The sequence below is a fragment of the Lissotriton vulgaris genome, chromosome 5 (assembly GCF_964263255.1).
Source record: "Lissotriton vulgaris chromosome 5, aLisVul1.2, whole genome shotgun sequence".
NCBI lineage: Eukaryota > Metazoa > Chordata > Amphibia > Caudata > Salamandridae > Lissotriton > Lissotriton vulgaris.
The window spans coordinates 1,154,760,064-1,155,048,421 of record NC_141693.1 but is presented as its reverse complement, the minus strand read 5'-3'; the positions used below and the strand labels follow the sequence as shown (position 1 = coordinate 1,155,048,421).

The following is a 288,358-nucleotide window of genomic DNA, read 5'->3' as shown; positions in this document are numbered from 1 at the left end:
GTTTGTTGTTAAGTGTTAGTTATGTTATAATTTGGTGCTCACTTTGTAAACATGGAGGTTGTAATTCCGGAGAATGTTGCAGCCTTTCAGGGTGAAGCTTCAATTGTGGTGACTTTTTATGTAGCATTTAATTGCATGTATTTGTTTCCTTTTTAACCTATTTTTTAAATGGGAAAGTGCTGTTTTTTGTTAACTGTTTTTAATTTTAATTCCACTGGTTGTTGGTGTAGTAGTTTGAGGGATTTTTTGTTCCTTATATGGTAAACACTCATTTTGTTTTGTTGTTTTACTGCCATTCATGCATGCTTTAAGCTAATATCTATCTTTCCTAATGATGTTTAGCAGATTTTGGCTGATAATATTTTTGTTTTTTTGGTTATGGACATGTTTCTTATGTTTCATTGTCTTCCCCCTGCCCGATTACATTGCGACCGAACACTGTTCGGTCGGATTCCCATTTTTTCCTATGGGAGCTTGTATTCTGCCAGACAACCTGCCATAGCACAGGCTCATATGGGAAAATGGAGTGTGTGTGAGAAACCCTGCACCATGTCGCAGGCACACCACAGTGTCTACCACACAGTGCACAGTTTTACAAGGGGGTCTCTTAGGTACCCCCTCAGCCCCCAACCAGAGGCCGCAGGATGAAGGGGGCCCTACTCGGGCCCCCAAATTCACTTTCCGACAGCCTTTTTGTGTCTGACAGGGCGACGCAGAAAGGCTGTTCGAAATGGACAACATGGACAAAATAATCCAGAGATCGAAAACGCTGTCTTTAGGGGTGTAAGATGTGGTTCCGACCAACACATATACTCCAACAACCTGTTGGAACTGATTTGGAATGACTGCTTGATTTAACTTCTGTTAACATCGTAATCGGTTGGGTGGATTGTAAACTGACTGAGTCGGTTGGAAGGGCTCCCACACGGTCGAGGAGAATCTGACTGTCTGTAGGTGGCTTTCTTCCTGACATTGTAATATGCCCCTTAGAATTTCCAAATTTTTAACAGCAATGTTTTTGTAGTCGATATTTATGTTTTTTCATAGTATGGTGATATTTATGTACTCAATATTTTTTATAATATTTTTGTATGCCCATATTATTTATATCAATATTATTCCATAGAAGCAGATAAAAGTATAATGTACTTGTTGAGATTCAAACCTGTGACCAAGAGACCACACACTCATCCCCAGGCTGGGTACAGTAGACCAGTGAGCCACAAAACACAACAAGCTGAGGAGGGAGTTTTATCTGTAGGGTTAGGTACTGTCAATTCAGCAAGAAGAGGTGCAAAATAAGCCATGACTTCTGAAGCCAGATATATGAAGGTTGTGTGATTCGGTACTCACTAGTAAGCAAATGCAAAAATAGGCTTCTCATGTAGAAAAGGCAAATCTGCTGCTATTGCTGTAGCGTAATTATGCAAAATTACAGCAAAAGTCTGCATGGTTAGCCGAGGAGTGTAGCCCTGCATTTAGAAGATTTAGCAGAGAGGCTACTGAGTCTTGAAGTCTCTTCATTTTCACCACCTCCTAATTCTCCAGCAGCAGCTATTTATGTAGTTTCAATATTCTCTAAGGCACTGGTTACCTGCAGAAAGCAATGTACAACATCCCCACTTTACTTCCCCATCTGAGTGTACATGTTAACCGCGTTCCTTGATAAAGTGCCAGTTGCATCTGCAAGATGGTTAACTGACCTAATTAAGACATCATTCAGTGAGATATATTGGTGATGTTTCCTGTCGCAAAGCAGAACATAAGTTGGCTACTTCCTCTGTTAAGTGATTCAAGTGTTCACAAAATGTATATTGAGACTATTTAAACCCTCTTTGATGGAACTGATATTTTTGTCAATGCCCAACACATTTTATGATTTTATTTTGTAGGAGGCACATCACTAACATAGAGACCTGTAAATCACCAAACAAATCCGAGGATTCTCATTCAACTTTCGGTATTACACAAGCTGAAGGTCTTGGAGTTGAAAGCCTCCTGCGCATATATCGTTGCTCTAAAGCAGGTTGTGGTGCTTCCTTGGGTGCTCAAGTTTCTTCAGTGTCTGCTGCAAATTCTGGCACTGTTGAAACTGTTGGTCTGCGTATTGAAGACACAGGTGGTGACCTAGTGGGTGGAGGGTCATTGCCTTCCTTCATATCAGATTGAGTGCCTGGAAGTACCTTCGTTGTTGGCTTTCGTCCTCTATCTCATGGTAAATCTGTTTTATACATAAATGTATATTAATATTCTGATCTTTTAAAAAGTGTTTTTTTTATTTCAAAGGATATATTAAACCTCAAATGCCTAACCAACAGAACTAAAGTGTTTTTCACCTTTCTTTATGCATATAATAGCAGCCCGCCCCGGCGTTGCCCGGGGCAGAAAGGGGCTGGGGGCAGCATTTTGGGCTTTTGTGCAGCCCCGGCAGGGCCCCCGCCCACCCACTCGCCCCGACATTGCCTATACCGCCCCCCGCCCGCCTGCCTCCCGCCTCTGCTTTACCTCAGCCACGCTCCGGACTTCAGCACCACTCCTGGGCCCCCGCCCGCCTCGACATTGCCCGGACCGCCTCCCGCCTCGCCTTACCTGAGCTGCCGCGCCACTCCACGCCACTCGTCACCGCTCCTCCCTGCCTGTCGTCATCACGCAGGTGTAGGTCGCGGTCAGCGCTACGTCACGGCCGGCGCTAGTTTTAGGGGACTACTTTGTTTGTAAATTTAAATTTTTTAATTTACGATTTATTTTTATTTTAAGTTGCCTATGTCCATCTACACACCCTGAGGATTCCAACAATGTATTGGGTGTGTGGATTGGCGCTGTGGTTCCCGAGTTTACCTTGCCAAAAGGTTTCTGTTCTCTCTTTATACTAGTAGTATAGATTATTGTTTCAACAATCTGAATGTATGTGAATAGGTACACTTAAATGTATGCACTGCATCTCCCATAATGTAATGGAAGTACAAGTCAAAACAATAGTCTAGAGTGAAAGTTACATTATTTTAAATAAAATATTACAAATGGTTTCTAATAAGTAGTTTAAATGTAAAGATTAGTACTTTTACACTTACCTTTAGATGTATAAGGTGGTGGAGAGGTTTTAACATCTGTAATACCCACAATACTCTCAGGCTGTAGATAGGACTCTGTTGAGTCCTCAAGAGGTGTTGGTGGCGGCTGGGTTGATGGTCTTCCACTTGTCCTGCGTGCCTCCATAACACAAGCTGCAATTTGCTCTTTGGTTTGTGACCACAGATCGTGCCTTCTTTTCTGTATCTCTTTGATAGTACGCTCTTTAACTCCCACAGAGTAAATGTTTTTCTCTTATCCCTTTCCAGATTTATTTCCTCTGGGACTCTAGCACTTTTAAAGGAGCCCTTTCAAAAATGCTCATCAATATCTCTTTAGTGAATTCAGCCTCTAACTCCTCACTGAATTTAAGTTTTTTATTCCTTCCTTCCTCCAGCTTCCTCATCAGCCTCTTTTCTTGACATGTTGTCAATATGTGTGTACTGTATTATAAACACCCTTCTCTTTTTGCATAGTAAACACTGATTGCCTTCCTATCTGCTCCCCAGTCCCCCACAGAGCATGTGTTTAAGCTCTTCTTCAATGTGAGGTCATTAAAGAGTATCCAAATGCTGCTATCTCAATTTGCAAATGCATTTGCAATTTACTGATTCTGGCATGTGAAAATCTGTAAATTGCAAATACAAATCAAACCAAATTGCTAATTTAGCATATAGTGACTTGTAAACAGCTATTTTACAAATAGTGACTTGTAAAAGCAATGTACAAAAAGAAATGTGCATAATGAATATTTTACTGTGTATAGAGAAGGCTCGGATGGAAGAAATAAACTAACTGAAATGAGGCAGTAACCAAGTGCAAAACATAACAAGCATTTCCAATACAATAGGTCTCGCATTACTGAATGTTTAAGCTACTGGCGTTGCATTATTATTTGCAACGGCAACAGTTCAAACTTTCCATTAAGGTTCCTTGACAGGTATGAAGTGAAACTGAAGTGAGGACAGTGCCCCGGAAATGCAGTTCTCTTAGGAGGATATTCTCAAGAACGTGCGATAATCATCACCAAAATAGGTCAACACAATTTTTCATATCACCGTCTTTCGCGGGGAAATAACGCTGTGTTAACGTTGTATTCACAACACGGCGGTAACCTTCGATAGTTTCTCGATAACGCTTCAAATGTCTGCGATAAAATTACAGTGACAGAGAAAAAAATCTAAAGCCGAACGTGAAAAAAGTGGCGATGGTCCAACCGTGATAAAAAAAATTAGCGATAAGCTGCACCAGGGCTACAATTCACACACGTCAGGTGGGAAAAATCACTATAAAAGCAGAAAAAAAACACAAAAAAATCCAAAACAACTGCGAAGCACAATTGAGACTGCCGGAGCAAGTACCGAGGACATCCAGAACCCCACAAGCCCCGCGGAGGACCAGCTTGGGACCTCGGGGTCAGGGAAAGGCAAGGAGAAGAAGAAGAGGAAGAAGCGGTTCAGTCCGCAGGAAAACAGGATCCTGTTAACGGAGGTGATAGAACACCATCAACTACTGTTCATCACCTCCACTGCGTCATTGGCAACAAAAAATGGAATATGGCAGTCCATCGTGGACAAGGCGAATGCAGTCGGAGTCCTGAAGAGGACAATGGAAAAGGTCAAGAGGCGCTGGAATGCTGTAAGCGCAAAACCAAGCACAAACTCGGCAACAACCAGAAGGCGGCAATGCAGACTGGAGGTGGAATACCAGCATCACATGAGGAGCTGGATGAGATGGAGGAAATGGTGTCCACAGTCAACAGTGTGGAGACAGTGGCAGGAGTTGGGGGAATGGACACTGCTCAACATGACCTGACACAACAGCAACAGGGTGAGTAACGACCAGGGACTGGGGAGACGGGGGGAGATGGGCACAATGGCACACATGCACAAGTATAGGACAGTGCACACCCACAATGACTCTGGGTCATGTCCCTGATCCCCTTGGCACACTGCAGCACACCTAGAAAGAGCAAGTAGGCCCCTGTTGACTATGTGCCCAGAGGGGGCCTTCCCACACATCACCAATCTCTCAACCAACCCATGCACATGTGCCAAACCCAGCAAAGCGGCGTCTCTGTGAGCCACACTGACAATGCAAGTGACACTGGATGACGAATAGCATGGCTGCAGTTAATATATCATGAAATGTTGCACACCACGACACTGAGGTAGCTGAGTGTGCACCACATCCGTAAAGGAGCAGGTCAAACTCTGACACATCCACGTGCATAAACAACCCATGACATTAACAACACATCTGCAGACAAACCATGCCCCAGAGTCCCAACTCCCACCAAGAGCCCAATTTACCAAAGTATGCAACATTTCAGCACTGAATAAGCACACAAGTCAAAGGCACACCGCCTGAAAGGTATAAGGGTCAGCAAAATCAGTGCAGCAGGGGCGATTCTCCCAAAATGCAGCACACACATATAACATTCAGAGCACATCAACATTGACAACAATGTGGTACAAACTGCTACACGTTCACAACAGAACAGAGGACACAACTGGTGCCGCTTGAGTGTAGAAACTGGCCAATCACATTTGGCATAGCAGGGAAATGTGAGTTGATAATGTAGAAGTACAAACACACATCCGTGATGTTGTTGAAATTTCCACTGTCCCGCATTAAATAGGCAGCTCCTCCCAAACAGTCACAATGTGCATTGGTACGCAGTTTATATGTAAACCTGTACAATGCATCACCGTTCATGTGAGCACAATGTTAAACCTAATCTCCCCTTCAAATTGCAGAGAGAAAATCAGCACCTCCTGCAGAGCAGACCGAACATCTCTTCACTGATAACGAAAAGGACCTCCACACCATCGACCCCAACACCCTCCAACAGCTCATGGACACCTTCAGCACCCCACCTCCAGAAGGAGGGCAGCCCAGCTGCATCAAGGAGACCCCACCCCCTGCACAGACCACACAGCAGGAAGCACCCACCACCACAGCTGTCTCCCAGGACACCCCCGGACAACACATGGCCAACGCCGTGTGTTGAGGTGCCAGGAGAAGATAGCTGATCAGGTGCGGGTGGGGTTCCACCTCATGGCATCCAAACGAGATGCCATACGTGGGTGTCTTTTTCCCTTCAGGGACCACTCACAGTCCCTAACGGACACCCACAGTCCGCTTCATGCTCTTCAATGATCCATGGCTGACATCACTGGATCGCTGAAGTACTGACTCTGAGACAAGAATGACTATCTAGTCAGAGTGGCTCCAGCGATGTCAGCCGGGAGTTGGGACACATGCAGAGGATCATGGAGAACATGGAGCAGATGCAGGTGGAAAGATTGGCTGCCACGGCTTCACACCAGCGAGATGTAGCTGGGTTCTTCCATGCCCCCTGAAGTGTCAGTGACACACAGTGCTGCAGACAATCCACCTCCGGCCACTGATGTGTCACTGCCACACAGTGATGCAGACAAAACAACACCACCCACATGTGAGGCGCATGAAACATCAAAGGACGAAGATGTGGATGATTCTGCCTTAGTGTTAAGAAGGAAGCGGTAGCATTCATCTCCGCCATATGGCCTGCTTCTGCTTGGTTCTGCCCTCTGCATCATCACCTTCCACTGTGCCCGATACACTCTGCGACACTCACCTTGGACCTCAACATGGACTGCCATATTCTGTTTGGTTACAAAGGACACAGCAATCAGACTGCGTACTGAACTCTTCCTCTACAGGTGAACTTGTCAATCTCCAAAGGACTCTGGCTGGCCCTCCACGGGGCAACAATGTAAAGAGGGGTTTGCATGGCCCAGTACTGTTCCAGCTTCAACACTCCATTGAATGTGAATAAAACATTCTAATTCACACAGATGTGTCATGTCTATGATTAATCAAGTATGAAAGTATGGATGAATGTAGGGGCAGTAATCCCCCCTCACGTCCATGTTGCTAATGTTGTGGGACTTGAGCCACAGGGTGCATCTCTCTGCATCATGGTGGCACATATTTGAGCCCAAATGACGCCCTGCTGTCTTTTCTTGGTCACAAATGACAGCCTTTATGTCATGAATTTGGACACATGATACGCTGCTGAGTGGGATTACGTACTCTCTTTGACACCCTGAAATGGCATTTTGACTATGTGACACCCGAAACAGCCTCTCTGTACAGAGGTGACAAAACCACCATCTAATTGCCATTTGTGAGATTGTTCGCACTAAATGCTGCACTTATACATGTCAGAGTGATGTGCTTATGCAGAGGAGTGACATGCACACAGGGAATGTGTGTTAGAATTAATGTATTTGCACATGCTGTGCCTGTGGTAATTTTGTTCTGACCCATGATTGCTGAGGACAGTCACAATGTGACGTGCTCATGTGAAGAAATTGGTTATGATTGTGTTCCTCCTGGACTATTCCTGCTGCAACTGCCCTGGGGTGTGGTCCACCTGCCTCATCTTCATCATCATCGTCCGGTGCATCTGGTACTTGGATCCATGGGGCACTGCAGCGTACACATATGTTGTGCAAGACACAACTTGCAATGATCATCTAGCACACTATTTCCTGGCCGTACAGGAGTCTTCCACCTGTGATGTCCAGGCACCTGAAATGTGACATTAACACACCACATGAGTGCTCCACAATGCCCCTGGTGTATTTGTGGGCCACATTGTACTGCCTCTGGGCCTGGGTGTTCACGTCTCGGAGGGTTGTCATCATCCACGGGCAGAGTGCATATCCTTAATCACCTGTGACAGGGGAGAGAGTTATGTATCAATTGGTGGTTCTGCATTCTGTGTTGGCAGGCTTATTAGTTTAGTGGTGTGTGATGTGTGCTACTTTTGGAGTCATGTTTGACATGTATTGCTTGTGGCAAATGAGCGGCATCCATGTGCATTACGTTGCCTCACAGCTGCTCCTCACTCCCCCCAAGCCTATTTACTTGTGTGCGCTGCTCGGTTGCATCACTAGCACTCCTAAGACACACCATTGTCATGACTGTCTGCGCATGTCCACAAGCCTGACAACGACACTGTGATATTGGCCGTTGAAAGTGGTCGGACACGTGTGGGTAGTCCTATGGTCAGGATATGGTGGACATGCAGTATTTACTTTGTTGGCCATCCCGAAAGTGAACCACGACCATAGCCCAGGGCTATTTATTACCACTCCTACGCTGGACTGGCGTACGCCCGCACAGCCCACTCCTCCTATGCTTACAGGTGGGACGACATAGCTACGTGACCAAGGTCTTCCCCACTGCCTGAGGTGACATAGTTGCATCCACTGTCCACAACACTACAAACACCAGCAGTATATGTCCACATGGACATGTCTGTGCTCTGCATACTGAAATCTGTCCAGCACATCACCACCACACTTGGCATTGTGTACATTCTTATTCATGGGTCACTTGCCTCCTTCGCACAGACTTGGTTCCAACCTCTCCCCACATTCAGCAATTGTGTGGCAGAGGTGCCATGATGTGGATGGTTTGTATACATAGCTGGCCACGCTTACCACAGTTACTTGTGTTGTTGTGTCTGGTAGGCGGGCATGTTGCTTGGCATGTTTATGTGATTTGTAACGTGTGCATTCCCACAGTTGTGAGTTGCATGATTGTGGATGGAGTTGAGGTGTGTTCATTTTGGTACTTACCAATGAGCAGTGCATTTTCATAGGTGCCTTCCTGGAAGCGCTGGTTGATGATGGACTGTCGGAAGATGTACGAATTATACACACTGCCTGGGTAGTTGGCGGCGACGTTGGTAAAAAGTACCCGGTGGTCCACTATTGCTTGCACATTGATGGAATGCGTGTGCTTTCTGTTGCGGTAATTGTGTGCAGTGTTGGCAGGGGGCACAAGTAGGACATGTGTGCAGTCAATTGCCCCCAACACGTGCGGGATGCCAGCTATGGCGTAGAAGCCTTGCTTGGTCTACAGCTGTTCCTGTGCAGTAAGGGGGAAGTGAAGGTGCTAGGGTACCAAGCTGATGATGGCATCCAAGACAGGAGTGAGGAACTTTGATAGGGCTGGCTGTGAGACTCCTCTGACTCTGGCAGTTGTTGGTTGGAAGGTACCAGAAGCCAACAGGTGCAGCACAGCCAGCAGCTTTGTCTGCTGAGGGATGTTGGTTCTCTGCTGTGTTGGTACCGTCAGCCTGTGGGTAATGTGAGTCAGGATGCGGAGGATTGTTGTCCTTTTGAGCCTGTAGTGGGCAATGACATCCCCTGGTGTTAAGTCTGTGAGGCTGGTGCTTTTTTGGAAGGTCCGCTGTCTTGTTCTGCTCTGCCTCTGTGGTAGTCCTGGGGGTGGTGGCGGTGGGTGTTGTTGCCTTCTTGGGCTCTGGGCTGGGCTCCCTTTTATACTGCAGGTTGTCAACCTGCTTAACACCAGTAGAAGGCAGGTGTTAACCCCTTCCATGCTGATGACGGAATCGCTCCGTCATCAGCTACAGTTGAGCTGTGCTGATGACGGAGCGGTTCCGTCATGGCCCGGCCGCCGCGCCTGCGCGGCGCTGATTTCGCGCCTGCGCGGGCGTTCTAAAGAGCGGGGCGGGTCATGACGGAACCGCTCCGTCACCAGCACAGCTCAACTGTAGCTGGTGACGGAGCGGTTCTGTCACCAGCATGCGGCGGCCGCGCGGCCGCCCCGCCCCTTTAGCGCTGCGGCGGAATAGCCGCCGCAGCGAAGGGGTTAAATCCCTGCTGCTAAAGCGTCTTATCGCCTGTTTTTGAATCGCATCGCCGATCTGGCTGATCATTGAAAATATTGCGAAGTGGTGTTTTTGAGTGTTATTGCACGGAAACGCCTACTTTGCACATCATTAGCGTTAGATGTCGCTCTTGTCTGTTTTGTGACAGCTATCGCAGGAAAACTGGCAATATCTGCAGTTTGTACCAGCTTGGGAATTGGGCGATATATCTATCTCCACTTTTGCGGAGCTAATGTGACGATAAATCGTATTACGTATTAGGCGCTATATACATATAGTTATTAATATTAGCAGTAACAGTAATATGGTAAAACATTCATACAAACCCTGCATTACCCATTAGCATCAAAAAAAGATTACATACATTTCGAATGAAATCACAGAAAAATATGATAAATTATTTCATGGTTTACACTTATTTAACTAGTTTCATAAATGTTACAACTGCATAGCAAACTTCTATATTCCAATCTTACCTCCTACTATTTGTGGCCTCAGCCACTGCCCGAATTACATGAGAATTAAGCAAAGACTTTATACTTAAACATTTTGAGAAACGAAAAAGAGGTGCCTTTCTGTATCAGAAGCATTTGAACTAGGAGAAATGTTCTCGATTATCCGCTGTCCCCACTGGGAAGTGAATACTGTCAAAATATTTCCTACAGTTGGCGCAAGAATTAAAATATTTGGACGACAGTCGTGTTTAAAAATTTATTGAGGAAAGTAAGGATTTTGAAGTTGACATTTTAGACACTCTAATTTATCAATATTATTGAAAAACCAAGAAATTCATGGCACTTCATCCATTAAACTTTCCATGATTTAACTAAGTTTCACTCGCCATTTTAGTCACTACCACTAAGCACGGTTGTCACTTTTACTTAAGTGCTTTCATCACAGTGGATTTATTTGAAAATTTACAATTTCTCCCAGATGCCGACTACTAATGAGCAGGCAGATTGTAAGCAATGTCCAAGATTGCTTTCTTCCTGTAGCCCACCGGACATGTGGTTCAGGAGCTCATATGCAGCATTTTAATTACAGTTGTTGATGTAGTGTGAGTTTGTAGAGCCGCACACACCTCCATAGCGGTCAGTAGGCTACAAAGCAAGGGCGACAATCACCAGAGATTCATTGAAGAAGATATCATGCTGTAATAAACGTGAATGAAGCAGTTTGTCTCATGAACTTCTGATGTCTTCTAAGGTGCACAACTCCTTGTGTGAACAGCTCCATGTGTGAACAATTCCATGTGTGTAGAGCCAGTGACAAATCAGGTCAGGATACGCGGCTCTCTGTGGAGTTTGTCAGTCTCTCCCGGTGTTTTCCATATGGTGGCAGGCATTGCCTCTTCTTCTACTGCCACGGTCCTGAGGCGTAGAAGTGCTGAGACTGCTCCTATGTGAGTACCATGTTGTGCTGACATTGCACGTAAAAAATCACAATTTAGTAAATTTTAAAGGCGTATGTTATTTTAACCGCCCTGATCAATTGATGAAGAAAAATAGAGAATAGGCAACAGCAACAAACTCAAAATATATGAACAATACTTTTTAATCTATTGTCGGGATTTGAACCGGAAACACAATATACAATATTTCAATCTATTGTCAGGTTTTGGAAGCGAAATCAAGGTTCACAATATTATGTACTTTTTTTGTGCATTGTCCCGTATTTAGAACGTGCAGTAGAGTAAAAAAGGGGTGTCAAAAGAAGGTGAACGTGATAAAGTGAGCGGAAAGGAATCACACAGATTTAAGAAAATATATTTCAAGCAATTCAAAAGAAACACCAGCCAAATAAGGCCGGAACCATATATCCTGGCCACTTTAATTATTCAGCATAATTTCCCTAATTATTACTCGACAACTGATGTTAAGAAATGTCTGCACTATGTCAACGAGGGTGATACAGTTAGTGGTCCAGGTTAGTTATTGAAATGTCGACGTTTCGACTCGACTAGCGGCCATACGGTCGTTTTATTCCTGGGCCATGCGAGTCTTCTTCAGGACAGGTGGGACGGGACAATAGGGATCTCACTGGTGATCCCTTCTTGGAGAAAAGGTCGTTATTCCCACTTCACATAGACTCAGTCCTTACGCTTTCCAGAGGAGTTATCCAAGTAGTCTCTGCGCTCGGCGAGTATTCCCCCCGAGGTTCCTGACAGACGAGTGCCTTCTCTAATTGATTTCGGACCTACATTTCGAGGCCCGTTTTTTGCCTACATCGATCAAGCGACCTCCCCATTAAAGAAAACACAGGCTTTCAGGCTAATTGATTATTTCACAAGGAGGTGCCTGATTTTGAAACTACCCAATACCTACGATTGGGCTCGAAAATTAAGACATGTAGTGCCACATGATCACCTATCGGATAGGAAACCTAATATGAGCGCAGAGACTACTTGGATAACTCCTCTGGAAAGCGTAAGGACTGAGTCTATGTGAAGTGGGAATAACGACCTTTTCTCCAAGAAGGGATCACCAGTGAGATCCCTATTGTCCCGTCCCACCTGTCCTGAAGAAGACTCGCATGGCCCAGGAATAAAACGACCGTATGGCCGCTAGTCGAGTCGAAACGTCGACATTTCAATAACTAACCTGGACCACTAACTGTATCACCCTCGTTGATATAGTGCAGACATTTCTTAACATCAGTTGTCGAGTAATAATTAGGGAAATTATGCTGAATAATTAAAGTGGCCAGGATATATGGTTCCGGCCTTATTTGGCTGGTGTTTCTTTTGAATTGCTTGAAATATATTTTCTTAAATCTGTGTGATTCCTTTCCGCTCACTTTATCACGTTCACCTTCTTTTGACACCCCTTTTTTACTCTACTGCACGTTCTAAATACGGGACAATGCACAAAAAAAGTACATAATATTGTGAACCTTGATTTCGCTTCCAAAACCTGACAATAGATTGAAATATTGTATATTGTGTTTCCGGTTCAAATCCCGACAATAGATTAAAAAGTATTATTCATATATTTTGAGTTTGTTGCTGTTGCCTATTCTCTATTTTTCTTCATCAATTGATCAGGGCGGTTAAAATAACATACGCCTTTAAAATTTACTAAATTGTGATTTTTTACGTGTTTAAAATAATAGGTCTCGGACCACTGTTTGTTTATACCAATACGTTACCCAGGTCCAGTACCGTCTGGGTCACCCCATTTCCTTAATGGGTGCTGACATTGCAGGCATCTTCGTTCTTGGGCGGGTCACACAGGCCATGCGTGGCTATTTGGGCATGGAGACACTTGCAGTTGCGCGATAGGGCCGTGCCTGAGAGTTCCTTTTCTGTATGTGCAGGTTACCAGTCATAGGTAGAATTGCCGCTGTAGTGTAAGGACTGTGGAGGCACCTTGTATTCGCACTGCGGCGGTCTTGTGCAAGTGAAAACCTTGTCAGAGGAGCAATGGTGTAGCAGGAATGTGGACGCATGGGCCTTCGTGCGTGTGCTACTGGTGTCAGTCAGATGGGCCTTCCGGCGGCTTTTCCTCCGTTTCCGCCTGGTCTCTTAAGAGGCTGTGTGGCCCTGTGGCCGCTGGGTGGTGTTGTGGGGTGATATCCGAGAGGCCACAGCAGCCTACTTGACACCGAGGGCTTCTGGAGAAATGCTGGCTTCTGCAGTGTCCTTCCTACGTCTTTGGTGTTGCTGTAGCAGTAGGGGGCCATCAGGGGCTCAGGCTATTCTCGGCTACCATCCTGGTTCAGTAGTGACAGTCCCAGTACCAGGCGGGTCACTCTGCCATTTTCAGTGCTTGTTGCCTGGGAGGAGGTCGCTGATCCTGCAGGTACCTTGATTAATAGGGTGGTGGATGCACTTCCCTAGGCTCGTTTGGTGCAAACCAAGTGCTTATCTCCTGGGCCATGGCTGACATGCTGTGCAGTGAGCAGGTTCTATTTGGCAATGTGGGCCTTTATGGCTGCCTTTATGGCTGCCTCGGGCACTTTTGGTTAATGGGGCAGCGTGTCCTTTCCTGTTTGGATAGTTGCTGCTGGTTCCTCTTTTCAAGCCTGTACTGTGGTGCCGTACACCGATTTCTGGTGCGGAGGCGATGTGGCAGTACCGCCACTGGGTGGCGTTTCATTTGCTGCCGGCCATACTGTCTCAGGGCTATCAGGTAGGCAGGCGCCTGCGAACTTATCCACGGTGTGAGCAGCACTGGGAAAGGTAGGACAGTGCTATTTTCTCCCCTAGAATTGTGGGCTCTTGCGGGGGGAACATTGATTGGAGCAGCGCTGCCAATGCAGTAGGTCTCCGGGGCATGTGCCTGTGGGGGGGCTGACCCACTCGTTCCCGGTGCTCAATTGTCCTAAGGAGCAGATGCGCCGTCGCCCCTGAAGTCCAGGTCGCTTTGCCCGTACTTTGGCAGTTTCACAGAATTTGATGGGGCATGGCGTGGAGACAACGATCTCGCTCAGCCGGTGTGGCTGGGCACAGGCTCCTCTCTTCTTTGGGCTACAAAGCTGCAGGTGTCTGCTCAGGGGGGCGCACTCACTCCTCTGTGCAGTAACAGGGAGGTCGTGCATCGGCACGGTCTCAGCTCTCCAGACTGTGGCGCCCTGTCGTCTCTAACCAGCTGCTGTGGAGGGTGCAGAGGTGAGTGCCGGTTGGTGCGCTGTTGGTTGCGGTATCCCAGGTAGCTGGGATGCGGGGGTTGAGAGCTTCTCCAAGTCCTCTGATGGGTACCTCAAGGCATGGGGGGCTATGCCAAGGGTCAGGGCTTCGGGCGCTTCCCTCGCAGCGGCAGTGGCGGCAAGTCTCTGTCATGCCCATTGGGCCACTGACCTTCCGCTGTCGGGTTGGCATCACGGCTGCAGCGGTGGCCGTTTGTTGGCGCTGCCTGGACTTCTCCTGTGATCATGGGCGTCCGCAGAAATTTTTCCAGGGGGGGGCAACATTCTAACTTCGTCACTCGCCTTCCAGGGGGGGGCAAAATTATTACTTCATCACTCGCCTTCAAGGCAAGTTAAAGGCAGATGGCCCATTGTCATTCTTTATGTGGTGATCAGCAGCAGACAGAATGACAATGGGCCTGTCCAAAGTCTGCTCGAGGTCGGGGAGGGTTCAAAGAGAAGTGCAAGAGGCCCCAAGTGAGAAAACATTTAAACTCCTGGGGCTTCTCGCAGGGGAATAGCCTGCTGTAATCATGAACATTAAGGATAAAAGGAATGGGACCGGCGATCCAGGGGGGGCAAGCGCACCCCCTTGCCCTCCCCTGCGGACGCCCATGCCTGTGATGCCGGTGCAGGTGCTGGGTGGTCTTCTTCTCCTTCGGCACAGCCTCGATCTTCCTACTGGCACGTAGTATGAGCAAACCACTGTGCAGGCAACACTGATCCATCTTGGCCTAGGAGGTGGTGACCGGAAGGCATGAGGAGCTCAGTTTCCCCCGCGGTCAAGGGTGGCTGGAGACTGCTCGCCGGGGGTGCTACTTGCCGGGCTAATTTCCTCCCCCACGAGGAACAAGGAGGCAGAGCAGCAGGCATGCGGGGCTAGCTACTCGCCTTATTGCAAATGTAGTGTTGGGCCTCTGGCCCACATTACGTAAACGAATGACACAGACACCAGGGGTTTGTAGTGAAGTAATTGGCCGCGAGCACGTGCACACGGGCCCTTTTATTAGCGGGGTCCCGTCACTCGTGACACCCGTGATGGATGGGTGTGTGTGTGTAGTCTGTCCAGCCCTCAAGGGAGTGGCTGGAAGTCCAGATTCCTGTGGAACACTAGAACATGTCCCGCAGGACATTACAAGACCGATATCCTCACCACTGAACCAACATGCTATATTTACACTAACCAATGAATGATCGGAACACAGCGCAGATTAGTGACATTGGCATGTAGGAGACACATACAATTTTTTGCCCTTTTGCAGTGAGCCTATAAGATAATTTGTTGTGCTGAGTGCCTGCGCCTGTCACAAGCCCACAGAATTAAACAATGTTTACAGACTTAGAGACATACTGTCCCAATCATTTAAACCATTTTGGAAAGATGGTGCAATTACTTACAGAGTTTCACCGAAGCTTGATGTATGATTCTGAAGTAGAACCGGGGTTCTACTTGCCGGCAATGTGTTAGAAGGGGAAAACACAAGTCACCATTTTGAGCCGAATTGAAAAAACCCATGTGGGTGGAAAAATAAGATTGTATGACACAGTTATAGAATGCCTCAGCCCGGCAGCCATTTTAGTAGGAGTTTGAAGTGCCATGACACTGGTTAACAGTACAATTGTGCCTTTCTGAAAAAACTTATCATTAGCAAATACATAAAAAATCCAAATGTATTTAAAAATATATATTTTCAAAAATGTAGCTCTATTAATTGTGGAAAGCCTGCAGAGCGAGCTGCTGCTAATGCGAGCAGCCTGCAGAGCAAGGGGACGTGGCTCAGTAGCCAGAGCTGCAGGCGTCAAAACTGGGGATCCGTGCTTGAGCCTAGGAGTCGATTCTTCATCCTGTGAATGATTGCGGGCAAATCTTTACCCAAAAATTACAAAAATATAAAATAAAAAGAAACACTCGATATTGGAGGGATGGTGGGGGGCCACATGAGCACTATTGTGGGAGGGGTGGAGTAGAGAATACAGGAATATTTAAGTGGACAGGCAAATGAGAAGTGAGCAGAGTCAAGCAGGAAAAATAAAACCAATCCCACCTTAAAAACCAAACTATCCTACAGAAAAAAGACCAACTGACGGCAAATATCTAAAAATGCACAAAAACTAAATAAACCTAAATGAAATACAAGAAAAAGAGGATAGGGTATGCAGAGAAGGCAGCAGTAACCTAACTGCGGCATTAAGGGGATAGGAGTAACAATGCTAGATTTCAATGGAAGCAGGAAGGGAGCTGAAGTTAACGCAGAAAAACAGTAACAGAGCAGGAATCCAAGCAAAAAAGTAGCCCCCCAGAGAACAGATAAAGAAACAATGTGGAATGAGGCAGTCCTAAGTCCCTGCTCTGTGGGAGGAACAGAAGAGAGGAAGGTGGGACAAAGAGGCAGGACTGACCGCTAGCAAGCAGGGATTTTTCAAGGACACTGAAATAGACAAATAAGAAACAATGTCAAGAAAGGGGGTGGACTTGATGCCCACAGACTGATTACAAAAGGTCTTGAAGAGACAGCTGCGCTGTCTAGCTCAACCTAAAAAGGAACTGCCAAGATGCACCACTTGCCTTGACAATGTTTACCTTTTTTCCATGGTGCAATAGATGAGTACAGTGGAGGAGGAGGTTAAGAAGGGCGAGGACTTTTAATCAAATGTGAGCACTACTTGGCTAGAGTGAAGAGGAAGTGTATGGACGGTCCAGGCCAAGCGGGCAGGCCATCTAAGATCTTATAAACGACCTAAAGCTACTATTTGGCCAAAGCACACAGCACAGCCAGACACATGACCAGCTGTTGTGTGGGCTACAATCCATAGCATGAGGACGCTTGAAGGCAGCAGTAGCCCATGCTGGGTGCATAGCCTGGAGTAATTTATAGTAGGCATTTCATCTGTTATTGAATGCTATACAGCAGAGATGGCACAGGCAGGGGTGTAACACAACCCCCCCTCCCCCACCACCACCATCCCCCAGATTGTGATGAGAGACCCTGGGTCTTGCATATCTCACAGATAGGCATTAACCATTTGTTGAATAGTACCGACCTGAAGGGCAAGGGCAGTCCCAGAACAGTTGTTCCCCCCACACACAGAGTGTGCTGTAGTGACCAGCGTTGCACTACTGAACATATGCCACAAGCTTCCCTGAAGCATTTGCCGAGTTGCAGCATTTGAAGGAGCACTTCTCTGACATTTCGCCTTTTATGAATGCCTTTGGCTGCTTCAGTGGGGCAAATATGTTGATTTGTAACCCATCAGAAAATAAATACATTATACATATTTAGTAATAGGAAGGGTTGACTCTCTTTGCACTTCCACGTGGTCTGCAATGCTGACAACTTTTTTCCGTTTAATACTTTTTATTGCGTTTCAACTAAAATAACACATTACAGTATATAGCAGTAAATATTATGCAAAGTGATACATCTCCATAAACTTCTGTAAGGCATTGTACATCCGCTATACTGAAGATCAGCAGGATGAAAGATATTAGAAGGGTGGAAGGGAGAGGAAGACACACTACAGCAGGGAAGCAAGTTAGAAAGTGGGCAGGGGGGAAAGTTGGTGCGGCAGCAGAGTCGGCACAGCGGTACATCCAGGGTTAAGTGAAAGGGCACATACATGCCCCCCACCTGGAACCAGCGGTCCCTCTCACCCATCGATCACAGGAGCGGTCTTCGTCGCGACCTTTGCAGTCTCAGGAAATCTGACCACTTCCTGACCGGCCCGAGCGCACAGGTACACTTCTAATGGGGACCAAATGTCCTTGGCGAGGGCATGCACCATCATCAGGTCCCAGTAGTTGATAATTGCTCTTGACAAAACGCTGTGTCCTGAAATCAGTCTGTGGCTCGCGGTGCTCACACCTACCCCACTTCTATGCCACTCGTCCCTTAGCAAGTAAAAGAAGCATTGAAATCAGCCTGCGCCCCTCTCGCGGCCCTTCTTTCACATAACCCAGTAACACCACCTGTGGAGAGGTCACTTAAACATGTTTCAAGTAATATTCTCCAGCTTCTAACAGATTGTGTGCCAGAATTTATAACATTGGGGCAGTCCCACACAAGGTGCAGGAAATTAAAGCAGGGTGTAGCGCAGTGCACTCAAAATGCTGAAAACATGAAATGTAACAATAGATCTAACTGGTGGAGATGGCAGGCAAACAATGCATAGCTGGAGCCGTATACCACATTGGGGCATATGTACAAGCCCCTATCGCCACCACAATGTCACTTTTACAGACGTTGTGGTGGTGATAGGGGCTGCACTTTATGTACAAGACATCGTTAAGCCACTTAATGGGGCTTAATGCTGCCTTGTACATAAGGCACCCTTTCACGCTATGGCTAACGTGAAAGGAACATGCAGTGGGTGTTGTGGTGGCCATTCAACCACAACACTCATTGTATTTTACGCTGCCCCCTATGTACAAGGGTGGTGTACGTAGGAGGCAATGCCAAAATTAAGACTAGGAAAACCCTGGTCTTAAGGTGGCAAAACGAGGAGAATGCATTATTTCTCCTCGTTTTTGCTTGTCCATGTGTACTGCCCTGTGCAGCACACATAGAAAAAGCAAAATGCTATGGTTTGCTTCTGTACAGGAAGTTGTCCCTTCCTGTACATAAACAAACCTTTCCAAAAATGCCATTTTGTCACTTTCATCTGTGCTGCATGAAACAGCACGCATGAAAGTGACAGAATTGAATATTAGGATTGTTGATGTGCAGGAAGAGACATCTTCCTACACATAAACAATTCTACCCTGCACGCAGACACCCTTGAACTCTTGTGCGAGGGTGCCTACGTTGGCACTAAGTTGCTAAACTGAGCGCCATCGCAGGGGGAAACGCAAGGCTGCACCACATTCTTGTAAATATGGTGCAGCCTTGCGTTTCAGAAGCGGCGGAGTGTGTCATTAAGCCAAGGAGGCTAACGACACGCTCCACCACTTCCTTGTACATATCCCCCATAGTGCCCTGGCAATGCAACAGGCATGTGCACCCATTTTTTGTGCACACTGGGCACTATGGTATTACAGAAGGGGCCACAGATGCTTGTGCGGCCCCTTCTTTAAAACTGATAGCACTTGGACAGCTGTAGTTTGAAAGCTATGCTAAGAGGACTTTTCCTTATTCGCATGGGGGTGTGAGCCAATGTAAATCATTGTAATCACTTTGCCTCTGTGCTCTCTCTGTATTACTGATGCGAGCATAGAGGCAAACACACCCTTAGGAGGTGCACTGACGGTGTGCCATAAAAATGTGGTGCACTGTCAGTGCGCCTCCTGAGGTCAAACCTCCAGTGGCGAGAGGTGCTCCCATGGACCACCCAAATCATCCACATGCAGGCATGTGCAGTCACTCAGTGCACCCACCTGCAGGAATCTCTCTAACCCCTCTTTAATGTGCAAGTGGGTTGCCTTCTGCTCAGAAATATATAAAGTGGCTTTGAGGCAGCCACACTGTATTACAATGAATGTGCTGTCTCTGGAGCAGTGCACGTTTGCAGCTGCCCTAAGGGGAATGCATACATTGTAATAGGGCACATTGTCTCTAGTCATGCCTGGTGCATTACTTAAAGGTGCGCCATGGCGAAAAGAAGGACAGTGTGCCCTATATGTAATACAGGCCCTGATGTTTCTGCTGTGGCTCCTCATAGGCTGCCACTGATATGCATGCATAAGTTAATGCAACGGGTTGAAGAGGGTTTGTGATATTTTCCTGCACACATCCAGCCAGCCTCTCCGTTTCCCTTTGTGCACATATGATACCACCTCTTCCATTATGCTTACAAAGTATGTTTGGCATTCTCCATTGCACTGACAACTTTGTGTCTGCACTGACAGCTTTGTGTCATCTGCTATAGGTGGCCCTTCGTTGCTTCCAGCCTGTATACACACTGGAGCAGTTTGTCTCCTTCCATTACACAATCCCCTGCGAAGTTGTCAAGAACCACTTTGTCCCGGACTTTTTAGATAGTTTGCAATGCTGAAAGCATGACTAGGTGTGTGTGAGATGTGATCAGCACCTGGCAACGCAATAATTTGTGATATCCGACTTGCTGCAAGACTCAAATATTGTTTCCAAAAATGTGTGACTGCCACACCATCTGAAGCCTTTTTTGTGAGTCGCAAAATGTGATTTGCAAACATTTTCTATTTCAGGCAATCAGGTTTAGATTTTAGTGCTTGTGAATTCATATTATTAAGCAAAAGACTTAGGGGTATATTCACAAGAATGTGTGACAACTACCGCAAGAGTAGCGTAACGCAACTTTCAACATCGCAGCCTATCGCGCGAAAATAACCCTGTGTCAACGCGGAATTCACAACCCGCGGATAGCATGCAATAGACACCAGATAACGCGTCAAATGTCTGCGTGAAAATCAAAGCCACGCCGCAAAAATGAGATACAAGAACGCTAAAATACATGCGATGAGGCCAACGCCGGTTCAAAAAGAAGCGAAAACCAGCTACAGGCCTGCAAATCCCACGCGTCTGGGGGGACAATGCACCATAAAAACCACAGAAAAAACACACCAGAAACAAGCCAAAGCACGTAGCAACATGGATGCACCCTGACCAAGCGCAGAGGCCAATTCGAGCCCCACAACCCCCACAGACTACCAGCAAGGAACAACTGGGTCGGGGAAGGCCAAGGAGAGGAGGGAGAGGAAGACAGGGTGCAGACCGCAGGAAAACACCACCAGCATCACTACCAGCAACTGACCCACTAGCAGACCACCTGGAATGCAGTCAGAGTGCAGAGAAGGCCAATCGAGGAGGCCAATAGGCGCCGGCATAATGTGACAACCTAAACCAGGCACAAACCTGCTGCCAACAGGAAGGCAGCAACGGCGACAGGAGGTAGCAGTCCAGCGCCACAGGAGGAGCTGGGGAAACCCAAGCCACAGTCATCAGTGTGGAGGCGGTGCAAGGAGTAGGGAATACGGACACAGCTCGAGAGGACCTGACACAACAAGAACAGGGGGGACGGAGGAGAAGGGCACAATGGCATACATGCACAACGAAGTGTAGCACACTGTACACCCACAATTACCCAGGATCATGACCCAGATCCCCTTGACACACTGCAGCACACATAAATAGCAAGAACAGCACACCCACATTGATGACAACATAGTACAATGCGCATAGTGGACACTGCAGAACACAACTGGCTCCGCACATGCACAGAAACATACCTACTACATCTGACAGAGCCGGAAACTGTGAAATGGAAAGGTACGCATACAACCTCACATCCGTCATGTAGTCCAAATGTACACTGTCCCACAGAAGAATCCAGCACCCCCCAAACAGTCACAATGTATATTGACATACATACAGTCTGCATGCAAACCAGCACAATGTGCCAACATACATGTCAACACAATGTCAACATGCATCTCCCCTTCACATTGCAGAGGGGCACACAACACCTTCAGCAGGGCACAGAATACAACATATCCGTGATGTCTGAGAGGACCACCACACCGTCCACACCAGCATCCTACAACATCCCATGGATATCCCATGCAACCCCCCACCAGAACTCGGCCAGCCAAGCTACTCAGAGGAGAACACTGAGCCTGCAACAGACCACAAAGCAGTAAGCACCCGCAAGCACAGCTGGCTCACGACACTTCACCCACCCACACAAGGCACCCCAATGCTATGTGTCAGCACGCCAAAAGGAGGTGGCCCAACGGGTGTTGGTTGGGGTCGAAACCATGGAATGAGAACTAGGACACATACATAGGTGTCTATCACCCTTCAAGGCCCACCCACATCCCACTAAGGAGACCCACACTGCCATAGAGACACATGCAGATATACATTCACAGTACAGAACCACACCCAGGGGCGCTCAAATAGCAGTCACACACCCATGTTGGCTCTGCTTACGACAGCCCTGGCCACTCCCCTTAGGAATTGAGTGGGTGACGACAAAGCTACATGTCTAAGCTCCAACCCGCTGCCTGTGGTGACATGTCTGCGTCCGATGTACACAGTACAATGAAATGTCGTAGGGACCAAGGCCCTCATGCATACAACAAGACCACAGTGACACACACATATATCATGTTGAACTGGCGACGGGCACATGTGCCCAGCCCCTTTATTGGCAGGGCCACATGTACAGTGACGCCTGTGCTATTGTGTGTGGGGTGAGTGTAAGCCATTCCGCACTGAATGTCTGGTGCTGGCAACCACTTGAACATTGGACACCAGTGCAGCGGAAACAGAAAACACATGCATAACAGAGACAACTGCTGAGCAACATGGAGTTAGCCGGAGAAAGTCCAGAGGACAGCCAACATACAAACTGAAATGTCTGTGAGTTGCAGTGCACTGGGGTTGGGACACTAGAGATGAGCTGGCTCATGTGAAGAAAAAGTCTTGGGTTGTGTCCTTTCGATATATTCCTGATGCAGATGCAGTGGGGTGTGTTAGACCTGCATCATCTTCACCATCAACGTCTCAGGGCCCCAACACTGTTTGAGGTGACAAAACTGCGCAACCGCACCACAGCACAAAACACAATCAGCAACAGACAATGGCCTGCGGAGCACTGAGTCACTGGCACCTGTAGTGCTGAGCAGGGTATCAGACCGATGCTGGCATCAACTACAGGTTTGAGCAACTCCGTAAGTCTGTCAGGACCACCGTTTCGACTCTGGCAGATGGTGGTTGGAGGTGGTCGTTGCAGTGGTGGCGTGTGCTTCCTGCGGTGAAGCGGCGTCCGGGCCGGTCTGGACTTGCTTTGGTGTGTGAGCCCTAGCGGGACTCATTTGGGCTCGGAGGCTGCATACAGCACAAGGCCACAAAGAAATGGCCTTTGATGCCCCAAGGCCAACGCTTCAGGATCCATCCAATATCTCAGAAGAAGGGGTCCCGGCCCAGACCAGCACTAGGGGGCCGATTATGATTGCGGTTAATCCGCATCCTCCGGGCTGGCGGAAGCCACCGCCGGCCCGGAGGATGCGGATTAACCGCTGCGGACTGAAAAAAGCCCCCCCGCCAGATTAGGATGGCTGGGGGATCTTTTTTCCGTCTGCCGCTTTTCCGCCGCGGTCGCCTTCTGACCACAGCAGAAAAGCTCTAACATGGCTGGCGGTGTCTATCAGACACCGCCAGCCATATTAGGATGTCAGCGGTCCTATGCCTTTCCACGGTGGCATTTCCACCGTGGAAAGGCATACTGACTTTTCTTTGGGGGCCCGTTGCGGGCCCCCAGGGGTGAAGGGGGGTGGGGGGTGCACATGGTGGGTACCTATGGTACCCCCCTGCCTTTGCATGCACGAAGCGGCAGGCACCACGCGGTGCCTGCCACTTCTTGCATGCAAAGGAAATCATGCACTTTTAACCTTGCGGCGGGTGCTGCTTGAAGCAGCATCTGCCGCAATGTTAAAGGTAGGGGATGTAACCGCCAGGGTGGCGGTCACATCCTAATTGGGATGGAGGGAACGCCGCAGCCCCTGCGGACGGTCCCTCCACCTCGGGGTGGCGAACAGACGCAAGTCTGTCCGCCATCCTAATCGGCCCCAGAGTTAGTGGCCCAAGATTAGGCCTGGGCGCTAAGTTCCGTTCTGTTTACGGAATTTGCAGAATTTGGGTAATTTCCCGTTCCGCGGAGAACGCGAAATTGTCCAAAATGCTGCGTTCTGCGACTTCACAAAATGTTTGCTTGTTCGCGTTCTCAAACTGCGTGTTTGCAAGATATTTCTCCCCGAGCACGCAAACAGCGATTGCGAACAGTAAAAAAGCATCGCAAACAAGCAATTCCTCGTGTTTGCGGGTTTCTCCCTTTTCGCAGAGGTTTTTTACCGTTTTGCAGAGATTTACGTAACGCGATTACGCAAATTCTGCCCACCCCTACCCAAGATGCACTGCGGCCAGCACAGGCACCCAGCCACGGGACAGTGACTTGCGGTGCAGTCAGATTTGCCATGCGACCTGAGCGGGTCCTCATCAATGTCCGAGGTGTATGTTGCGGAGGGTTGCGGGGGACAGTGGAAGGTGTCCTCCAGGGCATGATGCAGAAGGTTTGTTTTTATCTGGAAGCAGGAAATTGTAGGGTGCAAAGCACAAGCCTTGTTTTCACCACCAATTCGGTATCAGCTACATGAGGATGAAAACTAGCCCCTAGTCCATAGACTCAGACGCCACCAATGTACGACCAGTGAGTGTCCATGAATGTCAGGGAACAGACTTAGTGGCACCGGGCGGAGATGGGATGATGCCGGTACACTGATATGAACTCCGCTATTGCTAAATGAAGACTCTGTGACCTAGTGGACCGCAATGTAGGCCGGAGGCAGTGGTCAGCAGTAGCCCACAGCCACATGTCGTTGGATCGCGATGCACATAGTTGGTGACACCAGGGCAGTTGTACAATCACCTCCGTAACGATGGTCCTTTTTTTTGCTAAGATGCAACGGGTAATTCTCTTATGCCTCTCCTTGCGTGCAAAGATATGTAATCTGCCTTTACATACTCGATGTTCAGTTCCAAATCTGAGACCTACTCAAGCGCAGCCTAGGCCGAGATCAGTGTAGGCGGGAGGCAGCGGTCAGCATGGGCCATTCACCGAGTGTTGCTGGCATAGGTTGGTGGCCCCACCGGCTTGCATAGTTCAGGTTCAGTGGCAACACGTGTTCGGTCACCTCCGTGACTGTGACCCGGCTTTCGTCCAGACTGAGCCACATCTTCCTCTTACTCCTCTCTGTGCGACCACTGGTGTGGACTCTGCCATTCGTGATTCGCGACTAGGTGCTGGATATGAGACCTACTGGTCTGCAGGGTAGTCCTGGTCCCTCATCCACATGTTGCCGGCTGGCGTTAAACAGGGTTTGTGACACCATGTGTCGCCGGCTGACTTTGAACAGGGCTTGAGGTACCACGTGTCGCCGGTTGGCATTGAACAGTGTTAGCGGCACCACATGTCGCAAGATGCCCATATGGAACTATGCCTCACTTATTCGGGGGGGGGGGTCTGATGCTGTGGCTGCTGGCCCAGGTTTGGGGTCACTGCCATTCAGGACCCAGGACACAGTTTCACATATGGTTTCTACTAGGCCGCAGAGGACGCCGGTGTAATATGTGAATGAGGAAGGAGTAATGTGGGCCAGCGTCGGGGGCCAGCGATGGTCTGAGAGGCTGGCAGGGTTGCAGGCCTTGGGCTTGGAGCTTACACAGGCATGTGGTGGGCCCTCCTTGACACACGCCGGTGTCTGCAGGTGATCAGTGTGGCCTGGCTGCACAGGGGCGGGCCTGACGTGTTCGTGGTCCAGCGGGCCGGAGTACGGCGGGCGCACAGGATCACAGGCAACTCCGCTCACAAGGATGCTGTGGGCTTTGTGGCGGGGTGGAAGCCGCTGCCCTGGCAGAGACGTTGGGCTTTCCAGGAGAGAACCACACCCAGGGCTACGTGCTTTTTATTCACACCCCTACGCTGGCCTGGCATACGCCGGGACATCCCACTCTGCTCACGCTTACTGGAGGGCGTAACAGGCAACATTTCTGCGAGGACCCCCACTGGCTGGGGTGACATGGTTTCTTCCACTGTCCACTACACTCCATACACCAGAGGTGTATGTCGCTGTGGATAAGGGTGTGTTCTGCATACTGCGGTCTGTCCAGCACATCACCGCCACTCTTGGCATTGTGTACTTTCCCAATCATGGTTCTACTGCATCTTTCACACATGCCTGGTCACCACCTCTTCCCACATTCAGCTATTGTGTGGCTGAGGTGCCATGCCGTTGATGGCTCATGTTCACGGCTTGCCCAGGTTACCATTGTAGGCTGTTCTGTCGTGTCTGGTGGGTGGACATGTTGTTGTGCATGTTAGTTGTGATTTTGTGACATGTGCATTGCCAGAGTTGTGGATTGCATGGTTGTGGAGTTGAGGTGAGTGGGGTGTTAATTTGGAACTTGCAAAGGGGCTGTGAGTTTCCCTTGGTGCCTTCCTTGGAACGCTGGTTGCTGATGGACTGTTGGAAGATGAAGGGATCATGTACACTGGCTGTGTATTTGGAGGCGACATTGGTGAAGGTCCCAAGGTGTTCTCATGTTGCCTGCACATTGATGTGTGACGTGTGCTTCCTGTTGCGGTGATTGTGTGCTGTGTCACCAAGGGGCACAGGTAGGACATGTGTGCTGTGGATTGCCCCTAAACCGTGTGTGCATCTGGCTATGGCGTATGGTCCTTGCTTGGTCTCCAGCGGATCCAGCGCATTGTGTTGGCCATATGGGGACTGGAGGTGCCAGGGTGATGGTGATGTCCAGGACAGGTGTGGGGGACTTCAATGTGGCTGGCTGTGAGACTCCTCCCACTCTGGCGGTTGTTGATTGGGGTGTTGGTGCAGCACAGCCAGTAGCTTGGGGTGAGGTGGGATTTTGGTTGTCTGCAGTGTTGGTGCCGTAGGCCTGTTAGGCGATGACGGTAAGGATGCGTAGGATGGTTGTCCCTTTCCACCTGCAGTGGACAGTGACATTGTCAGATGTTGGGTCTGTGAGGCAGGTGCGTTTCCTGGTGGGCCGCTGTCCTTGTCTGCACTGCCTCTGTGGTGGTCCTTGTTCCGGGTGGGGGTTGGGGTCCTGGGGTGGTGGCGTGGCTGTTGTGGCCCTCCTGGGTGTCCGGGTTGCATGATGAGTGGCTCCATGGCATCTGGTGCCCTTCCGATGATGCCCTGGGCTGGGCTCCCTTTTGTGGTGCAGGCTGCTGTCCGACTTTACACCAGGTCAGAGCAGGCGTTAATTTCCTGCTGCTAACGTCCCTTATCACGTGTTTTGCGTTCTTATCGCCGATCTGGCTGGTCGTTGAGAATGTTGAGGTGTGGTGTTTTTGCACGGGAACGCCTACTCTGCATCTCATTGGCGATAGTTGGGGAGGTCCTCTGTGGCAATGTTTTTTGCAGCTGCTTTCGCGGGTAAACTGGTGCTGTGGGCTGTTAACACCAGCTTGTGAATGGGGAGGTACATTTATAACGACTTTGGCTGTGATAAAGTGCCGTTAATTTGTTGATAGTTCCTTGTGAATATGCCCCTAAATGGGTACATTCAGAAACCAGCGTGATGAGATCTGCTTCTGAATCGCTATGCTTCTTACCTTTGCTGCCTACCCTAAGTTTGCTATTGTATACCAGGGTTTGAACTAATGTCCCAATGTAAAATTAATGAATAATAACAATAATGGGCGCCTTGTCTCGTTTCACTTCCTATACCTGGTTCTCTTGGGCCCTCTCCATTAAGCAGTGTAGGCACTTTAGAATGTTTATATGCCATAATGGGTCCAAAAAGCCTTTGTCTATTCCTTAGTTTGACAAGGTTCATCTGAGATGGCTCCAGCATACCATGATAAAGGCTTTTATGGCTTAGATCATAAAAATACCCATGCATTATTAGCGAATTGGCGATTGCAATGCACAAGTTGACGAGGATAAATAGCAGATGGTTTGCTATGATTGAAGTATTGTTTGTGCTTTTATTAAATAGTGGCATTGAACTTTAGGATATACACTTATGTTGTCTTTATCATGTTTTATGTAGCATAGAAAGGTATTCAGCTCTGAGCACTATGGGCTCAAAAACAAGTGCAGAAGTAAATGGTGATGACATTTTGCACAACTGTTAAAACAGACACACAAATTCAAGGGAAAATGGAGGACATGCAAACCTTTAAGGAACTCTCAAAGAATCCATGTGTAAATGCATGTTCTGCGAATAACAATAAGCCTATCCAGTATTTGTGGTATAAAAGTGGGGCGGCTTCACTTTAGAAGATTTTTCAGCCTTTATTTCTCTGTCCTTTATTTGGTTTCTTCCCCATCTTTCTCTGGCTCACAGATCCTCCTCTCCTGTTCACCTCTTTTCTTTTGACAATTTCACAGTTTTTAGGTCTCGGACTAGCGTCGTTTGGCTGGCTTCCTAAACGGAGGCCAGCCATTGGAGGAGAGGGGCATCACTCCATTCAAGCCCCATCTTTTCCAGATTCGGGGGCGTTTCTCTCTCGTCTTTTGTTTGTTTAAGCCCCGCCCCTTTTCTAGTGGTGAGCGTTACACCCTTCTGTACCTGTACCTGTACCTGTAATGTACCTTTTGCTACCTCTTGTATTTTGTTTGCTCACAATTGTCACTTTTGCCTCATGTAACTTAACGTCTGCTTTTGTAATTAGTTCACTCGTCATCTTCTCATGTATCATTACTGTTCCTATTGTGAAGCGCTCTGACGCACTGCCCGCACACACACCAAATGATTAAATAGCCGGTTTATTAGCAAGAAAGGAAACAGCGCCATAATCCAGTCTTTTTTCACCCGTAGCCCAACGCGTTTCGAGGCTCCAGCCTCTTAATCATGGGCAGCTTTGAAAGTGAATGTTCGACAGAGAGCTCTAATTAATTGGGTGCATGCAGTCCCCCCGTGGGTCATGTTCAGTGCATGATTTACCTTTCCTGCATGCTGGGACCTGTGGTCCATAGAGCCAAATCATACCCTCCAGTGGGTATGATTTGGCTCTATGAAGGAACACTCGGACAGCTGAGAAAGGTTTGACCCTTAACCTTTATTATTCTGTATGAACTGCACACGCACGTAGGCAGGATCAGCAGAAACTCTGCCTCGCCTGACGCTTTTCAAATTCATTCTTCCTCAGAGGCTTTTAACACCTTGGCTGCTAGGCGTTTTCCCCCTCCTGTGCTGAAAATTACCATTTTGCTGGTGTCATGACGAGCTCAGCTCGTCATCAGCACAGCTCAACTGTGCATCATGACGAGCTGAGCTCGTCATGAGCATCGAAAGGGTTAAACGAAGTTTGTGTTCAATACTCCCACATGCTACCTGAATGGGGCATGCCACGCCCGATACTTTCTCAGCTGTCCGAGTGCTCTTTAAATGTGTGGCAGACCCAGGAACAGGATGAAACGGCGGCAGCCTAGCCGCGAGGAGAGCACCACCCTGTTTAACACGGGGGCCACGAGATGGTATTTTACCTATCTCATTGTGAAACAGCTGAGTTGGATGAGAACTGCGGCGCGTGTGTGGGCTCATCCTGAGCTTGGGCTGACACAGAGTGGCAGTAAAGAAAGTGCGTCCAAAGAGGAATTTTAAGACTTCAACTCCCACAATGCTTGGGGCGTGGCATGGCCCATTCAGGTAGTATGTGGGAGTGTTGCACGCAAACTTCGTTTAAAAGCCTCTGAGGAAGAATGAATTTGACACTCGTCAGGCGAAACGGAGCTTCTGCTGATCCTGCCTACATGCGTGTGCAGTTCATACCGAATAATAAAGGTTAAGGGTCAAACCTTTCTCAGCTGTCCGAGTGCTCCTTCAATGTGTGGCAGACCCAGGACCAGGATGTAACGGCAGCAGCCTAGCAGCGAGGAGAGCACCACCCTGTTTAACAGGGGGCCACGAGATGGGATTTCACCTACCTCATTGTGGAACAGCTGAGATGGATGAGAACTGTGGCGTGTGTGGGGGCTCATCCTGAGCTTGGGCTCATACAGAGTGGCAGTAAAGACAGTGCGTTCATAGAGGAATTTTAAGACTTCAACTCCCACAATGCTTGGGGCGTGGCATGGCCCATTCAGGTCGCATGTGGGAGTGTTGCACGCAAACTTTGTTTAAAAGCCTCTGAGGAAGAATGAATTTGAAACCCCTCAGGTGAGACGGAGTTTCTGCTGTTCAGGGCCTGACTGCACTTAATTCTAAGAATGATAGTTTGTCTTGAAATGTGCCATGAAACTGTGAAATTCCCGTGGTGATTCATTGAGAGGCTACAATGAACATCACGATTTAAAGGCACTACTAACCTAGGCGCCATAAAAAGTAAAAATGCAGCATAAGGTGCAGTGAAAAGTGATAAATATAATTATCAGACATAATTATGTTGTGATACATACCAGAATTATTTTTTGATAAATATAAGGGCTTCTAATGCATTGCAAAAGATAAATTGTCATTAGCATATTAGTCGTTATAAGATGGCTGCCGTGAAAGTAATGATGGAATTACAATGTATGTGCCTTCTTTTATGTTTATGTTTATTCTGTTGGCAAAACGTGACATATGGTCACTATGGTTTCATTTAAATAATGATAGAAACAAACGTCAGTTTACACTGACGAAGGCGGCAACGCCGAAACGCGTTTGTAAACTGATTTTGCTGAAAGGTTCTGTGAATAAATACCTGGCGAACCTACGCTATATTGGCTTAGAGTGCTCTTATTTTGAATTAATCCCGAGGATTGGGGGATTTTTGCGTTGTTTAATATATATATATATATATATTACCTACTGGCTGTCGCCAGTAGGTATATATAGTTAGGATTTTTTCCCTATGGGATTTTTGAAAATTCTATGTCTAATAACTTTGGCGTTTGTGGACGGAATCGGCTGAAATTTTCAGGAAAATGGCACATTTTGTTTCTGAGCAGCCCTTGAAAATTTGGGGGGGTTTCGCCAAGGGGGGCCGAGAAAAAAGGGGGGTCCCAAAACGCGTTTTTCCCATGTTAATTTCCATAGGGCGGTTGGCCTCACTTTTAGCTCGAACGGCTGAATGGATTTGCACGAAACTTGGCAAAATTGTAGGGACTGTTAGCCCGATGTGCCTTTGCTAGGTCTCAATATATGTGCTTCAGTGGATTTTGAGAAATTAACGTTCAAAAAAAGATATATATCTGTAACAGCGCTCCGGGTTGCGCTCCGGTTCGCGTACTTTTCGCGAAACGGAACTTTGCGATGCGAAGCTGATTGGCTTTCCGGTGTCTGTCAACATTCTAAACAGTCCGGAGCGGCCGCCATCTTATCTCTCGGTATGATCGAGAGAGAAGAAGAGGTGAAAAACGAAGGGGGAATTTAATGAAAGGGGGCAAGGTAGACCCCTCTTGACCCCCTAGGAATGATGTTGGGGTTATTAAAGGGTCCCGTGGGGAAAATAAAAAAAAATTGATTTTTCACGGTAGAAGCGCTTCCCGGGCCGCGAACTGGGCCGCGAACTGGTAGCGAAACGGGAATTCGCCATTTTGTGTTTCGTTTTAATTAAATTACTAGGTATAAGGGGGTGCGGGAGACGTATCCTGATCCCTTATGTTTTCTGAGGGTGGCTGAGGAGGCTCATATATGTTGATACATTTCTTCCAGCGGCTGTGCGTGTGAGGAGGCTCATATATGTTGATACATGTCTTCCAGCGGCTGTGCGTGAGCGTTTTTTTTTTTTTTTGCTGCGTGACGTCTGTTAACGTTCGATTCGATGGAAATCAGGAAGTGTTGACCGCCAATTTGTCACTGCGATAAAATATTTTGTTATAAATGAGTCCTTATTGATAAACGTTGTCTGCGCCATCTTGCCTTTTTTCCAATGCCACAATTTTGTCGTGCACGGCAGCCATTTTAGATGCCTTGACCAGACCCACTCTCTGCACGCCGTCGATTCTCAGCACGGCTCCCCACCCTCGCAAGCATCTCCCCCACGCACTGGTCACCCCCGCTCTCTCTCTCATGCATGGGCCATAAACTTCCCCCCATCTGCGCTGCTCTTCCCTGAGAATCACACCCTGTGCCCGCCCGACACCTCCCTTTCACCCTATTCACTACCGCACCCTCTGACACTCCTCTTCCTCTGTGTCCGATTGTCCAGGCCGGTCCCAGGCTATCACCTAGCCCTGCGGATGTAGTTTATGGCCCCAGCTGTAGAGAATCCAGACATGCCAACCCTCCCGATTCAGGCGTGAGACTACCGATTTCAGTGCTAGTCTCCCGCCTCCCGATTCCTGCAAGCAAAAACCCGATTCCTCGGGGGTTTCAGCTGACAGGGCTTGGTATTGTGTTACGTGCTAATTCTTCCAGGAAACGTCAGAGGGCCGATGCAGGGGCTCTAGAAGGGGTGATAAACCATTTAAGCCTCATTAACAAGCGCATGGTCTTTTAAAGATCTGTGAAGTACTCGGGGCGGCGGTGTGTGTGTGCCCTCTTTCAGGAGCGGGCGGGGGGGGCACTGCCAGCAACTTGCCAGGCCAGGCAGTGTTCAACACTTGCATCACCCTTTCTCTGCCTGCTATTGCGCTCCATGCTTCGGAAAGGTAAGAAAAAGAACGTGCATTTGAGTTTGAAATGTCCGATCCTGTAGCAGCACACTTCCAAAGCCCACACATGACAATAACCCGATTCAAGGCCCCATTCACCCGATTTTTTAAAAATATATAGCACTCCAACAAAGTAGTAGGGTTATAAAACTTTATTAACTTATAAATATATAGAACGCAACAAAAACTGTAAATACATTTAAACATTTTTTGGAAAAAAGAAGCAACAATGGTCCGTAGCTGTCTTTTGTGCGAATAGTCCCAAGGCAGCACAACGTCCTGAGTTCTGGACGGCACCCAGGTGATGTTACCTGGGTGCTGCACTGGTTTTTGGTATCCTACAATGCAGCTCAGAAAAACAGCGTGGGGCGCCCCGGGGGTGCGCGGGGAGGCCTCGTCAGTAGCGGTCTGTTGTGCGAATAGTCCCAAGGCAGCAGAACGCGCTGAGATGTGGATGGCACCCAGGTGATGTCCAGTAAGTTGCCGCACTGGTTTTGGTATCTTACAATGCCGCTCCGAAAAACGGTGTGGGGCGCCCCGGGGGGGGCGTGGGGGAGGAGGCGTGAACGGGCCTCCCCAGGTGGAGTCTCGTCTGCTGTACTGAGGCGCCCCATTACCGTTTCAGTTGCCATTCCGCCCGCTTTTGCTACACTGTGCCTCATCCCCCATTCAGCTGTTTATCGCCCGCTCTTGCGGCTACAGCGTCTCGCTCACCATGTAGTTGAGTTGCGCCCACTCTTGCGGTGCAGCGATAGGCGGCTGCCATAGGACTCTTAAAATGGCGGACGGTTCTTCGGATTTGGGCCTGGTCCACTAAAATGGCCCTGGGACACCTTGGAACTCGGACGCTTGCCTGCTAGGGCTTGGGCTCCATTCTCGAAAGCGTCCCCTCAGCTGTGAAGATTCTACAAAAGTCTTGGGGGCCCTCGACTCCTGCAGGCTTCCGGTGGGGAGCGGCTGCCATGATTGCTCGTGGAATGACCACGACGGAGCCACGAGATGGTGGTGCTTTCATGCTGACGCCAGCTTCAGTCTGAAACATCCAGAAACAAGGTGGGGCTTTCATCGTTTGGGAAAAAAAAATGTTCTAAACCAATGAAAAGTGTTATTTTTAGGTCATATGACCAAGCCTTCCATCATTAGGAAACCAAAAGTAAAATGAACCAATGAAAAGTTTTATAAACAAGTCACATGACCTGTTATGCGGCATAGGGCTACAAAAAGCGTAGAAAATCCGTTGGCACGTGAGGCGGCGTCAGTAGCGGACCGATGTGCGAATAGGCCGAAGGCAGCACAACGCGCCGAGATCCGGATGGCACCGAGTTGGTGTCCAGCAAGTTGCTGCACTGGTGTGGCTATCCTACAATGCTGCGCCGAAAGTCGGCGTGGGGCGCCCCGTTGGCCTGTGAGGTCGCGTCAGTCAGTGGGGGCTGTGCGTCTCCCCCAAGATGGAGGCTCCTCGGCTGCAGTGGGGCGCCCCTTAGCGTTTCACTCGCCGTCCAACTGAGTTGCGTCCGCACTTGCGGCTACAGTAGGCCGAAGGCAGCACAGCGTGCCGAGATCTGGATGGCACCGAGGTGGTGTCCAGCAAGTTGCCGCACTGGTGTGGCCATCCTACAATGCTGCGCCGAAAGACGGCGTGTCCAGCTGAGTTCCGGTCACTCTTGCGGTACAGTGACTCGAACGCGCCGAGATCCGGATGGCACCGAGGTGGTGTCCAGCAAGTTGCCGCACTGGTGTGGCCATCCTACAATGCTGCGCCGAAAGTCGGCGTGGGGTGCCCCGTTGGCTTATGAGGTGATGTCAGTAGTGGACCGATGTGTGAATAGGTCGGAACCAGCACAAGGCGCCAAGATCCGGATGGCAAGTCCTGGATGTTGAGTGCCATAGTTGAGAGTTCTGAGCAGTGTTTGTAACACTGTCTGAAGCTTATTTGCACCTGCTGCAGCTTCACTATTGCCCTGGTGTGGCCAAAGATCGCCCATGACATAGGCGGCCGGCTCCCGAGGTCCGGCGGAACTTTTTTCCTTTTCCTTTCTGCATCTTGTCCCACAATCCGTTTGACCTGAAGACACAACCAGGTCCCTGAATGTGTGCAGGGGGACGTTATTGATTGAATCAAAATGGCGGCTTCACACAAAGCTGACTCAAGCGTTGCTGTTGATGCTATACAGACAAAAATTGGTTTTCAGTTTGTACATTCTTCAGGATTTTTTTTTCCATCCAAGGCTGATTGAGAGTTTGTAGAACAATGGCTTCAGATTTTCAACATACTACTCTTCAACATTCTTCCTAAATGTAACAATGTGAGACTCACTAGGAGAACGGCTGTTTATCTTTCCTTTCAAAATGCTGCCAACAATATTTTCTGAATGGAAGACACCATCTTGTAGCATAAAGGGCCGAAAGGGGTTCTGGTCTGGCCGATGGTTGGTGGAGACATTTTGACTATATCTTGGACCTGCCCGGCCTCGCCCAAAATGGCGCCGGTATAAATGGGACTCGTAACTCCTTGTTGTGTACTGGTTGAACAACCTTGATATCACGAGATATGAATGCAGTTTTGATGCTCATGGCGGGCGGGGACGAGAATTGATTGAATGTTTCGACATCCCTATTGATATTAAGTTCTGATGTGTTATTGATTACTGTACTATTTAAAGTTCGAATTAACGTCACCCATGGTACTTGCCCGCAAATGTATATCTAGATAATTTTTTTGTAAGTGGCCCTGTCGTATTTTAATTACAAAATGTACGTCCACCGATTCCGCAACTGTTAGACACCTTAGTTCTTGCAACCTAATGGCCCGCTCGTTACGTTCCTCTACAATGTAAATGTCTCCTCATCATATACGATTTCAGTTTGCTCCGTGGCCGGCCCACGTGGTTATAGGCCCGTATTTGTATACTGACATTTTCACAATAAAGGTTTTCAAAACAAAACATGGTAGTAGTATTTACATTGGTAAAGTTTTTACTTTTAGTCACTGTTTTCGAATCAGTAAAAGGCAAGTGAAATAAAGCAGTCCAATTACATGACGGATAAAAGGTATAATACGTAGGAACGCAGTAAAGATAAATGGTCAAGGGCAGTTGTGTTTTCCTCTCCTGCAACATAAAGTGATCGATATCTGATAATCAGGCGTATCGGCGACTAAGACAGCAGGCCGAGCCTCTTTTACTCAACGGCTCCGTCATGGGACGAAGAAACGCCCTTTTTCTCGAAAAAGGAATATATTTTACTTGCAGGACAGTTGTAAATTTTCCGGGAAAGTACATTAGCCTGGAACATTATAACATATATGTTTAAAAAAAAATAATGTTCGAAACCAATAAAAAGCGTAATTTTTAGGTCATATGACCAAGCTTTTCATCATTAAAATAACAAAAGTAAAATGAACCAATGAAAAGTTTTATTAACAAGTCACATGACCTGTTATGCTTACGTTACGCGCTGCGCCCCGGATCGCTTCCGGGAAGCTGCGCTTCGCGCACCGGAGCACTTCCGGGTGCGCTAACGCGGCGTGTCATCTAACGCATTACGCGACAACGTAGGTCAAGAATATAGTCAAAATGTCTCCACCAACCAGCGTTCGGAACACAACCCCTTTCAGCAGTCCAAAAAGTTCTGTTAAATGACAACAGAGGGGACAGGCAACAAGAACCATCAGTCAAAGAGGGGAGGGCAAGTTCTTCTCTACCGGGTCATGTTGGGGCGCTACCGGAACTGATCGAATTGGTAGTCTACAGTGTTTCTGGATGTTTCAGACTGAAGCTGGCGTCAGCATGAGAGCACCACCATCTCGTAGCTCCGTCGTGGCCATTCCACGAGCAATCATGGCAGCCGCTCCCCACCAGAAGCCTGCGGGAGTCGGGGGCCCCCAAGACTTTTGTAGAATCTTCACGGCTGAGGGGACGCTTTCGAGAATGGGACCCAAGCCCTATCAGGCAAGCGTCCGAGTTCCAAGGTGTCCCAGGGCCATTTTAGTGGACCACGCCCAAATCTGAAGAGCCGGCCGCCATTTTGAGAGTCCTGTGGCAGTCGCCTATCGTTGCATCGCAAGAGCGGGAGCAACTCAACTACATGGTGAGCGAGACGCTGTAGTCGCAAGAGCGGGCGGTAAACAGCTGAATGGCAGAAGAGGCACAGTGTAGCAAAAGCGGGCGGAATGGCAACTAAAACAGTAAAGGGGCGCCCCACTACAGCGTGTCTTCAGGTCAAACGGATTGTGGGACAAGGTCCAGAATAGAAGAGTCATCAAAAGGCAAAAAGTTCCGCCGGACCCCGAGAGCCAGCCGCCTATGTCGGGGGCGATCTCAGGCTACACCAGTGCTATAAGACTTGGGGAGGGGGTCGGAGCCAAGCGTCTTCTCCGAGTCCGTGCCATCACACCGCCCCTCGGGGGCCTCCGTCAAGCGGTTTAGGGAGGTACCATATCACATTGTTTTCAAATGCAGTCAGGTCCACAAACGGCCCTCACTTACTTTGAGAATAGTGAAGCTGCAGTAGGTGCAAATAAGCTTCAGACAGTGTTACAAGCGCTGCTCAGAACTCTGAACTATGGCACCCAACATCCAGAACTTATGCCATTTGAGAATGGCAGTGACATCGAAGCAACTCAGGGACCAAAACCATTAACGTACTTTCACATATGAAAATCTTACTTGGGGAGGGGGCAGGAGCCAAGTGCCCCCTCCCAGTCCGCGCCACCACACCGTATGTTGAAAATCTGAAGCCATCGTTCCACAAACTCAACCAACCTTTGATGGAAAAATCTAGAAGAATGTACAAACTGAAAACCAGTTTTGGTCTGCGTAGCATCAGCAGCAACTCTTGCTATCAGAGTGCATGAGTTTCATGCTCGATCGATTGAGCTAGCCGGATCGGGCAACAAAAAGTATAAAATAGTTATGTAAATAGTTATTTAATAAAATGTTTTACCCTGTTACTTTGCTGGTGTGTTGTATATATTTTTAATATTTGCATAGGGTTTGTCGTTATTTTGGGCGGGGTGGGTGACGGAGCCGAGCTGTCTTGCAGCCCTCATGGTGTGGAGCTCAGTTCATCTCACTATTTTCGTATTTCTCATGAAGGGTTGTTCCTAATGTTTCTATTTTAGCGAGGTCAAAAAGAGATCCAATTAGTGGCCTACTGATTTTGCTCGATTACTTTTATTTTTTTACACGATTTTTCACGATTTTTCACTATCTGCAAAGACTAAACAGAGTATTGCAACTTTGTGCTTGTTTGTAAATAGAGAATGAACCAAAGAGAATCAATTGTAAAACAGTAAATGCTTGGATAACAATCAATCAAATGGAGAGACAAGCAGGCACGACGGATTACAACGGGGGTAAAGGCCTGCGTTAACTACCCTTCACTATCTGCAAAGAGAGAGTACTACTAAGAGAAAAGAGGGGAGGGGGGGGCAGCGTTCAAAGCACATCAGCGTGCATAAACACGAAAAAGTTTTTTTACCTATCACGAACTTGACATTTGACAGCTTTTGATATTTGCTATTAAAAAACCATTGAAATTCACAGAAAAAACCATAGGTTTTAGGCCATATATAGTTAGGAATTTGCATTTACAAAACCTTGAAAATTCACTGAAAAAACCATTGGTTATAGACCATATATAGTTAGGGATTAGCCTTTTCAAAACCTTATTTTACTCACACAAAACCATTGAAATTTCATATATAGTTAGTTGCACTAACTATATATCGCGCACCCGCAATCCACTGCTGATGATGTCACATATTACATCATTCATGACATGGTTAGTGACATCACTGATGACATCACTGATGACATCTCAAATGACTTCACTGATGACATCTCAAATGACATCACTGATGACATCACTGATGACATCTCAAATGACATCACTGATAAAATCACTGATAACATCTCATTTGACATTACTGATCACATCACTGATGATATCATTCATGTGATAATACCATGAACCTCTTCAGACTCTAATATAACCTTAGATACAATCAGTGTAAACAGACAGTCACAGACTGTCACTCATCCATGGAGTTACTCACACACCTAGTCAGTTATGCAAAAAATCAATCACACCTCCATTTTCTCAACTATACAGTTATACACACCTTACTTATTCAAACATATACTAACACATATTTTCTCTCTTATACAATCCCTGATACATGTTCACAATGATCCATACAGCCACTCACACATTCACTGGCTCTTATGCACAGTTATTTATATATGTCAACTCTCACATGTACTGTGTTTTACATATGTACTTACTTTGACATGTAGCACTGAGATATCCATTCACTCACCAATACACTCATGCACAGTCAACCGCCCATACAGCTGTTTCCACATGCACTTTTGAACCCATACATATAGTGAATCAACTACTCACACATCTATGTACAGAGTCACACACCTCCCAGCCACCCATACACACACACTCAGTTTACCATACAAATACTTGGACAACCAATGAATAACCCATACAGTTACTCATATAGCTACTGATCAACACATGCAGCAGTTTGTAGAACAACAGATATAATGATGCACAAATTAAGACAGTTTAGTCACTAACCCATGCACTCAGTAAGACACATTTAATCATTCTCTCATACAGTCAGTCATGCACCTACTAAATCCTTCTTCCAGACACTTATACATCCACTCATTCTTCAATATGTAAGACATATTTTAACTTTACAGAAACATACAGTCACTGGATGTTGTCATCAGTGATGTCATCAGTGATGTCATTTGAGATGTCATCAGTGATGTCATCAGTGATGTCATTTGAGATGTCATCAGTGATGTCATTTGAGATGTCATCAGTGATGTCATCAGTGATGTCACTAACCATGTCATGAATGAGGTAATATGTGACATCATCAGCAGTGGATTGCGGGTGCGCGATATATAGTTAGTGCAACTGACTATATATGAAATTTCAATGGTTTTGTGTGAGTAAAATAAGGTTTTGAAAAGGCTAATCCCTAACTATATATGGTCTATAACCAATGGTTTTTTCAGTGAATTTTCAAGGTTTTGTAAATGCAAATTCCTAACTATATATGGCCTAAAACCTATGGTTTTTTCTGTGAATATATATATATATATATATATATATATATATATATATATATATATATATATATATATATATATATATATATATATATATAATGAAGCAGGTCGATTCCCAAGGGGGGTTGCGTGTTCTCATTGCGCCATCTATTGAAGAACCCAACCCCTGATGTTACAAGAATGGGCTACTAATAATCTTGTTGCCTCCATGAACATGGTTTGCATTTTGATCAAATATGCCGAGATTGATAAGATAGAAATTGTGAAACAGATTGACATAGTTAATCATGAATTGGATGCCTTAAAACAACAAGAGGCAGTAAAGAAGGGAAGGGAAGATATTAAATAAGCATTTGCAATGCAATAGGTCTCGTATTAGGAAAGTTTGAGCTATTGGTTTTGTAAATGACATTTTTTTTATTTATGTGTTGTTTTTGAAAATAGCTAAATTAATAGCTTTGTCATTTACAATGCCAATAGTTATAACTTTTGCAAATGTGACACCTATAGCATTTGTAATGCAACATGTTTTGTATTGACGTGACTTAGATGTATTGATATTACAAATAACAATGGCTTTTAATTTTTTTAAATAATTAATACTTAAATAAAAGTGATTGTAATTTATAATGGCAATAGCTTTAAACTTTTGTAAATAACTTTTGTGAAGACTATGTTCAGTGACGAAAATCCAAGAACAGAAGTGAAATATTAACATCTTTTTGTGACATTTGTAATAAAGCTCGAAACATTGAGAGAACATATTTGAACCAGTGATGCTGTGGTGGTCCTGAGTGATGCTGTGGTTGCGCTGAGTGATGCTGTGGTTGCGCTGAGTGATGCTGTAGTTGCACTGAGTGATGCTGTGGTTGAGCTGAGTGGTGCTGCGGTGGTGCTGAGTGGTGCTGTGGTGGTGCTGAGTGGTGCTGTGGTGGTGCTGAGTGGTGCCTTTTTCAATGATTGCACAGTGCCGACAAGCATCTGGCACTGTGCAATCATTGAAAACAGCACCTTGCACAGTTCTGCTCTGACAATACCAGTAACTATAGGTCCCGTAGTTCCTTTATATGGAGATAAGCAACCCAATTCTAAAACTCCCGTTCTGACTACACCTATAGTACAGCCTAGGAAAGAAATCCTAATAGTTGATGACCAAGCAAGTGAATGCGAGTAAGTAATTTCCTTAATGGGTTTACAGATACGAGAACCAGTGAGTGTCTCTATCAGGAAAATTACTTCCCGATGCTCAAAGGAAGTACAGATTGAGACATCTTCAGGAACAAGAAGTGCAACTGTAGTAAGCCCTGATGAATTAGAAAGATGGACTCAAGACATAGAAAAACCAAAAACACAGCCAAAGGTATGGGACATATTAAAATTAAAGGTAGAATTAGAAGAGATGGTAACTGGAAATGTAGGATTGGAAAGGTTAAATCCTTTTAATGAAGAAGAATTGTTGTTTATATGCAGAAGTATTACTCGAAATACTAAAATATACCATGAAAAATTGATGAATTTGGCTTCAGAAATGGGAATTGACATTGGCAAATCAAAGGTATTACAGAAACCATATAGAGCTGAATTTTCTGACACAGATTTGGAAAACCTAAATGTGCCAGGACAAAAACTGCAGATAAAAGAATTATTGTCGTTTTCGCAAAAATGGGGCGATCTAGACAAATGGAAAGTCAGTTGGACTAAGAAAAAGGAAGAAGCACAGGCCAATAAAAATGTAGCAGAGTATTTACTAAACGAAATAAAAAAGGCTGAAAGGTTGTGTCCATTGAGATGAGAGAAGTGCCAGAAGGAGGTTATGTACATGTCCCAAGGTCCAGACAGGATATTTTATCATTTACTAATCACTTCCCAAAGCTTAGAGAAAAACCTGTGGAATGGTATTGACAAGTTGAAAAGTTTGTGAAAGTTTTGAAGGTACTGTTAAAAGATTTAGATGGTTTATTTTACATAGTTGTTCCAGCTGACTTATGGACTGAGTGTAAAATTACAGTACATTGGCCAAATGATGAATACCCTAGAGATCCAAAGACAGGAGCCCCATCAGAATAAGTGATGAAAAAGTATAATCAAGTAATAACCTATTTAAAGGGAAAGATAACTCCAAAAGAAACAGATTGGACAAAAATAGACGGAACCATCCAAAATAAAGCTGAATCTATACCTGCATATTATGAATGCCTATTGCAGTTATTTAAACAGTACAGTGGTTTAGAAAACATCGATAATAAGGGCATGACACATTTTATATATCTGTTTGTGTCCGGACTAAAACCAGAAATTTCCCAAACGACTAAAGAACATAGACTATGCTGGCAAGCGAAGCCTGTCGACGAGATTCTCAAGTATGCAAAATACTGTGAGGATGAAATTGATAATAAGCTAAAGAGATTAGAAGGAAAAGTAAAGTGGGCTCAAGTAAAAATGGCAAAGCAGCAGGAACTTCAGTTAAGTCCACAAGCTAAATAATCAGAAGAAGGGAGAAGGCCAAGGTGAAAGTAGTGGGGGGCAAACCGAGAGGGAAAATGAGTAAAGAAGAGGCAAAGAAAAAGTTGCCCTGTCATGGGTGCGGTAAATTGGGGCATTGGAGAAACTAATGTAAATTAATACAGAATAATAATGTCCAGAATCAAAATTTAAATCCACATACACAGAATGAGGTTTCAATGAGACAGCCGCAAAAGATAATACAGAATCAGTTACCTCCTGCCCCTATGCCTGATTTTGTGAGCCAAGCCAAATACTGTGTGGGCACTGGATTTTGGGAGGGAAGTGGTAAGAAAAATACGGTAACACCACAGTTTCTTTTACAGGACACATACTTTGAAGACACTTACTGATGGTGCCTGAGGGGGGTAAGAGGAATGCGTACTTGGCGTATCCTTACCGGTAGATCAGTCAGGTCCTTACATTGAGGGAAAAGTGGAGGGAAATGATGTTACCTTTTTGTTGGACACTGGTGCTACCCGTTCTACTGTGAGAACAGCAGACATCCCAAACCTACCCCTCTGGGTAGAAGCGATACAAGTAGTGGGCGTTTCTAACAAATAAATGAGGACCCCTGTCACAGAACCAATGGAAGTGTGCATAGGTAATTTTAAAGAGATGCACAAATTCATCGTGTGCGACTCTAGCCCTGTAAACTTGCTAGGGAGGGATCTACTATGCAAGATGAATTGCACAATCTTTTTCACACCAAACGGTGTTGAAATTCAGACACCAGATGAAGACGGAGTGTACAAAATTATGTTAGCCAAACAAGAACCAGAAGTTAAAAAGATGTTCCTAGAAGATTTACCAAAAGAACTGCAAACCTTTGTAAATCCTGATCTGTGGGATTTTTCTGGAAAAGAAGTAGGTTTGATGGCAAATGTCGATCCCACAAAAGTGACAGTGAAAGAAGGTGCAGTTTATCCAAATATTCGACAGTACAAAATGAGTCCTGAAATAAAAGCAGGTGTCACAAAAGAAATAGAGAGTTTGGTTGAACAAGGCATTTTAGAAGAAATAATGAGCAGTCCTTGTAATTCACCTATACTTGGCATAAAAAAACCAAATGGAAAGTACAGGGTGGTCCAAGACCTTCGAAAGGTAAATAAAATTGTTGTCCCATGTTGCCCAGTAGTACCAAATCCAGCAGTGATTCTGTATCAAATACCATGGAGGGCAGGATAGTTCACTGTAATTGATTTATGCCATGCCTTCTTTTCCATTCCATTGCATCCAGACAGCAAGTTTTTTTTTTTCGTTCAAACTTGATGAGCATGTTTATGTCTGGAATCGTGTTCCACAAGGATACTTGGAAAGTCCATCCATCTTTAATCAGATTTTGAAAAAGTGTCTTGAATCACTAGTGCTGCCCGGACAATCTGTTCTGGTGCAGTATATCGATGATCTATTAATAGCATTGAGAACCAGAGATGACTGCATGATTGATTCCATTGCAATATTGAACCATTTAGCAAAAGGTGGACGTGAAGCGTCCCCTGAAAAATAGCAATACTGTACAACCTCAGTCAAACATCTGGGACTCCAGATAAAAGGAGGGGGTCAGAAGAGTGACATCCGAAAGAATCAAAATAATTGAAAACATGAAACTACCCCAAACTCAGAAAGAAATCTGAATGCTTCTCGGAGTTGTAGGTTACTGCAGGCAGTGGATTGTGGAATTTGCAGTGGCAGCTAAACCATTGATTCAGCTGACAAAGCAACAGGAAAAAGATCCAGTCGAATGGGATGATGAAAGCATGACTGCTTTTCTATAATTACGCAACTGGCTGTGTGAAGCACCAGCATTAGGAATGTATGATTAAATTTGATTTGATTTGTCGTTTTATAAAGCGCGGATTTGCCTGTGGGCGTCTTAGCGCTGAACGGAGACATGTGAGCAGTACCGAGGTTATAGCATGGTTATTGTAAATTAAAGGATTACTCAAAGGAGTTTGCACTATTTTGTGACACAAGAGACAATTGTGCTTTCTCAGTTCTAACCCAGACCAATGGATTAATGCGACTTCCTGTGGCATATTTTTCTGCCAAATTGGACCCAGTGTGATCAGCACTTCCAGCCTGCCTAAAATCTGTAGCTAAAACTTGCATGAGTCTTGAGTAAAGTGAATCCATTGTCATGGGAAACCAAGTAACAGTATATGTCCCACATGCAGTCGTGATTCTGTTAACTCGAACACAAACTCAGTACTTAACTCCTAGTTGGATGACTAAATATGAAGGAACTATTCTTGGTTCAGAGAACGTGACAATAGTCAGGTGTACTGTTCTAAATCCGGCAACCCTGTTATGAAACTCACACGTTTGAAGAAGTAAGGGAGGAAGTCGAACGTGATTGTATCGACCTAACTGAATTCAGTACTAAACCACGCCCAGCCATACAAGAAGAACCTTTAAAGGATCCTGAACATGAGCTATTTGTAGATGGCTCGTGTATGCGACATGAGGAAGGAGGATTAAGCGCTGCTTATGCTGTGTGCACATTATCTGGTATAGTCGAAGCATCCTATTTACCAGGAGTCAAGTCTGCACAAGTAGCCAAAGCCTGCAAAATTGGGGAAAATTGGGGAGTAACCATTTACACTGATAGCCAGTATGGTTACGGGGTTGTGCATGACTTTGGCCAGCTGTGGAGGCAAAGGGAGTTCATGACTTCTTCAGGAACCCCTATTAAAAATGGACAGTTTGTAAAAGAATTACTTGAAGCAATTCAATTGCCAAAAGAATTGGCCGTGGTCAAGTGTGCTGCTCACCCAATCTGGAAATGACAAAGTGACAGCTAGTAATCGTAATGCTGACAAAGTGGCCCAACATTGTGCCAGATACAGAATGGCAGTAAACAAGAAAATCGATGCATGTGGAATCAGCTGCCAACTTAGATAGATTTGCTAAATGAAGCAAAACCCAAAGAAAAGGAAGATCGGGAGAAAATAGGGTGTCAGATAAGACCTGAAGATGGTTTGATATTTTACCTAGATGGGAGACCAGTATTACCTGATTGTATGCTTGCACCAATGGTAAGGATGTACCATGGGGACACACACGTAGGCAGGGATGCAAAGATAGGGTTGTTCAGACAGGATTGGTTTAGTGCAAAGTTCAGGAACATAGCAGAGAGTCTTTGCCAGAGATGCTTGATTTGTCAATGTAGGAAGCCTGGTAGGAAAACTGTGGTTTGGCCTGGGAAAATTGAGAAGGCAGAAGGCCCATTTATCATATTACAACTTGATTTCATTCAGTTACCTGCTTGTCGAGGATTAAAATATGTTCTTGTCATCGTCTGTTTATTTTCCAAGTGGATAGAAGCATATCTACTCAGAAGGAATGACAGCTTACCTGTAGCCAAACTCTTTTTAAGAGAGCTCATTCCTCGGTTTGGTTTTCGAGTAATGATTGAATCAGACCTAGGGTCTAATTTCAATAATAAAATAATTTGACTCATTTGTGAAACATTCAAAATTGAACAAGAGCTGCACTGTGCATATCACCCAAAGGCTTCTGGAGTGGTAGAACAACTGATTGGCACAATCAAAGCAAGATTGGTACATATGTGTGCATCTACCCAATTGGAATTGTCTGATGCTTTACCTGTTGTCCTGATGGGACTCAGAAGCATTCCAAACAAGAAAACAGACTTGAGTCCCCATGAAATACTCATGGGAAGGGCAATGAGGCAAGCATATGTGCAAGGACAAAAGCTGTTAACTATATCTGATGATTTAGTATTGGAGTACTGCAAAGAGTTGGCTGACCAAGTTCATTCTATCTCTCACCAGGTTGGGGAAGGTGCTGTGGCCAGACAATCAACTCCAGCACATGACTTGAACCCTGGAGATTGAGTAGTAATAAAAGATCACACCCGGGAATCTTGCCTGGCACCAAGGTGGGGAGAGCCAAGCCAAGTGATACTGGTTACCACCATAGCTGTAAAGTGCAAGGGAATCCCAAACTGGATCCATGCCAGCCATACCAAAAGTGTAACAGAACTTGACGAAGTAGAGACAGAAGGTTATGCAGCTGAAGGGTCTCAAGAAGTTGATCCTGAAGTAGTTGATGAAGAACAACGGCGTATCAGTCCGGATGAATGGATTCCAGTAGTCAGCATACCTGAAATAAGAATAAGAACAAGAAGCCAAACGTATTTAGATAGTCAGAGTGATACTGAGGACAAGACAGGAATAGAAGAACACACTCAGAAATCTAAGCTAATGGTAATCTTGAGGACCAGATAAGGAGAGAGCAACATACTCAGACAGACGAAACACCCATCAGAACTCCTGTGTCTGTGGAGGGGCAGATAGGTATTAGAGAAAACGCACAGGCAGAAGACAATCAAGAAATATCAAGACCTGAGCAGGACCAAACAGGTATAGAAAAATGTGTTCAGGAAGAAGAGAAAAATTCAGGTCCAACAAAGCAGAATCCTGAACAAGGTCAGACTAGCATAGAAGAATCCATCCAGGCAGAAACGTCAACAGTAATAAGCCCTGAACAAGGTCAGATAGAGAGGATACCTGAAGACGACAAAAGTCAAATTGTGCCACAACTCAAGGAAAACAAAAGAACATCTAAAGAAATTAAAAGCACAGTGCCAGCTAAAAGACAGATACCTGGCCTGGTTTTGTTAAAAAACTGAAATATCGCCTAGTCACAATAAATGAAGAACCTGAATAAGTGCAGAAAGTAACAAGTCAAACTGAACAGTCGACAAGTAATCAAAGAAGAAGAAGTCCACGCTTGAAAAGACTGAACAATAAATTCAAGGGTACTGAATGGACTTATGTCATTCTCAAAGAATTTGAGAATCTGGAAATCAGTGATGAAAGTGATGAAGAATTGATTGCTGATCAGTCTATCGAAGAAGTGAGACCAACTTGAGATAAATTCACAGTTACATTCTGTGTAAGGTTTACAAAGAGGGGCTAAGTCTCCTTAGTCAAAATGGCTGATGCTAGAGTTACTGGAAACTCAAAAAGAAATTGAATAAAGACATGCTGTCAAATATGCATATGTAGTGTATTGATAGTGCTTATAGTATGGCTAGGATTGACAATAGCGATATCTTACTTGATGGCTGCTAAAAAGAATGACACTAGTATACATGGAAAGATAGCTCTCCGTAAACAAGACAGAGTAGACTTAGGAGCACCAGATGAGATAGAATTACATCATTTTAGAAATAGGAATAAAACAGATCTGAATGTATTTGCTAATCTATTAGTACATTATGTAGAGACAATGCAAGTTAGTGATTGCTATGTCTGTAGGAAATTACTGACATCAGTAGCTGAAGGGGTTACTTACCATCATTTACCACTGACATATGATATTTCATGTAGTATATTAACTAGTTTATTTTATTGAACTGGAAAGTTACAGTATTATTATTCTAATCTAGAAGTCATTTTTTCTGAAATTCCTATCCGCAGAAAAATTAATCCTGTTCTTAGCAGTAGAGACTCACAGTCCATGGGTGAATAGTTTCTAACAATAAAAATGCTAGATATAGCTGAAGCACACAAACAAAATTTAACTTGTAGATTACATGAAGAAGAGAAAATATTTTTTAATTTAGTAGAGAAAAGGAGACAGGATTTCCACAGAAAGGCCACTGAACCGAAACCCCAGATTCTCAAATGGGCTGAAAGGGAAGAATTACTGGCAACTGGCAAGACTCATGCTGCTATGTCTCTAGATTTTGAAAAGAAGGGGAAAATCTGTCTCCATAGATTGAAAACTGAGTATAACAATGTATTCGTTGGTTCCAGTGAATGTGAACACAATTTCCTGATAATTGGGGGTTGGGGACTGAAAGGGGGAACTGATCCAGTGTTTCCTGGAGTCTATTATATTTGTGGGAACAAAGCTTATTTTAAGCTGCCTGATCATTGGTATGGGAGTTGCTATTTCAGAATAGTATTCCCAAAGGTATACCAAGTAAAAAGAATCACTGGAAGCAATGAAAATTATTATGAACTAACACGATATAAAAGAGCTAATTTTTCAGGAATTGTAGGTGATATATTTAGTGCATTGATACCTTCAGTGGGAGTAATTCTGAACACTCAAAGAATTTGTAAATTGTCTACAGTGGTGGATCCTTTATCAACTGGCACTGCTGGAGGATTCTTATTGAGCAATTCTGAATTAGTTGAGATCAGATCAATGGTTTTACAAAATCGACTTGCTCTTGATATATTATTCGCAAAAGAGAGCGGAGTCTGTAGAATGTTGCAGGCGCAACATTGTTGCACTTATATACCTGATAAAAGTAATGAAATTGGAAGGTGTGTCAGAAAAATTACTCATTTGGAAGAAGAATTGAAACCACTGGAAGTTGATAGTGCATGGAAGAGACTAACTGAAGGTCTCTCCTCAGTAGGTAGTTGGCTTTCTAATGTAGGTAAAGGCATTGTAGGTAAAGTACTGATGTCAATAATGGGGACATCACTAGTAATTTTGGTGATAATGATTTGGTGCAAACGCTGCAGAAACAGAAAGTGGTATGCAGTAAATGAAAAAAGAAAGAAGCGCAAATTTGAGGAGATTCAAATGGAAGAGTTAAAGGGGGACATTTATAAGAGAATGAAAGGATTTCAAAAGAAACAGGATAAAGGAAATCTTAAAGAAATAGAACAAATAGAATTGTGAGAGTGCTAAAGTTGGCATCTGGTTACGTAATAAGTGATGGTATAAAATACCATCAAAGAGGGGATTGATGGAGCAAGGTTTCATATGTACAGAAACTTGCTTGGACTCAGTCCTCTCGAAATAACATGTAACTTATTAAACAACATATTTTGTTGACAAATATTTGCATTACACAACATTATTAGTAAGCTGGGGAAGCTTGCATATGTGCTTTTACTAACAGTAACCCAAATGTCCCAAAATGGCTGCCGAAGTCGTGGGAACAATTCTGCTCATGCGTCTGCCACATCTACACGGTGTGACGTATCCTTCGCTTTGATGGGAACTTCTTGTATCTGCGCAATAGTGCAAGAAATGGTCGCTTCAAACCTCACATGCTAATGTTTATACCATGCTTAAACTAAAACTTGTGTGTTCTGCTTAACTATTAATGCTATAGTTAAAATAAAGTAATGGGGTTAGAGTAGAGATATGTGGTATACAGTGCATTCATTTATTTTCGTAATCTAATGTGTCTCTCATTGACTTCTTTAATAGCTCGTATTTGGGCTTGAAGGGTGGCTTGAATCGCCATATTGAATTTACTCTGCGCATGTGCCGGTAGCACTGAAAGACCTCAAGCAAAGGCATTGAAACCTTGCTAAAGACTGTCTTACACTTGATGCGCCTGGGAACCTCACCCCATGACTTGGGATAAGGAAGACAACTTGCAACATTTTTAAACATTGTATACTAAATGAAATAATATTGCTGGGTGGAATAAAATTCATGGGAAAGTAAATTATGGACGGGAACTTGATCAATATAAGTCAATGAAAATTACCTCATCTTAGTATGGTGTGATGACCTCTCCTCGTCTTTCTGACCAATCAAATGAAGGGAATACACAAATGTGCAACATTTGGGGGTGGTACATTGCCCAGAAAATGGTATAACTAAGGTGTAGTTAGTTAATTTGTTCAACTTGTCACAGACCTCACTGACCCAACGTATGCTGAAGGAGATCGAGAGCAGAGGTGCTGGCGAATCACTCTGTCAGAAGAATCGGGGTTTTGCTGAGGGAGAAGTATCAATTACCCAATCGGGGTATCAGAATTTGCCGTAGAGAGGAGTGTGACGCTGTCGTTGCACTTAGCTGAGGTCAACTGTCCTGATCTGCACCTGTCCTGTCCCGCTGGCACCTGATTAGTCGGGAGTCCGTTCTTTGCCCCAGCCCGTGGCTAGGATTGGTTCTTACACCATTCTAGGTAAATATAATCTATGTGGTATGTCATTGTCTATTTCCCTTTCTCATCCTTCCCAGGTACCAATGTCTAAAGGTGTTACTGTGATTTCTTGCAAACGTTATGTCTTATTGATTATATTTTTACTTGTACAATTTCTGGTCACTGTATTGTGGCCGCTGACTCGCAATTTATTTTTGCATAGATAAAGAGTTTAAAACTTCTCCCGAGTCTTTGGTTATTATAGAAAAGGTAAATTAAAATTGATACCTATTATGCTAACTCCCTTTTCGATCCCTAAGACTTATAGCATAGGTGACAAAGGATTGGGAAATCATGGCGTACAGGTATAAATCCTAAGGAATTATAATCCTGATAGGCAGTAAGTAGAAGCAGGATTACCGGTTCAAGGTGTGAATGGTTTATGGGCACAGGTGAGTATGATTAACTGAGCAGGTAATCCCGCGCGCCATCAATGGTCAAGGAATGAGAATATGACAAATGTTTTTCAAGTACAATACAACAGTTTTCAGCCTTTTATTATGCAAAGTATAGGGGCCAGCTGGAGGGGTTGTATTCATGCTTCCACTGCAGCTCTCCAGTCCTGATCGGTTCTCCAATTCCAGCCAGTAAAAATCATCACTGTTCATTCGTAATAGCATGTAAAAGCAGGTAAGAAGGAATGTATAAATTTACAATTCATGTAATTATCACACAAGCCTTTTTCCACGCTGCCTACCCACACGGAGATGTATATACTTTCACTGAAAAAAAAACAAAGTTAAAGTGCCATTAGTTAGGTTAAAATGTCAGTTAAAACATACTGTTGACAGCTATAGTTATCTCAAGTAACTGTAACTCATACTCTAAAGTAACTATAACTCGCCTCCCCATCATGCACGGAGGTGTTATCAATGATGTCATTTCGGATGCTGCAGTGATGTTATCATTGATGTTACAGAACATATCATGAGTGATGTAAAATGTGCAGCAATTAGCAGTGGATGGTGGCATTTTTGCCCAACTTGAACGTCCTTCTAATCTTTGTATTTTTCAGTGCATTGCTAAGGATTTTTTTAAATAAAGTAGCATATTATTACAATTCCTAATTATAATGTCACTTTTAACTTTGTGTTTTTAGTGACTTTCTATGTTTTTAAAATGTAAAGTAAGATGTCAATAGCTGTGCAGGGTGTGGGCTGGGCGCAGGGCCTGGCCTGTAATTAGGCCCTGCACCCAACACCGCTGTGCACCTATCCCCCGCTGCGCACATCCTTTGGCCGCACCCGAGGTCGGGTTAGGTCCTGAGCCCAACCCCTTGCTTGCGTACAACCCTCCCACAGTGCACAGCCTTTAGGTGAGTGTGACCTGGGATTCGGTGCAGCGCTTGGCTGCAGGCAAGCCCTGCACCCAACCCCCGTGGTTGGCAAATCATCTGAGCACACAGCCTTTGCTTGTGAATGCCATCAAGTTGAGTGCAGGGTCTGGTCTGCAGCCAGGTCCTGCAGCCAACCCCTCACTGGCGCCCAACAAATCCTGCACACATGCTGAAACACTATGCCTTGAGTGAATTCCTTTGGATTGTGGATTCATTATGCTGGTTTGCTTCCCCAGTAACAATGCGACACCCTTGCCAGGCTACGGGAGCTTTGGAAGCTCCATGGCGATATATATTACCCAGTGGCTTTCATCACCGGGTATAGTTAGGAACAAGCTTCCAAAAGAAAGTAATTTTTGGGTTTGCTTATAACTTTAGCACTGCTTGACAAATCTTCACAAACGTTTCCAACATAAATCTCATCCACCTCAGATCCTAACAGGAAAGTTTTGAGATGATCTGCCAAGCGGGGCCCGAGAAAGGGGGGGTTCCAAAACACGTTCCCCAATCATTTTTTCATTGGAAAATTAGATACAACTACAACTAAAACTGCAAAACAGAATCACACCAAATTTGGGAGTAGGTAAGATCTTGGTCCAGAAAGTGTGCTTTTTGTGACTGAGTGTAAATCTGTTCCATGGTTTTGGAGAAATTAAGGAAAAAAAATTATAATTCACAGAGCAGACTATCCGCAGTGCCTGTGGATCTCAACGTGAGTTATGATTGCTTGCCACCACATCAAAAAAGATGAGGTGGCAAACCATTTTAAGACTCTGGTACTCAGTCCCCTGTCCTAGAATAAAGTAAACACCAAAAATATGGGATGCAGGGTAGAAATACCTTACCCCCCAAGGTGGTGGCGGGTCCCAGAGTGAAACCCTGGGCAAAAAATTGCAATTTTTTTATTGGTGCTGATCTGTGGCTCTGACGAAAAATGCCACTCTTCCGCCTTACATTACAAAAACCCTTCTGTGGTTGGCCAGGTCCCAAGGAGATAGCACATTTGTATTACTTTGGGGAGGTGTCTCATAGACCGCCTCCTCAAGCCTCAGAGAAGGCCCGGAGATCCCATCCCTCTGGCCACTTTTTAAGAGAGGGTGTGCGGCCCTCCTCCCCAAGCCCCAAAGAGGACCCGTGGACCCCATTCCCTTGGGCTTAATATTATAATAATGGGAGGGGTGCACAGCCCCCCTCCACATGCCTTAAACAGGTTCTAGGAATCAATCAATCAATCAGAACAATTTGTATAGCGCGCTAATCACCCGGAAGGGTCTCAAGGTGCTGGGGGGGAGGGGTCCGTTACTGCTCAAAAAGCCAGGTCTTGAGTTGCTTCCTGAAGGAGAGATGGTCCTGGGTCAGCCGCAGGTGGATGGGGAGGTAGTTCCATGCCTTGGCCGCCAGGTAGGAGAAGGATCTTCCTCCGGCGGTGGTTCTGCAGATGCATGGTACGGTGGCGAGGGCGAGGCTGGTCGATCGCAGCTGGCGGATGGGCTTGTAGAAAGTGAGGCGGTTGTTGAGGTACTTGAGGCCAAGGTCATGGAGAGCTTTGTGTGCGTGGGTGTGGAGTCTGAACGTGATCCTCTTGCTGACGGGGAGCCAGTGCAGGTCTCTCAGGTGGGCGGAGATGTGGTTGTGGCGGGGGATGTCCAGGACAAGTCGTGCGGAGGCGTTCTGTATGCGTTGAAGTCTTTTCTGTAGTTTGGCGGTGGTTCCCGCGTAGAGGGTGTTCCCGTAGTCCATTTGGCTGGTGACGAGTGCCTGGGTGACCGTCTTCCTGGTTTCGGTGGGGATCCAACGGAAGATCTTTCGAAGCATGCGCAGGGTATTGAAACAGGATGATGATACGGCGTTGACTTGTCTGGTCATTGAGAGGGCGGAGTCCAGGATGAAGCCCAGGTTTCTTGCGTGGTCAGTTGGCTTGGGGGTGGTACCCAGGGCGGGGGGCCACCAGGAGTCGTCCCAGGCGGAGGGGGATGATCCCAGGATGAGGACTTCCATCTTGTCTGAGTTCAGCTTTAGGCGGCTTTTCTTCATCCATTCGGCGACGTCCTTCATTTCCTCGTGTAGGCTGGCTCTGACATTGGCCGGGTCTTTGGTGAGAGAGAGGATCAGCTGGGTGTCGTCGGCGTATGAGATGATGTTAAGGTTGTGTTGGCATGCGATGGTTGTCACGGGGGCTCATGTAGACGTTGAAGAGGGTGGGGCTGAGCGATGATCCTTGGGGTACGCCGCAGATGACTTCGGTGGCCGCAGATCGGAACGGGGTGAGGTGGACTTTCTGGGTTCTTCCGGCGAGGAATGAGGTGATCCACTCCAGTGCGTTCCCTTGGATTCCGATGTTGCTGAGGCGCTGTATTAGAGTGCGGTGGCAGACTGTGTCCAATGCTGCAGAGAGGTCCAGGAGGATGAGGGCAGCTGTTTCCCCGTTGTCAAGCAAGGATCTGATGTTGTCGGTGGCTGCGATGAGGGCGGTCTCGGTGCTGTGGTTGGCTCGGAAACCGGACTGTGAGGGGTTGAGGGATCCGTTCGTCTTGAGGAAGGCGGTGAGCTGTATGTTGACGCTCTTCTCGATGACTTTGGCAGGAAAAGGGAGGAGCGAGATGGGGCGGAAGTTCTTGAGGTCGGTGGGGTCCGCTGTCGGTTTCTTCAGGAAGGCGCTGAGCTCGGCATGCTTCCAGCTCTCCGGGAAGGGTGCGGTGTTGAAGGAGATATTGATGATGTTCCGGAGTTGGGGTGCGATGATGGAGCCGGCCTTGTTGAAGACGTGGTGGGGGCAGGGGTCGGTAGGGGATCCGGAGTGGATGGTGTTCATCGTGCGGGTGGTGTCTTCGGTGCTGACCGGGGTCAAGTTGCAGAGGGTGGTGGTGGGGGGCATTGTTTCTGTGGTTGGGTGCGTGGTTGGTGCGTCAAAGCTGTTGTGTATGTCAGCAATCTTGTGGTGGAAGAAGGAGGCGAGTGAGTCGTAGAGGTCTTGCGAGGGTGTGATGTTGTTGTTTCCGGCGCTGGGGTTGGAGAGCTATTTGACGATGCTGAAGAGTTCCTTGCTGTTGTGGGTGTTGTTGTCCAGGCGTTCTTTGAATTATGTCCTTTTGGTGGGGCGGGTCAGCTGGTGGTGTGTGCGGGTGGCGTTCTTGAGGGCGGTCATGTTTTCTGTGGTCTGGTTGTGGCGCCAGGCTTTTTCGAGGGTGCGGCAGTTTTTCTTGGATGTTTTGAGTTCGTTGGTGAACCACGATGATTTTTTGCTGCCGTCTCTGCTGGGAGGGTTCTTCATTGGTGCGAGGTCATCGGCGCAGTTGATGAGCCACTGTGTGAAGATGCAGGCTGCTTCGTTGGGGTCCGTCGTGTTGGTGGGAGGGTTCTGGCTGAGGGAGGTGCTGAGCTGGTCGGTGGTGATCTTGCTCCAGCTCCTGCGGGGAACCTGTTGCGGGTGGTAGTGGGTTGTGGTTCTCTTGAAGCTGAAGTGGACGCAGCTGTGATCAGTCCAGTGAAGTCCGGGGGAGTGGCTGAAGGCGATGTGCTTGCTGGAGGAGAAGACGGGGTCAAGCGTGTGGCCGGCGTAGTGGGTCGGGTGTTCACCAGTTGCTTGAGTCCGAGGTTGGCGAGGTTGTCCAGCAGGGTAGTGGTATTGCTGTCGTTGTTGTTCTCCAGGTGGAAGTTGAGGTCCCCTAGGCGGATGTAGTCGGAGGAACACCAATCCCAGGGGCCAGTTTTTTTTTCTTCAGAAGGAAGGCATGCATAGGGCCCCTCCTTGAAGACCGGCCCTGGGAACCCCATTCCCTACAGCCCAATCCGCGTGTCCCGCGGACTGCATCCCCAGGACACTGTGGTATCCTGCCCGCACTCTTCCAAGCAGTGAGCTGCTCCATCCAGTCGCAAACAAAGGAATGATACCAGATCCCACCATCACCCAGTATGGTGATGGCCGGAGAGCTGGCTCAGGGGCCTTGGGGATTCCTTTGTTTGGGCGGCCCCCAATGTGGGAGGTTTTGTGGGTACCCCGGGTGGGCATTGTGGCACTCACAAACAAATTAAGTGGCCGACTCCCACCAGGGGAGCTGGCTGAGGCCGTAAGGGTCCTGGGGTTCCCCTGTAGCCCCCAGCCAAAATAGAACTGTACGTGCACAGAGTGGGCACCCATTTAATAAAAAACAATGCTGTCTACCACCAGCACCCATGATGGGTGCCAGCTGGAAAGCCGGCTGGTCTGTAGGTCCCTGCAGATCCAAAGTAAAATTTAAGATTTGGGTGTCATGAATGGGCACTGGGACACTGATAAACAAAATGCAGAAGAAACAAATAAATATTAAATGCGGGACAGGAGCCCCTCATTTAATATTCACTGCTCTGGCAAGGACCGTGCCATAATGCCCTGCAAGGGCTTTTAAAATATATTTTTGGAGCCTGGTCGTGTTCCTAGAAGGCGCAGTGGCACCACTGAGTCGTTAATGCTGGGAGGCTACAGGAAGAGCAGCAGCCTCCCAGAAACATAAAAAAGTAAGTCTCCTGGGTCTTTAAATCAATGATACCAGGACTGCTTACGATATGTTTTAAAGCACTAATAGCTGGAGCGCTATGCTCTTCAGCTGGAGCGCAGATCCCCTCTTGGTGGCTTCTACGGCTGTACTTTGTAGCTTGTTAATGTTAAAAAAGATGAAAAGATGTTGATTTTTTAAAATAAAATGTAATTACAATTTTTTATGACAAGCACTGTTTCTAGACATTACACTGTGTGAATTAATGAAATGTTCATTTGATTATAATTGTTGGTGACTTTTTGACAAAGATGACAGCTGTGCTTTGTATATGTGGTGTTGTGGCCTTCTAACAAAGTTGGTAGTTCTGCCTTACTTAACAAGATACCATTTATATTGGAACATCACCTAGTCAGCCATGCGCTCCCGAGGGGTTTGGCTGCCATGCCCGGCGCTCAACTCCCACCCTGTTCCCAAACCCTGATGCGCATGACTCATGCGCAGTGGACAGGGTTGCACACTAGCAAGGGGTTGGGCGCAGGGTCTGCGGCCAATCTCATGCTGCTATTGGCCAAAAGCAATGCAAAGCCTGGGGTTGGTGTTAAGTATGGTACTAAAATATTATTTTACGGTGAATAAAACGCAGATAATTACTGAAAAAAACAAAGGTTGAAGTGGCGTTATGGAAAGTTATGGTAATAATTTCTTTCTTTGCATTGAAAAAAGTGTTACTTACATCACTCATGACATGTTCTATGACATTATTAACAATATCACTGCTGCATCTGAAATGACATACAGTGTGCATGGTGGGGATACGAGTTATAGTTACTTAAGGTCACAAGTTATACTTACCTGAGATAACTATAACTGTTGTATTTTAGTGGTCTTCTCTACTAATTATTATATATATGTTTTCGTTTTGGGGGGAAAATTCCCAGTCCCCCATGTTTATAATTTACTCCTAACCACACTTCACCACTTCCCACACCTAAACCCTAAAATACAATTACATGATAAAGGCTGTGTGATAAATGCATTGAATGTAAAGACTGCATTGTATATGCTGTTTCCCATATCACAAAAACTTTTTTTTCAGTGGCGGCCTGTACTAATAGCAGGGAGGGGGGTTTGGGGGCACAAATACACACATAAACAATCACTCACACTCATGCCTTCACACATACATCCATTCACAACACCCACTCCCATACATTCATTCATGTATGCAAGCAGCAAAAATTTAAAACAAAACCATATTTGCCTTTGATGCTTTGCCTCTGACATCCCATGAGGGTTGGGACTGTTTATTTACCTAACTTGCCCACCTAAGGTCAGCCAATGAAGGAAGGCAGCAATCCTCAGAGGTTCCAGGCGGGTTGGAACTGCTGCCTTCTCTCATTGGCTGGGCTTAGATCAGCCAATGACAGAAGGAAGTAGTCCCTCACTCGTCACACCGTGGAATGAGGTCTGTAAAACTGCTTACCCCACCCCTCTCTGTGATGAGGTGTCTTTGATTGACACTCAGCCTTGGGAACTTCAGGGCTTAGAACTGAAGTGCCCAGGTCCGAGGTAATCAGTGACTATCCCATCATCACGAGGGGGAGGGCCTCGAGGTGCTTTGCCAGGTTAAATATGTCACACCTACCGGAGCTGTGACTTCTTCAGCCCGGCAAAGTTCAGCTTAGCCAGCCAGGAGCCTGCACATTTAGCAAATATCTAGCTCCTGGCTACCTGATCTGAAAATAAAGAGTATATGTCTGACAGCCATTCTTTATAGAGGCCAAAATGTGAGGGGGCGTGGCCCCTGAACCCATTAAGCCCGGCCGCGGCTGTCCCTTTTCTGACAGCTCATTGTCTCTATTGAAGCTTCACTCAAATATATACTCTACAGATTTCGTTCTAATTATCACCTAGCATCATTCACTTAACAGGGGCAATGGTCGACATATTCAAAATAAATGAAGTGAAGTAAGAAGGACGTGCAAACAAAATACCTTATTCTTATGTTGTCATTGTAAAACGGTTTATGAAGAGCAGTTCATTCGATGCAAGACTACGTTCCATTCATATTATAAAGTGCACGTGCAAAATGCAGTGACGTGTGCAAATACATCCTAATACCAGAGTCACTGAATAAACGAACCAACGAAAACATATAAATATTGCACGGGCAGATCCTGAAATGTCGTTTGGAAAAAACGGTGGTTTCTACACATTGTGAAGGTACTTATGTAGACTAGCATCAAGCAGGGCATACCAACACTCATCTTCTGAAGGCAAGTTCACGTTGCTATCAGAAAGGGAAATTCCTGACCACAGGGATTTGACTTGTCATGAAATCTTGGAAAACTAGAGTCAAATAAAGGTCAAATCCTGTGAATGACATGTGTTTTTGCTTGCAGCTGCTTTGAGCATTTAGAAACACTTCATTGATGTTGTTCCATATTTGTAAACTGGGTGTCAGTTGGCGTCACACTCTATAAAAGCATTTTCCAGAATACTTGTGAGCATTTCTGGGAATTATCCTTGCCATCTGTATCCATATCTTGAATTGTGTTCGACTAGGGATTCTGATCATCCTGACAGTTCTGTTTTCTTGATCACTGTTTTTATTTCCTTGGACAGTTATGAATGTTTTAAGCGTGTCTGCTTGATTGCACGTTGCCAATACCTGACATGGAGGAGAAGGTCGTTTTTGAGGTGCAAGCGTGTCCTCTGACTGCTTCAGTCATATTGCGAGTGTCACTGGAGTGGTTGAGAGAATGTTGATCTTCGGTCCACACTTACCATAACAGAACAAGAGAGATCATGAACATGTTTGGCCCATCTCCATTGGTCATTTCAAGCTTTGTATCTCATTTTTCATTTTGAGAAGGTATGAGATCTCTAAAAAAATGTTTATCAATCTTCTTCCGAATGAAAATGAGTTCCTGTTCCCAAGACCTTGATCATGAATTTGTAGCTAGTGCTATTCACAGAATTTTGTAGGAACTCATAGGGGATTTTTTTATAGCAATATATTTTCTGTTGCATGCTTCCATTGTTAAGGCAGCCCTTTTGACAGCTTCTAATAATAAAGGAGTAACAGTGGTTGAATAGTGATGTGAACGGAAGGCACAGTTGCGGTACTTTGCTAAGTATAGCTCCAACGGGTACACCCAAGGTGTCACAAGTCTTATATGTAATACCGTTCTCAGAGCCAAGATATTTAGCTTTGGATGGTGCATGAGTTTACACAAAGGATACAGGTACATCTATGTAGCCAAAATACACCATACCCTCCCACCCCCACCACCACCACCACCACCAAAACATGCTGTTTAAACCCCTTGCAGATTGAATGCCACACTTTGGGTTTTATGTGATATATAGTTAAGCCTCTTTCTTCACACAACTGGTCAAATGTATTAAGAACCTATTGCCATCCCAATTGTGTTGCTGTGTCATGCACAAATAACATCACTTGGACGCTCCAGGTAAGTCTCAGTCATCCCTGGATTAAAGCCTCTTAGTGAATGGATTGTGTAAAATAAAAATGCTCTAAACATTTGAGGCTCTCAAGTGTGCCGGAAGGCTGCACGGGAAAAAATAAAAACCTAAAATCTTTGTTTTTGTCATTTTCATGAAACAATCCAAGCACAAATATAACCAAAAATACGCTGATTATAAGATATGTTAAATTTTTGTCTTTTAGGACCTGCAAGAGGTACACAAACTGAGAGAATAAACGTCCAGACAGGTGATTTTTGTGCCATCACTTTCTACGGCTCTAAATCAAGGGTGTGCTATATAGCACATCTTTAATTTAGTGCAAATAAATAAAGTTAGTTTATTTATTTATATAGTTATGTGACATAAAGTCATCGAAACATGTATGTCCTATGGGCCAGATGTATGGCTTTACCGATTCTGTGTATATGGGAAAATGTGTATGTACATATAGCCCTATATGTTGATAGGGCCCTTCCTGCCGCTGTCCAACTTACTCTTTCAGATGCTACTTTGGTCTAAGGCTCAAGAACTGGTTAGCATATCCAATGGTTTCAGGCCTGCTAGGGAAATTCCAGACTCTTTAAGATTCAATGACAATTAAAACTTTAACCTAAACTGGAAACCGGGCCGAATGTAAGTGAACATCTAGACTTCAACCAGCTAATTCTGCTAGGTACCTACATTACACGCAGCTCAGTCCCCGTTCAATCTATTTGACAGACTGGCCTTTCAGTGACTGTATATCAACCACATCCCTGGAAATAGAAGAAAGACAACGGAGCATCACTGCACACCTACTAGCCATAAGACAATTTTACTCCTGTTTATCCGCTTCTTCATTTGGCAGTATTAGCACTAGAATGGAAGAGAAACTTCATGTGCTGTCTGAAAAAGAACTATTGTAATCAGAGGTCTTGGCAGTATCATTCCAAACCGTGTTGTTATGAACCCAAAACCAAAACACTTTCTACCAGAACATACAGTTTTGCCTGGCACACAATAGCTCAGTTGGCAGCCACTGTCACTGAGGTCTCAGAAGGCAAATGATGCGGATAGTTCATGCACCTGTAATGCAAGGCAGCCAATCTTATAGTGATGATGACTGGCCTCACAAGAAGGCCATGGAACATTCTTTGGGGAAGACGAGGACAGGGAGGATCAATTGCGAAGTGCCTACACTTTGCTGTACTTGCGTGCCTTCCCCCCACTGATGCATGAAATGCTCTGTTTGTAACAGCCTACTAACCTGTCTTGGCCCAGTTTGAAAGCCATAACCATAATGGCCATGCCAATGACAGTGTAAACCGACAGCCCCAGGAAGTAGTTAGGATGATTGGGAAAGATATCGCCAAAGCCAATGGTAGTCAGAGTGATGAAGCAGAAGTAAAAGGCATCCACATAGTTCCAGTCGTCCTCCCAGATGAGAAGGATGGAAGCACCGCACAAGGTGTATGCCACCACAATAAACGCAATCAGAAAAACGGGCACATTAAGCTTGTTAAGTTCCTTCCCAATCTTGTCAAAATCCTCCATTGCACTGTGGGCGAAGGGCATCTTGTCCAGCTCTGGGCAAGAGCGGCATCGACCTAATTTGAGGTTATTTACAGACAACAGTTTCAGGTTCCCTTTAGCGATGATCAGTTCAAATATTTCTGTGTTTCTGAGGAGGACAGATTTATTTTTCCCCAGCTGGTGCCTCTTTACCACATCAGCAATGCTTAAAGGTTCTTTGAAGACCACACGCTGGTTCAAAGGGAGCACGGGATCAGACTTGCATGCAGTGTCCTGCTTGGTTTTTCGTCGTGAAGAAAATCGGGTGGACAATAATGACGTTGACTTTCGAGATGCTCTTCTAGACCATGCCTTTTGAACAATACAGTAGGACTTAGAAAGTATTGCTGCCAAGAGGTCTCCTAAGTCAGCCAGAAGAAGGAGCATCAAAGGAATTCCCACGGAGGCATAGGCAATGCATGCAAACTTCCCACCGTCGGTGACTGGGGATAAATGGCCATACCCTAAAGAAATGAAAGAGACAATTTATTAGATTATGGATCCATTGAACGCATCCAGCATGAAACAGATTTTACCAACAGCCTTTGAGCCAAACCAGTAAAGTGAAAGTTTTCATATGGGATCAATGAGCATTTCAATGTAGAGTGGATACATAATAAACTAGCAGGGCGGTGGGTCCACACATTTGAGAAATTAGCAAAGAATGTCAGCTTTGGTTTTTTGCAAGCCTCCGGTTTGGGATATTTCTGTGAAATATATACTCAAGGATGATTTGTGATGGCATTCATGATTATTATTACATTTTTTTGTGTAAACTGAATTAATTAATTTACTGACGTTTAATGATTATGCTGTATCCAGGCCATACATTTGCTAATGTAGAGAGAAACTTTTGCCCAACAATGCTACCAAGACACGTGATTTTTTAAACCCAGCGGTGACCCATCAAAAATCCACCAGGGTAAAAGTAATCATGAGTAGGTAGGCATACCAATTTATCACAAGTTACTTCGCATTCAAAGAAAGTGCTGTGACATGGATGTTTTTGAGATCAAACATGGAGGGCATTTTCAGCGAAGAACTGTAGGAAGCAAAGTAACAAATTTGTATAGCATCCACTACAAATAAACATCAACTCAGCAAACTGGAAAATGGCACCTCATAGACTTCAAAAACAGCTGCACAAAACATACTCTTATCACAGGTAGTATGTATTGAATTTAAAACTGTATTGTACTGTAGATGATTTAGTTATCTCACGTCACTAATCGTGAATAGTATCTTAGTGTTTGAAAATAAAAACATGAAATCACAGCAATAGAGCACCACACCCTGTATGGCATCCAAAAAGGGCATGATAAACAAATATATTTTGTTAGTGGAAAATATCTGTTATTTTTCATGACTGTAATGAAAACTCATTCCATAGCTCTGAAGCAAGCATCATCTGTACAAGAGAATTTAGAATTGGCGACAGCCATGGCATATGCCATTAGACAAAGCCTACTGTGTTGGCTGGTAATGTGATATTTTAGCCACTAAGGAATATGGGGTCATGTAAGGTAAGCACCTGTCCTACACAAGATTTTAAAATAGATTCTCTGCTTTATAGAAAACCAAGAAAGTGAGAGAAGCCGTAGGGTCACCAATTAAGATTTTCTCTGGCCAACATTCAATTGCCCTGTCCTGTTCTGTGGATTCTGAAAACATTAAGGGCCTCATCACGATGTCGGATGGACGTCCGTTGCAGAGAAGTAACTTCCCGGCCTTAGATTGGCGGTTCTGACCACTCTATTAAGATGTGACCGCCCATAGGGCATTTACTAACTTACATTTCCTAATGGAAGTTTGTGCGATGGGCGGAAAGGGCCCGCAGCACAAGCTTCCATTGAGAAGTGGAGATTTAAAAACATCCCTGTGCCATGTGGCAGGCCCAAATGCAGGGGGCTGGGGAGAAGGGGGCCAAGCTAGATGCCCAAAGTCAGTTTCCGACAGCAAACCATGTCCGAAAGGCCAACATGGATTGGCTATCAGAAACCAACATTGTAATCCCAATCGAGCCTGGCTCCGTCATCATTTAAAGAATTACTATTCCACTCCTGTTCCGACTGGCTCACAGAGGCCGTCGGAAGAGTTGCATAATCTCCCCGTTGGTTTCCTTTCGACTGCTGTCATCAAAATAGAACGATCAGAGGGAAACCTCAGGATGTCGGGCAGAGAGCCTCTGACTGCCAGTCAGAGGCTCTCTGTCCGACATCCAAATCGGGCCCTTATTCTGGTAAATCAGAATTCATGCCATTAAGTGTAACCCTGGGCGTAGTGTGCGTAGCAGGGCTACACGGAGGTCTACGGAGTTGAAAGCAAACTCCATGGAGCTCCGCTCCGCTCCCATGCGCAGTTTTCTCAAGCATTACTGGTACAGATGAGGAAGAGGAGGATGGCAGCCCAGGGACACTGTGGTACACAGGTAAGTGGTTTTAAATTTCTTTTTAATTAGAGTTAATTTATTTCTTAATAGGGGGTGGGGGCAGGGGCTGGAAAACTCTGCTCCGCGCAGAGTGTGCGGAGATTTGCCTTCTCCGCGTTCTCCGTGGAAAGCGGAGAAGGCAAATCTCCGCACACTCCGCAGGCAGAGCGAAGGTATCCCCCCGGGGTTAAAAAGAGGCAAGATCATAAAACCCATATTCCTTAGGAATTAAAAAGAAACTCTAATTGATAGAAGAATGTTTTAACCAGTCTTCAAATCCAATCATCCAGCCAATGATCCGCATCCACGAGTGCTCCAAAATTCTGCTTTGCCAGCATCACTGCATCAAAAAAACGTCATTGAATGTTCTAAAAAGATACTATGGATGTATCTCCAAAAGCGAGGAGCAAATGTTTGCTCCCATTGTGCTTAAGATTGTGAACACCCAAACATATTTCCTGGGCAATCCCCGCCTCTGACAAAGTAGAAAACTGGTGATGCTGGCCAGGAACCTACATGTAAATTTAAATGTCATTAGCATTGTACTAAAATCACAAGCTGTGGTCACCCATCAGAATGCAGTCTATGTGTGTGGTGTCATACTGAGATTGAATATGAGAGACGTGAGCAGTGAGCCCTGGGGAATGCCTCATGCTACTGAAACACATGAAGAGAGCATACTTCCTAATTGCTGTTCTCTATGCGACAGAATTTAAATCATCTTCATAACGAATCCAGTACTGGGCAAGGTCATTTGCACCAATACAAAGAAAAACTACTTAAATACCATATTCAGCAATCTGTGACTTATGTTTCAAGTGAGTGCGATGATGGTTGATCACTGCTAATTGTACACATATTTTCTGATACTTACTATTTAAAGTCAAACACTTTATTCTGTGGAAAGCACCTTGGTACACAGCCCAGCTGCGTACATCAACTTGTTGGCAGGGCACAGCAACAGAGGTTCAACCCAGCGTCTGGGCCTACACCCCGGAGGGCAACACAGCGTTACGTCTCAAGCAAGAAGCAAGCCCGCCTGTGCCATGATCTCCACTTTTATGATAAAAAGAACACAAGAATGCAAGAGGAAGAGAAGGAAAAGAAACAAAAGAAAGCAAACCTCCCCAACCTTTCCCCCAGATCCTCCCACCCCCACCCCGATCCGCATCAGCTCCCTCCATCAGCCCTAACCAACCAAATGCCCCCAGGGTCAACAGGCAATCCTCAGTCCACTGTGGTGGCCCCCTTCGGCTCCAAAGGAATAAGTTGCAAGATCTGAAGATATTTCAGGCACGTCACCTCTCGGAGATCTTTAGCAAGGATCTTTAAGAACGGACCCCAAAGCTTCGCATATTCAGATCCTATCCCGTCCATGCCCAACGAGAGCCTTTCCATGGCTAAGATGTGCCAGAGCCTTTGGATCCAATCCCTGGTGTCAGGTAGAACTAGGGAGCCCCACTGCACTAAGAGGACCTGCCTCGCCGCCAACAAAGCCAAAGCAATCTGTCTGCACCTAAGCAAGCGCAAGGGAAAGGACTTTGAGTGTGGAAGCCCAAGCAGAACATGTTCAGGCGCCCTCGGAAGTGTAATCTGAAACGCAACATCAAGCTTATTCAATACCAATTTCCAATAGCGCTCCAACTTCAGACATCGCCACAGCAAGTGCACCAGGGTCCCAGAGGCCGCATCCTCTCCAACAAAGGCCGGACCTCGCCCTATCCCACTCCTTTATGCGCGCCGGGGCATAGTACCAGTAGTTATGTTATGTTATGTTATATTTACTTTTGTATAGCGCGCGGCTACTCAAAAAGAGTGTCCCGGCGCTTTGAGTAAGGAGGGCTACAGGACAATAACATAACACAGTTAAAAGAAGAAAAAGACCTCAAGCAGAGAGGACACACAACAGCAAGGCGGCCTACTGGGTAAACAACCAGGTTTTGAGACATTTTCTAAAAGCAAGTAGGCTGGTGGCTCCCCGGAGTGTGAGCGGCAGAGAGTTCCACAACTGTGGCGCCAGTAGTCCAAAGGAGCGACCTCCCAGGCGAGCTCTCTTCACTCGTGGGACAGCCGCCAAAAACAGGGATTCCGACCTCAGAGAACGAGCCGGATGGTAAAAGGCAAGTCTCTTTTGGAGGTACTTTGCTCCCACCGCATGGAGGGCCTTATAGGCCAGGGTCAAAGCCTTAAAGGCGATCCGTTTGCGGATTGGAAGCCAATGCAAAGTCTGCAGCAAGCCCGCTGCACTGGCACTTCTATTCAAGCCAAAAATAGCTCTCGCCGCAGCATTCTGCACAACTTGGAGCCGCTGTAGCAGATACTCTGGCAGGCCCAGGTACAGAACGTTCGAATAATCTAGCCTAGAGCCTATCAGGGCCTGCACAGTCAGCTTCCTGTGCTCCTCGGACAAAAGGGAAAGAAACCTCTGCAGCATCCTAAGGAGGCCGAAGCAGGTGCCCGACACCCCCAGGATCTGGGACTTCAACGTTAGCCCCTTGTCCATCTTGACCCCCAAGTTCTTAGCAATTTGGGATGAACAAGACGGAGGGAACATATTGATAGGCCACCAAGCCTGCCAGTCTGGCTCCGTGTCACACCCAAAGAAGAGTACCTCGGACTTATCGGAATTGCACTTGAGGCTATTCAGTTGGAACCATTGAAAAACAGCCCCAAGGCAATCCCGGATACTCTCCCCATCAAAGTCTCCTCCTCTCTTGCACGAGAAGAGGAGCTGGGTGTCGTCTGCGTAGGATACGATCTGGGCCCCAAACGACTCCGCCAACGCCGCCAAAGGGGTCATGAAGATGTTAAAAAGGGTCGGGCTCAAAATAGAGCCCTGTGGGACCCCGACTCCCAGAGGCGGCATCACGGCGGAATCTGGCGAGGCCCAGACCGTTTGCCGGCGGCCCGCTAGAAAGGAGGAAAACCAGCTGAGCACCGTCCCCCGTAGTCCTATCTCATAGAGTCTTGCGAGAAGGCCATCGTAGGGGACGGTGTCGAAAGCCGCCGACAAATCCAGCATCACCAGCATGGCTTTGCCCCCAGTGTCCAGAACCCCTTTAATGGTTTCTGAGACCTCGAGGAGCGCGGTCTCTGTGCTGAGATTTGGACGAAAGCCCGACTGGGTGGCGTGCAGAATCTCATTTGTCTCTAGAAAATTGGAGAGCACCGTCTGAACGTGCTTTTCCACAATTTTCGTGAGAGCCGGCAACAGAGAGATAGGCCTATAGTTGACTGGGGCCTTTGGGTCCAGACCAGGCTTTTTAAGCAGCGGAATAACCATTGCCTGCTTCCAAGCCTGCGGAACCACTCCCTGGCTCAGCGAGAGATTCAATAGCGGGTTCGCCAACGGATTAATCACCTCCGCAATTTTCGCCAGAAATTTAGCGGGGCACGGGTCCAGAGGCGAGCCCGATTTGAGGTTGCCCATGAGTGCTAAAGAGGCAGGGGCAGAGATAGGTGAAAACACGCCCAACGTCAAGCCTGGCGAGGCCGGAGGGGACAAGTTAGCCTCAGGGTTAATCAGCCCCGCAGGTACAGCCGATGGAAAAGAATCCTGTATAAGTTTGATCTTACTAGTGAAAAAATTAGCAAGGTCCGAAGCCCAGGAGTCAGAAGGCCTCTCATCAGAGGTATTGGACCGTGGAGATATAAATTCTCTCACTATGGAGAAAATCTCCTTACAGGAGTTGGAGGCAGCTTCTATCCTCCCTGCCAGGTAGGCTTTTTTTCCCAGGCGAATGTCCTGGTGATAGGCCTTGACCTCCGTCTTGTAGGTCAGCTTGGCCTCAGTGTCGTATTTTGCCCGCCAGGCTCTTTCGGCCACCTTACACTGCTGCCACATAGCCGACAGTGCTGCGGTGAACCAAGGAGCGGAGACCCGTTTCGGAGTCAGGCGGTGGGCCAATTCCAGGGCAAGATCGTTTAGCCTGTCTGAAAGCCATACTTGCAAGGACTCCAGATCCTTCTCCAGGTCGCCAGAGAGGGGGCAGGGGTGATCCAGGGCGGCCTGAGCCAGCATCGCAGGGGTCACTCGATGGTAAGCCCTATGGATTCGACCCTGCTGCTGTGGCATAGCAACAGCCGATTTAACTGTGCCTTTGATCGAAAATTTAGCAAGCAAATGGTCTGACCATAGTACCGGGATAATCTCTATCACCTCAATGGGGGATGACAAGAAAACCTGGTCAAGAGTGTGCCCCTTGTCATACGTAGGCCCCTGAAGATAAGGGATCAGTCCCAGCGGGGCCATAGCCTCTGAAAGTTTAATAGCGGCAGGGTCAGACGGATCATCCATCCGAAAGTTGAAATCCCCGGCCACAATGCAGTGTTCCGCTTTCAGGGCCAGTCCCAGCAAAACGGAGTCGAGATCAACTTTATACGCGGACTCAGTACCCGCCGTGTTAGATGCTGTGTGGTGTACGCGATAATAAATGTGCTCTCACTCCTTAATAGTCAGGGGATGCCCCAGCTCTGTTTCCCAGCGAACCTGCACTTTCGTACGTTGCTTCTTAGAGTGGCGCATGATCGCTGCGTTCAACTCTGAAACAAGCTTACGATCATCTTTCTTACAGACGAGCCATTTCTCGAATCTTGTCAAGGGCCGAGACATAGAGGACATGTTGCTTGGTTGGGTCACCCAGTGTGCCACCTGCGCATGATTAAAAGCATCCGATTCCAACAGCGGAAAGAACTCAGCACGCAAGCGGGCAAAGGGAACCAAACCATCCAGATCAAAAAGTGAACCTACTCTTTACAGCCCTCCTCCCGCCAGCGGTGAGAAACCAGGGACGCACAACCCAGCGGAAAGTCTGGATTGTCGACAATAGGAGTCATGGGGGAGGGAAATGTAGTGCACCCCCTGCGCAGCGCTAACTGATCCCAGGCCTTCAAGGTCGGGGAAGTCACCGGAGAAGAGTAGAGCCCCCAAGCCCTATGTTTGCGCGGCAGCCACAACTCACGCCAGATGTTGCACCATGCCACAGTCTGATCCATAAAGTTCCAATGCTTAATGGATAGGGGCCTATTCCATTCCGCAATATATCGGAGGCATGACGCCTGGTAGCAAGCAGTTAGAAGGGGAAAACCCAATCCACCTGCCACCTTGGGAGTAGTAACGAGGGACAACGCTAGCCGCGGGTGCCGCTTATCACATAAGAACCGATTGAGAAGCCCTTGCAGCTTCCGCAGGGTACCCGGCAGGGGGGTCATGGGTAGCAATTGAAAAAGACAAAGAAATCTAGGGAGAATTGTCATCTCTACTGCAGCCAGCCATCCGTACCAGGCCAGTTTAAGACGGGACCAATTGAGAGGGCCTTGGCTGTGTGCTCGACGAGCAGACCATAATTGACAGGCGTCGTTTTAGCGATAGAGGGGGCAAGTCGGACGCCTAGATAGGGAATGTCAGAATGCACCCACTGAAAGTTGAAGTCTTGCTGCAGGTCCTGCACCTCCGCACAGGGGACTGAGATATTCAGGATTTGTGATTTGGAGAAGTTAACTTTAAAGCCCACAGCCCTTTTCTGCCGAAAATCCCTGCAGGGAAGAATGAGGCTGGGTCAAGGAGAGAATAACATCATCCGCATATAAGCTAATTTTGTGGGTATCAGCGCCAATCTTGATTCCCACTATATCAACGTTAGATAGTATACGCTGGGCAAAGGGCTCCATATAGAGCGCAAAAAGCAGTGGGGATAGGGGGCATCCCTGCCTCGTTCCCCTTGTTATGGGGAAAATGACCGACCTGCATCTATTTACCCGCATCGCGGCCTTAGGAGCTGCAAACAGACATTGAACCCATCGCAGGAACCTGTCCCTCATCCCAAAGGCCTCCAGCACCGCAAACAAATAATCCCATTCTACACGGTCAAAGGCCTTCTCAGCGTCGATAGATAGGAAGAAGGCGAGCGGTGGACCAGATCCAAAAGGTGCAGCAGTCGCTTGGTGTTGTCCCCCCCTTGCCGCGTTGGGATAAATCCTGCCTGATCTGGCTCGATGATCCCATCCAACAAAGGGCTAAGCCTCGCCGCCAAAATGCCTACAAACAATTTGGCGTCAACATTGAGTAGCAAGATCGGTCTGTACGATCCGCAAGCTTTAGGGTCCTTCCCTGGTTTGAGAATAACCGTGATCGCCGACTCTTCCATGGATGGAGTCACTGCGCCCACGTCAAGGAAGGAGTTGAAAAGTCGGGTTAAAGGAGGAGCCAGCTCCACACAGTAAGTTTCATAGAATGAGGCCGAGAAGCCGTCAAGCCCCGGGGACTTGGCTACTTTCAGGCGCGCAATCGCAGATATGACCTCCGCAATGCGAATCTCGGCATCTAAAGCTTTCGCCGAGGCCGGAATTAGCGGCGTAACACCACACGACGCAAGATAACCTGCCACTTCCTCTCTGTCAGTGCCCTCCCCTTTGTATAGAGCTTGGTAAAACTGCTGAAAGGCATCCACTATAGCAGCGTCAGTCGTCTGCTCAACCGCCGCAGAGTCCCTAATAGATGAGATAGCTGACTGTTGGGCGCGCGCATGCAATCTATGTGCACGCATCTTCTCACCCTTGTCCCCACTGAGGTAGAACTTGTGGTGCAAGCGCAGCAAGGCTTGGGAGGCCCTATTGAGATCTAAATTCGTGAGAATGCATCGCTTCGTCTCCAGCTCCCTCCAAACCCTCGCTGCCCCAGTCCTTTTGTGAATCGCCTCCAAGCCACTGACCTCCTTTTCCAATTCGGCACGCTTCTCCTTCCGCAGTCGAGAATAGGTCGACGCAAGCGCTATGAACTCACCCCGAACCACTAATTTTAAAGCCTCTCATACTGATGCCAGGGGTGTCCCTTCTATATCGTTCTCTGCCAAATTATGAATAATAGTCTCCCACACCCTCTGGACTACCGCGTCCGAATGTAGCATAGAGTCTCGTAGACGCCAGCCAGCCGGCGGCGGCCTGTCACCACAAGATGTGAGCGTCACCGAGATGAGCGCATGATCTGACAGGGAGCGCGGAGTGATGTCGGCAGCCGACAAATGAGGCAACAGCGAAGATGTGGCCAGGAAATAATCTAGGCGGGCGTACGTTTTATGAGCCGCAGAATAGTAGGTGTAATCTCGCATCTGGGGGTGTTGCTCCCGCAACACATCATGCAAACCCCCATCAACCAGTCACTGCCTTCCTCCCTGCGACATTGCCCCGGCCTGGTAGGACCTCTGCTCGGTCCGATCCATTCCCAAGTCCATTACAATATTTAAATCTCTACCCACCAGGTTCAGGGCATCTGGTGACTCCAGCACCTGTGAGAGGGCCGCCTGCAAGAAGGGTTCCTGTCTCTCGTACAGGGCATAGATGGACCCTATTGTGAGCTGCATCTCCCCCCCAAAGGACGCGGACAGCCAGGAATCTACCTTTGATGTCTACCACCTGGGAGATAACTTTACAATGCGCCCTCGCAATAAAGAGAATGGCTACCCCATGCTTCTTGGCTGGCCCTGAAGACCACAATTGCAGGGGGAAGCGTCTGTCCGCCATGCGGCAGGTTGAATCCGCTGCTCAGGAAGCCCGGGGCAGATGTCAAAATTCTAAAGAATTTCAGGCCCATCTCCCAATTACCCTTCTTAGCAAAGGTTTTGGAACAGCATGTGCTGACATACCTCTCAAAGCATCTGGAGACCAATGATCTGTTAGAGCAGAATCAGGCTGAATTTCGGGTACAGAGCTGGTGATGGTGTCCATTTTGGACGAATTGAGGTGTAGAGCTGATAAAAAGATCCCAGGGGCCCTGGTGCTACTTGATCTCTCCGCGGCTTTTGACACGGTGTGTCATAGTCAATTGCTGTCGCGTGTGAGAGATCTGGGCATCGGGGGGACGGCACTAGGTTGGCTTACCTCTTTCTTGCAAGATAGATCGCAGAAAGTGCAGTTGTCCGACCTAGTATCAACATCAGCGGCCATCACCTGTGGAGTGCCGCAAGGCTCGGCTCTCTCACCGCTCCTATTTAACATTTACCTGCAGCCATTGATTTCAGCTCTTAATCAGATGGAATGTCAGATTTATAATTACGCTGACGACACGCAGATCGTCATCCAAATAGAGGATTCTCCAGGAGCACAAGCCAGGTTGCATAACATCTTGAGGTACACAGTAAATTGGATGTCCGCCAACTCCTTGAAGATTAACCCTGACAAAACCGAGGTGCTGCCTATAACCATCTCAGGCAGCCCTTGGAATGATGGGTTTTGGCCCAAGGAGTTGGGTAGGACGCTGGTACCAGCAACCGTGGTGAAAAGCTTGGGAATCCACATTGACAGCAATCTGTCTATGAAGAAGCAGGTGTCTGTAGTGGTAGGCACGTGTGTTGGCCTTCTGAGACAGCTTCGTAAGATCTCCCAATTGCTGTTGTTTTCCACCCTAAGAAGCGCTGTGTCAGCTATGATTCTGGGGCGATTGGATTACAGCAATGCGCAGTATATAGGGCTGCCCCAGCAACAACTCTCGAGGCCTCAGACAGTAATGAATGACGCAGCGAGATTGATCTTTAAGAAGCCCAGGAAGACGCATGCCTCACCTCTCCTGCGTCAGTTACGCTGGCTCCCTGTTAGACAGAGGGCATTGTTTAAAGGATTGTGTATCTCCCACAAGGCACTCTACGGTAACGCGCCCAGTTACATTAAAACTAGACTATCTGGCTATACCCCTGGTAGGGTGCTGTGGTATTCTGAAGTCACTCTCCTGGTCAATCCATGTTTCCGCTTGTCTACTTTGGGCAGGCGTGCTTTCTCCGCTTTGCTTCCTACAGCATGGAATAAACTACCACTTAATCTCCGCAAGGAGCCTAATCTTCTGCCATTCCGCCAAATGTTAAAAACCGTACTCTTCCGAGAAGCATAGGGAGTGTTGTAAGTTGGCTACCTGTTTTTGTAGAGTTGGTTTTTTCTCTTGTACAAGCGCTTAGAGACCCCGGGGTGATAATGCGCTATACAAATTGAAATAAATAAATAAATAAATAAATGTGCTTGATATCCTTGAAGAGGATATGTGTCTCCTGCAGCAGGCATACCCCACTATCTGCACTCTCTAACAGGGAGAGGATAGCTGCACGCTTAACTGGGCTATTCAGGTCCTGTACATTCAAGCTCACAACTTTCAAACTCCTACCAGGCATAGCCAGGGCAGATAAGAAGATTCAGAGCCACAGCAATCCCCAGACCCCCCAGGCACGCGCCCAAATCTGATGGAACCCCCGATCTCTCACCCACCCCCTCGAAAGCTGATGCGGAGCCCCCCATCTGTCGAATATTGGGTAGTCCTGCCACTGACTGTGAGAATGTCACGTTTACCATTAAATTCATCTCCGTCCTGACTTTTTCAGGCATGTTGATTTATAGACCCCCTGGGCCTTCGCTGAACTTTTGCAAAACCCTTCCTGAGGTTGTTACTAATTTAGCTAGTTCCTCCGGTAACTTCTCCAAACTGGGGGACTTCACCCTCCATTTCGACGACCCCCTACAGAACCTTGCAGCTGAACTTATTAAAGACCTAACGGTCTTTCAACTCACACAAAAAGTCAGTAAACCTACCCATACTAAATGCCACTTACTCAACGTGATTTTCTCTAACCTGGACACTATGGTCGTGGGAACTCCTATCCCAGTCCCTTGGTCAGACCATTTTCTGATACCATTTAAATGGTCGCCACCAGGTAAAATATTGTACTGAGCTTCCCTCCCCCTGAAATCCAGGCCTTGGTCCAAACTGCCATTGGAGCAATGGGCCAACATCCTAGAGAGCCACTAAACCAGCACCATCGGCTGATGTAGCCACAGCCAACAACAATTTTAATTGTTGGCTTAAATAATCCGTGGATATCCTCATTCCCGAAAAAGATATAAAAGTCAAGATCAAAAACCCTAAAAAACCATGGTACACAGCCGCCCTTCGTGAGCTGAAAAGGAATTGTAAAAAAATAGAGAGAGCCTGGAGGAAAAAATTCTCCCCGGATTTAACGGAACAATATAGAAAGAGTATTAACCTTTACAAAGCTGAAATCAGATCCGCACAGGCTATCTTCTACGAAGAAAAAATCTTAGCTGCATCCAATTTTCCGCGTGAGATCTTTAATGTTGTAAAAAATCCTTTCAAAACTTCCCCCCAACCCTATCCCCCTGGATACATCAGGAGATCAGTGCGATATTCTTGCTGAATTCTTTCTCTCCAAAATCGATACCATTTTCTCTTCCTTCCCCCCACAAACAAAGTTCTTACACTCTTTCCTCCTGATAGAACTCAGCCTTTTCTTGAGTCCATTCCACTCTTAGAACTGCCAGAATTAGACATTTTGTTTTCTAAAGTTAAAAGTGGTTCACCCAAAGACCCTGTTCCCCTACAAGTGCTTACTTAAATAGCAGAGATAGTCCTCCCTGTGATCTTAGATTTAGTCAACCTTTCACTTGCCTGTTGAAGAAACCTTCCCTGGACCCGTTAGTTTTAGGAAATTGCCGCCCAATCTCTCTCCTGCCCGGGATTAGTTAAATCACCGAAAAACATGTCAATACAATACTCTCCTCTTTCTTAGAGACCCACAACCTCCTCCACCAGACCCAGACGGGTTTTCACCCACTTCAGGGAACAGAAACAGCCCTGATCTCGGTAGGGGAGGAAGCCAAAAAGATAGTCGACTCGGGTGGTACAGCTGTAATTTTGCTGCTTGACCTTAGCGCGGCTTTCGATACCGTTAACCATCATATCCTAATTCAAAGGCTTCACAATCTAGGTATCTCCGGAACTGCGCTTGCGTGGCTCCAGTCGGTCCTCGAGGACAGGTCCTTTCAAGTGTTTCACAACGAGGCAACCTCCAAAAAACTCCCCTCTGCTGTGGAGTACCCCAGGGCTCCTCCCTGAGCCCTACCCTTTTTAACGTTTATACCTGTACCCTCGCAGAAGCAGTTCTTCCTTTTGGAGTACACATAATTACTTATGCGGACGACACACAACTTGTGATTGGACTCAACAAATCAGACAGTAACCCCCCTGATCTTTATAAGTGTCTCCAAGAGATAGCCTCTTGGATCAGGGACTCCTTCCTGAAACTAAAGGGGGACAAGAGCAAAATCATGGTCCTGGGAAATCGCTCCCCACGTAATATAAGAGAAATCTGGCCTATTGTCCTAGGTCCTGCCCCCACTGCCAAAACCCAGCTTAAAAGTCTGGGTGTCTGGTTGGACCGAGACTTGTCCTTCAAGTCACAAGCAAGGAAGACAGCCGCCACATCCGTCGGCATCCTCCAAATTGCACGTAAAATTCTTCCTATCTTACCGTTTGGGGCCAAAAAGATCATGGTACAGGCCCTTGTCCTGTCCAGGTTGGACTTTGCAAATGCGCTTTATTTGGGGACCCCATTGGCCACTATCTCCAGGCTACAAATCACCCAGAATCGGGCTGCCCGACTGTTGCTCAATATTCCCAAAATGCAATCAGCCACTCCAGCTCTGAAGGCTCTCCATTGGCTCCCTATCGAAGAAAGAATTAAGTTCAAGTCATTATGCATTGCCCACAAATCCTTTTACAACCTAGGCCCCCCCTATCCTCAATAACATCATCCAGCGGTATGAGCCCAACAGAACCCTCTGTTCCAAATCTCAAAATCTGGCATTCCTTCCAAAAATCAAAAAAGCCAGAAGTGGAGGCCGTCAATTCTCCCTAAACCCCGCCAAACTTTGGAATTCTCTTCCGCATCATCTTCGGGCCGAACCTAATGGCCCCTGAAATGTATGGGATTAAGGTCACGTGCCTTCCTGAGGATCCTTTCTTTGAGTTGAAAATCATGAACGCACACTAAAATGTCCAGGGGAGGGGCCTTAGCTCCACGCGGCAAGCCCACTCGATGCACCCGATCCATTTGAATGTCCAGGTCCCCCTCTTCCTCACCTAGGATCTAAAGGAAAAGGGCGCAGACATACCCCCGTAGATCATCTTCCTCTCATTTCCAAGGGACCGCCCGAATTCTGACATTGTTCCGTCGGGACCTATTCTCCAGGTCCTCAGCATGAGCTTGGAGGTCCAGATTAAGCATGGGCGGATTTCGCGGATCCACGATCCGAGAATTTGCGGATTTGCGGATCCGCGAAATCCGCGAATTTGCGGATTCATGGATTTTGCGGATTTTTTTAATGGGGGGGGGGTCTTCTGTGCGAGTTCAAGTGCCTCTTGTGTGTATAAATGGTCAGAGACCGATCAGAGCAGCAGATGAAGAGAAAGAAGCTCCTGGTCACAGGAACAGCACAAGGAATGAGCTCGTGAAAGTCAAGGATACAAAGGCCTCTATCCAGCATCACAGCTGATTTTCGACGGTAGATTTGGGAAGAAGGCACACCTGCCCAGCCTCGACGACGCTCACGATTGTTTTTGGGCTGATGAATGAGTCATTGAATTTGAGCTTCAACTAGTTCCAGCGACCATGTGTGTGTTACTATGAAATCGCCCCGAAGGGCGCAGGGGTCCCTTGAGTGAGCTGTCCATCATAGTGGGTAAATGGCAGGAAGACGGTGCACACCGCGAGTGTGTGAGCGGGGCAAAACGGGCGGGGCTTCCATGCGAGTTAACATCCATGCCTCTTGTGTGTATAAAAGGTCAGAGACCGATCAGAGCAGCAGATCAAGAGAAAGAAGCTCCTGGTCACAGGAACAGCACGAGGATTGCGCTCGTGAAAGTCAAGGATACAAAGGCCTCTATCCAGCATCACAGCTGATTTTCAACGGTAGATGGGAAGAAGGCACACCAGCCCAGCCTCGACGACGCTCATGATTGTTTTTGGGCTGATGAATGAGTCACTGAATTTGAGCTTCAACTAGTTCTAGCGGCCATGTGTGTGTTACTATGCACACCGATGTGCGAAGGGGTCCCTTGAGTGAGCTGTCCATCCATCATCCTGTAACTATTTTAGGATGGCGCCGGCAAGCTGCCAGCGCCATCCTAAAATAGTTACTAAATTAGCTTCATCAGGAAGCACTAATAGATAAAATAAAGCAGGTGCTCGAGCACCTGCTTTATTTTATCTATTAGTGCGATTACTGAAAATCCGCGAAATCCGCGAGCGGAACGGATTTTGCGCTCACGCTTAGTTCAGATTCTGCTCCGTTAGGTGGAGCACGTCTTACTGGAGGTGGTGGATATCCTCTGAGGTGTCTAGGTCATGCTCCTCTAAGGTCGCCACTCGCTCCCCAACTGCGTCGACATCCTGCCGCACCTCTCGGAAGTTCGAGGTAAGCTGCGAGCGAAGCTCCTGAAGGTCCTCCTTAATGGCGGAGAACAGGTCCAGCATGAAGGCTTTGGTCGCTGGTGCATCACCGTCCTCAGCTCCCTGGGGTTTATCCTTGCGGAAGCTCCTTGAGGGGTTTATCCTTGCGGTTCCTGGCGGCCGCCATGACAGCTTCCACAGCACCGCACCACACGGATGCAACAACTAGGCAGAACAGGCGCCAACACCTGGAGGGCAACGCTAGGGCCTGCAGTTAACCTCACCAGCACCTCCACTCCCGGGGTACCCAGCACCCAGGCACCAGGAGAACATCAGCGGACCAGAGTGGCACCCCCCGCAGGCCCCCAAAAGAACAACAAGCGGGCTCTGCAGACTCAGTCAGCCCTCCAGGGCCCGTGGGTCTCGGGGCAGCCCGGGCCAGCCAGCGCACCTCCCTCAGTGCCCCTCTCCAGGGCCTGCTGCGGTCACTGTCGCAGTCCCCACCGTGCAGAAGCAGTCAGCGTAAGGGCTCATCCAGTGCCCCCCACCTCCAAAGCGCCGGACGACGAGAGGCCCGCTAGCAGGGCAGCCGCACCTCCACAAGGCCTCTGTTTACATGGGCCACCCCCCCCCACCGAAACGCGGCGCCTACTGCGTACCCACTCTTCGGGCAGAGCAATGCCCAATGTCCCCAGCGGCAATGAGGGCGATGAGGCCACAACACCGGGCAGTGGCAGGCAATCCTGTAATCAATGGCCCATGCTACACAACAGTCAAGGGCCACAGCCATGGAGCCCAGATAGGGCAGCCGCGTCAAGCTCCCCCTCTCCTAGTACACACCAGCACCCTCCAGCAACTCCTCGAGGCACCTTCGCTGCGGGAGCACAACAGCAGCCACGGCCCAGATACCTGCCCAGCGCTTCTCAGTCCCAGGAGCCACACTGCTCAGCCATCCTCACTCATGCCGTCTGCCAATGCGCGGACCGATACACAGGTTTGCTGGCCGCCTCACCTGCCTCTGTTATGTATAGCACCCCCGCACCTCTGCTGAGCCGGAGTCTGAGCTCAGGCGCCTCCCTCCGCCGGCAGCACCGTCACCCGCTGGGAGCTCTCAGCCACGCATCACTCGTCCTCAGGCCCAGGCCGCTCGCTACACAAAAATGGCGGCCCAGGGACAACTCTGCTGTTGTCTCCGGTCGTCCCCCTTTGCCTGCCGTCACTGCGCTCGGGTCTCCGCCTCTCCAGGGTGGGTCGGGCCCCAGCTCAATCAACGCAGCCGCTCAGGTCTCGGTCCACTGAAGGCAGGCAGGGTCCCCCTCCGTCAGCGCCACACCACGCTCCCCGCCAGGCTGCAGCAAGGCCGGGGCCGGATGGGGCAAAGCAATGGCCGTCAGCATCGCACACCGCAAAAATAGGCTCCTCACCGGCGCCGGAGGTCTCCAGACAGCATCTACTTTCTCGTACCCTTGTGGATAGGCACCCAGAGGGGCTGATAATCAAGGCTCAAAAGTAACAGCGCCGGAGGGACAGGAGAATACGTCCTACTCCGCGGCCATCTTGGCCACGCCCCCGATACTTTCTATTTAATCTTTACCTACAGTCAGTAGGAGGCATAGAGCATGGGCTAAACATATCTGTTCCAGGGGTGGGCAGTAAACTCCACTCCGCCGGCTGAGTTTGGAAGGTTTTGCCATTCCGCACTGCGCTTGGAGCGTGGAGTTCGGCAAAAACTCTGCCAACCACTGCGTGGTAGAATTTACTGCCCACCCCTAATTATGATGGGACGGGAGCGTTTGTTTTTTCACTTCTCTATATTGGTCATTGATCAAGGCTTCTAGTTCTTCATGGATTGGCAGTCCGGGATAAAGATGTTCTTTTTCTGCTAGAAGCGTGACTATTCTGTATATGTTTTAGCTTGCATTTAACAGCTGTGTGACACACTTGTTTTCAAGGCATTTAATCGCTCAAACTGATACAAATATCATCCCTCACTCACCCGCACACCCCCCCCTCTCCTACCCACCCGTCGTTTATTTATGGTTTAAATATTGGATGGATGTTACAGAGAGTGCATCTGCGACACTGCTGAAGAGCCTCTACTGGGAAAAAGCCTACATAGTCTCTAGTTAGTACATGCCCATTGGGACTTGCCCGGTATGCATCGCCTTCACGAATGGGCATAAAACAGCGAAGAAAGACTGTCGGCTCAAGTTCCTCCTCTGAGCACTCCTAAGTGGTGGCCATCTTGTAGTGGTAATGGTGTTCAGGCTTTTAAGCATAATTTGTTAGGAGTTGTTTATTGACTATATATAGTATTAAGATGACGTCCTAATTTTGGGCACTGCCAATAAAAAAATGTCATGGAATAAAGGAGAGCCAAAGTTGAATACTATGCAAATGAGAACTTGTGCAATGTGCTCTTTTTGTTTCTGGTGCAAACTTGCACGTGTTTTTAGTGCAGTCCTTTAAAAATGCGGTGGGGAGTGGGGCTGTTTATATACAGAAACACAATATGGCTGTGGTCTGAATGCCAGAAGGATGAGTAGTTGGGCACTATATAACTGAATACCGAAATACATTGTGAGTGACATACATCTACATTTATATTGCCATGTCCCACGCAGCGAGGAAGCTTCTGTGTTAAATGGTTTTACCTGGGATGGCAAGTGACAGTAAAAGTGCCAGCAGTGCCATGGTGGGGCCTGTCCTCCTGATATCTCCAGCTCGTAGCGCCTTGTGTTCTGCCTCCGGGAGGAGCCGGACTGTCTCTGAGCTAGAATGGTCAGGCGCAGACCGGGCACAGGCTGGCTGCACCAGGGTGTAACTGTCCATTCAACAAGTTAATGCAGGGAGGGGAGCACAATGGGAGGCTCTGGTAACGCTCCTGGCTTTGGGGGTATAAGAGATCACCAGATGCTGCCAGTCCATTTGAGCACTGAGACCATCTGACCTCCCCTTGGGGTCGGAACTGCAACAATGTTCTCCGGTGACTTCTCACTAAAGGTCATCTTTTTTATAGCATGGCATCACAAACTGGCATGATTGTTGGCAGAAAAACTAAATCAACATGATCATTTGGGATGGGCAGAACTCTGCAGAACTTCAAAGAGATTTTATGTATCTCAGCGGGTTCCGCCCACCCCTAATCTGTACATCAACATACTTGGCTACATTGGGGCATTGCCCCAGCCAATCCCATTCATGGGGGTGGTGTTGGGTTGGCTCACCTTCGCAGAGCTGAATTTAATACTGAAAACAACTTGTGAATTTTACTCAGATCACAGATGAGATTCATCTAAGGACCTGGATATCTGAGTGAAAATCAAATAATTGATTCATACACAGTATGCAAGCAATTTATTATTGGCTACTACTGCAACAGGGAGCCACAGAATGCCCAGATGAGAGCAATTTGCAATATGTAGTCCAAATGGCTGTGCCAATCCTGAAAGAAAACGATGAATACATGAATGGAATCAGTCTCAGTGTATTTCGTGTTTGCAGTAGTAGCCAATAATTAATTGCCTGCACATCATGTATGAATTACGTTGACTTAGAATTTACTGAAATTCTCGTAACTGGGAATCCTTACAATTACTTCATGAGGGGCCGGCCACACAATCCCGCCTTGCCATTCTTCTCAGGCATCAATTGCTATGTCCTGATGATGATTTCAATAACTTGTTGAGGGATCAAAATGTCGCCATATTCAGCACCATGACACAAATCTATATTTTTGTTATTAATATGTGCTATGGTGCTACCATGTATGTTCTTTGGCCTAATCACTAAATTGTAACTCGGCCAAAATGCGCAAATGCCTGAGTTTGGTAACTTTACTTTTTTGTCATAAACTGTCCCACTTGTATGTCTTTGTTGTATTTTTCAAAATAAATTATAATATCTATTTGGATATATGAACATAGACATAATTGTATTTATGTGTAAATTACAGTCATAATTCTATGCTGTGAGGGACCACTTTTCCTTTGTAAATATGTTGTTCCGTCTAGGCCTTATTATTATTATTATGTTTGAGCTTGTAAAGCGCACTGTTACCCAGAGGTTTCCTGGCGCTGTGTAATGCTGGGGAACCCCTCCTGGCTTTCCCTGTGGGATGGTCCCTGCTGGGAGTCCCCAAAGTGGAGCCAAGCATCCCCGGCGTTGGAGGGGCCGTTGTGGAGATTAGGCAAGCTAATGCCCAGAGTTGCCGAGTGGGACCCCTGCTTAGAGTAGGCACCGAAGCGAGAATTATCAAGTCCGCTGACCAAAGTCTACGACCCTGCTGCGTCGGGAATTGAACCCTGGTCCCGGCCGACTTCTGCTAACGGGTCTGCCGCCTCTAGCCAGTGAGCCACACCACTCCACTTCAGATGACAAAGTATTTTTAGCGCATCATGCTTCAAATGGCAGCTTGGTCTACATCTGGTTGCCCTTACCCTTGTTGGATGTGCACTCGAACACAAGGCGCTGTTATCCCTGGTCGCTGGGAAGGTTGTTAGTAGAATGCAGTCTCCAGTGTACTTGGCCTGCTGTTTGCCTCAAGTGGTCACCCAGCAGGTATGGGTGGTGTAGTCCAGTCCCAACAAGACAGTATCAGTCTGCGATAGATGGAAGGCAGTCGACAAAGCTCCAGCATACAGTCAAATGAATAGCAACAGTATGGAGAGAAATCTTAGGCCCCTCCCGGCAAGAGACAAAAGAAGCCAGCACAATTCAACAGTTCTGGACAGGTGGTTCCATCAGGAAGGGTGTTTATGATGAGGGTGAGTGTGCTTAGCGTGTCCATGCAATATAATATGGAAAGTACCCTGCTGTGGTTTATTGGATGGTCAACCTTTGCTTTATGCTGAGTAAGCCTGCAGGACGCAGTGGCAGGTGGGTAGTTTACACAGGTGCTCTGGCAATCGTGCTCATCTGCACAACGTCCCGGTGAGTATCGATATGAGTGGGAAGCTGGTTAGCAGCACAAGTTCCCTCCAACAGTGCCCGTATGCCTTTAGGATAGAAGCTGGTGATTAGCCACTAGACCGGATCAAACCACCAGTGCTCTCCGCAGTTTCTCCAGGAGGCCGTTCTCCCGCCAAGCCCAGGCAAAGAGGTGCCATGGTTCAACAGCTCTTCACACACAACGCAATACCGCGGACAGGTGTCTAATTCTATGGTGCTACAATCTTGTTGCACTCGAGTCAGCGGGAGTTGCTATGATGATGCCTCATCAGGTCCGACTTCGATGTAAGCGGCTTACCGAGCTTTCACAGTTACGGTTTTGCCCATCAGCGATGGATCGCGCAAAAACCACACTCCACGCTGTTACTTGAAGCGTAAAAGGCCATTTTCTTAGGGCAAGTTTGCAATCCTTTAAACTTTATTACATAGTACACAAATGCAATAAATATACTTTCCCCATATCATTCCGACTCATTCTTCATTCCTCCTTCCCAAAAATCCATCTCACCTGTTTGATTCTTCCCCATTCAATCGGTGATCTCCTTCCTCTCCCCATTCTCACCTTCACTTGCCCTCCGAGAATCCTCTGTTGAATTCCTTCATTGCCTTCCGAGCCCCGCTATCGGTCACCCGTGTACCGTTCTCCCCTACCAGGGGTGGATCCATCCATGTGTGACTCACCACCCCTACAAAGTACTGCCAACCAGGGAACCCCTGTAGGGCGGTTCCCTGCCCCACCCCCCTTGTGCAGCGAATGCATCCGCCACCTTGTGGCATCTGGTGGCCGACCAGCCACCACCTTACCATGTGTCTCACGCAAACAAATAACATATCTGAGGCACTCCCTGTCCGGGAAAGATGCCCCCTTTGCAGTGAAAGACCAAGCCCACTTTTGCTTGCAACCTGTGTAATCAAAAGCTTTGTTGGGCCAAACCTTGTCAGTGACAGGAGCCCCCCTTTGTCGGTGAACAACCATCCACCACTTGCATCCATACCCAGATTTACAAATCACATTATGTCGGGCCAATCCGTGGCCGGGAAGGTGCCCCCTTTTCGAGGTAAACGACCATCCACCACCTGTTACTGCATCCTGCGTAAACAAAGCAGATATTGTGGGCCGTTCTTCGCCCGTGAAATGTGCCCCCCTCATGGTGAACGACCATCCACCACCTTTCCTGCATCCCGAGTAAATAGATAAGATTTTGTCCCAACATTGTTTGCGACAAATGCCCCCTTCGTGGTGAACGACCATCCATCCTTTCGCCCGTGAAAGGTGCCCCCCTCCTGGTGAACGACCATCCACCACCTTTCCTGCATCCCGAGTAAATAGATAAGATTTTGTTCCAACATTGTTTGCGACAAATGCCCCCTTCGTGGTGAACGACCATCCATCCTTTTGCTTGCAGCCAGTGTAACAGAGAAGATTTACGGGCCAAACTTTGCCTGCGACAAGAGCCCCCTCCTCGGTGAAGGAACATCCACCCTTTGCTTGCATCCAAATTTAGCCAGATAGGATTCTTGGGCCAAAACCTTGCTCGGACTAAGCGCCCCCTTCATGGTGAACGACCATCCACCCTTTTGCTTGTCTCCATTGTAAAAAGACAAGACTTGATGGGACTGAAAATGTGTGTGTTACAAGTGCACTCCTCGTGGTGAACGACCATTCACCCATTTGCTTGCACAGTGTAACAGAGAAGATTTTTTGGGCATAGCTTTGCTTGCGACAAGCGCCCCCTCCTCGGTGAACAACCATCCACCCCGTTGCACATCCAATGTAGACAGATAGGATCCTTGGGCCCAAACCTTGTTTGTGCAAGTGCTCCCTTCGTGGTGAACGACCATCCACCCTTTTGCATGCCTCAATTGTAAACCGGTAAGCTTTAATGGGACCAAAAAGTTGCTTGTGACAAGTGCCCCCCCTCGCGGTCGACGACCATCCACCCCTTTGCTTGCATCCAGTGTAACCCGCTAAGGTTATTTGGGCCAAACTCTGCTTGTGACAAGTGTCCCCCTCGCGGTCAACGACTATCCACCACCAGTACCCGCACCCAGAGGAACAAGTAACATTTTTGTGGACGGGCCGATCCTCAACCATGCAGGTGCCCCCTATCATGGTGCAATCCCCCTCTCCCCACTTGTACCTGCGTCCTGTGTGAACAAGTGTTCTGTGTGAATGAGATGAAACGCATATGAGGCAACACCACGGTGAGAAGTATCTTGGCAGACTAAAAAGCTAATAAGCTAGGTGAAGGCGAGAACTCACGTTAGGAGTACTCCAGCATCCCTTTCAAACCCTGGGCGTCCGGTATGAGCAACTAGGCTGACTCTGGTTAACACAGAACAAGTGTCCAAGAGTGGAGTGGCAGCATATAGTGCAGCCCTGATGAAACTGCCAAAATTAAGGTGGCAGTGAACCATGTCGGCATTTTAAATAGGTAATGGTATGCAGGAATAGCTACCAGCCTTTTTATATGTACAGCATACACTTCTTTCCCTATGAATAAAATTGGTTAAGGGATTTGGTTGCTGTGTTTTATGCACTGATTTATGTTGTGTGTTTGTCACTAGCAGATGCTCCTGCTTTCCACTGTTTGTTACACGTTTTTGGTTGTTTGTTTTGGACACTTTCCTTCTACTTTCTTTGAGAATCAAGTGAATACCGATGATGAGACAGGGGCTTGTCTGGAAATTACATACCAGTTACCCCGTTGGTGATGTTTCCGTGAGGTGTCACTTGGCTCTCACACATTTTTTCTAAGCAGATATTTGTCCAAAATTGTTGGTGTGGATATATGTTCCTGACCTTGAAGGGTCAGACAAGTTGCACTTGTTGTTCTGTGTATCTGTCAAGGAAGTTGGGCCCTTTTTAACATAAATTTGGGCGCAGTGCAGTGAATTATCCCCTCATAAATTGTAAGGGATTGGAGTAGATATCAGTACATATAGACTGTTCTATTTCTCAGTAACTGACATATGTGGACGTCCGTTCGACAGGGTCTTTTGTTATAGGTTTCTGTGTGAACAAGCGACATTTTGCAGGCCAAACTCTCTGTGAAAGGTGACCCCTCCATCCCAGTGGATGACCCTTCACCACCTAAATCTTGCATTTTGTGTCAATAAGTCATCAGTCAGGGCCAATCCCGGCCCATGACCACCCGCTCACCCCCATTGGGCCCTTGCACCGCAAGTCAGGTCAATAGCCCTCCCCTTTGACCCACTCTGCTGCAAGGCCCCAAGTCAAACCAGTGACCAAATCGCCCCCATTATCCACTACATTGCACCATGCCCCCTCCATGATTCATAGTGCAAAGCCATACCAGAGATATCCCCATCGTATGTCTGTCCCCCACCTGTATTCCCAGATCGGGGCAACCCCTTACGTCTTGCAACACAATGTCATACGCACTGGCCACAAACACCCCCATACGTCCCCCAGATTTGCTCATTATTTCACACTCCTCCTGTAACTGGCTAATTCGCCTCCTCCGCCGATCCATGCCCAGGAGAAGGGGCCATTCCCCCGCCAGGCGACCGCCTGGGGTCCTCCTCCACTCCCAACTCCTGTAGTAGATAAGAATAATTAGTCCTACATGAAATGCATCCCTCTTCCCCTAGCCCCTGTTCTGCAAGTGTCCAGTCACCACGTCGTACCCGAAACACATTGTCGAACCCCGTATCCCGAACCTGCAGCCGCCCCCCCCCAGGTCCTCCTTCTGCCACCGCTGCTACCGCCACCCTAACGTAAGAACTGTGCGTCACCGCAGGCAGCCCCACTCAAACAGCCTGGCCTCCATATGAAGCCCAGAACGACCAGCAGAACAGAGATCCCACCTTCCACCGTTGGAAAAGACAACACCCCCAGCCCTAGGCCTTCACTCTCAAGCCAATAATATCGGCGCCCTAGAAGACTGCCCCAAACCGCAACCACTAAAACCCACCCCAAATGCCAGGTACCCCGACATTCCATCCTCACAACGCGCCTCAAAACACCAATGTCTCCCTGCTCGAGAATCATGTACCCTGTTATGTGCCCCAAAACACGCCAGGCGCCGTCTTGCCGGTCATATAACACCGCCCATGCAACCGCTGCTCACCGTTGACCACAGCAACCCGCCTCCTCGGGGAAAGTAACAGAATCCCATGTCCCCTTTAACCCTTGAGAATAGCCTAGCGCTCAAGTCTTTCCGCCACTGCACCACACGCAGGCTTCCCACACCACACATACCAAAACCATCTGTACACATACCCTGCCGCGTACGCTCTTTCTGCTACACCATTCGGCCTCGCACTCTGCGCGCCCACGAAAGATCACCCGCTGGACACCCTGCCTAAAAACCCCCCTCCCATGTGTAGCATGTGCAGCACTCTCAGACCCCACATGCTGTAAACACGCCTGCACCCCAGGCCCCCAGAGCCCCAACACGCTTCACACCCCCAGCCATGCCTGTTCCCTACATCGGGTATGTAGAACACTCTGATACCTACGGGTCGAGCCACCGCTATATAAAACTGTAAGTAACTAACTAAATAAAAAAGGGGGGGGGGCAGCTTATCCGTCAAAAACCTGTCTCACACTTTAGGGCAAACCTCAACATACCACCCGTACCCAATCTTCAGCACATGCAGCATCCATCCATGTCCCCCCCCCCCAGGGTGGGTCTTCATCACAGGCGCTCAATCCGACTCCGGCGTCCTTGGGCCCGCGCAAACCCCCCCCCAGAGCTCCCCCACACCCCCATCAGAACAAAACCTGCATTTGTACCAGAGTCCCGGCTTTCCCCCGCACGACATCGAGCACCATGGACCCATGGCCTCCAAATAACCAAGAAGGACTTCCTAGTCCTATCGATCCCCTGCACAACGTCGTTGGGTATCCGAATCTGTACTTTGCAAGTCGACCCAGCCTAATGGCACCCAAATTGTCAGCATGCCCCAGCTGCGGGCAAGGCCCATACAGTGCATGTACACCCCCCCCCCCCTGTCGCTTATTCTACCCATAACCGCTTGCGTGGCAGCCGGCCCTTAGGGCCCCCAAAGCGCTCCGATAATGCCTAGACCATTGGCATAGAATTCCACAATGCTGAAGCGATAAAACACCCTTGCCTAACATTCCTTTCCAGCAAACGGTGTGCTCTTTCAGTCCCCTGCCCAGTCCCATGCCTACCCGACATTTGCCCCTTTTTTTTTTAAACAGTCCTCCAGCAGCCTGCATCCCCTTCATTTATCACAGCCCAATGCACCCCGGCCAACCAGCCGTAAACCCTCTGTCCGTGCAGCTCCCCTCCGGCCCCATCCATATACCCATACCTAAGTGCCCGTCCAGGACCTTCTCCTCCAGCGCTGGTGTTCCCCATCGCCGTCATCTCCTTCGCACTTGTCTGCATCCGTGAGTGGCTCCTATAGCAACAACAAAACAGGCCTGGAAACCCCCCCCCCCCCCCCCCCGCCCTCCTTGGTGACCCCACTCAACCGCCGCCCCATTTGCACTGAATCTTTCATTCCACAGACCCACTTGCTACTCCTACTGCATCCCACCACATCCATGTCAACAAAACCCCCTACTCATCCGCAGACTTCCATGCCACTGTCACACACTGGTCATAACTTCCATACACTGAAATGTTTGTGAAGCGCGATCCAGCGATGGAGCGATGGAGGGGCAGGCTGCCGCGGACCCCCTAAAGCTTCTGGCCAACGTCCCGAGGCCGTTGTGCGCCCCGCTGGCATCCCCTTTACCACAATACCGGTCCTGGTCCCCCCCACCAGGTCGCTCCAACTAGGTGAGCCACGAGCACCACGGACCTCGCGCCGTGCAGGCGGTCCCTCGCCCCTACTCTTGGTGCCCCTTAAAACGACACCCGCGTGCCCCGACTGCCTCCCCGGGCCCTCCCATGCAGCAACCCCCAAAGCAAGGCCCCTGTGATATATGGTATAATAGCACTCCCGTGGTATCATTCACTGTAACTGGTGCAAAAGGGGGTGGTGATGGACTGCTCCCATGAGGCACAGGGTCAGACTGATTTGCATATGGCCATGTCTGAACTGGGGTGGCAGAGTGGGCTAAAGAACGGTGATGGAATAAACCCAGATCTGTTGACTGCGTGTGAGTGTTTGATTGGTTCAGATGCTCCGTCCATCGCCACCCCCTTTTGTACCGATTCACTGTAACCAGCAGAAATCATCGAAATTACTTCCGGTTGTCTACCAATGGCATTACAGCATTCCGAAAAACATTCTCCATTACGGCCCCACTGGGACCTCCCCGTGTCGCCACCCTTCATGTGCCCCCCCCACCCCCCCGGGAAGCTTGTCCTCGGTAGTGCAGCCCCTGCATACCAAAGCCTGAACGAGTGCCCCCCCTCCAAGACCATGCCCACGTGAGATGCTGCTGGGCGCTGCTCTTCGGCCCCGCATCCCGCCTACCGCCCTCCGAGGCAGCCAGCTCGCTCCCAGTGCTGGGCGGAGCCGCTCCTGAGCCCGCTGCATATCGCCACCACCCCCCCCTCCCAGCCATGGTCAGCCCCGGCCAGACATGTCACCTCGCCTGCCACGGGGACACCTCCCGCTCAGCACCGGGTCGCACGTGCCCCATCTCCCCTGTCAAGGGCAAAGGCAGCGTGCATCGCGTGGACTAAAAAGTACAAGACCTGCCACCCGTACACACTGTCGGACGCCAAAAACTGGGTGCCCCTACCATACCTGCCACAAATGTAGGAGGTGCCGGACCACACGGCCCAACACCCCCGAGGCACTAATGGTGCCCCGCACATGCCCGCAGGCCTGCCCGTCACCCGCTCAATGAGCGCACCGGCCGCGGCCCCTCCCACCGGCCCGCACTGCAACACTGACCGCTGTCCCTAGCAGGGTGCCAGAGCCCCAGGAGACTTCCCCGCACACCACCATAACACAGCAGCTATGAAACAAAACCCCCGCCAATCGACCAATCGGCCCCTGCCCCAACCACCCACCTACCGACCACAAAGTTTTTCATGCCCCCCTCCCACCCCCGTGGTGATCAGAAGTTGAGAAGAGGCTGTTTTCTCCTCTTCCAACTCCTTATAACTTCTCCTAAATCCCACCTCTTCCACTTCGAATCCCACCCCCACCTTGTCCTTCCGGTCTTGCGCGAATTCCCCATGGGAAGAGTGGTCTGCGAACTTTACTTCCCCTGGGGGCCTCATTCGGAGCCTTGCGCCACCGAGATGCAGACCCAGAGCATCATGCTAGTGTGGCCATTATGGGGCCCAGCACTCAAGTGCCGCCTTCACTTTCCCTGTGATGCAATGCAGCAAAAAAGTGTGGTTACTGTGCTGCATTACAAGGCATTTCCCCCTAAATGTCCTCTAGCATCAGGGAGCTGCTATACGAATGGGCATTTTATGTAAACTGGCAGTACTGGAATATGAGTCAAGTTGGGTCCAGGCTTGGTGGCACTGATGTTTCTGAAGTCCGTAGTAAGTGATTATTATTACAATAATGTATGGGGTTTAGATTGTACAATAATTAACATATTTTTACACTTAAAAGAGCTACAAGTGGGGGCCCACAAGCTACTGCCCGACAGTGTGGCTTCTTCTCGAGGGCGGGGGAGCTTTTACCATCCGCTGCAAGCCATGCAGGAAATAATAAAATGCCATTGAAAAGATTGTATTACCATATTATTTTTACCGACGCAGTGAGCACTGCCGCAGCACCAGCCCCAATCCCAGAGACATGTTGGGCTTGTCCTCTGCTTCCACTGAAGCAGGGCTCGCTGGATGTTCCAAAGTGTGCATGTCACTTTGGCCTGCTGTTTTGCGCCTGCCAAAGTGACATGCGTACTTTAAAGCTCCCCACCCAGCTGTCTTAAGACAGCTAAGTGGAAACCAAGCACAGGCCCTGAAGGAGCGTCCAGACAGCCCACTTCATCCAATCCAGGTGATTCTCTCACGATATTTAACAGAATGAGAGCAGCATCTGGATTGGTTAGAGTAGCTCTTCATGCATCTGAGAAGGAGATGAACACCGAGGAGGACACGCAGCCCGTGGGTAAGTGCCGTTTTATCTCATTTTATTCGATATGTGCAATGCATGTAAGTGTAGTGGTTGTATGTTATTTTGTGGTTATTGTTATGTTTTTATTAGGGCTTTTGGAGGGAGGAAGTATTTTACTTTGGGCTTTTGGAAGGAGGGGTGGTTTACTTTGGGGTTTTGGAGGGAGGGGGTGTTTTATTTTGTTTTTTGGGGGGAAATGGTGGGCACTTCACTCGTCCCACCACTTTCAAAGGGTACCGACTGCCTTTGGGTAACCTATCTTTCTTCAAGGAGCAAGCTGATTTTACCGCACTGGTCTTTCTAATAAACTGTTTGTTCTACTAACCTTACAGTGTACCACTGGAAGTCCAGTAGTGAACACATACATTTTTATGTAGAGGGAATCTAAGCTGAGGTCTCAAAATAAACAGTGTTCACAAAAACATGGGAAAAGTGCAAAACAAATATACCTCAGAGAGTGAACCGGCTGCGATGATGTGATGTGTCCTTATCATGCTATTTGCCTCCCTGTCTCTTGCGGATAGCAGCAGCAGATATATATCCAAGCTAATGATTGGTTTCAGATCGAATGTCAAATGAAAGGAAAGATTTGAGGGGGAAGAAATCTTGCAGTGATCTCTGACACCTTTATTTGACATCTTTGAGCTACAGCACCTTACCCTGCCTGGCCCTGACACAATGCATATTATGTATTCTGGCTTCTTTCCTTGTTCATTTTGCCAGTGCTATTCTTTTTTACAACATCATCAGTGCATTTTATAATTATTTTGTTTTAGAGAGCCACGTGTGATTTACCACAAGGGACACTGGCAGCTTCATCTCATTATGTTTTAATGACGAATTGTTTGCCATCCAAGTGCTGATTAACAATTACAAACTGTGCCACTTTTTTTTTTTGTGCAAAAATCCATATAAATAATTTTCTTCTGATGCAGTAATGATCTAACAACGTTTTGAAATTAAGCTAACTTTATACTGTGGTTAATTTTTTAGGTCTCGCCTGTCGATGCGCATGCGCATCGAGCTTGCGAGACTATGGGGGCTTATCCGCTCTTGAACCAACTTGCAAGGAATCGTGGCGATTCCTTGCAGTGCCCGTGACTTTTAAGCTCAATGCGCATGCGCATTGAGCTTAAAAGCACATGCACATCAGTTCCCTCATCCGCACGTCGCATTTCTCCTCCCCCCTCGCCCCCTCCCCTGCCCGCCGTGTCGCATTTCTCCTCCCCCCTCCCCTTATCTGCCTTCCCTTCGTCTGTTCCCTCTCCCCGCTCCGCCCCCTCCCCTGCCCGCCGTGTCGCATTTCTCCTCCCCCCTCCCCTTATCTGCCTTCCCTCCGTCTGTTCCCTCTCCCCGCTCCGCCCCCTCCCCTGCCCGCCGTGTCGCATTTTTTTTTTAAATCCCCACTTCCCCCCTACCCCCCAGCAATGCCAACACTGACGCCGTGCTCGGTGTTTCTCTTGTTTTCTTTCAGAACACGCCTTTCTCTTGTTGTGCTTATTTTTTAAATTACATGCAGACCTCCGTAAAATCAGACTTTCAAATTAACACGCGCGCACGTCCATTTTTAAACTGCAATGAAAGCACATTCGAAGGGGGCTGCAGCGTGCGCCCGTATTGTTAATCTATAACAGCGACCATGTCGTCTTTCAGTAAACAAGTGCTGGAGTTTAGTCTTGCAGGGCATAAGAAGCAGTATGCTGAGAGAGACCATTGTGTAAGTACAACTTTTTTATTTATTTCGTAACAAGCGGTTCTCTTGTTATGTTAGCCTGCACTGTAGTGAGAAGCATTTGTGTTTTGTTTGCCCTGGTTCATTTTCTGTGTGCAGACTCTTTCATCACTGACGCCATGCTCGTTGTTTACTTTAGATGGCTATGTTAATTTATTTCACCGTTTCTTGTTTGATCTGTAAACGTAAACGTATTGAGCAAGGAACACTTACATGTGCAAAGGGAGGAGACTTTTCGTTTTTGGAGTAAACATACGCAGTTAAGGGGCTAATACAAAACGATAAATGAGTATGAGTGCAGCACTCTTTAGGCATTCAGTATGGAAGAAGTTACCCATGTTGGACTGCGGTATGGGTGGAAGCAACAAAATGTGCCGTAAATTACTGGTGACTTATTTATCTTGTGAAAACAGACCACACAGCTTCCTTTGTAACAGGAATGTCCATTTGTAAAGAGCATCTCCTTTGAATAGGGAGCTATGAAGGCCAGCGGCATATGGTATGTCACAGTGCACGCAGACCGTTCCTTAAGCATATTTATTCATGGTACCTACAAAAAATCGGCGTCGCTGTAGTTCATGCCAAAAAAGCACAACTCCCCTTTCATTAGGAAGAGCGAGATCATGCGCATTTCATTTGCTGTGTGTAAAACTATTGGCGTCGCCACTGAGGTTCTAGAGAGAGAACAGAGGTTGCCGTTCTACTACAGCGGTGTGCCAACCCCCCACCCCCCCTCCCCCCCAACCCACTCTACAAGCCTCAGTCTCTGCCTCAATCTGTTTTCCAGGGAGTCTTTCTTTCTTTGCCTGTTTGTTTCTTCTGCTGTCTGCCTCTATCTTTTCCACTGAGACTGCGTCTCTATCTGTTCCACAACTTGCCTCTGCCTCTCGCTGTACCCTAGTTTCTCTGACTTTTAAACTGTGCCTGTCTGTCTCTACTTGTGTGGTCTGTTTATTTTGGGATGGCATATGATGCACACGTCACTCGCGGTCACAAGGATGCCGCAGTCTTCGTTCTGAGCTTGACTTATCGTAAAAAGGGATATAAAGACTTTAATTGGGTGCATCTGTTTTACCATATTTAGTTTATTCTACTCATTTAATGCACTGCAGGGATGGGGGGCGTTGTGGTGGCTTCAGCAGTGTGTAGTCTATGTGCACCGGCCTTAGGGGGATATAGAACTATATAGATATACAACACACATTGGAAATATAGTTTAAGAGAAACATTTAAAATGCAGGAACATGAGTTACTGAGGTACGAAAAGTTGTGTTTCAGAACTTTGATTTACAGAAAGCTCAGTCTAGTTTTCAGATGATTCTCCCAGCTCATCTCTACCCTGATTTTAACATTTTACCATGGTCATTCGTCCTTAATAGTCACCCATCTGCAGGAGCCAAGTCCATAAACTTATTGGTGGGACCCGGTCACAAGATCAAGTGCTGAAACATTATTAAATGCTAAATATAAATTGGGAAAGTTGAAGATAGAACAAAAATGCAACAGGCGCATGTGTGTGAGACCTAAACATTTTTTTTTTTAAATCAATCGTAAGATTTAAATATATGGTTTATTTCGTTGCCAAAAGCCTTCTCTTTCAATGTCCTCTGTGCCAGATATTCTCATCAGTGGTAGCTGTCAGGATTCATCGAGTAGCCACTGTAGCTCCCTTAAGACTGTTGTTCAACTCCCTGTCATGGCCCCGTTCTGCACAATCTAATGTGTGGTTTCCTTGTTCCTCTGGCAGACTGAGATATTCCAAAGGTAATCCGAGTCATTGAACTAAAGAACTGTTGAGACTGTATATAGTTCCCCTCCCTAAGATGGCCGCTCAATGTTCCATTTAGAGTACTCGATAGATGCGCCCTCTAGTGGACTTCTGGAAGGCGCGCGCTCCTAACTGCGCACTTCAACGAAGATTCCGTTCGAGAAGCTTGTTCTTGTCGCTGCTCCGCGTCAACTATTCATGACGGGAGAATAACAGCAATTATCTAAGACATTCAGAGAGTCATAGTACTTGAGTTTACAGAGACGTTTATGAGAGAAATCCTAGTCGTGCGCTCTCACTGCTCAGAGAGGCACCTCCGTCCAGACGAAGCTCCCGGCCGCTGTCCCAGAGCGGTGACAGCTGTCATCCAGATATCCTAACTGCTCTTCAGGAGAAGGCGAGTGTCGAGGAAGACGTGACCAGACACGATGAAGTTGAGTTTTCATCTGAAGAGAATCCCGAACTCTACAAGTAAGGTGTTACATCTTCTCGTCAAGCCAGCAAGTACAAAAACTGTATTGTCAGCACTTGCATTTACCCCTGGACATTCCCCCTTGCGCTTTTCCTTGCTTTTCCTTCCCCCTTGTACCTTCCTATATCCTTTTTGCGTGCTACGGAGATTCTGTTGAACTCTTGCTCGCACTTCTGACCAGAAGATCAACTCTGCATAGACCCCCCAAGACCAAGTCTGACGAAGGGCTTCACAGGTACTAGTTCAGTCAGAGAGAGAGAGTGAGCGAGAGTGGAGAAGTATTCTGGGTGGAAATATTAATGTTCGTATATGTCTTCACTGCAGGAAGCTCAGTCAGATAACATTCCACAATATAGAAGAGAGGCAAATACCTGGGCAGAAACTGGTAGGACAAGTTTCGTTTACCATTTAAGAATAGTCTGCATCGTGAAGGAAGGTTTGTGGTATATTCTCTGTCTCTCTCCCTTCTGTGTATTAGGCACCTACAGAGTCGACGGCGAGACGAATAGCAGTCGCTAGAAGTAGGGTGCCAGTCGAAGTACAGGTATTCTCTTCTCTGTCTACTTCCCCTTTCCCTGCTGCTGGTGGTCTTGCTCTTGAAGCGAGGGTACCGGTGGAAGGGTGATCGGGACATTCGTCAGTACTGCCCCTGCGGAGCGTTGGAGCACCTGGACATCGTGATAGATTGAAGTGCCCACGTATTTTATCTTCGCCCGGGCAGTATGGCTGAGGGAATGGACTTGAAGGAATTAGGTGCAATCTTAGTGGGTATTCAGAGAGATTTGGGAGCAGTTCGGGACGAAAACCAAAGTTTAAAATTAGAGTTAGTGGCTTCCCGTCAAGAGGCACAATGAGAAGGAGAACAAGCAATGAACTATGCTAATAGTGCTCAGAGGATTATCATGAATGGCAGGGGCCACAAGGAGGCTGAAGGTGGGAACATAAAAGATGCATCAATTTCAGTTTTTGATTGGTAAGACAATCTGTCATATAAAATTTGTAAAAACAAGCTTCAACCTGAGCAGGTATAATCATCAACTGTTAGTTCTAACTTGTCTTCCCCTCCATCAGAGGAAGGGCATTAACGTCTAAATAAAGTAGACCTCTGTGGAATGTCCACAACCACCACTTTCACCACATCCACAACCACCACATCCACCACATCAACACCACATCGACCACCTCCACCACCACCACCACATCCACCTCCACCACCACCACCACCACATCCACCACCACCCCCACATCCACCACCACATCCACCCCCAAATCCACCACCATCACCACCACATCCACCACCACCACCACCACCACATCCAGCACCACATCCACCACCACATCCACCACCACCACCACATCCACCACCACATCCACCACCACCATATCCCCCAGATTCACCACATCTACATGTGTGTGGCTCTGTGTGTGTAGGTGCAAATGCAATGTTCTTGGATTGTCGTCACAATAAAATACACTGAACATAATCTTCACAAAAGTTATTTACAAACGTTTAAGCTATTGCCATTATAAATTACAATAGCTTTTATTTAAGTATTAATTATTTACAAAATTAAAAGCCATTGTTATTTGTAATATCAATACATCTAAGTCACGTAAATACAGCACACATTGCATTACAAATGCTATAGGTGTCACATTTGCAAAAGTTAAAACTATTGACATTGTAACTGACAAAGCTATTAATTTTGCTACTTTCAAAACCAACACATAAATAAAAAAAGTGTCATTTACAATACCAATAGCTCAAACTTTCCTAATGCGAGACCTATTGCATTTCCAATGCTTGTTTCACAAATACAGTAGATGCACCCTGGCACCAATGTAAAGTTTAGCTAGAGCACTCATTCTCACAGGCACATCAACTAATCTTGGCTTATCTGAATCCACGTGGGCAGAGGTATGAGAGGCTGCGTGGATCCAGAGCAGAGCTCTGCTCCTCTATGTGTAGACGTGTGGACTGCAACCTACAGGCTGAATGCAGGGTTGAGTCGGTGTCCATCATGCCGTTTCTGCCATTAGGCAAGACTAGTCCGCTGCCTAGGGTGGCAAAAGGAGGAGGGCGGCAACATGACTTTGGGAAATTCCCCTTGATTGGCTCGAAAGGCATTGGGTAGCGCCTTCATGTCACGTCACGTTCGGCGCCACGCGCACCATATGCGACTTCCGATCGGAGTCGGACCTCTGAGTGAGGTAAGAGTGCCTCCAACTTCCGCCGGGACTACTCTCCCCACCCCCCCAAACCTCTTCTAGTCAGAGAAGCTGCCAGTCCGGCTCCGGGGCGCAGCTCTCCGTGAAGGATGCAGGCCTGGAAGGATGACAAGGTTAATGAGGCGCCGCTGCAGTAGCTGAGCTCACAGGTACTTCTCGTCTTGGATGCCATCATTTTCCATCTCCTCCTGTTTAGTTTTGGGGTTCATGATGATCTAGAAACTGACTCTTTCGAAGACTAGAAGTAGATTACATAGAGTCTGTGTGAAATAATGCCTTAGCTCTCGTCAGGCACGAGCTGCCAGGATACAGGAATACATGTGTCCGGGCACGGGGAATGGTCTGAATACAGGCAGGTAGCCGAGCTCTTTCAGAAAGGTGGGAGAAACCTTTCCCTCCTTCAGCTCCACAACCAGTGACATGTCACTCGGTGCCAGAGGCATGGCCTGACTGGAATCGTTTAATTCTACAACATTTCCACATGGTCTCCATAGAAGGGTGGATTGGGGGGGGCAGCCGACCACAGGGAGGCCCCCCCCGGGCGGTTTGGGAGGGGCGGGTGGGGCTGACTAGCAGCCCTGCCGGCGGGTTTTTTGTCTATTTGGGCTCCTTTACTACTAAAGGGAGCCCAATATATAAATCAACGGGGCTTCTCCTCCCGGCCACCATTTTAGGCTTGGTGACCTGGTGGCCGGGAGTCTCTTGAGGAATTTTTTGACTTTAGTAGTTAATCGTAGTCATTGTAGTCATGTCAGGTGAGGACTATTGTGTGCTAGAAGCGATTAGGCTTCTTAGCGAAGCCGGCAGGCTGGATCTCGTGATTGGTGATGTCGCTGGGCTGTCTCGGCCGCAGCGTCAGGCCTCGGCCGGTGTGGCCGCAGTGGTGGCGGCCTGTTTGACCCCGAAGCGTTCCAGACTTGAAGGGGTAAGTGAGCGGGCCGTTCTCGGGTGAGGAAAACGGGCCCGGGTTTGAAGGTGCGGCGGTTAGAGGAGGGCGCCCCGGGTTATGACGCAGGTGTTGCGCTAGTCTCTGCCCGGCCCTCTAATACGTTACCAGCAGGTTACATTGAGCCGCAAGAGACTTGCCAGGTCTCGGCGGCCCATAAGAGGGCGGTGTCAGCCCCGGCCCAGCGTGGGAGGAAGGGAGCGAAGCGCGGGGCCAAGAGGCACTCGGCATCGGCCTGCGCTGTTCGCGAGATTCACATTCCAGCGGGAGGGGTGGAGGAGGCTTTGTACACCTGGCAGCTCCGGCGGGTGCTCGCTCTGTGTCAGTGATTTCCAAACCGAATGATCAGGATGAGTTCATTATTTCTCCGGCTGGGGATGGTTTAGTGAGGGGTTTGCCTTCTGGGGAAGGGGAGGGGGCGGGCTTCCTCCCGTTTATCTCCCGTGAGGCAGGGGTCGGCGCTTTTTGAGGAAGGTTTTCAGCACCAGGCAAGGATTTCTGATACACAATATGTGTTGGAGGCGCCTTATAGTCCCATATTGTTTTCCCCAGCAGCTTCTCATAGGGAGGAGGTGTTGTCTGTTCGTAGTGGCTCTGTTGGGGAGGGGGAGTGGGCACAGGATGGGGGGTGGGGAGTGATGTTTTGCAGACTCAAGGTCCAGATTTTTGAATTTTACGTTCCCCCCTCAGATTGTTTTATCTAGTAGGGCTGGGTCTCCGAATGTCACCAGGGTGGATGCTGGTTTTCCTTTTCAGTTGCAAGAGAAGACACACAGTGTGAGGAGTAGGTCTTGGGAGGGGCTTGATGTTTTTCCATCTTGGGCAGAAGGTGTTCGTGAAGGGGGCTGTGGTATGGGTAGCATGGGGCTAGATTCATAAGGAGGTTTTGGTGTCACTTTGATTTTCCAGGTTTGAAGGTAGGGAGTAGGGGGGAAAACAGGGAGGTCAAGAGGTGGCACGTCTGGAAAGAGGGGATGGAAGTGGTCAAGTTTTGGGTCCGTCGTCGGTTATGGTGCAGGAAATGTTGGATTGCAGTAGAGGTAACGAGGAGGTTGCACCTTCCCCTCCTCTTCGTGGTGTCTCATTTCAGGCAAAGGACCCAGTTTTTCAGCGTGGTGAGCAGGTGCAAGGGCAGCAGTCTAAGGGGTGTGTGGTAGTAGGGTCTGAAGAGTTTGGAGTTTTTGGTAGTAAGGGACCCGGCACATCAGTCCAGCCTTTTTCTTTACAGGGTAGGGAGCGTCATGGAGCAGTGGACTCGGTAGGGTGAAGTGCGACCCAAGTGCGCCGAGGAGAAGGGAGGGTGGAGCCTAGCGCGGCACATTCCGTACCATCGGGGGATCCCGGCGCAGTCAGCAGATGCAGGTCAGGCGCGACCTCGCTGGCCCCAACGTCTTTTCAGCATCAGCGGATGGATCTACCAGTGGATACTTTAATTAAGAGTGGTAGGCGTTTTGGGGAGTACCGGCGGGTACAGTCGGCTCCCCCGCTAAGGGTACAGGAAAGGGTTGGTAAGACCCATGCAGGTTTGCAGAGTTATGCGAAAGCGAGTAAGAATTTGTTGGTGTCAGGCCCTCCACAGATGGAGGAGTCTTTGGTATTGGACTATGATGATGATAGTCCTGAAGATGGTGAATTGCGTGATGATGTGACTGGGGGGGGGGGCAATTTCATGCTTCTCGTAGTCTTTTGCAGGCACCAGTGGTGGTGCGACCAAAGATGGCGATGTCTGGACCAGGTCGAGAGCGCAGCCCTTCAGTGAGGGTTCATATGGAATGTAGATCGGGTCCGGAACAAGCCCCGTTGTTACGCCCAGGTGAGCTTTCTGAACCACGGGCCAAACCAAAAATGGTGTCTGTGGGGACGGGGGGGGAGGTGGTGTCAGCGGGAAAAGTCAGCAAATTACAAAAAGGTTGTTATGTTAAGGATCAGGGTGTGGGTACGAGTGATGGGGAGGGTAGTCTGGGCACTAAGGTTGAGAGTAGCATGAATACGAAGGCTGTTGAGATAGTTAAGGACACTCTTCATAGCAAGGAGTTAAAGATAAAGAAGTTGCCTTATATGGGCGTTACCAAGCCTCTTGGTGCCCATTTAATGTTATCCACAAAAGAGAGGATTTGGGAAGGTGAGTATGTCGAAAAATTGAAAATACTGCATAGGGAAGTACGCTCTAAAGAAGGGTCAAAAGAGGAGGAGTATGAGTTGGCCAAGCGCCCAAAAGTTTCCTTGACAATTGAGAACTGGACGGCAGCGTTCTTGATATACACTAGTGTATATTGCGAAAAGTTTCCTGAGTGCTGCGTTGCAATTTTCAAGTATATGGATGTCATAAGAAAAGCACAGATAACAGGCAGTGGTTTTGCATGGGCACAATATGATGAGGAGTTTCGTGCAAGAATGGCATGGGATTCTGAGGCAAAGTGGGGTGAATTGGACACAGATCTATGGCAACATACGATGGGCGCCCCGGCCCGTGGTAAGACAATTTTTACTACTAGTGGCTGACCGTTAGTTTACCGGCCCTTTCAGGGAAAACCCACCCAGGGAGGGGTGGGTAGTGCAAACACACAGTCCGCCATGGGAGCATGTTGGGACTTCAACAAGGGTCTGTGTACCAGAGAATATTGTAGATTCCGGCATGAATGTTCTCAGTGTGGTAGAAGACACCCAATGGTTAAGTGCTGGGGGCCTCGGCCTTCGGGTGGACAGCAGTGGTCACAGCAAAATACTAGTGCAGCAGGTTCCTCACAGCAACCGCAGTCAAACAGGGTGGGAAAGAATAATGCAGGGGCTGGGCCCAAAGGCTCATACTCCGGTTAATGTAGATCAGCTTGCGGAAGGGCTGAAGGGGTATGGGGATTCTAGGACTCGTCAGTTGTTGCTAACAGGTTTTCAAGAAGGATTCCGTCTTGGAGTTCCGTTGGCACCTGAAAAGACAATGGGTCCTTGCACGACCATGTCTTTCTTGGGTATTGAAATAGATTCACGTGCAATGCAGGCGCGCTTACCAGTTGAGAAAAAAGACAAAATGCATGAGCTTTTGGAATCAAAGTTAAAGAAAACAAAGGGCACTGTGAAGGAGGTGCAAATTTTGTTGGGCCATCTCAATTTTGCATATAGAGTGGTCAGAGCTGGTAGAACTTTCTGCAGGCGCTTGGGTAGGGCTCTATCCAGGCATTACTTGCCTCATCATCATGTGCGATTATCAGCAGGGGTCAGAGAGGATCTGCGCATGTGGGTGGTTTTCCTGCACTCGTTCAATGGTGTTCCTTTGTACAGGGAGGAGGACTGGATGTGGGATGTGCAGATTTTCTCTGATGCAGCGGGCAGTGATGGTTTTGGTTTGTACTGGCAGGGCAGGTGGTTTGCAGAGCAGTGGCCAGTTGGATGGAGGAATGGGGGCAGGAGCATTGCCTTTTTAGAATTTTTACCAGTGGTGGTGGCTTTGACACTGTGGGGTCATGAGTTTGCTCACAAGAAAGTGCTGTTTTGCATTGACAATTTGGCTGTGGTAGAAATTATCAATAGGCAGTCAGCTAGGGACACCCAGATTTTGAAATTGTTGCGAGTCTTTGTGTTAGGTTGCCTTAGGCATGATATCAGCTTTAGGGCTCTACACATTCCTGGTGTGGACAATGACATTGCGGATGCTTTGTCTCGTTCGCAGTGGGAGAGATTCCATGGGCTAGCTTCGGAGGCAGACAGGACACCGACCCCCATGCCGGAGCACCTTTGGAATGTAGGCGACACAGGGTCTTACAGTTGGTGGTAGGTTCTCTGTCAGCTTCTACTAGGGCGGCATATGAATTGGCTTGGAAAGAATTTTTGTCGTCTGGGGCTTGGAAACGAGATCCTGGCTGGAGTTGGTCAGAAGATGTAATTCAGTTTATCCTTGTTTTAATGGATAGAGGCCTCTCCAGAGTCACCATAGCGGGAAAGTTAGCTGGCATTTCGTTCATGGGCAAGTTGTTTTGGGGTTATTCCCCTTCGGCTGGGGAGGTTGGGAGGAGGATGTTGGAAGGCTGGTCCCGGGAGCGGGGAAAGGCTCATTTAGTTAGGAACCCCTTGTCTTGGCAGAATTTGGACCGGGTTTTGGAGGTGTTGCCATTTATTTGTAAGAATGAGTTTGAAGCTTGCCTTTTTGCAACGCTCATGGTTTGGATGTTTTTTGGTGCTTTTAGAGTTTCAGAATTGTTAGGTTCAAAATTGCATGGGGGGGTGGTATGGGGGGATGTTCACTTGTCAGAAAGGGGTGTGCACTTATGGCTATCTCATTCAAAAACTGATCAAAAGAGGAAGGGAAATGGTATTTCGTTGGAGGCGTCTTCTCCTTCTGCGCATGTCCTTTGCAGTGGGTTCGGCGTTTGTGGGTTTTTTCGGGGGGGGGGGGTTAGAAGCTGGTGTGTTTCAGCATGATGATTGCTCCAGAGTTACAGACTATCAATTACGCATGGTGCTGCGGAAAGCGTTTTGCTATATGGGTCTTGATGATAAGAATTATAGTACTCATTCCTTTAGGATTGGAGCTGCAACAGAAGCCAATAATAGGGGATGGTCACGTCAAGACATTATGCGCTTAGGGTGGTGGTCATCAAATTGTTTCCAGCGATATGTACGAAATGAAGCTGGGGAAGTGCTTGCGTCCTCATCTGTGTCTTAAAATCTGATACTGCTTTTCTTTTTCAGGTTCTGTGGCTGCCCCCTGTTCAGCAGTTATGACCATATGGATTGTTGGGCATTCCTTCGTGAAACGTGCCCATGTTCAAGCATGTAATAGCTATTTTGGTCCTATGCTGGGTTCCAATGATCGATTGTTTAATGTTCTTTGGAAAGGCAAAGGGGGGCATGCGTTGGAAAGAGTTGATTCCTGCTTTAAACTTCTGGTTGGTTGGGGTTACCTGCCCTGATGTGTTGGTTATTCATCTTGGAGAGAATGATTTATGTGGGGTGAAAGGTGTTGTTCTCTTGAGGGCTATGAAGAAGGACCTTTCCCTTTTGAAACAACAGTGGTCAGGCTGTCATGTATTCTGGACTGAGTTGGTCCCGCGGAGGTCTTGGAGAGGTGCGATTAAACCCAGAGCGATTGATAAAGCACGTAAGAAGGTGAATCTTGAGGTTTCTAGGTTCTGCAGAGGTTTAGGTTTTGGTCGGGTGTCTCATAGGGATATTCGTTATGACACTTTGGAATTTTTTCGGGATGATGGTGTTTATCTTTCTAGGATTGTGTGGATTTGTATCTTTTGGAGCTGAGAGAAGTTTTGTCTCGTTTGCAAATTCAGAATTTTGCGGGTTAAGTTTTTGTTTTTGGTTTTCCTCATATGTTGTCTGTTTTGGGGGGCAGAAAGGGTGGTATGGTTTCCCCCCCCCCGCTTTCTGGGTGGCGGATATTGGTGGTTTTTGCCAGGATTGGCATGATTGTAGTTGGCATTGGTTGATTTGGGGCATTGTCAAGAGAATTTGGGCAGGATGATGTGTTGGGGTGGTTTCATAGTTTGGGGTACCACGAGTTGTTGGAGGGCGAACTGGGGAGTTTGTGTTATGGTTTTGGGGATTGGATAAGTTGAAATTAATATGCGGGGTTCTTGCACTGTTTGAATTGTAATAATGTTATGTACGGGCAAGAGCGGGTTTAATGACGTTTTAGGGGCGGGATTTGTGATTGGGGGTTAAGGTTATATTCTAAATTAGTGAGGTTTAGTTTTGTAAGGCGATTGGCCGAGATTTTATTGTGTAAATGTGCACCTGTTTCAATAAAGCGGCCTTTTTCACGCACAATTTTTGTCTGGTGGTCTGCTCACTCCCCCCACCCCTCTCTCCCAAAGGAGGAGGCACGTGCTTTCCACTCCTTCCTCCCTCTCCAAAAATGATTAATCTCCCTGGATTTCAGTGGTATCATCTGCCACTTTCCTGACTTTCTAGGACTGTCGCCTAACGCTATGTTGGTAGGACGCTAGTCCTGGGTGTTCTTTTATTATGTTATTTACAGGGTGTGGTAAATACCGGGCAACTCGTAATCATACACCAAGTAGACGTGTGTTCAAAATTCCAAGCATATTTCGCCAGTTATGAATGGTGCTATAACCCAAGGTACCTTCCCCTTAATATGGAAGAAGGCGATAGTGAAGCCCCTACTCAAGAAGCCCACGCTAGACCCGGAACAGTTGAAAAATGTCAGACCTATTTCACTGTTACCCGCTCCTGCTAAGATTCTTGAGACACACCTCAACGGCCATCTTACCGCCTTCCTGGACTCATCTGGGTATCTATACAGCTCCCAGCATGGGTTCCGAAAGGCGCATAGTACTGAGACAGCTCTGACTATGGTGGCAAATAACATCCGTAGGAAGGTGGACGCTGGCCAAACTACTGTGTTGGTGCTACTGGACCTCACAGCGGCGTTTGACACCCTGTCTCCCTCAACGCTTACATCTCGGTTGAGGGAGGCAGGGATCTCCGGCATGGCTCTGAACCTTCTGCACTCCTTTTTACAGCACAGGGAGCAAAGAGTCAAGCTTGGTGAGTTCCTTTCCCCTGCTATGTCCTTGCAGTGTGGGGTGCCACAAGGGTCTGCTCTCAGTCCGACCCTATTTAACATTTATGTCGCCCCCCTTGCAAGGCTAGTAAAATCTCAGGGGATGGAATTGGTGTCATACGCCGATGACACCCAGATTATGGTGTCACTGGCCCACTCAGTTTCATCATCTGCCAATAATTTCAGGATCTGTATGCAGACAGTCTCTGACTGGATGCTTCATAATTCCCTGAAGTTGAATGGCGACAAAACTGAGATCCTGGTCTTTGGCAAGGACGAGGATATTTGGTCGGATGAGTGGTGGCCGGCCTCATTGGGAACCTGTCCATCTCCCTCCCAGTCGGCAAGAAATCTTGGGGTAATCTTTGACACCTCCTTATCCATGACTCTGCAGGTCAACCGTACGGTGGCCACCTGCTGGGGAGTGTTAAAGATTCTCAGGAGGATTCTTCACTATCTCTCTCCCTCAGCACGTAAACAGGTGGCAGTGGCATTGATAGGTTCAAGGTTGGACTACTGTAATGCGCTTTATGTAGATTCCAACAAGGGGCTCATTCAGCGATTACAGGTCGTTCAAAACGCGGCTGCTCGTTTTGTCTTAGCACTTCCCAAAGCTTCATCTGCTACGATGGCCAGAAAGAGCCTTCATTGGCTGCCCATTCATCTCAGGATCTCGTTTAATATCCTCTGTCTTGTCTATCGAGCTTTGGCAGAGGGTTCTTCTGATCTCCTTGGTGCCCTGCTGACCCGTTACCAGCCTGGTAGATCTTTAAGATCTTCAGAGATGAATTTGTTGGCTGTCCCACGTGCCAAAAGGGTTCGCTGGGGAAACAGAGCTTTTTCCATTGCTGCCCCCAAACTATGGAACTTGTTACCTCTTGAGATTAAGATGCAACCTTCTCTGTCTTCCTTTAAAAAGGCGCTCAAGACCTGGTGTTTTGTCAGGGCATATCCGTAATAAGGATTATTCTCTGTTATCTGGTATTATTTGGTTAGGCGCCTTGACGCCCACCTGGGCTTAGTTGCGCGTTAAAAATCGTTTTTCATTTCATTTTCATTTCATTTCATTTCAGGTTGACTGAGAGTGGCACACAGGATCAGGGGCACTTACCAATCAGGCAGTGTTGCAAGTGCAGTTGGTTCGATGTAAAGATACAAGTACTCTATATCGAAGAATGTAATAATAAAAAGGTTGTCAAATGAAAGCTCAGGGTTGGAATGTGCTTGTCCTGCAGACATTAAGTGGGGATGTAATGATGTGTGTTATGTTTTTTTGCCTCAACCATTTTATTGTGTTACATCACATTGCGTAGCTTGTCGCTGTTTCCTCCGGGTAATGGAATGCCACTGAACTTGACAAACCATTGATTGAAACTGTATGTCTTTTGCTAGTGTTAAAGTAACATGAGTGCAGCCTTGGAAGTTCAGTGTGGTGTTTTTCTGTAAATGGGTGGGTGTGCTGAATGACTTCTCTGCAGTGGTCCAGGTGCATTAAAAAAGTATGAGAACTGTAATGCTGCGCAATGGAGGCAGGGGTAAGTTAGAGTAGTAAAAGGGAGGGGGAAGCATTTTTCAATTTTCGCCTAGGGTGGCAAAACACTTAGAAACGGCCCTCCATGCACGTTTTATGACAGTGAGGCCTTCGCATTCACTCATCCAATCACGTGCTGTGAGTGAACCTTGTACAGCACACCGTTGCCTTTTGGCTAGGTTTGCACTAAAGAAACACTGCATACATACATGCAGGCAGACAGTGCACCTTGAGAGACTTACAATGACAGATTCAGCTAATTTCTTTGTAAGGCACTAACCATATTCTCTCTGAATTAGTGTTGCCTTTATTTCCTCCTTCCACAAGCAGAGTAAATGGAACGGCTTGACTATATGTTCCTTTTATTGATACTTGATGAGCGTCACATAAGTAAATTCACGGAACTGTTCACACTTTAGATAAAACAAAAGACTAACACTGGTGTTAGGTTGGTAACTATGCTATTGGCACAGACCCTTAATTCTCTCGATGTTCTAGGGCCTTGGGTCCGTGCCGTGCTGTCTTAGGGGCAGTTGGAGATTGGAATAGACGGAGCTGGATGTTTACTGGTGGTGCTGCACTTGTATGAATAAACTACTGGTTTTCTACTCATTTGGACTACGAGTATTACGTAACAATTTTGGCGACGACCTGGGATTTTGCGGTACCACCCCATGGATCTACGTGTGCATCTTCTGCATTTTTTTTTTCATTTTCGTCTTCGATGCTGCTGGATATAAAGAGGATAAACAAGAGTAATTTTTCTCTTTCTGCTTGAAGATCCTGCTTGGAATTTACTACATCGCTTCCGTCTCCCTCCCTATTGGATATTTTACTGGATTTGCGGAGTTGAGTTTTTCAAATAAAAAGGTGGCCTTTTGGACTCACTGTTACTGCTTGGATTTCGTTTAAAGAAGATTCCTTTCTCCCACGAGATTCCTGATGATGGCATGTTTCCAGATAATCCTCTGTCTTCGAAGAGTTCTGAGCGACTACGTCCTCTGAACTCCTACGTCTGTATGGTTACGGGCACCCATGCCTTTACGTTCTTCTGGATTGCCACGACTCCATGGTTACAGGCATCTCCTCCCCTACGTTGCTTTGTGCTTGATGTAATTACGCACAATAGGTGCCGCCATTTTGAAGCTCATGTCATTGCTTAGCAACCACCGCAATTACCAGGCGGAGGTTTTTACCCTTCACGTTTCATTTTCCTCCATTATTTCCTTATTTTTTCTGCTTTATTGATTTAACTGAACATTCATCATTACATCCGGTGAGCCTTTCTTTGCAGCTTTTGATACTTTGTTTCTCTTTCTCCACTTGGAAGAATTCAAAGGGTGAAGTTTGGACGCTATTGGCTACTCTATTTAAATAGAAAATAATGCCCTTTTTTTTAATTGACTTTTGCATAATTCACTTTTTGAAATGTCAACACATAATTACAGTTTAGCCTTTCTCAAAGCCTGCTGCTGGCACTCCATGCAAGCAATGGCCAGAATGGAAGGCATATTTTCTTAACTATGTTGACACTTTGGATGTTAAGGGTAAAATGTCTGCTGCAGAAAAGAAAGGAATTTTCTTACATTCAGTTGGTCATGAAAGTCTCGAAGCTTACAATCAAATGACTAAAGTTGGTGGTGGTAGCGATCAAAATGTTTTTACTGCTGCGATTAATGATTTTGATTGTTATTTTTCTCTCAAGGTATGCATTGGTATTCTTACATACACGTTTTTTCAGAAAAAAACTGTGGATAGTTATGTCTCTGCCTTAAGGACACTTTCTCTTGATTGCCAATTTGGGGGTGTTACAAGAAGATTTCATTAGAGACCAAGTGGTCATGCACGTAAAAGACACTTCGATTCAAGATAAGTTGTGGGTCAATGACGAATCCAAACTTGAAGATATCTTAGCTATAGTAAGAAAAGCAGAAATGTCTTGTAGAAGTGCAAAAGAAGTTAAAGCAGATGATAACAGTAAAACTAGCAACGTTAAAGCCAATGTGGAAAGTAGAAGAACCAAAGTTAATTAAAAAAAACAATTACTTACTAAAGAATATAGTAATGTCTTTAAAATGAACTCAGGTGCTATAGGTGCGACAGTAGCTTACATTGAGCAAATAACAAAGGTTGTCCTGCCATTAAACAAAAATGTTCTGTTTGTGGTGTTATAGGACACTTGGCTAAAGTGAGCAATAAACGCAAAAATAAGAAAGTAAAATGTGGGGAAGAAGATGAGTTGGGTGAGAGTGATTCTGACACTAAAGACGGGGATTTTGAAAGGTCATACATGTTAAATATTAGACAGGACTCTTCTGTAATTTTGAACATTGATAATAATGCTGTTAAAAAGAAAACTATTTGCGACATGATGATTGGTGGGGTGGAGATACAAATCTATGCTGTTTCTGGGTCTCCCTATTCCATAAAAAATGAAAATGTATGGAAATCCAAATTCGTAGACAAACTTAGGTCCAAGTTAGATCCTTGTGACAGGATATTTAGGAGAGAGAATTGAGATTATTGGTATTCGATTGCATGTCTTTAAGTTTAAAGACCCTGAGTGCGTAGCCACATTGAACATATCCAAACATGGACCTTCTGTTCTGGGATGGTTTGAACAAGGTAAGCTTAACATCATCCTCAATCCCAACAGTCCTGACCCCATCATGGTTGTTGGAGAAACTAATGAATGTAGTACAATATGTTAAATACGTTTCCTGAAGTATTCAGGGATAGTATTGGAGAGTTAATACATTTTAAACACAAGATTGTTTTAAAGGAAAATGCTTGTCCTAAAATATACCAAGCTAGAAATATCCCCATTGTGGTAAGAAATGAGGTAGAAAAAGAGCTTAATAAACTTGTGGAGAGTAACATTATAGAGAAGATTGAATCCACTGAATGGGTTTCTCCCATTGTTGTGGCCAGACGAGTTAATGGTAATATCAGATTATGTATTGATCTGCGCCATCTTAACAATAACATTGTGGTCGATCAATTCTCTTTACCTCGCATTACTGAAATTTTGGCCTTGGTTGGTAAAGCTAAATTATTTTCTTGTATAGATTTACCAGCTGCATATGATCAGATCGTTTTACATGAAAGTTGTAAGAAATACACTGCATTTATCACACCAAATGGATGCTTTCAATTCAAGAGATTGCCTTTTGGCCTTGCGTCAGCAGCGGCTATTTTTCAGCGCATTATGCACAACATTTTTGGTGATTGTAAAAATGCAGTGTGTTTCCAGGATGATGTTTTTGTTTTTAACAACAACAAAACTATTCATGACCAGGCATTAGAAGTAGTTTTTAACAGACTGTCTGCTAATGGTTTAACGGTTAAGCATGCTAAATGTAAATTTGGTGTTAATTCTGTAACGTATCTTGGCCATGTGCTTTGTGAGGATTGGCATTTAAACCCAAACCTGACCTTGTAGAGGCAATTCGACTGCCATTGTCTCCAAATTCTAAAGATGATATAAGGTAATTTCTGGATTTAACAGAGTTTTACTCCAAATACATACACATTTTTCCTTGTGAAGTGTTTTACATCAGACACATTTTGAAAAACAAAAGTACATTTGTATGGGATGCTGAATGTGAAAAGGAATTCAAAGAAGTCAAGTCAGCTATTGGAAATGCTACTGCAAATAATAGTTTTGATCCACAGCTTTCTTGCATCATCATCACTACAGATGCCAGTTCGAAAGGATTGGGAGCTGTTCTAGCACAACGAATAGAAAATGGTGGTGAAGCCATAATTGTTTATGCCTCAAGGGCCTTATCTCCTTCTGAGGAGAACTTTTCCACAATTGAAAGGGAACCCTTAGCCTGCGTGTGGGCTCTAGAACATTTTAGAGTGTTTTTTTGGGGAAAGGAGTGTGAAATTTGAAGTGACCCTAAACCTTTGGTGCGTTTACTCACTACCAATGGAATGATTAAAGCTTCTGCTAGAATCACACGAATGTCCATGAGGTTGCAAGACTTCATTTATAGAATTGTTTTTGTCCCTGGAAAAGACAATGCAACCGCAGATTTCTTATCCAAACACCCTTAGCCCCTCAAAGAATGTGTTCAGAATTCATGGGATGCTTTTCAAATTGCTTTAGTACATGATGAAGGTGTTTTGCCCATTAAGAGTGAGAATTGGTTTGCTGAGTATTTGAAAGATGGGACTTTACAGGAAGTTCAAAAGTACATTATTATGGGTTGGCCTCCCAAGAAAAATCTTACTCCTGAAAGTAGGAATTTTTGGGAGGTGAGTAACACATTGTCTTTTACTGAGGGTACCGTTTGGAGAGGTGATAAAGCTGTACCTCCCACTGGCATGAGAAACACCATTGTTATACATGGCCACGAAGGCCGTACTGGTATTGTCAGAACTAAGCAATCAGTCAAAAAAATGTTTTGGTGGACAGGTTTAGATATTTTTGTTAAACGTATTGTTAGAGATTGTGTCAGTTGTGCTCACGAGGATAAGTCTTTGAAGACCTTGAAACCCAATATGGGGGAACATTGTGTTCCCAATGGTCCTTGGGAAACTATTGCCATGGATATCATGGGCCCCATTGGTCCTTTGAGCAAATATATTGTGGCAGTCATAGATGTATTTTCTAAGTGGCCTGTCATAAAAGTCGTCGATAGAGTAAATACTGATTCTGTATTGGTGCTTTTAGATTACGTTTTTACTGAGGAAGGTCTGCCCATACGAATCATTACAGATAACGGTGTACGATTCTTATCCAATAAGGCGAAGGAATATTTTAAAAAGACTGGTGTCATTCATTTTACTACATGTTACTACATCTCTATATAACCCTAGTGGGAATGGGAATATTGAGAGTTTCAACATAGTTCTCAAGGGCCATATACAAATGGTTGTTGTTGAAGATGACAAATGGGAGGTTCAGGTGATAAAAAACTGTGTGGAAGTACAGAACCACCCCCAATGATATGACTGATTTTGGTCCTTTTGAGATTATGGGAGGCAGATTACCCAGGGTGAAAATGAATCCACCTTGGTTAATATCTTCTACCAAATGTCACATTGATTTAGATAAGGTCAAGAAAAGGATTGAGAGAACACACATTTTCAACAAGCACAAGTTTGATTTGAGAAGAGGTTCGAAGAAAGATCCTATAATTCAAGTTGGTATACTTGTAAAAGTAAGGAAACCTTGGAAAGTATCCACAGGTGAATGCCAGTTTATGGGACCTTTTGTTATAAAGGAAGTTTTAAAAAATTCAGTCAGACTTTCTAATGGTAAAGTTTGGAATTTAACCCCTTCTCTGCGGGGGTTATTCCCCCGCTGTACTCGGGGGGAGGGGTTGCGCACAGCGCCCGCATGCTCATGACGAGCTCAGCTCGTCATGAGGCACAGCGCTCCTGTGCTCATGACGAGCTGAGCTCGTCACAGGTGCACCGGCTCCCGTGGAACGCTCAGCACAGCAGGGGAATTCCCCCCGCACCTGAGCGTTCCACGGGCCATAACGAGCTGAGCTTGTCATGAGCACCGGAGCGCCGTGGCTCATGACGAGCTCAGCTCGTCATGAGCATGGGAGGGGTTAAACTAAATTGCTGTGCTCAAAGGCAACAGAAAATTATACAAAGAAGTACACATTGCACCTAAGCATGATTTTGACATTGAGGACACTTCCAAGAAAAGTACCATTGAGGTCTGCAACAATGGAGTTTTACTGTAATCTGAGTACTAGTTTCTCTGATAATGTTGATGTTTCTGCTCCTATTGTTTCTAACAATTCTGATGTTTCTCATGAAAATGAAAGTATTTATGTTCATTACTTTTCTGAAGCTAAGCGCTTACTCAAAAAACCTGTATAGATTTTGTTACTCGTATTAGGAATAAGTTGTATTCATAATTTTTTCTTTCTTTTGGTTGTTTTTATTTTATTTTATTTTTGTGTGTTTTTTTGTCATTTCTTTTAAAGGGGGAAGATGTGTTATGTTGGTAACTATGCTATTGGCACGGACCCTAGATTCACTTGATGTTCTAGAGCCTTGGGTCCATACCGTGCTGTTTTCAGGGCACTTGGAGGTTGGAATAGACAGAGCTGGCTGTTTACTGGTGGTGCTGCACTTGTACGAATAAACTACTGGTTTTCTACTCATTTGGACTATGGGTATTACGTAACAACTGGCCTCTCTCTCAGGGATGCGGTTACTGGGTTGGACTCTTACACTTATTGGTGCTATGGCTCCCGCTGTCAGCAAGCCAGACATCTTCAGTATGGTCTCGCTTTTCAGTAGAGTACTTTGAATCAACATCTGCTTTTAGTATTATAAGCTCTTCCATAGAGTTAGACACACCATCACTCTTTATTCAATTATATGGAAGTAAAACAGTATCTGGTTGCGCAGGTAAATGGGAAGCAATTGCTTCACTATTTAGGGCCTGATTTAGATCTTGGCAGGATGTCCCCGGTCCCTCCATGCCACAAGTACTCCGTTGAGCTGGTGGAGTTCCGCTGCCATATTTAGATGTGTGCTTTCTTATCCACCGTCCGTCTTGACAGACCGTTGTGTAAGCTGCACCCCTCCTTATACATGGCTAACTCAATTGCTGGGTAACAGTACTCCATCTGAGTCAAGTCAGTGGGTTTGCGCCAAGTCGATTTAGATTTCCACTATCGTGCTGGCAGATTCCTGATGGAGGGAGTCCCTGTTCAATTGGAGACTAGTAAGTACCACTTTGATAATGTGTCACTACACATATAGGAAGTATGTGGTTAAAAAATATATATAGGTAATGTGTCATGCCCCTTTTTGTACATATAGCATAGCACACATACAACATACACAAACTGTTGAATGTACACCCAGATGCACACGAAATGCAACACCCACAAGCACCACAACAAAAACAAAATTCAGTTGCAATATATGTGTGTTCATTTTACATTGATTAGTTGTAAAATGAGCACCTATGCATTACAAATAAGAATAAACTGCATGTAAGGGCAATGAAAAAATAGACGAGGTTAATGGAAATGTTGCCACACGATTCATAGTAAGACGTGTACAAAACTTAAGGTAGACTAATCTCATGGTCAAGCTGTAACAGGAAACGACGAACCTGGGCAATGATTTCAAAACAGAAACAGTAATGGGAAACAGAAAAAAAGGTATGTTTGTACCTTATTTCCTTCTAATCCGCCATTTAGGTATCCCCCACATTTGTTCTGATGGAAAAGCACATTGTGATTAGGCCGGCAGCAATCCTGTCTGGACTCCTTCTGACAGCCTCTTTTGCCTAGGGCACCATCAAGATAGGACGGAAATCCTGGTAGAGTCTGCAGCCCTCGGACGGTCTTTTGTCCATGGATCTGCTAACATCTACATTGAGTGGGCTGACAGCCAAGTAGGTGGGCAGTGAAACTGTTAAAAAAGTGACAGCGGGACAAGATCCACCAAAGATCTTAATCGTACCCTTAATGTGATGAATATGCCACCCTGGTGATGGTAAAGCTTGTGAGTGACTGCTATGCTACTCTGTATAAGGTGCATCATTTATGCTATGTAAGTGTGTGCCTGTAAGGTGCACATTCACAGCATGTGTGTGCAGGCATCAGTGTTTTGGTTTTTCGTATATCTAACTCAAAGGTGTTGCAGACTTGGATACAAATGTTGTGTTAGTGACATTTAAACAGTAATACAGTAGCTAAGATATGACCTGCTGCATTTGGGGGAGGCCTTGAGTAGTAGTGCAGTGATGTCCTTAACATAAATAAATGTTATGCTTGCTGAAAATTGTACATGTTGAATAAATGAACATCAAACCACACATCCACCTATTACTTTTTTTTGCTTTGCTTCCTTAGAAGGTCTGGCCAGAAGTAAATTTGGCCCTACTTTACAAAATATAAGGCCGAAGATGATGAACCTGGCAAGCCTACTAGCAAATCAGAATGAACAGATTATTTTCCTTCAACAAATGAAGTCAGCTTTAGGGATAGTCAAGTAAAAGACAAAAACGCTATATGAGTGTGAGACTGCTGCCAGTAGCAGTGCCGTCATCCCTACAGAAGGGAAAACAGTTGAGTGCCTGCTCATGCATGAACAAGATCATACCACGGCTAATAGCAAGGTTGAGTCCCATTCAGTGGAGAGAAAAGTTGTGTATGCTCTTAGAAGAGCAGTAATGTGGTGTAAAGAGTAATACTGAGATGGAGGAAACACCAAGTACTAGCAAGTAGTCTGAAAAATTGCCACTTCAACAGCATGCAACTACAGCTTTTCAAATTGGTATACTAAAGGTTGGAAACATGACCAAATAATTATTTCCAACTCAAGCCTTGGTTAATTGTTAAAGGCCTTATTCTTGGCTTTACTGTTTGTCACAACTTCAGTTGCTTTGGCGCAGCAAAATTTCAAGAAATGAAATTGGCCAGAGAATGGGTAGAGTCAACTGTAAGGACACATGGTGTCAATAAAGGCAAACAACAGAAATATTTAAGGAAAATATAACCCACCATGCACAGAGCCAGGCATCTGTGACAGCATCCAGGAAATTTTTACAAACAAGCAAAAACTCTTTATTGTGGGTACATTCAAGAGCTGAATCACAACAGATATCATCAAAAGTCAGAATAGCGTAATGGGACAGAATCGTCCCTAGCATAGTGGTGGATGTGTATCCCTGCCCTGAGTGCCCAAGCTGAGGTGATATATGGATCCTTGGTAATGATGTTTGGTCTTGAGCAAAAAAAGATCATGCATGTGTGCTATGGTCTACGCCTGTCTTGGACTGCAATCGGCTTAGACTAGGAAGGGCGTCCAAAGCATTACGTTCAGGAGGTTTAAGACTATTGCCTTCACCTGGAGATAAGTAGCATGAGCATACTGTTGTTTTAAGTGATCAGAAGAACAAACAGGTCCGTTTTACCTGTGTCACAAGAGTGGTGCCTCCTGTCCCACTCCAGTAAAGCTCCATAGATTTTTAATTAACTCAACCCTTGGCCTGCGTGTAGTTCGAGGCAGTGTGTATGCCTGAGAGACTCCGTCTCATCACAATTAAAAAAACAGAAACCTCACACACCTTTGGAAAAACAACAAGTAACTCTTTCATTACATGCTAAAATGCATATAGTCATCTCACAAAGTGAAAATAAAAATATAGCAAGCGGTGAGAGAGGTGATGATTTTGGGGTCCTGCCTAACCTAGGGAAAGAACCAAGCAGATGCCTTTTGTTGGAAAACGAGGCAGTATCTGTGAGGCCTGCACAAATAACATGACTACATTTGTCCTTCACTGGGAACCAAACACCCAATTGTAGCACCTGACTCTCAGAGGGAAGTGTTGCAGAGCAGTCTGAGGCTTACTCAAGGTCGGTGGTGTGGGCTAGTAATCGCCAGTTGCAAGTGCGCAGAAATAACACTCAATAATTTATTGTTCAGTCTGTACTTTGCTTTATAAAAGTAAGAGTACATTTATTAAACACACACACTACTCAATACAATGCACAATTTACAAATATGCATAAGCTGTTGCAATTACTTTGTGACATTGCATAACATCTCCACCCCTCCCGCAGGAGGGGCGGGGTCTAATACCACCACTCCCATGTATGCACATCATCTTGACCCCAATGCAATTACAGGAACCTTACCTGGAGCGAGGGTCCTGCACACTGGCACCCTCCCAGTGGCGTCACCCCCCATTACCTCAACAAGCATTAAACAGGAGTTTGGGTTCTTCACCTATGCACAGCAGCAAGAATACATGTTTACTCACACTTGAGAATGACAGTACTCAGCACATTTGGGTATCATTAGAATGCTTTGCAAATACAGCCCCTAAAGGCATCACAGATGAAATCACCAGTTTAGGATTATGAATATACAGCAAGACACCCTAGCTGGAGTGTCTGACAACATAACCACTCTTTGCTTATGACATCACCTTTACCATGTACTTCACATTAAAAAGTTGAATGTGAAGGTGTCCTTCCTTTCCCTGTCTTAGAAGCAAGGGTCCCTATTTGGCCTAAGGTACCTACCTCAGCCAACTAGGGGCCCCCAGTTCTAACAGTGGTGTACTAGGGCCCTGTGTTCCCACACTAGAGGAGTTTGGGGACGGCAGGCTCGGCTACTGCATCACTCTACATGGGACTCCTGTGTAGGGAAGTGGGGGCCCGCGGAGCTCCACTGGAATTACAGATTTTGATGCTGGAGATGCTGTGCCCCAGGAGTGCCCTTGTCTGCCTGGAAACCTTGCCCCTTACTGCGGCAGACTGCAGGAGCCACCTGCTGGGCTTTGCCCAGCTCTGTGCATACACCTGTGGCAATGGGGTTGCACTAGAGCTCGACTTTCCTCTGTGAGACCTGCATTTTGGCATTTTCCGGCACTCACTCTTCTGTGCTGGTGGCCCTTATCCTACACACTGTTGCACCCTGAGACTGTTCATAGGCCTATTGCCTCGCGATGTGCAGGCACTAGATCAGGGGGGTTCTGACACCTGTGACCACGTGGGCACTTTGTGGACCCTTTCTTTCTGCTGGTGGTGCACCAAGACAGCACAAGGCCATGGAGAGGCCTATGGGAGGATGGAGGGGACTGAGGCGCATCACACAAGCCCTCGCCCGGAGACCCAGACGGGGGACAGGTCTACTCCACCCCAAGTGGCTCAGATACCTTCTTCCTGTGGGCATCTGAGCCAGTACCCCTGCCAGAGATGGATTCAGTGGTGTCGCCACTGACCCCTGACAAACTGGACACAATTCTGGCTTGAATCATTTACAAACAATCTGGCAGTCCTTCAGGAAAATCACCACAAGATGTCCGAAAAGGTAACCATGAATCTGCAGGTGCAGGGAGATCTGCAGTCGGATACCCAGGCTGTTATTGAGCAGACTTGGGACATTGCAGAGATACAGCGAATTGCTAAATGGAAGCTGGATGATGCAGAGGACTGCTTCTGCCTCTTTAACATCGATCTCAAAGGCCTATTGGAGTCTGTAGAGGCCACAGACCTGGTACAATTCATGGAACAATGGCTCAAGCATGAAGTAGCTTCCACCATGCTTTTGCCTTACTTGGTGATCGAATGAGCACACAGAGTGCTGGCCCGATGTCCCCCACCGGGGCACCCCCTTGACCCATGGACCGTGAGACTTTTGAACTACCAGGATGCTATGTAGACTGCGGCTCAAGAGAAAGGCACTGTCCGGTTAGAAAATGAGAATGTGATGTTTTTCATGGATTACACACTGGAAGCCCAATGCCAAAGGGCCTCCTTTTTGCAGGTTAAAAATCAGCATGCACAAGATGGGACTAAAGGTATGCTCTTCTTTTTCCTGCCAAATTGCCAATCTCTGATGGCCACATTACCCATTTCTTCTACTAACTGGAGGAGGCCTGAGTGGAATCTCACACAGGGCAAACTCGTAACCACTCGCCATCAGCTCCCACCAGAATGGCCAAGGATGATCCAAGTAAAGACGTTGTCCGACAACAGTGCCACTGGTGCTCAAAGGAGGGGATGCCTACTCTTGCACAGTGCCAAAAGAAACCACGCACAGCTGTTCTGGCTGCTGCCTCTTTCCAGGGGTTCTACTTGAAACCTTGCCTTCTGACATCTAATTTGGCTGCTTCTGGCAATAGCAATCCCTCTGAGAACTCCAGCTCTGACTGTACTACTCCTCCGGTTTTCACGACTCGATGTATAGGAGACTTTGCATTGTCTTATGCCCTGTGGCACTACGGCTGGGTCAGCACCGGTGTGGACTCCCCTTCTCTGTACTCACTGCAGTTGGTTCTTAAACCTTGAAATGAGAACTTAAGCTTGTTCTCCTCATAATCCTTTTGACCATGACTGGGATTCCCGGCCTGCTTATGACCACTGTCTACTTCTGCGGGCCTCCTCCGCCACCTCCCTACACTTATTCGAATAGTGGTTCCACTTGGGCGTTATGATGGCCATTGTGTCCCCCCCTTCATCCCCGCCCCCTGTTGGGCCCCTTTTGTTTTTCTCTTCCTGTTGGGGTTGTTTGTTGTTTTTGGACAGCTGCCAGGTTAACTGTCCTATGGATGCCAATCGCATCCATTTAGGGTTTCGACTGTGCCCTCCTGCTCATCCCCCTCCCTGCCCTTCCATTGATTCATCTCCTATGGAGTCTCCCACTTTGCCAGCAGTCCCTGTCGTTTGGGGGGGGTCCACCTTTACCTTTCTTTCACTTCACATGATGGTGATTAACACTTATAAATTCCTTACGTGGAATGTACAGGAAATGTGGCCCTCCTCCGGGAGACACATCTGCGGGACATGGATGTGGCTAAATTACAATCCAAATGGAGGGGTTGGATGCTTGGTAACGGCTATTTGGCCTTCTCCCGGGGGATGGTGGTCTGGATCAGGACCAGAGCTCCATTTAGGGTGGAGAGGACATTTGTGGCCTCAGACAGCCAGTTCCTATTGATCGAGGGGACTCTTAACAGGCGTTCTCCGAATCTTGGATTGGTATGTGTGCCACATTCGGACCATCTGTCCTTTTGGCCACTGATCTTCACCATGACGGACCTGACAGTGCCCCAAGGATCATTGGAGAGGATTTCAATATGACCCTTGATACCTCCTTAGATCGGACAATGCCTCTGCTGTCTCCATCCCCAGTGTTATTGAACGCTGTCCATCTTCGTAATTGGCTCACCCACTGGTCCTTGGATGACACTTGGCCCATAACATATCTGACAATCTGTCATAATTCCTTCTATTCTCCTGTTCATAAACGACACTCCCGTCTTGACCATTATGTTTGTTCATTGTTTGCGCATACAACCGTGCCCTCCATCATTTAGTATCCCCGGCTGCTCTCTGACCATAACTCATTGCTGATGGAAATAGCTTGGGGGGACAACCTCCCTCTCCAATATCCACATGATGGCTTTCACCACCGGTTTGTCTGGCAGACTCTTCTTGAGCACATTGATGCTCTCTACAGAGTTAAGATAGGGTCAGCTTCCTCACCGTTGTATGATTGGGACTACTTTAACGTTCTCTCCATAGTATTTGCATCAAAACTACCATTGGGGTACGTGGGGTTCTGACCGGTGAGCTCCGGGAAGAGCCCTTGAGGTGGCTGAGTGGTCTGTGGTGGCTGACACGGCAACATTGAATTCCCTGAAAGAGGCATGAGCTGCTTTCCTTGATAAATATGAAATGCTTTGCTCCCATGATCATGTCGCTTACGTAGCAAGAACTTATAATGAAGGGGACAAATCCAGTCAGCTACTGGCACAACTGGTCTCAACTCAGTATCTTTAAACCACCCCCTTATTTATTTGTCTTCAGTCTGGCGAAGCAGCTCACACTCAATGTTCCATAAGTGGCTCTTTTCTATGATTACTATCGGCCACTTTATGTGCCGGTGCCCACAGTTCCACCCGCCTCTCTCCAGACCTTCCTCACTGCAGTCCCTGTGGTGCAGATTTTCCAGCGAACCGAGAAGCCTTATATGCACCCATCTCTAACCAGGAGATTGACTCTTGTCTGAAGGAATTACCACAAAGCAAGATGCCAGGCCTAATTGCTTACATTTTTATGTTCACTTTGCATCAGCACTGGTGCCCCAGTTGCAAACTTGTTATATGCCTTTCACGAGACTGGTTCTCTCTCTTGTGTCTCAATGCCATGCTTGTCACCACCTTATTGAAAAGACGTAAAGACCTGATGGATCTTGGTTCCTATCGTCCACTTTCCATTCTCAGCACTGATTATAAGATCTTGGCCAAGATTCTGGCTACTCGATTGCTCCCACATTTGCCTGAACTCGTATAGGAGGACCAGGCATGCTTTGTCACTGGCCGAAACACTTCACATCATCTCTGTCGTTTATGACATATTAAAGAGGGGTCGTCCTCCTCCTTACATGCAGGAGTATGCATCGCTCTGGACCTGACAAAAGCTTTTGATTCCCTTCACTGTGACTATAGGCAGTGCATATTGCACCGCTGTGGTATGCGCCCTGTGGGAGCCAGTAAGATTTTAATCTTATATTCTGCATCGAACTCTTGGGTCAAAACGGGACAGTATATTTCTGCTGTGTGGCCTGTTTTCAGGGGTACCAAGCAGGGCTGCCTTTTATCCCCATTGCTCTTCACCCTCGTCATGGAACCGCTGGCAGCATCTATACCCCGGTGTGGGGCTGAGTGGGTTATCTCGATCCATGGCCAGACACATACGATTTTGTTGTATCCTGGCGATTTTGTGTCATACAGGATTTTTCTGCAGACCTCTCTGCTATCTTGTGGATTCTTACTGAGTTTGCAGAAGTTTCCTGCCTCCAGGTCAACTGGGCAAAATCCTGTAATTTCCCTCTCCAGGTGTTTTGTGTGTGCCCTGTGCTGCCCCTCCTTGATCTCTGCCTGTCACTTGAAGACACAACGTTACACTACCTTGGGATTCAGATTAATCACACTACGTTGGATTCGTTAGAGTGTAACCTCGAGATGTCTACCCAAGCTCTCCAGTCCCAGATAGCGTTCTGGAGATCTCTGGCTCTCTCGGTGATTGGGAGGGTGACCTTGGTGAAGATGGTGTTACTGCTGTGCCTCCTTTACTATTTTGTTAACGTTCCTCTTCCCATGCCTTGTTCCATCTTTGTATTTACTGGAGGGGTTTTGTCCTACAGGACCAGGCGGGACAAATTCATAATGATAAACCACAAATGCCTGGTCTCGGGTTCAATGCTGTTTTTAATTTTCAGCAAATGTGAGCTCTTTATTGAATTATGAGACTCAGTGTTACTTCACTTATTTTCAGTATTTTTCTTACTTTTGCAGTTCAGTAAGAGGTTGTAACACATCCTTAGATCAAATTATAACAGAAAAACTCAAATCATAAATCGTGAATCAATTACACATGAAACAATCATGACATGAATAATTACATAAACATTTACAAACATTAGCATAAACCAACTTAATGTAAAGGTACACCAGAGGCTGTTTGGAGTTCAGTCCTTTCCCATAATTCCTTTTGTAGTTTTAGGACTGTTACACACTATAGGCATCTTTTTATAAGAGTTCAAATGAGTCCTGCACTGCGGGACATCCTTTCTGTTTAGTGCCTTGTAGTGGGTTCGAGAGGTAGATCTCGTTGGAAATGCCGACGCGTTTCCAAACCCGGTGTGATTGGTCGGGTTTTTCCTCAGGGCAAACCTGGGTACCTGAATATTTCCAAGACGCGATGTCGTCTATGTATTCAATTTCCTGACCTTGAATTTCGTGGTGGGATGCACACGCACGAACCGTTGTCCTGAAATCAATTACACTTACTTCCATCTTTTAGCAACTTGACTCTTATATTGTGTCTGTGCTGTGGGTCAGGTTGCCGCAATGTCACTCTTGATATGCTGTGGCTGCCAGTGGAGGAGGTGGGCTTGCCCTCCCAGACTTTGAAAGTTATTACTTGGCGGATCAGGTGCTGTGGGTTGCCTGATGGCTGGCGGGCAGTTCCCTGCATTAGACCAGGCTTTCTCATAAGGACTTACAAAACGGCTTGTTGCATAATGCTCTTTGCCCACGGCTTGCAAAATGGTTCTGTTTATGGTCCCGTTTCGAGTGGCAATGGAGTGTTTTGCTAGAGTGCATAAACTAAAGGTGGAAAACACACCTTTCACTCTGGCTATCTCTTTGGTGGGTCTCCCGACCATCACAGGTCGGTTAAGGCTCGATCATCTTGTGACTTGGCAAGAAGCGGGCATCTCCACGGTGGGTGACCTGTTTCAGAACAGGGAGTTAATGACCTTTGCCACCTTAGCCTCTCGAAGCCACCTCCCGTCTGGGCAATTCATCACATATGAATGCATTAAGTGTTCTTTACTACAGCTGTTCCACATCCGGGTTGAGGCGCCACCCACACATGCAGTCTTCCAAGCACTCTGCATGGCGGACACATGGGGCAATCTCATACGATTGCTCTACAGAGCCTTCCTGCATCAGAGGGAACAGACATGTGTGGTGTTCTGGATGGCCTGGGAGGCAGACCTTACTTGTGCATTCCATGACACAGACTGGCATAAAATACTTGCTTACTCCCATAGGGTTTCCCGTTGGGCCAGATTCCAGTATATACAGTTTAACTTCCCCAACAGGGCCTATCTCACACCAGCCAGCTTTGCAGGATTTTCCCAAACTCACCCTCAACCTGTCAGTGCTATCTGCTGCCCGAGGTGGACCTTGTTCACATGCTCTGGGCTTGTCCTTCTCTGAGACAGCACTGGGTTCAGCTACTCAATGTTCTGACTGCCACGACTGACCTCACCATTCCAGACTCCCAGACGAGCCTGCTTTTTGGCCTTCTCCATCGCCAGCCTCTTGACCTAGTTCTCCTTCTAGCCGAGTGCTCAGTCACTGTGAAGCCCCAGGCGTTAACTCAGTGGGGTTCCACAGAGAGTGCTCTGTTGCACAAGGAGGAGCAGGAGGGTCTCCAGAAGTACAACATATCTTAGGTCTGGGATACACTATTGGAACAGTATAAATCTAACTTTTGTGATAGCACAAGCTCTGCATTAGGGCATTAAGGGGAATTCTTCACCAATAATTCACTCATTGGATCTTTGAGGGTTCGGTAGCATGGATGACGTCTGGGCTGGACCTCGGCATGTTAATGGTCTGTATGTTCCCGAGCCCTGTGGGGAATGTACTACGAACAGACCCTTTACTTTATTCTAATCAAGTACTAATTGCTATGTAAATTGTTTGGCTGGCACTGGGGGGTGGTAGGGCTTGGTTCAGATGGCTGAGGGAGGAGGGGTCTGCTTCTTGGGTTGTTTCATACAATATGTAAGTGCCTTCTTATTGCCCATGCCAGCCGAGATCCAATCGCCCCTCTGTTTTGCTCTATTCTCATGTTACATTGATCGTGGTTTATCAATATTATGTACACTGATTTAACCTATACACCAATAAAAAATTTTTTTTATCTATAGGAGGTGTTTCTGTTGTTGAAAACACGGCTGAGTATAAGAAACTCATTAGTGAAGTTAGAGATTTGCACAAACATTACTAGTTTGATGGGACCAACTCCTTATGGAGAAAGTGAGATTGGGTGTCTATGAAAAATGTTTGAAACTGGTAGTTGAGAGACCAGAAGAGCTTACAGAGAGTTTAAGGACTCTGGAAGGAAAGCAATTAAAAGCCTTTTTATCTTTTGATATCCTTAAACACTATTGCCATCTCCAATGCATAACATGAGCAAGGTGAACCTTGCATGCACTTTTACAAGGGCATCTTTGCGCAGTGACACAATGTCTTCTTTGACGTTTTTACAACATTTTTTACCCCACCACTAAACAGTTTCAACTCAATCTCCTATGGTCATTCATGGCTTATAAAAGGATGAAGAGCTGCTGGTGATGGTTGGAGTAAGGCAAGGAAAGAGGAGAACTTAGAAAGCATATTCAATATAAGAGCATGTGGGATTTAATGAACAGCTAAATGTCTTTCTAGTTTACACAACATGGGACTTTGCAGTATTTTGAATACGTTCAAAAACAGAAACATAAGCTTCTGAATATGTAAACTGTTTGGATGTATGTATTGTTCTTTTTATATAGTCTATTTATTTTCTATGTAAAATACTTTTTTGCAGTACCTTTTATATTTTATACTCTACATTTATGTTTTTTAGTATTTGCATTTTTCTGTATTTGATGATTTTAGTGATTTTATGTTTCATTTATTTATATTGGACTGTACCAGTTTGTTCTGACAAATATGACTTAAGATCAAGACAAAACTGTCCAGCCACTACCTAATTTTTGCCCTAAACTATGCAAAAGAAATATGGGTGAGGGCATTATTTTGTGCTTGAAAAAAATTAATAAACATTTCAATGAATTGTAATAGTTTTCACAATTGTCTGTTTTTAATTTCTGGGTTGCGCATCTCTGTACTAATTCCTTCAGAAATACATTTGGAAAAGGCACAATAAGTAGGAGCAAGGCCCACCTTTTTATGTACCAAAATGTATAATCATTTCCAAAACAATAAAAATACAGAAGCAGTAGAGAATAAAAGCAGTAGATACATCTTCACAGTCACATGTACGAAACTATGCCAACTTCTAAATGGGTCAGTGCTATACCATACTCAACATAAACGTACTACATAAGGTCAACATACAATCCCCCAATCACCCACCCATGTGTCCGGTCTGTAGGTAGAAATCACAGCATCTCGTGCATCCGGGGACTACCGTGTTTGTGGACACACTGCCCCCAAGACAGGATCAATGAGGGAGAGGAACAGGGAACCGAAGTGGCGGGACAGAATCTATCCTTTATCTTAGCCATTCGCATTGGAAGCGGTTTCTGACCCCTCCACATCCGTACCCAGCATCTCCACCAAAACATCCCAGGCCCTGGCACCGTCATGGTGCCCCGCTCCCTCCTGGCCTCTCTCCACAAGGAGCCCCTCATATGCAGCCCACTGACTGTCATGTCGCTATGCCTGACCTCTGTCCAGAGACAGAGCAGGTGAGTAGGAAGGGGAGGGACAGGAAACAGGAACCGGAACAAAGGGGTAGTCTGTAAGCCAGTTGAAGGCTGGCAGGCAATAAAGAAAGGTGCATGCACACTAGCTCCGACTCCCGTGTCTGATTGCTAAGGGCGGACGTGACAATGGCGACGAGGGTGGGATGGATACGCTCCCACAATTAAAGACACGAAGCCCAGCCGGTTACACCCGGTCCGACCAGCGAGTCTGCAGTCTATCCCACCGGCAGCGCAGGAAGAGCGCGAAACGAAGACCGGCGTCGGGAACTGCCAAGAGCAAGCACATCAGAGGATACAGCGCCGCTTGCCAAAGAACAGCGTCGCAGGCAAGAAGCTCGTGCTCTGCCGTGAAGACAATCACGAGGGAGCCCCAGACACCGAGCAGCGCCGCAGTGGATGTGAGAGACCCATCCACCCGCGAAGACGCGAAGGAGCCGATGAAAGCAGGGGTGAGTCCCGCTCCCATAACAGAGCGAGAGAGCGTGACTGTGGCAGCCGATCAGAGTGAAAGCAAGCAAGTGTTTAGAGAGCAGCCAAGGCCCGAAAATACAGCGTCCCACACGGCGGCCATCTTGAGGTCAGGCTCTGGCCATTGGATAACCCACGATCTGAATACGGCGGCCATCTTGAAGTCAGGCACCCTCTACCATAATTCACAAACTGTAACAGTGAAAAGAGCGGGAAAGCTCCTATTCAGCCAAATCAAGTTCCTGCAACAATAAAACGAGTGGGAAAGCTCCTATTCAGCCAAATCAAGCCACTGAGGCCCCCAAATGTCTGACACTGAACCCAACAGCACTTCTGGGGGAAACGTTACAGCAGGCCCAGCAACACAAGCTAACGCAGCCATGATGCCTCACACGCCCATGGGGGCACCCTTCTTGCGACAGCCAGAGCCGCTGGCGCTGACGCCTGGCAACAGTATGGGGCCTGCGTGGAAAAGCTGGAGCGAAGACTTTGAGGACTACATGGCTGGGTCCTTGGTACAAGACCCCAAACAGAAACTTGTAGCATTAAGAAACCTAATAGGCAAAGAAATAGCACAGATCATCAAAGAACTGCCAAATGCGGCGACTGCCACATATGAGGAGATAAAAGCTGCCCTCGACAGACGATTCCTTCACAAGCGCATTGTGGACTACGAACGGTACACGTTTAATTTGGTCACCCAAGAAAAGGAAGAGTGCATGAGTGATTTCATCATGCGTATCAAAAGGATGGCGCGTCACTGCGAATTTGACAATCTCAAGACAGAGGACGAGCTGCGACTCCGCATCATTGATGGATGCCAATCCGAATCCTTACGCCGGCGACTCCTGAAGAAACAATACACTCTGGAAGAAATCGAGGAACTAACAAGAATCAACGACCAGGCAGAGGAACATGCAAAACGGATGGAAACCCACAAGTCCGACCGGAAAGAACACGGTCTCCGGATGCAAGTACACAAAGTCACAAGACACGTGACAAACTCTGACAGATCGAGTAAGCCAACCCACACCTCTCGAAGAACACCATCCAGACGATAATCGCGACACAACAAGTCCGTCAAATCAGCACCCGCATGCTACAGGTGTGGACAGGATTACCCAATACTCAGGACAATGTCCAGCGATTGGTCAGCGATGTCACTGCTGTGGAAGGGACATTCACTTCAAGATAGCGTGTCAGGCCAAACAGTCAACGCGCAGGTCATCAATGTCTCGGCACGGCACACAACACCATGCACGTGCGCTAAAGGGGAGAGAAGGACACTCATCCAGCTCATCGAAATCCAGCAATCGATCAACAAGCCCATATCAATCACGAGGCCGATCCACGAGCACCCACCGCTCCCGACACCAAACAGTAGATTCTTATCGATCACGCAGACCCACGTCCAGCGAATCATCATCACACACGCCTGTGTCACAAGACAGTGACGAATACATCTGCATGATGTCGGACCCTGACCGTTTGAAATGATACCCTAAACTAGACATCATGATAGGAGATCACCCGGCAAAGTTTGTCCTGGACTCAGGAGCGTCACTGAGCTATATCTGCACACTTGAATACTACAACATGAAACAGCAACCCAAACTAGAGCCAGCAGCGGTTCGCATATTTACATGGATGTCACGAAAGCCTTTGCCGTGCCTGGGTTGTTTTCACACAACTCTTGCATTCAAAGACAGAAAAATCCCATCCATGTAGTAGAAGGACCAGATGTGGCTGATTGTCTGCTCAGCCTACCGACAGCAGAAAGACTAAAATTAGTGGAACTCCTTTACATGACCGAAGATGCTCCCGACATTGTGGCAAAATTCCCGAACCTCTTCAAGGGCCTGGGGAAACTGAATCACTTCAAGGTGAAACTGCACATTGACGAACGTGTGACACCCATCGTTCAACACCACAGGAAGGTGCCCTTCCACTTACAGCAAGCCGTCGACGATGAGCTCCAAGATATTTTACAAACGGATATCATTGAGCGCACGTCAGGACCCACACCATGGGTATCACCGGTCGTGGTAGTCCCAAAAAAGGGGCAAGACAACAAGGTCAGGCTGTGTGTGGACATGCGCGCACCCAACACCGCCATCGAGCGAGAGCGCCCCCCGGGCCCCCACATAAGTGATATGATCACGAGACTCAATGGCGCCACCGTGTTCTCCAAACTCGACCTTAATAAAGGTTACCACCAGCTGGAGCTTCATGACAAGTCGAGATATATCACGACATTCACCACGCACCAAGGCCTCTTCCGCTACAAGCGTTTGAACTTTGGCATTTCATCTGCTGCCGAAATTTTCCAGGAGGCCATCCGGCGAGTCATACAAGGAATTCCCAATGCATTCAATTATAGTGACGACTTGCTAGTCTACGCAAAAGACCAAACGGAACACGACACTGCTCTGGACAGAGTATGTCACGCTTTGCTGAACGCCAACCTGACACTTAATGCCAATAAATGTGAATTTCACAAAGACACCCTGAAATTCTATGGACACATTTTCTGCAGGGAGGAAATGAAGCCTGACCCGGAAAAGGTAGCCGCACTTGCCGACACCCCGACACCACAGGACGTGAGTGATCTCCGCTCGTTCCTTGGAATGGCGAGCTACTGCGCGCGCTACATCCGCGACTACGCGACAATCAGCTACCCGTTACGAGAACTCACACGTCAGGGCCAGCCCTTTGAATGGTCCAATGCATGCGAACAGGCATTCGCTGAAATCAAACAGGCTGTTGGCTCAGCCATCAATCTCGCCTATTTCGACATGAAAAAAAGAACAGAAATCACGGTTGACGCCAGCCCGGTGGGCTTGGGCGCTATCCTGGCTCAGTACCGCGAAGACTCTGACCAGCGTCACATCATCGCGTATGCGAGCCGCAGCCTCACAGACACTGAAAAAGCGTACTCCCAGCCGGAGAAGGAAAGCCTGGCTGTGATGTGGGCGTGCGAACATTTCCACTTGTTTGTGTATGGCAAGCATTTTCCAATCGTCACGGACCACCAGGCACTCATCACAATCTTCGGCAACCCCAACGCCAAGATGCCGCCGCGCATTGAACGATGGGGACTACGTCTCCAGGACTACATATACACCATAGTCCTCAAGCCAGGTAAAGCTGAAAATCCAGCTGACTATATGACTCGACATCCTCTGATCGACACAAAAGCTGCTCACTCCCTAGCCGATGACTACATCCACTTTGTCATCGATGCGGCTTGCCCTCCTACAGTCCCACTGGAAGCCATTCAAGAGGCATCGGCACATGACCCGCCCGTGCAAGCCGTCATGACCCGCATCCGCACAAACTCCTGGCGACACGTGAAAAACACGCCTCAGGACTCGGAACAACACCTCCGCAAACTCACAGCCTTCCAACACGTACAAGATGAACTCTCCATCAGTGACAATGGACTACGTCTGAGAGGGGGGAGGATTGTAATTCTGCACAAGCTACTCCAAGGGGTCATCAACCTGGCCCACGAAGGCCATAGAGGCGTAAACGCTACAAAGAAGACCTTAAGAGAACGCGTCTGGTTCCCCACGCTAGATCAGATGGTAGAGTCAACTTTAAAAGACTGCATGACATGTCAGCTAGTAAATCGAGAGGAACCACCCGCCCCGCTCCAAATGTCAGTACTGCCAGACGGGGTGTGGCAACAGGTCGCGGTCAACTTCTTTGGACCACTGAAATCGGGACAATATATCATAGTCGTCATGGACGAGTATTCACGGTTCCCATTTGCACACATGGTGCCATCTACCAGAGCCACGGCAGTCATTCCAATACTGGACGAGATCTTCGCAGCCTGGGGCATTCCCCTACGAGTCAGATCTGATAATGGACCCCCATTCAACGGCCGCAAATTCACAGACTTCGCGGAACACCTCAACTTTAAACACCAAAAAATCACACCACTATGGCCACAGGCCAACGGCATGGTGGAAGGCTTTATGGGGACACTTAAAAAGGCGATTCAGCAAGCTGAGATAACACAATGAGACATCCAGCAGACCCTGAATGAAGTACTGAGGGTGTACCGTACCACCCCGCACAACACCACAAATCAGTGCCCGGCCACTGTGATGCTAGGGAGGGCGCCCCGCACTCAACTACCCATGATGAGCAACACACCTCAACCACGGACCATCAACGTTGATCATAACACCCTAGTTGAGATTGATCACGAGAAGAAACTCAAAATGAAAACATATGCTGATCGGCCCAGGCGCGCCAAGGACGTCGATATTCAGGAAGGAGACTGGGTGATAGTCCGGAGCGACCAGCGAGCAAAGGCAGACAGCCGATATCTTGAGCATCCTCTCCAAGTTAGCAAACGAAAAGGAACCATGATCATGGCGAAGGCTGACCACAAGCAGATAACAAGAAATATATTGCACTTTAAGAAATGCAATCCCCGCAATCACCGTGAAGCCTCCTCAAGTCAAACTTCAAGTGACTCAGCAAGCCACAGCGAAAGTGGTGACCAAAATCATCGCAGCCCTCTGAGACTCACCAGTGACGCAAGCCATCACGTCCAAACACCAGAACAAGAGAGCCGTCCGAAGCGCCAGATAAGAAAACCCAGGCGACTCGTTGAGGAGATGTGAGAGACTTTTGTACAAAAGGGGGAGATGTCATGTCGCTATGCCTGACCTCTGTCCAGAGACAGAGCAGGCGAGTAGGAAGGGGAGGGACAGGAAACAGGAACCGGAACAAAGGGGTAGTCTGTAAGCCAGTTGAAGGCTGGCAGGCAATAAAGAAAGGTGCATGCACACTAGCTCCGACTCCCGTGTCTGATTGCCAAGGGTGGACGTGACACTGACGGAGCTCCCCGGCAAACTAGGAAGCAATGGCCTCGGTTTACTCTTTCAGTTGTTCGTATTCTAAAGTTTCGCCAGAATCAGCACCAGCTCAATATATCTTGAAGATCCTTTGTGATTGGCTGTACTTGGGAACGGTCCTGGAGACAGACCACAGGTTCCACCTGTAGCGTGCGCTCCGTAACTGTGTTGAACACAGCCACCACTTCCCTACACACGACCCCTCTTTAACAGTTTGCGGTCCTGTGTTTCGGCCTATAAGCCAGATGCTGTATACACGTCATCTGCGGGCCAGGCGTGACCCATGGGAAATAATAAAAGCGGAGAATTCACACATGGGTTATCTCCCGAAACTGTTACACTGTGTGTGTGTCTCTCATTATCATCTCCCCAATAGAGCCCCGCACTTGCCACCGTTGAGGCCTCACCTCGATACCCCGTTAGCTGGACGGCACACTGGTGACGAGGGGGGCAATGATCCTCGCTTCATTCCTCTGCCCCTGGTTTTTGATCCCTGTACAGCGTGCTCAACGACCACCGTACTGTTCGGCGGAGGCCCGCTGTGACTCCAGCAGCGGGTGAGAAGCGGTGTCCGGGACAGCCGTCACAGTTAAGTGCCTGCCCCAAAGGAGCGCCCCAGGCCCCCAGCTGCTGCGCGGAGACACCTGGCGACACTCTGTGCTCTTCCCCGTCACCGAGCACCCAGTCCTCCACGTGGGAGCTGCCACGCCACCCATTCGCCAGCTCCTGCCACCACGAGGGTGGATCAGCTCAGCGCAACGGCGGAGCCTGCCTAAAGGAAGAACGACACAAGCTCCAGCCCAGTGCATGCGCACAAAGAGGAAAAGTGCCACTGCGGTGCAAGCGCTATGCATGTGGGCCCCAGGGGGCGTGAGAGAATATCGATGGTGCCAATCCCTCAAGAGTGAGGGAATAAGAAAGAATGACGCTGCACAGCAAAGGAGGAAGAGAAGAAAACCTTTATGAAGCACACATTTAAAGGAGGATGAGTGTGCAGCAGACTTGGAAAAATAAAAGAGGAATGCATGACTTCAAAGGGAGGGGGGAAGAAGACACAGACAGAGAAACGGCACAGAAAGAATAAAGGACACCATCCACCAGAAGCATGGCTGATGACAACCAAGCACAAGCCATACAAAGAGCCCCAGTACAACACACACTTACGGGGGTGCTGCCACCCTTCAGTGAACTGGAAGACCCACCAATAGGAAGATTTGGATAGAAGGTCTGAATAACTATTTTGTAGCCACAAGGGAGACCGACGGGGTAGTGGAAAGGTCATTACTCCTCCACTATGCCAGAGATGAAATATTCAAGTTATTCAAACAGGTGCCAAACACTGGCATTGACACGGACTGCGAGGCTGCAGTTGCGGCATTTGATGCACATTTTGACCTCCAACTTGATCCTGATTTCAAACAACTCAAGTTGCGCCTGGTATGCCAACGGGAAGGGGAGTCGAGTGACGCATTCTACGCTCATCTGTGCAAACTGGCAAACACTTGCACGGAGGATGATCAGCCAAAGGAGATAGATCATCCAAGGGTGCCGAGACAAGATGCTAAGAGGCCTCATCTTGCGTCAACCAGAAATCGCCATGGAAGACATCCTCATATTAGCAAGGACCCACGATCTATCTGCTGCAAGAGCAAACAAAATGAACCAGGCCCTCACAAAGACGCAGGGAAGACCAGAGAACATCAAAACCGAATGAGCTGACGCTCTCCGAGCATGGACATGGAGTGATACACCCTAGAAGACAAAGCCTGAAATGTCTAAGACGCGGTGATGGTACTGTGGAGAAGTGTGGCTCAATGGTTAGAGCACGCAGATCTCGATGCAGAGCTCTGGTCAGGGACCAGGGTTCGATTCCTGCCCCGGCGGGTCTCGGGCTCATTAATGCCCCAGACCGCTCGCCTCAGTGCCTATTCTAATCATGGGTCCCACGCTGCAACTCTGGGCAATAGCTTGCTTAGTCTCCACAACAGCCCCCACAACGTGAGGGATGCTTGGTCTGCACCATGGGGGTGCCCAGGAGTGGACACTTCACAGGGACAGCCAGGAAGGGTTCCCTTGCGGTATTCGTACAAGCGCCGGGAAACCCACTGCGGGTAGCTGTGCGCTATACAAGTACAAAAACATTTACTTACATTTACATGAGCCACATGCAGCAAACTACTGTCTCGCGCAAGACAAAACCAGCGCGAATTGTGGGATTCCCAACGACTTTGCAGCAGTGTGCAGAAGACGAAATCGAGGCCAAGACACCCGAGGACAAAGGCCACCCTCACGAACAGTGCAACAGCTGTCCATAGCAGACTCCAAGCAGAAGGAGGAACCACAAAGAACCAGCCGAAGGTACAAAGGGCCAGAAGACTAGTTTACAGAGGAAGACGAAGTGGAAACATACCTAATCTCGTTCACACAAGAACTCAAGCACCGCAGAAGACTGCAACCCACATGTGAAGTCAGAATCACAGGATTGGAAGTGAGAGTGATCATTGATACAGGGGCATCCGTAAATGTGATGTCCCTCCAACAGTACCGGCGCCTCCAACCTCGACCGCCAATCACCCAATCCCAGACCAAGATATTTGCTTAAGGGAGCCAAGCCCCTCTGCCATTGAGAGGAAAGATATCCGTCCTGGTCAGGTAAGAAGACCAGGAAGTCATAACCATCATCCATGTCATAGACCGTGAAGCGTACACCCTAATCAGCTGTCACACTGCGGAAGACCTTGGTTTGGTATCATTTGCCCGAAGTGTCCAGGTGAATCAAGTCGATGAGATATTGGACCAGTTCTTAGAACTTTTCCAAGGACTTGAACACATCAAGTGTGACCCTACAAAACTACACATTGACAAGGCCATCAGCCCTGTGGCCCTACGACATCGGTGAGTCCCAGTTCACCTGAGGCCCCTGGTGGAAAAAGAACTTGAAAAGCTCTAGAAGCAAGGGGTGATCAAAATAGTCTCTGGACCAACGTCATGGGTGTCCCCGATGGTCATTGCGGAAAAGCCCAAGCAGCCGGGAGCCATACGTCTCTGCATCGATAGGAGGATACCCAACCGGGTAATCAAGAGGGAGCGCCACATAACGCCAACCATGGATGACATAATTGCGGACGTCAACGGATCCAGGTGGTTTTCAAAAAGAGACCTGAACGCTGGGTATCACCAACTGCCTTTGGCGGAAGAAAGCCGCTACATTACAACTTTCAGTACCCACATGGGGTTGCGTCATTACAAACGACTGAACTTTGTAATATCTTCAGCCGCAGAGGTGTTCCAGAACACTATCCGCAAGATGTTATCTGGTCTGCCCAGGTGATAAACGTCAGCGACGATATCCTGATCCACTCTGCCACTGCCGCTGACCATCACAGGCATCTGCGGAGCACCCTGCGTCACCTCAGTGAACATGGCATGACACTCCACTGAGAAAAGTGTCTGTTCTTTCAACCGTCTCTAGAATCCTTCAGATACATATTCAACCAGGAGGATAGCTAGGAATGGGGTTAGCATGACATTAATATTATAACCGTCATGGTGACTCAGTATTGTTTTATCAATTGGTAGTGGCACCTGCTGGGTGTCTTTAGAAAGCCCTCACCCACCAACCTAGTTGGTGGCATGCTTCATCATCGGGCCCACCCAGTGACACCTAGCGTGTCCCGGGTGTGCTACGAAGCCTGATTACAGCGGAGCAGGTATGTCACTGTGTGTGCGGTGAAGGGTGATAAGTTTGTGAGTTTAAAACGGCTTGGCGGAGGTCCCAGAGGGTGAGGACACTTTATTAAATGGGCCTCCGTCAGCGGTTAAAAATAAGGCTGTGGGACGTTAGAGGCGGGTTACGACCTCCTACGTCCTTGGAGTGACACAGTGACATACCTGCTCCGCTGTAATCAGGCGTCGTAGCACACCCGGGACACGCTAGGTGTCACTGGGTGGGCCCGATGATGAAGCATGCCACCAACTAGGTTGGTGGGTGAGGGCTTTCTAAAGACACCCAGCAGGTGCCACTACCAATTGATAAAACAATACTGAGTCACCATGACGGTTATAATATTAATGTCATGCTAACCCCATTCCTAGCTAGTCTCTTTTTGATTTATTGACATATAAACCGGGGATCTGGACTAGCTATCTGGTCCTCTCTCTCCCTCTTGATTCTCGCACTTATTGGCAGCGCGCAGCTGTGAGAGAATACACGACCATGGCCGAAAACCATGGATTGACCTTCTCTGAGAGTGACTTGGCAGATATACTATCTGACCCGTCATTCCAAACTGATTTTAATATCTCTAGCACTATCGCACAGACCACTGATTGGGAGACCTTAACAGAGAAAAAGCGCAACAGGATACGCACCATCCTCCATGGGACAATACTGGCCCAATACCTCAGAACTAACTCAGCTCCAAGGGGGCTACTAGTATCAAACGCACCCAGGATCTTCCTTGATGACCCCACGTTCAGGAAGGACTGGGCCCAGATCGCTTGGCACTGCACCAGGGACTGGATGATACTTATCCTAAAAACAGCCAAACGCCTGTCAGACACACTATCCATTGAAATTGAAGAAACAGAAAGACACTTCAAAGCCACTATTACATCATTCAAGAAAAAACTTGATGACCAGAACAGGGAGATAAATGAGTACAAGGACTACCTGACCCAGGCTAAATTCAAAAAATTTGAAAAAGACCTCAAAACGTTCTCCTATGCTAAAGTATACCCATACTCAGAGGAGAACTACACCCCGCCTGCCAAGGAGACCAACATACCCAACTCCTCGGGCGACGACAGTTCCGTCTCCAGTGACTCCAGCAGCGGATCACAAAAACGGGGAGGTAGAGGATGAAGAGGACAACGATGGCCCAACCATTGGCAAGGAGGACAACCAAACCAATTTTTTGGCTTCCCACCAAATTTAGGCCACATGCAGAACCCCTACTTTGGTTTCCCCAACATGTACCCCCAAGGACCTATGCCGTTCTTTGCAGGCAACCAGGGCACCAACTTTCCTTTTTTAGGACGGGGCCACAGGACACGGGGCCGCAGAAGATCAACCCAGCACAGCAACGCACAGGTACACTGGGCAGAAGACGAAAACCCGGTGAGCTCCAACACACGTCAGAAGACAAAAGATGCAACACCAGGAACGAGCAAGTAGCTAATCCTACCACCCAACCGTCACTGGTATTCAACCTATCCAGTACCCCATTATCCACAAAAGAACAGTCAGTCTTGGAGAGGGGTTTGTCATTTGTGCCAACTACCAGACTTGACAAATTTAAATTACATGCGGAATTAGCACAATTCTCCAGAAAACTGAAATTGAAGTCCTTCTTTGAAAAGTCAACCCACGACTCTACCCAAACTGACGAGAACCCCAACATCACAGGTCTCAGAGTCAAATCAACCTTCGTCCCCCCACCCTCGACCATCCCTGCAGAGATTACCACCTTTGAACAGGCAGTTTACCATGACATTAAGAACCTCAACCCAACCAACCACTACAACAACCTGTCATGGGAGGACAGACAAACCATACAACGCCTCCAAAACAACCCCACACTAGTAATCAAACCAGCAGACAAAGGGGGTGGCATCGTACTACTGGACAAAACGGACTACGATACAGAATGTCGGAGACTACTCAGCGACAACCGGAATTACCGCAGACTTGATCAGGACCCTACAGAACGGCTGCGCACCACTGTACATACCCTTGTCAAAAGGGCAGCAGAAGAGGAATACATCTCCAAGCAAGAGGCCGAATACCTTTGCCCCGAGCACACCAGAACGCCATACTTCTACACAGTACCCAAGGTACACAAAGGGGTGATCCCACCCCCGGGTAGACCGATTGTATCGGGCATCAACTCCGTATTAGAGCCACTCTCTAGATACTGTGACTTCTTTCTGAACCCTCTGGTACAAAAAACCCCCACCTACATCAGGGACACCAAACACCTGTTACAAGTAATCACCAACATCACCTTTGATCCCGATACCCAACTATTGGTAGGACTGGATGTGGAAAGCCTGTACACCAGTCTTCCACAAGATGCCACCCTACAGGTACTGCATGACATCTTGGAAGAATCCCCCTGGCCATACCACACACCGAGGAGCTTCGTTATGGCATGCGCAGCCCTCGCCCTCAAAGAAAATTATTTCGAGTACGAGGGCACCTTCTACCTGCAAACGAATGGAACTTCCATGGGCAGTGTTTTCGCGCCTAGTGAGGCTGGACTATATGTACACCACTTCGAAAGCACCAACATCGCTGTGGAAGCCAACCCGTTCAGACACCATATACTGAAATGGCATAGGTATATCGACGATATACTAGTCATTTGGGAAGGCTCACGGCTTGAACTGGATAACTTCCTAAACTGGCTTAACAGCAGAGACCCATATCTTAAGTTCACCTGCACAGCCAGCAACCACCAACTCCCTTTCCTAGACCTGGAAATAACAGCCAAAGGTGGAACCCTAGCAACCACCACTTATTACAAACCTACAGCGAGAAACTCATTGCTGCACTACACCAGCTTCCACCCCCGCCCTCTTAAAGAAAACTTACCCTTTGGCCAGTTCCTTCGTATCAGAAGAAACTGTTCGAACGTGAATGATTACAAATCACAATCAGCGGATCTAGCCACCAGACTAGAAAACCGCGGCTACCCAAAGGCCATCATCAAGAAAATTCAGAAGAGGGCCAGAAACCAAAATCGTGAAGCTCTACTTGAAGACATCACCGAAGAAAGTAGGCACAACCCACAACGTGTGTCACCACTTACAACACTGCCTCCAATGAGGTTGCAAAAATCATCAAAAAACACTGGAGAATCATTAATTCAGGACAAAGGAAATGGGAACCACCCAGGTTTGCTTACAAGAGGTGCCACAACCTGCGAGACCAACTTGTCAGCACCCGACCAAAACCACCACCAAAACCTGAGAACACCATACTCAACGCATGGGGAATGCCCAAAGTAACAGGACACTACCCCTGCAACGACTGCAGTGTTTGCCACCTTACATCCCACACTAAAGCTTTGAACCTGGAACCCAATAAAATCTGGTCACAAAGGAGCCATACCAATTGTAATTCACGGAATGTGATTTACTTACTGACATGCACATGTGGTCTCAGATATGTGGGCATGACCACACGCAAAGTCAGGACCAGGATAACGGAACATCGCAGTACGATGCGATGCAAGAAAAACATAAGCAAATTGACTAACCATTTTATCACCCACTGTCACACACCCAATGACTTTACCTGGACAGTCATTGAGCAAATCCCTGAAAGCCCCATCAATAATGACAAAAAATTGCTGAACAAGGAACAAAGATGGATATACCGTCTGTCCACAGCTACAGATGGTCTGAACGATGCCATCCCCTGGAACTCCTTGACCCACTTATGAACTTAAAGTTGCTTGGTCTTATGAGCACCATCCGAGTCTTATACCCCTAGAGACTCCATTGCAATTGAATAATGGGTAGATTGGCGCCCCCCTGTTTCACCACCCAGGACCATGGACTAGTGGCGATTTGTGTGCCCTTGCACCCCAAACCCCATCAGCCTTGATATGTTTTAACATTTGTAACACTAAAGACTCCTTTTCAACTCCATTGCAACTGAATAATGGGTAGATTGGCGCCCCCCTGTTTCACCACCCAAGATCATGGACTAGTGGTTATTTGTGTACCCCTGCACCCCAAACCCCATCAGCCTTGATATGTTTTAACATTTGTAACACTGCCCAGCATATAAGACTAATGCCAAAATACAGGCGCCACACAGCGGCACAAACACGCGTCAGGACGCATGTGCCAGCCTCTAGCGCTATGCGTTAGTACCATTGCACCCGCTAGACGCATGCGCGGCTACACTGATCGGCCGCGCATGCGCTTCACTCTCCCAACGCACCGCGCATGCGCTAAGAGTGCCCACTATATCGCGCACCAGCGCGAAACAACCGGCACACACCTGAGCGCGATAATGACTCGTGATTGCGAGTCTTTCCACCATTGCTTCTTTCTCCAGGTGCCCTTACTTATGCAATCAGCACCAGTATAAAAACCGGCAACATCAGTCATTCTCTACCGGTTCTGCGAAGGAGGCACAACAGGTCCCACGCCGGTGCTGGCCAGAAATCCTGTGAGTATGCTGATCTACCATCTCTACAATGGGTAAGCGCTACCTCTCCAGCTTTCTCCCACAGGTCTCCTAACCCCAGTGGTCCTACCTTTGTCTCCCACATAGGGCCAACCCCTTGCCACTTCAATAACCTTGAAGCTAAAGCAACCCAAAACTAGCGTAAGACATGGTCCTTGCGCCTCAAACTTTTCACTATTTTCACCATTGCTGTATATTATACCGCTTTTTTAACCACTTCACTCTCGAAGTTCTAGTGCGACCTTTCACCATAATGGTACCACCAGTACCATTACACTTGAGCCGCTTATAGCCTGCACCCCACCGCTATTTAGCCGGCTGTCATAACAAATGATAAATACCTCCTAGTGACTCTTTTTCTCCCATGTATGTTTTGTCTCTGTCAATTTATGTTATATGTACAGGTGATCTTGAGAAGGGAATCCCCCCTCTCACAGTTAGATACACTTTAGGGCGTGTAGACACATAGACTACACTACACAACCCCTAATTTTAACTACACAAACAATTTTTATTGTCCTGAAGAAAGCCAGATTATTGATAAGGCACTGGCTGAAACATGTTGACACTCCAAGGACGTAGGAGGTCGTAACCCGCCTCTAACGTCCCACAGCCTTATTTTTAACCGCTGACGGAGGCCCATTTAATAAAGTGTCCTCACCCTCTGGGACCTCCGCCAAGCCGTTTTAAGCTCACAAACTTATCACCCTTCACCGCACACACAGTGACATACCTGCTCCGCTGTAATCAGGCGTCGTAGCACACCCGGGACACGCTAGGTGTCACTGGGTGGGCCCGATGATGAAGCATGCCACCAACTAGGTTGGTGGGTGAGGGCTTTCTAAAGACACCCAGCAGGTGCCACTACCAATTGATAAAACAATACTGAGTCACCATGACGGTTATAATATTAATGTCATGCTAACCCCATTCCTAGCTAGTCTCTTTTTTATTTATTGACATATAAACCGGGGATCTGGACTAGCTATCTGGTCCTCTCTCTCCCTCTTGATTCTCGCACAACCAGGAGGATATTCATGTGGATCCGAAGAAGTTGCGAGCCTTCCGATGTGCCCCAGCTCCAACCACGCCCACCGGAGTTTTCTTGGCATGGCCAGCTATTGCGGGACATTTATCCCCGATCTCACAACCCGTGCCGAGCTGCTGACGGCTCTCACAAAAGTAGATGTCAAATGGAACTGGGGACCGTGGGAAGAGGAGGTATTCCACAGCATCAAGGATGCACTACTGGGAGAAGCCACCCTTGCCTATTTCGATCCGGCAAAGCGAACAGAACTACTAGTAGACACCATTCCAGTGGGGCTGGGAGCAGTACTCACCCAGGAACAGGAGCCAGGCCGGTGGGCGGCTTTGTCATTTGCCAGCAAGTTGCTGATCCCACTGAAGCAAGATAAGCTCAAATTGAGCGCAAGGGCTCCTGATAAAATGGGTCTGCAACCATTTCTCTCTGTACCTGACAGGCAAGCCATTGACAGTGGTAACAGACCACCAGCCTCTGGTCCCCCTTTTTAAAGGGTCAGCCCCACATTCACCTCCCAAAATTAACCAATGGCCATACAACTCCAGCCCTACCAGATGGAGGTAGTCTACCGACCTGGGGCGAAGAACCCCGCTGACTTCCTGTCTAAAACCCGCCCTCGAAGGAACAGATGGATGACCTTGAGGAGGCGGAACAGGACATAAAAATAATCTCTGTTGCAGCATGCCTCCAGGCAATGACGCTTGAAGACATCAAGAAAGCCACTGAGCAAGGCCCCATCAACACCCAGACTCTTCAAGTGGTTCAGGAAGGGTCATGGAAGACATACCTCCAGCAAACTAACACGTGGGCACCTGAGCACTGCGGAGAGCTGACGAAAATATGGAGGGTGAGGAGCAAACTGAGCTCCACGTCAGATAGAGTACTCCTGCGAGACCTGAGGCTGGTAATCCTGCAAGCTCTGAGGCAACGAGTAACTCAGCTGGCCCATGGGGGTCACCAAGGAGTGACAAAAATGAAGGCAAGAATCAGAAAAAAGGTCTGGTTTCCAGAACTCGAAACTATGGTTGAGGACCTAGTGCACCGCTGCCCATCCTGCCAGATGACAAACGCACTGGAGCGACCAATCCTGATAATCACAGAAGAGGCCTGCACCATCCCGTGGTCGAAAGTCAGCATAGACTTTGGAAGCTTCCCGGGAGGGAAACATACGCTTGTCCTCATAGATGCATACTCCAAATACCCCATATTGGAACCAGTCATGTCGAACGCCTTCGCCCATGTGGCACCCGTCCTGGATAAAGTGTTCGCCACATTTGAGTTCCCCACTGAGTTCCGAAGCGACAATGGCTCACCGTTCCAAGGGACTGGTTTTGCCACCTTCCTCAATCAGCGAGGGATCCATCACAGCTGTATCACGTCCCAATGACCCCAGCCAACGGAGACGTGGACGATTCATGAGGACAATAAACAATATGCTGCGCATTGCTAACGTGGAACAAGCGGACACTGAGGGGCGCCTCCAGGAGTTCCTCTGGGAATACAGAAGCACCCCAAACTGCACCATGCTGCAGAGCCCCTGGGCCCTCATGTTCAGAGGGCCGTGGAGAGACCTGATCTCCACGTGTCCAGGGTGGACACCCCAGCCCCATGACGTCCTGGAAACTCAAGAGAGGCAAGAACGGCAAAATCACCGGGCAAGCATCCGATGCCTCACCTTGCACCGTTCACTCCAGCCAGGTGCAACAGTTCTCCTCAAAGATCACCGGCCCGGAGGAAAGTTCTGGACGGCCCATGAACCAGGCACATGGACAGTCGTTACCAGCAATGGCACCATAGTGACAGCCCGAAAAGGGAGCGAGGAAATACCCCGAAACATCTCCTGGTTTAAGGAGGTCCCGTCAGTGTCCTTAGAGTCGGACCCTAGGAACTCACCGGACCTGGACAGAGATACCCTGTGCAGAGCGGAGGAAGAGATCAACATCCCAGACTCTGTTTCATCAGGGCCTCTGCCTCCCAATTCGCAGCAACACCTACTGTCACCATGTGGATCATCCACTGAAGTCAAAAACACCGCTACAGCCTTCGACCCAACCAGCATCTACTGAACTTTGCATGTTAAAACGTCAAAGACTGATGCCAGGGTGTTCTTAAATGTTTGCCGGTCTTCCGTGACATGTGTTTAAAGATCCAAGTTGGGAGGGATGTAATCGTTAGCGGTCCTGTGTTTCGGCCTATAAGCCGGCTGCTGTGTACACGTCATCCGTGGGCAAGGCGAGGCTTGCAGGAATAATAAAAAGGGAGGATCCGCACATGGGTTATCTCCTGAGACCGTTACACTGTGTGTGTCTCTCATTATCATCTCCGCAATATAGCCCCGCACTTGCCACCGTTGAGGCCTCTCCTTTATACCCCATTAGCAGGACGGCACACCCTCCACAGAAGGACAACTCCACACCATATGGTACATGTCAGCATCTGCAGGACTAAGAGCAAGGCCCACGTGGTAACAATCACAGGTCTCAATTATTGTTTCTTTAAAGTGAATAAATAGCTTGATGAGCTAAAACCAACATTGGCAAGTGAAGCCACCAAATGCATTATCTGTTTTTTCTCAATTTGAATTCTTCAACATGTTGATTTATTTTATCACAAAAGGTATGAAAGTTTTGATCTTTTTGTTGAACTACAAATGACTTAATATACACGGCACGTGCGAAGAGTTGGTGGGTGCTGTACTCAGGCAACGACTAACTACCCTAGAGTTATGGATGCCTCATTTATCACAGTGAACACTATACAGTTTGTCTGAATAAAAAGATCAGGAACTGGATTTGGCCTCATATTCTGGAATTTAATCTCATTGTTTTGACCAATTACGGACTTCGCAAAAATGTGGGTACATACCAATGACTACGACCGGGATTGATTTTATATTCTGGAATTTAACTTCATCAATTTGAGTTATCTTGGTCGTTGTAACAATCTTGGTATATTCCTGAATACCTTCCAGATTGCATTTCTTTTTGACTACTGCCCTGAGGAAGCCCTATTCAGGGCGAAATGCGTTGGCTGCATTTTCTCACCGCCTTACATCGTTTGTGGTGCAAGCATCCATTAAAGGATCAAATATAACATCACTGAAGAGTCCGGGTAGATTCTCTTGCTTTGCACTTGTGCTTTGTAATACTTGTGTTGCCTCTCTGTGCTTTATCCTTTTGTATCATAGAGTTGTGGTTCATTGGCATTGTACCAAGGAGGTGAGCAACAGTGACCCATGCATTTTTTAAAACAGTATATAGCTAGGTAGTGCAGCTTTAATCATTCCTTACTGCCATTTCTTCCTTTTTACAAAGCGAGGCATGCCTTAAGGCACAAACCCAGGATTCTCCCCATCCATTCCATGTGAACAGCTGGCCAGAGTGGTAATGAGTACACCAAAGGCTTTGGGCGGCATCCATGCGGGCAGTAAGCACTGGCAGCGAGCACTGGTATTGGGCAGCACAACTGGTGGCAGTGGGCCTCACCCATGCTGGAAGTGGGCAGTGGCCTCCATAGAATAATTTTGTGAAGCTACACTTCTCTCATTGTAACCTTAATAACAAAGTCTTGAATCCCTTTGTGCAAATCAATCTTTCATCCTTCTAGGGTTGATAAAATGAACAAGCATTTACAATGCAACGGTCTCGCCTTTGCATAAGTTAAAGCTATTGGCATTGTAAATGACAACATTTTTATTTATGTGTTGGTTTTGATCACAGATAAATAAATGGCATCGTCATTTACAATGCCAATAGCTTAATCTCTTGCAAATGCGAGACCTATTGCATTGTTTGAGTTTGAGCTCTTGACATTGCAAATAACAATGCGTTTTATTTATGTTTCCAAAAATAAAACATAATTAAAATGTATCTCACACTGCTGTCTCTCCCACACTGCTGTCTCTCTCACACAGTAGCAGAGAGTAGTAGTAGTGAGTGAGTAGTAAAGAGTTAGTAAAGTGTACTAGAGAGTAGTAGAGAGTGAGTAATCAAGAGTATTAGAGTGAGTAGTAATGAGTGAGTAGTAGAGAGTAGTATAGAGTGAGAAGTAAAGAATTGTAGTAGAGTTAGTAGTAGAGAGTGAGTAGTATAGTGATTTGAGAGTAGAGAGTAGTAGAGAGAGAGTAGTAGAGAGTGAGTAGTAGAGAATGAGTAGTAGAGTAGTAGAGAGTAGTAGTGAGTAGTATAGAGTTCGTAGAGTTGTAGAGAGTGAGTAGTAAATAGTAGAGAGTGATTAGTAGAGTGTGAGTGCACTCCCTCTGCAGGTGTCAGTGCACTTCTGTCCCACACAGGGAGTAAGAGGCAGAGTGCGTGTCCTCTGCAGGTGTCAGTGCACTTCTGCCGGTCAGAGGCTATTAGGGGCAGGTCAGGCTCCATCTGTAAGTGTCAGTGCACTTATGTCCCTCACAGGGAGTAAGAGGGAAGAGAGTGCGCGCTCTGAGTGAGTGTCAGTGCACTCTGTCACAGGAAGTCAGAGGGCAGAGACTGCGTGCCCTCGGTGGGTCTCAGTACACTCTGTCACAGGAAGTCAGAGGACAGAGAGTGCGCAACATCTGTCCATCACAGGAAGTAAGGTAGAGAGTGCTCTCCCTCTGTAGGGTCAGTGCATTTCTGCCCATCAGAGGCTATCAGGGATAAGCCAGGTTCCCTCTGTAGGTGCCAGTGCATTTTAGTCTGTCACAGGAAGTAAGAGGGTAGAGAGTGCGAGCTCACTGCAGGTGTCAGTGCACTTCAGTCTGTCACCGGAAGTAAGGGGGCGGAGAGTGCTCTCTCTGTAGGCGTCAGTGCATGTCTGTCAGGCACAGGTAGTCGGAGGACAACCGGTGAGCTCTCTCTAAAGATGTCAGTGCACATCTGCCCACCACAACCAGTCAGTCTCACTGCAGGTGCACGTCTGGCCGTCTCTCAGTCTGAGGGCCCAGGATGGTCTCGGTCTATAGGTGCCTGTACACGTCTGTCCATCCCAAGATTCCCGAGGGCCCTGGGTTAGCTCACTCTATAGACGCCCATATACGTCTCTGTAGCGCCACAATCATAGTGTACAGGGCTGGCTCCCTATAGGTGCCTGGGCACGCCTGTCCATCGCAGGCAGTAAGAGGACAGTAACAGGGCAGGGGGTTGCACGTCTGCCCATCGCGGACAGAGGCTTTGAGAGGGCAGGTGTGTGTGTGTGGGGGGGGGGGTCAGCTCTGTCTCTGTCTACAAGTCATGCCACTCCACTGCCGCGCTCGTTGGCAGACACCCACCCCTTCCTTCCCACAGTGAGACCTTGACCAGAGGTCCGCAGAGGTCGCGGCATCGGGGAGCAGCCGGACCCCCTCATGTCTTTCAGGACTGCACAATAAACCGGGCCTTATGGCAGATTACAGCCCGCCCGCTGAGCACAGGAAGCCCCCACGCCCAGCACCAGTCTCCCTCCCTCGTCCACACTGATATGCTTCGGTCTTTGCTATTCTAAAGAGTATATCTACATTAACGAAACACTGCCCCACAATGCACGCATAGAAGGGGTTGGGGAGTCTGAAGCTTTCTGGCAATGAATAATTATTACAAAAATATCTCTTTTCCAAAAAAGGGGTCGGTTAGAGCGCAATAATACATTTCTTTTTTTTTTCTATGAATGAACACTTCAAATGTGTGGTGCGCAGTCCCGGAGCGTGCAGCCTCTCTGGTGTGTTCATGAGGCCGGGATGGCTGGGGTGATGTCTAACAATGAGTCACGTGAGGTGTCCTGCTCTAAAGCAGCCATCTCGGGTGACAAACATACCAGCTGTCTCCGTGGGGGCACCGCTCCATTTGTGCCAGTGGGTTTTAGGTGGTGGCACCAGCCCTGGTTTTGGGGAACTGGACTTTTCTCCCCAGACCACAGAGTATGGGCAAGAAAGGCTGATCGGGTGAAAGAAGGAGGGTGAGAAAAATGGAAAACCAGTGACAAAGGGAGCAGGCGGGGATGAACAAGGAATGTCTGAGAGGGAAATAAAGAGACAGGAAGGGCACGAGGTGCAAGAGAGAGACATGGGTGGAATCAGAAACAGCAGCCTGGGGATTCACTAAACCCAGCGTTCGACCGCGCCGGCATCCGGTTATAAATCTAGAGCTCCATGGATCAAAATATCCTCTTTTTTTACACTTTAACCATTTTTCCATCAAGCAAAGGCCAGAGTTTTCATAGAAGACGCCTCTTGTGGACCCTGATCTTCGCTGGTTGTTGGCAAGGGATTCTTTGCATGCATGTTGCAGGACAGATGTGGGTGTTTGGGCTGGGAGACTGGGTGCCGTTTAAAAAAATTATTTGCACTATCCAGGGCATATCTGAGACAAGAAAATGAGGACGCAGTGTCTCCCCCTGTGCGGCTTCTTGTTAATTTGTTTCTGTTTAATCCCCACCTTTGCGCCACAAATACACACAGGTCACAGAGAAACACACCACACACATTCAACAGCCTCCTCACACACCACCCGGTAACAAAACAATACACAAACACATATACCACCCATGCACACACCATCCAACACCACAATGCACACAGACCTCACGATTCCAGACACCTCCACATTCCACCCAAACAACTATACCACCCCAACACAAACGAATACCACCTACCACCACAAAATAGCCATGCACACCCAACCCCCGCCGCTATTTTCTGAAAACCCACCCCCCCCCGTGCGCACAGGAAGAAGGTACCCGACACGCGCAGACTACTCATCCACACAACAGCCCTATACACGCTAAAAATCCACACACCACCCATTCACACGCGTACCCGCCGGCGCCGGATGCTCAGAGAATGCCCAGATGTCAACCTTTGCCCATGTGCACACACGGAACCACCACAACCACACCCCACCAACATGGGTACAGACACAGCCCTCTGGCTGCTCCAATGCACATTCGAAGGCATAAATCACAGTAACACGCTTTTCTGATAGGACACTCGCCGAGACACTATAAAATTGCATTTCATCAACCCCACAACAGCTCTGCGAAGGATCGCATCACAGCAGCAGCACCAGACACACGTCAGTATACACTGACCTGACAGACAGACAGATGCGAGGGACAGAGAAAAGCACGCACCTTCTGCTGCCTCGTCCTCAGAACTGGTGTGAGTCAATTTCCCGCTTTAAACCCTAGGCTTCACTAGCGCCTCTGTTCATGAGCTTCAACCTGCTGTTTACAGCATCTGCATCAATTTAAGCCCTTAAGTATGCTACTTATAAGAGACATCTATTCCAGCACGAAACAAATTATTTACGGCTAGGAATTTTTTCTAGCAGGACACTGCACTGCTTGGACTCGTCTTTTTTTTCTTCCCTCAATGTGGGGTGGGCACCGGTTTAAATACAAAGCCCCTAGCGGGGTGGGCACCCGCTAGGGGTATGAGAATAGCACAAAGTCCCTGGCGGGGTGGGTACTCTTTTAGCCCTGTCCTTTTCAGACGTGCTCGGCATGACTTACTGGTGGCATAAAATGTTCCTTATCTTCTTTATGGGGCGAAACAGATGACCCCATAAAGAAGATAAGAAACCTTTTATGCCACCAATAAGTCAAGGAACCCAATCTGAAAAGGACGGGGCTAAAAGAGAAAGGAGAACGTCACTAGGACCTCTTCTCCAATGGCTGACCACCGTTTATGAGGCCAGCCAATGGAGAAGAGGGCGGGGCTTCACTAACCTAGTGAAACTCTCCCTACATCATTAAATCTCGCCAGCTCGAATGCGCATGTGCGCAGTCTTTCGCAGGTTGAGACCTTAACCCCTTCGATGCTCATGACGGAACGGTTCCGTCATGAGGCACAGTGGAGCTGTGCTGATGACGGAACCGTTCCGTCATGAAACAATAATGATAATGATTTTTCAGCACAGGAGGGAAATATGTGTAGCAGCGATGAGGTTAAAAGGAAAAGCTGAAAACGAAAAACACCTATTACTTAAGTGTCAACTGACAATTCTGTTTGTGGTGTGCACTATATAAATGCAAAACGCTGGTTTTGGTTCCTTCAGATTGCCCATAAGGTCTACAAATGCATGCCTGAATAAATAATCCCACCTGCACCCACACATCCTAAAATGTCTTCGAATGGAGGAAGATATTTTGAAAATATATCACATGTCCACAATCTACATTGGTGCACGTCTGCCTCCCTGTGGACGTTGAGGAACGTTGCATTGTGTTGAAAGCATGTAAGTTCTAACATAGTTACATTGTTTATGAACCATGTATTTTTATCTTACTTAATAATGTTTTATATGTTTTTAAATTATAATTATTAGATCAAGAAATATATGCATTTACTTTTCACTGTATTATCATCCTGTTTTCTTTTTAATATTCTTGATCCCTAGGAAAATGCAAGTGATTTTCTAAATGTGATGCTTGTCTAGGAGCAGGAAAATGTAGAAAGATAATTCAACAAAGTTTTTCATAAAATCGCGTCAATTAAAAACAAACAAAACAAAAAGAAATCAAGTCCACTCTGAATGGTGCTTATTGAAATGATTTTGGCCCAGCGGTCATGTGAAATGGAGACCACGTCATAAATTTAAAGTGAGCTCACAGTGAAAAGTAAGAAGCTTGTCTTCCTACTCTATCATGCACCATAAATAGACCAATAATAGAGGTTACGAAATTTCCATTATTTGCTAACGTTTCATTGGTTGTAAACACTATTGTGACATCGTTCACTAGAGGGCTTCTTTTTAAAAGGCAGAAAGGTAAAATAGTGCCTCATAGGGCACACGTCTGTGGTTAAAAGTGAGCACTATCAGTTTATTTTAACTGAAACATGCAGCCACGATTGAGTTATTGAAGGGAACCATTGTTACATCCTTTTGGTAAACATTTGAAATTTCTATTGAGATGACTGATCTCAGCTTCACGACACTGGAATGGACCAAACAATGTAAAACAGGACAAGAGGGGTGTTATGCAGGCTCAGTGATACTTGAAACATTCTGCCTGGTGCTTTGAGTACATGTCTATGGGTTTACAGGGAAGTCATTAGTAAAGGTGTCCATTACGTATTCCACATTAGTTGTTCGCAATTAACACAAAGCCCTAGGGGCTGATACGTGCTAATGGGTGCCTCGTGCTTCCTTCCGTTAGTTAGCCTAGGAGCATTCCCCAGAGCTGACGGAAAAGGAGAGCTGGTGATGCAGAACTGTGGCTAAGAGTTGTCCAATCAGAAAACTCTAATAATGCAGCTAAACGCAGACTGTATGGACCCTTTTGGCAGCCGGCTCATAATGGCCAAGGGCTATCAGTCAAAATGTATTTACTCAGACCTAGGTCTTTAAGCAATTAATCCATATGAACAGTTCACTATAAATAGTCAAATATTAAACTAATAAAATATCACATAAAACAGTTCTAAACAGAGATCATGATAGAGTACAATAATTTACATGACGCCGGAACTAGCCCACTATGCATCGGCATTGTTAGATGTTGTCAAGTTTGATCAATTTCACTGTATTGTTTGGTTGAAAGATCTGAGGGGTCTACTGACAAAGTTAAAGCTGGACCATCTTTGGGGTAATATGGATGTGACAAAGTTTCCAACTAAAGCAAAACTGAAGGAAATATATTGGGAGATGGTGTATTCCTCAATCTATTGTGCTGGGTCAAGAGCTAATCTAACTGGCCGCTTTTTGGATATTAAAATGGTTCCATCCTGCGAAGCTTATTTGGACATAATTGAAAGGCCGCGTGATAGGAAGTTATACTTCCAATTCAGGGTTGGAACACTCCCAGCGAATGCTTTTAAAAAACATTGGTCTCCATCACGGGATGAGAACTGTTATTATTGCAAAGACCAAATAGAGCATATCTCCCACTTGTTGTTTTGCTGCCCACTATATGCTAGCCCAAGGCACAAATGGCTAAGGCCAGTTTGTTTAAATCTGGGCACTCGTAGCCAGGCGACTGCATTGAGAATATTAGAAACAGATTGTTCGCCGCTCTTTGCAATTGCCGTAGCTAAATTTCTTGGTTGGGCTTGGGTGATCCGCACTCGCACTTTATTAGATATTGTATCTGTTTAAAAATATGGTTCTTAGGATAAAACTCTTTTTATCAATTTATGAATCAAGTAAATGTTTTTAATTGTGCATTGTATTCGACTGTCAATTGTTTAATATGTATTTTATTGTGAGTATTTTTAGACATAGGGCCTCATTTATGAAAAGTGACGCATCGCTGCGTGAAAACAGCGATGCGTCACTTTTCACTGCGCACTCCTTGCGACACCAATGATGCGTCATATTTAATGTATGACGCATCATGTCGCAAGGACTTACAGATACGTCAGTATTTCTGACGCATCTGTAAGCGCAAAAGTGACGCATTGCTGGAGTGTGTCACAAAAGTGACGCATCTCCAGCAATGCGTCCTTTCACATGGGGAAAGCCCCATGTGAAATGGCTTGCGTCAGTCTTACGCCTGCTGTGAGGCAGGCGCAAGATTTTGACGCAACAGCATCCTAAAAGTGGCGCAGTGAAATCTCATAGATTTCACTGCGTCACTATTACGAGGCTTTTTGCGGGGGAACGCCCCCTCTGCATACATTATACCTGACGCAGGTATAATGTGGCGCAGGGGTTTAAAAAGTGACGCATCTACCTAGATGCGTCACTTTTTAAATATGGCGCAACAAGGCGCATGTTTTACGCCGCAGATGCGTCACAAAAAGTGACGCATCCGCAGCGCAAAACTGACGCAAGGCCTCATAAATGAGGCCCATAGTATTTATTTGTATAGTGTTAGGGAGGAATTGCTTTTATGACAAATGTCGAATAAAGCTTTGAAATTTGAACAAAAAAATTATTTACATGAATTAATACCTTGTTAACACTTTGTTTACAGATGCTATTTACTTTCCCAGTGCACTCGCCATATCTAAAAACCTCATGTCAGTCAGGAGGGTTAATGCTAGGCTCCTTTTCCTAACAGCATATTTCTTCAACTAGGTCTCAGCAACGACTTCCTCTGGAGCAAAAAACACAGGTAATCTAAAATAATGTGAGGCATTATCACACTTCATTTAGACCACATTTACATATGTTATTATCCTCTAAAACTACCTCTTAGCGGGTGAGGTTAAAACTGGATTCTCACCACATCTAAGTGTTAGCAACTCCAACCTTAGGTATTCGTATTTAAGTATAATAAATATGAAAATGTTGTTTCTTCCAACCAGGATCTTCTCATATGACATACAGATTTATTTTCTTCTAGGTATTTCAAATCATCTTAACTTGCCAAGCATGTTGTCAACCTTCTCAGCTACCCTTTACTAATTTCTTCAGTTAGTTGGAAATTATATTTTATTGCCAGTCTTTTAAAGATATATTCGAACCTATGTCTAACAATTATTGCCCATTTTAATTCACTCTTTTTAATCTCCTGTAGATATAACGTTGAGATTTACATAGATTCACCCTGATCGATTCTATTACAGAATCTAATCTAATCACACTCGTATAAACTAAGTAGTTCCAAATCGTTAGACCAGTATCCCTCCGGACAGCCTATATCATCGACGAAGGAGGCAAAGACAACATCTGTTTTTAAACACCCACCTTCCTTTAGAGCCCAGATGTTTTTTTTCCACTTAGACAAAGAACTTTGTCCCCATTTTGAAATGGGGATGGGTCATTGCTTCAGAAGCTGCTAATGCAGGTCTTAAAGAGGCCCCTCCATATGTTTTACCTAAATTCCTGAGGCCACTTAAGGTTGAAAGGGCTTCTGCTTGCAATACTTCGAGGTGGTCTTTCCATGTCAATTCATTAACAAACCACATTCTCAAATATTTGTATTCATAACAGTCTCTAGTTTTGTATCGTCGAGAAACCATTTGAAAATAACGTTCTTTTTTCCAAATGGGAGCACTTTGGTTTTGTTCAGATTTATTATTCGTTTTTTAGGTCGAGGTACTATCCGGTTCGTCAGAACCGGAAGTAGCGAGATCTTATGTTTCTTAGAGGGGCTCTTCATCCCGCCTCTAATTTTGGCTCTCTCCCATTGGCTGGCTTCATAAATGGAGGCCAGCCATTGGAGGAGAGAGCCATCACTCCAAATAGGCTCCGTCTTTTTCGGATTTGGGGGCGTCATTTTGGCTGTTCTTTAGCTCGTGACGTAGTCCATCACTCAGGACAGCAAAACCACGCCCCCAAATCCGAAAAATATCGGAAGCTTGAGTCGCCATTTTTCCCGCCGTCTAGCCTGCACCAACCCGTCCCCTGTGAGTCGCCTCTTCAGTCACCTTGTTTGCGTGTCCCTTGGGGGCTTAAAAAGGAGAACGTTTGATGTGAACCGCTGTTTAACAGCAAACAGGTATTCAGAGCAGTATACATCCTCGAGGCTCGTTCGCACATTGCCGTGTCTCTGTGCCGAAGTCTCCTCCTAATTCAATGTTTCGCTATGATTTGCTTATAGCCAGGCAGAACGGTAGCGCACTTTTATTCTTAATATCGTAAATACTGTTGTTACAGAGAGCGCCTTTATTTGTAGTATCTACCTCAGACTGGAAATGTCGGAATCTGCTTGTGATGCAGCAGGTGATTGTAGGCTGATACCAAAATGCATAACATCTTACTCGGTCTTTAATATCTCCCACGGCGGAAGTTGGAGTTTGCTCGTTGTACCGCAGTCCGGTCATTTACAGCCTGCTTTTGATTTATCGGGCAGAGAATGTTAGTTTGAATGCGTTCCCGCTCCTGCAAGGCAAGACGCTCTCTATTCTCAACCCCGGATTCCCCAGACAGCTCAGGTGCCCTCACAACCAGGACACTCCCCTTCCCAGGTGTCCCTAGACCAGGAGCTGCAGCTAACCCTGGCGCCCCTCCCCTCGCTCTGACAGGTGTTCATAGCTCGGCGAGGGCGGATCTAAAAAGCTTACACTATGTGCCTGGTGTGCGAGGAGCAGAGTGTGGCTCCGGCTGAAAACCGGGATTACTGAGGGCTCAGTCTGGCCAGGATCTCAAGCTGGGACGCCATAATCACAGGTATGTTTATGGCATTTCGTTCATGCCAACTCACCAGCATTTGGCGAATGCAATGATGTGACAAAATAATGGGGCTTCCTTTAGATTGTGAGACTGATTAGAGGTCCTTGAGCCTTCTATTTCTTACAGATTTTCATTGTTCTTGGTCTGCATAGGGGCCCTCTTAAGGTTGGGACCCCTGAAAGCTCCCCCTTCACCGCAGGGGTCTGTATTTTGTGTAATTTGAGGACGATGGATCGTCATACAACCCACTGTGGTACTATTGCTCAATAAAACACATTTATTACCCGGGTAATTGGTTAGGTGTGGCAGGGGTGTGTAACATAGCGCCTTACCCATCACGATGTGCAAAAACACTGTGTGTGGGTAGCATGCTACTATGTGGAATCCCAGTATAAGTGATTCAGACAAGCATAATGGTTACTGTTAAATTGTGAGGTTTCATTTAGTGTGACGGGACATGCAGTAATTCTGCCATTTATGCCAGTTCTATGTGTTGATGTTAATAACATATTTCATGGCATTTCGTAGTTACATAGACGTATTGGCTTACTTGACGGATATGAGAGCACTGAAAGTTCTCCCAAGAACCCAATCTATCATAGTCACATATTGTTTTCTCTTTACTCTTGAAGACAGATGCCCTTCTTTCCCATTTTCATGTGGACACAATGTTATTCGTTGCTTTGAAAATACCGGGCAGCTATCCACTAATTTGTATTGGAATACACTTTAGACTATACATTTTTTAAAATAAGTCACATTTTCAGTCCCTAATTGCTGTGCTACATTACATGCTTGCTCAGTTTAATCAATACATTATAGAGAAACAATGCTAGGAGCCCAGTTTGAAAGAACAAAACAATACCCAAAACAGTTATATCAACAAATACAATAATATTTTCAAATACCAAAAATCAATAAAGGCTCCTGAGAACACGCATAAACAATACACACAATTAAAAACCCTGCTACATGCAATTATATTGCAATAACTGTACACTTTGTTTTTATTATTAAAAACACCTGAAGTAAAAAACAGAAACAATTCAAATTTGCTTTTTTTTTTTTAAAGGCACACAAATGTTGTTCTTCCCTAAGTTTTTGAGAAGTTTGTTCAAAAACTTTACCCTTCGTATCTTTAGAGACATACTTCAGAATGTATCCTGGTGATACTTTGTGAGAGGCATTTTGCAGTGATGGTGTGCTCAAAGAAGGTTGATGCATTGATTGTAGGAAAAAAGACTAGAGTTGGCTTGTAGTCCATTCTTGTTCAAAGCCTTCCTGAAAAGGTATAAAGACCTATATGCATGATTTGCTGGTCTATTGTCATCCAATGTAGCTTGGCCCTTTTTGTCTATACGTGGTTATTTTTAAGTTGAGCCTGGGCAGTGCATCCCTGCTCTGTGAGCCATGCTGTATTGGAGAATGTACTTGAAGCCACGCCTACTCTCCACCCATATTTGTCATTAGCTTGTCTCATTGTCCTTCGTAAATGCTGGCTCCTGATTTGTTATTAGGCTTGTTAGTCCCTCCTTCGTACTGCCTTGTCTTCATTTGTAACCTCCCATGAGGGCTGGCCCTTTTACTTCGGTTGTTACACCATTGAAGTGAGAGCGCGGCATGGGGCACTTTTAAAAACAAGCATTGGCAGTGCAATAGGTCTTGCATTTGCGAGAGTTTAAGCTATTAGCATTGTAAATTACAGTGTCTTCTTTTTATGTTCTAAAAACCAAAACTTAAATTAAGGGCATTGTCCTTTACAATGCCCATAGCTCAAACTCACGTAAATGGGAGACCTATTGCATTGCAAATGCTTATTTAAAGGAGCTGTCTTTATTAAAAGCGGTGCTGTTTGTATTTGAAGCCTCTCTGTAGTATACAGCAGTGACATCTGTATTAGATGGGCCAATGCAATAGTAAATACTATTTCCAGCACTTATCAATGACAAAACTGCAGTATAAGTGCTATACAAAAATACAAGTTATTACGGTTTGCACGTTTCATAATTTTGCAGCCTCCAAAAATCACCAATTTTAAGATAGAACAGTTTTCTTTTGGCCACTAAACCTAAAACACATTAAAATGTAACTTCAATATTGGCGCTCTTTTAGTGTTTGGGGAAGCTCTTAAGGATACTGATGTCAAGGTGAGACATGCACAATTCGGATTTATATTTAGGCCACTCATTCTGTGAGAACTTTTTTCCATTCACATGAGCAATGAGGACGCAGCAATAGATTATGTCTAATTTAATTAGGCACATTTCCAGCTACAGTTTAGTGCAAATGTATTTCCCATTTCTAGCCGCATTGTGAGATCAATGATTTTTTATCCCAGAGGATCAATTTTCGCATAATGCTGAAGCTCATTTAATGCACCACCCGATTTGTGGTCGTCATTTTCATTGACAGTCACCGCTCTGATTGAGGTAACCTGCATGCAACTTAAGCTTGAGCATGCTTCTGGGTGACTTATGTTTCAGTCTCTTGATTAAATGCCAAGCCTTTGAGTTGTGTGGGGGTGTCTGTAGGGTATAATGGAGATTGGCTGCAAACATTTGTCCCAGGGGGTGGCAACCATAATCACTTACCCACGGTTGTGAAGACCGTACAGCAGAAGAAAAGAGACCCCAGGAAGCTCCACTGAATTTGCGGGGTTTTGTTCCATTCCATCTTAAAGTGCTTCATCAGGTTCACGGCCTGCACTGTAAAGTTCTGCTTTGGACTCAAGGATGAGTTTCCTGCCACAATAAAAGACCAGAATGTTGGGTGATTGTAAGTGACCTTTTGTAACAGTGTTCTATCAAGTTTTAATATTGTTCTGACAAACTATAGTAACAAAAAGATTGAATATCACAATACTGTGAAGGTAAATATAGTTTTACTATTCTTAACTCCACATCTACATACCTTGAAGATATATTTCTTCAATGTAAGTTGATGTGGAGCTAAGAAGAGTAAATCTACTCTTACTTACATTATTATATAGCAGTTTCTGTAAATTCTTCACATACGACTATGGTGTCATTTAAACTGAGGTGGAGTACTCTTCCCATCAAAGTGACGGTCTGCCCACTCTTTTTAAAGTTGAATAAACCATCGTGTTTCTGCCGACGATCCCCACGCTGAGTCTGCCAGCAGAATCTTTACATTGACGGCCCTACGCACGTGGTACTGTTGGAATAAATGCATGAAAAACATCTATGTATTTGGAGCGAACAGTCTGGTGCCCTTTTTTCCACAGCCGGATTGGGAACAGAAACCAGCCCTGGCACATCCTCTCGACCGGTCCCCAGAAACAAAACCAGCCCACATGGGTCAAAAATCAGCCCCCACCCTTCTGGCACACTGGGAAAATGCCTGGTGCCTACTACAGCCAGTCCGGCCCTGCTTTTTTCTGTTCAGGACAAACCAGAAAAGTGTGGCAGTCCCGAACAGAAAAAAAGAAAAATGAACACCACATCATTGAAGAAAAGTCTAATGGTGTTAGGGTTATTTTTTAATTGTCCCACTTTGGAAGTTTTGTTGTTAATAACAGAGAAGTTTGCTGAGCGACTGCTTGAAGTATGGCGGCCACTCAATAAACTGGCAATGCCTATAAAGGACCTGCAGAGAAATCTCCGCCAGGCAGAAATGTCTAAAAGTGGTGGGTGGTAATCCACTCTGGTTGGCAGAGACTATAACCCCGCCCCCTGTCAGGGAGCAGGCCAAATGCCACATCTCTAATTAATGTTTTTTTATAAACAAGGGAACCCCACAAAGTAGAACCTGGGGTAGAGCGATACTTTTTAAGGAACAATGGTTCAAGTTAGGCCTAATTAGGTCCTGGGAAAAAGGTAAAAGTAGCGAGTATTTAATAAACGCTGGGGAGCAAGAACTGTAGGTACAAGTAGGAACTTTTATTTTACTCTTTCTTTTTTATAGATATACATAAATATTTATACTGTATTTCAGGTGCTCAGGTGAATAGTACGGTGCAGGACGTGACATAAGTGATCAAAGTGAACGGACTGTCACACAACAACAACAAGGTTAAAAACACAACAATTATATACAATAGAATGAGTGGAAATCCTTGGGTAGGTCGACGGCGTTTCGATCTATATAGCTTTAGATCATCATCAGGACTGATGAGCTTCCTGAAACTGTAAGATTAGGGATTTTAGTTACACGTTGTTTTCCTACATGTATACTTGAACTTGCATTGGTTGTGTGCTCCCCGGGATTGGTGAATTATCATGCACATGTTTGTGTATTTTCACATGCGCATTTAATCGAATTTTAGAGATGTAAAGGAGGCGCATAATTTCTTCACCTTGGTGTGCAGCGTATATTTAGCCAAAAAGGGGTTAGGCCATACATAAAAACATGCACTTATTTAAAGCAGTTAAATGGCTGAATTTTTCACTTTACCTTGCCAATGCATTATCAGGCAAGGATGGTTTTTGACACTGCAACTGAATTGGAGGTCGCTTTCTGGAGAAAATCTGGTGGTAATATGAAATATTTTAAACACCACAGAAATTATGACTATACTCATTTGTTAAAAAATTATAGTTTAGGAAATTATTAAATTTAGACTCTAGCAACATCTAGGCAAATCTAGTGGCCTAAACTATAATTTTTTAACAAATGAGTATAGTCATAATTTCTGTGGTGTTTAAAATATTTCATATTACCACCAGATTTTCTCCAGAAAGCGACCTCCAATTCAGTTGCAGTGTCAAAAACCATCCTTGCCTGATAATGCATTGGCAAGGTAAAGTGAAAAATTCAGCCATTTAACTGCTTTAAATAAGTGCATGTTTTTATGTATGGCCTAACCCCTTTTTGGCTAAATATACGCTGCACACCAAGGTGAAGAAATTATGCGCCTCCTTTACATCTCTAAAATTCGATTAAATGCGCATGTGAAAATACACAAACATGTGCATGATAATTCACCAATCCCGGGGAGCACACAACCAATGCAAGTTCAAGTATACATGTAGGAAAACAACGTGTAACTAAAATCCCTAATCTTACAGTTTCAGGAGGCTCATCAGTCCTGATGATGATCTAAAGCTATATAGATCGAAACGCCGTCGACCTACCCAAGGATTTCCACTCATTCTATTGTATATAATTGTTGTGTTTTTAACCTTGTTGTTGTTGTGTGACAGTCCGTTCACTTTGATCACTTATGTCACGTCCTGCACCGTACTATTCACCTGAGCACCTGAAATACAGTATAAATATTTATGTATATCTATAAAAAAGAAAGAGTAAAATAAAAGTTCCTACTTGTACCTACAGTTCTTGCTCCCCAGCGTTTATTAAATACTCGCTACTTTGACCTTTTTCCCAGGACCTAATTAGGCCTAACTTGAACCATTGTTCCTTAAAAAGTGCATCTCTAATTAAGCCCCCATGTCTTTTGACTATCCAAAATTAAACAGAAGCACAATCCTGTCACTTTTTTTAATATCTTTTATTTTGCATTTAAAAAACAGAAAGGGCAGTGTTAAAAAAACACCTCATCAACAGCAGACAAAAGGTGCAATGCTAAGTTCGTGTATATAGCATAAAGTGCAAACGAGCCAAAAGCTGACATATTATGCAGCTGACCTTTCATAAAGCATATGGCATACAATACTCAGATGATGCAAATAGCAAAAAAGTGCGCGTGCTTAACCGATCCATAATGTATCAAGGTAGTGTATTAAAACAGACCAGGAGCAGAGATATTCCTCGACAAAAAGTTCACGGGACATATAGATTGCAGGTGCATGAGAAAAGTGTCAGTGAGTTACACGGCTTAGTAAACATAACATGCATATTCTGCAAAGAAAAAAAGACATGGTACATTCTTTTGCCATGTTGATATTATGTAAGAACAACCAAGTTCGATCTATAATACCCATCATCAAATACATGGGCTTCCAGATTCAGGAACAAAAACTGAAATGTAGTTAGAAGGAGTATATGCAGTTAGTAGCAGACGCAGAACATGTATCGGTCAGAGTGACCTGGTGCTTCCCTGGTTAAAGTGAAATCGAGTCTGCCCAGGACAGACCCCAGCTAACCGAGCCCATTGCCTGCGCAGATCTAGATCACTCCCTGCATCCACTTAGTAATGGTCAACCAGATCTCTCACCCCATCTCTGTGCCTTCTGCCCTTTGCACTCATGCAGATTAAATTCCATGTTATATGTTGCCAAAACCTGGACCTCCAGTCTGTAAATGTTGGGGTCTCTGAGTTAAGCCAGCCAGATGATACACATCCGAGCAACTGGCATAGTGATGAATACCATATGCAACGCTTTCTTTAAAGACCCAGTGCCAGCAGTGCCAAAGACAACCCCTGATCACATCATCAAAGGAGTAATTTGAATCTGTTCCCCGATGATCATCCTGATGAAGGTACCAACATCCCATAGAAAGGGCCTAGTACAGGACATGAAAAGAACATGTGCACAATTTCTGCCTGAACTGCCCCACACCGATGGCAACTACCATTGGATCTCCTATCCCTTCTATGTAACGTAGCCGGGGTACAGTAAAGATCAAATATGGTCTAAAATGTTGACTTTTCAACCCCGCTGTCAATAATACTCTGCTACCAGTATCCAGTGATTCCTGAAGTCGTAGTCCTTCTGCCCTGAGTCTGATTTCCCACTTCATGTTTTGGGTCTCCAAATCATCAGACAGCTCTTGTAATTATGTACTATAGATAGCACCAATCCTGCCTCCCTTATCAATGGTTTCTACTAGGGGGACAGGGCGGACCAAGAATTGGTTCTTGTTCAACTTACTTACCAGAATTTGAAGATATTTTTTTTAAATGGTCGTCCTTAACCCATACATTTCTTGAAGCTCACAAAAAGAGTACAGCTGCCCCGCCTCATAAAGATTCCCCAAAGCAGTAATACCATTCAGTACCCACATTTAGCCAACTATGTCATGAAATACAGAGGGTGTATAGCTTTTAAATCTGGTGATACCATCTCTCTTCTTGATTTGTCGCCATAGCCTATAGGCCCTTTGTAGAATCTTAAACTTAGTCTTTTTGTAATAGCTGGATTCTATGTTTTTCAAAATCACCCTTTGGCCTCAGTCCCCAGTATTATCTCATAAATTGATAGAGCTTCTGCTAATTTTAAACCATGATTCCTACCCATAATCAGAATGCCGACATGTTGTAGCATGCAGGACCAATAATAAAATGTATGGTGGGGAATGGCCATACCCCACAAACTTTGGGGAGTACCATATATTTAGAGGCCCATCTCACTCTGCTTTTATGGGGCAATATGGTGGTCGTGTGAGGATGGTCGAGTCAGCCCTTCTCCCATTCTGGCTCAATGCGGACTCTAGCCTACGTACCGCTTCTCCTCTTGGTGGGTGGTGCATGCTGGGTTTGCACATTCAACTTCTGACAGTTTTCTGTTCCCAGTGTGTTCTCCAATGCCTGGATCATAGCTGGTCTTTGCCAGATTGCAAGAATGTTGACTTGGTGGGTTCTATGCAGTAGGACCAGACAGAGGCGGCGCAGGCCCACAGGAGGGCTGCTGATCTGGGTGGCTCCAAAAACAACCTGATCCTCAAGGCACCACGCTACTGGTATTGCAGCAGGTGGCGTTAGAGAGGGCGAAGCTTGGTTTGCAATATGGTAATGCTACTTCCACCATGCACCCCGCTAGAAAAGATAGCCTGGCAGGTACAAGGCCCAGAGGTTCTAAAGGGTCAACAGCTTTTTTTAAGAATCCTGCTCAGGTTCGGGGGGCTGACAGAGCTGCAAAAGATGGAAGCTCGACCCTGATAAACCAGCCTGAGCCCCCTTCTGTAGCTACAATATAGACCCATGTATCTTAAGACGGTCGTACATTGGACAGGGTGGAGGCCACAACAACAGTGAGTACTTCGGGTATTGTGCAGCCAGGTCTGTTGTATATTAGAGAGAATCGGGATGTGGGACAACCGTCTGAACCAGTAGAAATCGAGGACACTGGCTACCTGAGGAAGCAGGAGTGGAGCAGTAAGGTTACATCAGCGCATAGTGGCGGAGGTGCACACAATTCAGGGGCACTTTTGACATCACTGGAAAGGTGGCAGAGCAGGTAGAAGCTGAACAGTTCTGTGAGGTGCCATCGGTGGAGGCTTTGATGATCTTGTGTTGAGCTTGATGGGTAAACCCGACAAGGGTATACTAAGTAGAATCATTGAACAACACAGAAAACTGTCAGGCCAACCCACTGATAGACTTCGATACAGTAAAGCACTTTTTTCTACTTTTTTGATCAATCCGACTGATCAGATGAGGATGTAGAATCCCAGGGAGATTGCCATAGAAAAAGGTCACAGGGCAGTGCATCAAGCGATATGGGCAGTCTTAATGGATCTGGTGAGAAGCCAGTATCTGAAATAGCTGGGAATGAGGCCTCCCTGATTGTCAAGAAAAGGAAACCTCAGCATGAGGCTAATAGTACAGCTAGCACAGGGGATGGATTAAAATGGGACTATTCAGCTATGCTCTGCCTTGAAGATAATATGGTGGGTGATAAGGGCCTGGTGGGTCAAATCACCCGGATGTGTCCATATCGGAAGTGATTTATCAAGGCATTATGGTTCATTGAGAGGAAACCTTGACAGACAGATGCAGGGCCAAAACTGCCAATAGGAAGTTACAGGGGGCAATTCGTAGAGTTGTCAAAACATGTGATTTCTCTCAAAGAATGGTAGAGGTGGAGAATAGAGTGTTCACCCTGGAGACCGAGGTGGCAATTCATAAGTAAAAGGCAGAGGTATTTGAATCACAAATGACTGCCACCAACTGGAACCTAGAAGAATTTGAGAAGAGGCTTAGGCGCAATAGCCTCAGGGTGCTGAGTGTCGCAGAAGGAGCTGAGAGACCTGACTCAGGAAAATATATAGTAGAGCTGTTTAATGGCGCCTTTGCAGAACTGTACAATTGGAACTGGGATTTGCAGATCCAAAGAGCCCATAGGTTTCTGTTTAAACAAGAGCCTCTGCATCTGCTGGATCGTGGCAAGCCTATGGCAAGTCTGGGGTTCTTTGGGAACTTTTTATTTAGGCAATCATTTTTAAACTTGCCCACCAAGACCAGAAACGCACTTATGATGGATGCTCATTTTTTCTCAGGGCTGACTTTTTCCATTCCACAGTGGAGAGGCAGTGGCGTTTACGGTAAATAATATAGCCCTTTCAGAATAAGGGGGCTCAAGTGATTCTGATGAATCCTGCCAATCTGAAGGTCAATAATCAGGACAGGGCTCACTTTGTCACTTCGGAAATTAACGCAAAAGAGTTCCTTGAAATTTATAAATCGGGATAACTGGTTTGAGAAGTTACAATTTACGATTTCTTTGATGATGGCTGATATCAGAGTATTGCTCATAAGTCTTGATAATTTTTAAGTGCTGAAAAAATAGTGCTGATTGATGTTTCCTCTTGGCTATGAATTTGTGAAATAAACAATATGAAGGGATAGGGCAAAAACAGCCTTTATGCGGGTGGCTTTTGTTTGGAAATCGTATAAGGAGTCAGACATAGGAAGGAGGGCACCCCACCATCTCCAGACCTGGATTGTCCACTTGCCCCTGTTGGTTGGTTGGGGGCTAAGGAGGGGGACAAGGAGCTGCGGTAGAGGGTTTGAAAGGGGGGTCAGGAAATGGGGAGGGGGCTGTGAGGTTTGGTGGAGGGACAGGGCAAGGGATTTTTATACAGCAGACAAAGGCAGTGTGTTAGACTCACAGTAAAAGGGTATTGAGGTTGATTCCTTTGCATATCTTATTTTTGGAACAGAGCAGTCTGGTCACTTTGGTGGCATGCTAACAGATAGATGCCTCACTATGTTTAGCTCAAAGGTTTTGCTCAAAGAAGGTTGGATTGGGTAATAGTAAATTACGCATTTGTACGATCAATGTGTGTGGCCTGAATGATAGGGCCAAGAGGTGTAGGGTTGCACTCAGCTTGAGTTTGATGAAGCCAGATATAGTATGTTCTCAGGAGACGCACATTCCTTGGGTTAAGAGAGGGCTCATGTCTGACCTCAGGTTCTCACTTCCGGGTTGTATACAACAGAGTTTAACATCTAGGAGGTAGCCATTCTTGCTAATAAGTCTAGTTGCTCGGTAGTTCCGAGCTCTACCGATAAGCTGGGTCTGTTTGGCATTCTATACGGGAGGAGGGTGGTTTATGTTATGTTCAGTTTACAGGTCAAATTTAGATGAAGATGATATTATTAACTATTTAAATATTGAACTGTCAACTGGGCCAGCCCCTCTTATTAATTGTGGGGAGTTTAACACAGCAAACACAAGGAGATGATAGACAGAGCGCTGAAACCTTTCAGACACTCAGCCCCAGTGACTATTAGATCTGGGTTGAATCTATCATCATTCTTTAGATCACTTCACCACCTCAGTTCAGGCCCAGCCATATGCAAAGAGTTTAACATGCACATGGAAGTTAAGAAGAATTAATCTGGCCCAAATTACATTCCAGTAGGAAACCGTCGGCATTGAGGGCAGTTAATAAGTGGTCAAAGATCATGGGCTTGTAAATGATGGGACAAACGAAAAGCTCCAGACCCCGGGAACACTTTTTTTTCCTATTGCACAATAAATTAGTGCACTTTGACTACTTTTTTGTTTCCACTGTACTCAGTGGATAGTTTGCAATTCAGAGACACCCCAGGGCCCTATTGGAACATAACCCACAGGTATTGGAAGTTCCGATTACTGGTTTCGTTAAGTCTCGCGCTACTTGGACCTTTGATTAAAAGCTTCTGTCTAATACATGCATCTAGATTATATTTGTAAATGGGTAACTGAATTTTTAGCGATCAATAGGGGTACTGCCACAGATACCATGGAGTGGGAAACTTTAAAGGCCAGATGCAGGGGGAAAACCTTAAGTTATGTCTTATATCAGCAAAAATACAGATGCATTGAGATTCAGGGTTTCTATTGAGAACCTTCCCTATTAGAGGGGCACTAGACTAAATTAGTGATAGCACTGAGGTTCAAAAAAAGATTGCAGTGCTAAAGGCTAGAATCACACAATATTTTAGCAGCTAGATCACTGCTTAATTTCACAATCACAAGTTGGAATTCTATGAATATGAGGAAAATGCTGGACCCTTACTCGCATTACATATTAGACAAAGGGATGTCGAAAGAGACATAGAAGCCATACAGGACACCCAAGGGTGTAACTTTAACTCCCCAGCAGATATAATTGGGGTTTTTAAATAATTTTACGCGAATTTGTAGACAGAAGATACAGCTCCTCCCCAAGGATGTTAAGTGTAATAGAGCTCTGCATAAGCCAGAAGATCAGGCCACTCTGGATTTACCAATATTTTCTGAGGAAGTAGTGGAAGCAATTAATGCACTAGTTTCCAGGAAAGCCACAGGGCCAGATAATCTATCTATTGAGCTTTATAAGTCCTTATATATTGAACTTCAGCAAGATATGCTTTCAGTTTTTCTGAAAGCTTAGGTTGGGAGATCTCCTCTTGTGGCAATCAACCAATATTAGCGTATTTAGAAATAAAGGCAAATCCCCTTTAAATCTAGGGTAATATAGACCAATCTTCTTGATATTGCTAAAGTAAGTAAGCCATAAATGAGTGTGGTAATATTAGAAGCCGATAAGGCATTTGAGCAGGAGGGGTACGGCCCCCGATTTATTAAGGCTTTAAAGGACTCTATGAAGCCCCCAATGCAAAATTACAAAGAATGGGGATGAAATCGGAAAGAATATTGATTACCAGAGGGACAAGAAAAGGGTGTCCGTGTCCACCATTATTAGTTCTCCTATATATTGACCCCTTTATTACACTTTTAGAGAAGAACCCACAATTCTGCTCTCTGGTGGCTAAACGGGTAGAATATAAGGTGATGGCTTCAGTGGACGACATAGTGGTGGTTACAATTCTACCAAAGTTGCTATATTTGTTTAGAGCCATCCCGTTGGAAATCAGCAACTTTTGGCTAACTAAATTTGAAAGTCTGTGTTTTAGTTTACTTTGAGAATCCTGTCACTATTGTCAGTATTTAGTTTGATTCCAAAGTCCTAATCACAGACAACAGGACAAGCTGAATAATTATTTAACATCAGCCTACACGTGTTTCAGGGAGAATGTTTCGTCAATGCTTAATACTCTTTCTTTTAGTACAAAACTTCATATCCCTAATGGTGTACCGATTATCACCATATGTCATCATAGATCCCTTTTCCATCGTCCTAATAATAGAAAGCATAGACTCGTTGAGATTTCTTTAAACTGTCATCTCAATATCTATATATTTTTGTGGTTGAATATACAGAGATCTGACCATGATCTGTGCTCCGTGAATTGAAAACAACTGTCAGCCTATAATCCAAGCCTCAGCTCCTACCTCACGCCCACATTCTCCTGTGTTTAGCTTTCATTACAGTTAATATCTAGTTCTGTTGTGCTTAGTCAGGTTTTATGTGAAAATGATAATGATCTGCCACCCCCACCAAACCTTTTCCTTACTGGAGTACACCCCTTTGGAATGTCTTCCTCCCTGGCAGGAGAGGTTTTGTATTTGTTTACCTTCTGTGTACAATTCATTTATTTTGTAATGTAAGTCCTTGAAGTAAAAATATAACACACCAAAAGAGCAGTTTTGTAAATTTCCTGGAAACTGCTAAGTAAACCACTTTCTTGATCTTTGAGCTTTGAGGACTGTGTTTCCCGCTTTCGAACACGTTCCCAAAGCAAACATTTAATGGCTGAGTGCATAAAAGCATTAGCTGATCATTGAATGTTGCAATACAGTGCACTGTTGCTATACTGCAGAGGTCTTTAACCCCTGGTGTTCCGTGGCTGCATTCTCAGGGAGCACAAACACCTCTTTCTAAGTACTTGTAAATGAAGATGGCCTGGGAGCCAACTTTGTCTCTTTGGTGCGTTTCCAAACAGCCTTCCTTTCCATGCAGGTTTGAAGTGCTTAAAAAAACAGAAGTGGGATCTGCAATCCCTTCGACTGTGATTGGGGTCAAAGACTTAACTAACAAGCATTGGCATAGCTAATGGGTCTCGCCTTTGGGACCATATAAGGGGTTAGCAATGCAGCACAGAAGCTGCGTGTTTACCAACATTAGAAAGAAGACAGAGCAACCAGTCACATTTCGTTTAATAGTGCTTGTTGCTCTGGATACATTTTTTAATATATGTGCTTGAGTTTTTGCGCTTATAAATTGATTTAAATTGTAATTATAACATATTCAGCTTTTTTTAAGGCAATTTATTTCCATGAGTACGTGGTAAATCTGGCTCCAAATTTGCAAACCAGGATGTGCAATTTGCACACCAATTAGTTCTGAATGGGTACGAAATTTGTGATGCCAACTATGTACTATAGATCACATCATAAATTGTCCATTCACAGGGAGTCACAAAACAACCTGCTTGATATTATGTATGTAGGTTGCATGGTGTGACCACCTGCAAATGGCTGCAAATGCTTGTTTCACTTTGGGATTATATCGGTGCAGCATGCAGTGGTCTTCTGAGGCTGTCCAACATGACTACCAAAGAGGACGCTTTCCCTACAGGAACCATCGATCAGTATCTGATCAATGGTTTGCAAGCGCAACAGTGGTTGCAATACATTCCATTGCAGCTCTCAAATGGGAGGGGGCACCCCTTACAAGTCCCTTACTGTGTTCAGCAGCACAATCTTTGTGCAGTAACTGGAAATCTCAGCAGAAATATGACTGCACATGCATTCCTGATGTCAAAATAGGGAACCCCACACTGCATGCTTAATGGCAGAGCAGAACTTAAGAACTTTGACTATACTAACATTAAAGATGAAAACGTGCAGCAATGCTATCCCTGCACAACGGGATAACGGGACTGCAGAGCTGGCCACAGTAAATGGCAGACCCAATGAACATGACTTAGCCTTATAATGCTCAATAAAACGGCTTAAAATCAGGAACTTGCAGTTAAACACAGATGTCAACCGCATGTGCTCAACCCACTGGGCTGCCGCCTCCCTCTTTGTGGAACTAAGGCTCAACAAGTACTCAAAACAACATAGCATATGCTGGTGAATTTATACATCCACCCACAGTGTAGCAAAGTTGTACCTGTGCCATTCTTTGGCAGAGCACACAGGGTAGTTTTCATTGTGCAATATAAGGCCTCCGCATCCCACCACATGGGATTAGATGTACAGTGTGTGCATGGGACACTGATAAAGCTGCTTCACATATAACTATACTCTGCATAACTATTACTGAATGCTGTTGTGTCTTGGGGGAGGGGGGAGACGAACGGGGGTACACGTGTGCTTTAAAGTTGCCTAGGTGCCTTTTCTGTATTGGGGGTCTGCGTGAAAGTTCCATCGTAGGGGAGTCTTTGGCCCCCATTAGGATGGCGGGCCGACTTTGCCCGCCCGCAATCCTCACGGTATAAGGGCAGGGGTCCCGTGCCTGAAATTAGGATGCACCCACCTCAGTGGCGGGTGCACCCAGCATTCCTGACATTGTGGCGGGCGGTTCACTAAGCAGGAAGGCATGCTGTGCACTTCCATGCACAACATGACAGGCACCGCGCGGTGTCTGCCATGTTGTACATGGAACTGCAAGCGAGTACCATAGGTACCCCCATGTGCACCCCCTTACCCCGCCAGAGTCCCAGGGGGCCCGCAACGGGCCCCCAAAGCAGACTCCGCATGCCTTTCCGTGGCGGCAATGCCGCCACGGAAAGGCATTGGTAAATGCCCATTCTAATATGGCTGGCGGTGTCTGATAGACACCGCCACCATATAGAACCCATTTCCGCCCGGTCGCCTTGCAGACGGTCTTTCCGTCTGCAGCGGATCACCCCAGCCATGATAATATGGCGGGGGGTCATTCCGGCACGGATGGCGGGCGGATCGCCCATACATAAACAATGATCCCCTACACGCAGACACCATAGCACTAAGGTTCAAGGGTTTCTGCGTTGGTGCTAAGCTGCTTAACTCAGTGCCAGTACTGAGGAAAGGGGTCCCAGCAATAACGTAGAAAAATTTTAAACAGTTAGATAATAATAAACAAAAAACTTAATGAGCCTGCATTGTTATTTATTCACAATGTAGGTGTAAACTAATTGTCATCAATTTCAATATAAAATCACACAGTAAATCATAGTGCCCCTGGTAGGGAGGGAAGTGATGTAGTGCAGGGTGGTGTGGGTAGGGGATAGTGACAATAAAAAACAGCCAAAAAGGGCCTCACTGTACTATGTATCTAAGTTCAAACATAGACAAAACAAAAGACCATTGGTTCAATACTCAGTGCCAGTGCAGGGGGAAACGCAAGGCTACACCTTATTCTTGTAAATATGGTGCAGTCCTGCGTTTCTGAAGTGGTGGAGTGAGGCATTAAGCCATGATGGCTAACGCCTCACTCCGCCATTTCTTTGTGCATATGGCCCATTGTTTCTTCACGTAACAGGGAGGAGTGTGAGAGGTGAAGAGGATCTAGGTGTGTGTGCAGCTTCACTCTTCTCCGACTCCCCCCCCCCCGCCCCCCCCACCCCTGTCAAGGGGGTGATGTAAACATAGTCCTTGTGGACATTAGTACCACATCACAGGCACCATTTGCTAAACTCTTTCATGTTGAGGTGGGGGACGGGGTGGCAACTGAAGCTTGTTTGAGGTGGGGCAAATGGAGCTTGATGGTGGTGGGGCAATTGGTGCTTGCTCAAGGTGGGGCAAATGGAGCTTGTGCAGGGTGGGGCAATTGGAGCTTGCTCGAGGTGGGCAAATGGAGCTTGAGCGGGGTGGGGCACTGGGAGCTTGCTCGAGGTTGCGCAAATGGAGCTTGAGCAGGGTGGGACAATTGGAGCTTTCTTCGGTAGGGCAGTTAAAGCTTGCTCTGGCTCTGTTGGGGTGAGAGGCTAGTCAGTGGGCCAGAGTACGTTGGATCGAAACAGTCTGTTCTAGAAGGAAGGGTTGTTGGCGTCAATTTTCAGAAATGCATGCAGTGTTTTGGGGGTTTGAGCTTGAAGAAGCATGGGAGGTCCCTGCATCTCTCTGGAGGCTGGGCCCTCTTTGGAACGCATGATTAGAAAATTCAACTGGAATTGGTGGCAATTCAGGAGGAGTGTGTTTCAGTTACATGCAGATTTATGTTATGACCTTGCTTACCGATCATGTTCAATCAGTGCTGTAGTTGCTTGTTGAGAAAGTCAGTGTTCAGTGCAGCTATTGATGGACATAAATGTGTGATGACAAAAGCCGGGCCGGTTTTGAACCAACAGTGACTAGCAGTCTGGGACATGTGCTTTTTAGTTTAGCATTGTAAGTATCAGGTTGAACAGTCCAGCATGAACATAATTTTGGCTACATAAGGCATGAGTTTCTCTTTTATTGGGCTGCAAGTGAACTGTATTGATGATCAGATTTTTTTTTTTCGGTTGGGGAGTCTTGATGTATTTTTACATGACATATTTACCACAATTTGTTAGATTTCTGTGATAGTCAGGTTATTTAGTTGATGGATTCACATGACTTCTTTCAATGGCTTGGTTAGTGATATGTCTTTTGGGGTAAGTATGGACCCATAGTTCGGGTCTAGCTCAGCCCGTACCATGAATTCTCTAAAGGGGTATAGCTTAGTCAGTGAGATTCAGAAGTTTTGAACCTCAAATTTCTCAACTAAAATACAGTGGGCCACAGGGTGAATGTGTGAGGTAACCAAGGTTTGGGATGGACTGTAACCATGAGGAGCAGGACCAGTACTGATTTGTACTAGCTGGGCATGCAGGGCTGATTTAAAGTTTAGCGGACAGATGCTCCATTGCAATGGCAACAGAGAAACATGTCCAGCATACTCAAGGGTCACCCGCCTGATTTTGAGTTGGGAGGACCACAAGTTTTACATCAACAGAGTAAAATTAAATCCTATGGTGTTTAAATTCCTCCTAACGCCCGGCAGAGGAGGTGCTGTTGAAAGTAAGCCACCCAACCGTTCACTTAATTCAGGTGACTTTTTATATCCGAGTGAAGAGGGAAAAAAGAAAATTCCCAGAATGACTTCCATAATGTAGGGGTCATTAGCTTATTTTTCAAAAACAAACTTCTGCATTGGGAATTTGTTTTTGAACAATAAAAAAAACTTTCACAAAGCTTGATAGCCACCCATCATGTTTGGCAGCGCTGTCCCTCAAGCTTTTCCGACACTGACAGGAACAGCCATGACAGCGGTTCCTGCCAATGTACAGAGATGGTGAACATCTCTAAATTTGATGGGTGGAGTAAAGGCACTAAGGTCCTCCTCCTATGTCTGCCTTTACTCCATCTGCTAAATCCTAAATCAGTCCCTCTGGGTAGAGTGGCACAGTGATGGAAAACGATGGCTTGGAATGCTACTTTTATAATCTTAATGTAATCTCAATGTAATGTCTCACCTGTCCCCCCCTCCCTTATTTATACTATGTGGTTTCTTCCTTGGAACCTTCAGGTAGAGCTGTGATAGTATGTTGGGTTTCTGTCAGGTGGTGAGGCACAGCTGACATGGCAAGACTGGAGATGTCTATTTCCTTAGTACTTAATGATGTATACTAAACATACGCTGCCTCAGTACATCTTTTCAGCTACCCCGTGGCATTGCCAGTAGTCACACTATTGGCAAGCATTCGTCCCATAATCTCTTGAGGGTTTGATTGCCAATTGTATGCCTTGAAACTTGAGACTGGCCTACCTTTCCAAGACTTCTACTACCACGTTTGGTGAATTAAAAAAGTAGTACTATGGCATATATTCTAGGAGTACTTGTATGGGGCAGATTTGCCACCTGTTTTATCAATGGGTTCTAAATATATCTAAGTTCCTGTCTCAAAAAATGAACAAGTTAAAAACTCTTAGTGAAATCAGGATGTGTAGGAAAAACCGACAAAGACATAGCACACCAGAATCAGGGTCCCCAAACCCAAATACCAAAGCAAGATTGTATTTATTTGCCGAGTATCAGACCCCAAACAACCCTTCCCGAAACTAAGCCCCTGATATTCCAGTTTGCCCAACTCTGCACAACAGCCATCACTCTCTGGAGACACCTGTATTCTTTGGAATTAACTAATCCCTGTGTGAGATCATAAAGTCCATTCGTGACAGTTTTCCTGTCACCCCCCCCGCCCCCAATCATTGTCCATCCTGCTCAGTATCTCAAAGGGCCCCCTAAATGCATAGAATTGTCCTCTCTGTCTGCACTTTGATTTCATAAAAGAGCCAATGTCAATATGTAATTGCCAAATTCATCAGCATTTCTGAGCAGACATAAACCTGAGCACATCATTTCCTAGATGCTATTAATGCTTTTAGAATCTTCGCCCAGTTCATGCTGAACTAAAAACCTGACTCTTTACTGCTCTTCTCAAGTTTGACTTGTCTTAGCGCCAAGAGACCAATAAATGGTCATAATGCATTTTGTAAAAATCAATACCATAACATGAAGTGATAAGGTATGCCATGATGACATAACTCCCCAGGAAGTGGAGGCAAAGATGGCTGGGCTGGGTTTGAAATGTGATTGGGAGTAAGGACTCTTAATGCAAGGGCCTCACTCTAACGTGCAGCTTTTAATGTCAGATACTGTGGACCTGATCCACAAAAAGGCCTCCTAAACCTAGACACACACTCCTACTCAGAGGTGTAGATTTACTAGTTCTGGGCATTCATACACATTCCCAGTAACACGCCAGGAAGGCTGGGCAGTTACAGCCCTCTGGATGCAAACTTGGAATGTCGTGGTGCATTTGCTATTTTACCACTGTAGAGTGTACGTGCGCCTGCAATGCGAGGCATATCATTTCCTTTTTTAGGTCTCGGCCTGGCGAAAGCAGCGAATGTGCTGTTCTGCCATGAGAGGCCTTTTGGAATCGATACGATTCCAGCGTGCATGCGGGGAGACAAACGAGATAGAAGATGTGCACGTGGCGGCGTGATACTCAGTGGACTTTTTTTTGCACCGCCAGTAAAGCCAGTCCCCGCGTGCACATCTTCTGTCCGCCATGTAAAGAGATGTTCACGGCATGTGCATGCAGGCGTGCTTTATGAAGAACTTCTTTCACTGGCCCTCTAAGTCAGGTCTAAGAATGTGTATAATTCCCCAGCACGTGATGCCGTGATGAGGTCATCATCCGCGGGAGCACGCAGGCTCTATAAACTTCATGCCTGCGCTGGTGTCTGCACCGGCTGAATGTGTCTCTCAGGGTCATTGCAGGATGTGAGAGATAGGAGTGCAGCCCCATCCTTAGCTGAGCTCCTCTAGTCTGGAGTGAGCCGTTGCAGGTAACCCCAACATGCAGGCGGGGGAACATGGACACGGGGGGAAGCTGGGCGAGACCCCAGCTTCCCCGTTAGAGACTCAGCCCCTGGTAGTGAGGACGCCCAATGTGATATTGCAAGGGTATAATGTCTCGCTGGGTTAATACATCCCATGCCCCCTCCCCGCACTCTATGGTGACAGGTTATAGCCCTGCCTTTTACTCCCCGAGGACTATAAAATGAGTACTGTTGCACTGTGTAGCATTAAACATCTGCTATAAAGTGCCGGGAGACCTACTGCTGTAAAGAAACGTTTCATAAATGCTCTTCATATCGTATGTTAACGAATACTACGTTCCATTACCACCCGATGCTAAGGATTCAAGGACACCACAGTGGGAAAGCTGTCACCAAGCTTTAACAGGCACCGAACTGCCCCATGAGGCTGTGTAACAGCAATAAGGAGTACCTTTCGCCGTGATTGTCGCCCCCCCTTCAGGGTGGCTTACAGTAGCATCTCACACAGGAGTAGCCTTAAAGAGCCGGTGACGCAATAACCCGGAAGTCGGCAATCACCAGCCAGGTATAAATAGCAGATGCCATAATGAAGCTTCTATATGTCCAAGAGCCATATTCAGTTCATTCATCCATGAGAAGTTACTCCCCACAGCAGTGGTTACTTTGTAAAAAAAAAAAAAGAAGTCCAGGCGCTCCTATCAGGGGGTAGCTTGCACCAGGCCACTTCTCCTGTTAGCGCCGCCTAAAACAGAAACAAGTACTAACCATGAAAGAGGGGAGAGGATGTGTTGTAATGAGTAGAGCTGCCGAGTTGCTACCTTTGGAACCAGGTTCAAGTCTCAGCGTTGGTTCAACATCCTGTGATTCTGGGCAAATTACTTAATCTTCCCCTCCGGCAATGGCACTGACGGGTCCACCCGCTGTCTCTTAAAGCTTTGGTTTCGCTCATGCTAAGTGGTCCCTTCGCAGACCTCACTCCGGGTCTGCCGGTTTCTCAGATATACCAGGGGCTTCTGTTGCCTCGTACTCACTTACTCCAATGGATTACTGGCCGGGTTATGCTCCGGTTGTGGCAGAGCTTAGTTTCAAACCTGCCTCATCCGGAGCTGTGCTTTAAGGGGAAGTAGCTTGGTTGCAACCACGGCTGATTAATCTTTATGTTAATATGGTATCAGAAGGGCATGGACACTTTGCAGTTATTTACCTGCAGAGCCTGTTCAGTGTAGGGGAGCACAACTGAGACCTGGTGAGGCCTACTGACCAAGAACCATAAAGGGTGAGTTTAATTTGGATGGGAGAATCCTATTAACTAGAGTCCTTGTTTGCTCGCCAACTCAGGAGGAATGTCACAAATGTGCATGTTTCTTCACACGTTCTTACAGGACCTTTCTTTTCCCTTTCCTCTTTCTTCCTCTATCTCTCCTTATTTTTCTCTGCCTCCTGCTCTCTCCCTCCCCCCACTCCTATCGCTGTCAGTGTCCTTCCTCCTGTGTATGCATGTGCTCAATGCCTAAACACTTAAAAGGTCCCAAGGGCGAGACCTATTGGCTATGCCAATGCTTGTTCTCCATGGGTAATGCATTTTCCCTTGAAGAGACCACTTCGCAAACATTCAAGAAGGTAGCGGAAGTTTTGTTCAGCTTCGCACCCAGACACACCAGCCCCTTGCTGGAGTAAATTTCTGACCATTTCCAGGGTTATACTTATAAAGAGTCAGATAGGAGTTTGTGAAGCCACAGAAACACAAAGTTGTGGGTATTCGCAGACTCCCAAGCCAAACCTATGTTCATCCACCAGTTCCTGGCTGCTCACGTAGGGCAGTGCGTAATTGTAGGAAGTGATGACGTACTGTTATGCTGTAGAAAAACCATTTAGGTCTGCCAGGTTTGTTTACCACTGTAAATTGGTTTGCAATTCTGGCTCTACTAGTTGCAAAATTCGATCGCGAAATTTGAGACTCAGATATCCAGTGAGAAGACAGCTGATGACGTCACAGGTGGGTTTATTTCTGTGCAACGCCCCACTCCCGTGACCTCTGGCCAGTTGCGTTTACAGACCCTCACCTCTGTTCAAAACTACCCACTTACCCATCAACACCACGTTCTGCTACCAGGATGCCACACGAGCAGTATGCAGCAGCACGAGAAACGATCAGTGTCCGCCGTTAAACAGCTAATGACGCGTATCGTACGAAAAATCACACCTTCGATTAAAAATGCCATTAGAAAACGCATAATTTCACTTAGAAGAAAAATAGTGAGTGTTTCACTTCAGAAGATGGTGGTTGGCAAAAAAAATGCAATTACTAAAATAGAACTGGAGCGGAGATTTCAATTTTTCCTCCATCCAGCCTCTGGCTGGAGACCAGTTTTAACTCTAATGTAATTATGAAATGGCTCTGCTGCAAACTGCAGCGTGAAATGAAATTTACTTCACCTTGTTTACGGGTGGACTGCCACTCCATATCCTCTCTAGAGCTGTGCAGGGCATATCTGGGACTAAATGGTTCACGGGAGACCGGAAATCCAACTCTGAAAATTCTTATGTAATCTCTGTCCATAATTCCTAAGAAACATTTTAAAAAAATATATAAAAATTATTCTGCGTAGGAAGTCGCAGGTAGGGAGATGTTTGAGGGAAAAAAAACTGGGGGAGTTGGGAGGTGTGAGAAGTAGTTCAAGAGGCAGATATAACAGCACAGCACACAGAATTTTGCAGTAAGACATCTCAGTGGGCTGGTGCGTCTAGTGAAGAGATATTTATGCAAAGGTGCTTATGCTCTCTACCAGTCAACGGTTTAAAGTCAGACCGGAATGCCAATGCCGTTCAACATTTGAGGTCTCGTTTGAGATAAATAAAATAAGCATAATTGAGTTGGGTAAAAATGTAACAAGGTTCATTATTATTCATCCATGACTTGAAATCTGGACGGACGTTGGGAAGAATCAGCCCCTCGTGAGACATACCTGATTGAGGATATTATTATGGATGTCGTGGTGGGGGATGCAATGGGGCATAACATTAGTTTTGGTGCCTTCCACACAAAAACCTGCATATCCCGGAATTATCTGTGCTTTTTCCCACAATAAATATTTGATATTTGGCATGCTAATATATGCCTATGTAAAATTGAAGGAGTTCAAGCTTTCTCATACCCGGTAATTAACTTGAGGGGGAGGGAGGGAGGGGATTGTGTTAAATTTTGAATTCCAACCCCTGTCAAACCATGGATTAGCACAGAGGTCAGAATTTTCATCCCAGTTGGAAACAGGGCCCTAACTATCAATCCCTCTGATTACCATAAACAGAGTACCAATCAGGTGGATATAATTATAAATGGAGACTCCATCACAATCAAGTGTCCCTAAAAAGCAGAAAGGGCTGGAGCAATCTCAGGAGCCTTTCACCCTACTGAGGTTGATAAACTGGCCCCAGATGTGCCACTAAGTCTACACGCCAATGAAGGCACAAGTCGGTCATGAAATCTTACAGGTTTCATGTTGTAAATTAAGTAAAATAGCTTATTGTGTTTATGCTCCTCCTGCAGAGACAGACGTGTGCGCGTCTGTGGAGAAGGATGCATGTGTAGCACACACTGTGGAAACCTGACTGCTCAACTTAGTAAAGTGAAGTCTCTCTGAGCCAGACACATTCCATCTGTGTGAGAAATAGTGCACTGTGGGGACTTACTCCGGAATTATGTGTAGGGATTTTACAACAAGTGTTTGCTAAAATGTATTAGGACAGAAATATTTACATTAGCCTCTGAAAACACCGTCCACTTTCCAAGTGGATATGGAGTTGGACCAATAAATACACCTTTAATTGAATATATTGGTCGACCTCGTAAAGATAGACTTGTAAAGTAAGTTTAAGTTTAAGTTTAAATCACTTCTAAAGCGCACGTACACCTGACGGTTTCATGGCGCAGAGGGTAACTCAGTAGCTCAGGAGCTCAGTGAGTTATATGTCTGCCGCATAGACGGGTGTTTCACCTGCACTTTGCTTCTTTCAATCCTGGTGAATAAAACATTAGTTAAGGGAAAACTTTAGGGATCTGTAGTGAAGGATACGTTTAAATCCCACTTAAATCGGTCTTTTGGTTGAGTTCTGGCTGCAACATAACTGAAGCGCCATGAGGTAATTCAGTTTGTGGTATCTGCTACAGAAAGGGTCAATATGCCGGATGAGCCGGTTTTTATCTTGCCTTTCTCATGTGTCCTTGTCACACCAGGTGAAAATGCACATCTTTTAGCCTCTGAGATTGATTTATTGTTCCTGGGAGTAGATCTAAGCAGGAACTTTGCACACTTTGGAGCTGCTGGTTGCCAACTGTCTCTATCATGCTTCAGCAGTCTTCCAAATGTGAAAATATATAGTAACTACTTTAAATCGCATTGAATATGTGCCTGAATAATCCCTGGAACTCATAGTGTAACTGTCAAGTTTTCGTAGCCATCATCACAGTAAGGTCCCTCCTGAATTCCTTTCTCTACTCGCCAACACCTCAGGATTTGTATGTGTGTGGTGGGCTGTTGAGGGTGGATACTGCCCAGCGGCAGCAGTGGTTGATGTGGCTGTCTGTAGTGCCTCCGACCTGTGAACCAAAGCGCAATGAGAGGTGATAAAGTGCAAACGGAGCGCAATGAAGCCCAACAGTACCTCCCAGTAGAAGGCAAGAGAATTATTAAATGTTTACAAATTTACACCTGTGCTCCTATAAATATGCACCATCACACCGATTAACAGTGTGCCATGGGTGAAAAAAGTAAAAACACAAAGTCAATAGTTGTGGAGAAGTGTGGCTCACTGGTTAGAGGCGGCAGACCCTGAAGCAGAGATCAGACCCGGGACCAGGGTTCAATTCCCGACGCGGCAGGGTCTTGAGCTCAAATGTCCATGGACTTGATAATTCTCGCTTCGGTGCCTGACCTAATCATGGGTTCACACTCTGCAACTCAGGGTCTTGAGCTCAAATGTCCATGGACTTGATAATTCTCGCTTCGGTGCCTGACCTAATCATGGGTTCACACTCTGCAACTCTGGGCATTAAGCTTGCTTAATCTCCACAACGGCCTCCCTGCAGTGGGATGCCTGGCTTTCACCTTGGGGATGCCCTGTAGGGGCTATCTCACAGGGAAAAGCCAGGACGGGTTCCCAAGTCAAGCGCTTAGAGACCCCTGGGTGATAAGTGCTATATAAATCCAATATACTATACAATACAATACAAATATGAAGCTTGTTTAATGGGTGCCTACTGCTGTTATAGGTGGTCAGGATTTGTCTGCTTTAATTAAAGAAGTATCATGATAAAAAGGCAAGTATGTGGTTTTTCAATGGTGCTTAAAAAATCTCTTAGGCCATTTTTAAGCACTCCTTCTTTTGTCAATAAGGTAACCGAGGCACAAAGATAAAACAATTTGCTCAAGATCACACAATTCGTTTAAGTGAAGGAAACTCGGTTAGGATTAAACTTTCCTGGTTCTAAAATTGGCAATTTAGCCTCTGGGCACCTCTTTGCACTCTGCATAACACTTTTAAGAAGAAGGGTGGTGAAGGATGATTCTAAATGAAGTTTTCATTTTATTTCTTTAGATAAACTGAGGCAAAAGTGACCCCTTTACAGAGGAACTGCCCCCATCTGGTGCATAAAACATGATGATGGAGATCGTAGAATGGTAAATTCTTGGGTGACGCAACAATCTAACATATGTCCCTGCGACCCCATTGTGCTCCATCTCCGTTCGACCACTTTCCTTCTGCCCACTGCAAACCACCTACCTACAGATGGTCCACATATCGCACAGTGAGTCTCCTATGCTCCTTCTAAAGTAAATATGCAGGTTTAACCCATACACGTTTGTGAGCAACGCCTCCAATGCAGGCTGCACTGTAAAATGTTTCATCAGGAGACCTGGGTTTTACCCAGGGCGTTCCCACCTGACCCAGTCACTTGATCCTGGGTAATCGCGTAACTCCTTGCTAAGATTTGGAGCAGCTGAAAGGCTGAGCCCCTGTATTGTGTACTTTATATAAATACATCATTATATTTAGCCACATTCTATGGCTAATACAACATTTTTATCTTACATGTATTGCCACAAAAACCTCTAGAAATAGCACTACACAGACATCACAAAGAGAGAGACGAAGACACTTAATGTAAAGTAGTAACTGTGATGGATCGGCTGTTTTCAGGATCTTGGGTAAGAATTGAAGGAGGCTTTCCGTTCTAGTGTCTGTATTGTCCGCTGGCTGCGGCACTGGAAGACCTCAATCTAATCCTGCGTTCTCACTTGTCCACATTAAGTGGCCATGGACTACTACTTTACCTACATGAGCAACATTATCATTTGCATAGCAAGGATGCGATGGGCTCAGCTGCCCGCAGCAGGGCCCCTCCCACTGCTGCTGTGCTAGTGAAGTTCAGAAACATGGAGGATTCGATGGGCCCCTCAGGCCTCTGCCACTGCACCTGCTGCACCAATTGTAGCAACGCCCCTGTACATTATATGCAAACCTTGTAAACTCTTAGAAACACTCCCAGACAGCCATAAGTGGGGTTTAATGGCTGTTGATACTGTTAGCAGCTATCAATGAACCAAAGCAGGGAAGTTAGCAGAAACATGCAATACACCCAAAGATGTAGTAGAACACGCCAACCAAACATTTAAATCTGGCTATCCTCTCCAAAGAGGGTGCTGTACACATGCACCCATCACTCATGCTAGACCGTCCTTGCTACTATCCATGCAGCACCTACCATCGGAGTCGCAGGTGCTCTGGGAGATGTTCCAGAGATGGCCTAGGAACTCGTCGTACTCCTCCGTGCGCGGCTCCACGCTGCCCTCGATCTGGCTGAACATGAGCGCCCCCAGGAGACTGTAGGCCACCACGGACAGGATCAAGCACAGGTGCGGGAAGGCAGCCCAGAAGACCCGGCGCCACAGCCTCTGCTTCGGGAGCCCCGCCCGACTCATGGCTGCAGGCAGGCCGGGCTGCGGGGCGCGCGCAGGGAGTAGAGTTGGCGGGAGAGTGGCGTGGTTCTTCTCCATTTCCACCGCGCAGCAAGATGCAAGAGTCACACAGTGGGGAGGGCTGTGGAAGAGCACCTACCCCATCCTGGGCTGTGGTGAACTGGTAGTGGAGCTGTGCGTGTGGCTCCAGGGCTGTCGACGCGGAACTCAACTCCCCCTCGAAGCTCCTCAGAAGGGCAGAGCTCTGACTGCAGCCTCATCCCAGCGGACGAAGAGCCAACTCTCAACTAACTAATCATCATTCAAATGCCCCTGTCAGATGGTAGCACGCTGCAGCCAGCCAGGAGAGCGCTCGCTATTGATCGCGCGCCATAATGTACGCAGATGAGCCACGCTGGGTCTGAGAGAACCCCCAGCTTTCATTGTGCTTTCCGCCCCGCGCTCCGCCGTGCTGCAGAAGCTCCTCATGCGGCAGAAACACTCGCTGGAAATGGACCTCAGAGCACAGTGATTGATGGAAGGGCGCGAGGTGTGTCCCACCTGCCCATTCTCTTCTCTATCACACGTCAGCTGACAGGAGTGTGTTAAATCGATGAACAAAATCACGGCAACTCCTTGGAGTAAAGTTGAACTCTTTTAATTAATAATGAAGGTATATTGACCCCATCCGCAGCCAAGAAGAGACGCAGCTCCAATGCAGTCTGCCTCCAACTGATCACAACATTGTACCATCCCTTACATTCAGGGATGACGCGCTGGTTACAGAACAGCGCATCATTACATAGTTACAGAGGTTCAAGTTCAAAGTAAGCTTTATTCAGTTCTTTGTATGGAAACCATAAAAGCAGAGAACAGCACCAATGACAGTGTGTTGTAGACACAACATAAATAATCGAAGCAATCCAAGAAGAATTGTACATTGAATATTCTAAGAAGATACAACACATCTTCCCCTTTTGCCGAAAACAAAACTACCCCGAAAAAATCCAAATCAATTCGAAAAATCCTGTAAATACATGGATTTCTTGGATACTCTGCCACTCCTAGTGGTAAACCCATCATTACAGAAAGTAACATCACCAGTACATGAATCCACCATGCGACTGGCCCACACAACCCCCATGTCTGCTTGAATGCAACAAGTATTGTTACACCATTCACCTGCTTGTGACTGGTCATCACCCGCAACACTAAGCTGTAACTGGTCATCATCAGCAACACAAGACTGTTTTTGGCCCCCACCAACAGTGGTTGCATTCAATGATGGAACAATTAGCTCACAAGGTTGCTGATGCTGTAATTTGACCCTTACAACGCTGCTTTGAAACTCATTTAGTAGCACAATATTCCTTCTTGCCCTCCAACTACCATCTTTTAGCTGGACAGAAGAACCTGCAACTCTAGCCACTATGAAAGGCCCCATAAAATTAAACTCCACTTTAGATTTTCTAGGTCTTATGTTACAGGGATTGCAAGATCGCAGAACTATGGGACCATAGAACCTTAGTTGACAGGGACTGAGTTATCCTACAATCACAGGGCCCGATTCACAAAAGTAATCTGAGACAAAAGCCTAACTTTACAACTTTCAGTATTCTCATTTCATTTCATCAACTTTTATTCGATTATAGACTTGTATAATCATAAAAAGTACATTTTAAAACAGAGAAATAAAACATAGTCAAAAAAAGAAAAAGTCAATATGCAATTGATCACAGAACTGGCATCGCTGTACCGAACAAAAGATGTCAAAGTGGGTTACTGTTATGGAAATGATACAAGTTTAGGAGTTGACTTTGCGACGAGTTGATATTACTATTTTAAGAAAGGTCGCTATCATTTTTGCTTCATGCGGGGATTTCGGGGATTGTAAGTAGGAAAGTGCTGAATATGATTGTCTGAGACCGCTTGAGCGGAGGAGGGGCAAAATCCATGTTTTCCTTGCTAGTCTGTAGTACTTGCAGAAAAGGACAACATGTATCGTCGATTGTTCAGAGACTCCGTCGCAAGGGCATCTCGTCAGATTTCTGGACCAGTTCTTCATTTCTGGGAATGAGACCAGACGGAAAAAAAGATTGAACCGGAGTCTTGTAATTAAAAACTTTTCATAATTTGAGAGGAAGTATGTCAGGTATGGCTGTATGAGTTTCCCTGTCTGCAGTATGCGAGAATTTTCATTTTGTTTCTTGGTAATCTCAGCTTGGTTGCGGAGTTCCCTTAAGTGGCCCATACATAGTTCCTTCAACTGTTTCTTCGAGATATCTTCTATTGAAGGGGGTTCAAGGAAGTAGTGCTCGCAGTCAAGATCTAGAAAGAATTTGTGAATATAATTGAGCCAAGGTATTTTCTTCCAGTACGCTAGACCGAGACATTCGGTGATGAGGGAGCGGGTGATGTGGCTTTCGGGGTTACACCATATACGCTGCCACAGTAGAATGGGCTGGCATCGTATGGTGTCGGTCATATATTCCATACCCAGCTCCCGATGTGAAGCTAGGATCGGGGAGCTTTGGGGGAGAGCTAAGACGTATTTGATAAAAGCGTTCTCAGTAACCTGGAGTTGGTCAATACATCCATGGCCCCAGATGCCTGCTCCGTACGTAGCCACACTGTGGCATTTTGCATAGTATATCGTTAATAGTTCCGCTGGAGCTGGTTTGCCTAGTTTCCTTGAGAAAGCACTTAATGCTGATACTGCGCGACGAAAATTAAGGTTTCTAGCTTCCACTGCCTTACTCCAGGTCATTGTGTCTTCCACTAAAATGCCCAAGTATGGGTACACCGATGTTTTTTCTAATCTGCTGTTGTTAATGAGTATGGGCTTGGAGACTCCTGGTCTTGGTCCGATGGTCATTGTGAAGGTTTTTTTGATATTAACTTTTAGTCCCAGGGAGTCCATAAAAGTCACATATTTGTTTAGCTGTCGCTGGAGTTGGTTAGAAGTCCGTGCCAGGATGACAGAGTCGTCGGCATATAGGAGGATGGGTATCGGGCGATGGTCTATCTGCGGGAGGTCCTGGCTCCCTTCCAGCATGGCCTGTTCAAGCCCGTTTGTGTATAGATTGAACAGGAAGGGAGCCAGCACGCACCCCTGCCTTACTCCTCTTGATATTTTAAAGGGACGTGATAGTTCACCGCCAATGCCGAAACGAACTCGACCTTCTGCGTTGGTGTATAGCTCTCTCAGAAAGGCTAGTATGGGAGGGTCCACTCCGAGGTTTTCCAGGATCTGCCATAGCTTTGCATGCTGTACGCAATCGAATGCCGCGCTTAGGTCTACATAGACCAGATAGATGTTGCCTTCTTTAGCGCGCGCGTACTTTCCAGCCAAAAGGACGAGGTTTAGGGCCTGTTCCACCGTTTCGAGCCCCTTCTGGAAACCGTATTGCAGGTCAGTAATGATGTTATTCTCCCGGGCCCATGATTGTAGTCGGTCCAGGAGTATTCGACCTGCAATCTTGCCCGTGGAGTCCAGAAGGGAGATCGGTCGGTAGCACGCAGGGTCGTTGCGGTCCCCTTTCTTGAAGATGGGCAATAATGTAGATGTTGACCATGATTGGAAGAGACCGGTTTCGGCGACTGCTGCCATTACCCGTGTGATTATTATTGACCAATAATCGACGTTATGTAGGAACAAGTCCATGGGGACCCCGTCTGGGCCGGGGGCCTTGTCAGGTTTTGAGGCCTTAATTGCCTTTCTGACCTCGTTGAGGGTAAAGCGTAGCCTAATTGGATAGATATTTCTCTTGGCTGGTTCAGAGTCTTGTGCTTGAATTATTTGAGCAGCACCCGTTGGTATTCCGAAGATTTTTGGAAAGTGGGAGACCCAGTCGTCCTCAGTTATTGCCACATCGAGGTGGTTTGGGTCGGTGATGTTAGCCAGAAAGGGTGATCTTATGGTCTGCCAGAAAGCAGTGCTATCTTTCCTTGATGCACTGTCGTGTAGTTGAAGCCATAGATCTTGCTTTATCTGCTTTTTGCGATTTTTCCGGGCGTTATTATAAATTTTTCTCCGTTGTGAGATTATTTGGGGATCTCTCGGTTTCTGTCTTAGGGCTTCTTTGAGAGATGTAAGGGCCTTTCGGCAGTCAGTGTCGAACCATCTCGTGGTAGGAAGTCTTGGCTTGTTTTTTGTGTTTATGAATAGCTCGTCCCTTATTGCTTCCTGGATGTTATAAAAAGAGGTGATAATTAATTCTGGGGGTGCCTCGGGGGACAGACAGTTCGTTAACCAGAGATGCGTTTTTTCAAGGACCCTTTGTGTTATCTCTTCCGGGTCGATCTTTGACCATCTAATTGCATAGCCATTCGTCTTCCTCATGGCCAGCGATTGTTGGTCAAGGGAGCTAGCTTTTGGATAGAGTGTTCCAGCTTTCTTCACGAGGATTTTCACACTAAGAGGATAATGGTCGCTAGTTGGATTAGACCCTGTTTTGTAGTTTTTTAGTTGCCCTTTATAGGAGTTTGAGGCTAAAATATAGTCGATGGTAGACAGACAGCCTCGCCCGTGAAAGGTGGGTAGAAAGTCCTGCACCGGATTGACTAGTTCATTGGCAAAGTCAAGGTCTAGGGTGAAGAGGATTTCATTTAGTTTATTACCACCCGACGTGTGCACAAAGTGGGGGATGGGATTTCCGAGTTCGTTCTGGAGCCCGCAGTTCCCATTTTTGTGGTTTGGGCACAATGTTAAGTTGAAGTCACCTCCCCAGATGTAGTTAAGTATGGAATTGGGATTTGTATTTTGAAGTAAGAATAAATATGCTGCTATTTCGTCTAGGTGTGAGCAGCATTCCAGAGTGCCGGTGTTATTATAGTAGTTTATGAATATGTGTAAGTTTTTCTTTGATACCGTTGGCTGTGTGACTTGAATGATTTGGAAGATGTATGTTTCCTTTAATAGTTTCACGGTGAGTGGAATGGTATTGGAAAAATAAATCATAAGTCCACCTTTTGGTCTTCCCATAGTACTAGGTACTGCTTTAGTGAAGAATGTTTTGTAGCCCACTAAATGAAGTGGAGTTGTGCGCCAGGTCTCTTGCAGGCACAGAATTTGTTGGCTCCTTGCTGTGTCGAGCCATGAAGGACAGGTTATTTTTGTAGTTAAGCCTGCAACGTTCCAGTAGGCAATGGCCAGGCTCAGGGTTGATGGTTCCTTCGCAGTTGCGGGTGTTGTCGGGTTGTTGATATTCGCTGCGGCTTGTTGGATGCATATTCCCAAGTTGGTATCAACTTCTGCTGGAGGGATGTTTGGTGGAAGCTTATTTGGGTGTAGAGATAGAGATAGTGCCTCAGACTCTGGAGATGTTGCATGCTGCTATTTGCGGAGTGATATCAGGTATTTGTTTGCTAGGTTTGTCCCGGGTTGGTCAGTCGACCATTTCGAGACAATCAAAACGGTTTTGGGTTGGAAAGCCCTGCCATCCTTCGTAGGTTTGATAGGGTCTGTCCTGCCAATATGGCCTCTGGCGTTCTCTGGGCCTTTCTCTCGGTCCGCCCCTAACTATATAGTCATAGGAGTGTTCCATCTGTTTCCATGGCGCTTGGTACCATGACTCCTGGCTCCACGGCTCTTTGGGGAGCTGGTGCCATGCCCAGGGTGGAGGATTACGCTGTTGTTTCGCTGGGGGATAGAAGAAGGAAAGATGTCGAGCATCGATCCCCCCTTTTTTGTCGAGCTGAGGCCAAGCACAAATGTAATCTACTGTTGAGGGATCTCTGCACGTTATAATGATGCAGTCTCCGCGTATTGATTTTGTCGTTTTGCCTATCCAGGCTACCCTACGGGCTGTGGTGATCCCTCCCGATAGGTGGGATTCGAGAGGTCTATTGATGCTTATCCACTGCATGGCTTTATTTTTAAGTGACCATGCAGTTTCTGGTGTATCGTCGGTTAGCTCTGGTACTCCTGTGAGGACTATTGTGTAGGGAGTAGCTTCCGGGGGCAAATGGGCAGGGCGTCTGGTTGATGGAGGTTTTTTGGGTGTGTTTTTAGGAGTCTTTTGGAGGGCAGTGGTTTCAGTGGAATAGTTTCGGGCCTTTTTTCTACGCAGGCTCTGCTGGTGTCTGTGTTTATCGTTGGGCCTGGAGTATCTATCTTGTCTGTATCTGTGCTTACTGTTTGCTGTACAGTTATAGCAGGAGGTTTCTCTTTCTGAGGTTGAGACGTTTTAGCTGCAGGTTTGGGAAGTGTGGTGTTTTGTTTGAGGTTTTTCTGTGCTAGGGACGTTGGGTTTGTGTGGTTGACTATTTTCTGCGTGGGTGCTTGATTCTGTTTTTTAGGTGGCTGCGAGGTGTTACGCTGCCCCTTTATTTCTATGCGGGTGTTTGAGTCTAGGAGGGTGGCCGAAATTATGGTTAATTGGGCTTCGAGATTTCTAATGCTAAGTTGAATGGGCTTTAAATACTGATATAACAGGTCTTTTGTTGTGGTAAGAACTTGCGAGGTGATTCTGCAAGTTTTACATTGGTTTTCAATATAGTCATTTGAGATTGCCTTGTGTGGGAGGATAGTTTCTGGGAGAAGTAGTGTGCTATGGGACGTTGTGGAGTTTAAATGAGTTGTTGTGTGTTCCGAGCACGGGACGCTAGGTAATTCTTCGTTGTTTACTGAGCGTGTTTTTGGGATTGCTCCTTCCCTATCACCTTTCTGGGGGGGGTTTTCGTTGGGTTGGGCGCCCCCCTGAGTTTGACAACCAGCTAGATCAGGGGTTGCTTCCAGGTCGTCGAATGTTATGGAGAGATCCGACTCAGAATGTGTAACTGACAGGTCTACTACCGACGGAACTGTGTTTAAATCTGGTACTGACAGTGTCACTGGAAGAGAACAGTTTTGTGTATTGAGATTGATGGGAGAGGTGGCGTTTGCTATAGCGCCTAATGAAGAACGCTTCGCGTTTGCACTCATGAGATCTAATGATACTCTCTTCTCCATCAGGGCTATCCTCTGGTTTATTGTCTCATGGACCCGCGAGATGAATAAGTCAATAGGGCCTGTTACTTGTGCTACCTCCTGCGCGTGTTTAGATTTTGACTTAGAGGTGCTCCTTGTTTTTGGTGGCATGTTTGTTTGTTGGGTCAGTGATGAAAGAGAGATGGCCCGGTCCGGTCTCTATCGGGCACTAACGGGCAACAACGGGCCCGCCCTTGGCCCGGGCTTCGCCCGGGCGTCGGCCCGCGCGCGTCCCGTGATGCGGGGTATGAGCCCTGTTTAAGTAAGTGTGTTATAGGGAAGGGGCGGGGCACTGGGAGGGGGCGCGGCTCACGCGGGAAGAGGGAACAGCTGGTGTTACTGACGCTGTCCCTCGCAGTCCCGGGCCGCGCCTCTCACCTCCTCTGCGGCCTCGCGTCTCCTCTCTCAAGGTCCCAGTCTGCTTTGACAAGTGAAGGCTGCTCCTGCAGCAATGGCAAGTAAGGCTTTTGGAACGCTGGAAACACAGTTGAAGCAGCAACCTCTATGGCGAGCGGCCCCCGCGAAGCGGGGGCCGCGAGAGGTTATGTACGCCTTGTAGGGGGCGGGGCACTGGGAGGGGGCGCGGCTCACGCGGGAAGAGGGAACAGCTGGTGTTACTGACGCTGTCCCTCGCAGTCCCGGGGCCGCGCCTCTCACCTCCTCTGCGGCCTCGCGTCTCCTCTCTCAAGGTCCCAGTCTGCTTTGACAAGTGAAGGCTGCTCCTGCAGCAATGGAAAGTAAGGCTTTTGGAACGCTGGAAACACAGTTGAAGCAGCAACCTCTATGGCGAGCAGTATTCACAAAATAAATTTAGGAGTACTAAAGTTAGGATGCCTAACTTTAGTACTCCTAAATACATTTTGTGAATACTGAGAGTCATAAAGTTAGGATTTTGTCTCAGTTTACTTTTGTGAATCGGACCCACAGTACCCATGAGCCTGTGACCGACTAGCTATAGTGTCTCATTTACCCTCCTACTCACTCACAGAGGAACAAGTGATTAGATACCCCAGAACGCAACACTCCCAACCCTCTCAGGAATCGTGGTATCATAACACACCCTTTCGCTCTCACACTCGTACTTGTCCACAATAAGATCTGACAGAGACACTAGAAAAGTGTAAACATTTTTTTTAACTTTCGTGCTCTTGTATGCAGTATACGTGCCACAATAAGTAAGAAGATGCCTAACACAAAGAAGGTCAGCATAGTAAGTAATCCATAAATCATAAAAGGAGCTGTCATTTTATAAAGCAGGGTAAACTAATCCCTGTTAGAAATGGTGGTCTCTAGTTGGCAAGGGCTTGCACCTTTGTCCAAATAGGGACCCTTCTTCCTATTCAGGATAAGGAAGTTACACTCCTAAAATAACCCCTGCTCTCCCCCTTGATAGCTTGACATGAGCAGTCAGGCTTATCTTAGATGCAGTGTGTAAAGTATTTGTACATAACCAATACAGTAAAACAGTGTAAGCAGTACAAATGGACACCCCATCAGTTTAGAAAAATATCCAATATTTATATACAAGACCAAAAACGATTAAAAGCCATAATGCATTACTTAACCCCTTCCATGCTGATGACGAGCTCAGCTCGTCATCAGCCAAGGGTGGCGTGTGCTGATGACGAGCTGAGCTCGTCATGTAACGCGGCTTTTTTAAAAAAGCCGCACAGCGCAAAAATCGCCGCAGCAGCGATGCGGTTAAAAATCTACAGTTATCAAAATATGCTTTAAAAACAGTTCCTTGAAGTCGAAAGCTCCGTCCGGGGCTATTGCGGCGTCCTGAGCAAACAAATCCAAACAGTTCTGGCTGACCGCGGTGTTGCGGGCCAGCTACGGTGTCGAGAAGACCCGCAAACAGTACCTTTTAGAAATGCAGGGCGCCGGCGACCTCTCATGGAGTTTCTGAAAACACAGCATCTGCAGGCGTCGGTTCCGGAGGTCAGTGTAGGAGTCGTCGGGGCCCTCGAAGTCACACCCGTTGCAGGTCAATCTCCTCTCTGTTGAAGTCAGGAGTGCTGGCGTCGGGTGCTGCGGTGCGAAGTGCAGCGGTGCGGCATGCGATGCCCTCAGGTCGCGGTGCGAGCAGCAGCTCTGTGGAGGCGTCAGATGGTGTCGTCTGTGAGACCAGGGTCGCGGTGCGAGATGAAGGCGGTGCTCGTCACGCTGCTGGCAGGTCACGGTGCAAGCAGTGGCGTCATTGTTGCTAAAGTGCTGTAGTCGGCTGACTAACTGGAGTAGATGGTGCCAGTGTTGATAGGCCAAGACTGCGGTGCGGGATGAGGGCGGTGCATCGTGTAACTTTATGAGCGGTGCCCTCAAACCATGGTGCAAGCAGCAGCGTCGATTTTGGCGTGGAGCAGCATCTTCGGGGAGGCCAAGGCATCGTCGTGAAGCAAGGTGGTGCGGAATGTGGTGCCCACAGGTCGCGGTGCGAGCAGCGGCTCGGTGGCGGCATCAGCAGGGGGCATCAGTGAGACTAGGTTCATGGTGTGGCTTTGCAGCAGTGCCCTCAGCGGTGCCAAGGCTTCATCAAGAAGTGAGGCGGTGTGGAATGCGGTGCCCACAGGTCACCTGCAAGCAGCATCTCGGTGGCGGCATCAGCAGGCGTCATCGGTGAGACCAAGGTTGCGGTGTGGCGGTGACCTCTGCAGTGCCGTCAGGACGCTGAGTCGGCAGCGGCATCATGGACATCGTCGAGTAGCTTTCCCTCTGTTGCAGCACAACACAATTAGTCCCCAGTGCTGCGGGTAGAAGAGCTTGCTTTTCCTGAGACTTCTTGAACAGGGGACAAGCTCTACCTCAAGCCCTTGGAGAAACTCGTAAAAGTAGAATGCAGAACGGTCAGTCCAGTCCTTTCACTGCCCAAGACAGAAGCAGCCAACACAGCAAAGCACACAGCAAAGTGGCAGTCCCTCCTCACAGCTTCTGCAGCTCTTCTTCTTGGCAGTCTTCTTGATCTAAAAGAGTTCTAAAGTTCAGGGGTCTAAGTCCCAATATTTATATCTCAAAATCCTTTGATCTCTTAGGCAGAGAGTGTCTGTGCCCAGCCAGAATCAGTTTTGCCTTCCCTGGTGTGATTTCCTGGCAGGAGGTGGAGACAGCATTGTCAGAGGCAGACCAGGCCCTTCGAGGTGCAAGGAAATCTCCTCCCCCTTCCCCCATTGCAGCCCAGGTCTATTCAGCCCTTTCCTTACCCTACTTAGACTGTCTGGGGCCCTCCTGCTCCCCAGCCTTCTGTCATCCAAAACCCAGACAGACAATCCACATTCCAGCAGGGGCACGTGGGATGACTGAGCAGGAAAATACCTATTTTTTAAGAATGGTATTTTCAAACACAGGATGTAAAAATCACCTTCACTAAAAGAAGCATCTTTAGATTCTGAGTTCAGGCATAGTAAACATGATTTTTTTCACCTAGTTCCCAGGCCAGTTATGTTTATAAGATGTTATAAACAAACTTCCTATTCTGTCCTATGGGGAACAGGTAGCCTTGTAACAGTGAAAAACGAAATAGGCTGTAATTCACTATCAGGGCATGCCACACACACCAGGGCATGTCATACCTTTGACATACACTGCACCCTGCCCACATTGGCACCTTGGGCCTACCTTAGGGGTAACTAACATGTAGAAAAGGGAAGGTATAGGGCCTGGCAAGTGGGTGCACTTGCCAAGTCGACATGGCAGTTGCAAACTGCGTGCAGACTCTGCAATGGCAGGTCTGAGTTACCTTTTTAAGGCTGCTTACGTTGGTGACACAAATAATGCTGCAGGCCCACTAGTAGCAGTTGATTTATAGGCCCTGGCACACTCAGTGCACTTTACTAGGGACTAACAAGTAAATAAAATACCCAATCATGGGCACACCAATCCATAACACAATTTACCACAGAAGTACTTGCACTTTGCCACTGATCAGCAGTGAGAAAAGTGTGCAGAAACCCTACGCCAGCAAAAACAGATTCAAAGCCAGGAGGGAAGAAAGCAAAAACTCACTGGAAACACCCCAGAAGATGCCAAGTCTAACAATACCCCTTCCCTTCTACTCAAGCAAAGTGATTACATATCAGAAGATCTCTGGGTCTTAGCAGCAGACCCTGTACCTTAGCATACACAGATGTAGGTTCTACATCTCAGTTGTAGTCGCAATCTCGTCTGTGTATTTGCTTGTTTGTGCATACCTACATGTCAAAGACTACATGTTCCCAAACATCAACTGCATGTGTGTGTTTTGCCTATGTGTTAGGGACTAACCAAAACAGAATAACAAAAGGCAGTGTTGTTTGACCTTGTCTCTGGTATACAGACTAAATCCCAGGAAAATACAGAACACAAAAATAACAGCAAGTTCTGTGTGAAAGTGCAGAGTGGCACAAAGCAAAATACGTGTGTGTAGTAACGTGTGCAAAGCAAAGCAAGGACTGCAGCATGCTCAGGCTATCATAGGGAAAATCGCAATGGGCCCGCATGGGACGTATGATACCCTCCCCTTGGTCAGGATGGTAGCACCAATAGTAACAACAGAATTCAGGCAATAAGCAGTCCTAAAGCATTTGAACAAAATGCAGTCAAAGGTTCATTATAATATGGTAATGAGGAATAGCAAATGACAGAGAGAAGAGATAAAAAAATTATCATTGTAATTCAAAAAGTGCCGCCAGGCTCCAAAATGTGTGATGCCAACTGAGTGACCAACGATTCCAGTATTAAATCAGCTCCTTCTGAGAGACAAATATCAGCAATCCAATTGAGTAGAATGAAGGCACAAAGATGCTCCTCAGTGTTAGATATGGATAAGATCATCACGGGGCAACCTGTGTTGATTTCAATGAAACTAAGATCCAGAAGATGCTGTGTTGTTGCACAGAAAACATTTCTGGCCACTGGCCATTTCACCAGATTATTAAGCAGTCGCATTCCCAAGGAACACTCCTGGTAATGGGACACTAAGGGACTCATCAACAGTTCAGAATCGAGGGCAGCTTGTGACAGGGTAGCCAGGCAAACGTCCAGGGCCTATTGAAAGGTACACTCGATGCAATGAAACACAGGTTGCATGCAGGTGAAGTTAGCATAGCAAAAGGTTAAACAGAACTTGGCATCCAGAGCTCCAGGGCCACTACTCCAAAAAGTCGTAGCATGCGCTCACGGTACAGCTGCAGCGATGTCTGCCCTGTAAGGGCCACAAATGGAGCATCCATTGCGAACTAGCAGGAACAGCATTACAACTCCCAAAATCAAAACAGGCAGAAGCGGCAACCCACTGAACCACACTTGAAAAAATAGAATGTATAAAAGCTGGTATTACTCTAAAAATTGTTTAAAAGGAGGTCACACGGTCAGAGCCCACAAGTTTAAAAGAGTAGGCCAGGCCTATGGTATCAGATGCATTAAATAGTTGATGAATCAATTCACCAAAATGTAGAGGGAGATAAGTGTTTAACAAAGACTATTCCTGTGGCTATTTTTGCCACCTGCAATTCGAAGGTTTTGTGAGCTGAAGTGAGAGCCACTTCCTGTTGAAACAATATAGTTTTGAGTCTGCTCAGCTTATTGAAATTTGTTTTAAAGTTGGAATGGAAGGTCAGATTGAACTATCAACACTCCCATGCGGAGGAGGAAACAGGACGTGGTTGCAGAAAGTTATTAACTGGGAAACGGACACCAAATATGGGATTTCTGCCCACGAACCGCAACAGTCTTGATTATTAAGGACAAGATAGCTTAAATTTGAAAGCAATGTGAGAGTTGAAATAAATGGAAGAGGAGTTCCTTTAAAATAAGAAGTCCAATTATGGGCAGACAAATTGCAGGCGCCATGGATTTTTAGAGAATGACCAGCAGTGAAGTCACATTCATCTCCTGTAAGAAAAACATCTCTCTCAGCCCATTGACAATGATATGTAAATGGCAGGGACCATATTTTATGTATATAACTCCTCCCAAGAGGTTCGTATCTACCCACTGGGAAGTGTTTCATGCAGGCAGTGAACTGGAAAAGAGAGATAGGTAATGAGATAACTCAGTGTATTTACCAGACTGCAGATGGTGTTTCTGCTATTGTAAAGGGAAGCTGTTCAATCTTCTCTAGGTTTCTCTGTGTGTAACATAATATAAATAGCATCTTTCATAGCCATTAATTGCTGTGTACCTGTCAAATTAAATGGTAAGAACAAAGCGGTGGAATTAAGGTAATGCCAAGGAGCGTGCCCATTCTTCAGTGTTTGGAGAGTCCAACTAAATTGCATAATGGACCTAATTTGGGGCTGACCATGATATAATGTAGACACGTCACTTTGCACATTATAAATGATAGACGATACAATATAATCCCAACTATAAATACGAGATGACAAAGTATTTATACTATTGTCCACCACAGCAAGGACATTATTCAAATTATCTTGATCAATTTGGCGTAAATGTACTGCAGCTACCATTTGCGATAGTTTTCGAATTTCATTATAAGCAACATAAACAAATCATTTAAAATGGGGGAATTTGGGACCCAAATGGAAATCAGGCAGATTAAATTCTTCGGAGAGGAGGGAAAGATGTTGTTTCACTGCAGACAAGGTGGAATGTTCTAACCATTGTTGGCATAATTTAGTCACAGAATAGGTAGTCAAAGTGTTATGTTGCTTAGATTGTGAATATCGGGAATCAGGTCTATTTGATTTGAACCCAGATTTGGAGTTTAAAAAACGAGTATGACAAACATTAGTGTCCACTGGCCATATTAACCACCCTCCTAGAGCCATAAGTGAAAAATGAAACTTATCATTTTGTATCATGTTATGTAATTGAACTTTAGTATAATTTGTGTAAGATTGCTAATCCTTGAAAGGGGAAAGGGTTTGAATAGACGGAGTATTTAATGTTCTAGTTTTAGCCAGTCCCAGACAAGTAGTTTGTTGGATAGTATAATTTAGAAAAATTGTTTGTGAAGGTATGAGACACGCACGAAACAAAGATTCTGTACCTTGGACCTGACAGGGCTTAGTTCGCCAAATTGATTTGAAGTTGATACTGTCTTTCCAATAATCATAGCCTTTTAGGCAGCAGCAGCCTGTTTAGGTAAAAGCGGTGTGGCGGTATGGCTGGATGTGGGGATTTCGCCAGACAACGACAAGGGAAAATAAATCATTTATTTAATTTTCCCTTGTGGTAATTTGTCGAATTCCCCTCCCCCCCCCCCCCCACCCCAACTCAGCCATACCCCTCCTACATGCATGGGCAGCTACAGCTTTTAATGCAAATTCTTCAATAAACGAACCTGTGTAGATTAGCTTAGTTTGAGTAAGCATATATTTCTTCAGCAGAGTAGGAATCAATTTAAAATAGTATGAGTCTGGGTTTGATGCGGTATAACCAGTGCAATATGTGTACTTCAATTTTTGGGTTTTTGAGCGACACAGAGGTGGAATTGGGCAATGCTCCCATTGAGTATAATTATATTGGGTATGCTGTCCACTAGTCCTATGCACAAAATGATGTCCATAATGTTGATAACAAAACAAATCAGCATAGTAAGCAAAATTCAAACACAAATCGTCAGAGTCAAAGACAGTGTAATATTACAGCTCAGAAAACATCAAATTGACAGTATCAACATCCCAATCATCTTAATGCAACTCAGGTACTATGATATCACCCATGGAAACTCAGAACACAAATGGTATTTGTAGGATCTCCGTAGGACCAAATACATGGGATGATACTTTATCCCATAAAATTCCATCAGTGTTTGGGACCACTGAAATATTAATAAGGGAATGGTCTCTAATTATTTTATGCGAGAAGGAATGTGGGGCCAACACCCTGTCTGTGGGGCCTGTTGACCAGTTCTGTGCAGAGTGTTCTGGGAGGTAATGGAGGTTGATCAAAAGGAAAAAAACGGTCACAAACCCAATCCACATTAACAAAAATACCTTGGAAAATACGATTCAGATATGTAGCCACTGGGGACCCAGATAAGTGGATTTTAGCCGGGAGATGAAAACATTAATAATAACCAGAAGAACTCAGCTGAAATGAAGGAGGCTGAGGGTATCAACTAAGGCTGAGCGTAATGGGGCTACGCGCAGCGCCCCGGAGCTAAGAAAAAACTCTGTGGGGCTTCGCTACGCCACCCGCTTCCCACCCGCCCTATTTACAATAAATAAAACTTTTAAGAAACACCTACAAAATAAATGAAAAGAACCTTTTTTAAGCTGCGGCATCATCTCGTTCTCGGGGAAAACGGTGCATGTTTTTGCGAGAAATGCGCATGCATGGGCACCCGCGCATAAGCAGTTTTCACTGAGAATGCGGTGAAGATGAGGATGGCTTCCCAGGGACTCCACAGCTTAAGGTAAGGTTCTTTTTATTTATTTTATAGTCATTTTTTTAAAGTTGTATTCATTGTAAATAGGGCGGGTGGGAGGCGGTTGTTAGCCAGCTCCTCTCCGCACTCTGCGGGTGGAGCCCATGGTTAGTATCAACATTAACCGTGGGCAATGAACTCCACTCTGCTAACGGTGGTTGCAGAGATTTGTTAACGTTTTGTAGAGTAGGTAAATCTCCGCACACTCCGCGGATGGAGCAGTGCTCTCCACCCACAGATAGTATCAACTGGCGTATCAGAATTAACCATGGGTAATGAACTCCGCTCTGCTAGCGGAGGTTGGAGAGATTTGTTAACTACGCATTTCATTGAAAAGACAGAATTCATGCAATAATTCAGACTCCGCCACGTAGAGGAGTTAGCTACTGCACCCCCAACCCTTTGACAAAACAACTTTACATTTACATGCTAACAAGCATACAACCAATTCACAAAAGGGAACTTTGAAAAATACCAGGCAATGTTATGTAATGTTACATATATTTTTTAAACCATTCGGATACTCATGAGTGTCCCGGCACGATGCCAAAGGGTTAATGAGAGAGAATATCAAGCAAAAATGTATATAGTCATCTCACAAAAGTGAAAATGAAAATGAAAATTCAGCAAGCAATGAGAGAGGTGATGATTTTGAGGTGACCCCTAACCTAGGGGGAGGGCAAGCAGAGGCCTTGAGCACATCTGCTTGGTTCTCTCCCTAGGTTAGGGAGGACACCAAAATCATCACCTCTCTCACTGCTTGCTGTATTTTCATTTTCATTTTCACTTTTGTGAGATGACTATATGCATTTTTACATGTAAAGATAGAGTTACTTGTTGTTTTATCAAGGGTATGTGAGGCTTCTGTTTCATTAATTGGGATGAGACGGAATGGAGTTGCGGAGTGGAGTTCACTGAGATTTTGTTCAATTCCACAGAATTCCACGGAGTGGTACTCTGCCAACTATGCCCACCCTTAATCAGAATACACAATGTCCATTACTGAATGGGGAGAAGGTGTAACAGGTATCAGGTCAACTGAAGTCGCGACATCCCCTCCTGCATCTGGGGAGAATCAGTAATGATAGAGCTCATGGCAACATTCTATGTAGGAACACCTCAAGGGTTACTATTTAGGAGTTGTCATATGGTGTATTTTGACATGTTCAATTAAAAAAAATTAATGTTCTTTGTATCCGGGAAGTGGAGTTAAAACCACAGTTCTGATACTCTGAAGACCAAGGACTGGAAAAGGAGCACAATAGGAGGGACCAAATTCATTCTCGATCACCCCCTTGTCATGAACCAAATCAACAACTTCAGGGAGCCAGCCGGTAGCAGGAATCTGAACAGCCACATCTGATTGAAGAGAAGAAGGTGAGTTTTGGCCAGTGTATCACAACTTTTCTGTAGATCCTGTAAGAGCACACAGGTGTTATCTACGTCAAAGGTTGTGGCCGCTGCCACCTCTGGACTATCAAGGTCTAGTAAATACATCTTGATGCCAAAGAGAATTTTGTGCGGGGTCCGCCCACCAAGAGATCTTTCAGGGAAATTTTTAAGTGCTTGCGGAACCCCATATAGATGAGTTAACCAGCCACGCCCGTACCTAATACCCTCGCTGTCAAAGACTGCTTTAAGTCATGGTTCATCCACTGCACAACAGAGTTGCCCTTGAACCTATATGGACATGAGAAATGCGGCGCCATTGAATCACAGTATGCCTTAGAGGAGAAAGCCGGACCATGGTCTGAATTGAAGGCACCAGAAGCATAAGTTCCAAAAAAGACCTGCAAATCTTTAATAACAGTTTGAGCGTCAGCCAAGCGCTATGGCCAGACTCAGAGGGACCTAGAGGAAGAATCAACTACAACCAAAATATATCTGAATGCATTGTCTGAAACAAGGGGATCGCAATTATCAAGATAAACACAGCCTAACGGCAGATTCGAAATACAACAGTGCATGTGAGGGGGACAGGACATAATAGAACATTTAATTTGTTGACAAATGTCACAACATAGGACATAACAGTGAGTCTGTTGCAATAGACCCACCACCAGTAACATGGCTGTAAGAGAGAAACAGTGGCCGCAACCCCTGCATGTGCAGAAGCAATACCTTCATGAGCGGCCATTCTTAAAGAGTGTCTGCAGTCGAGGTTTGGTATCAGGAGATCATCAATCCCAATAATTGTTACAAAGGGAACCTTGCCAGTAGTTAAATGATAAGTATACTTAGAAGGAAATCCTTGAGGAAAAGCAGTTTTCTCATGACATGCGGCTATACCAGCCATGATGTCTTCATCAATTGTAGTCATAGTTCACATAATCACAGCTTCTCTAGTTGTGGCTACTGCTGATTAGCTTCTTCATTAGCCATTGAATTGCCAACAGAGCGCGCTCCCGCACATTGATATCCCAATGTATATACAACATGTGTAAGTGGAAGGCGATCTTTAAGATCAGCCACCTTCAACCAAAGCATTTTATGCCTTATTGTACTGCCTGTGGAATCGGGAAAGTCATTTTGTTTCCAAAAATGTAAATTGTCATTGTAAGATTGTACAGAGCAAAAAGAATCACACACCACAAGGGTTCAAAGTTGGATTCAAACGGCCCTTGATACCTGCCTCCCCTCCACTGGTAAAAAGTTTAATAACCACCGTCCCCCGGCCCCTTGGTTCTCCGATGACTTAAAAATTGCAAAGACTAAATGCAAAAATTTGGAGTGTCAATGGCGCAAGAACTACTCAGCTGAAGCCAAACTGGTCTACAACACTAGCAAACGGGCCTATCATTCCCTTTGTTGAGTTGCGAGAGCTGATTATGTCTCCGCATCTATTTTACAGGCAAAAAACAATCCCAAGACTTCGTTCTAAATGGTCAAGACCTATCTGGTTCAACCACTATACAACCTTCTCCTACACTTGAATCGACTCAATGCGAAGATCTTGCGCAATTCTTTGTAAATAAAGTAGAGATGATTTATTCTTCATTGGCCAGTCTTTCCCCTTTGTCCCCGATCCCTACCACTACACCCATTGATTCCCCTGATCTTGATAATTGTGCAGACTTGGCAATGGTACCATCTCTTGAATCCTGGCCACTTCTGGACATGAAGGCACCTTTGTTTCATCCTGGACATATCAAATCAGGATCCCCATGTGACATTCTGCCCATCTCAGTTTTGGACAGATCGCCCCACCCTCGATCACCTATGTTCTCAACCTACTTAATACCTCCTTACTGACTTCTACTGTTCCTCTTAGTTGGAAGCATGCAATGGTGGTCCCACTGTTAAAAAAAACCAATGCAGACCCTGCTCTTCCTTCTAACTTTCGCCCTATTTCTCTTTCACCTGTTTTTTCTAAAATCTTGGAGAGACATATAAATGGCCATTTGTCCAAATTTATTGAAACAAATGGGCTGCTTCACCCCACTCAATCTGGCTTCAGGAATGGTTATTCTACCGAGTCCACTCTAGTCGGAGTCACAGAAGTTCTTCGTCATAACATCGACAAGGATAAGACCATGGCCTTAGTGCTCCTCGACCTGAGTGCAGCTTTTGATACGGTCTCTCATACCGTACTCCTTAAGGCCCTTCAGTGCTCGGGTGTTACAGGGACAGCCTTGAGCTGGCTTAGCACGTCCCTTTCTGATCGAGCTTTGCAGGTTTTTTCATCTACCTCCAAATCCAAATCCCACCCCTTGCCTTTTGGGGTTCCCCAGGCTTCAATTCTCAGCCCTTTGCTGTTCAATATTTACATCCGACCGCTTGCTGTCTTAGTGGAAGAATCTGGTTTGTCGCTTTTTTCATATGCTGACGACACCCAGATTCTCTTTTCTCTGCATCCGATAAACCATCCGAGCCCTCGGCACTTAGAGCCGACCTCAGTAAAGTTATGACATTAATGAACGCCAATTTTTTAAAACTTAATGGAGACAAGACTGAGGTTCTGATCCTTGGCAAGGACCGCAGCCTCTGGGGCCCCCAACATTGGCATCCAGAAATGGGTTCGCTGCCTCAACCGGCTACTCAGGTGCGCAACCTGGGTTTTATTATAGATGAGTCTCTCTCTATGCAGCAGCAAGCGCCCAGTGTTGCTGCCGCTTGCTTCACCATTTTGAAATGGTTAAGGAAGATAGTGTGGATGCTCCCTCCCCACACCCAGCACACCGTGGTCCAGGCCCTAGTTACATCCAGGCTGGATTACGGTAATATCCTCTATCCGGGTATCAACAAGGAAATAACACGCAAACTTCAGCGAGTCCAAAATTCTGCCGCGAGACTACTCTGCCGAGTTCCTAAAACAGTTTCTGCATCCAAGTCACTGACTGATCTCCACTGGCTTTCAGTGGAGAACCGCGTAAAATTCAAATCCCTCACGTATATATTCCGCATCAAGCATGCCAAGGCTCCCGAATACGTACAACAGCTTGCCACCCCTTATGTTCCCGCCCGCACACTCAGATCCTCTACCCAAGCGAAATTCTATGTCCTGAGTATTAAACTGTCCCACATGGGAGGTCGTTCTTTCGCCTATATCGGCCCCACTCTCTGGAATTCGCTCCCACTGTCCCTTCGGCTACAATCTGATCTTCTATCTTTCCGCAGATCCATCAAAACCTGGCTTTTCAGCCAATAGTCTTATTTCTTTTTTCATCCTGCTTCCTCTGTCAGCGCCGGGAAACCCTTTGGGGTAGCTGTGCGCTGTTATATAAATGTAAACAAATAAATAAATAAGAGACTCAGGATCAGAATGCTCGAGAGCCAAAAGCAATGCTTTCAGCTCTGCCAACTGTGCAGTAGTCACCTAGACACTATGTAGGAATCAAAGTGGAGTGAAAAACTCCATCCACCATAGCGCCTACTACTATAGCGCAAGCTGCAGAATAAGTCTGCTTAGAACCAATGGCCTGTTGTGCTGAACCATCAGTATAAATGATACACTTAAACTGAACAAGTGGAATTAGCATAGAAGGCACATATGAACATGTTCATATTGAAGAAACTCTTGTATTTGTAGCGAAGGGTCAAAAACAAAGCAAACATCAACAGACGTCAAAGACGTAGCCCATTGAATCCAACATGGGTGCAGGGCTTTAGACCGACTCGAAGGCAGGCACAGGCAAAATGACAAAAATGTGTTTATCTTGGGCAAGAGACCGTTCTTTAAGGGTGGCCATCTGCACAGCAGACAAAATCTTTTCAGTAGGAGTGTAAAGATGCTATTTATAAGCAATAGAAACAGTGTCACGCTCATTGAACATGACATAAGTAAAACCAATGGCACCAATGGCACCCAGTACTATCCGGATGACTAAATTAGAGGTGTTGAGCTTGGTCAGTAAGAACTGCGTAGCAAGGAGATCAGACTGTAAATTGCGTAAGATTACAGCATGTCCCGAAAGCCAAGAGGAAGTGGAAAAAGTCCGTTGTATCAAAGCATAAAGAGGTTTGATCTGCTGAGCATACTCAAGAATGCAAGTCCTGCCGAAGTTCCCCAAAAAATTTTGAGGGAAGTAGGGGGTTGCAGCTGTGCACACTTCTCTGCAAAATGGACAGCCAAACCTATATCCTCATGGATTAACTCATAATCAAGAAAAAGGAAAGCAAGAAACGCAATGTGAGACTTTGCAAAATTAATGCTGTAGCCAGGCTCAGTGAATCACGTAATAATGCGATCCACTCTCGCCAAGTGCAGATTCAATTCATCATCGGTAAGGTATATGTCATCAACATGGGAGACAGCGTCAGGAACGACATCATGTACAAGGGACAAGATACGGGCCACAAAAACACCAGAGCTGTTCTTGTATCCCATTGATAAACAAATGTATTGTCTCTGGGAACCGAGGGTGGTAAATGCAGACCAATTACGGCTATCTGGAGCCAAGTTAAGATAAAAAAAACATTAGAAATGTCCAGAGTAGTTTTAAACCATTTACGGACAATATTATTAATCAGGACCGTACAGTGGGTGTTCTGTACAGCAAAAGTGCATGTATGACTATTCAAATGTCTATAATCTAAGACAATGGGATAAGAACTGTCAGGTTTCAAAACCGGAAAAAGAGAATTATTCATAGAAGAGACACAGGGCTCAAGAACATCCTGATAGACCAATTGAATAAGAATGTCTATAATGGACAACTTCATGTAACGTTAAATAGGATACTGAGGTTACGGTTGAGGAGTGGAATGAATCGGAATAACATGTTGCGGAGAGTTCACATCCCAACCAGCCTGGTTGTGGTGTAGGGCAGGAGCCAACGCAAAGGCCCATTCGGAAGTATAAGCATGTTGCAGCTCCTCAAAGACGAGATGCGAAAAAGAAGGGAGGATGATATCTTCCCCACGAGGAAAAGCAAGAACAAAGCAGGGAGGCCAATCGACCTCCGTCAATAAAATGTCATATGAAGAAGTCAAATTGTCCTAAAAAATAAGATTAATGGTGCGTTTAGTTTCACATTCAATCGGAATATCTAAATGATAAAGTCTATCAGGAGGTGCAACACGGGTATCCGTGATCTCAACCGTAACAAAGACTTAAGTTGCTCCTGCCTCCAGACAGTGGCGGAGTGTCTGGCACACTACGGTGACTTTAGTCATGCAATCGAGGAGGGTCACTGCCCAACTTTTGTCCAGGAGAAGGGTTATCATCTTTGAGGTTAGATTTTTCAGGTTAAAGCAGAAACCTTCTTCTTTTGGAAGGGAGCTCTGTATGAAAGCAATTCCCCCCTCTTGACTTTAGGGTCAAAAGAGTGCTATGTGTCCCATTTCGGCTGCACGGACTTGTTGATCAGACGAGTCCTGAAAGGAATGAGAAGAATGAGGATAAGGTACCTGAAAACGCTCCCGAGTTTTAATTTTAGTGCTATCACACAAATCAAATAGTCGCTCCAAAGCATCCGATAATGGTGAGCTACCATGAGACCTTGGCTTCTGTTGTTGTTATCTAGATCTATCCCAAGATTGTTTAGGAAAAAACGGACTACCTTCCTTTTCAGGTGGAGGTTTGCCCAGACATTGCCTTTAACATTAAAAATAATAATTTCGGAGACTATGGAAAAATTACCCACTAGCTTCATTCACAAATCTGGGGCATGACCTGCCCCATGTCCTTTTTGGACATGTTTGAGAATGTACAGAAGAACGCTCTTCGAGGGGGAGCCCTAACAAAGTATATACACTGTAGCAAACACCACACCCTGGTGTTGCAGTCGGCCAAGTGGGGACCAGACCAGTGGGCAAACACATACTAAGAATTCAAGGCTTCTCCACAGAACCCATGAGGGAAAAAACAGCATCAAGCTGATCAATTTTTTCAGCAATCCAAAATGGGAAGGTATTCATGAATAACAGAGTTGATCATAACAAGGCTATTTGCAAGGCCTCCACCTTGTGGGGCCTGCACTGGAGGTGCCGGCAAAATGCTTGGGCAACAAACTGAGTCAAGCGTCTATATAAATGGACCACTTGACTGTACAACAAATGTGCCTCTGCCACAGTAGCAGTGGCATAATGTGGATACCAAGTAAAACCTGCCAAGACAGGCCATGTAGGTGCATCAATACTTAAGGGGCCCATGCGAACTGAAGCAAGAGGATGGGGCCATTAAACCCAATCTGGTGCTCTAAGGCTGCAAGAGGAAGCTCAACAATCACATGGGGTCCATAAGCCACACAAACATTAGCTACTGTGTAAGAATGAAAAGTATTATCATTTGCATCAGCATCGGGTTAGCCCTCACAACTGCGTAATTAGATTGGGGCAAAAATGACTCCACATAATGATGTTTAATACCCTTGTTCCTAAAAAATAACTCCATAGTTTCAGACGCAAGGTGAACCCTGTTATCGGTGATCAATTCTTTAGGGTATCCTTCTAGAGGAAAAATTCTCTCCAAAATTGGATAACCACCTAAGTGGAAGTTTCAGCTACAAAATCATAGTATATCCACTTTGAGAAGTAACTAATCATAATAACCAAATATTTAGCAACGTTAGGTAATGCCACAATTGGTCATGCCAAATACAAAGCCAATTTGCTCCATGGTCCTTGGGGCAACGATGTGACAACTAAGGGGATAACCTTTGAATTACAATGTTTGTTAGACATAATACTCTCCTGAAATTCATTGACAAATGTGTCCTCATCCTTATCAATGTGTGACGACCACAAATAGCACCTAAGGTTGTTATTTGTGTGGATCTGGACCCTAAATGCCCTTTGTGTTCCAACTCCAGAACTTTATATCTCAACCCACTGAGAACTACCATTTTCCGAGCCCTCAGAAGAATGTTATTTTCCATAGACAGCTGATCAGCTAATTGGCAAAATACATATAATTCCCCTTTAAAGTTTGTAACAGGGGCCATACATGTTGAACAATCTCATTGACTTTCTCTAAAATACTGTCCTGACCACACTCAACATTCCATTCGCAGTCAGTCACAGTACCACAACACATGTTTACAATGGCATTACTGGCACTCACTTCCAAACATATCCTCCTCAAATTCTGTCTCCTGATCCTTAATGGGAAGTCTGGACAAACAATCTGCCCTAGTGTCGGTGCTCCCGGTTATATACATCACGTCAAAATGATACTCTTGTAATTTAGATATTATCGCGATGAGTCTTGAGGAACTGGATGAAGTGCCTGTATTGCCCAACAAGTATATTTAAGGTTTGTGATCAGTACACAAAGTGCACAGCGTGCCCCACACATAACTCCTAAACTTCACAATAGCCCACACAAAAGAAAGTGCCTCCCTTTCGATTGTAATATACTTCCTTTCAGTTGATGACAGAACTCTGGAAGCACAAAAGTTACCGCAACTTCTGTATCGTCAACTCTTTGATGGAAGACAGTGCCCAATCCAACAGCACTACCATCTACTGTTATGGTCCATTTGTGACTACTGACGTAAGTTTTTAAGGCCGGGACATTGGACACAATATTTTTAATGTCCAGAAAAATCTTTTGTCCAAAAGTCTCCCAGTAAAACTTCTCCTTTTTTTGTAACATCCTCTTAAGGGGCTCCATGAGAGCTGCATACTCACAAACAAACCTGGAGTAGTAATCTCTTAGCCCCAGAAATGATCCTAAATCATCATTACTACTAGGAGCACAAGCTTCTCTTAGAGCTCTAATGAGATCCTCCTTAGGTTTAACACCTTGTGCCGTGATACAATGTCCTAAATATTCCACATTATCTGTTAAGAACTTATTCTTGTTCTTAGATACTGTCATACAATGCTTACACAGAATGTCCATAACTTTATCTAAAATGCAAAAATGCTCTGTGATGTTTTTGGTAAAAAGCAGGATACCATCTTGGAATGCTAGCACGCCTGGTATATCCTTGAATAATGTGTACATGAGGTTTTGAAATACGCTCGCCACTTATGCTAGGCCGAACGGCAAACACGAATACTTAATAGCTCCAAATGGAGTAATGAAAACAGACAAAGATTGAGACTCTTTTTTAAACATTCAAGGAGCGTAAGTCTGTCCACAAACAGATCTGACCATCCTTCTGACCACCACTCTACCACTACAATCACTTTCAAGTAACATAACAGGAATGGTGGTCCCAGGTCTCAACACTATGCCTAACCTTCTTTGATCCACCCAACCCATTATGTTACGACCTTTGACTGCCACATATATATTGGTTAAGACTGAGCTACATGAGAATTGTAACACAGCCTCAAAATACCCCTTTGTGACAATCACTGATTCCCCATACACAACTGCTCTGATTTAGGGTGTCTTGAACAAGGTTAAACTCCAATGAAACTAGAGTGTTTCCTCAGAAAGCATGGTTAAGGGTGACCCTGAATCCACCATAATTCGTACCTTCACATTGCCAATCCCAACCATGAAAATAGTCCATTTCTTGTAGCAATCAGGCCAGCATCATGACCAACAGTTTGCATACAAATATCAAACTGTTCCCCTTCTAAAGTTAATATAGTCACTTTATTAACATTTTCCTCATCTTCAGGTATATACTGTTCTACAACCTCAGGCACATAGTTGATCTGAACCGCTCTAGAGTTTTTGAACACCTTCATAAAATGTCCAATTTGTGACATTTACTGCACTTCTTTCTTTGTGGAGGGCATCGTGGACAATTAGCTATGTAACGGTATGATAAACAACTATAACATGTGTTTAATTTGTTGAATCTACCACTTTTTACATGCTTTACAGCATTCACACTGGTATTTTCCACACCACTTGATACACCACCAGATGGACAAGACTCACCCGCTAACACATACAAAAGAGTGGATCGTTCAATCCCCTTAGCAATTTTGATAGATTCTTCTTCTGTGGGATTGTACAACAAAGTACATGCTCTTGCACTTTTCTTGAATAGCAATTCAACACTATTTGATCACATAAGTATATGTTCTTTTGCGTTCTCAAAACAACATGCGCTAGCTAAAATTCAGAGAGCAGCAAGATACTGATCAATTTTCTCCTCAGATGATTACTTCCTAGAATAAAAGTTACATTGTTCTAAAACTGATCACTCTTCAGTCTGTTCACTGCGACGCTCTGGAAACGTACACCATACACTGAGTACCTGATTTCCACACTAGTCTAAACAGAACGACCACTAAGTATCACACTATTGGATGAATCCGATGATTGTTTCTTATCTGAACCTGCGTATTCAACCCTAAGACTACAATATCTCGAGTGACACTCAGAAGTGACACCTGGTACCCTATTAAACAATTGGGTGGTGTTCACATAGCCCTGATGAAGCCCTGTTTAGGAAGGAATGCGCTTGCTGCATGCGCACTGGTTTAAAACCAATAAAGAAGAATTCCTTTTAATGAAGACTCAAGAACATTTCTTTGACTACATAACTGTCTATTTCTGTTGCCTCTCTTTTTTCTGTTTTGTATAACCTAATTGCTCTAAAACAACACTAGATTCCTCAGAAAGTTTTGTGATAATCTTGTTTCATCCTGTTGTGCTAATCTTGTTTCATCCTCAATACACATATTACATGCGTCTCCAGCATCCTCCCACAGTGCTTGAACTATCAGTAAGTTAACAAAGATTTTATACCCTTCCGTGCCCAAACAATTGTATAATGTTGCTATTTTCCTTGCAGGGCTATAACCGACTCCACAAATAGACCTAAAGTAATTTTCGAAAACCCATACCCTATGTTTCTATTCCAACTTGGGTTTCCCAGGAGTGTCTGTTTTTTTTGTACATTTCCACCTCCACCACCCGACATTTTACTTTGTTAGAAACTTGTTCACTTCCTAAATGCCAAACCGGAGAACAGTGGACTGGGAAAATACACTCAGAACAATGTGTTCCACTTCCTGCAATAAAATTCCTTTCCTCCCCCCTGCCCCCAAATGTATAGCAAAGAAAGACAGAAAGTTAATGCTGTAAACTAGCCAATCTTCTGAATATTTGGCACAAATCGACAATTACATTCATAAATCTGTGGAAAACAGCTGAAACTGCTAAACTCAGCACAAGTGCAAAGCACGCTTGACAGTTCTTCGTGCCTACGTGGAAGTAATTGAAACAAATATGATGGCACACCAACTATACACGTACTGAAGTAGAGCAGCCAGAAGTGTAAGCCAGTCAAAGTGCCTGACTAACGCATCATACAAATGCCGCACTGTGATTGGCTCCCAACACATTTACCCAATTCTAATTAGTGCCTCTGCAGACTCAGTTATGGCACAAACCTGGAATTTCCAGATTTTTTATCTGGGAAGGTTACACCAGATACAGCGGCTAAAATCCTCGTTGGGGCAGCCAAATACTTGGCATCGACGATCCAGCACACCTGCAGAACTACAGATGGTGGGCTACCGTTGCTCAAGAAAGAGTAAATACCATCCTCTGCCCAAAATATGTTGCAGACACAACATAAATAAACAAAGCAATCCAAGAAGAATCATACAAAATAAAGTTCATTCTTCTTTTAAGGTTCAAACTGAGGTTTTGTAATTCTCGAGTCTGACTCCATTTTGTTCCTTGCCACCATTTTGTGTTGCCCTCATGTAGGCCTGTGAAGGTAGCCTGGCGAACAAAGTGGCCTGGCCTTCTTAGTTCATGTATACATTAACTAGGTTTCTTTTTGACTCTGAAATGAACTGTAAGAAACTGACCTCTTCACCTGAAACTAACCTCGCAAAGCCAATTTCCCTGATCGATCTTTGTCTGAGATTGCCAACCAATGTTCAGGACATCCTTAACTTTTAGTTTACTTGCACGTGCCTTATCTTGTTCTGCATCTGTTACGGTTTCTTTTTTATGTTTCTTCATTACATGGGTTATGCTTTCAAATATAGGTTTGTCCGGGTTGTGGAGTTTGAATTTGGGACATTCCTAATAATTAACTTTTGGGTTGGGATACTGTAAATTGAGTTTTTGTTATGTGATACTTTGTTTGAAAATGCCTTATTGGCTAGAATTTTGTGCAGTGGGTGTACATTTATAATGTGAATATTGGGTATAAAAGGAGACGTCTCGCCTTAGTAAAATGAGCAGTCTCCTGAGAATTTACACTGTGATGTATTTCTAGGATCACTGTTACTAGCTGCAGCTAATAAACTTGGTCTCTGATGCCATCCACAAGTATTCTGTGTCTCTGTATACCAAGACAGGTGAACTCGAAGATCTTAGGCGTGCCCCTGACGCCGCTGGGTTAAACCCCGGTTCTTCAAAACGGAGAGCTCATCCTCCAACTCTGCTGACCTGCAACTGACTGGCCAACTGGCAAAGGTAAGTCTGTAAGCAGGAGAACAGAACTTAAAACGGCGCTCAGAAGATGCACCATACAAGTAATGCAGGCATAGAATTACTTGTCGCCAGCATGAACCAAGCACAGCAACATACACTTCCATATTACATATTCTAAGATGCAACACTGGTAAAAATATGCCGAACATAAAGAATAAAATATCAAGAATAACATTCATTAATATGAGTACAATTGAATAAAAATAGTTATACATAAAAATGTACAAAGCTCATAAGAAAACAACCATTATCAGAAGGATTAAATAGTCAATCACAGGTTTTCCCCAATCTCATGGCAGCTTTCAAGAAGCATACTACATTAAAAATAGCTTTTTCGGGAAACAATTGTAAATGCAAAAGAGCAAGATGTATTCGGAGAAAGTACATTCTTTTTAACAACGGTATAGGGTACCCACTCCTTGGAACCGCGCAAATTTTACCGAAGATTTTAAAATGAGGGGTGAACTGTGGAGATAGATTGTCTCAGCCGCAGGACTTAGTGAATGACCCCTGTTCCTCTCTCGAAGGAATGCTAACAAAAAGTGAAAAGACCAAAGCTAAATCTAGTCAATAGAAATTGCCAGTACATACTTTCTGAAAATTAAAAGATATGGCTTAATAAAAGAAGTGGACTTCAATAGGAGGTGGGCATGAACTCAAGATTTCAAAAGGGTTGCCTCTTCTCTAGAGCTAGAGCTGAGCCACCAAACATTTTCTTTACCCCATTTACAGTCAGTCCTCATAATTCCTTCCAGGGAACTATACAGCTCACTCCTACCTAGGCTCTGAGAGAGGTCCTTAATAAGCTTGAGCCAGGGAATAGGAAGAGACCTGCCAAGGGACATACAGTCTTTTAAAATCACCTTATTCAATTTGGCCACAAGCATTGTCCAAATATCTAGCCATATAGTAAAAGGACGAAATGCTGTTATATCTTGTATATACCCCACTCCAATTTCGTCATGCACAGAAAATATTGGTGTGCTATGCGGGACACATAAACGATGTCTTAAAAAATTAGTTTTTAGTGGCTTGCAGTTAGGCCTGATTAAGAAACACCCAGACCTCACTCACATAGACTGCCTTGGAAATGATTTTTGCCTGATATATCAGTAGTAGAGCCTTAATCGGTTTCTCCCTAGTCTTGAGGCAAAACTAAACACTGTTGCATTTGCCCTTGTAAACTCCTTCTTCTTCCTACTCACAAGAGGATGCCAGAACAGTGAAGAATCAAATAGCAGACCCAAATAAGAAAAAACTCTTGTCTTTGGAAAAACACTGGCCCCCAGGGTAAACCTGCATGTTTTGGTCTTGTGCGGGCCAACCACCATCATGGAGGATTTTTTAACAGTAACCAATAAATCCAGGTCCTTCATGAAGTTAGCGAAAGAGTTCAACAAGGACTGTGGACCCCTGGCAATTTTGGCCATGATAACAGTGTTGTAGCGTCAACTGAGTCCAACTTATCATGAACCAATATTTCATCTATTTATCTCTTTAACCTCTTTCAACCTATTACACTTACTTGGTCCTCCGATGGATCTTGTTCTGTGCTGAAAGGGACTGGATAATTGGAGGATGGGCAGTTATCCAATGAGGACCAGGAATCGGATTATTGTTATCATCAATTTACACTTCTTTACAGTCAGAAATACTATAATAATTTATAAGTGACTCAAACCAAATGATTTACCGACAATATATGATGAGACAGAATCACCAGATTCAGTTTAAATTCCAAAGTTTAGGTATTCATTTATAGGTAAGCAAGATTAGCATTTAAATAGATAGCATACAGACCTAATTTCGAATTAGTAAAGGATTTAATGAAATAATGCCAAGCCTCTGAGATTCAGGGAGAATACAAAGGGGGATCAGGGAAATATCTTCCTCAGACAAGGCAGATTTGGACTCATACAGCGTATGTGTTAATAGGAGAAAGGAAATCATATAAGCCTAATGCAGATCTTCAAGGAAGTTCAGCAAAGTTCCATGTAACCAGTTCTGATTTGTCAAGACTGCAACAGCAAAGTCACAACAAAAAGGTTCAATCTACGCTAGCACACCAGTCTACAGCAAATCACAGTGTTACGTCACAAGTTGCTTTTGTTCTCAGGTGTCCAAACTTGAACTGTCTTCTCCCTCCCTCTGTTCTCCCAAAATTTGAGCAATAATACTCCATAAGTTTCTGTGGTGACACCCCCTGACATCACTAGAAATGTCAGACCTCTCAGTTCCATTGGTCAATCCAAAATGAGATAAGGGCGATGTAGCAAGAAAGAAGATAAAACCCGGAAAAATTAAGAAAATCGATTATGCAGCTTCTTAAGTCATGTAGGCCTAGGATACGTCAAACAATGGATCATTTTAGAAAGAAAACGTTAAAGTTCAGCTGTACGTTTTACCAAGGAGCTGTTCAAGAATGTTGCAATATTTGTTACAATCACACTGTTCAGTCCAACAGATGTCAAAAGAAACAGTCATTATTTCAAATACGATTTGCAAGTTTAGGGAGTATTCACCTGCGTTTTGAAATATTCAGTCTATGACTTCATTAGAAAAAGAAAGTAGAAATGAGGCCTACACGTAATATGGCAATTATCTAACAAGATTATGTTAAATTGTGAATCACATATTAAAAGGTAGACTGACATATTCATTTAAAAAGAAAACACATTAATAATGTTTTCAATCTGATCATAATTAATTCATGTGAGTATAGGGTCCTTATAAATATTTTGAAAGTGTCAACATAACACATATGGAAAGGGGCGACCACTCGGTCCCCCCGAACGTATGGCAGAGTACCACGATCCCCCCGGGAAGCCATCTTGGGCGGGAGGCGAGTCTCGGCTGGTATGCCCGAAGCGGCGTAGCCGGGGCGCGCCTTTTCCCGCCCTAGAGTGGGTTGGCCTAGACACTGACGCAGCTGGCCACGCCCTAGGGGCAGGCAGGGGCGGGTTTACGCCCGCCCTGAAGACGGATAAAAGGAGAAGCAAGATCCGAAGGCATCCTCTTGTTCCTGTGCTCTGAAGCTGCACCTCCTCGCTGCACGTGAGCTCGAGACGGAACGAAGAGCCAATTTTGAGCGTTGTAATCGTTCTTGTTTGTTTTACAGATACTCTGTTGGAGAATGCCGAAGAAGGCGGGAAAGCGCATGACTACCGAACAGATGCTGCGTGTTCTCATGAAGGAGATGACCGAACTAAAGAGGCGAGTGGATAAGAACGAGGAAGGGGGACCAAAACGTCCTTTGGCGGGAGCAGCCCCGGGAGGGAAAAACAAGAGGCCCAGGAGGGGAGCAGCGGGAGAAGACATCCCGGGTCCCAGTGCCCCGCTCGAGGCACCAACTCCCGTGCCGAAGGAAGGGAATCCGATTCCCGTTGTGGTCACCCCCGTGTCCGAGGAAGATATGCCGCCCGAGTTGGCAGCACAATTGGCAGCGTGGTTGGGAAAAGGTAAAGAGGGCGCCACGGCTGTCGACGCACAGGAGCTAATGAAGCAACTGCGTGAGTCACGGGAAGCAGCGAAGGTGTCCACGCCGGCTGCAGCAGTAGAGAAGCCGCAGGGGACGGGTTCAGTAGCAGAGACAACGTCTGGTGCAGGTAAGCGGCCATTGCCGATTGCGAGGGATGAGTCGGCTCCCTCTCGTAGGGAAAAATTGGGTCAGCATGTTCCTTTGGCTATTAAGGAAAAGATATGGGCAGGGGAGTATGTAAACATATTCTCGTTGCTTACTGATCACTATGAGATGAAGCATGTCAAGGGCCAGAAGGAGCTCATGCATCCGAGTGTTTGGCGCGCAAAAATGGCCGCCTTTAAGGTAAATGAAAACATTGGCAATTGGGGCCAAGCGTGGGGGGTTTTTACATCGATCTTGGGGGAGCGAAGGCCTGATCTGTTACCCGAATTGCCGATTTATCAATCACGAATCATGGGGTACTCGGTATCACACGAGGGTAATCATTGGTTCTGCTACGATAACCTGTTTAGAAAAGCTAAAGAACACGATAAAAACTTAACATGGGATTGTTATGATTCTGTGTCATGGTCCAAAATGAAGGAGACTGGTATGTTAAAATTGCCATTAGTGGGGAGTGTCGTCGGCGAGTCTTCCCGCCAGTATGCGGGGACGCCCTTTCGGTCAGGTGCGGGTACAGACAATTACTCGAAGCCTGCCGGTAACACAGGAAAGGGGGGTTTGTTGGAACTTCAACAGGGGTAAATGTACTAGGCCCCAGAGATCATGCAAATTTAGACATGAATGTAGTGGGTGTGGGCAATCATCCCATCCTGAGTCCACGTGCAGAGCCAAAACGGGTGATAACGGGGGTAGAGGAGGCGCCAAACAGGTCTAACATAGTCCGAGGGGCGCCGTTACCTACCCCGATTGATACCGTGGCAATGATTCCTTGGCTCAGTGAATACCCGGATCGTGCTTCTGCTGGGGTGTTGCGGAACGGGTTTTCTTATGGTTTCCGCATCCCAGTGGGGGACTTTCAGGGTGCATCGAAATGTAAAAATCAGCTATCGGTCTTTCAGCATACGACTGTGGTACAGAATAAGATCAGGAAGGAGGTGGCTCGAGGTCGAGTCGCCGGTCCGTTTAGTATACCACCGGTTCCTAATTTTGTTTGTTCCCCGTTAGGTGTGGTCCCAAAGAAGGACCCGGGTGAGTTTCGGCTGATACATAATTTATCAGCCCCACGTGGTCTCTCCGTCAATGAAGCGATAGACCCGGAAGTGTGTTCGGTGCGGTACGCATCATTCGATGAGGCTGTAGCCATTTTGAATCGCCTGGGGCCCGGGGCGCTGATGGCTAAATCTGATATCGAGTCAGCGTTCCGGTTGCTCCCGGTACATCCAGACGATCAGCGTCTTTTAGGTTTCATGTTTCAGGGTCATTATTACATGGATAGGTGTATGCCGATGGGGTGCTCTATATCTTGTGCCTATTTTGAAAAATTCAGTAGCTTTCTACAATGGGTCTTCATAAGGAAGACAGGTTTCCGAAATGTGATGCATTACCTGGATGATTTTTTGTTCTTGGGGGCGGCCGGGGACCCGGAATGTGGGCAGGCTTTAGCACAGTTTTGTGACTTGATGAATCGGTTTGGCGTGCCATTGGCACCAGGTAAGACTGTCGGGCCTTCCACGTGCCTCGAGTTTCTGGGGATCGAGTTAGACTCCGCAGAAGGTTGTTTTCGTTTACCAGCTGACAAAGTGTCAAAGTTCAGGACATCCCTGCAGATGTGTATAAGGGGACCTAAGGTTAGGCTGCATCAATTACAGCAGTTAGTGGGCCAGTTGAATTTTGCCCTGAGGGTTATACCAATGGCCCGCCCCTTTTCCCGTTCGATCGCTCAAGCCATGGTCGGCCTGAAGGAGGGCCATCATCGCACAAGGCTCTCGGCAGAGGTCCGCCAGGACATGCGCATTTGGTTGGCATTTCTGGCGGATTTCAATGGTCGAGTCGTCTGGAACAAACCAGCCGTGTCCTCTGAGGAGCTGGGGTTGTGGACAGATTCGGCGGGGAGCATAGGTTTCGGTGCCATATTCGGCACGAGATGGTCTGCACAAAAGTGGCCGACATGGTGGCATGACAGTGGACTGACAAGTAACATTGCTTTCCTGGAACTTTTCCCCATTTTAGTGGCCCTGAGAACTTGGCCCGAAGGGTTCAGAGATCACTCGGTGGTATTTTGGTCTGACAATATGACCGTGGTCGAGTGTATCAATAGCCAGGCAGCACGATGCAAGTGGATTTTGAGACTGCTCAAAGAAATTGTTTTACTTTGTATGCAATTGAATGTGTTATTTAGAGCAAGACATGTCCCAGGGGTAATGAACCAGGCGGCTGATGCACTGTCTCGTTTTCGTATACAGGCTTTCTGGGGTTTCCTTCCCACAGCGGACCCGGAGCCGGCACCCTTTCCCGAAGCTCTCTGGTCTCTCGGTGCCCCGAACTTCGTAACCTCGTGGGAGAGAGTTTAGCTCCCAGGACAAGGAAGGCATTTGAAGGGGCGTTCCGGTCCTATTTGGCCTTTTTGGGTACTGATAGGGAGGAGCTTTGGGGCCAGGAAGAGTGGGTGGTGGATTTTCTGATGTCCTTACATCGGGTCGGGAAATCGGTGGCCACGGCTCAGAGACATCGGGCGGCCATTTCCTTTGTTGCCAGGGCTCACGGGATCCAGGATCCGACAGCGTCTTTCGTTGTACAGAAAGCGCTACGGGGGTGGCAACGCCTTGAGGGTCGCAGAGTAGATGAGAGGCGCCCGATAGGTTTGGATAGGCTGGCCCAGTTATTGTCCAGTCTCCCTGCTACGTGTTCGTCGCAGTTTGAGACGGTGTTATTCGAGCCGCTTTTACGCTGGCATTCCATGGGGCTATGCGGGTAAGCGAATTAGTGGCGAGGAACAAGCAGGATGTGACAGGAGGATTGTGCCAGGAGCACGTCCAGATCAGAGGGGAGACGATGACGGTCTCGTTTGTCAGGTCTAAGACCGATCAAAGTGGGATGGGTGACTGCGTAATCATACGCAGGATTCCCGGGTCTCCCATGTGCCCGGTAAGGTGTCTAGAAGATTATTTAGCACGAAGGGTGGCATCATGGGGGGGGAACTTGTTGAGACACGCTGACGCCACCCCACTGACAAAGTTTCAGTTTCAGCGGGTGCTTGCGATGTCGATTGCCGCTGCGGGCTTGAACCCGGGCGAGTTTGGGACCCATTCCTTTCGGATAGGGGCTGCTACAGAAGCAACAGCCAGGGGTCTGGATGTTGAACAAGTTAAACGGGTGGGGCGTTGGTCCTCCAATTGTTATAAGAGGTATGTGCGGTTGCACATGTTGTGAAGCTGTAGCAATGTACTCACGCTTCTTGTTTTTGTTTGGTTTTCAGTTGCGCAAGCCTACGAGGCGGGGCGGACTTTGCAGTCGACCCTACACCGGGCCAGCGGTCAGACATCACCGGCTGTGAGAAAGGAGGTGTGGGTTGTGGGCCACTCATACGTGAGGCGTGCCGCAGACGTATTCAAGGCAGGTGATATGGTTCACGTAGCTGGGGAATACGGGTACAGTGTGTCCTTCTACGGAAGAGGCGGGCTCTGTATTGACCAGTTTCAATCATTTTTTTAGGGTTTGCTAGGGCGGACGAGGTCACCGCCGTCTGTAGTGATAGTACATCTTGGGGGTAATGATTTGGTCACCACTGGTAGACGACTTCTTCTTGAGGCGATGCTTTCCACTGTAAGTTGGTTAGCGAGGAGAGTTCCAGGGTGCACAATTGCATGGTCCCATATGATCCCACGAAAAGTGTGGCGGGGGGCTATTTCGGTTCCTGCTCTAAATCATTCTGTTAGGAAGCTTAATAACAAAGTGAGTAGGTTGTTCCGTTCCAAGACACTGCATGCTATTTCCCATGGGTGTATTAATGATGACAGTATGTATTTGGGGGATGGAGTGCATTTGTCTCGGGTGGGGAATGAGTTACTCATAGGAGACTTCTTAGCATGGCTAAAAACGTTACACCATGACCTTTAGGTAGGAGTGTTGTGGGGGGTCCGGATAGCCGGTCAACTATCCGGCCTGTGGCGGTAAGGTCATGATCGGTGAGCACTAATTGGAAGATCCCTATGAGTGGGCGTCACCCAGCACGGATGGGAGCGCTCGGGGGAGGTGGCCATTGGCCCCTCAACGGGGAGGCGGTCCCTTCTAAGGATGGGTCGCCGAAAGAAGAGGAAAGGCGGTCAAGGCCCCTTCCTGGGTAGGAGGGGTTACAGCCCCCTCCTGGGGAATTTCCCGGGGCCAGGACGTCTGCGACGGCAGATATGGTAAGTTGTGTGGGGTTTGGGGGGAGGTCTACGCTACCTTCTAGATACCTCACACGAGTCCTCGTACGACCTCTAAGTGGCGACGAGTTTTATTGGGGCCCCCGTCAAGTCAAGGGAAATTGGTAATTGCACTTGAGGTACGCCTCTGGGCCGCCCCTCACAAGTGAGGGCGATATTTCTGGGTTAGGGATCTTGACACCGGTTACGACGTTGCCGTTGGCCCTTAAACGTTAGGATGTACAATTTCAAAATTTCAAGTAAATGTTTTGCAGGATGTTAGTTCGGCTAGGAGAACCTTTGTATTAGAGACTCTGTTAAGGTTAGCCAAACATCGCAATGTGGTAATGAAATTGTACATAATATGAAACTGTTTATTTAATGTTTTAATTTTGTTTCATATTTTAATAAATACGGCCGGGGGGGTTACTCCCTCCCGTCTTCCAAAGACTTCAGAACTGTTTCCGGTTTCCCATCCTTGGGGATTGTGTTGAGAGGGGGTGGCGGGTATCTCAGCCATATAGGAAAATGCATATTAATCTCCTTGTGTGAGTGTTATTCAATAAATACATATATAAAATTCACGTTTGAAGAAGTTTCACGAAGACACCTTCAAGCCAAACCGTGTAGTGCCTACTTTTTTTTTTCATTTTTGGCGGACACTTTATATTATGAAATAATGATTGCATATTTTTCACATGAAAATCCATCTACTACACATTTATTTTCTTCAGTTTCATTAATATCACGTTCATAATCATGCAAATCAAACTCGTTAGTACTTGTTTACTAACCACATCTTTTGAAATTAGGCATATAATAGATCTCAAACTATCTTCCCATCTGCATGCTTTTCTGATGCAGTGTCTCAATCTAAATTGTATGTAATTTTCAAAAACGAGGAACTTACCACACGCTGGACATTATTGTAAATGTTGTCATAATCATTTCTTTTGTCATAAAATGTGTTAGATGAAATCTCTGCTCTATCAATTCCCCCTTTGATGGCGAATTAAGCCTTCACACTTTTATCTCTTATTTTATCTGATGTCACGATTATAGTGCCGATGTTTTCAAAAGTTTGAGTCTAGATTGTTACAAAGCTTTTAGTTCATCATAGCATACACATTGTCTTTCCTCTAGTTCTATTTCTGCTTTCTTTCTTTTCAATCCTCTTGTTTCTATATTTGCCTTGATGCATTTGTAAAATGTAATAAAAAGGATTAATATTAGTATGCAGGTAGCAACGGTTAGTATTGGTGTTAAGATTTTCCCCACTAAACTACTTCCCAGGTTTGCCAACATTTTCCCACATAAGATGACCCTTTCCTGATTAATTCCCATGCACCATCAGCTTTAAGGCCACTTCAATCTTTTTCCAGGTGTGTAATGTTGGTAATATACCCCTGCAAATCTTTACTTTTGTCGGGGATATATGAGCAAAATTATTAAACACTCAGCATCCGACAGACCCCGCCTTCTTTTGCAAGAAGGACATCGATTGCAAGATAATTTTGTAACCCTATAGATCTGATGCAACCATTTCAGTATCTATGTTAAGAAATACATCTTCCAGCTGTGTCAGTTGATAATTTAACAAGTACAGTTGAAAGTCTTTGAATTTTGTGAGAATTTTCAATCACCCCAACTGATAGAATTATTGCACCAAATATGTCCCCAATTACTACAGCAGCATTAGCACCTCTTCTTAAGCATGTGTATTTAAATTAATTGGTGTCATCTGTTTGTCCCTTCCACATTATGCATTTTTGGAAATACTATTCCCATATAGAAGCATCCATATCAGTGTTTTGGTAACCTATAATGAGCATTTTTGCCCAAGAAATAGTAGATTGCAGGAAATACAGGATCTAGACCCCCAAGGTACAAACTCCATCTTCCCACAATTTGGAAGGTGTGGTCACATTCACTAGAACCAACAAATGTAATATTAAATTCAGTTTTGCGTCGTAATATACAAAGTATTCCTTTATGTTGCCAATCTGGCGCCATTGTAGCGTATGCATCACCGTTTTTAAGTTCAGTGTCCCTGTGTGCCCAAGGTGGAATTTTATTAAATAACCTTCAGCCTTTTTCTTAATTTCTCCTTTCCTGTCTTCAATGGAATTAATAAAATACTTTTCTACATTATGTAAGAGGCAAGGTAAATTGTATCAATGTGAATAAACAGTGTCTATACTATGTGTAGGTTGGAACAATTCCACCATCATTTCAGCAGTTTGTGTGTCTGGCACATTATTTATATTTTTCCAAATAGGCCCTTCAGAAAAAAATAAATCAGTGTTAGAATAATAATATTAAAACTGCCCTTGACAATAAAACAAACTAGTTATTACACTGCAAGAAATTCCATAGGTAATACGTAGTTGATGGTAAGTCACTCCCTCTGAAACAGAAGTCGGTAACTGCATACATGTATAGCAATTTCGAGCATCCATAGTGTCAATATACTCATAAAGCAATTTAGTGAAGACATTTAAAGAAAAATCTCTAATGGACTGATCTACAAGTAGAGTTTTGCTAATTAGCATGTTTGATTCAACTTCATTATTTTCCCTTCCAATGACTTAGTAACAGAAGTAGGTTTAATGCTTTCTGCACAAATATAATGAGAAAGATTTAAGATAATGAGAAACACAACAAGGACTACAGAAAAAGCAGCAAATAAACATGTGCATATATGTATGCGCTTTTCCGATAACAGGTTTGAATTGTCAACTTCTCCAAAACTAGACTTCATGACTCTTGTTAAAATGTGTAGAAGATGTTAATATAGAGCATTGCAGCAAAAATGTATTATTAAGCTATTAAGCGGTTCTTTATTTATTTCATTAATCACAGTTCACAGGTTTCACAGCTTCAGACTTTGTCCAATTATGGCATAGATTAGTGTAATTTTCATCTCTTTCAAATTGTGCAAACCTTTCTTGTTTCTTTTGCTTTGATGTCTTCAATCGGTCATAACAGTTCCTCAAGGTGGTTTATGTGAGCTTGTATCTTTGAAGCAAAAAGCGTGATATGCTTTCTCCCAGTCATTGGTTGCTGCCAAGTAAGTCCATTCAGGTGCAGTGTACTTTCGATTTGGTACCTTGGCTCTTTTTGACCGCGTCAGTGTTGCTCTGTTGACTTGAATCCTCAATAACAGTTGGGTGTACCCTGCCTTCTGTCAGAATTTGTCTCAATCCATCTATTCATTTGGGCCAACAGCCTCCATTCACTAATTGTGTTTCAGTTGCACTGTTCGCAATGACTAGGTCAATAACTCACATAGTCAGCTCTTTCTCTGTGTGACCCTTGGTACCTACAAGAGCTGACTCTCTCTCACCCTTGCTGGAACCAGTGATTTGAGCCCCAGTAGCTCAAGTCCCCTCTACTGTTTGACTGACCTGAGTCAGGTGTCTCACTGTAACCACCAGCACATCTGCTACAGGTAGTGCATCTTGAAGGGGACATGAGACTCGGCACGTATGGGCCTCATGTACCCAATTTGGGAGACTACAGTTGCGGTTCTCAGTTTCACTTTTATTGCCCCACGCCAATGAGGTTGCATGACTCGAGTATGTGTTTCTTCACCAGAACCCAGTCACCAGGACTAAGGTCGTGACACTGCTCTTGTTGAGGCGAAGTTGCAGTTTCCCCAACCTGCTAAAACACTGAACATACCACATCAGCTAATCCTTTAATCCTTTATATTAAGTGAGTACAAAGTCATCAGTAATGTTCACCAATTGATTTGCAGGATCTGCAGGCTGTCTAATAGCCCTCCCCATAATAATTTCATGTGGAAACAGTCCAGTTCTTCTGTCTGGGGCACTTCTCAAACTCATCAACACTAGAGGCAAAGCAAAGGCAATTTTAGAGACATGGACGCACACACGTTCAACAATCTGGATTTTAATCACCTGGTAACCTGTTCAACCACTCCATATGCTTCTAGTGGATAAGCACAGTGTAGCTTTTGCTCACTTTGTAATGCTGCCCACAACATCTTCAAGACCTCATTACTCACATGTGCCCCTCTATCCAATTCCAAAGAAGTCAGAAATCCAAAACGGGGTATGAGTTCTGGAAGAAGTAGTTTTGCTACAGTTAAACTGTCATTTCACCTAGTTGGGTATGCTTCTACTCATGGAGAAAACAAACACATAATTACCAAAACGTACTTCACACCATTACAAGGAGGAATCTCAATAAAATTGTGCTGCTCTCTATTAAAGGGTCCTCCGGTTCTTTCTACATGGCTCATGGCAACCAACGTTTTCCTTCCCACATTTTGTTGCTGACACACCATACATCTTTGACACAGTTCTTCTGCAATTACTCTAAACCGGGGATTAAGCCATGTTTGATGAAAGAGATGCATCATGGCATCTATTCCAATGTGTGCAGGCCAATGATAATGCCTCCCCATAAGTGATAACAAGCTATCTGTCAAACCTGATCTTCTATCTGTGTATATCCAGAACTCATCTTCCTCTTTCTGTGTCCACTGTGCTTTGAAACAATCCTGTCTTTCAGTGTCTGGTACCTAATCTTGCAAGGCCTTTGTTTCTTCCCATGTTTCTAGAGTTCATAATATCAGCCTACTTTCCGTGACATCAGTTTTCTCTTTCTAGGGATCTCCATTGAAGATGATGAATTTAGAACGCAAAAGCATGCAGTGTCATCCTCATAGCAGTTGCAGACAGTGACATATTCAATCCCCTGTCAGTGGGCAGGACACTTGACCACCCCAATTTGGGTGGGCAGTTTTAATGACAGCAATATATTTCTCACGCTCTTTCTATTTCAAAAGGTGGAACTCGAAGAGGTCATGAATAAACACTGCGACAACAACTGCCCAAAGTCATGTACGACCCTATACCCATACCGTATCAGTAAAAATGGTGACTATCATTGCTCAGTAAAGCAGGCCCTAGTGAAGGCTACCAAGTCTGCAACTTGTGCAGAATACACTCCTTGCAACCAAGAAGCTGCTACCACTCACACAACAGTACAGATGGCATACCCACCTCTCAAGTTTCTTACAGCATCTCGCAAACATGATCCATCCACAAACAACACATGATCTGATTCAGGTAATAGAAAATCCAGAATGTGTGGTCGAGGCTTTGTACACTGTTCAGTCAAATCCAAGCAATCATGATCCGCTTCATCAATCGAAATTAAATTTCCAGGCGACTGCCTCAGTGTAGCAGAATTCAAGCTTGTGCATCGCACCTATGACACATTATCAGCACCCAGGGCCACCTGCTCATACTTTGTCGATCGACTATTAGTGAGATATTGCATTTGAGTACAAGTAAGCAAAATATCAACAGAGTGTGGCACATGCACTTTCAAAGGATGACCCATCACAATGCTTTCACACTGTTCCAGACTCACACATTTCGCAGCAAAGGCTTTTAGACATCCAGGTAAAGCCGAGGCTACAGGATGTAGAGTAGTTGAAAAATAGGCAACAGGCCTAGGCACAGTACCATGCATTTGCATCAATACTGACAATGCTCAGCCTTCGAGCTCACTGCAAAACTGAGTGAAGCTTTTGTTATATTCAGACATTCCCAATGCTGGAGCTCGATAAAAATTCTCTTGCGGTTCATTAAAGGAGTAGATGGAGGACGGTCTTTCAGTCTGCCGCGGACCCCCCAGCCATCTTAATATGGTGGGGGTTTTTGCAGCAAGGATGGCAGGCGGATCGCCCCGCTAGGCCAGAGGTGGCTACCGCCAGCCTAACGGGGGCGGTCCGCCCCCAATCCTAATGGGCCCCTTTATGTCTGTTTACTGCCAAATGATTCAAGAGTGCGATGGTCTCTCATATGCAAGCTTCCTGCGTCCCTGACGCTACCACAAAGTTGTTAATCTACTGAACCAAAACAGAGTGATTTGGCATCTCTAATGATTCTAGATTATTCTTCAAAATCTGATTTCTGTATACCCTTTTGGAACTCTGCATTATTCAAGACATTTTTCCATACCAGTAAGTAAATAAAAATGTACTATCTGGGTGCAAGGGAATGGAAAAAAAAGTTTGACACAAATCAATGATAGAAAATCATTTAGCTTCACATGGGATCTGGTATAGTATCGCAGCTGGATTTGGCACAATTGGGCAACATAAGATTACAATCTAATTAATCCTGCGCAACTCCTGCACAATCCAATACTTTTCGGTTTCTGAATTCCCATTATAGGTGAATTACATGGACTTTCCATGATCCATTTCAAGATTCCTTGTTCAATAAATTACTCAATTAAACATGTAATACCTGCAATTGTCTCTGGGCTCAAGTTATATGGGTAAATTAGAGGGAATTCTGCCCTTGGCTTCAAAGTAATGCATATTGGAGCAACTCCTTTGATCAACCCACTATCTTTTCCTGTAAAATCCCAAACTTCAGGTGACACAGTGTCTCTCAACTTCAAGGGCAAATCAACACTTGTCAACAACAATGGGAATAAGCCTTCTGCTTCATATTTATGTTTTGCCATTTTGAATGAAACATCCTCCCAGTCTGTATGGAATTCAATTTCTTATGGTGAAAAATAAATGGAATAATTGAGTTTACACAACAAATCTTATCCCAATATGTTTAGTGGACTATAATCACATATTACAAACTTGTGCAAATCCTCAAATTACCCAATTTGCACATTGACAGGTTCAGTTAACCCCTTCGCTGCTAGGTCTTTTCCCCTCCTGTGCTAAGCCTTTTTTTGGCTAATTGGGGTAGTGCACGCTTAGGCCCCTGTAACTTTTTGACCACATAAGGTATCCACCCCAATTTTGCGTCCTTTTCTTCCAACATCATGGGGATTCTAAAGGTACTCAGTGTTTGTGGATTCCCTTGGAGGAGTCCCAGAAATTAAGCAAAATACAGTAAAGTGTTTATTTTTGCAGAAAATGGAAAAAACGGGCTGCAAATGAAGGCCTCTGGGTTTTCCCTGCAAATGTTATGAAAAAAGGGTTTGTGAGGCTGAAATCACCATTTTCCCAGCTCTTAGGGAATGACAGTTCCATAAAAAAGGAAAGCCGAGGGAAAACCCAGGGTCATACAGGCCTATATCTTTGATAAATTCTGATAACAAGCTTTATGCCAAGATCCTGGCTGTGCGGTTGGGGAGGGTTATTGGCGAACTCGTCTCCCCATGGCAGCATGGGTTTATCCCCGGTCGTGGAATGGCGGGCCATGTTAGAAGAGCAATCTCACTGTTCGAGGCCTATGCTGCTGGGGGGAGAGGAGTCGCCATGATCCTCCTTGACGCAGAAAAAGCGTTCGACCGCGTCAGGTGGGTCTACCTATGGAATGTATTGATGGCGAGAGGGTTTGGCCCAAAAATCAGGACGGCCATTAAAGCCATGTATTGCGACCCAATGGCCCGAATACAGCTGATGGGCCAGAGTTCGGACAGGATTGAGATAAGCAGGGGCACCCGTCAAGGGTGTCCCTGCTCACCCATCCTGTTTGCTCTGTATATCGACCCCCTGGTTAGGCAGATTCTTAAGAACGGGTGAATACAGCCGGCAGTAACAAATGGATTTCCGAGCAAAATATTGGCATACGCCGATGACCTGGCAGTAATTACACCAAAGCCAGCTGAGGATATGCAGATACTGGTAGAGATCGCTAGCGAGTTTGGTATGCATTCGGGGTATCGCTTGAATGAGTCGAAGACCCAGGTAATTTGTTCCAGGGGGATAGTTAAAATCGATCAAAGATATGTCGACTCGGCCACTTATCTCTGGGTAATAATTAATGCTGAAATAGGCTCTATTATACAAGATAATTACCTCCCGCTTTTTAAAAAATCGAATCGGATTTAAAGCGGATGGACTCATTGCACCTTACACTCATTGGGTGAGCCAACGTGTTAAAGATGACCATGCTACCTAAATTACTATATCTGTTTAGATGTATACCATATTTAATTGAGGAGGGTATGTTAAAAAAGATCGAGTCTATCTTTAACAGTTTTTTATGGCAGTATGGTAAAACCAGGAGGGCATTAAAATGTATGACTCTCCCCCAGGAACGCGGAGGCTTGGCGATTCCAAATATCAGATTCTACCACTGGGCTGGTTTGTTAACTCAGATGTCCATATTATTTGAGCCAACTTCCAGAGAGAGATATACAAATGATCCTACCTCAGATTTATATGTTTTACCTTCAATTTACGAACTACTGATGGGAAGGGAGGCTGTGGGGGTTTTGTTGAGAAAAACCAGTCGCAGATTTTTTTAAAAATCCCACTATAAGGCGGCTTTAAGTGCCTGGGATTTGTGGAAAAATCTGCAGAAACTGTTCCATATCCCTAAGATAAATCTATATACTCCGCTGTGGAACTCAGGGTATACACAAAATTTGGGTGTGGATGGGGCTTGGAAGTGCTGGGAGCAGTTGGGTATTCGGACTGTGGGCGATGTGACGTTGAATGGAAGCGTCGCTAGCTTCAACTGGCTGCAAGAGAAATATGGTCTCCCCAACGACCAAATCTTTAAGTACTTCCAGGTTTCACAAACACTTAAATCGGCTATGTCTGATATTTTGCCTGAGTCATATTGCCCTGTGCTGGGGTATTTGCTAGGAGGAGGAGATAGGATCAGTAGTATATATCAAGCACTTATTGAAAAATCCCCCAACAATCTTGAGAAACACGAGGTTGCCTGGGCAGTTAGACTTCAAGATCCAGATACTGATTTCGATAAGGCCCTGAGCTTGGATAAGCAGGTACTTCGATCCTCAAATTTGAAGGTTCAGCATTTTAAAACACTTTTTAACCTGTATTATACACCATCTAAGCTACATGATTGGGGCATGAGAAATGACAGTAACTGCCCCAGGTGTCAGAAAGGTCCAGGGGACTTATTACATATGTTCTTTTACTGTGAGCAGCTTAGTTCGATTAAATCTGAGATAGAAAATTTTTTAGAGGGGCTGCTAGGCTTAAAGATCTGCCTATCCCCGACAATAATGATTCTCGGGAGTGACAGTAAAATGGCCCGTTTGAACAAAGAAACAGAGGCTTTTATCTTTATAGCTGTTGCTGTTTTACGTATCCTACTATCAGCTGCTTGGAAGGACCCTAATGCCCCAACCTTCCAATTGTGGCTGACCAGGCTTCTTGGTATTCACAATATCGAATCTACTCTATATTCTTATAAGGGTAAGAAAAAGCGGGATTTTAGAAATAAGATATGGGACCCCTTTAAAATTTGGAGGGAGGGGCAGCTTTGATCACCTGATGATGAGTTTCTAACATGTATATTTATTCGTATATGTAAACCCCTGCACATGTATTTATTGAATGACTAGCGTTATGTATGATGTTTTAAATGTATACTGAAACGTATTATGAAATAATGGAATTTTTCTTCATTAAGATGTATCTGTTTTTTTGTACCAATGAATTTTCAATAAAAAAAAAAAAGGGAATGACAGTCTTTTGTCAGAGAACCAACATTTTTCACACAGTTTTGGCAATTTTCTGGGACATAGCCTATTTTTGCTATTTTTAGTGCTTTTAACCTCCTTCCAGTTAATGGTAAAAATGAGTATGAAAGCAATAATGGATCTTGGAAAGCTATACATTTTAGAAAATTAGATAAGATTCTGAATTCAGAAAGGGGTCATTTGTGTAGATCCATCAAGGTTTCTATATAGAAACTAACAGTTAAATATTGGAAAAATGGAAAATTAGTTGAAAAAAATATCCTTTTGTGTCAACGTTTTCACCTGTAACTTCTTGTAATTATGACAGCTCTTTGAAAGCAATATACCCTTACATCCCTGGACCTTCCTGGTTGTGGGGATATATAGGACTTGTAGGTTCACCAAGAACCCGACGAACCCAGAGCCAAAAACTGAGCCGCAACTTGCAATGTTATTTTATTATGTACCGGGTATAGAGCAATTATTCTGGGAAAATGTATACATGGAAAAATCTGTATGAAAGACACCTATGTATTTCTGAAATGGGTACAAATTATAGAGTTCAGAAACAGTACATATTTGCACATTTTGAAAATTGAGAATACTCATACTAGCATGAGAATTATTGTTCATTTTTCAAATTGAATTCTTTTTTACACAATGTCTTTCATTTGGAAGGCAGAAATGCATGAAAACTCAATAGGTAATAACAGTGCACGTAGGAGGAACATGGCAGACTCCAGCTAAATGGCCGCAGTCATGCTCACCTCTTCGTGTGAAGTAATGGATGGTGACTCAATGCTGAGTTAATTTTCGGTAGATATATTTTCCTGTTCTTCCGGATTGGTGTGAGGGGGGACTCTCTTGATGCTGCAAGGTTAAGTAAGTGTGGTCGATTCACTGGGCTCGGCGGGCTCGGGGGACACGGCTGATGCAGGGGACGCGGTGAGTGACTGGAGGTGGAGGTGGGCGGAGGCAGCTCGGCTTCGAAAACGCCGAGACGCTGCCCGCTTCTGTTTTCGGCTCGGAACAGGCAACTTTGGAGTCAGGAGCTCCATTTCAGCTGCAGTAAGGTTGTCTTTAGTGTTCCCACCAGGACTGGAGGTCGGAGAGTTTTTTCTTTTGACCCGAAGAACGAGTCCAAGAACAAATAAGGTATTGGATGTGGAGTGGGTCGGCCAGTCAGGGGTGACTCTTGGTTTTCTTTGTGGGGGGGAGTTTGCGGGAGCGGTTGTCTAGCTGTGTGGGCATTACGAGCTGGGTTTCCTCTGCAGTGGTTCCTCACAGTATATGGAGGAGAAAAGAGGGAGTAACAAGGAACTAATATCGGTGGAAGAGGGCAGAGGAGGTACACTCCCTTTAAAAACAGGGCGGTACACGCTCAGGACACGAGCAGCACTCTTAGCCCCTAACCTAGATCTAACTTTGCCCATAGTGACCCCAAGGAAATCCCCCCTATTGTAGAAACGAATATAAGGGGTCAGCGGAAGAGTCAGAGCGTGACAAAAGAAGGAGAAAAAAGGTCAAGGGAAATCCCAAAAAATAGAGGGAAGAGTAAGGGGAGGAAGGTGGTCGCTGTAAAAACCGGAATAACACCCTTGCTGAAAACCTATCAAAAATAATGTCCTCCACAACAAGCCCAAGTAAAACGGCCGAAATAAATAGTCAAAGAGAGCAGGAAAAAGGGGCTGTTAAAACTAAAACCAAGGTGAAACCCAAAAATTCAGATGCTGATAAAGACTCAACACCCCTGCTGACTCCGCTTCAGAAATTTAAACAGAGGGGGATTAAGCAACCTATAGTAATGAGTGGTATGAACCAGATAGATTCTTTCTCTGAGTCACAGCCACATCCAGAGGTGCTTTTGTCTAATAGATTTAAGGCACTGGAAGTTCAGGATCAGAGTATACCTCCTTCTGAGCTTCAGGATGTCCAGGGAAATCTGGGTGAGGTTTTAAATCAGGATATAACGGATATGAATGCCACAATCAATCCTGAAATGGTCCCGGAGCTTGAACTTGAACCAGACCCTGAACTTGGGGAAACAGAAGTAGATTTGGAAAACTTTGGGGCTGCAGGGGACACCATAAGGGTATCGCACTCCTTATCGGATTTCCTAATGGCAATGGAGAGGGAAATTATATCGGGTTTCAAGATTTCAGAGACAAATCAAGCTGAACTTGCGAGTAGATTCTCCGTCTCCGAAGCTAACCAAATGGCGATTAAATCTTCCTGTGAGGTGTTGGCCCAGAGATTGGAGGAGGTTGTAGTAAGAACAGGAAAAATTGAGGCAGAGATTCCTGTCATTAAGAAAGCAATAAGTTCTGCGGCCTTAGGAATGGCAAAATTGGCAGCCCAGAATAAGACATTGCAGGAGGAGTTTGAGAGATTGGAAAACCAATCTAGGAAGAACAATTTGAAGTTTTTAAATGTCCCGGAGACCATTGAAGGGACTGATCTGAAGGGGTTCATAATCTCACTGTTACAGGGTACTGTATTAAAAGGCTCCCCAGAAACAAACCTTTCTCAAGAGATTTAAAGGGTCCATCGGGACCCATTTAGGAGGAAGCAAGGTCAACTTAAACCCCAGAAGATTCTGGTTGACTTTCTCTCCTATACAGTTAAAGAACAAATTCTATCTGCAGGCCTTAAGGCAGGCTCTATATCATGCTCTCTTACTGGGCAAGAACTGATTGTTTTCCACATAAGATCTGACATATCTCATACCACAGCTACCAGGCAATGGGAGCTAGGGAGCAGACATGAAGAATTAAAAAATTAGGGGTTAAGGCCCAGTTCCCAGCTCATATACGTGCTATGTTTAATAACAAAATGCATGCACCAGTTTCGTACCACTGAAGAGGTTGATAATTTCATAACAGAAATAAAAGAAAGTAGATGTGGGAAGCCCGGGAACTAATAGAGGCAGTGTGTTAGAATGCGGTTATAGATACTAGGGAAGACAGGAAATGCTTCTTATAGCGGTATTCAATGTCGTCTTTCCATTTTTGTTTATGTATGTTAAAATCTTGAGGTTAAGGTGGGCGAGACTAAATAGGTTTCGCCTATTTGGAAGGGAGGGTTCCTCAAGGGAGTCAGGGGGCACAGGTGGATGGGGGGTGGGGTGAGGGTCCCGTGGGTGGGGAGTAAGGGGAAAAAATAGGAAAAACTCATCTCACTTTAGGATTTTGGCTTTTGGAAAGTTGGTTTTTGGGCAAAGAATTCAGATGATATGGTGTTAGTAGAGACTCAGAGTAGGAAAAGATGCTTTGTCTCTTGGAATGTTAATGGAATGAGGTGCCCCAGAAGACAGAGATTGGTAATGGAGTATTTAGAACTCTCTGAGGCACGGATATGTATTCTACAGGAGACTCACCTGACCTCTGAGGAAGCTGGAAAATTGTTTTCAAACTTCTTTTGGATCGAGAGCTTTTGTGTTTCGGGTCAAGCATCTAATACCCAAGGTGTTCCAATTTTAATAAAACGGGGGTCAGCGTGTTCAATAAAATCCTTCCAGACTGACCAATCCAGGAGGTGGGTCATCCCACATTTGGTGTTGGATGATATGGAGTTGGTCTGTGTATCTTTTTACGGACCCAATGTCGATGACACAACATATATCTTAAAACTTCACTCAAAGCTAATTTTGGAAAATCTCCCTATAATTATAGGGGGGATTTTAATGTCCTCCTAGACCCAAATAAAGATAGCTCAAATCAGTGCAATTATATAGGGGCACCGCATATACGGTGTGTGATGAAAAATCTGATCCACAATATAGGGCTGGTAGATGTCTGGAGAGAGTTGAAGGGAGAGGCTGCTGGCTTCACGTTTTATAGCAAAAGACACCATCACTTTTCGAGGATTGACTACATACTCATGAGCAGAGATTTTTTGCCTAAAAACACAGCCATTTCTATTCTACCTAGTCACCTCTCAGATCATGCTCCTATCCTATTTTCATACAAAAGATCAATGAAGGTAGCTGAGTCAAGGTGGACCCTTAACAGGAGAATGTTATCAGACCCTGAAATTATCTTGGCCATCAAGGTCTCCTCCCTGGGAGTTCCTTGAGTTTAACATTGGTTCAACATCAATAAGAATTGTATAGGACGCCTTTAAGGCTAGTCTCAGAGGTCGGTTACACAGTCTTATATCCTCTAAAAATAAAACTGAATCCTGTGAGTTAAAATTGAGGGAAGACAAAATTAAGACGTTAGAAGCAGATCTTCTCTTGCTGGGGAGTGGTCAACCCGATAGAGTCGGTAAGATACAGGAGGACCTTGCGAAAGCTAGATCAGATTACAGAGGCAAGCTTGATGAGAAATGTAGGGCCCAATGGTTAAATAAAGACATGGAGAATTTTGAATACGGAGAAAAGGCCTGTGCTTTGCTAGCATGGAAGGCTAGAATGGAACACACAAAAAATTATATAAGCGAGCTAGTCATCAATGATAGGGGAGATAAATGGACAGATATAGAGGACATAAAGAACTGTCTTCTCTCTCCCTTCATAGACCTGTATAAAGAGGACGTGAAACCCTCAATAAATCAAATTCAGACTTGGCTGAGTTCTAAATCATTATCGGCTCTAACGTAGGAGGGTAGAGACCTTTTAGACGCCCAATCTCGTTGGAGGAAATTAAAGTGCAAATAAAGTCATCTAAAAATAAGAAAGCATTGGGTCTGTATGCTCTCCCGAATGAAATATATAAACTCCTTGAGGATGAGATAGCTCCAACTATGGGCTTTCTGTTTCAATCAATTTATAGTCTTTTGGGAGTTATACCAACTTCCTGGCGAGAGACAACCATTGTATTATTACTTAAGCCAGGCAAGGATCCTTTGAGGGCTGATTCTTATCAGCCAATCTCTATGCTAAACTCCGATTACAAAATCTTCATGGGTATTTTGGCAGGGAGATTGGCCGAACTAGCCCCGGGGTTGGTTAGCTCCAATCAAAAGGGGTTCATCAGTGGGCGTTTTATTGAGGAACAGACACAACTCCTTATTGGTAATATCGATTTGGCTGTAGCAATATCTGAACCCTTGGCGGTAGTTGCCCTGGATGCAGCCAAGGCGTTCGATAGGGTCTGTTGGTCCTACCTATGGGAAGTATTGGAGGTCATGGGCTTTGGCCCCATATTTGTTAATACGCTTAGACAATGTTATCAGGGAGCGTCCGCAAAAATCTTGGTGAATGGGACGCTTACCTCTAGCTTTGAGATCCAAAGGGGAACCAGGCAGGGTTGTCCCATTTCCCCCCTCCTGTTCGATTTATATATCGAGCCATTGGCTCAGGCTAAAAAGCTAGATGATCAGATTCTGCCTTCTAGATCTCAGCAATATGTATCCAAAATTGCATTATATGCGGACATTATTCTTTATACTAGTGATCCGGAGGTAACAATGCCCAGGGTGGAGGCTCTCTTGGGGGAGTTTGGGTTAATGTCTGGATATCTGGCCAACTCCTCCAAGACAGAGATAATGTGCTGGAATATAACACACTGGACGGGGCAGACCAGCAAAGAGTTTGAATACCTAGGCATTACTATAGTAAGTAATCTGGACAGATTTTCCCTGTGAATCTGAAAAGAGTAAATAATGAACTGGATCGTCTGTTTGCTAGGTGGAAAAACCTTGCTTTGACTATTTTTGGTAAGGTGAATCTGGTCAAAATGACTGTTCTTCTCAAATTAACTTACATTTTTAATGCTGTTCCTCTGAAGTTCCCTCAACATGACATCTCTAAAATACAGGGTATGATTGGGAGTTTCATCTGGGGAGATAAGGGAGTGAGATTGTCCTGGAAGAAATTGAGGCGGAGGCTGCTTAAAGGCGGGTTAGCCCTTCCAGATATCAGTTGGTACCTGGTGGCGTTTCAATTTAAAGCCATCAGGATGCTTCTAACGAAAACTACAACTTCTGCATGGGGGTTCTCCTCAGGGAACTGACGAGTAATATCGATGGGGGTAGAACAGAAGGGTTTCTCTATAAATTTGGGGCACAAAAATTCTTTAAAAAGGTGCGCCTGAAGATCTTGAAGAACGCACTAGAAAGTTGGTGCAAAGCACGAACAAAGTGCAATATAGGGTGCTATTCTGACCACGCCCCCATTTGGGATTCCGCTTTTTCTTAAAGACGGGTTGGATGCTCCTATTAGGGAGGCAGGAGTTTCCATCTGGTCAGATCTGGGGGACATCAATGGGATACATCTCTGGGAAGTATTGGAAGCTAGGATAGGCCCTGGGTTCTCCAAATTTAAGTTTTTACAGCAGAAATCCCGGTTTGAGGCAGAGAGCGGGGGTATAATGGGAGACTGGGAAACTGAGAACCTCTTTATGTCAGAAAATCGCATTAAGAGAGAGGTATCAATTTGGTACAAGAAACTGTTTGAAGCAGACGATAAGGATACTCCATCTCAGGCCTTGGTACGGAGACAATCTCCTTTTGAAGTAGTGATAGAGGAGTTATTAGAGCCCTCTTTAAATCTATTATATAAATTCACCTAATCTTCCAGCTTAAAGAAAAACCATTTCTTTGTAACCAACCGCATCTATTATACTCCAGCTAAAATAGCAAAATTCGCCCCAATCCCGAACCGAAATGTTATAGATGCATGACACCAAAGGCAAATGATATCCATGTTTTTTTTGACTGTGCAAAATTGGCAGCTTTTTGGGAAGGCGTCGGAGGATACCTCTGCAGGAATTTTGCTATTAATATCGTAGTTAAGGAGACTCTAGTCTTCTTTGCAGATGATCGCGTATCAACAAAAGATCTCGCTGTAAGGGACAGAGGTCTATGTTTGATTTTACTGGCGCGAAGGGAAATCTACCTAGAATGGAAAGATCCCAACTCCCCAAAGAACGGAGGAATGGCTGAACTCTGCATTTGCGATGGCTCACCTAGATGTGGCCTGTGTTGGTAACACCTCAAATAGCCCCTGGTAACCTTTTATCACCATGGGTAAAGAACTGAGACTGTGTATATAACGAAAAAACAATGGTCTCCCCCAGTCCAATGATTACACCTTAAGACTCCAGCACAAGGAGTCGGTCAGGGGAGCAAAGCATCCGCAGTCGGCCGGAGGGAGCCTAGGTACACAAAAACGGCTGTTTCATTCTGCACAACGCTTAAAGGTGAGATGAGGAAAAAATTCTAAAAAACAAGAAAAGTTAAAAAAAAAGACAAGAAAAAAAGAAAAAAAAATAGGTAATAATAGTTGCTTTACAAATCTGAATTACCCTAAGTCTCCCAATAAAAATGGTACCTCCCTTGTGTGGGTAGGCATAGTGTCCATGACCGGAAAGGGCTCAAAACCCAATGTGAACACACCACATTTACAAAATGAAAATGGACCTTTTTTTGCGAAGTGCGTAGCTGTTGTTTTTGAACCCTAGCTCTGCCGGGACATAGGGAAGCCTAGCAAACCCATATATTTTTGAAAAATAGACACCCAGGGAAATCCAGTATGTGGTGGTGATTTGACTGCCTGCCACCATGTTCTGTTACCCAGAATCCCTTGCAAACCCAAAAAAATGTAACAAAAGGCACATTTTCCCAACATTTCTGTGGCGGAAAGTTTTGGAATCTGCGCGGACCCACACATTTCTACCCACCCTGCGTTCCCCAAACTCTTACAAGAAAAACGGTACCTCACTTGTGTGAGTCGGTCTAGTGCCCATGATAGGAAACGGCGCAAAACGCAAAGTGGTCACACCTCAATCTCGCAATGAAAAATTACCCTTTTTTGGCAGAGTGCCTAGCTTTAGTTTTTGTACCCTAGCTCTGCCGGCACCTAGGGAAACCTAGAAAACGTATACATTTTTGAAAAGTAAACAAACTGGGGAATCCAGGATGGGGTAACTTGACTGCCTACCATCAGGTTCTGTTACCCAGAATCCCATGCAAACCTAAAAAAATGTGCAAAAAACCCCACATTTTTCCTACATTTCTGTGGTGGAAAGTACTGGAATTTGCGGGGATCCACAAATTTCTACCCACCCTGCAGTCCCTAAAGTATTACAAGAAAAATGGTACCTCACTTGCGTGGGTCGGCCTAGTGCCCACGATAGGAAATGGTGCAAAACGCAACGTGGTCACAGCTCAATTTCGCAGTGAAAAATGACCCTTATTTGGCAAAGTGCCTAGCTGTAGTTTTTTAACCCTAGCCTGGCGGCACCTCAGGAAAGCTAGGAAACCTATACATTTTTGAAAACTAGACACCCAGGGGCTTCCAAGGAGGTATGGCTTGCGTGGATCCCCCAACGTTTCATTACCTAGATTACCATACAAACCTCAATTTTAGATGAAAAAATCTGTTTTTTCACACATTTTTGTGTGGGAAAGTGTGGCATCACCGGGCTCACACAAATTTCCTACCCCCCGGCGTTCCCTCAGGTCTCCCAATAAAAATGGTACCTCACTTGTGTGTGAGGCCCAAGTACCCGCAACAGGCAAGGGCCCAAAACGTAGTGCTGCGACTTCAAAATTGCCTTTGTCAAAACCACCTGCTTTTGCAAGGGGGTCACCTGGGTTTTTGGCCCGTGCTCGACAGCCATCTAGGGAAACCTACCAAACCCACACATTTCTGAAAAGTAGACACAAGGGGGCTTCCAAGGAGGTATGTCTTGCATAGATCCCCCAATGTTACATTACCCAGAATCTCTTGCAAACCTCAATTTTAGCTGAAAAAACAGTTTTTTCACACATTTTTGTGGGGGAAAGTGTGGCATCATCGGGCTCACACAAATTTCCTACCACCCAGCATTCCCCCAGGTCTCCTGATAGAAATGGTGCCTCACTTGTGTGGGAGGCCCAAGTACCCGCGACAGGCAAGGGCCCAAAACGTAGTGAGGCGACTTCAGAATTGCCTATGTCAAAACCACCTGCTTTTGCAAGGGGGTCACCTGGGTTTTGGCAGTGCTCGACGGCCATCTAGGGAAACCTACCAAACCCACACATTTCTGAAAAGTAGACAGATGGGGGCTTCCAAGGAGGTATAGCTTGCGAGGATCCCCCAACGTTCCATTACCCAGATTCCCTTGCAAACCTCAATTTTAGCTGAAAAAAACAGTTTTTCACACATATTTGTGTGGGAAAGTGAGGCATCACCAGGCTCACACAAATTTCCTACCACCCAGCGTTCCCCCAGGTCTCCCGATAAAAATAGTGCCTCACTTGAGGGGGAGGCCCAGGTACCCGCGACAGGCAAGGGCCCAAAGCATTTTTTGATAGGCAATGTCGATGTTGCCTCAAAATGTTTTTGCAGGACATTGTGGATAAAAAATAACGTTGAATTCAAAAGAGAGACATCACCATGTACTCACATGGGTTAACAATAATTTCTACATTTAGTAGGTTATTCCTAGATGTAATGTACACCTTGATAGAGAGACTCAAAAGACAAACATTCCTACACAGCTATCTATTCCTCAAACACACACACATACTGGTTGGATTTGGCACGAGGGCGAGTGATGGTTCAGTACATAACATTTTATTAACAAGAGATTTCACACAAATGAAATGCTCTGTCAATAATTAAACGCATAAAAACCGAACAGGTGACTCGCAACTCGTGAGCTGTAAAGCCACAACAAGGCACCAACCGTTTTACAGGCCATTCACGCACCTTTCATACTGGTTGGATTGGCACAAGGGAGAGTGATGATTCAAGATATACAATTGTATTAGCAAGTCATTTCACAAAAATGAAATGCACTGTTAATAATTGAAAGGACGAGAAACAGAACCATTGACTCCCAGCTCGTTAGCTGTAAAGCCACGTCAAGGCACCAACCTCTTTACAGGCCATTTAAACACCTTTCATTCGTTTGAAACATACAAAACATTCACACCGCCAGCCGCGGGCTCATTACATTACAACACTCACACCAGCAAACAGCGTCATTCAAAGGCCCATCACTTTCACACGCCCGCATTCCTGACACAGCAACCACACAAAGTGATGGACTGCGTGGAGTGGCGCTCAACTAGCAGTGTGTATAGTGACCAACAGAAAGTAACTACTCACACTCTGCCAGCCAAGCGCCAGTCCACCCACACCAACATCCAAGCACCAGGCCATGCACATCGTCAGCCTAGCGCCAATCCACACAATCCGCCAGCCAAGCACCAGTCCACGCACACCGCCAGCCAAGCGTCACTCCATGCACACCGCCAGCCAAGCACCATTCCACGCACACCGCCAGCCAAGCGCCACTCCACGCACACCGCCAACCAAGCACTAATCCATGCACACCGCCAGCCAAGCACCAATCCATGCACACGGCCAGCCAAGCACCAATCCACGCACACCACCAGCCAAGCGCCAATTCATGCACACCGCCAGCAAAGCGCCAATCTACACACACCGCCAGCCAAGCGCCAGTCCGAGTACACCGCCAGCCAAGTGCCAGTCCAGGCACACCACCAGCCAAGCGCCACTACACGCACACCGCCAGCCAAGCACCAATCCACGCACACCGCCAGCCAAGCACCAATCTACGCACACCGCCAGCTAAGCGCCAGTCCATGCACACCACCAGCCAAGCGCCAGTCCACGCACACTGCCAGCCAAGCACCACTCCACACACACCGCCAGACAAGCACCAGTCCACCCACACCAACATCCAAGCACCAGCCATGCACATCGTCAGCCTAGCGCCAATCCACACAATCTGCCAGCCAAGCACCAGTCCACACACACCGCCAGCCAAGCGTCACTCCATGCACACCGCCAGCCAAGCACCATTCCACGCACACCGCCAGCCAAGCGCCACTCCACGCACACCGCCAACCAAGCACTAATCCATGCACACCGCCAGCCAAGCACCAATCCATGCACACGGCCAGCCAAGCACCAATCCACGCACACCACCAGCCAAGCGCCAATTCATGCACACCGCCAGCAAAGCGCCAATATACACACACCGCCAGCCAAGCACCAGTCCGAGTACACCGTCAGCCAAGCGCCAGTCCAGGCACACCACCAGCCAAGCGCCACTCCACGCACACCGCCAGCCAAGCACCAATCCACGCACACCGCCAGCCAAGCGCCAATCTACGCACACCGCCAGCTAAGCGCCAGTCCATGCACACCACCAGCCAAGCGCCAGTCCACGCACACTGCCAGCCAAGCACCACTCCACACACACCGCCAGACAAGCACCAATCCACGCACACACCAGCCAAGCGCCACTCCACGCACAACAACAGCCAAGCACCAATCCACGCGCACCACCAGCCAAGCGCCAATCCTCGCACACCGCCAGCCAAGCGCCAATCTACGCCCACCACCAGCTAAGCGTCAGTCCACGTACACCGCCAGCCAAGCGCCAGTCCACGCACACCACCAGCCAAGCGCCAGCCTACACACACCGCCATCACATTTAGAATTTTTTTTTTTTACAAAACAAACACAAACAAATTGCAAATAGATACAAATCTACTAACACAAAATCTGAAACTAAATACATTGCACTAATGCCAACCTTAAAACAGAATATAAATTTTAAACAATACAGACCAGGCAGTTTATTTTACCACTCATGGATACTCCCAAAAATTATTTTGTGTGTGGTAAGCTCTATAACAAGCAGGCACACACAGCCCAGGGTTAGAAGGACACCCAGGGCAGAAAGGACGAGTCTCCTTCCGCAAACCTCTTCACCACCAGACTCTACATCTCCTAGTGGGAAAGTCTTTTGTAGATGTGGGAGGAATGTAATCAGGAAAGTGGCAATCTTTCAATCGAGCCACATCCTCCACCACTCCAAATCTAGGAACACTTACCTGTTCCACAACAACAAGGCTAGCTATCACAGAGTGCTGAAACTGCAGAAATGTCAAATTTGACGCAGGAGAAAACTTCTTGGACACAATAAAAGCATTGACAGTTGCTAAGTTGAAAAAATGGATAGCCAACTTCTTATACCAAACATAAGCCTTCCCAATAGCAGTGTAAGGTTCCAACCTCTGATCTACTCTGTCAACACCACCCATGTGCTTATTGTAGTCCTGAATGCACACAGGTTTGTGAATCTTAAAAAGATGGTCACAGTCAGGGTGACTACGTGGCAACGCCAAAGAATTATCCACAAAATGCAGCATGCGTAGCAAAAGTAAATACCGATCACGTGTCATAACTGCTAGAAATATGGCTGCTGCCATCAAGGGACTGGAAGACCAATATGAAGCCAGGTTCGGCTTCCTTACCAAACCCATCAATAAAGTCAAACCCAAAAACTTCTTCAGCTCTTCCAGATTTGTGGGAGTCCACCGGGTAGCTCTAGAGTGGGGCCTAAGTTTGTCACTGTTGTCCCTCAAAAACTGTTCAGCATACAAATTAGTCTGCTCAACAATCTCACCCAAAAATACATCATCCATAAATAACTGAAAATACTGTATAGGCAAACAAATTTCACAATCCACTCTACATCCTGCATCACCGCTAAAGGCAGGCAACACCGGCTGCACCATGTTTGGATCAACCCAGAGTCCAGCACTTCCAGAAAAAAGCGTAGCAGCCTCAGGCTGCAATCCAGATGCCTCTTGCACCATCGGCACATCAGTATCCTCCTCTAAAACAGGCACTTCCTCTGCACTGAGAGAACCTTCATCATACGATGATTCCATGTGGAGAGAAAACTAACTGCCAGAATCTTTCCCTCCCTCCTCTCCCTCAGACGCTCAGTCAGTGTCATAATCAGGCTCAGAGGAAGATTCAAGAAGGATACCAACCACCTGCTGAGCAGTCATTCTACGGCTAGCCATAATGGTTACTAATTAAGTATGGGCGGAAAATTCGTTCCTCTCGTGAAATTTGCGGATTTTCCGAAATTTTGGCAAAATCCACGAATCCGCGAGCGGGACGAATTTTGTTCAGGAAGCACTTACAGGGTTACAGCAGGTTCCCAAGTTGAACCTAATTTCTTTGTAACCATTTACACAATGGTTACAAAGAAATTAACTTCAACTTGGGCACCTGCTGTAACCCTGTAAGTGCTTCATGAGCGGCGCCTCGTTGCCTACTTGCAACTATTCTCTGACCCTGCTCTGACCCTCGAAGCAGGGTCAGAGAATAGTTACAAGTAGACAACAAGGCTCCTGTCACAAAAATTAAACCTCAACAGGAAGCACTTACAGATATAGATAAAGCAGGTGCCAGAGTTGAAGCTCAAATTCAGTAATTCCTTAATCAGCCCCAAAAAATTGTGCGCTTTGTCGAGGCTGGGCAGGTGTGTTTTCTCCCAATATCTACAGTCAAAAATTAGCTGATGCTTGTTGGAGGCCTTTGCATCCCTGACTTTCACGAGCACAATCCCCGTGACCAGGAGCTTCTTTCTCCTCATCTGCTGCTCTGATCGGTGTCTGACCTTTTATACACACAAGAGGCATGTGAACTCGCATAGAAGCCCCCCCCTGTTTCCCCCCCACACACTAGCGTTGTGCACCGTCTTCCAGCCCTTTACACACTATGATGGACAGCTCACTCGAGGGACCCCGGCGCCCTTCGGCGCGATGGCAAAGTTACACACACATGGTCACTGGAGGCAACTCTTCTGGCCCTACGCAGCTGTAGTGCAGTAAAAGCACTATACATTTACCCAACAAGGTAGCACTTACTGGTTAGCCAGTAGAAAGTACTCCAGTTGAGTAGAGGTATCGCACTAAACAGTGGCGTCATCTTGGACAAATATGCAGTGCAGGATTCATTCTGGAACGATGCTCCTGTCACAAAAATTAAACGTCAACAGGAAGCACTTACAGATAGAGATAAAGCAGGTGTCCGAGTTGAAGCTCAAATTCAGTAACTCCTTAATCAGCCCAAAAAAATCTTGCACTTTGTCGAGGCTGTGCAGGTGTGCTTTCTCCCAATATCTACAGTCGAAAATTAGCTATGATGCTTGATGGAGGCCTTTGCATCCCTGACTTTCAAGGGCGCAATCCCCGTGACCAGGAGCTTCTTTCTCCTCATCTGCTGCTCTGATCGGTGTCTGACCTTTTATACACACAAGAGGCATGTGAACTCGCATAGAAGCCCCCCTGTTTCCCCCCCACACACTAGCGGTGTGCACCGTCTTCCCGCCCTTTACACACTATGATGGACAGCTCACTCGAGGGACCCCGGCGCCCTTCGGCGCGATGGCAAAGTTACACACACATGTACCACAATTGCACAGTCTCAACCAACACCCATGTATCCTTATTTGAGCTAATATCAACTTTTCTTTCAATCTCTTATGCTCGGAATCCACTTAATCTCCGCAATATTTGGTATATCAGAGAATTTCATCCATCGATTTGCTCTGCCAACAAATCAAATGTTGTTGTGGCCTTGCACTTATTTCAGATCTTAATCCATACACATACCGATACTCAAAATGTCTCATCTTTTCCAGTCACATTTTCTATTCCACTGTACAGTTTGAATGGCTGCAGAAGTCGTTCATAAAATGCATGCACTGTCTCCTTTAATTCCTGTGTTGTCCTGTTATATGGGCCCTTAGGGACATTGTCGACTCTGCTAAGTTAGTATAAGCTTTGCTGCCATGATGCTGCTTCTGCGCATGTTAATACATGACTTTGTTTTTGCAAGACTCTGTTTGTGCCTTTCAAATGAGAACGGGCTGCTTTCGCGTTCTCTGCTTTTCCTGGCGTTTAGTCTGAACACGATGTGCAAGGTCGATCAACAATGCCCCTTGTTATTCTGTTCTGGTCAGTCCGTAGCACCTAGACATAACATGCTTCATACAGCCGCAGTACTGAAGACTTGTGCTTTGATATTACGTTGCTGAGTGTTGTTTTAACACATTTGGAGAAAGGCGTTCCATGGAGAAGAGCTCTGCTGTTCCTATGATGTAAGCCTTACATCCAGGCTTTAAGGTATGGGGTCTGCTGTCAAAGCCCAGAGATTGTTCTTTTTTATAAAAGAAACTTCTTCTAGTCAAGGAAGGGTGGTTAGGCCTAAAAGCCCTTATTTCCACAGTCTTTATAAAATGACTTTTCCCTTTGTATTCTATGGAATTGTAACAATGCTAACTGTGCTGAGTTTTTGCATTTTGCTGCTAGTAGTGGCACGTATACTGTATTGTAGAGCATGATAGTTAAAATAGAAATTTTCAACTATTTCAGTGACTCTGCCTGTTCTCATTGTGGACAAGTACGAGTGAGTGAGCGAAAGAGTACGTCTTGCTCCCGCGATTCCTGAGAGAGTCGGGAGTGTTGTGTTCTGGTTTGTCTAATCATTTGTACCTCTATGATATTTGGAGGAGAACAAATGAGATACTATAGCTAGTAAGTTTGGGATTTTGGGTACTGATTTGGTAAGTTGGTACACCCCTATTCACTGAGGTCCTGTTTTCATGCGCATCGTTCTGTGTATGTGCAGAATCCCTACAACATGGCGCCGCCAACGTTTGTTCTGGTTCTTATCTGTGAGACGCTTGAGCAGTGCTTGTGCTTGTCCACAAAACGCTCACTTTTGTTTCCAGAGACAGTTTTGACGGAGTAACCTCTTATATTGATGTTTTATAGGTTCTTTCAAGCTTGAAGTTTTAAAACGTTCTTACTCTTTATTGTTAACCCCTTCGCTGCGGTGTGAACTCTGGCATGGGCGGGGCTAGGGGGTGGGCGTGGCGCTTTCTCACTCATGATGGCTCCACGCCGTCATAAGTCACAGGTGGCGTGTGCTCATGATGGCGTGGAACCGTTATGACCCCGCCCACTCACTAATTCGCCCGCACAGACGGAGAATTAGTGCTGCGCAGGCGGAGCGGCAGTTGATGATGACTTCACGCCGGTATGAGCACATGACGCCCGTGACTCATGATGGCATGGAGCCGTCAAGAGCATGGAAAGAGTTAACCCGCTACTGTGTGCTACGCTTTTGGTTGTCGTTCTTTTTATTCAATATGGCGGTCGCAATTCCTCCCCCTAATTGGGTGGCACTCATGGCTTATTTGTTTAAAGATGAAGTCCCTAATGCAGGTGTTGCACTGATTTTTGTTGTAGAAGCGGATGATGCTTACCGCTTCGAAGTCTTTTATTCTTGGGTCACTTTTCCTGCAGTAGATGGAGCAGATAACTTGTTTTACGAACATACACCAACGGCCCTTCCTAATGCTTATCAGCCCTATCCGGCTCTAGAGATACCGCTTACAGCTTGGCAACACCAAATTTGGTTTAATGTAACCCTGGGCGCAAGACTACGTTCCGCCCACTGAGTGTACGTAGTGTTGCCTACTTTGCATTTTGCAAAGTAGGCGTAGTAGGCAACACTACGCACGCTCCGTGGACGGAGCGAAGTTGCCCGCCACCCGTCTCCCTCCCGCTCTCTCCTACATACCTAATTTCAGTAAATAATACCAGAAAAGTAAATTAAAGGCACTTACCTGGTCCGCGGCACTTAACTGGTCCGCGGCCTCCCGCGCATGCGCATTTCTCACGAGAAATGCGCATGCACGGGCCGACGCGCATGATCATTGGGATCGAAGACGCGGCGGCGCGAAAGAGAAGAGGGAGCCCCAGGACGTCGCAGACCAGGTAAGAGCCTTTAATTTACTTTTTTGGTATTATTTACTGAAATTAGGTATGTAGGAGAGGGCGGGAGGGGGCAGGAGGGAGGCGCGCGGCGCGTAGTGGGGCTACGCGAAGTGCGTGCGTGGGCGTAGCTTCATGCCCTCTTTGCGTAGCTTCGCGTAGCCCCACTACGCATACAACGCCCACCCTTAGTTTAATGGCGTCCTTCCTCACCCAATAACACCGGTTCGTTTAGGTCCATTATTGATAGATGGGGCCACATGGCCCATTTTGGCTGGGTATACCCCTCACCCATGTCGACCGACAACAGCGACGCTTGCAGAACTTTGCGTGTTACATACCTCTTTAATACGAGTGCATCGAGCTGTTATACAGTGTGTTAGAATTGGGGATCTCTGGTTGGCGCAGGTGAGTACTTGTGACAAACAGGGAACCTATCCTCTAGTCAGGGCAACGGACTCCTAAAAATAACCCCTGCTCACCCTCTAGGCAGTGTGGCACGAGCAGTCAAGGCTAAACTTCAGGGCGCTATGGGCTAAGCATTTGTGACAATATACAGTAATTAGCTGACACACTACAAATGGACACCAGGCGAGTTTTCATATAAAAATAGGTATTTCATATATAGACTTTAAGCAGACTTAATACAAGACGAGATAACGTTCTTCACTTAGGCCACACTACTATTTAAGCAACTAAATCAGATTTTGGTTGCAAAATGCGAAGTTCTTAGTGTCTGTGCGCTGTGCGCAGTCTTGTCCGACTCTCACTGTTGGGGATGCTCTCAGAAAGGCAGTTAAACAAAGCGGTGAGGGCTCCTGGGCCCAGGTGTACGCACCGTAGTGTGCGTCGGATGAAAAGTACCTTTCTGTTGGTGCAGAGTCCGGCTCCCAGGCGGCATCCGAGACGTAGAGGCAACAACACAATGCTGGCGGCTCCACTCTGAGGTGGGCCCTGGCTCTGGTGGCGTCTCGGTGCGAGGCGTAGAGCGGGGGGCCGGCGATACGGGTTGCTTGTGCGGTCACGGTGTACGAGCCCTACCTTTGGTTCCGAAGCTGTTTTCTGGGGGCGGCTGTGCGACACGCAGCGGCCAATACGCGACGTAACGGGCAGTTTGGTTAGTGCTGCGAGGCCCCGGAGAAGGATAGCACAGTGCGGTTGTGTACGCTTAGGACGTACCAACCATACCTCGCTGGATAACATGCCGGATTAGGTCCGTGGGGGCTGAATGCGGTGGCGGTACGGCTCGGATGGGGGAGAAAGCGAAGCCAGGTGCGGGGCAGCCCAGAAGCGACACGGTGCAAACTTGACTCAGAAAGGAGCGGAGTCACACGGAGCAGGGCGGACACAACACGGGCTTTAGGGTTGGCGAGGCGCACTTAGCGATAGCTTCAGCGGGGAACAGACACAGGCAGTTCCAGCAGCTCGTGTTGAAGGCAGTAGAAGAGCCCAATGGTCCTGGGGCTCAGTTCAGGGGGGCAAGCTCACACACAAGCCCTTGGAGATTATTTTCTAAAGCACAAGTAGATTCAAAAGTCACTTCAGTCTATACCTCTTCTTCTTGCAGCAAGGCACCCACCACAGGTCAGAGACAGTACTCCTCCATGCTGCTTTTCCAGGTCCTTCTCGTCGGGCAAAGGTTCTTCTTGGCATAAACAGGATCTGATTTCTTAGGAGCAGGGCTCCTATCTTTATACCCCAAATCCTTTGTTCTTTCAGGCCAGGGGGGTCTTTGCCTAATCCAGTCCAGTTCCTGAGCGCTTTGTTTTTGAGACTCTGGCTTCTTCTTTCTGCGTGCAGGGCAGAGACATCAGACGCGCCCTAGGGGGTGGAGCCAGGATTGAGGTGGCAGAGTACAGCTCTATTCAGAGTCAAGGGGTACTCCTCCCACCCATCCTGGTGTAATCTCTCTATTCACCACCTGGCAGCCCCAGCCTGTCTCCTGGAATTCCCCAGCCCTGTCACTCACAGAAACCAGACAGCAGATACACATCCTAGCAGAGACGGGATGAAATAGTTGGGCAAGCAAATACTAACTTTCTAAAAGTAGTGTTTGCAAACACAGGATATTAAAATAAACTTTACTAAAATATGTATTTTATTATTCTGAGTTCAGGCATACTAAACTTGAATTTCTACCATGTTCTCTGAGTCTGTTAGGATTATAGAGTGTAATAATTCCAGCAGCCCATTCTGGCCTATGAGAACAGGTAGCCTTGCAAAAGTGAATAACGAAAATGGCTGTAATTCACTATTAGGACATGCCACACACATCAGGGCTTGTCCTACCTTATACTTACAATGAACCCTGCCCTTCGGCCTACAATAGGGGTGACTAATATGAAGTTAAGGGAAGGTTTAGGGACTGGCAAGTGGGTGCAATTGCCCAGTCAGTATGACAGTACCAGACTGCACACAGGTTCTGCAATGGCAGACGCATTTTACAGGGCTGCTTCTGTGGGTGGCACAACCAGTGCTGCAAGCCCACCAGCAGCATTTGCATTTACAAGCCCTGGGCACTCCTGGTGCATTGTACTAGGGGCTGACAGTAAACCAAATAAGCCAATCATGGAACCAATCAAGATATACATTTTATACAGGGAGAGCATATGCACTTTAGCACTGATCAGCACTGGTAAAGTGCCTAGAGTCATTAAACCAACAAAAACAGGTCAGAGAGAATATAGGAGCAAGGCAAAAAGTTCAGGGGTGACACTGCAGAAACGGCCAAGTCCAACACAGTTCATGTCGCGCAACTTCCAGGTGGGACCACCTAGCGTTGCTGCACAACCTGCGGGACCTGGTGGTGTAACATTCAGTCCTGTTATGGTTAATTCAGTAATGGGCAAGCGTCCACAGATTAAGGATGAATTACCTTATTGGCTTGCTGAAAAAATTGTATAACTAGAGGCTGTTTTTCCAAATACCTCTCCTGTGGAGAAGCACAGGATTTTGACCATTAGTTTGTCTAAAGACTTGCTTCCCGAGTTAGCCGATTCTAACACCTGGGACAAGGTGTTTGCAGCGGTATATTCAAAGTGTTTCGGCACTCCATCCATGACCGTACTCTTCTCCATCATTAAGCGTGTTCAAGATGAACACGGAGCCTGAAGCGGCTGTAGAGCTGGGGATGAGACTGGTGGGGGTGTTCAACGTGGTTGCTGATATGATTCTTGCCAATGTCAAGGGCGATGCAGTAAGCTTTTAAGTGGCAAACTGCTTGGAGGCTGTCCCTTATGCAGACAAGCCACACTAATTACCAAAGATTATCGCAAAAGCGTATAAGACCATTGGCCGCAATAGTCTTGGAGTTAAGCCTTTTACTCAAAAGGAAACTCAATCTCAAAATCAACAAAAAGTCCAGACTGATAAAGATGGGTATCTGGTCTTTCCTAAAAAGCACTGGAAAAATAAAAAACAGGGGCAGCAACAACAGAGGCAAGGTTTGCATGCTGGTTCATCGACACCTGAGTGTTCTGAGTGTACTTTTGACTTGCACGACTGCATGAAAATTAAGAGTCCTGATAGATTTCAAGTCCCCAGCATTCTCACAGGACACGTATGGCTCTCAAGCTGGAGGAAGGGAACACCAAGATCATGGCTAGAGTCAGCCTGCGCAACAGGGACGAGATCAGCCTCGACAGTTTGAAGTCAAAGGAAAACCAGAGGATCTACCTCGTATTAGGCCCATGTTTCAGAAGAAAAATGTTGCTGCTTTAACAGCGAGATATGCCTCAGATGATGAGAACGCAACACCTGGATTGGACATGGGCAGTGACTCTGCTCAACAGCGCGGCTGAGGTTACCATAGTGCGGGAGGCTCTACGTCCCTGTCTGGAGGCGACAGCAACTGAAACATTTATTACAGTAGAGACTGCAGATACCCGCGTTACCCCCCGGGAAAGGCTCTATGAGATTATTTTCCAAATTGAAGGTGATATACCTCATCCAATCAAGGCAGTTTTCTGGGAGAATCTAACCTCTTTGTATGACATTTTGTTAGTGGAGGTAGATTGGCCTCCACCCTTTGTGTTAGCTGCTTCTTGAGGGGAAGACATCATACTTCCAAATTTTTCACGTTATGTCCCTGAGGAGGATGCACAGGCTTTCAGAGCTGAGTGGGCCTGGGCCTAGCCCCGGCAGTGTATCATATTCAGGTGGGTTGGGATATTGATTCACCGGCTCATGAAATACCTTTACGCTATATGCCACAGCCACAACCGTAATATCCAATCAGACGAGAAGCAAAGGTTTCCGTTTGTGATATTTTAACGCAGTTGGAGTATCAAGGAGTGATTGCATCGTGTACATCTCCGATGAATAATCCTCTCTTTATGGTATCAAAACCTGATAGTTCATATTGGATAGTATTGGATTACCGTAATTTGAACAGTCATTGTCACACTTTTGCAGTGCAAAACACACACGGCTCTGCACTGGTGAACAATCCTGTTTGTAAAAAATTCAAAACTACACTTGATATTTCTAATGGGTTCTACAGTCACAACATTGCTCCTGAGACCTGTGATTTGACAGCATTCACTGCCGTAGGGAATCTGAAAAAATTTACACGATTGCCTATAGGGTATAGAATAGCCCCGGGGCATTTGCGGCACGGATTGTGCCTTTGTTGAACAACGTAGACCCTGATGCATTCTCATACGTAGATGACATGTATCTGACGGATGATGAACTTATGCCACAACTTGTCCGAGTCGACAGGAATATCTTGTCCTTGCCGACTATGGATATAAATTCAATTTTGCTAAATCGCACATCGCCCATTTGGCGGTGCTATTTTTGGGCTATGAGCTCAATAATGACTGTAAGGGTTTGGCCCCTCACTTTTGGGAGAAATGCACACAATTGCAACCCCCTTCTACTCTGAAGAAACTTCAGTCTTTGCTGGGACCTTTAAGTTTTGGGAGGACATATATTCCCGATTATGCTCAGCGCATCAAACCTCTGTACGCATTGATACAACTGACTTTTTCTTCTGCCAACTGGCTTCTGGAACATACTTCTATTCTAAATTCTTTGCAAACTGACTTACTTGCAACTAAATACTTGTTAATACTTATCGTTTCTGGGACAGTGGGTTTCACCTACTTGATGTTCAATAAGGGCGACACAATACCTATTGCATACAAATCACATTTATACACTGCTGCTGAAATACGTTTCTCAACTGTTGAAAAAATCTTGACGGCGGTACAAATGGCGATTCTAAAGAAACGCTTGCTGGCGCAGGGCAAAAACATTCTTATGGTCACGCCCTTTCCTGCTTTGGAAGCTGTGACTAAGGCGAGTGTACCTAACTCGAAAGCACTACATCCCTGTTGGATATAATGGGCTACCTCTTTGACATCGGCTGATGTCACGTTTATCTTTGATCCTGCACTTGAGACACAGGAGTTTTTAGGTTTAAAGTATTTTATTAGAAAGGTACAGCAGTCAAGGAAAACAACCATACAAAGAGTCAGTGCTTACGCCAGGGGGCATCCCAAGAACAAAGTTCGAATGTCCCAGCCCCGGAAGGCTGCTCTAGTATCCGACGCCATGCGTGGTGATGTGTAAGAGAGTCCAAGGTGCAGCTCCCTAACTGGTCCGTACCCCTCTTGAATAAACATTTCCCCCCCAACAACTTCCCCCCTCCCCCTCCCCACCCTGTCCAGTGCTGTGTAGTATCAAATCTCTGTATCATCTCGGCCCTCCACTCCCTCTCCCTCGTCCCCCGCAGGGCACACTCAGAACCCCCTCCATCGGATAGAGCGCTAAAATGGTGGTGTAAGCCTCATGAGGCATGTAATTTCTTTGAATTCCGTGGCTAGTAGTGTATGAAAAGGCTGCCACAATTCCTCGAAGCTATCCACTTCCCCAGCCAGTGTGAGTGAGAGCTTTTCCATTCCCAGAACATGCCACAGCCTGTGTAGCCAACCTGTAAGTGAGGGCGTGGTCGGCGTGCGCCAGTGTATCAGGATATTCTGAACAGCTGAACCCAGCATGATTGCAATCTGCCTCCCCCTTCGAGATTTTAGCGGGTACATTAAGCCATTGGGGAGACCTAGCAGAACATACGCTGGAAAACGGGGCAGTTCAATACCAAAGCATGTATCTATCTCATCGATCACCCCGACCAGTATGCCTGTATTATCGGACAGTCCCATAGAACGTGTGTTAATGTGCCTACCTGCCCACAATTGCGCCAGCATCTGTTGTCTATGAGTTCATTTCGTGTAAGCGTTCCGGGGTGTGGTACCAATAAGTGGAGACCTTGGTGAAGGTTTCAGTGAGGCCTACGTGATAAGCTGAATGACGTGCCCGGTACGAGATTTGTTCCCATTCCTTGTGACTAAGTGTTCTCCCTAATTCTTTGTTCCAGCGTTCCCTCCCAGGAATATAGAGATGGGAGGGCGGGGGCTGTAGCATCTTATAGAGGTCGGTTATGAGTTTTGTGTCTGAAGTGCGTGTCACTAGCCACCGTTCATACGGTGACAGTTTCCTGTCTGCTGTTTCCCTAACCTGTGGTTGTAGAGCCCAGTGTCGGACCTGCCAGTATCTCATGCGGTCGGTTTCACCCATCTGATAAGTGTCTTTAAAGCTCTGGAAGGGAATAATCCCTTCTTCCATGTACATGTGAAAAAGAGCTCTGCAGCCCTGTACTCTCCAGTGTGAGAAGGCCCCAGTTTCCGTCCCCGGTGTGAAGTCTGGATTGTCTACAATAGGCGTGAACGGAGATGGGAAGGTGGTGAGATCGAATGTTCGATTAGTAGCGTCCCACACTCTCAGCGGTACCCTCGTTATATAGAAGGCATAGAGATTCGGGGGACGGTGCGACCGGCGGAGAAATGGTATTTCTTGTAGGGGGCGCCCAGCTACAGCTTGATCTTGGAAGAGCCAGTGTTTGTCTGACTCCCACCTACTCCATTCAACCAAATACCTCAATTGGGACGCCTGGAAGTATTTGCGCAGGTCTGGGACCCCGAGTCCCCCCGATTCCGGCGCCAGCATCGTACGGGCACGGCGCATACGGGGTTTGCGACCCTGCCACACAAAGCGGGACACTTCAGTTTGCATCCGCTGAATCCATCCCCTCGGGGGCTGTAAGGGCAGTGCTCGGAATAAGTACAGAACCTGGGGTAAGATTGTCATTTTAACAGCTGCGACCCTGCCAAGCCAGGAGATTGTCCCTTTGTTCCACCTCCCCATTTCTTCCTTAACCTTCTTACTCATCCCCTCATAGTTGACGGAGACCATCGCCTGCAACGTTGGTGCTAGCGCGATCCCCAAGTATTGCACCTGTTCTCGCGACCACCGGAGAGGGAAAAGCCCTTTTAAGTTGCGTCTCGTTGTGGGTGTTAGGGAGACATCCAGGGCCGTGGATTTCGCCACATTCATTCTAAATCCTGCTACCCCCTCAAAGGCCTTGAGTTCAGCCAAACTTGCGGGCAGAGCTCGCCTAGGGTTCTCCAGCATGAAAATGACATCGTCCGCGTAGAGGCTGATTGTGTGGGTGTAACCTCCCATTCGTACTCCAGTCACTTCAGGATTCTGTCGTACCAGTTGAGCAAAGGGCTCCATGTAGAGCGCGAAGAGGAGAGGAGAGAGGGGGCACCCCTGTCTTGTACCGCGTTCAATATTAAACCGCTGCGACCCGCAGCCGTTCACTCGCACCACCGCAGACGGGAATTTATAGCAGTTGAACACCATGCGCCGAAATTTCTCGCCCATTCACTCGCTCAAGGTAGGGCCAATGCACTCGGTCAAATGCTTTCTCAGCATCGACCGACAGCAACATCCTCTCCCCCGGAATGCGTGAAGCTTTTTCCAATACGTGCACTATTCTTTTCGTATTGTCCACAGTCTGTCTCCCCGGCACAAAGCCCGATTGGTCTGGCTCAATTAAGCCAGGGAGGTACCGCTCCAGTCTCGCTGCCAGGATCCCTGTGTAAATCTTTAGATCCACGTTCAGGAGGGAGATTGGTCTATAAGAGCCGCACTGGGTCCTGTCCTTCCCTGGCTTGGGTATTACCGACACCGTCGCCTGCAAGAGGTCAGGGGGGATAGCCCCGGGATCGGAGAAGGAGTTAAACAGCCTAGTCAGAATTGGCGCTAGCTCCGAGCAGAACGTTCTGTAGAAAAGGGTGGTGTAACCGTCCGGGCCTGGGGCCTTTCCGCGCTTGAGCCGGGAAATTGCCGCAACCACCTCCTCAATCCCTATCTCTCTCTCCAAGTAGACTGCTTGATCCGAGGTCAGGGACGAGAGAGGCACGAGTCTAAGTAACCTTCCGGGTCCTCCATCTGCGCATCCTCCGCCGCATATAGGTCAGCATAGAACCGGCGGAAGGTCTCAGCTATGTCAGTGTCATCCGTAAGCCGACGCCCCGCTTCCCCCTCTATTTCTTTCACCTGGCGACTCTGATGCACCGCTCTCAGTTTGGCTGCCAGTAGGCAGCCACATCGATCCCCCCCTGTGTAATAGGCGTGCCTTAAACGCAACGCGGCATACTCAGCCCTGTCTAAGTCTAATGATGACAAGAGTTTCCTGGCCGCCTTCAGCTGCTTCCATACCCTGGGGGCCAGAGTGCGGCGGTGGACCTGTTCCAATTCCCTGACCTTCTGCGTGAGCTCCTCCCGCTTTAGCTTTCTATCCCTATTGTCTGCTGCCGAAATCGCTATGAATTCTCCCCGTAACACTGCCTTAAGAGCGCAACATTGAGTCGACAACAGGGTGTCAGAGTTAGAGTTATGCAGCTGGAAGTCTTTAACCGAGTCAGTTATACGCTGTACCACCGTTTTTTTATGCAGGAGTGTGTCCCGCAGCCGCCAGATTCCCCGCCGCGCACCATGCAATGGGAGAAGAAAGGTACCCGAGACCGGCGCGTGGTCTGAAAGAGAGATGACCCCTATTTCCGATGCGGTGGCCATGTCTCAAACCAGTCCGGAGACCAGCAAGTGGTCCAGTCTGGAGTATGTCTTGTGTGCGTGCGAGTAATAAGAGAAGTCGGTATCCTGCGGGTGAAGCCCTCGCCAAAGGTCGTGCATGTCCAAGTCAGTTAACTGAGTTTTCAGTGCGTGTGACAGCTCCCCGGTTTGTGGGTGTCTCTGCGCAGATCTGTCTGCGGAGGAGTCAAAGACCATGTTAATGTCCCCCCCCAGTATTATGTGCCTATCAGGTGACGCTGTAACATCCTCCAGTGCTGTGCGTAGGAATCTATCTTGCTGCTCATTCGGACCGTAGATCGTCCCTACTGTGAACAGCAGTGTGCCCAGTTTAAGTCGGTAGGCCAGCAGTCTGCCTCTCTGCTCTACATATTTGTGCAGCACCTCCCCTTTCAAGGATTTGGACAAAAGGATAGCCACCCCGGCTGTTTTGGTCGTGTTAGATGAAAAGAACTGTGTAGGGAAGTGGCGGGACCGTAATCTATGACAGTCACCAGCCAGTAGGTGGGTTTCTTGAAGCAGACAAATGTCGGCTTGTGAGCCTTCTAACAGTGACAGTATTGCTCTCCTCTTTGTTGGATTATTCAACCCCTTGACATTCAGGGTCATCACCCTAAATTCCGCCATAGTGTGTCGGGGTTACCTTCCTCATGCGTTAAACCTGAAGTGAGTGGTAACCAGATGATATTCAAGTTAGCTCGTATGCTGAGACAGTCACGAGCGAAAGCTCTGAATGCCCTGGACAGGGTGACCCCAAACTCCTCCCCCCCAACACCCCCCTTCCCAACTCCCCCCTCTCCCCCCCCTCCATTCTCTCAACACACGCCCCCATCTCCCCGCCCCCCCCCTTCCAAACTCCCCAACAATTGCTGAAAGTAGTCCCGGGCAGGTCTTAGCAGACCAGCCCGTGGTGTGTTACCTTAGTGGACGTCCAGCCACCCGTGTCAGCGCCGTCGCCCCCTCCCCCCACCCCAAGCCAGCAGTTGCAGTGATGCCAAGACGAACTCCCCCCGGAGCACTTCTAAGCGGTCAAGGCCACTTCTTCTGTACTTCCCAACTCCTCGGAAGCTGTTCGGACGGCGTTCTCCATTCCCGCCCTGATGGTAGGTGATCCTGGCCTACGAGACACCCCATGTGTCCTTCTCCGTGCGACTCTTTGCCATCCTCCATCAGTCGCACGTCTTCTCCGCGGCGTGGTTGATTCCTCCTCCTCCGTGGTGATGCCCAGTACTTCGCAGGTATCCTGCAGGGATCGCAACTGGTGTGTCTCCCCATGCCACTTAAAGATAATACGAAAGGGGTGACCCCACGAGTAGGGCGGTTCATGCTGCCTGAGGAAGTCAGTCACTATCTTAAATGCCTTACGCTTTTGGAGCGTGATTGTGGAGAGGTCTTGGTACAGGGCCACTGGGTGCCCATGAAAGGTGAGGGAGCGCTCCTTCCGTGCCTCCGACATTATTCTTTCCTTCAGCGGGAAGTCTGGGAGGAATGCCAAAATGTCCGGTGGGGGGCCATTCGCCCGTCTGGGAGGCCCCACCCTATGTGCTCTGTCAATCCTGATGGGAAAATCAGTCCCTTCCCCTAGAACAGCTCGAAAGAGTTCCTGTAGATACTTGACTATGTCCGGGTTCTCCTCCAAGGATGGCACTCCCCGGACCCTTATGTTGTTCCTTCGTGACCTGTTTTCTAAGTCCTCGTTATGCAATTGGAGGTCTAGTTGTTGTTCCCTGAGAGTCAACACCTCCTGCTGCAGAAAAGTGATTTCCTCGTCCTGTCTTTGTGTGGAGCTCTCAACTGTGGCCACCCGCTCGCCCAGGCTGTCTACTTCCCTGCGTATTTCTCGCACCTCACCTGCAACTTCCTGTTTCAGGGCCTGGAAGTCCTCCCTCAGCGTGCCAAAGAGAGATTCAAGAAACGATCTGGTGACCGGGGGCTCAGCCGCAGCACCAGAGTGTGAGCTTCCGGCCGCTCCTGGTGAGGAGGGTGCTTTGTCTCCTTTACTTTGAGATCTGCTGAGCATCTCTGGCAATGTACCACTGGTACGTTTACCGCCCCTCTGACCGGCCATGGTGCAGGCTTACCACTGATTCGCACGTCCCACGCCGCTTTGGGCTCCCCTGAGCGGCGCTTCTTTAGGTCTCTGCCCCCGGTCCGGGGTGAAAGCTGGCCCGTGTCACCCTCAGAGGCCGTTGATGGGTCAGCTCGTTCTCCGCTCCACAGCCCGAGGCTGGGGCTCCACGTCCCCTGTTCAGTACAGGCTCCAAGCTCCACGCCTCTAGGGCGGCCGGTAGTGCAAAGCCCTTGACGCAGACTCGGCCTCTAGGTCTAGCCCCCGGTGAAGTCCTAGGGTCCCGGCCGGGACTCCCCCAGTAGGCCGCTCCGCTGTGTCTGCGCCGATTCCTCCGTGGGTCCCCAGCCGTTCCTCTGTTCCGACCAGAGGCAGGTACCCCCTGTAAGTGCGCAGGAGTGAGGGCCGCAGCACGGGGCAGCGTGATTCCCCCTCTTCTACCGCTCTGATGTACTCGCGGTAGGGAGGGTAGCGGCTGAGGGGCGTCCTCCACTCTGCTTCTGGCCCCGGTCTGAACTGCGTGCGGCCCGGTCTTTCGGTGCCCCGCTGAAGAGACCGTGCTAGATGTGGCTGTTGCTGGGGACAATGGGCACCGCTTTTCGGCAGGCCCCGAGAGACCCTCGGTTCTTACCGGTGCGTTGGTGGTCCGTGGCGCCCTGGCCCGCCGCTTCCGATCACCAGCTAAGCCCGTAGTAGGCCCCCAAGCCGGGCGCTTGCGTAGTTCCGAGTCCGGCCGGCCCAGCGTCCCAGAGCGAAGCAGCCTCCAGACTCCGGCAGCCGGACCCCCTGCCTCAGGCTCCCCTTCCTCTCCTCCGCTCAGTGTCCTGACCTGTCGCCGGGGATCAGCCGCTCCATTCCGCTCCTCGGTCTCCAGGGAAGGCACCCTCCGCCAAGCCGGGTGAGCGCTCCAGCTCAGCTCGCCGCCATCTTGTCCGTCGGGGGCGGGGTAGGAGTTTCACGGGCCTCGCCCGGCACTGGGTGTCCGTAACTGGTTCCCCGACCCGCCGGCGCTGACCTGCACCGTCTTCCCTGGTCGGCTGATCCCTCAATTCTCCGCAGCTCCACCGGTCACCACCTCTGCGAGGGCGAAGAGTCGCCCCGGCTCCCGTCGGCGCCGATCAGACGCCAAGCCCTCCGGCTTCCGCGGGTACTTGCACTGCTGGGTTCTTCCGGTGCGGTCGGGAGAACACCGGTTCCCCCGCAATCTCAGCTCTATTTTGTAGCTCCGGGGGGGAGAAAGTAGCTGAAAATAAGGCTCGGGCCTTGGCGGGGAACAGGAGCTCCGGAGCGCACGTCCTCCTACTCCGCCATCTTGGCCACGCCCCCGACACAGGAGTTTTTAGAGTATGAATGGGTTCATCATCCTCCCTTGTCTCTGCTTCCTCTACATGAGTACGCCTGCATCATTTATACCAATACCTCGGTTCAACTGGCCACGGTTTCCAAACATGCTTATTCTGCGGCTTGCACAATTGTTGTTGGCTCAATTGTTAATGGAGAGTTTAAGTCTTCCATTGTGCACACTCAGGCACTTGGAGACTGTAAGGCGCAATTGGCGGAGCTGCGTGCTCTTGTACTTTTTCTCAAGTTTGCTTATCCAAATGTGAATATTCTTATTGTGTATGATTCTTATTACTGTGTCAAGTCTTTTAATGACAACCCATTGCTTTGGTCTCGCAATGACAATGGAAATTCCAAAGGCCGCGCAATTAAGCATAAAACGCTTTAGGTTCGAGTGGCAGATCTCAAACAACGTCTGCCGCTCACACATGTTATACACACTCTTGGCTATCAGTGTGTGCCAGCACACGCTCTTGGTATTTGTTTGGCAGATGAAGCGGCCAAGTCTACAGTAGCCACGTGTTCCGTAGTAGCACTTACAAGATCCATGTCTAAAATAGATCATGTGATTTTGGCAGCAATAGCTGCAACAAGAGAGGGAACTGCTTGACCGCAGGGTTTCCCCTCAAAATACTCTTTCACATAACTACCGAACAAGTTCCTTATTCTTTGATTCCTTCTGTTGGGGATCGGATGATCCCCAACATGGACCGCAGACCTACTCTGATGAAAGCTGCACACAAAAACATGCGGTACAAAAGGGGGTGGTGATGGACGGAGCATCTGAATCAATCAAACACTCACACCCAGTCAAAAGATCTGGGTTTAATCCATCACCGTTCGTTAGCCCACTCTGCCACCCCAGTTCAGACATGGCTATATGCAAATCAGTCTGACCCTGTGTCTCATGGGAACAGTCCAGCCCGAACTGTCAAGCCATGTCTTCCCTGAACCGGAAACAAGCTTCCAAGGACCGGTTTCTGGCATTCCAGCCGTCTTCAGCCCGGCTTGCTTGAATCCAGTGGCAAAGTGAGCAAGGGACTCACATCTGAGCATACAATGCAACACTTATGGCGGCCAAAAGCGGTACAAAAGGGGGTGGTGATGGACGGAGCATCTGAATCAATCAAACACTCACACCCAGTCAAAAGATCTGGGTTTAATCCATCACCTTTCTTTAGCCCACTCTGCCACCCCAGTTCAGACATGGCTATATGCAAATCAGTCTGACCCTGTGCCTCATGGGAACAGTTCAGCCCGAATTGCCAAGCCATGTCTTCCCTGGACCGGAAGGGTTTCCCTTCAAAATACTCTTTTCACATAACTACCGAACAGGTTCCTTATTCTTTGATTCCTTCTGTTGGGGATCGGATGACCCCCCAACATGGACCGCAGACCTACTCTGATCAAAGCCGCACACAAAAACATAGTATCTGTGCATGCTGATGTGTCGGCGACAGTCTCTCTTTTTCCAGCAACGTTACTGGTGGCGTGATTTATATAAACAGACCTGTAATTATGTTCTTTCTTGTGACATTTGTCAGCAAATCAAGTCGTCTACGGTCACAGGCCCACCACAAACACAGCTGTGTATTTCAAATCAGCCTTTTGGCTGTATCTATCTTGATCACTGCGGTCCTCTCTCTTCTGACTGTGTGTATAAATATACATTTGATGCAGTTGATTTGTGCACTAGGTTAATTTGGGTTTGGCCACAACGCAGTGCTGATGCTCGAAATTTCATCAGGGATTTGTGTGTCTTTGTAGAGATGTTTGCCTGTGATACATTCCATTCTGACCAAGGTCCAGCATTCGCCTCTAAGACGTACAAGGATGCGATGAAGTCCATGGGGGTGCTGGTGCAGTTTTCGTCTCCATACAGGCCTGAGGGCAATTCAATTGTGTAGCAAATGAACCGTGATTTAAAGCAATCCTTGACAGCTAGAGTCTTAGGTACTGGCAGGAACTGGCTGGCCCACTTGTATGGGGTTCAACGTGCACTTAATAACCTCTCTAGATGATCTATGGGTGGGTGGACCCCATACGAAATTCTCTTTGGCATGACCTTGATGGTCTAGACGTTGTGGCGGCTGTCGCAACCTTTGATGTACATAATCATTCTACTGTGTTACAGGATCTACAAAAGAAGCGTGACAGCTATGCAACTGAACATTTACCCTCTTCCACTGACGCAGCACCGTTGATTTCAGTTGCCGGTTGGCTTCCTAAAATCGGAGATCTGGTACGAGAAAAGCTGGAGAACAAAAAAGAATTTGGTCCCTTGTATCATCACTGGTTCCAGTTCTTGGACTGAAGGGTACTCGTACAGTTATTTTACCACCTTTACCTGGTCGCAAAGACAACAGATATATTTCAGGGGACAATGTCAAGCTACACCATGTGGCCATTCTGAATAGTGTCACACACAGGTCTTCGTAGGAGGGACACTATCATTGATCTTTCACCTGTCCGACCTGAGGAGTCCGTGAGTGAGGTGCCGAACAGTGCTGGAGAACATTGAGCGGACCCGACACTTAGACCTCTGATAAATCAACATTCGCGTGGCTACTATGTAGATCGTGCCAGCTTCTCTTCTGCATCATCTTCCTCGACATCCAGTTTGACAGACACACCATCTAAATTAAGCATTTTTTTCTCTTGGTTCAAAAAGACTAACCTGGTCCCTCCATGGACCTACATTTGGTTGGTGCTTATCCTGATGTTCCTCTTCATGTCAATTGGTTTTGTGACAGTGTTCTTTTTGCTCATCATTGGTCATTACTTGCCAGAACACTCTGCAGTGAACTTGGTTGATGGAATTCTGGCCCCTCACACATCGTCCCATATCATGAAACATGATCAGTCTCATGTTAACATTTTAGCATTCCCTGTAGCAGATGGCATCGTTTGGGACAAAGCGGCTTACGAAATACATAGCCAGACCGAGGTACTAAGAGTACCATACATGTTTCGCTTCTCTTTAGGAGATGTAGTGACACAGCACATACCTTCTGATGATTGGGATGTGCAAGCAGTACATGCATTGTGTTCTGATTTAAAATATTATGCTGCCTTTGATGCTGAAGATTTGTATTTAAATTCTGCCAACTAAGGGTATTTATTTTGTTACCAACATTATGGGCATCCTTTTGTGCACAAAAACAACACTATAAGACCTGATTTATAATGGGAACATTGTCCTACTCCCATAGAGGGGAGTTCTAAAACTCTCAGAGATAAGTTTACTTATTTTACAGATTATGACATATCTAATCTGGAATCCTATTACTTTAAACTTCGGCCATCTTCACAATCCAAATTTATGTTCACCCACACTAAATTGAGTCCTGGCAATTGCCCTGCACGGACCGTGCTCCGCCAAACCAACTCCATTCTCACTTGACCGTTCCTGGCTCACAGAGAAATGGCCCTCCCACCTTCCTACTCTCACTAACCCCTCTATCCTCACATAATGGAACACCGCAAGTCCGCGCTGACCAACTCCCCCCCTGGAACCTCAAAATACAACCTTAGACCTCTCTGGTACACAGCTAGACCCTTCCTCTCAGCCAGACTTCCCCACTCAACATTTACCCCTCTCACAGCATTCAGACCTGGTGGCGTGCCTGATCGATTTATCTCTCAAGTTGCACCTCCTCACAGTCGAACTTCATGATTTGAAAGCCTCCTCGATTGTACACCTCCCCCTGACCAGTCCCCTCCTTTCCAGTGCAAAGTTGCCCAGAGCACCTACTAGTGTCAGAACTCGCTGTGGTCAGCCTCCCCACGCTCCTTCTCTGAAACCATACCCCTACCTAACGCTCCCTCCCGCCCCAGAAAAGCGAAGGCCTATCTTGCATCTAATGATATCACGGACTTACTCATTTCCTACTCATTTACCTTAGACACTAACAAGATCACGGAGGGTCAAATTCTAACCATTCACGTTAACCAGTACAAAGAACCCCCTCACAACCCTGGAGGCGTAAATATTGACAACCTTATGAGAGTGAACACCATACAGTCGCCTCCCCCTCATTCTCCGGTCCAACTTAAATGCCTACTACTCAACTGCAGGTCAGTCAGCAAACATGCCTTTGACATATTCGACCTCATCTAACACAATGAGATAGATATCATCATCCTCACTGAAACTTGGCTCAATCCCGCTTCCACTCCCTTCCTAGACCTCTTAGTGCCTCCTACCCATGACATAATCCGTCTAGACAGAGCTTTGAAGAAAGGTGGTGGCCTATCTTGCATACATTGGAGCTCACTATCGGTCTCCCACTCTGAGTCCTCTACCCCAACCTCATGTTAATACCTTTGTCTCAATATATTTAGTCACAACCTTCCGGTTTGAAAATTACACACATTTTACCATCCACTTGGGGACAACCTCCCCTTCATTGAGCAATTAATGGATATCATCTCTGGCAATGTTGATTCCGCTATGGCTCAAATCTTCCTTGCGATTTCAACTTGCACTGGTCCAACCTCAATGACCAAGCTGTTACATACCTCAAATCATTCTTAAATGATCATGAACTGACCCAACACTGTGACCAGCCAACCCATAATAAAGGAGAAATTCTGGACCTCATCATCTCCAAAGGTCACACCATCACACTGGACACCATTTCCCAGTGCGATTGGTCCAACCATCACAGCATCTTCTTTTTATCAACTTGGAAATCTCTCCGAGGAAGGCTCAACCAGCGAAATCGAATATTGGGAAAAGGGACATCAGAAATATCAATATAGCCGATCTAGCTACCCACTGTATATCTGGCCTCTCTCCACAAGCTGACATGACCGAGGTACATGCACTCTTCAACTTCTACAACTCTACTATTTCTAGCATCATGGATTCCATTGCCCCACTCCAACAAAAAAACGCCTCAACAAAAATTTCCAAACCATGGTTTAACGACAACTTAAACATGTAACGCCGCCACCTCAGGGCAGTTGAACGCTCATGGAAATTGAATCCATCCTTGGCGCAATTAACAATCCTTAGAATGATTAGGAGCTCCTATAACAAACAAATCAAGATTGCTAAGGTTGACTACTTTAGATCCCAACTTAATCAAACAGCTAATCGCCCCAAGAAAATGTTTGAATTGGTGAAACAACAATCGATGGAAACACCAAACCGCTCTGTCTCCGAGGTCAACCTACCTTCTTGCGAGGATCTGTCCGCTTTCTTTACTGAGAAATCCATACTCATCAATATTGACCTTGACTCCAGGAAAGTGCTATTGCTAGCCGGGGCATCGGCACCCCCTTCGACCTTATCAGAGAAGTTCGAACCGACCGGCCTGAGCACAAAGAACAATGCCTATTGGGACACCTTCACTCTCCTCAGCGAAAAAGACACCAACAAGATTCTTCAGAGTATCAACCCTTCTAATCATTTTAGCGACCCGTTACCACCGTCCATCTTCAAATAAATGAAGGAGTTCCTCACCCCCATATGGACAAAATTGTCAATGCGTCTCTCGCACAAGGTAGAATACCAGATTGTCCAATAGCTGCTCAGGTAACACCTATCCTGAAAAAGCCTATAGCTGATAGTACGGACCTTAACAACTTCCGTCCTATCTCTAACATCCCCACCCTTGCCAAACTCCTAGAAAAATGTGTCCAATTTCAACTCTGTGCCCATATCGAGAATTTCCATCTCCTGGATCAACACCAATCTGGCTTCCGGAGTGGGCACAGCACAGAATTGGGTCTCACACACGTTATGGATGACATTTTAAAAATGTTCGACCAAAATGAATTCTGCCTCCTTAACCTCCTGGATCTTTCCTCAGCGTTTGACACTGTTAATCATGACAACCTCCTATCCATTTTGAAGCACATGATGGGCCTTTCCCGTTCGGTGCTGCAATGGTTCTCGACCTTCCTTCACCACAGATCCCAAAGAGTTAAGGCGAACTACTCTCTCTCCCAGCCATCACTAGTATCCATGTGTGTCCCCCAAGAGTTCGCCCTTTTCCCTATACTCTTCAATTTATTCTTGAAACCTTTAGCTAATGCTCTAAAATCCCCGGACATTCTCTTCCATATGTATGCGGATGATACACAACTTTATCTGAAAATCTCATCCTCGAAAAACCTCATAGCACTCAACTCTCCCCTAATAAAGGTTCAAAACTGGTTAACTGAGAGCCATCTCCTGCTCAACACCTCCAAAATTCCTTCTCATTTCTCCCCCGAATCACATCCCTAAGATGGACCTCTTGATGAACCACCTCACTGCTAAGCATGGGCGGAAAATCCGTTTCGCTCGCGGATTTTGCGGATTTTCGGTAAATTCGCAATCCGCGAGATCCGCGAATCTCCCGCAAAATCCGCAAATCCGCGAGCAGCGGATTTTATGGCTTGCTCGCACTGTTCGCGTGAGTTCGCGGCTTGCCAGTACAACTTCGCACCCCGCGAGTAAGTGCTAAATTGCAGAAATATGATCTTAGCAAAACTGAAACTACTTACCAGGTTCAAAAGTTCAGGCTCATCATTAGTAGCCATTTCCTGTAGCGCTTCCTGAGGGGCCCCTCCAGAGTTCAGTTGCCAGTTGCAACTATTATGTGACCCTGCTCTGAACCTCAGAATAGTTACACATATGCCATAAAGGTCCTGAATTACAGCTAAGGGAGACAAGCAGGAGCCAGGCTGGAAGTTAAAATCCATTAATCAGCCCCTAATTCATTATTGTCAGTTGGGGCAGGGCAGGTGTTGTAACTAATTTTGCAACAATGAAAGCACTTAGCAAGTGCCAAAGATCACTAATCAGGAAGCACTAAGGAAGCAGGTGCCAGCTAAAAAAATATTCTGTGACACATTAATCAGCCCCAAATTAATTCAGGTCACTTGAGGCAGGGAAGGTGTGCTTTGCTTTGCCGAAAATAATGTACACTGGACAACCAGAGGGTGTGGTGATGAAACAGAGGGTGGCATGGGTGGGCCAGAGGGTGGCATGAGTAGTCAGAGAGTGGCAGTGGTGACAGAGAGTGGCAGTGATGAAGAAGAGTGTCCCAAACAGGCTGGACACGTAGAAACAACAAGTTCGCAAAACTTGCGACCCGACAGGTAAGTTCGCAAATTGCGAAATTGTAAAAACCCTCGCGAACTGGCAAAAACACGCGCGAACACAAAAAAAAAATCCGCAAATTCGCGGGAATTCGCGGATTTTGCGGATTGCGAGTTCGCAAATCCGCAAAATTCGCGAACGCGAGATTCGCAAAATTCGCCCATGCTTACTCACTGCCTTCAACTGAACTGCTCCGCCATCATTTTTGACTCAGCCAAATCTCTCGGACTCCCATATCAGCAATGTGTGTAAGTGAGTGAATCACCGTATGAGGATACTCAGGAATCTCAAACCTTTCCCCCCACAAGCTGACTTCAAGCAAGTGGTCCAAGCACGTGTTTTGCCACGGCTAGACTATGGCAGTGCTACACTCTGTGGCCTCCCCAAATATACCTTGGCCCCACTAAGGGCTTCACTTAATGCGGCAGCCAGATTGGTCACGGGGACCAAAAGAAACTAACACATTTCCCCAGTCATAAAATCCCTAAATCAGTTGCCCTATGAAGCTAGAATTCAGCTAAAGATTGTCTGTCTATCTCACAAAGCCCTCCACTTCAAAACTCCCAGTTATCTAACACAAAAGCTAGAATTATCAGGAGGGGGCAGACCTTCTCGGAGTGCTAAATCTCTCCTCCTGAAACCTCAGATCTTTCGCAAAAAGAGAACGTGCCACCGAGCCTTCTCCGTCTCTGCGCCAAAGATCTGGAACTCTCTCCCACCGGAAATACGCAGAATCTCCTCCAAGGTTACTGTTGTACTGAATACTTATTCCTGCTGCTCAGCCTAGAATGTTTGGTGTGAGAGCTAGTTTGAATGTTGAGTGTGTCAGTTGGATGAAAGGCTGAGTGGCAGGAGGCTGCTCCTGGTGCGGTTTTATCCTCTTCTTCTTCTCTTACCATCTTAACCTGAAATAAACTACTTACAATGAACCTCAGGGACTACGCCACATTATTTATACAATTTTGGCAACGTTTTGGACCTACAAATACCACTTTAAAAAGAACTGAAATTTACATAAAAAGGATATTCAAGAAAACAGAACAGAAACAGAGGACTTATAGAAACAAGGTAAAATAATCTACAATTTCAAAAGTTTTGGGTTATTATATCTGGCACCACAAGACCCCACCAGTGACCCCAAAATCGGTCGCCCTAAGACCTAAGTGTGCCAGATCAAGCTGTCATGATCAAGGTAAAAAAAACACTGTAGGAGCTACAGAGTGAAATCATCATTACTGGCTTTGTGTGATGGGCAGTTTTGACCTTTAAAGTGGTGTTTGACAGCAATTAGGCGAAGCTGCGAGACTTCTGTTTTTGAAGGAAGCTATTTCTCATATGTCATGTACTGTGAGGGGTAGCCAAAGTCTATGATAACCTTTCTGTTAAACCTGCAAGCTATCCGCCAACTGTAATGGTTTATTTAGCCTATGACCAGCCCAGGGGAGTGAACACACTTGAGTGGCCGCAATCCATTGTGGGTAGTTTGGAAGAGATAATCGGGGGCACACATCGAGCCCGGCGTTGGTGACTTTGCGACAGTCAGATTGAAATGTGATATTGAGCCCCGCTTTCATTTGGAACTAGGATCGCATCCTGGTTTGAAGTGTGCGTAGCACGTTGGGGATTCGCACTCTTTCTTGTGTTGCTTAGCGGCACATACTGAGACTTGGAGTCATGTGTTGGTGCAAAGTTGATCGGGGCACAGGTTCGGCCCCGTGTGTAACATTTTAACACTGTGGTGATTGGTCACGATTCGGAAGAAATAAGCAGCAGTCTGGATCTTCAAATGGAACAAACACACTTTCAAAAGGCAAACAGACTTCTCTCAAGTTCAAAATACAAATTTGGCGTGTGCCACTTACCTTGCTTTCTTTTTTGCGCAGTGTGTTCCTTCTAGGATTCCTCCTTACGTCACTTTCCTTACAGTTTGTCAAGGACGCACTAATGTGCTGGGAGCCATACGGTATGTACGGTACTGAACGTGCCGCCATTTTGTATTGGTTTACGTTGTTTGCTGCCAGTTTCCTTGACATAGCGCTTTGCCAACCCCATTTTTAAATGGAATACCTGCAACTTTCCTATGGTGATGGCAGCAACGACTTTCGCTTAGAGACATGGAACTGCGGCTCATTTCCAGGACACTAGATTCAAAGGTACTGTTTGTTTAGACTTACTGCATTTCGCTGCGTGTACCTCGGCATCATTGTGGCATGTCTTGCTCAGGGGCAAAGATCGAGCCCCGCTGCTTAAAATAAAAGGAAAGTTGGATGAGAGTACAAGGGCCAGTCAGGCCAAGACTGGCATAATGAGCAAGAAACCCAGAACTGGAAAATGCCGCTTACTCATCAGTTTGTGGTTGTGTATAGGATTACACCAAATTTTGAGTTTTTCATGGTTATGTTGAGCATGAGATTTTCAGTCATTTTTTTTATTTGGGGTGTGCATGAAAATTACAGTAGAATATTAAGTTGAATTAGTTCATTCACTCGTTTTTGTGGTACTTGAGATGACTGTTATGTTCTAAGTCACTCATTATTTTTATGGTTGTTCATGAGATGCCTGTCATGTTTTAAGTAACCCATGCTTTCTACTGTTCATGCGATGACTGAGAAGAAGTTTTAAGTCACTCATTGCATGTATGGTGTATGGGAGTTTTATGTTGCGCATAAAATGGCTGTCAAACTTAAGCCACTCATTACTTTATTGTTTTGCATTTTTGGATTGCTTTGGTATGGCAGTGTGTGAACAGGTCACCCGATGTTTGATTTATTTTTTTATTTGTTTGTTTTGTAGAGAAGAGAATGTGAGCCCGTGACCTGAACATTTGAGTGCGTGACCTAAGTGACGTGACTGTTGTCACACTTGTAAGTTTTGTATAATGTGTCTCTAAATGGTTGATGTTTCCCGGTCATGCGATGAGTTGGGACCCTTTTGCCTCTTGCTGACCTGGCAAGTCGTTTTTTGGGGTTTCTTGGGTTGTGTATGCTGTGTGTTGGCGTGGTAGTGTGTTGGTTATTTTGATTTGGGTGTAATGTCTGTAGGAGGTTTTTTTTGTTTGTGAAAGGGAGAAGGTGGTGGTGAATGTAATTTGCTGCTTTGTGTGAGTGAATGTTAATTGCTGATGTTGCCTGATTTGATGTTAATTGCTGATGTGCGCGTAATTTGATTTGTTCTCCGCAATTTTATTTCTATATTTTTTTTTATTAAAGAAGGGAGATGTGTTGTACTTATTTCGGCTGCTCAGCCTAGAATGTTTGGTGTGAGAGCTAGTTAGAATGTTGAGTGTGTAAGACTGTCAGTTGGATGAAGGGCTGAGCGGCAGGAGGCTGCTCCTGGTGGGGTTTTATCCTCTTCTTCTTATCTTACCATCTTACCTGAAATAAACTACTTACAAGGAACCTCAAGGACTACGCTACCCTATTTATTACATTTACCTTTAAATTGGAAGTAAAAAGATTCCTCATGAACAAGTTCCTACCTTAAAAGGGTCTCAGGTCCTCTGCTCTAATGCTTGGACATACACCCTAAATACTGCTTTTGGTGTTATTCTGCTTTATTTTTCACTTGCTTCCCTCCCAGTTCACTATGTTCCAGTTTCTTTCTTCTCCTTTTTTCTTACCCTTACTGTCCCTTTCAATTATAACCTCTTGTTTGATATGCATATGTGATTTGTCCAGGTTGGTACCCCCTATTACAATTGTACTGCTACTATTACCATCCTCTCCCCCAAAGTGTAAAGTGCTCTGATATCCTTCGGGATAATGTTCGCGCTATATAAAACTTTATAAATAAATAAATAAATAACTTGTTTAGGAAAATAAATTGGCAAAGCAGGGTTATGATCATTGGAAAGAGACTGTTGATTTAAAATCAATCTGGGGCACGAAGCCTTGGCAGGTTCAGGGAACTGAAGCTTTGCATCGTGCCTGCCTGATCCCAGCTCAAATTTTGTTTTTAAATGATACAGTGTACCAAACTACTTGTTTTGGCCTCGCAACTGTCAGAAATTTGAATACCCCATCCATTCCTTTCTTAGCGGAATATGATGATTGGCGCACTCACACAAATGATGCCATCGAGGCATTGCAAGCCTTGTTTTAAAATGACACTTTCAATGTCTCTGAAGTTGATTCTTCAGGGTGGTTGGTGTGGTAAACTAATACAAATGCATGTCAAATGTGGTTTAATAATGTTACGCCTGGTTTCATTCAACCTAGACCTGCCTCGGTATACCGTTACACATTTGGTCACCCCATACTCTGTGGGTAAGTTATGCCAATAATGGTTGGAACATTCCACGCTGACATCAGTGAAACAACACCTTTCTCTGATGTCGCATGACATCAGTCTGGCTCATTTCATCTTACGGCCCAGGAATCCTAGAGCTAAGCGATTTCTTTATGCCGCATACAATGAAATCTGGAAGCTTTCGCAGATTGAAGCTGCTTTTCGTCTGCGCCAAATTGATCAACCCAATTTAGAAAAGGTCCTTGCTGTAGTAGATAACAGCATTAACACACTTTCCTCACACATTTAACGTTAGACAATATTGTTTCATCTGTTATCGATATTGTTCAAAGTGATGTTTATGTGTTATAGCATGGTCAAAATCAGTTAAGATCTGTTATGCAATTTGCTTGGACATTGGAGATTCTTAAAATGGGAAAAGTACCTTGGGATTATTTGAATGCCACTGCTTTGTTTTTGCCATTTAATCTAACTGATAAACGATTTATGTCCAAGATGCTGCATACACACTATTGCAAATTGAACAATTAGAGCCCTACCGTTCTCGGTAGCGGAAACTGACTCCACTGTTTGGCTAATTCATGGGGTTATCTCTCTCCCGTTTTCTCTATTTAAATTTAAATCATGCATGCAACATTTTCCGATTGGCTGTTTTGAACCACTAGGTAGTGCTTTTCTACATGAATTATAGTCCCTACCTATCACTTACAGATGTCAGAGCAAGGGTAAGGAAGTTTTTCTTACAGCGGAGGACTGCGATTCCCCAATAGAAATTCCCTGGTTTGCAAACACGTTAAGTTGCACAGCACGCGTAACGTGTCAGTGCCCAAACTTGCTTGTTTTTTTAAAGGGACCACAGTTTCGTCAATAATTCCAGCTTTTACATTGCTTACAAATGGCAGTTTTCTTATTTTGAACAACCAAGACTGCTGTGGTTTACGGACAGGAGTCCAGTATTTAGTAACAGTTTCACAGCGCGAAACTTGTTGTAGCAATGTGCTTTTTCCACCCCTGCATGGGAGTCTAAATAGTTAAATTAGGCCTTCCATTCCGACTTTGAAAACAGATTTCAACAAGTTGAGCAGGCTCAAAACTCTTTTATTCCAACAAGAGGTATCTCTCACTTCGGCCTGAGAGACTTTCTAGTTACAGGTAGCTAGGACTTCTAGTTAGATACAGTCCCTTTTGAACATTAACCTCCCTCAGCATTTTGGGAAGCTAATACACCAAATATTTAATGCGTCTGACACAAAAGGCCTTGCACATTTTTAATAAATGTGTGAGATATGGCCTTGTGACTTCTTTTCAGACGGTATTTGAGTAATACCTGCTTTTATTCATTCTATTTTTTCCAGCTTCTTTGGAGGCTTTCCCTTAGTATGGGCGTTAGGTGCTGGAATCCTGCCACTCCTGCAGTGTAATGGCTGCTCATTCTGTGGTACTACACAGACCAAGCCAATTGCAGCTTTACCGCGATCGCATTCAACAGATTTTTGGATGCTTGCTATTAGCAACGCTTGGCATCAGTTATGGACTAACTTTTTGCTGTGCCTACTTTACTTGCATCCAACCAATGTTTTATTGTCAGCGATGCCCCTTCTATTGGGCAATGGATGTATGCCTCTCCAACACGTCACATCCAGTCCCGGATTTTTTCCGGTTGATGGGCCCCTTAGAGGCTCATGACTAGGCTTGTTCTGGGGATGGTCGTATGGAGTTCTGGCTGAATGGGATGTCTGTGCTGCTGCGCAGAACGCCCTGCAACGAAGTTTCATCGAATATCGTGCAAGTTGCCCACTCATGCTTTTAGAGGCCTCTGATTATGAGGAGCACATTTGTCCCTTCAACTTACTTAATTGGATGGCATCCCTTTTTTCTACCAACGATAGGGATGATCTGTTGGAGGGAATTGCATTCCTCGGTTCACACACCTTGATGGACTTCCCACCTCCTTCATAAGACCTCCTTCATAATAACTTTATTATTCCAGAGGCAACTCTCTTTCAATACAAACTACTGACAATATGTATGTATTTATTTTTGTTGGAATTTTGATTTTTTCCAATTTGAATTTATTTAAAAAGCTTTGACCTCTGCTTGACTTTTAAACTCTGTTTTGGTCCTATGTCTATGTCCTATGACCTTACCAAGGGGAGGGTGTTATATGGGCCCTTAGGGACATTGTCGAATCTAAGAAGTTAGCACGAGCGCCGCTGCCATGATGCTGCTTTTGCGCACGTTACTACATGATTTGTTTTTGCAAGACTGTTTGTGCCTTTCACATGAGAACGGACTGCTTTCACGTTCTCTGCCTTTCCTGGAGATTAGTCTGAACAAAATGTGCAAGGTCAATCAACAGTGCCCCTGGTTATTCTGTTCTGGTCAGTCCCTAGTACCTAGACATATAATGCTACACACAGCTGCAGTACTGAAGACTCGTGCTTTGATATTACATTGTCGCATGTTGTTTTAACACACTTGGAGGAATCCGTTCCATGGAGAAGAGCTCTGCTGTTCCTATGATGTAAACCTTACATCCAGGCTTTAAGGTATGGGGTCTGCTGTCAAAGCCCAGAGATTGTCCTTTTTATTAAACAAAACTTCTTCTGGTCAAGGGTAGAGTGGTTAGGCCTAAAAGCCCTTATTTCCACAGTCTTTATAAAATGAATTCTCCCTTTGTATTCTATGGAATTGCAACAACGCTAAATGTGCTGAGTTTATACATTTTGCTGCTAGTAGTGGCACATATACTGTATTGTAGAGCACAATAATTAGAATAAACATTTTCAACTATTTAAGTGACTCTGCCTATTTTCATTGTGGACAAGAATGAGTGAGTGAGCGAGAGTGTACGTCTTGCTCCTGTGATTCCTGAGAGAGTCGGGAGTGTTGTGTTCTGGGTTGTCTATTCATTTGTAGCTCTGTGATATTTGGAGGAGAACAAATGAGACACTATAGCTAGTCGGTTTGGGATTTTGGGTACTGATGTGTTAGGTTGGTACACCCCTATTCACTGAGATCCTGTTTTCCTGTGCATAGTTCTGTGTATGTGCAGAATCCCTGCAACAGTCATGTCAATCGTTACCTAATCTATTTCTTCAGGACACATTTTCCCTTTCAAATATGTAATAGCTTGATTATATTTTTTCATTACCTCAGGTGACGGTGCACCAGCTTTTGGATCTCTAGCAGGCTCAATCTCAGGTCAATCCATAGCAATTTTACATTCGGTCCATAAATCACTTGGGACTACACTATCAAAAAATGTATCCAAATCATTCAAAAAAAGCTTTAAAACATTGGCAAATCTCTCAACTTGCATGTACCACTTGACAGGTTTCTCTCTTAGTTTTGGAAAATCATTTGTAAAAGACAATATGTCTAGCCTTGTCCATGGAACATAACTTCCTCCAGGTACTTCCCTCATAGGAAGTATTTTTATTACAGATTTTTCTTCCTCTTCCTCAAACATTAAGGGCCAGATGTAGGTAATCCGATTTTACCGATTCCAAAATACCGAATTTTACTGAATCGGTATTTTAGAATCGGAAAATGGTATGTAGATAAAAAATCGGTAAAAAATACTGATTCGGTAAAATTCGGAATCGGACAATCGGAAATTACCGAATTGGTATTTACCGAATTGGTATTTACCGATTCTGTAAATACCGATTCGGTAAATACCGAATCGGAAAGCAAACAAAAGTGAAACTTAAGTAGGCAGCCAATCAGGTGCTACCACCCTCCCCCTCCCTACCAGGAAGTGGCTACACAGGCAGCTGCAACTAATTAGAAGGTTCTGGAAAGGCAGTTGGAGCTGAGCTGAGTCCCTGAGCAGCAGAAAGGGGTTTGTGCACTTTTAAAACTGAAAAATGGCAAGCAGCAAAGAAAAAGAGCAGCCTGAGAGGAGGAGGAAACTCAAATTCAGCAGCATGGAGCTGCAGGTCCGTGTTGAAGAGGTGGTGAAAGTGCACCAAAAACTCTATGGCAGGCAGTCCCTCACTGTGGCAGAATCTGCCAAAAGGAAACTCTGGCTGGACATACTGAACAAAGTAAATGCTGTTGGGGTGAATACCAGAGACACTGAGGACCTGAAAAAGTGTTTTTACGACCTCAGGAGCCAAACCAAAAAGAAATTGGCTGAAACCACAAGCAGGCATCAAAAACTGGTGGAGGCAAGAACCCAGCACCCCCCTTACTGACCTGGAGGAGATGGTGGCCTCAACCATTGAACCAGACAGCGTCTGCGGACTGGGAGAAGTAGACAGCTCAGCCAGAGCTGCAAGGCAAAAAGGTAAGACAAATGCACAGCATTCCCCCCCATGCCATCATCCTACCTGTACTCTTTGTGGGCAAGTGAACCCCAGTCCAGTACTGCTAGCACTATACAGGGGCAATGCATCATGGTATATGTAGTCAGGAAATGTTAGAACATGTCATACAGCACACTAACCACAAAGTCAGCTAAATGATTGCATAGAGCACCAAGCTAATGTGAGAAATATTTAATTGAAGTGACTGTTAGACAGTAGCACCTAGCCAATGTACGCTCATATGTCCACAGGTGAAACGTATCGCAGGCGTTCGCAGGAAACTGAAGGCACACCACCAGAGAGGGAGGAGAGTCAGGAGCCAGGTCCAACTACCCAGAACATACCACAGGACACAGGTGCACCAAGTAGCCATCCTCCTGTGCAAGACTCATAAATGGCTCCAGAGCTGCATGCATCCCCTCGCAGATCTCAATCCCCTCCGTTGCTGTCATCCCCTGTAATTCCAGCATCAGAGCATGATACAACACCTGCATCACAACCAAGCAGGAGGCATGTTGTGGCCCCACTACTAGAAATGGAGTCATCAGCAGCTGACATGGAGGGGGACGAAACACACAACTTGCCTGTAGATGTCAGCTCTGGTACAACGCACTCAAGTGCAGGGGTGGGCCATGGTGGTGCAAGACGCCGCAGAGTCCAGGAAAGGCCAGCAGATGCACCTGTGGAGGGTCCAAGTGTGTTCCGTGGTCTGAAGGGGAGCATGGTGAGAATACAGAGGATGCAGGGAAGAGCCATCCAGGCATGCCAATGCCAAATTAGGTCCTTGAAGAATAACATAGGAGAAATAGGGAAGGGCATCAATGAACTTGTACTAGTGAACAAAGAGATGGCAGCAGGGATGCGCGGAATTAGCCAATCGGTGCAGCTGCTATGCACCAAACTAGACACTGATTTTGAGGCAAGGCTCAAGGAAAGGCAGCGTGCTCATGGCCAAAATAAAGCGCTGAACCGCCTGGCCACTGCCACATCCCTGCTATGCAGGAGAAGCAGTAACATGCAGGAGGCTATGACCCAAAACACCAATGAGGTCACTAGGGGCATGGGCAGGATGACCAGTGCTCTTGAGGAGCTGTTAAATGCCCAGACTGCACACACAGCTGCTCTGGATGTGCTTGTAAGTGAAGAGAGCACAAGCAGGAGCAGCATTGCAAGCTCCCATGTCCCAGAGACGAGGAGGAGCAGGTGCCTTGCTGAGGCCACAGGCCAGCAAGACAGTGAGCACGGGGAGCAACATACAAGTGGCACTGGGAAGCATGGACGGAAATGACTATTACAGTTCATGGTGAAGTGAACCAGGACTGACATCATTGAAGTTAAATACTTTTTGTTGCACATTTGTGCTTTAGAAACCTACATCATTACACTATTAAACTACATTGGGTGCATACTCCACCTGCCTGTGTTTCTTTACTTACTTAAAAGAAGTTGCGTGTGACCTCTTCCCATCTGTGTCTGCCATCAGTTGGTGTTGCAACTCCAGATGTGTGTGGTTCAGGCACTGCTTCCTCGTCATCATGGTCCTCATAATCTGAGATATCCACTTCTGGGCCCTTCTTGACCGCCATGTTGTGCAGCATTGCACAGGCTGCAATCATCTTGCAGCAGGTGATTGGTGTGTACTGGTGGGCCCCTCCATTCTTATGGAGGCAGCGAAACCTGCTCTTCCACATACCAAAGGTGTGCTCCACAATGTTTCTGGTTGTTTTGTGTGCCCTGTTGTATCTCCTCTGACTTGGTGAGGTAGGGTGTGAGGATGAAGGACCGGAGGCCATATGCACTGTCCCCTAATAGCAAGAAGAAAAAACATTACTCACATGCACACACACACATCCACCTGCAATACGTATCAAGGGAGTTTCACACAGTGTGTTACCTAGCAAGTATCCTTCGCCGAATTCCCCCGCTGTCAGGCGTGCGTAGATCCCACTGTTTTGGAAGATGTAGGAGTCGTGGGTACTCCCTGGGAATTTGGCTACTATGTCAGTGATCACGTACTTGGAATCACAGATCACCTGTACGTTTATGGTGTGGGTGGACTTCCGGTTCCGAAAAATGTACTCTGTGGCAGCAGGTGGGCATATTGGTATGTGGGTACCATCAATACAGCCAATGATGTTTGGGAACTGCGCCATCTGATAAAAGTCTGTCTTTGTCCTTAGCAGTTCTGCAAGCGTTGCAGGGAAGCTGATGTAGTGATGCATTCTACGCAACATGGCGTCAAGGAATTTTTTTAAGAAACGGGACAGACAGCTCTGGGACACCCCACCTACCGCAGCAACCACACTCTGGTAACTCCCAGATGCAAGCAGGTGTAGGCTGCACAGCACCTGCACATGGGGTGGGATGGCGTGCGCCCTTGGGGTTGGATGGTCCAACAGTGGGTGGAGATCCCTGATAAGGTTCACAATAGCTTGTGGGGCCAGCCTGTACCTCTGTAGGATCTCAGGCTCAGTCAGCTGGAATAGAGTGATGCTCTGCCTGTACACCTGCTCCTCCCTCCTCCAGACTCTCTCTTCTTCTGCCTGGAGCCGTAGCCGCCTCGCAATAACATAGAATACCGCCATTCTGGTGAAAGTGGTGCATTTTGGGGCCTTTTTTATAGCCTGCACCTGGTTACTACCTGATTTCAATCCATGGTAAATACCGACTCTTAAATACCGAATTTTATGCAAATTCGGTATTTAAAAGGGTACCTACATCTCGAAATTCATTTTTTCCATTTCTTAATTACCGAATCGGTAAAGTATCTGAATCGGAAACTTTACCGATTCTGTAAATTTACTGATTCTGTAAATTTACCGATTCGGTAAAGTTTCCGATTCGGAAACTTTACTGATTCTGTAAATTTACTGATTCTGTAAATTTACAGATTCTGTAAAGTTTCCGATTCGGATAGTTTACCGATTCGGTAAATTTACCGATTCGGTTGCTTTTTGGTCCCCTACAGCCCAAATGCACAATACCGGTCGGTAACGGCTGAAATTCGGTAATTTCGGACGTTACCGACCGGTATTGGGCCACCTACATCTGGCCCTAAATGCATTGGCATAACAATTTCCTTCTTTTAAGCACACCTGCTTTCCATTTTTCCACCTCACCCCATCTTCTGTCACTAAAGTCCAATCAATATGTTTTCTGTAAGGACTTTGATTTCTGTATTTCTATCCAATATTTCTGATGCTGATTCAGCTAACTTTTTGTGAGTAATTCTAGCTTGTGGTGTAACTTCCTTACACATGAACAATAATTTTTTATCACAATAGGGAATATTTCTACCTGGACTGATAGTACCAAACATCATTTCCTCTAACTCCACTTTAAGCTTGGCTACATAAATGAATTTTTCATTTGAGCGGCTCTGAACAGTGGTTCCTTGAACATCTGTACCTTCATCAAATATAGAGAGTGGTATTTCTCTAAAACAATCATCAAGTACTTGTGGGGTAGGATCTATCTGACTTTCTGAAATATCTCCTTGAGACTCTCCACTTGCTCCCTCCAAACACTTTCAGAATTTCAAGTACCAATTTGTAATGTTCTCCCTGTCATAGCTTGAGTTCCTCTTCTAGGAGTTTCCATATTCCCTTCAGTTATATCTGGTAATGGGATAGGTCCCATTTGGGTATTTGATACACCCTCATTTTATAGTGGCGGTCGATTTAGCAATAATGCATAAAAAAATTCATCATCTATTTCATTCTCACTTTTGTCAGTCAATGCCAATGTCAGAGAATTCTCAAGATGCTTTTTTTCTCCTTACATTTTCCCCCTTCACCTTTCTCTGCAACTAATACAGGTATGTTCCTACTGCAATGTCTGTTATCCATGCTTTCTGTTAAGCATCCCATCTAGCTTCAACATACCTATTTAAAGTTTTTTTGGACTTTCCCTAATATTTCAGTTTTTCCTGTTGATGGACAACATGTTCCATATTCTCCAAGAGCTTCAAACTGCATAGGTCTCATGGTGGTTTCATATCATGCGACTGTCTCTTCAAGATTTCAAGAATTTGTATATTAAAAGTTCCATATTGTGGGAAAGCCAAAGGTCCATCCTTTTCTGTATACTTCATCCAATTCTCTAACCATGTACAGTCTCTCACTTGTGTCATATACAAGGTAGGTGCACCCTTTAATATTTCAATTGTCTTTTACAAATACTTCTCTCAGAAAATCCAGGAAAATACTTCATTATATTTTTCCAAACAACCAATACTAGCAAAGCTCTCTATGACACTGCCAACCTATCCCGGCCCGGTTTCACATCGCCCAACCAATCACAGCACAAGACTCTATGATGTCATTTAACTCCTTGCATCAGCTGCCCCTCCTTTACAATTCACTTTGCACTTCTCCAACAAATGTTATTGGAGCAAAAATGTTCCCACAAAATGTTACAAAGCAGCATAAGGAAAATCTCTTCAAATAAACTCTTGTCTTCTCCACTAGATGAAAATATAGACTTTCACTCACTCAAGAATATCATTTGATCACCCACTCCAAGTAAAATCTCGACAAGAGCAATCTCACTTCAATCCTTGACATTATTTCTCCATGCACTGAGAAAAATCCTAACAATTGTAACTTCTCACTCTCACAAAGTTCCCTTCTCTGGTGGTACTAAAATGACGTGTCACGTACAGCCACTTCGAACCACAGCAGACAAACTTTCTCAGCATATGCCACACTGAGACCACCCTTAGGTGCCTTTCTCGGGATCTTAGGCCACTTCGGACCTGATAAGAACTTTAACTCAGCCTCAAGGAAGAATTTTATTCAAGCATCAGCACTAAGAAACATCACTCAACTAATTTTGTTAAATTACACTTTAAGCAAGAGCAATGTGCAAACCCTATTAATACTCACAGCACTGTTTTGTTGTTTTCTTCAGAACTGGCATTTGGTCAATTTTTACTGAACTTGGATTTTGAGTAAATCTATAGTGACCTGAATATTCATCCCCCTTATATCCTAGTTTTGTCAGACAGTAAAACCATCCAACACACTGCCTGAAAAACTGTTGTAGCATCAACTGGGCCAAACCTCATTTCTTTAACCTTTGCTAGCTATTACACTTACTTAGTCCTCTGATGGATCTTGTTCTTTGCCAAAAGGGACTGGATATTTGGAGAATGGGCAATTATCCAATGAGGACCAGGAATAGAAAAATTGTATCATCAATGTATACTTCTTTACGATCAGATATGCTCTATAATAGTATATTAGTGACGCAAACCAAATGATTTACCCACAAGGAATAATGAGACAGAATGAGAGGAATTCAGTTTAAATTTCAATGTTTAGTTATTCATTCATAGGAAAGCAAGATTAGCATTTAAAAAGATAGCATACAGCTCTAAGATCGAACTCAAGATCTGGCTCTTTGGCTAAGCACCCAGTCCACTAAGAACCTCGACCTGGCTCTTTGGACGACCCCTACACTCAAAGCAGCCACCCCTCCACCCCCAGTGCCTTCAGACCCTCATGGGTGAGCAGTTGCGCTTCAACAACCATGATTAATTGATTGATTTAGTAAGGGATTTATTTCAATAATGCCAAGCCACTGAGATTTAGGGAGAATATAAAGGATGAACAGAGAAATATCTTCCTCAGCCGAGGCAGGTTAGGACTCATACAGTATAGGTGTCAATGGGAAATAGGAAATCAGGTGAGACTTATACAGACATACAAGAAAGTTCAGCAAAGTTCCAAGAAACCGGTTACAAGTCGTCAAGACTGCAACAGTAATGTCACAGCAGCATGATGTGAACCCTTCAACCAAAAAAGTTCAATCTGCACTAGTAGACCAGTTGGCAGCAAATCCCAATGTTATGACACAAGTTGCTTCTGTCCTCAGATGTCCAAACTCGAGCCGTCTTCTTCTTCCTGTGTGTCACAATTTTTGAGCAGTTACGCTCCATAAGATTCTGGGGTGACATGCCCTGGCATCACCTGAAATGTCAGACCACTCAGTTCCATTGGTCAGTTTGAAATGAGATCAGGGTAATGTAACAAAAAAGAAGATACAATCCGCAAACATTTTGTAAATCTATTTTGCAGCTTCCTTAAGTCATTTAGGCACAGGATACATCAAACAATGGGACATTTTTTAAAGAAAATGTTAAAGTTCGGCAGTACGTTTTCCCAACCAGCTGTGCTAGAATGTTGCAATATTTGTTACAATCACACTGTTCAGTCAAAAGGATATCATCAGAAACTAATATTATTTCAAATACAATTTGCAAGTTTAGGGAATATTCCCATGCGCTTCGAAATATTCAGTCTATGACTTCATTAGAAAAAGGAGAGTAGAAATGAGGCGTACATGAAATATGGCAATTATACGACAAGATTATGTTAAATTCTGAATCACACATTAATGGGGAGACTCTATGTATGAATTTTCAAAGCAATGTTTTCAATGTGATCATAATGAATTCATATAAGTATAGGGTACTCATAAAAAATGTGAATTTGTCAACGTTACACATATAGGAACATTCATATTAATCTCCTCCTGTGAGTGTTTTTCAATAATTACACAAAGGTTTCACGAAGACACCTTTAAGCCCACTCATGTAGCACCTACTTTTATTTTGGTGAACATGTTATAACATGAAATAATGATTTCATACATTTCACATGAAAATGAATCTACTATACATTATTTTCTTTTGTTTCATTGATATCACATTCATAATAATGCAAATAATTTCAATAGATGTGGTTATTAAACAAATACTAATGGGTTTGATTTGCATGATTATGAATGTGATATTAATGAAACAAAAGAAAATAAATGTGTAGTAGATGGATTTTCATGTGAAATGTATGAAATCATTATTTCATGTTATAACATGTGCACCACAAATGACAAAATAAAAGTAGGATGCAGATCTCTTAAAGAGAGGACGATGTCACGGTCCACCCCGTAGATAACATGACCTGCCATAATTTCTCTTGATTGACTCAATGAAATGCAGAGGAAAGATCCATAAACCCTAAGTGAAAAGAGCTGGGGCGAGCAATGGTGTTTTTACTTCAGACCATATAGAGGTTTAGGCACTGGTTCACTGTTGACTTCCCAGAACGAAAGCCATACTATTCATCTGAGAGAATATAATTTTCCTCTACCCAATTTGCCCAACTACCTTTTCAACAGAGTTGAGAAGTAAGATGGGCCTGTAGCACACAGGGTTGACCCCGTTTCCCTTTTTGAAAACAGCGGCAAAGATAGAAGACACCCATGTCTGCAGAGGTCTCTCCGTAACTGCCATGTTTACAAGTGAGGTCAAAAGTGGAGTCCATACCTCAACGTCACAAATATACATATCTGGAGGGGTGCTGTCAGGTCCAGGGGCCTTACTCCTGGTTGAGCCTGCTCTACCCTTCTTAACTTCCTTAACGGAAATTCCAAATTGGAGGTCCCTGACACCATGCCTTCATCCCCTTCTTCAGCGTTGTCTGAAATCTTGAAAGACTCCTCAAAAAGAGACCTATTAATTCTCAGTGATATGAGATCCCAGAGACACTGCGGATTCCAGGGCCGGAGATGGAATACTAACTAGTCTCCAGAATTTGGAACTATTTATTAAGCTACTTGCTTCAAGCAGGTCTTCCCAGGATGCATCCTTTAGGTCATTCTTATGCCTCACCAGCTCCTTTTTATATTGAGTGCAACTGTTCTTCACTAAAATGGGATCTCTAGGCTTAGCATTTAGGGCACACATAAGATGCTTCCATGTCAAGGTAACAGACTTTCCAAACCATCTAAGCCTATCCATAGTATCATGTGGCCTACACAAGGCTCTATGCCAGATTGAAAATCACTTTGAAGGCCCATAGGCAAACTCTAAACTCATTCTTCATTTAGAAGCTGACCGCCTGTACCTGCAACTACCTCAGTCTCCTGCCCTGCGACATAGTACTGATAACTCCTCCAGCCCTCACTGGGCACTCTATAGACTCTATGAGAATTAACGTAGGAAACATACCTTTTTTGATACCACCATTTTCTCAGACCCCTCTTGATGATCACTCTGAAACCTTCCATGCACAAATAAAATCACTATCACACTATTTTTGGAAAAGTCTGCGAAGATTAATCAACCGGCACCAAAGATGTAGGTATGTCAAAAAACTCGAAAACTTCCCTTGCCACCCAAGAACAAATAACCACCCTAAACCCCAAAAATTCCTGTGGCACTCTACTGCCTAACAAACCTCTTACAACCCAAAAATCCATACCATTCATTAAAAATTCCCTTGCCACCCAAAAAGCCATACCCACCCTAAATCCTAAAATTCCTTTGCCACCCAAAATCCCATACTCACTCTAAACCATAAAAATTCTATTGCCACCCTAAATCCCATACCCACTCTAAACCCCAAAAAATTCCTTACCGCTCAAAAACCTACACCCACTCTAAACCCCTACAAATTCCGTTGCCACCCATACCCACCCTAAACCCTAAAAATTCCTTTACCACTCAAAAGCCCACATACGCCCTAAACCCTAAAAATGTCCTTGCCGCACAAAAACCCATCCCCATCCTAAATCCTAAAAAATCCCTTACCATCGAAAAACCCATACCCATCTAAACCCTAAAAAGTTCCTTGCCATCCAAAAGCCCAAACCACCCTAAACTCTAAAAAATCCCTTACCGCCCAAAACCCTACACCCACCCTAAACCTTTAAAAATCCCCTTGCCACCCAAAAACCCATGCCCACCCTAAACCTTACAAAATCCCTTACCACCCAAAAACCCATACCCAAGCTAAACCCGAAAAAATCCCTCACCACTTAAAAAACTCATACCATGCGGAAACCCTAAAAATTCCCTTGCCACCCTAAAACCCATACTCACCCTAAAATACTCCCATGGTGCTCAAAAACCGACACCCACCCTACACCCTAAAAAATACCATTGCCACTCAAAAACCTATTTCCACCCAAAAACACATATCCATCCTTAACCTTAAAAATACCTTCCCACTGATTCACAAACTAACTGAAACACTCATGCACTCACTCACACACCCACTCTGAAAGGACAGATTAGATTTAGGAAAAAAGATTTATAAAACTAAGAAATTCACTTCAAAAACCAAAGGTTATAGGGACTTTAGAGTTAGGAAATAACATAACAAAACTTTACAAACCCATTGAAATTCAGCAGTTATAGTTGCCTGAGCTAAATGTAAATTACGCCACTGTAATGTACTCCTTATGAACTCACATGGTATATCATTCATGACATGGTCAGTGACATCACTGATGACATCTCAAATGACATCACTGATGACATCACCAATTATATCATCCACAGACAACTTACACACACACCCCTATACCACCTCTCATACACCCATTCAAACACCCACACAACCACTCACATACCCATTCACAGACCCATACAAGTACTCACACAACCACTCACTCCTCCATACAGCCACTCACATGACCACTCACTCACACATACAGCAACTCAAACAACCATTCATTCACCCTTACAGCCATTCCTCCAACCAGTCGCTCACCCATACAGCCACCCACACAGACTCACACTCACCCATACAGCTACTCAAATGCAGACTTATTCATCTATACAGCCACTCACACCCCCCTCACTCACCCATACAGCTTCTCAACACAGCCGCTCATTCAACCATTCAACACTCACACAACTACTTACATACCCATTCACACATCTATACAAGCACTTCCATACCTGCTCACTCACCCATACAGAAATTCACAGAGACCCTCACTCTCCTATACAGCCACTCACACACAATTTCACTTAACCAAAACACACTAAAACAGCCACTCACTCAGTCATACACCCAATTACACACCCACTCAATCACTCATACAGCCATTCAGACACCCACTCACCCACCCATGTAGTCACTCACACACCTACTCACCCACTCCTACGGCTACTCACAAAGCCACTCACCCATACAGCCACTCACACATCCATACAGCCACTCACTCACTCACCCACACAGCTACTCACACACCCACCTATACACCCATACAGCCACTCAAACACTCACTCACACACCCATACAGACGCTCACATATCCACAAAACCACTCAGACACCAACTCACACACCCATACAACCACTCATACACCCACTCACACACTCATACAACCACACACACACCCATACAACCACTCACACAACCACGTATACACCCACAGAGCTTGTTAGAAACCCACTCACTCACCCATACAGCCACTCATGCACACATTCACACACCCATACAGCGACTTACACACTCACTCACACACTGATGGACAGTCACAAAGATCACATATGTTAGAAAAAGCATCACTCATTAGTAGTACCACCAATATACTAATCTAACTTTTGTAGTAGGTTAGTATATATGTTTAACACTCATAAACTCTTAGACAACACTAACACTCACTTGATGATGTCACAAGTGATGTCATCAGTGATGCCTTTTGAGATATCATCAGTGATGTCATTGGTGATGTCACTGACCATGTCATGAGTGATGTCATAAGGTCATAAGCAGTGCATTAAGTTATAATTAACTAGGATAACTATAACTGCTGAATTTAAATGGTTTTGTAGATTTTTGTAATGTTATTTCCAAATTAGAAATTATAATGTCCTTGTAACCTTTGTTTTTTTTAAGTGAAAAATAAATAAATTAATATATATACATATGTGTGTTTGTGTGTGTGTGTTTTAAAGTGGTGCTGGATTTGCTTCAAAGCTAGGCTTGAGTACATTTACTACTGTTTTGTGGACTTTTGAGCAGTAGTAACTTGAGAAGGGTATTTTGTGAGCAGCAATAGTTTTATTCTTTTGTTGGTAGGTGTTTGTATTAGCATATCCCTCCCTAAACCTCTCTTTACTCATCCTATTGCAGTACATATTCTCCATATTCCTGGTGTTGCCCACATTTGGTACTAAGTAGTACATGTGCATGCATGAGGATTGCCCTCTCAAAAAGATAGGAGAGGTGGTGGTGGAGATTTACACCAATAGGCTTTTGTATTACATTTTGTAGTAAGTAGTCCTACTGAAGTACTACTTTACATGCTATAAAATGCAGTTTGTGAATCTGGTCATTTTTTGAGTCTCCTGAGATCAGTACATAGAAACCTAGGTGTAGTAATATCTACATATACAAACCACAGTAACATAGCATTTCTTAATAATAATGATAACTTCACTCACTTTTCACTCTAGAAATTGAGTGTTACTCTTGAGTAATAATATAGGAGGTGAAATTGCTCTGTGCTCTGATAGTGTTAAATGTTCTAAAAATATGTGACACCTTCTTGCACAAAAACAATCATTAAACACGTTTTCCTCTTTCTATGAAAGCATTGAAAGAGGAAAACACAAGGTGAAATAAAAGCATTTCTCCTCGTTTTGCCTCCTTACGCCTCCCTTGGGGAGGCATAAGATTCTGACACATTCCCAGGTTTACAAAATGTTGTAACTCTGGGAATGCGTGAAGTTCTATGGATGTTGCATCAGAACACCTACAGCAACACCAATGAAACGCCCATTTCACACAGAGCTATGCGTGAAAGGGAAACATATTTACAAGTCCATGAAAAGTCACACAGGTTGACTTTATGTGGCCTTGAAAATGTGGGGACGTCCATTGCGCTGCCAGTGAGTCCACTAAAGTGATGCATCAGTCGAGCAGTGGGCTTTTAAAAAAGCCCTATGATGTTTAGTAAAAAAGAACACCTTATGGCCAATTAGTGGACTGAATGGACAGATAAACAACTGGAGAACCAAAGTCCTATCATAACTGTCAGAGATTAAGGTTGTACAGATGTGGAAAGAAGGTTTTCCCAAGCAGCTGTTCTAGAATGTTGCAATATATGTTACAATCACACTGTTCAGTCAAAAGGATATCATAAGAAACAGTTATTATTTCCAAATACAATTTGCAAGTTTAGGGAATATTCCCATGCGCTTCGAAATATTCAGTCTATGACTTCATTAAAAAAAGGAGAGTAGAAATCAGGCGTACGTGAAATATGGCAATTATACCAAAATAATATGTTAAAAATTAATAGGGAGGTTCTATATATGACTTTTCAAACAAAACACATTAATAATGTTTCCAATGTGATCTTAATGTATTCATGTAAGTATAGGGTACTCATAAACATTTTGAACGTGTCAACGTTGCACATATAGGAAAATTCATATTAATCTCATCGGGTGAGTGTTATTCAACAATTACACGAAGGTTTCACGAAGACACCTTTTAGCCAACTCGTGTAGCATCTACTTTTATTTTGTCATTTGTGGTGCACATGTTATAACATGAAATAATGATTCATACATTTCACATGAAAGAACTGTGCAATCAGCAGACATACACACTTTGTCATTAGAGTTACGTTTTAAACTATACATCTAGGTCAAAATTATAATTTCCCCTAGATTTTAAATATAATAATTTATTAAAACAACTCACAAAACAGATTATACTGTGTCTAATTGCGCGCATAAAAAAGAAATAGAAAGTCATCAAAAAGCATCAGTCAAACAGAATAGATAACTCTTAAGAGCCATGTGATCCCGGTCAAATTAATTTTTAACCTACTTACTCAGCAGCAAAAAAACATGATGCATTTAGAAACAAAGTAAATACTTGAATTCGATGATGGCGAAAGAAATAAAAACACCGCAGAGCTGTGAGAGAAGAGCTCGGATGGAGGCTATGAGAGGAGGCCCCCAGAACATAAGAAGGCCGCAGAGAAGGCTAATGGGCACTCCCGCAGGATTGTAATACATTTTGCTTCTCACACTAAAACCCATTAGAGAGCGGAAGCTTTATGTGCAGGTCATCTGCTTTGTGTTACGCAGTATTTTGTTTCTGCTGTGATTAGTAATTGATGTTTCCCAACATTCTTATTTTCTGACAGCTTCGTGGTGTGATGGAGGTAGCGAGGCCTGAGTATCCCGGGGCGGCTACCCGTAGCATAGCAACAGAGCAAGGAATGGGTTCAAAGGTTCCCATCCCAGTTTTCTGAACACAGACAGTACCCTGCGGAGGCCAAGAGAAGGGAATGGAAAGGAGGCACTGAATGAAGTAGTGGGTAGCCGTTTCAATCATAAGCCATATGAGGCCTTATCAAGAACGTGTGCGCTCAAGCAGGGCACCGGTGGGCGTCTGCTTTTATTTGATTTTACTGTCTGCAGCGCATACATTTAACTGGGAAATGTCCAAGGTAGTGAATGAGTTGCAAGCACCAAAGCTCGGTAACAGTGAGTAGTGGTTACCTCTCCCTGTTTCCGAGCTGTGTACTTCGTAGCTGATGTAGTATCTCAGAGAAATTCTGAGTTAAAAGTATGTGCTGAAGACAATGGAATCACATAATAAGGAATGGCAAATCCATTAGTCTTTGCGACCTATCGGCTTTTCTAATGATTTTTGCCAATGCTGAGCAGCATTGGCAAAACAAACAAAGAGGTGCAATGATTCCCTCCCAGCATGCGCGCGCACGCATGATGTCATACTGCGGCCGCAATATTCAGTAGACATGTACATGTGTGATTAAATAAGCTCAGGTGTTCAGCTGGAACTGTCCCTTGAATGCTGTACAGCCATGTCACCTTTCCTGCATACCCAACTGCAAGTATCTCATATCCAGGTTATTAAATGTTTCAGCCCAGCCTCATGCTAATCCTGCATGTGCACAAAGGCCTAAGCCTGACTTGTGGGATAGAATCTGGTCCTAGACTTGTCCTGGATTTGGACGGGTGCACCAATCCTGTCCTTGATATTGACAGGGGACTTCTGTCCCTGTCACAGGTTGTTAGAATTGGGGGTCTCTAGGTGGCACAGGTAGGTACTTGTGACAAATAGGGACCCTCTCCTCCAGTCAGAGTAAGGCAGATTACACTCCTAAAATAACCCCTGCTCACCCTCTAGGTAGCGTGGCGCGTGCAGTCAAGACATATTTCAGAGGAGGTGTAAGTTAAGCATTTGAGACCACATTCAGTAACCCGGTGACAACACTACAAATGGACACCACACAAGGTTTTATATAAAAAATAAGTATACTTTATATAGAGTTACCACAAGACCAATAAACAACAAACAGAATCCACAGTACTATTAGGTTTTAAGAGTTTTGGTTAAAAGGCTTAAATCAAGGTTCTGTGCGAGTCGGTAGCCTGGTCCGGCTACAGCGTTGTTGAAAATAACACAGAGTCTAGCAAATCCAGCGGGCTACGTCGGTACGGGCCCACTCAAATGTCGACAGACTCACTCACAGTACCTTTTCCTTGAGGCGGCCGGCACAGATTTGCGAGCTGGTTCCGGGGTTGGTCGCGGTGTAGAAAAGAAAGCGTTGCAGGTCACGGTGTCCTTCCAGTCACCGTGCAGGCTACGGCTCGTTGATGGCGTCTGCGAGCTCAGAGCTTGCGTTGTTCGAGGCAGACGTTGCTGGTTGCGGTGCTTCCAGCTTTACGGTGCGGCGACAGACCCAGACTTCGGGAGCTGGCGTCAGTCAGTCCGGACAGCGGTGCGAGTCGGGCGGTGCGTCGCAAAGCGTGCGAGGCGGTGCCCAACTCCGGTGCGGTCACAGGTCTCGAAGTCAGCAGCAGTGATGCGTCAGTCAGACCAGTTCGAGTCGGTGTAGCGGGGCGTGGCATGTTGCGGTGTCCTTCCAATCACAGTGCAGGCTACGGCTCGTTGACGGCGTCGAGATGGAGTCGGTGAGCGCAGAGCTTGCGTTGTTCGAGGCGGACGTTGCATGATGCGGTGCCTACAGGACACCGGGCCGGTCGTGAGAGTCGGTTAGAGCTCCCTGCCTCTGTAACAACTTGTTTCCAGCTGCAAAAACAACAACAATTGATGGACAGAATGCAGAACAATGTCATACATTCACCCCAGTACAGAGATCTGAGCCTAAATCCATCGTTTTTTTGCACTCCAAACCACCCCAGGTCAGACATGGCCATATGCAAATCAGCCTTGACCCTGTGCCTCATGGGAACAGTCCAGCCCGAACTGCAAAGCCATGTCTTTCCCGGACCAGAATCAAGCATCCTAGGACCGGTTCCTGGCTATCAGCCGTCTTCAGCCAGGATTGCTTGACTCCAGTGGTGTGGAGAGCATGGGACTCACGTCTGAGCATACCCATCCCACTCGGGGTGACAAATGCAAAAACAACAACAATTGATGGACAGAATGCAGAACAATGTCATACATTCACCCCAGTACAGAGATCTGGGCCTAAATCCATCATTCTTTTGCACTCCACACCACCCCAGGTCAGACATGGCTATATGCAAATCAGCCTTGACCCTGTGCCTCATGGGAACAGTCCAGCCCGAACTGCAAAGCCATGTCTTTCCCGGACCGGAATCAAGTATCCTAGGACCGGTTTCTGGCTATCAGCCGTCTTCAGCCAGGATAGCTTGACTCCAGTTGTGTGGAGAGCATGGGACTCACGTCTGAGCATACCCATCCCACTCGGGGTGACAAATGCAAAAACAACAACAATTGATGGACAGAATGCAGAACAATGTCATACATTCACCCCAGTACAGAGATCTGGGCCTAAATCCATTGTTGTTTTGCACTCCACACCACCCCAGGTCAGACATGGCCATATGCAAATCAGCCTTGACCCTGTGCCTCATGGGAACAGTCCAGCCCGAACTGCAAAGCCATGTCTTTCCCGGACCAGAATCAAGCATCCTAGGACCGGTTTCTGGCTATCAGCCGTCTTCAGCCAGGATTGCTTGACTCCAGTGGTGTGGAGAGCATGGGACTCACGTCTGAGCATACCCATCCCACTCGGGGTGACAAATGCAAAAACAACAACAATTGGTGGACAGAATGCAGAACAATGTCATACATTCACCCCAGTACAGAGATCTGGGCCTAAATCCATCGTTTTTTTGCACTCCACACCACCCCAGGTCAGACATGGCCATATGCAAATCAGCCTTGACCCTGTGCCTCATGGGAACAGTCCAGCCTGAACTGCAAAGCCATGTCTTTCCCGGACCGGAATCAAGTATCCTAGGACCGGTTTCTGGCTATCAGCCGTCTTCAGCCAGGATAGCTTGACTCCAGTTGTGTGGAGAGCATGGGACTCACGTCTGAGCATACCCATCCCACTCGGGGTGACAAATGCAAAAACAACAACAATTGATGGACAGAATGCAGAACAATGTCATACATTCACCCCAGTACAGAGATCTGGGCCTAAATCCATTGTTGTTTTGCACTCCACACCACTCCAGGTCAGACATGGCCATATGCAAAACAGCCTTGACCCTGTGCCTCATGGGAACAGTCCAGCCTGAACTGCAAAGCCATGTCTTTCCCGGACCGGAATCAAGCATCCTAGGACCGGTTTCTGGCTATCAGCCGTCTTCAGCCAGGATAGCTTGACTCCAGTGGTGTGGAGAGCATGGGACTCACGTCTGAGCATACCCATCCCACTCGGGGTGACAAATGCAAAAACAACAACAATTGATGGACAGAATGCAGAACAATGTCATACATTCACCCCAGTACAGAGATCTGGGCCTAAATCCATCATTTTTTTGCACTCCACACCACCTCAGGTCAGACATGGCTATATGCAAATCAGCCTTGACCCTGTGCCTCATGGGAACAGTCCAGCCCGAACTGCAAAGCCATGTCTTTCCCAGACCGGAATCAAGCATCCTAGGTCCGGTTTCTGGCTATCAGCCGTCTTCAGCCAGGATAGCTTGACTCCAGTGGTGTGGAGAGCATGGGACCCACGTCTGAGCATCCCCATCCCACTCGGGGTGACAAATGCAAAAACAACAACAATTGGTGGACAGAATGCAGAACAATGTCATACATTCACCCCAGTACAGAGATCTGGGCCTAAATCAATCGTTTTTTTGCACTCCACACCACCCCATGTCAGACATGGCCATAGGCAAATCAGCCTTGACCCTGTGCCTCATGGGAACAGTCCAGCCCGAACTGCAAAGCCATGTCTTTCCCGGACCGGAATCAAGTATCCTAGGACCGGTTTCTGGCTACAGCCGTCTTCAGCCAGGATAGCTTGACTCCAGTGGTGTGGAGAGCATGGGACTCACGTCTGAGCATACCCATCCCACTCGGGGTGACAAATGCAAAAACAACAACAATTGATGGACAGAATGCAGAACAATGTCATACATTCACCCCAGTACAGAGATCTGGGCCTAAATCCATCGTTGTTTTGCACTCCACACCACCCCAGGTCAGACATGGCCATATGCAAATCAGCCTTGACCCTGTGCCTCATGGGAACAGTCCAGCCCGAACTGCAAGGGATGTGAGTCCCTTGCTCACTTTGCCACTGGATTCAAGCAAGCCGGGCTGAAGACGACTGGAATGCCAGAATCCGGTCCTCAAAGCTTGTTTCCGGTCCAGGGAAGACATGGCTTGGCAGTTCGGGCTGGACTGTTCCCATGAGGCACAGTGTCAGACTGATATGCATATAGCCATGTCTGAACTGGGGTGGCAGAGTGGGCTAAAGAACAGTGATGGATTAAACCCAGATCTTTTGACTGGGTGTGAGTGTTTGATTGATTCAGGTGCTCCGTCCATCACCACCCCCTTTTGTACCGCTTTTGGCCGCCATAAGCGTGGCAGGGTATGCTCAGACGTGAGTCCACCGCTCACTTTGCCACTGGATTCAAGCAAGCAGGGCTGAAGATGCCTGGAATGCCAGAAACCGGTCCTCGGAAGCTTGTTTCCGGTCCAGGGAAGACATGGCTTGGCAGTTCCGGCTGGACTGTTCCCATGAGGCACAGGGTCAGATTGATTTGCATATAGCCATGTCTGAACTGGGGTGGCAGATTGGCTAAAGAACGGTGATGGATTAAACCCAGATCTTTTGACTGGGTGTGAGTGTTTGATTAATTCAGATGCTCCGTCCATCACCATCCCCTTTTGTACCGCTTTTGGCCACCATAAGTGTGGCAGGGTATGCTCAGACGTGAGTCCCTTGCTCACTTTGCCATTGGATTCAAGCAAGCCGGGCTGAAGACGGCTGGAATGCCAGAAACCGGTCCTCTGAAGCTTGTTTCCGGTCCAGGGAAGACATGGCTTGGCAGTTCGGGCTGGACTGTTCCCATGAGGCACAGGGTCAGACTGATTTGCATATAGCCATGTCTGAACTGGGGTGGCAGAGTGGGCTAAAGAACGGTGATGGATTAAACCCAGATCTTTTGACTGGGTGTGAGTGTTTGATTGATTCAGATGCTCCGTCCATCACCACCCCCTTTTGTACCACTTGTTTCCAGCAGCAATTCACAAAGGCTGTTGAAGTCCACTGGTCCTGGGACTTCGGTCAGGGGCAAGGTCTCTTCCAAGCCCTTGGAGATCTTTGCACAAGTTTGAAAGAAAAGTCCGCAATGTTCTTTCTCCTCCCTTTGGCAGCAAGGCAACCTCTGCAGGCCAATCCCCCAAGCAGCATTTCAGCTTGGGAATAGTCTCTCCTCAGTCTACTTCAGGTTCCTTCTCCTCAGCAGAGGTTTGATCTTGTAAGTCCAGAAGTGATCTAATTTCTTGGGATCAGGGTACCAATACTTATACCCCAAAATCCTTTGTTCTCTGAGGGAAGAGGGGCCTCTGCCTAGTCCAAAACAGTTCTGAAGCACTCTGTTTACCAGACTTCTCCTTTCCTTTCGCAGCGCAGGGCAGGCACATCAGAGGCCCCACAGGAGGTGGAGCCAGCTTTGTGGAAGGCAAGTACAGTCCTGGAGCACTTTTTTGACAGTCTTCCTTTTCTTCTTTCAGTGTGCAGGGCAGAGACATCAGACGCACCACAGGGGGTGAAGCCGGCATTGTAGAGGGAAGGCCCAGCCCTATTCAGGTCCCAGGTGCAACTCCTCCCTCCCATCTAGATGCAGATCTTCCTATTCACCACTGGGCTGCCCCAGCCTGTCTCCTGGAATCCCCCAGCCCTGTGACTCACAAACCCAGACAAAGGAATACACAACCTAGCAGAGGCAGGCCTAAATGGTTAGGCAAGTAAATATCTACTTTTTAAAAGTGGTGTTTGCAAACACAGAATATTAAAATAAACTTCACTTAAAGATGTATTTTATTATTCTGAGTCCAGGCATTTTAAACTCAATTTTTTCCATGTTCTCTGAGCCTGTTAGGACTATAAAATGTAATAATTCTAACAGCCCATTCTGGCCTATGGAGAACAGGTAGCCTTGCAATAGTGAAAGACGAAAATGGCTGTAATTCACCATTAGAACATGCCACAACATCAGGACATGTCCTACCTTATACTTACAAGGCACCCTGTCTTTGGGCCTACCATAGGGGTGACTAATATGAAGTCAAGGGAAGGTTTAGGGACTGGCAAGTGGGTGCACTTGCCCAGTCAGCATGATAGTACAAGACTGCACGCAAGCTCTGCAATGGCACACCTTAGACACGTTTTACAAGGCCGCTTCTGTGGGTGGCACAACCAGAGCTGCAAACCCACTAGCGGCATTTGGATTCACACGCCCTGGGCACACTCATTGCACTGTACTTAGGGTCTGAGAAGTAAACCAAACATCCAATCATGGAACCACTAATCAATACATCAATTTACAATAGGGAGCACTTGCACTGTGGAACTGGACAGCAGTGGCACAGTGCCCAAAGCATCTAACACCAGCAAAAACACATGAGGCAACAGCAAAAATGGAAGGGAGACCCACGCCAATGGTGCCAGGTCTAACACAGGTTCATGTGTGTGGCACAAAATATGTCAGCATATCCTGTTTTATAGCATGACCAGGCCTTTTTACCTGTGTCACAGAAGTGGGAGCCTACTGATCCACTTGTTTAGATTCCCACAGCTAATGATGTACCAGAAATCCTAGCACAAATTCCAGAGAGCATGGATGTATGTGTGTGGTGTGTGACAAATGTGCCACACACTGCATGTTGATATGAGTGATTCAGAGTGTCTCAGGCCCTTGGGTTCAATTTTGGATACTCGGGTCTATCCCAATGCACAAGATGACGTTGAGGTTATCAGTGACATTACTGACCATGTTGTGAGTTTTGTAATATGTGAAGTCATAAGCAGCGGATTGTGGGGGCATCATTTATAGTAAGCTCAGGTAACTATGACTGCTGAATTTCGATCGTATTGTACGAGTGAACTCTGAGCCTAACTATAAGGTCCCTGTAAGCTATGGTTTTTAAGTGAATTATTAAGGTTTTTCAAATGTAATTTACTAACTATAACCTCCCTGTAACCTTTTGTTTTTTAAGTGAATTTCTATGTTTTTTTAACTAGTAGTCAAATTTGTAGAGTTGTGGAGCAAGAGGGTGGGTCCTCCGACCAGCTCTCAGGAATCCAGCTGTGTCAGATTTAATTGAGGTAACAGGAGGGCTTCTTGGCACTCAAAGACCCTCAACATCCACAAGTACTTCTTCTCCCAACCAGCAGTGGACCAGGAGGTTTATTTGCAGAATAGTGGAGAAAGGGGGTGGGTCTCCGATAAGCTCTAAGCAATCGCACTCTGTGGGACATACTAGAGGCAATAGGAGGGGTTCTTGCCCCCCATGGCTCCTCCACATCCAAGGGGACTTAAATCCCCAACCAGCAGTGTGCCTAGAGGCACGTTTAAAGAAAGGTGGAGAAAGGGGTCTCCAATGACCTCTAAGAAATCCTGCTGTGTGGTGAAGGTAACAGAAGGAGTAGTTGGGCCCGATGGACCCTCAAAAGTCAAGGGTACTTCTTCCCCTAAATAGTAGTGCACCAGGAGGCGCGTTTGCAGAGTGGTGGTGAAAGGGGCAGGGTCTCTGGTAATTTGCCGGGACAACTTTTTAAAAATATTTATCTATTTGGTCCCCAGGGACCCCAACCCCTGGGGCCAGGCCATTTTGAAATGGGGGATGGGGCCACGTAGCCCCCCTTCCAGGCCGATATTGGGCCTGGGGACCCCAGCCCCTGGGGCCTGGCTTTTAATAATGTATTTTAAAAAAAAAAATACTATTTGGGGGGGGCAATTTCTGCACCGGGGGCCCCATCCCCTGGGGCCCAGCCATATCTACTGGGTGCCCCCAGGGCAACCAGTCTCTACTGAGACCACAGGCCTGCTGTTTCTTCACCTCCTGTGTGAGCTGGCATTGCTTTTAGACATAAGGAGCTTTTAACATGCAGTTCTCTCTGTCTAAAAGCAATTCTGCTCCTATTCCAGCAAGTGAGAGCATGTTTAATGCTCTTGCTTGCTGG

At 46.1% G+C, this 288,358-nt stretch overlaps 1 protein-coding gene across 1 annotated transcript; it reads right to left on the bottom strand.

Moving 5' to 3' along the window:
- Window positions 1-59,158: 59,158 nt before the first annotated feature.
- Window positions 59,159-177,594, bottom strand: KCNK18 (potassium two pore domain channel subfamily K member 18). Its single transcript, XM_086922917.1, has 3 exons — window positions 176,908-177,594; window positions 153,417-153,566; window positions 59,159-61,331 (listed from the first exon to the last, which is right to left on the bottom strand). The coding sequence occupies exons 1-3, from the start codon at window positions 177,197-177,199 to the stop codon at window positions 60,490-60,492; spliced, it is 1,284 nt and encodes a 427-aa protein (XP_086779043.1). The 5' UTR covers window positions 177,200-177,594; the 3' UTR covers window positions 59,159-60,489.
- Between the last annotated feature and the right edge of the window lie 110,764 nt (window positions 177,595-288,358).

Excerpts from the sequence above, each read along its gene's own strand:
- KCNK18 (XM_086922917.1), bottom strand. The coding sequence starts at position 177,199 with ATGGAGAAGAACCACGCCACTCTCCCGCCAACTCTACTCCCTGCGCGC. Across the intron at positions 153,567-176,907 it reads GAGCACCTGCGACTCCGATG|GAAACTCATCCTTGAGTCCA; the intron begins GTAGGTGCTGCA and ends TTATTGTGGCAG. Across the intron at positions 61,332-153,416 it reads TACGGTCTTCACAACCGTGG|GGTATGGCCATTTATCCCCA; the intron begins GTAAGTGATTAT and ends TCATTTCTTTAG.